This window comes from Gorilla gorilla, chromosome 15, assembly GCF_029281585.2.
Source record: "Gorilla gorilla gorilla isolate KB3781 chromosome 15, NHGRI_mGorGor1-v2.1_pri, whole genome shotgun sequence".
Classification (NCBI taxonomy): Eukaryota; Metazoa; Chordata; class Mammalia; order Primates; family Hominidae; genus Gorilla; species Gorilla gorilla.
The window spans coordinates 93,142,156-93,430,513 of record NC_073239.2 but is presented as its reverse complement, the minus strand read 5'-3'; the positions used below and the strand labels follow the sequence as shown (position 1 = coordinate 93,430,513).

The following is a 288,358-nucleotide window of genomic DNA, read 5'->3' as shown; positions in this document are numbered from 1 at the left end:
CTGAAGGCTCTAAGGGAGAACCCATTGTCTTGCCTTTTCCAGTTCCATGGTCCCTTCCTCGCTTCAACTTCTGCTGCTTCTGTTATTCTATCTTCTTCTCCAACTCTGACCCTCTTGCCTTTCTCTTATAAGGATCCTTGTGATCATACTGAATCCACTCAGATAATCCAGGATAATCTCTGTATCTCAAGACCTTTGATTTAATCACAACTCTGAAATCCCCTCTGCAATGTAGAGTGAGATATTTACAGCTTCTGGGGATTAAGACATGAACATTTTTAGGGGGGCGTCATTCAGCCTATCACAGAAAGGATCTAACAAATACAAATGTTCTTTAACTTACAATGAGGCATCAGAAATTGACAATATTGGCCAGGTGCAGTGGCTCAGTAATCCCAGCACTTTGGGAGGCCAAGGCTGGGGGATCACAGGGTCAGGAGTTTGAGACCAGCCTGGCCAAAATTGTGAAACCCTGTCTCTACTAAAAATAAAAAAATTAGCCTGGCGTGGTGGCACACACCTGTAATCCCAGCTACTCAGGAGGCTGAGGCAGGAGAATTGCTTGAGCCTGGGAGGCAGAGATTGCAGTGAGCAGAGATGGCTCCACCACACTATAGCCTGGGTGACAGAGTGAGACTCCATCTAAAAAAAAAAAAAAAAGGAAAATACTGTAAGTTGAAAATGCATTTAATACACCTAACTTACCAAACAGGTGAGGGTAAACGCTTAGGGACACACACACACACACATACACACACACACACACACACACACACAGAGTCAAGCTGATTTGCCCAAGTTTATTAGCACAGAGACAACTTGGGGATTGTGTACGAGGGCCACCACATTTTCAGATACCCTGGACGAGGATGAAGCCCCTGTGAACACAGACACTGGGACTGACCCACTGGCCACTGCCAAGAACACAAAGCCCCGCCCCCGCATGCTGAGGCACCTGGGTCCATAGGTGCTCCTGTGGGCCGTGGGACCTGGGTGTCCTCACTTGGCTTCCTTTGACCAAGGGGAGAGACAAGCTTGTGACCACTGCAGAGACTCTGTGTGGACGTGTGCACAGCAGTTGGTGTGAATAAATGGTCAACGGTTCTCATTTCAACCAAAGTTCACTAACCTCCCGCTCTTTGCCAGGGAGTAGAGATGAATACATTCATTAATTGTTCAAGAAGTCCTTATTGGCTGGGCACAGTGGCTCACGCCTGTAATCCCAGCACTTTTGGAGGCCGAGGTGGGAGGATTGCTTGAGCCCAGGGGTTCAAGACCAGCCTGCACAACATATGGAGACTCTGTCTCTACAAAAAATACAAAAATTAGCCAGACATGGTGGCACTCACCTCCCCTGCATTCACCTCCCCTACGCTCACCTCCCCTGCACTTACCTCCCCTGCACTCACTTTCCGTGCACTCACCTCCCCTGCACTCACCTCCCCTGCACTCACCTTCCCTGCAGTCACTTTCCCTGCACTCACTTTCCCTACACTCACTCTTTAGGTACTTACTGAAGAAGCCCTGACTCTGACAGAGGGCTGCTGCCTAGGAAGCAGGCTTGGTCTGCACAACGGTTAGGCTAGAAGTGCCAGGGAGCTCATGCCCCTGGGAGCAACCCTCAACTAATGTCCAGTGGGAACTTAAGATAATGCCTCAGCTCCTCTGTCCTCAGGCAGGAGTAGGACAATACTAGGACTTGTTCTGCACACTCTCTCAGGGTCCCCAGCATGACTGCACCCCAGGTGCCCACAGGGTGAGTTGCTCCCTGACATTCCCTGCATCACCTTCCTTCCCTTCCCTGTTTTCACTGTCCCATGCCCCTCTAGGAGCTTCCTGTCCCAGAAACCACCTCATTCACATCTCACTCAGGCTCTGCTTCTGGGGAACCCAGCCTAAGACAATCACTGAGTGGGGAGAAAGGTGCCTGGTTCTTAGCCAAATGAGGATTTCTTTTTTAATATTTTTAAAAATTCATTTATTTATTTTTGGAGATAGGATCTTGCTCTGTTGCCCAGGCTGGAGTTCAGTGTCACCATCACGGCTCACTGCAGGCTTGAACTCCTGGACTCAAGGGATCCTCCTGCTTCAGCCTCCCAAGTAGCTAGGACTACAGGTGCAACCACCACGCCTGGCTAATTTTTGTATTTTTTGTAGAGACAGAGTCTCCCTGTGTTGTGCAGGCTGTTGAACTCCTGGGCTCAAGCGATCCTCCCACCTCGGCCTCCAAAGGCGCTGGGATTACAGGCGTGAGCCACTGTGCCCAGCCAATAAGGACTTCTTGAACAATTAATGAATGTATTCATCTCTACTCCCTGGCAAAGAGCGGGAGGTTAGTGAACTTTGGTTGAAATGAGAACCGTTGACCATTTATTCACACCAACTGCTGTGCACACGTCCACACAGAGTCTCTGCAGTGGTCACAAGCTTGTCTCTCCCCTTGGTCAAAGGAAGCCAAGTGAGGACACCCAGGTCCCACGGCCCACAGGAGCACCTATGGACCCAGGTGCCTCAGCATGTGGGGGCGGGGCTTTGTGTTCTTGGCAGTGGCCAGTGGGTCAGTCCCAGTGTCTGTGTTCACAGGGGCTTCATCCTCGTCCAGGGTATCTGAAAATGTGGTGGCCCTCGTACACAATCCCCAAGTTGTCTCTGTGCTAATAAACTCGGGCAAATCAGCTTGACTCTGTGTGTGTGTGTGTGTGTGTGTGTGTGTCCCTAAGTGTTTGTATGCTCGTATCTCGCACTTAGTGTCTGGTGTGTATATGTGTACCCGTGTTTTGTGCTTCAGTGTGTATTTGTGTGTGCGCAGTGGCTGCCTGTCATTATGCCACTAATGGAAATACGGCCACGGATCGCAACTCTCAATTAGCTCCCGGGGCGATCTCTGTGACAGCCAGTTACCGAACAGCAAGGCCTAACGGAATGAATTAATTTGTAGTACACGGCAGTTAGAGTCACTGCGTTAGCCACAGGGACTCAACAGTCAGAGACCCTGATTAGAGGGGCTCGGACCATTTGGCACCAGCAGGTACCTGGGAGGCCTCTCCCCTGAGTTCCTGACCTAGGAAGGGGATCAGAGGAACATCAGAGACCTTAGCTGAGCTCAGGACCATGCAGCCATCAACCACTCCAGCCGGAGGGCTCTGGCTGGCACTTGGCCAGGCCAAAGGCCCAGGGTGTCAGGAGCTTGGGAGGTTGGTGACGCCTTGTTCTCTCTCTCTCTCTCTCTCTCTCCTCTCTCTCTCTCTGTCTTCAAACTGAACCTTTGATTGGTTCATTTTGTTTGGAGTGGGGCCAGATCTCTTCAAGAATGGAGTCTTCAGGGGTCAGCTAGGGGGAGCCCTAGGGCGCCAGGGAAAGACAGAAGTCAACCATTTCTCCATGTATTTGTTAGGACTCTTTCTTTATTTTGAATTGAACTGCAATTCACATAACATACAACTAACCATTCCGTGTACCATTCAGTGACATTTGATGCATTCACAATGTGGGCAACCACCACCTCTCTAGTTCCAAAACTTTTCCCTCACCCCAGAAGAACACACTGTACCCTTTGAGTGATCATTCCCCATTCCTCCTCCTCCCCCAGTCCCTCTGACACAACCACTCATCTACTTTCTGACTCTATGGATTTGCCTGTCCTGAAGTTGGTGTGTCAGCGTGGCTAGGCTTCAGTCCCCAGTTATTCAGTCAAGCACTAACTGAAAATGTGGTGGCCCCAGTTATTCAGTCAAGCACTAACTGAAAATGTGGTGGCCCAGGCAGCAAATCTCCCAGTTGTCTCTATGCAAACAAACTTGGGCAAATCAGCTTGAGAGAGAGAGTGTGTGTGTGTGTGTGTGTGTGTGTCTGAGCATTTGTGTGCACATGTGCACATGCTTAGTGTTATCACGAAGGTATTTTGTAAACATGCTTAAAGCCCACAATCCATTGACTTTAGGGGAGACAATTCTTGAAAATCTAGGTGCACCTGATTCAATCGGTTGAAAGATCTTAAAAGCAGAGCCAAAGCTTCCCTAAAGAAGAGATTTCTGCCTGTGGACAGCAGCGTCAGCCCACGCCTGAGAGTTCCAGCCCACCCTTTCTGATGCCTGCTCTGTGGATTCGAATTTGCCCCGCCAGCCCCACAATCACATACCCCAAGCCCTTCAATCTATCTATTTAACATATCTAGCTATCTGCCCACCTATTCTCTATCTATCTAACTACCTATCTATCTATATATAGAGAGATAAGAGATGGAGATATCATCCCCTATCTTGCTTGGATCTCTACAAACTAACTGGCTCCTCTTTGTGCTCCTTCCCCCAAATGCAAGTGCTTCCCAAAGTCCGTCCTTTGTTTGTTTGCTTCGTTGTAATAATACCATCCAGACAGCTGGGTGCGGTGGCTTATGCCCGTAATCCCAGCACTATGGGAGGCCAAGCCGGGTGGATTACTTGAGGCCAGAGTTCGAGACCAGCCTGGCCAACATGGTGAAACCCTGTCTCTACTAAAAATTCAAAAATTAGCCAGGTGTGGTGGCAGATGCCTGTAGTCCCAGCTACTTGGGAGGCTGAGGTGGAAGAATTGCTTGAGCCCAGGAGGCAGAGGTTGCAGTGGCCCGAGATCGTGCCACTGCACTCCAGCCTGGGTGACAGGGCAAGACTCCATCTTAAAAAAAGAAAAAAAAATACCATCCAGGCACATAGCCCAGTAAATATTTAGCTGTCATTGTCATCATTGCTATCACCATTACAGAGTGAAAATGTTAAAGGAACACAGAATTCCATACTAATGAAAAGATTTATGCTTGACCAACGGACTTCTGGGTGGGAGAGGGGCGAGACTGAATTGTTTCTTGCCACTGCCTGACAGGAGTTTGCCCCTGTTCTTCTGCTTTCAGTGGTGATAACACCATTGTTTTCTTCTCTAGGCAATAGAAGCATCACCTCTTTGTCCAGAATCCAGAAGGCTGGTAATTAAGTGTTGCATGTGAGTAATAAAATACGAGGAGACATTGGCTACACGGACCCCACTCTCATGCCCACGAGCAGATGACAGCTGTGTAGGTACAGGCAGCACGGGCAGCTCTGCTTGGCTGCCCTGGGTGAAGGTGTGTCTGTCCTCAGGCAGACTCAGAGGAGCAAGGAGGGGATCTGCTGTGGCACCAAAAGAGAATGACAACATCCCTCGATCCCATTTTCTTCAGGTTTTGCTTTCTTATCTTCTTCCTTTATAATACCACCTAGCTTCTCCAAAGGGCAACATTTACCTGGTACCTCCATTTCCTCCTTCCGGTCTGGCTTCCCCTCTCCTGCTCTACAAAGTCAAATTCTAAGACACTAACTAGAACCCAACAGCCACATCCAAGGGCTGCACCCAGTTTCTCAGCAGCCTTCACACCTTTCGGCCATGCCTGGCTCCTCCTTGGTGATACTTCTCTTCTGGGGCCTCTATGGCACTGCGCCCTCCTGGCTCTCCTTCTTCCTTGATCACTCTTGCCTCCTTCGCTGGCTCCTCTTTCTGCTCCTGCGCCCCAGTGCAGGCACTTCCCCAAGTTCCTTCTTTGTTTGTTTCCATCCCTTTCTACTGCCTCCTTTTGACGAGTCCACTGGCTCCCATAGCCTCAAAGAGTTCCTCAAGGCAGATGAATCTTCCTGTATCCATCTCTATTTCCCCAATTCCAGCTATGCAAAAATGTGTGTTGAACTGTGAATGGGACACTCATTGCCCCTGTATTGGTTGGGGTTCTCTAGAGGGACAGAACTAATAGGATAGATGTATATATGAAGGAGAGTTAATTAAGGAGTATTGACTCACACGATCACAAGGTGAAGTCCCACAATAGGCCGTCTGCAAGCTGTGGAGCTAGGAAGCCAGTCTGAGTCCCAAAACCTCAAAAGTAGGGAAGCCAACAGTGCAGCCTTCAGTCTGTGGCCTAAGGCCCGAGAGTCCTTGGCAAATCACTGCCGTAAGTCCAAGAGTCCAAAAGCAGAAGAACTTGCAGTCTGATGTTCGAGGTCAGGAAGCATCTAACACGGTAGAAAAATGAGGGCCGGAAGACTCTGCGGGTCTGAGACAGGAGAATAGGGTCTGGAGGCAGGGAGTCTATGGCTGATTCACGCCGACTTCCCAGAACTAAATCAAAGGAAAAAACTCAACTTTCCAAACCTAAGTAACAAAAGAACCAGAAGCTATTCCCTTTGCAAACCCTCCCCACATCTTTCTGCATGGCAGGTGGAAAATCGAAAGTACTTCTGATTGGTTGCTTTCTGCAACCAATCAGACTGATTACGGGTCACTACTTCATTTGCATGGGGTGTACACCAAGTGTCCAGTGGGAAACCTCTAGGGGGCATTTGGACCCCAGAAGATTCTGTCTCCGGGCTCTGGAGCCACTGCTCGGCCCACTCCCACCCTGTGGAGTGTACTTTCGTTTTCAATAAATCTCTGCTCTTGTTGCTTCATTCTTTCCTTGCTTTGTTTGTGCATTTTGTCCAATTGTTTGTTCAAGAAGCCAAGAAACTGGACACCCTCCACCAGTAACAGGTCTGCTCTTCCCAACTTCTTCTGCCTGCTTTATTCTAGCCACACTGGCAGCTGATTAGATGGTGCCCACTCAGACTGAGGGTGGGTCTGCCTCTCCCAGTCCACTGACCCAAATGTTAATCTCCTTTGGCAACACCCTCACAGACACACCCAAGAACAATACTTTGCATCCTTCAATCCAGTCAAGTTGACACTCAATTATTAACCATCACAGCCTTCTTCCCTCCTTTTGCAAAAATCCCTCCAATTCCAGGTGTTGTTCTTGCTTTTCCAACCTAAACATGCAGCCGGGATCCTCCTCCCTGTGTTCAGCTCTATGTCGCTTTCTTACTCAACAGCTCTCAATGAATGGTTGCCCTTTGCCCCATCAGCAAAATTAACACACTTTACTATGATATTTAGTGTGCTTGGTAATCTGAACATAACTACCTTTTCAGTCTTATTTTTCCACTACTCATTTGCAACAACTTGGATATATTCTAAGCCCCCAAACCACTACTCGCATATCCCACCTTTATAATTTTGTTCATTCCACCTGAAATGCCCTTCTCCTAAACTTTAAAAAAAAACTTTTTTTTTTTTTTTTTTTTTTTTTTTGCGGCTGGGTGCGGAGGCTCACGCCTGTAATCCCAGCACTTTGGGAGGCCGAGGCGGGTGGATCACGAGGTCAAGAGATTGAGACCATCCTGGCCAACATGGTGAAACCCCGTCTCTACTAAAAATACAAAAAATTAGCCAGGCATGGTGGCGGGCGCCTGTAGTCCCAGCTACTCGGGAGGCTGAGGCAGGAGAATCGCTTGAACCAGGGAGGCGGAGGTTGCAGTGAGCCGAAATTGCGCCATTGCACTCCAGCCTGGGCGACAGAGTCTCGCTCTGTCGCCCAGGCTGGAGTGCCATGGCACGATCTCACTGAAACCTCCTCCGCCTCCCGATTAAAGCGATTCTTGTGCCTCACTCGAGTAGCTGGGATTACAGGTATGCACCACCAAGCTCGGCTAATTTTTGTATTTTTAGTAGAAACGGGGTTTCGCTATGTTGTCCAGGCTGGTCTCACTCCTGGCCTCAAGTGATCTGCCTGCCTCGGCCTCCCAAAGTGCTGGGATTACAGGCATGAGTCACTGTGCCCGGCCAAAAAAGTAATTTTTTTCTGATTATACAATATATTGAAATGAAAATAAATAGACATAGCAGAGGTATCAGGGGCCAGGGGAAGAAAATAAATAGATGAGGAAGTCTGTGGGCCTACTAATTCAGGGCAGGCTATTAGCCAGAAGATGCCCCCACCTTCTCGAATTCATACATATGGGGAAGCCCAACTTTGGCTTGTAAGGCATTTCTTCATGTTACCAGAACCAATTTTCTTTTAACCCCAAATACTTCACTGTTTTTCCAAAGGACAAGGACATTCTCTTATATCACCTTAGTATAGTTATCAAAATCAGAACATTTAATGTTAACTATTGGCTGGATGCAGTGGCTCATGCCTGTAATCCCAGCACTTTGGGAGGCCAAGATAAAAGAGGCCAAGATAGGTGGATCACTTGAGGTCAGGAGTTTGAGACCAGCCTGGACAAGATGGTGAAACCCCATCTCTATTAAAAATACAAAACTTAGCCGGGCGCAGTGGCGGTCACCTGTAAGCCCAGCTACTCGGGAACCTGAGGCAAGTGAATTGCTTGAACCCAGGAGGTGGAAGTTGCAGTGAGCCAAGATCATGCCATTGCACTCCAGCGTGGGTGACAGAGCAAGACTCTGTCTCAAAACAAAAACAAAAATAAACTATTATTTAATCTGTAATCTATATTCAAATTTCATCAGTGGTCCCTAAAGCAAGTTTCTTTTATAGCTAGTTTTCCTCTTCAGTCCAGGGTCCAATCCAGGATAACCTGGGGCATTCAGCTGTCATGCTTCTTTTGGTCTTCTTTGATCTGGGACAGCTCTCCAGCTTTCCCTTGCATTTCTTGACCTTCACATTACCGTTTAAGAGAGCAGACCAGTTATTTTGTAGAACATCCCTCAGTTTGGGCTTGTCTGATGTTTTTCCGTGATGAGATTCAGTTTGTGCATTTGGATAGGGACACTGTTCTTCTCAGTGCCTCACGTCAGGAGGCACAAGATGCCAATTTAACCCAATATTGGTGATATTAACCTTAATCATTTGGTAAAAGTAATATGTGCCAGATTTCTGCATTGTAAAGTTACTATGCTTCCCTCTGTGATGAATACATAATTTGTGTTAAGGTACTCTAAAACTGAAAATAGCCTGTTCCTCATCAAACTTTAACCCACTGGTTTTAGCATCCATTGATGATTTTCGAACTCCATCATTCCATCTGTCTATACTACTTGGCATTCAGCTGTAAGGAAGAACTATCCCTTTTCCCCTGTCTACTTATTTACTTATTTATTTATATCAGTATGGATTTGGGGATTCTTATTTTATTCAGTGAGTCATTATTCATTACTATTATTACTCACATTCCCCAGATTTGGCCAAAGGGACTCCTTCAAGTGGATCCCCGTGTCCCTCATGCTTTGAGCACAACTTCCTGTCTGGCACAACCAGAGGTTTTGGCCTCCTCTTTGACTTTTCTTTTCCCAGACCTGGAATCAGCTTTTTCTCCAAGGAGCCTTCTGGAACTTATTTGATTTCTGTTTTCTGGAGAGCAGTGGAGGTCCCCAAAAGGACAGCTGCCATGTCTATCCTCCTCATCATGTGGCCTAGTTGGCATGCACTTCAAGTTCTCTCAGGGCCTATATAGTTTTATAATTTACAGTAATAATAATCTTATTTGTTATCTACATCATCTCCATGTTTACCTTCTTGTATTTACTTCTTTTTCATTAAAGATTCAACAATACATAGGCACATGCACAGTTATATATATATGTGTATATATGTATATATATATATATATATTTTAAATTTTTTTTGAGACAGAGCCTCACTCTGTCACCCAGCAGGCTGGAATGCAGTGGCATGATCTCAGCTCACTGCAGCCTCCTCCTCCCGGGTTCAAGCGATTCCCCTGCCTCAGCCTCCTGAGTAGCTGGGATTACAGGTACAGGCCACCACGCCAGGCTAGTTTTTGTATTTTGGGTAGAGACAGAGTTTCACCATGTTGGCCAGGCTGGTCTTGAACTCCTGACCTCAGGTGATCTGCCTGCCTCGGCCTCCCAAAGTGCTGGGATTACAGGCATGAGCCACTAAACCCAGCCACAGTTATAGAAAGTAAAAACTACAGACCATAATACTGGAAGAATGGACACCACAGGCTTAGCCAAGGCTTTCCCCAGAGAGCCAGATGAAGAAGCAGTCCAGAAGGGGTCAGGGTCTTGCTGCAACCTCCAACTCCTATGCTCAAGCAATCCTCCAGCCTCAGCCTCCTGAGTAGCTGGGACTACAAGCATGCACTGCCACACCTGGCCTTTTTTTTTTAGTAGAGATGGGGGTCTTTCTATGTTGACCAGGGTAGTCTTGAACTCCTGGTCTCAAGCTATCCTCCCACCTCGGCCTTCCAAAGTGCTGGGATTATATGCGGGAGCTACCATACCCAGCCTACCCCTCTCTTGTTTTTGCAAATAAAGCTTTCTTGAAATACAACCACATCTTTGGTTTACTTATTATGGCTAGTTGCTTTCACCCTGCAAAAGGAGAGGTGAGTAGTTGTAACAGAGACCATGTGGCCCACAAAACCTAAAATATTTACTATCTGGAGTTATATGGTAAAAGTTTGCCAATTTCTGGTTTAGATGAACAGATGCTGAGAACGCAAATTTATAAGGGGAGCTAAACATTAATGAAATAAATGAGAAATGAGAAACCTGGTGCCTGTTAATTCTGGCTCCCACATACTATTTAGAATAGCCTTGCTCCTCACATGAGGGTGAGTTTATAGAGTCGACAGGTAAAGCAAAAATCACACACACACATGCATTCTAGAAAGTCTCCTGAAAAGTTAGCATGTTAGAGACTGATATACCATTTCTCACTGAGATTCCTGCACAGTCAGTTTTAGCAGCATCTACAAATCTGTGTTGAGGGTTTCGACAATGTACACATGCTACTATAGGCAGCATCACCGCTCCTGAAAACAGCAGGCTCTAATCTGCTGTGTAATCAACTGCAGTTTTGAAACCAAATCACATATGGGCTAGCAGTGTTTTCAGGGGATAAATTATTAAAAACCCTAGAATAGCATTTTCCAGAAGCTCTCTCATTTGGAAAATTGCAGAAGAAAATTTAAGTGGGAAATGTTTTGCCAACATGAAAGCTAGGGGGAAAAAGACACCCAACTTTTAAACCTATTCAACATAGAGATATATAGAGATTTTATATATCTATATTCTTGGGAACTACCTCAATTATTAGTGAGTGCCATAAGTACCACCCAACTATGAGTGGTTAAAGAACTGATTGGAAAGACTGCTCCAAATGTACTTGACATGCTCTCCTGTAATGAATACAGCGATGAGGCACCATTTCATACCCACTAGATTGGCAGAATATAAGTTGGACAACACCCAGTGATGACCAGGATATGGAGACTTGAGAACGCTTACACATTGCTGGTGGGAGGGAAGTTGATAAAACCACTTTGAAGAGCAATTTGAGAGGGACTAGTAAAGGTAAAATGTGCCCACCCCACCACCCAGTAATTTAGCTTCTGTTTAGCTAACCTAGAACAGCAATTCTGAACATGTGGCCCCCAACCCCAGGAGGATTTCTGAGATGCTTCCAAGGAGACCTGCAAGGTCAAAACTATTTTCAGAACAAAACTAGGAAACCAAGTGTGCTGGCTCACACCTGTAATCCCAGCACTTTGGGAAGCTGTGGCAGGAAGAGGATTGCTTGAGATCAGGAGTTCTAGACCAGCCTAGCCAACAGAGCGAGACCCCTGTCTCTCTCTATATAAGTAAATAAATAAAAGAACAAACACTAAGATGTTATTTGTCTTTTCTGTCGTGACAACATTTGCACTGATGACGTTCAAGTGATAGTGCCTTAGCATGAAACAAGGCAGTGGCCTTAACCTGCACCAATTGTCACTGTCATGCCCTTCAGTAAACAAACAAACAAAGGCAAAAACCAGTTTTACTGAAGGATGTTCTTGATGGAGCAGTAGAATTTTTAAAATGCAAAAATCTCAACCCTGGGTACCTATTTTGAATGTTCTGCATGAGGAAATGGGAACTGCACGTAAACCCCTTCTGCTGAATACTCAAGAGGAAAGCACACGGGGGAATGTGTGTGTTGAAAGATGAACTAGCCCAGCGGGCTGGCTCACGCCTGCAATCCTAGCAATTTGGGAGGCCGAGGCAGGTGGATCACGAGGTCAAAAGTTCGAGACCAGCCTGGCCAACATGGTGAAACCTGGTCTTTACTAAAAATACAAAACTTAGCTGGGCATGATGGCGCCCACCTGTAGTCCTAGCTACTCGGGAGGCTGAGGCAGGAGAATCGCTTGAGCCTGGGAAGCGGAGGTTGCAGTGAGCCAAGATCGTGCCACTGCACTCCAGCCTGGTGACAGAACGAGACTCTGTCTCAAAAAATAAAAAAAAGAAAGATGAACTGGCCACTTTTTTCACAGAACGTTATTTTTTCTTGAAAGAACAATGGACATACCGTGGTTATTCAAATTGGGGTATTTGGGAGATATTTTCTGAGAAAGGAAGAGAGCTTGTCAATTCAGTGACAAAATTTGAGCTTTCAAATTGTGGGAAACTTGGACCTGCTGCCCCGTGAGCTTGACAGCTTCTCAATAGCTAAAGTTGCTCAAAGGTCCTATCAGGTAAGGCTGGCATGGTGGCTCACATCTGCAATCCCAGCACTCTGGGAGGCCAAGGCAGACAGATCACTTGAGCTCAGGAGTTCGAGACGAGCCTGGGCAAAATGGTGAAACCCGTCTCTACTAAAAATACAAAAAATTAGCTGGGTGTGGTGGTGCACGCCTGTGGTCCCAGCTACTTGGGAGGCTGAGGCAGGAGAATCGCTTGAGCCAGGAGGTGGAGGTTGCAGTGAGCTGAGATCCCGCCACTGAACTCCAGCCTGGGTGACAGAGTGAAACTCTGTCTTAAAAAAAATTAAAATTTTTTTTAAAAGGTGATGTTAGTGAATGCATTTTTTGTGTGTGTGATATTGTGTAGTAAAGTGTGCCAGCATCTGACAGATTTGCAGGACTGGGTGAACTAATATTTTCCAAATGATCAATGTAGGATGTTACAAAAATCACAAGTAAAAGATCCTTTCAAGGTACAAGATAGATCAATGCCTTTTAACGTAATAGAGCACAAAATGAGCACTAATATGGTTTCACATGTTACACTGCAACCAGTCTTTAAGAAACTACCACTTGTTAAGTGAGTATTATCAAAGAATATCCACAATGATCTGAAAAGACTCTTAAGTTGCTTCTCTCCTTTCCAACTATGTAGCTTTGTGAGGCCAAATTTTCTTCATAGGCTTCAGCCAAAACAACATAGCACAGTAAACAGAGAGCTTTGTGAAAATGAAGAACAACACTGCTACCACTTATTTTACTAAATTTTTTTATTTTAAAGAAGTTACTTTTCATAACAATATGTTATTTATATTGACATGAAATAGATGTTGTTGTTTCAAATAAATGAATAAAATTTTTAAAATTCTCAGTTGTAATTTCTAAACTGTTTGGTATTTGTTGATAGATATAACTCCCTTCAACGAAAGTTCTTTGTGGCCTTCAATAATTGTTAAGAATGTAAGGGAAGACCAGGTGTGGTGGCTCACACATATAATCCCAGCACTTTGGGAGCCCAAGGCAGGCAGATCACCTGAGGTCAGGAGTTCAAGACCAACCTGGGCAACATGGTGAAACCCCATCTCTACTAAAAATACAAAAAATTAGCTAGATGTGGTGGAGGGCACTTGTAATCCCAGCTACTCCGGAGGTTGAGGCAGGAGAATGGATTGAACCCGGGAGGCAGAGGTTGCAGTGAGCTGAGATAGCATTCCAGCCTGGGCAACAAGAGTGAACTCAGTCTCAAAAAAAAAAAAAAGAATGTAAAGGAATCCTGACATCAAAAGGTTTGATGAGTGCTGCCATAGAAATCAAACTCTCCCACAAATTCACAGGGAGATATGCAGGAAACTCACCAGGACATTGTTTGAAATAATGGAAAAATGAGATAGAGTAGAACTGTCCTGCAGTAGAAGAAAGGATTGATAAGCTGTAATTTAGTCATATAATGTCATAATAATTCACAACTGAAATAAATAAATCTATATGCATAAATATAAATAAATTTTTAAAAATCACAAGATTTAAAAAATTGCAAGAGACTATAATTTCATGCTATTTATATTAATATTAATTAATAAATTCATTTAATTACATGACTAAAATTATTTATGGATATATGCACATATAATAAATATATTAAAACATGCCTGGAAATGATTGTTAACACCTTCAAGATAGTGATTTCTTTTTTTTGAGACAGAGTCTCACTCTGTCATGCAGGCTGGAGTGCAGTGGTGTGATCTCGGCTCACTGTAACCTCTGCCTCCTGGGTTCAAGCGATTCTCCTGCCTCAGTCTCCCGAGTAGCTGAGATTACAGGCACCCACTACCACAACCAGCAAATTTTTGTATTTTTAATGGACACGAGGTTTCACCATGTTGGCCAGGCTAGTCACAACTCCTGACCTCAAGTGATCTGCCCGCCTCAGCCTCCCAAATTGCTGGGATTATAGGCATGAGCCACCGCGCCTGGCAGATAGTGATTTCTTTCAGGACAAGTAGGCAAGAAAAATGTAAGAGAATATGGCTTAGACTATATAAGTAGATTTACAACATTTCTTTTCTTCTTTTCTTTTTTTTTGAGACAGGGTCTAGCTCTGTTGCCCAGGCTGGAGTGCAGTGGTGCCATCATGGCTCACTGCAGTTGAACCTTCTCAGGCTCAAGCGATCCTCCCAGCTCAGTCTCTGAGTACCTGGGACTACAGGCACGTGGCACCACGCCCAGCTAATTTTTAATTTTTCATAGGGACGAGGTTTCAGCATGTTGCCCAGACTGGTCTCGAACTTCTGGGCTCAAGCAATCCTCTTGTCTCGGCCTCCCAAAGTGCTGGAATTACAGGCATGAGCCACTGCACCCGGCCCCAAAACATTTCTTAAAAACTAAACACCTAAAGTAAGTGAACGTAGGTACATAGGAATTTGTTTATATTGTTTTCTATAACCTTCCATATATTTCAATTATTTTGTAATTGAAAACAAAAAAATCTTCAGTGCTTCATTATAAATTGCTTATTTTGAAACAGAGGATATACTGTTTTTGTTCAGTAAGTATCAGTTTCTCCCCACTCCCAATAAAGAAATTTGAATGTGTGCTTGAAGAATACCAGTGTAACCTGTTAATTCTTACTCTGCCTGGGACGCCCCGACATTTTCCTCTGGCCTTGTGATTAGGAAGTAGAATGTAGGGGAAGAATTTCAGTTTCTCTGTATTGTTTTAGTTTTTTTAGTACAATAAGTTTTATTCAGGAAAAAAATTAAGTGTCCATTGTGAAAATAGCAAAAAGTTATGTTCTTTTGCTTTCACATTTAGATAATGTTGGGACCACACTCTTCATCCCGCCATGTAAGCTGTTTTTTTCATATAACCTTTATTTATTTTTCAATGTCATTAGTTAATCTTTGATACTGCTATTTTCATGGCTGCCTAAATCCCATTTTACAAGGTGCCATAAGTGCTAACAAATCTTTCTTTTATTTTTAGTCACTTTGGCTGCTTCTAGTTTGGTCGTTTTGTTGTTATAAACAAAACTGTGATGAACGTCTTTGTACATCGTCTTCATCTTCACTTTTTACTATTTCCTGAAATCTTATTGTTACTCCCCTTGGGTAAAGAATTCAGCCTTCCTGAGCCCCAGGCAGGACCAAAGTGTTTCTTGGCAAGGGGTGATATATATTCCCCCAGGACACTTGGCAACGTCTGGAGACATTTTGGGTTGTCACACTGGAGGATGGAGGGGCAGGTGTCACTACTGGCATGCAGTGGATAGAGTCCAGGGATGCTGCTAAACATCCTACCATACACAGGACCTCCCAGAACAAAGAATTATCTGACCCAGAATGGCAACAGTACTGAGGCTGACAAATCCTGCAATAGAATCATCACTAAAGTTCCTTCCTGCCCTGGAAATTACTGGGGACTTCTGGAAGTACTCATTGTCTGAACGGGGATGGAGGATGTGTCCTCACCAAGGATTAAGAGCTCTTGAGGTACATGGGCCTGGGGCATTTCCCAAACCGCTCTGACTCCTGCAGTCACCTCGGGCCTTTGTTAAACAAAAACTCTCCCTGGAGTGTCTGGGTTGTGGTGGCTCACATGCCTGTAATCCTAGCACTTTGGGAGGCCCAGGAGGGTGGATTGCCTGAGCTCAGGAGTTCGAGACCAGTCTGGGCAACATGGTGAAACCCTGTCTCTATTAAAAATATAAAAATTAGCCAGGAGTGGTGGCGCCTGCCTGTAATCCTAGCTACTGGGGAGGCTGAGGCATGAGAATCGCTTGAACCTGGGAGGTGGAGGTTGCGGTGAGCCAAGATCGAGCCACTGCACTCCAGCCTGGGCAACAGAGTAAGACTCTGTCTCAAATAAATAAATAAATATATATAAAATAAAAAATAAAAATTCAGGATGGTATCCCAGGATTCTGTGCCTTTACCAAGTGCCCCAGGTGAATCTAAGGCAGGCCCTGGTTAGCGCTATGGCTCCTACTTGCCTGATCTTCAAAATCTCTTGGGAGCGGGGGTATTTCTAAGCAAGGTTTGGAGTGACGTAAAAGAATCTGCATTGTTTTATTGTGGTTTGTTGGTTTGTTTTAAGCTCCAAAGGTGATTCTGATGAATCCAGCTTAGAAGCTTACATCAGCTTTGGAGGAGATCTGTGGGAGTTACCTGGGCGCCCCATTCACTCATTCATTCCTTCATTTATTTACAAGGTGATAGGATTAAAGAGATGACTTAGACATAGTGTCTGCTGTCAAGGACTCAAGATCTAATGGAGACATGGACCCATTAGCAGCTCGTTTACGATTCAACTGCCTGTGACAAAAGCAGGAACAAAATTTTTTGAGAGCACAGAGGAGGGAGGGGCCCACTGTTTCTGAGGGCTTCATGGAGGAGGCTGACCTTTGCAGTGGGTCTTAAAGGAACAAAAGGGAGATTTGAGGAGGAATCCTGTATTCTTGAGGGCAGAAACAGTGGAAAGAGGCCACAGGGCCACAAAAGCAGGGGAGAGAACTTGGCCCCTCTCGCACAGTTGGCGTTTTCAAGAGAATCTGAAACTGGACAATGCAAATGGTATGAAGTCTCACTTGTGCAAAAGTTTTGAAAGGAGGCAGACCCTACTTTATATCTATTCCTGGGGGAAAACTTGTCTTGAATTCTGTGAGTTTGAAATTAGAAGCAGTTTGCAAGAATGCAGCACTCACATAAAAACTGGCCTGCCCAGAACTGAACACCTACTGCATGCCAGGACCTGTGCTCTGGGATCCGAGGAGGCATAAGGCCCAGCCCCACCCTGGTGAGCTCACAGCCAGGTGGACATACATCCCCTGTCCTCCTCCCTTCCCACTCCTGCCTCTGATCTGAGTCAGGCTGGTAAAAGGGCAGCAAGAGGAAACCACCAGGAGTCTACCAAAGAGAGGCAGGAATGGGGTGGGCTGGACTGGGGCTAGATAGAGAGTGTGGTTTACCCAGGGACTTACAGTAGCATCTGAAAGAGGGGTGGAGCTCCCTAGGGCAGAGGAGCTACAGTAGCCTGCTGCTGGAAGGCACAATTGTTCATTTCCTGTCCAATGCTTGGCAATACCATTGCTCTTGTCCTCTGAGCACCACCTTTTTGTTGCTTAATTCAATCAATAGATAACTTTTTGAGCAGCTACTACACAGAGCCCTGTTCTATGCACAAGGGCCATATCAGTGAACAAAAGAGGTCCAAATCCCTGCCCTCAAGAACTTATATTTGTTAGGAGGAGTTAGACCATAAACAAAATAAATAGGTATAAAAGAATTAATTGGGCCAGGCGTGGTGACTCATGTCTGTAATCCCAGCACTTTGGGAGGCTGAGGTGGGCGGATCACCTGAGGTCAGGAGTTTGAGACCAGCCTGGCCAACATGATAAAACTCCATCTCTACTAAAAATACAACAATTAGCTGCATGTGGTGGTGGGCGCCTGTAATCCCAGCTACTTGGGAGGCTTAGGCAGGAGAATCGCTTGAACCCAGGAGACAGAGGTTGCAGTGAGCCGAGATCACACCACTGCACTCCAGCCTGGGTGACAGAGCAAGACTCCATCTCAAAAAAAAACAAAAAAAAGAAAAAAAAAAAAAAAGAATCAATTGGGAGGCCATTAGGCTGAGATAGCTCCAAAGTGCCTTGGGTTCCTAAGTAAGCAACTGAAACCCGACTCAAAGGGCCATAGCCCAAGAAAACACAAGTGAATAGACTGGGTACAGTGGTTCATGCCAGTAATCCCAGCACTCTGGGAGGTTGAGGCAGGAGGATCTTCTGAGGCCAGTTCAGGACCAGCCTGGACAACATAGTGAGACCCAGTCTCTACAAAAATAAAAAATAAAAAATTTAAACATTAATAAAAAGAAAACACAAGCTTAACCAATCAGAAACTGCCAACAAACCTCTAACTAGAGAGTTTACCAATCAGAAACCAACTAATCTCTGAGATTTTCCACTTTAGTCATTCAAATCTTTTCTGTCTTGCTTCTGCAAATACTTGATAAAAGTTTTCACCTGGCTGGGCGCGATGGCTCACGCCTGTAATCCCAGCACTTTGGGAGGCCGAGGCGGGCAGATTATGAGGTCAGGAGTTCAACACCAGCCTGACCAACAAGGTGAAACCCCTTCTCTACTAAAAATACAAAATTAGCTGGGTGTGGTGGCGGGCACCTGTAATCCCAGCTACTCAGGAGGCTGAGTCAGGAGAATTGCTTGAACCCGGGAGGCAGAGGTTGCAGTGAGCCGAGATCACGCCACTGTACTCCAGCCTGGGTGACAGAGTGAGTCTCTGTCTCAAAAAAAAAAAAAAAAACGCAAAAGTTTTCACCTTGCACCCCCTCAGTGGAGCCCTGAACCACCTGGGGTCTAACGCAGCCTGACTCATGAATCGCTGTTTGCTTCAATAAACTCTTTAAAATTGTAATGTGCCTGTTTATCTTTTAGTACAGGCAGTTTCTACAGTGTAGTAGAAGGAGGAAAAGAAAGCCCAGGTGGGACGGGATGCTGGCTGGGGTGTGTGTGTGTGTGTGTGTGTATACTTAGCTGCACAAATTAGGGAAAGCCTCACTCAGAAGATGACACTTGAGGATTTCTTTTAAATCCCATGCAACTGTCTCCAGTCATATTTACATGTGTATGTTTGCATGAAGAGTTTTTTTGTTTTTGTTTTTGTTTTTGAGACAGAGTCTCACTTTGTCACCCCAGGTGGAGTGCAGTGGCACGATCTCAGCTTACTACAACCTCTGCCTCCTGGGTTCAAGCGATTCTCCTGCCGAGGCCTCCCAAGCAGCTGGCACTATAGGCATGTGCCAGAATGCCCGGCTAATTTTTGTATTTTTGGTAGAGATGGGGTTTCACCACGTTGACCAGGCTGGTCTCAAACTCCTGACCTCAGGTGATCCATCCGCCTCGGCCTCCCAAAGTGCTGGGATTACAGGTGTGAGTCACCATGCCTGGCCTGAAAGAGTATTTTCTCAGCAAGATTAGAAACTCCTCTAGAGGCAGAAACCATCTTGCCTGCCTCTTCCATTGTCTAGCACAGAGTTGGGCTCCTCATGAATATTTAAAAACATTTTCTGGATGAATGAATGAAAAAGAAATGAATGAATAAATAAAAATGGAATGAATGAAGAAAAAAAAAGTCTTGCCATCTTGAAATTGGGTGTCTCATCCAGCTGTTCCAGAATCTTTGCATTCGCTGCCCTGGTCCAGCCAGAGACCCTCCCTCTTACAGTGGGAAAAAACAAATGCATCTTGGGAAGAGGAAAACCCAGGGTGGGATGGGGCAGGAAGGGTTGGGCAGGGAGGGGAGGGGTGAGGTGGAGGACGTAGAGAGGAGAAGGAAGAGCAAGAAGAACCAGAAGGGGAGAAAACAAAAGATCAATAAAGACCAGCCAGGAGGTGACAGCAGCCAGCCAGGGAGCACTCGTCCCTTGATTAGAATTCATGAACTCCCTTCTTACATTAAGTCTTTATATGACACCTGGCCTTTAATGCAAAGCTGGCTGCTAACATTAAAAATTAAAAGCTGAAGGTAGGCTACATCCATCTCTGATAACGCAGCTCCCCTCCTATCTGAGGCCTGCACAAAGCTATTACACATTGATAAATTATTTTGGGTAATAGCCGAGATATTACATTGTTTCTGAGTGAAGGTAAAATCTCTCCCTGACACGGGCATTTATCAGGAGTGCCTTTCATCCTATTTATTATGGGCCAGATGAGCGTGGGGCTGTGGCCGGCTGGGGTGCTGGGCTGGGACCGTTTCCCCCATCCCCTCCCTCTCCCTCTATCACTCCCTTGATGGAGTATTGATGGGGTTTGTGACAAGTTAATTATTAGCTAAAGATACGCAGATCACCGTAAAAGGATCGGGTACCTGGGGAAGAGAGAAGTTCGGTTATTGAACAGTCAGATCCCTTCCAGGCCTGTTGTGCAGAAGCCTTGGTTCCAGGCCTGGGCCTGGTCCCACCTGGTAACCCTGAGTCCAGCCAATCAGAATTGCTGAAAGCCAGGCCCCACTCCATGGTGTGTGCCTGTAATTCTGTAATCCCAGGTACTCAGGCGGCTGAGGTAAGAGGGTCGCTTGAACCCAGGAGTTTGAGACCAGTTGGGGCAACATAGTGAGACTCTATCTCTAAAAAAAAAAAAAAAAAAAAAAAAAGTATTTATAAAAAATGTCATTCGAGTTGATAAAAAAAGAATTGCTGAATATTTGTTCCATAAAAGGGTAGGGGTTAGGGGGCTTGGAGGGCTTAACCGCGCATACCAGCAACACACCCAGCAAAGGTGCATCCGGATCCTTAGTCTGCACTAGAAGCAGGGCCTCCTGCTGCAGAGCCCAACACTGGTAATGTCTGCTCCTTCTGCCCTTCCTTCTCCTTCTCCAGCTTGCACACCATCACCCCAAACTCCGTGACAGTGTCCTTTGTACTGATGGTGTAAGGGAAAGAGGCAGCCTTTGGAACCTGGATGTGCTCATTGGCTAGTCGCTGAAACTGTCTCTATTTCCTCTTCATGTGATGGGGTGTGATGATAATGTCAGCCTCTAGGGGTCGCTGTTATAAAGTGTTTCCTCAGGATTGGCTGGGCATCCCTATGGAGGCTCCTGGGTGGAGTGGGAGACTGGATTGACACGTGTGCACAGATGGAATGCCATGGAGTAGTAGCAGCTGTCAGGATTGGCTGCTTGGCGTGGGCTACTCAGGGGTCATCCATCCACAATCCCTTTTGGAAGAAGCATTCCTTCCAGAAATATTACAGACTGCCTTCTATCTTCTAGGCATGGTGCTAAGGGCTGAGTAGAGAATAATGAACATAACAGATCTGTTTCCTGTTCCCCACCTGGGCACAGTCTAATGGAATGGGCCTCCTGTCCCCAAAAGAGAATCAAGTGCTCTGTATGATTTTTGTCCCCGGGGGTAGGTTCACTCATGGTAGGTCCAGCCCCGGATCTGAGTCATTTCCAACTCCCATGGAGTACTTGGCACATAGTGGGTGTCAACTAATATTTTTGGAATGAATGGATGGATGTTGGAATTAGGCAGTGTTGAGCCGCAGGTGGACAGGTGTATGCTTGCTAAGCCTCATGGAGGCTGGAGGTATGATTAGGGCCTGCTTTCTAGGAAGGAAAGGCTGTTGGCTTAGCTTGGGGGAACTGTCCATCTCCAAGCCCCAGCCAGGTAAAGAGACAACCCAGCAAAAAGGAAAGAAGTGTCCATTGTCACTGCATGTAAGCTAGGCAATGAAGTTCCCCATTGTTGCTGGCAGAGCCAGAGCGACTGTTCTCTTTTCTGGCATTTTTGCTTAATGACCAGACATCTGCAGAACCTGCCAACCAGCAGGAGGTGGAGGGGAAGGTCACCCCAGAGCATACCCCAACCCTGGACCCAGCTTCCTACTCTATGTGGGAGGTGGCCCAGAGTGGAGGGCAGGCGGGTGCTGGAGGAATCCTGGGAAGGGTTGGGCTCAGGTGTCATGCAGTCATGCTACATAAATCTGGCTGGCCATGTCTCTAGTCTGCACCCCTCTAGGGGCCCTCCGGAACTTGGGTGGGGCCTACTGCCTCTCAGTTCTGGCTTCAGCCTTGGCTGCTGTCTTTCTAGTCTCCTGACTGCATCTCTGCCAACCAGGACCAGCCCTGCCCCACCCTGCCCCCAACCCTGCTTCCCAACGCCCAGCAAGGATGTCTGGACCTTGATGATGGATGGACTTGGGCATCTCTGAGAGTGCCGGCCCCTGATTGGCTATGTTGTGGATTCAGCTGTCGGGCTGACTCAGCTCCTTCTTGATGGAGTGTTTTCTTGTTAAAAGAAGCATGAGTCTAAAACAGTAATTCCCAGACTCTGTGTGGGCTGTTCCCTTCTCCAGCCATCGCTGTCCACTGCTGAGAGTGGGTCTTGTTCAGCAAATGTGATGAGGCAGAATAAAGACCAAGACAGGAGAATGGCGTGAACCCGGGAGGCGGAGCTTGCAGTGAGCCGAGATCACGCCACTGTACTCCAGCCTGGGCGACAGAGCGAGACTCCGTCTCAAAAAAAAAAAAAAAAAAAAGTTCAATATATACCCAGGAAGCAGAAGTTGCAGTGAGCCGAGATCGCACCATTGCACCCCTGCCTGGGCAACAGAGCAAGACTCCATCTCAATAAATAAATACATACGTACATACATACATTTTTTAAAAAAGTTTAATATATAAAACAAAATGAAAGGCCAACCAGGAAAGACCTTCTAGGATTAGCTCAATGACAGAGTGGTACACAATAATGATGACGATGATGATGACGACGATAGCAGCTAACACTTACTGAGTGTTCGCCATGTGCCAGGTACTATAATAAGCAATTTGTATTCAGTCTTGCATTTAGTCCTCATAAAAACCCAGGAAGTTGGTATTACAGAGGCTCAGAGAGATCCGCAGTGAGGGTAGAGATGGGATTTGACCCTGGGTCTAACTCTACACCAAATGCTCTTAACTATTCACTGGAAAGGATATTTGTTGTTATTGTTGTTGTTGCTGTTTTTGAGATGTCACCCAGGCTGGAGTGCAGTGGTGCGATCTCGGCTCACTGCAACCTCTGCCTCCCAGGTTCAAACGATTCTCCTGTCTCAGCCTCCTGAGTAGCTGGGGCTACAGGTGCACGCCACCATGCCTGGCTAATTTTTTGTATTTTAGTAGAGATGGGGTTTCACCGTGTTGCCCAGACTGATTTTGAATTCCTGAGCTCAGGCAATCCACCCACCTCGGCCTCCCAAAGTGCTAGGATTACAGGCGTGAGCAACCACGCCTGGCCTGTTGTTGTTGTTTTTGAGACGGAGTCTCGCTCTGTTGCCCTGGCTGGACTGCAGTGGTGCCATCTCTGCTCACTGCAACCTTCGCCTCCTGGGTTCAAGAAATTCTCGTGCCTCAGCCTCCCGAGTAGCTGGGATTACAGGCTGCTGCCACCACACCCGGCTGATTTTTGAGATTTTAGTAGAGGGGGGGTTTCACCATGTTGGCTAGGCTGGCCTTGAGCTCCTAACCTCAAGTGATCCACCTGTCTCCACCTCCCAAAGTGCTGGGACTATAGGCATGAACCACCACACCTGGCCACTGGAAAGGATCTTAGTGACCAGCCACTCTATCTCTTCATTTTCTGTAGGAGGAAACTGAGGTCCAAAGAGGGAAACCTGTCACCTAGAATCAGTGGCAAAGCTGCAACTGGGTTCTAAGTGTCCTAATTCCAAATCTAAAGCTTTTCTCTGTGAACTAGAAACACAGCTCTCCTTTCCTCCCTCCTGTCCCTCCAAGGCCGAGGGAGATCATAAAGGCAGGGAGAAAGGGAACCCAGGGCCAGAAGAGCCGGGATCTGGATGTGAGTGAAACGATGCCAAAAACATAGGCATAGGCTTGAGCCCCAGGGAGCTCAGGGGGGCTGGTTTTCAAGATAGGAGCAGGGGTCAGGAGCCAGCAGAGCAGCTGGAGGTGGGGCACATGCAGGTTCCTGAGGGTCATGGTGGGTCAGGATCCAGAAAAGCAACGAAGACCACAACTAGGGGGCCTTGGTGTTTAGCAAACTTTGAAAAGAAGCTGGAAGAACCAGGCATCGGCTGAGGCAGGAAAGACCCCAGGGCCTGAGACAGAGCCACCCAAGGAATGCAAGAGACCTAGGCAGGTGCTGGCAGCAAGCAAACAGAAATCGAGGGGGCATCGTGAGGCCCAGGGGTGAGATGAGTGTCCTTATGACCGACAGCAGAAAAAAATAGAGGCAGCCAAGCTGGAGGGATGGGGGCACTAACAAGACATGAGGACCTGGGGCCACTGCCTTGCACAACCTGCCCGAGTGTCTGCAGCAACCTGACAGAGAGCCAGCGGCCTGCCCTGGGGTGGTTTCTTGGTTCAGAGTTGATGGTGGGGGAAGGAAACAGAGGTAAAGAGTATCTTAGAAGTTTTTTCCAAGCATTTAATAAATATTTTTCCTTTGTGATAGTCACAAGTAACTTCTGTGAATATTTAAATCGTTTTAATAACTTTTTTTTTTTTTTTTTTTGAGATGAAGTCTTGCTCTGTTGCCCAGGCTGGAGTGCAGTGGCATAATCTCGGCTCACTGCAACCTCTGCCTTCTGGGTTCAAGTGATTCTCATGTCTCAGCCTCCGAGTAGCTGGGATTACAGGCATGTGCCACCATGCCTGCCTAATTTTTGCATTTTAGTAGAGACGGGGTTTCGTCATGTTGGTCAGGCTGGTTTCAAACTTGCCTCGGCCTTCCAAAGTGCTGGGATTATAGGCATAAACCACCGTGCCCGGCCTGTTTTAATCACTTTTTCATCAGCCTTTTTCTTAAGGGAAATTTGTGTTGAGACCCGCGTGGGAGCTGGAATGTTTGAGGTTGTATTTTTAATAAAATACATAATAACAAAAATATAAATAACAAAATAACAAAAATACATAATAAAAGGTAGAAATAATAAAAGGATGTAATATTTGTATACCTACACCTATGCTTAGTATTGCTCCCTTTCTGCACATTATAAATTTTTTTTTTTTGAGATGGAGTCTCGCTCTGTCGGCCGGGCTGGAGTATAGTGGCTCACTGCAAGCTCCGCGTCCTGGGTTCATGCCATTCTCCTGCCTCAGCCTCCCGAGTAGCTGGGACTACAGGCGCCCACCACTGTGCGCAGCTAATTTTTTTGTATTTTTTTCGTAGAGACGGGGTTTCACCCTGTTAACCAGGATGGTCTCGATCTCCTGACCTCGTGATCCGCCCGCCTTGGCCTCCCAAAGTGCTGGGATTACAGGTGTGAGCCACCGCGCCCGGCCTATAAATGTATTTATTTATTTTTATTTTTTATAGAGATGGGGTCTCTACATATGGGGTTTCTCTATGTTGCCCAGGCTGGTCTTGAACTCCTGGCTTCACGTGCTCTTCCTGCCTTGGCCTTTCAAAGTGCTAGGATTACAAGTGTGAGCCATCATGCCCGGCCATTTATATTATAAATTTAAAACTAATATTTAAAAAATGTTGGTAAGGAGCGCTATATGGTATAGAAAGAACATTGTTTACCTTGAATTTCCCTCTCATCGGGGCTCGCCAGCATCCTCAGAGGTCTTTCCACCTTTGGAAGGAACGCTGCACCCAGCTAGGAAGGGGTGTGTGTTCTCTACTTCACAGTGGTAGACAGCCCTGGAAAGACTTCCCACATCAGATCGGCAAAGGAATTGTAATCATTTGGGATGCATAAGCAGGCCATGTTGCATCTAAAGTCTTCAATAATTCTGCACATTCCTAATCTGTGCAATATTTCAAGTGGCTGGGTTTTAGACTTGGCTATTTAGAGTTAATGCTGCTACGGGGGTGGGGCGGGGTGGGGGAGAGGGGGAAGTAAGGACGAGGGGTGACGAATTTCTACAAACCCAGTGCCTCTGCACCCAGAACCTGGTAAGGGGGCAGTGGTCAGAGGGAAACAGAGAGAGAGAAAGATATCAAGTGTAGTAATCAGAATGAAAAATGGAGCCGCGGTTACTTTAAACAAGAGCTAATTCATCACAAGAACGAGTGGATAAGTAGCTGAGTTTCAGGCGTTCAGTAAGTTCCCCGTTCTGCTCCAAAAATTATTCCACCCCTGTCTGCACGCTCCCATAAATCATCCCTTCTTCACATCAGCTCCGATTACCAATTACTCCTGCCTGTAACATGCATTCCCTGCCCAACCCCATCTGATGGGGCCCTGCCTTTTAATTTTACAGATGCTTTTTTTCCCCACTTTACTTTCTTCTTTCTCCTTCAGTCTTTCCCCTCCCCCAACCTTCCATTCTCTGGCTGTCTTCTCTTTTTCTGTCTTTGTCATCTCTCCTTTGCACAATGCCCCTCCTCTCTTTGCTTCAGCCCCTGGCCAACCTGGCCATTCGCAGTGGTGCTACGGAGTGAGGAACTGCCTTGGGCAGTGGTGGCACCTGGAGCACCTAGGAAAGATGTGAGAAGGGTGTACAGCTCTCCCCTCTCAAACTTGAGAGACATTTGTCCCCAGCCTGCTTCTTGGTCTGTAGGCTTGGACACAGTTTGAGTCTTGGGTTCTCCTAACCTGTTAGAAAGGGCATCCCATTCTCCCCAGAGGAAAGATTTCCACTCCCCCTGGCTCCTGGCATGACAACAATGGTCATAATAAATACTTGTCATGAGAAGTATTGGCTGCTGACAATGTTTGAAGGACAAAGGTAGACAGTCTCTGCAGGGCTCTAAAAAGTCCTTTAGAAGAGGCCCTGCCTTCCAGCCCAGCTTCTGCTGCTGACATAGAATCACTCAAACTTCAGTCGTTATTGTATCCCTTGCACAATTGTTGCCACATTTTGGTACCGTATTTTCTTAAAACCAACTTTAAATTAGCTCAGCTCTCAAAAACTTAACTTTGTTCTATGCAAAAATTCATGAACTCATGTGCTTAAACGGATAGTTACATTTTCCCCCATACCTATGGAAATAAATGCTGAGTTACTATACCAGCGAACTTAACTTTATACCAACTGAAATTGTCTTGAGATCTTCTATCACACGTGTGTCATGCTTTGGCTAAAGCATCAGTCCCTCCTGCACACTCAGAGATGTGGCATGATGGGGACATGGGACCAAGATTCAGAAAGTGTCAGCAGCTCAGACTTGTGCAGACTTCACTGTGCCCTGGAAGCCCCAGGAGCCTGATAAGATGCCAATTCCAGCCCTACCTTCAGGAACTCCGATTTGGGAGTTCTAGGATATGGCCCACGCCCGGAAACCTGGAGTTGGACACATACCCCCAGGTGTCTCTGACCATGCTTTGAGAAATACTGGTCTATCCTGGGCTTCAAACCTAATTTACTTGGTGACCTTAGGAAAATCACTTATTTTTCCATTTTGTAATTGCTTAAACTGGGAGAACCTTAACTGTTCCTCCTACCTCATAGAGGTCAGAGAAGGTCAAAACTTGACAAGCTAAGTAGCGGATGGATTTTGACAGGTGCCCAGTTCTGTTGAGATGGGATGCACAGGTGTGGCTTGTTTCCTTCAGCATCTGCGGGACAGAGATCCAGCCCCACCCGTGGGTATTTGCATACTAGCCTTGCATCAGCACAGCCCATTGTTTTTTGTTTGTTTTAGACAGAGTCTTGCACTGTTGCCCAGGCTGGAATGCAGTGGCACGATCTCAGCTCACTGCAGCCTTTGCCTCCTGGGTTCAAGCAATTCTCATGCCTCAGCCTCCCGAGTAGCTGGGACTATAGGAGTGCGCCACCATGCCTGGCTAATTTTTTTGTATTTTTAGTAGAGATGGGTTTGCACCATGTTGTCCAGGCTGGTCTTGAACTCCTGACTTCAGGTGATCCACCTGCCTCGGCCTCCCAAAGTGCTGGGATTATAGGTATGAGCCATCATGCCCAGCCCAGCCCCTTGTTTTGATTGGATTTGAAAATTAGATTCCTGCAGGTTTGAGAACCCCAAAGTGGATTCTAAGCCAGTTTCATGATTGCCATTTGCTATGGTTTGAATGTTTTTGCCCTCTCCAAAATTCATGTTGAAACTTGATCCCCAGTGCAACTGTATTGGGAAGTGTGGCCTTTGGGAAGTGATTGAGTCATGAAGGCTCTGCCCTCATGGATGAGATTGGGTGACCTTATGAAAGGGCTTGACAGAGGGAGTTAGCCTTTTCTTGCCCTTCTGTCTTTCACGGTGTGAGGACAGTGTTCCTCCATTCTGGAGGATGCAGCATTCAAGGCACCATCTTAGAAGCAGAGACCAGACTCTCACTAGACTACCTGCTGGTGCCATGATGTTGGACTTCCCATTCTCCAGAACTGTGAGAAATAAATTTCTGTTCTTTATAAATGACCCAGTCTCGGGTACTTTGTTATGGCACCACTAACAAAACAGACTGAGACACCATTTAAATAGTGTGCGGGGTATAGATACATAAAAAGTCACCCAGAAGTCCAGGGTGGGAACTAGGGCCCTGCAAGCAAAATATTTAGGGTGCAAAACTTAAGGATGCACTTACTGTCAGAGGCTGGCCATGCACTTGCACAATCCTGAGAGTGAGGACCTCCTTAAATGTCATGGATGGGGTGTCTTGATCCTCTCAGTCCTGGCTCTGTAAAAGCCATAGCGTTGTTGGATCTAAATCCTCATAAGGCAAGGTGAAGGCAAGAGAAAGAACCAAGAGTCAACTGAACATCCAAAAGGAATGGCACTGTGCCCTGTGGGGCACAGAGATGCCATATCTGGCAGTCTCACAAGCACCTGCAATGGAAACAGCATCAATATCAGTTTATACCTGAGGACATCCAGGCTTATAGAGGTTAGGAAAGAAGAGGAAAGGAAAAAATAAGAAAGGAAGGGAAAAAAGAAAGGAAAGGAAAGGGGAAAGGGAAGTGAAGGGAAGGGGAAAGGGAAGGAAAGGAAAGGAAGGGAAAAGGGAAGGGGAGGGAAAAGGGAAGGGAAGGGGAGGGGAGGCAAAGGGAAGGGAAGGGAGGGGGAGGGGAAGGGAGGGAAGGCAAAGGGGAGGGGAGGGAAGGAAAGGGAAGGAAAGGGGGAAGGAGGGGAGGGGAGGAAAGTGGAGGGAATGGCAGGGAAGGAAAAGGGAATGGAAAGAAAGGGAAGGGAAGGGAAGAGAAGGGAAGGAAAAGGGAGGGGAGGGGAGAGAAGGGAAGGAAAAGGGAGGGGAGGGGAGAGAAGGGAAGGGAAGGGAAAGGAAGGGAGGGGAAGGGAGGGGAGGGGAGGGGAAGGGAGGGGAGGGGAGGGGAAGGGAGGGGAGGGGAGGGAAGGGAAGGGAAGGGAAGGGAGGTTCTTTTTTTTCCACCAAGTGGTAGCATTGATTCCACTTCATGAATGAGGTCAGTGGAACCCAGAGCCTTCATATGTTTCCTTATATTTAATAATTTATTATTTTTAAATCACTCCTTGACAAAAAAATACTTTAGATCACGTATTCACTTAGATGACTACATCCATCCTTCAAACATGACTGAGTAGGCATCCAGTCAGGCACAGCAAAGAGTCAGATTTCTTTCTGGAATCATAGAAGCCAGTGGGAGAAAAGATTAGCTGGTGGCACAAATGAGATGGAGTAAGTAAAGAAAGGAGCATCTGCTGCATGATCAAGGGGAGCAGGAATTATGCCAGAAAGCTTAAGCTGAAGGTGATTGTCAAAACTTCACAGGATTTAGCCCTGAGCTTCCCTGGTAAATACAGTAGCTGCCATCAACCAATAAAAAGCATCCCCGCCTGTGACCTGTCGGATGAGAGATGATCTCCCCAGCACTAAACTGAAAGCACACTTTGGTGCTGAGAATCTTTACATAAGGGGCACCGACAGCAGCAGTGCCAAGGAGAATAACATAGTAAAGAGAATAGCTGCCGTTTATTGCATAGGCACTTTCAAATGCTAATGTAATGCTCTCAAGTATACCACAAAGCAAGTCTTATTCTAACCTTCATTTTTTTTTAGAGTGGGAAACTGAGACTCAGAGACAGCAAGCAGCTTGGCCACAATCCCAGTCATTAAATGCCCGGTCTGATTGAAAGCAGATTTTCCCAAAGTGGCCAGTATCCCTTGGCTGCTCCATTTACAAGACCAATGCCGCCGGTCACAGGATGAAAATCACCGCTTACTACTGACAGGATATATTAAATAAGTGACACAGACATTCCAGTTAATTAACTATGTTGCCCCCTGCCCTTTCATTCCATAATCAGCCCTGTTATCTGGGGCCAAGTTTCCTAGTGTCTCCTATTTTATTAAAGTCCTTGCTTCCTGTATCTACAGAATCTCTATAGAGCTCTAGAGAGGCCTCCAACAAGGGAGGGGATATGGACTAGGAAGAGACATCATATCTGGGTGCCATGAGCATCCAGATTGAGTGAGACCTGGGTGAAACTGTCAGGAGCAGAAGTTCTCAAAGTGTGGTCCCATAGCGGCAGCAGCACCTGGTACCTCATTAGACATGCAGTCCTCTGACCCTGTAGAAGTGGGTAAAACTGTCCCAGACCTACTGAACTAGAAACTTGAGTAGGCCAGCAACTGCAGGTTTAACCAGCCCTCCACGTGACTCTGATACATGCCAAAGCTTGATGACCGCTGGCTTAAGTTAGTAGTTTTCAACTGTGGCTGCACATTGGCGTCACCTGGGAAGCTTTAAGAACTACCAATGCCCAGGTCTTACCCCCCAAAATTGACATTATTATTGTTATTTAGACAGGGTCTCGCTCTGTCGCCCAGGCTGGAGTGCAGTGGTAGGATCATGCCTCATTGTAGCCTCGACCTCTCAGGCTCCTGTTCTGTAATCCTCCCACCTTAGCCTCCTAAATAGCTGGAACTGAGAGGTGACAGCGTGCTGGCAGTCCTCAGAGCCCTCACTTGCTCTCGGCACCTCCTCTGCCTGGGCTCTCACTTTGGCAGCATTTGAGGAGCCCTTCAGCCCACCACTGCACTGTGGGAGCCCCTTTCTGGGCTGGCCAAGGCTGGAGCCCACTCCCTCAGCTTGCAGGGAGGTGTGGAGGGAGAGGCGCGAGCGGGAACCGGGGCTGCGTGCGGCGCTTGCGGGCCAGCTGGAGTTCCGGCTGGGCGTGGGCTTGGCGGGCCCCGCACTCGGAGCAGCCGGCCAGCCCTGCTGGCCCCGGGCAATGAGGGACTTAGCATCTGGGCTAGCGGCTGCGGAGGGTGTACTGGGTCCTCCAGCAGTACCGGCCCACCTGCGCTGCGCTCGATTTCTCGCCGGGCCTTAGCTGCCTTCCCGCGGGGCAGGCCTCGGGACTGAAGCCTGCCATGCCTGAGCCTTCCCCCGCCTCCGTGGGTTCCTGTGCAGCCCGAGCCTCCCCGACGAGCACCACCCCCTGCTCCATGGCGCCCAGTCCCATCGACCGCCCAGGGGGCTGAGGAGTGCGGGCGTACGGCACCGGGAATGGCAGGCAGCTCCACCTGCAGCCCCGGTGCGGGATCCACTGGGTGAAGCCAGTTGGGCTCCTGAGTCTGGGGGGGGGGGCCTTGGAGAACCTTTATGTCTAGCTCAGGGATTGTAAATACACCAATCGGTACTCTGTATCTAGCTCAAGGTTTGTAAACACACCAATCAGCACCCTGTGTCTAGCTCAAGGTTTGTGAGTGCACCAATCGACACTCTGTATTTAGCTGCTCTGGTGGGGCCTTGGAGAACCTTTGTGTAGATACTCTCTATCTAACTAATCTGATGCAGACGTGGAGAACCTTTATATCTAGCTCAGGGATTGTAAACGCACCAATCAGCACCCTGTCAAAGCAGACCACTTGGCTTTACCAATCAGTAGGATGTGGGTGGGGCCAGAAAAGAAAATAAAAGCAGGCTGCCCGAGCTAGCAGTGGCAACATGCTCTGGTACCCTTCCACACTGTGGAAGCTTTCTTCTTTTGCTCTTTGCAATAAATCTTGCTGCTGCTCACTCTTTGGGTCCACGCTGCTTTTATGAGCTTGTAACGCTCACCGCCAAGGTCTGCAGCTTCACTCCTGAGCCAGCGAGACCACGAACCCACCAGAGGAAGAAACTCGGAACACATGTGAACATCAGAAGGGACAGACTCCAGACGCACCACCTTAAGAGCTGTAACACTCACCCCGAGGGTCCACGTCTTCATTCTTGAAGTCAGTGAGACCGAGAACCCAGCAATTCCGGACACAGAACCACAGGCACGTGCCATCACTCCTGGCTAATTAAAAAAAAAAAAAAAAAAATCGTCTGTAGAGATGGCATCTCCCTATGTTGCCCAGGCTGGAAGAATCTACTTTAGTGGGTTTGGGATATGACTCAGGCATTGGGATGTTTTTTAAAATGCCTTGGCTGATTCTAGACTGCAGCCAAGGTTGAGAAGCCCTGGTTTAGAAGCTCAGAGAACTCTAGACCTTACCCCAGCTCAGTCCCCCTGAGTGATAGGTGCCCCAGAATGGGCTCCCATGGGCTCAAGAGTTCAAAGTTGTTACTTTGCCCCCTGAAATTCGTCTTGTTTTGTAAGGCTTAGAATTAAGGCACTGGACATTGGGAAGTGCTGTGCAACCAAGGAAGAAACATGGAATTGGAAAGACTTTTTTTTTTTTTTTTTTTTGAGACGGAGTTTCACTCTTTCGCCCAGGCTGGAGTGCAGTAGCATGATCTCGGCTCACTGCAACCTCTGCCTTCCAGTTTTAAGCAATTCTCCTGCCTCAGCTTCCCGAGTAGCTGAGATTACAGGTGTGAGCCCGGCTGGCTCTCCTCATTTCTTGAATGATTTGTTTAACAGCCTCCCATAGTATCACCTCACTGCTAGATATTTACTGAGTGCTCACACCCCTGACTCTGTTCCATGAGCTTTATATGTATCTACTAGTTTAATCCTTACAAAATCCTTATGAGGCATTTGCATTTTACAGATGAGGAAACTGAGGCCCACAGAGAGTAAATAATTTGCTCAGGGTTTCATAGCTGCCTGCAGCAGATTCAAATTCAAGCTGTCTGGCTTTGGAGCTTAATTTTTAACCACTCTACAAACCTCCTCCAACCAGTGTTCATGTCCACCAGAGGTACCTTCCTGCGGCACCCTCGGAATGGGGTTTGGCAGACACTGATTGTTCACCTGGTGTCTATTCTCCATTTCCTCCCAACTAACAGAACCCTGATTTTATTTAAGACTCCAATTTATCCCATTAAAAGTACCTTCATACCTCTCTGTACCTAGAGTGACCATGTGAACTAGTTTTTTAGTTTCGCTCTTGTTGCCCAAGCTCGAGTGCAGTGGCAAAATCTCGGCTCATTGCAACCTCCGCCTCCTGGGTTCAAGCGATTGTGCTGCCTCAGCCTCCCAAGTAGCTGCGATTACAGGCATGTGCCACCACACCCGGCTAATTTTTTGTATTTTTAGTAGAGACGGGGTTTCACCACGTTGGCCAGGCTGGTCTGAGCTCCTGATGTCAGGTGATCCACCCACCTCAGTCTCCCAAAGTGCTGGGGATTATGAGTGCCCGGCTGAACTAGTTTTAATTAAGGAGAAATAAGCTACAGGATGGTGCTTCCAGGGAGATTCCTTTTTTTTTTTTTTTTTTTTTTTGGAGACAGAGTATCACTCTGTCACCCAGGCTAGAGTGCAGTGGTGCAATCTCAGCTCACTGTAATCTCTGCCTCCCTGGTTAAGGCAATTCTTGTGCTTCAGCCTCTTGAGTAGCTGAGACTACAGGCACACACCACCATCCCCAGCTAATTTTTGTATTTTTAGTAGAGACGGGGTTTCACCATGTTGGCCAGGCTGGTTTTGAACTCCTGACCTCAAGTGATCTGCCTGCCTTGGCCTCCCAAAGTGCTGGGATTACAGGCATGAGCACCGCGCCTGGCCCAGGGAGACTACTATCCAGGAGGATTTCCAGCAAGTATAAATGGGAACAGGGTCAGCTAGCATGAGCCATTCTCTCTTTGCTGTTCCCTCATTCTTTCTGCCTGTAGCATGGTAGCGAAACCTGGAGGTGCAGCAGCCATTGTATAGACATGAGAATGAAGGTCGCCTGCTGAGAGAGTTAGACAGAGCCTGGGTTTCGATGACTTCCTCGAGTTGTTGCACCAGCCCTGGACGACTGTCCTCAGGACTCTTGGTACAAAAGGAAACTAAGCCTATAATTGGTTCAGTGACTGCATTTGGATTTCCATTAAATGCAGCCAAATGTCATACCTAATAAACACAGGGGATCACGCATTCTTCAAAGTTTGTGTTAATGGTCAGTCTCATAGCCCACCACTAGCAGCAGCTGTGTCCTTAAACTTGGGTATAAATGGGAATCACAGACAGGGCTTGGGGGCCCTGTACACAGTGACTAGGACCCACCTTCAGAGCTTTTGATTCAGTAGGACTGGGGCAGGACCTGGGAATTTGCTTTCATATTCTAACAAGCTCCCAGGAGATGCTGATGTAGCTGGTGCAGGGACCACACTTTGAGAAACACTGCCCTACAGCACGGGGCTCAAACAACTACTGACCCAAAGTGCATTTTCAGCCCTTTCCCTGATTCCCCCTACTCATTTCCCCAAGACACTGTTCTCCAGCCACACCAGGCTGGAGGATGCCCCAAATACCCAACGTGCTCACACCTCCAAGCCTTTGCCCAGGTCACTCCCTCACCTTGCAATGCTCATTCTTCCTGTTTTTCTGCAACCCAAACCCCATTTGTCCTTTAAAACTCAGGCTTCTTTTTCATGACATTTTCTCCAATGCCTCCGGAGAATGAAACTTTCTTCCTGCTGAGTCTCCCTGAGCTTTGCTTTTTATCTGTTCAAGCATCTCTTTCATTCTGCTTGGAATTATAGGCAGTTGTTTGCTTGGCTGTCTCTCACCGGGATGAGAGCTCCATGTGGGCAGAGACCAGGTAATAGTATTCAGCTCTGTAATCATCCCCTCTTCAACCTGGCCCAATGCTATAAACATACAAGTTGCTCATAAATTAATGAATTACATGAGAACATTTAGATAGAAAAAAGTTTCTCCCCAAAATAAGCATAGTTAACATTTACTAAGTACTTCCTGTGTGCCAGAACCTAGTCTATATGCCCTGTCTCACTGCCATGGGGTTTTAAAGGAGGTTCTATTATCCTCCTATAGATGAGGAAACTAAGGCACAGGGAGTTTAAGTAACATCATATGTCTAAGAAGTGGTGAAGGTTGCTGAGCATGGTGGTTCATGCCTGTAATCCCAGCACTTTGGGAGGCCAAGGTGGGTAGATCACGAGGTCAGGAGTTCAAGACCAGCCTGGCCAACATGGTGAAACCCCATCTCTACTAAAAATAGAAAAATTAGCCGGGCGTGGTGGCACATGCCTGTAATCCCAGCTACTCTGGAGGCTGAGGCAGGAGAATCGCTTGAACCTGGGAGGCGGAGGTTGCAGTGAGCCGAGATCACACCACTGCACTCCAGCCTGGGCAACAGACAAGACCCTGTCTTGGGTAAAAAAACAAAAAGTGGTGAAGGCAGGATTTGAACTGGAGCCCATGCATTTAGCCATGCATCAGCCTGCCCTTCAAGCACAGAATCCAGACCTGTCAGGTCAGGGACAAAGAAATATTAGCAAGAAAGGTGATCTATTCCTGAGTGACTAGGAGGCTAGTAAAATTAATCAGGGTCTTTAAGTGGCTGAGAAATGAACTACCTATTAAAACCTGTCTTTAATAAGAAAAATAAAGTTAGGAAATGGGTGCAATTAGTAAGTCATAATAAAAAACAGGTAAAGGGTCACTTAGAAAAATTAAATGCTAGAGAGATACATAAATCAAGGGGCCCTATGGCATGCAAACCGAAAGGTCTTGGCAGAATTAGCTAATGAACTTAAGAAACTCTTGACACCTACTTTCAAAAAGCGACGGTAAACAGGGAGATGGCTAGAGAGGGAAAAACGTGGGACTCAAAAAACAAGAAGAAAACCGATTCCAGCAATTTCCCTCCAGGGAAGCCATAAGTTCCGTTTGTAGGCAAGCCATAGAACAAATTTTATGATTAAAAATTTACGATAAATTTTACGAGTAGAAAATCCAGTAAGCAGCTGGAGGGCAACAGAGACCTGAGCCATAAACGGAACTGGCAGGTTTACGCAGAAGTCATGCCGGGAAACCATAATGCTTTTTTATTCTAACTAATTTGTAATATTAGTGGGAAGAGGGTCCACTGAAGATTTAGTGCTTTTTGATTTTAGAAAAGCCTTTGATTCAGTGTCTCATGAAATCTGACTGGCAAAATTAATTTAAATTGGCACAGACAGGGACCGTCTCAGGGATGGGGCTCGGCTGAAAGGCTATAAACACAGGCGTGATGAATGGGAGACGCAGACCAGAGGGGCAAGGGGGCAGGCCCGGGCCTGCTGCTGGGCGAGGTGAGATCAACAGAAGCGGAAACCCGATCACATCATTGGTCTCCACGAAGGTGAGGTTCATGGCTGGTCAATGAAATCTGCATGTGTCATTTAGCCAGGGTGACACGAGGAGAGGGTGGGAAACCCAAGAGATAATTATCGCCAGAAATTAGTGTGTGCTGTACGGCAGATGCCTGTGACCTGAAGAACCAGTCTACCGGACAAGAAAGCTAAGTCCAGGTTAGTGTACAGAAAAATACTGAAGAGATGGGGAGATACACAGGTGGCCAAAGCCGGAAGCAGGTGTAACAGAAAACCTGCTTTGAACAATTTATCTCACACTTAGGAATTAGACAGGTGGGGTTAGCTTCAGGCACAGAATGATCAAGGCCCTGGCTTAATCTCTTTGCCATTTTTTTGACCCTGTCCTCTCCGTCATGTTAGTACCATCCCAAGGCTGGCTTTCCCCAAGATTGCCACCTTGTAGTGAGTTGAATGGTGGCCACCAAAAGATAGGCCCATGCCCTGGAACCTGTGAACTTGATCTTATTTGAAAAAAAGTGTCTTTGCAGCTGTATTAAGGATTTTGAGATGAGATCATCCTAGATTGACTGGGTGGGCCCTACATCCAATGGTAAGTGTCACTGTAACAGACAGGAGACACAGGCGCAGAGGAGAAGGCTGCAGGAAGACAGAGGCAGAGGAGGAAGTGATGCCTCCACAACTGAGGATTGCCTGGAGCCAGCAGAAGGTGGAAGGGAAGGAAGGAGTCACCCCTTGGGCCTTCAGAGGGAGCACAGCCCTGCCAGGACTTTGATGTTGGACTTCTGGTCTCAGGGACTGTAAGAGAATACATTTCTGTTATTTTAAGCCACCCAGTCTGTGGCAATTTGTTACAGAAGTCTCAGGAAACAAATACATGCCTGCTAGTGTGTTTCCTGTGGGTGAGCCGGCTGGCTTTGTGTGGTTCTCTGGTTAAGAGTGAAGAAGTCAGGCCGGGCGTGGCGACTCACACCTGTAATCCCAGCACTTTGGGAGACCGAGGCAGGCAGATCACCTGAGGTCAGGAGTTCAAGACCAGCCTGACCAACATGGAGAAGCCCCATCTCTACTAAAAATACAAAATTAGCCAGGCATGGTGGCACATGCCTGTAACCCCAGCTACTCAGGAGGCTGAGACAGGAGAATTGCTTGAACCTGGGAGGTGGAGGTTGCGGTGAGCTGAGATCGCACCATTGCACTCCAGCCTGGGCAACAAGAGTGAAACTCCATCTCAAAAAAAAAAAAAAAAAAAAAAGAGTGAAGAAGTCACTTTTCCGTAAGCCCCAAGCAAGCCACTCTCACAGCTGTCTGGCTAACATGGGCCCAGCCTGGTCCTTGAACCAGTCATGGACAAGGGATTCAGACCATAACACATGGCTTCCACTCCTCTTTCCGGTGGAATGGACAGTGCTCACTGGCTACCTTCTAGATAGGGAGCCTCCTAGCCTGTATCTCCCTCGAGGATGAGCTAGAGCAGAGACCCACCCAACCTGTGCCACCATACACGACGCACGGGTACTGTAAGGGAGAAAGGAACCTTCCTGTTTAAGCCACTGTGATTTGGGGGTTGTGACTCTAGTCTACATAACTAATGTGAGGGGAAGATCATTGGAGCTATCTGGAGGGACTGGCAGAATTTGACAGGAAGATATGCAAGATATTCCAGGTGGGCAGAACTGTAGGAGCAGGAGGGGGACAGGATGTTCAGGGAAAGGCGGTGGCTGCCCCAGCAGAAACAAGTGTCAGAAAGGAAGAGCCAGGCCGGCAAAGGAGGGACCAAAGCACCCGAGGACAGAATCTGGATGTGAAGAGGAGGAAGGATGGGGGAGAAGAGAAATTTAGAAAGCTTTTGTCAAAATCCAAGCAAGGGCAGTGTGTGTGGTGGCTCACGCCTGTAATCCCAGCACTCTGGGAGACTGAGGCGGGTGGATCACTTGAGGTCAGGAGTTCAAGACCAGCCTGGCCAACATGGTGAAACCCCGTCTCTACTAAAAATACAAAAATTAGCTGGGTGTGGTGGCGGGCGCCTGTAATCCCAGCTACTCTGGAGTCTGAGGCAGGAGAATCGCTTAAATCCGGGAGGTGTAGGTTGCAATGAGCCGAGATTGTGCCACTGCTCTCCAGCCTGGGCAATAGAGGGAGACTCTGCTAAAACAACAACAACAGCAAAACAAACAACAACAACAACAAAACTAGCAAGAATGACGAGGACCTGACCCCAAAGAGGGGCAGCGAAAACAATGATACTGGTGGTAGTGAGCATAGTAGTATAGTAATAGGTACCATTGATTAAAGCCTCGTTATGTGCCAAGGACTGTGCTGACTGCTTTATCTTCATATCCTAGTAGAAAGGAGAGATCAGGGCTAAGGCGCAGTGAACCAACATAGGCACAACTTAGGTGAGCACCGAACACCGAGGCCCAGGGCTTGGCTGGAGCACCTCTGCTTTGCCTCAGTAGGTTTCTCACTGCACGCCCTGGCCTGCAGAGGAGGAGAGCTGCCCTAAACTCTAGTGATTTAGGCAGATCTAGTGTTCACTAGGCCGGTGACCCACTGGGGAGGAGATGGGTTCATTGTGGGGCAGGCCCAGACCCACAGGATCACAGTCCAGGCTGGTCACCCTCCTCTGTCCTGATAGGAGGTGGACAGCTCAGAGATGATGAGGAAGTGTACGCATCTCTGTCAAAGGGACTGGTGATCTGGTTGTGGCTCTGTTATACCAAACCTCCTTGGAAGCTCTAGACCCGGGGAGGTGGCACAAAAACTTCCTGGTCATCCTTCAAAGAACATTATTCCAGCTGGGCATGGTGGCTCATCTCTGTAATCCCAGTACTTTGGGAGGCAGAGGCAGGAGGATCACTTGAGCTCAGGAGTTCAAGACCAGCCTAGGCAAAGTAAGAAGACCCTGTTTTGGCCGGGCGCAGTGGCTCACACCTGTAATCCCAGCACTTTGGGAGGCCAAGGCAGATGGATCACCTGAGGTCAGGAGCTCGAGACCAGCCTGGCCAATATGGCAAAACCCCGTCTCTACTAAAAATACAAAAATTAGCTGGGCGTGGTGGCACACGCCTGTAATCCCAGCTACTTGGGAGGCTGCTGAGGCAGAAGAATTGCTTGAACTTGGGTGGCAGAGGTTGCAGTGAGCCGAGATTGTGCCACTGCATTACAGCCTGAGCGACAGAGTGAGACTCCGTCTCAAAAACAACAATAAAAACAACAACAAAAAACCCTGTTTTTACTAAAAATTAAAAAAAAAAAACAGGCATGGTGGCACGTGCCCATAGTCCCAGCTACTCAGGAGGCTGAGGCAGGAGGATTGCTTGAACCCAGGAGATCAAGATCAAGGCTGCAGTGGGCTATGATCATGCCACTGCACCCCAGCCTGGTGACAGAGCAAGACACTGTCTCAAAAAAAAAAAAAAAAGTCCATTATTTCACGGAGATGAGAATGTATGGTTCCAGTGAGAGGCATAATTGTGAGCAAAAAAGGGGCTTTATTGGCTTCTGTCACTGGGAGGTCCTGGGCAGGTATGGGTTCAGGCTGAGCTAAGATTCTGATGTCGGAAATCCATCCCTCCCACCCTCTCTCAGTCCTTCCTGGTTTTGGTCTTTCCCTACTTGGTGGCAAGGCTGACCCTGGTAACTCCAGGCCTTCGTGGATTTTGCAGCCAGTGATCCCGGTGAAAAAGACTGTGCCACTTTCCCAGCAGTTTCAGCAAAAGTCCTGGTGATGACCCTCATTGGCACAGGTTGGGTCAGTGTCCATCTCAGGGACTGGGAGTAGGATCAGCTCCACCAAAGGGCATGGTGAAAAAGTGGTATATTTTGGGTACTACCCAAAGACAGACACTGAGACAGGGTTTGAGGCCAAGCAGTTTCTTCGGGAGGTGATGCCAGAAAGCATCAGCAGAAGTAAGGAAGTGGAATGGGGAAGGGAGGGGAACAACAGAGGGTGAATTCATGAGCAGGTTATAATTTGGGCAGCTGCCACTCAACTCCACTGAGGCCCCAAGGCCCTGGGACTTTGTGAAGAAGCAGCCTTGGAGCATTCAGTCACCAACAGTCCAATTTCCCTTTGGTTGAAAACTCCTCCTGCAGGCATTGGCTCTCCCTGCTTCTCACCTGCCCCACGCCTGTGGGCTGAGCATGCTTCCCTGGCCAGAGAGAGCCTTCAGGCAGGACCCTGCAGTAAGAGGTCATCAGGGTGTGTGGAAACCAAGTGCTGGAAGAAAATAGGCAGGCCATGGTGGTCCCCAAGGGAAAATAGGAGGCTGTTGTCAAAAGAATGGGACAGGACCGTAAGGCAGGCACAAAGAGCAGACATCTGCTTAAGCCACGCTCCTGACAGCATGCAGGATGGGGAAGCTGAACTCTGAACCTCACCCCCAAATTGGTGCATGTTTCTGGACAGCACAGCCATAAATTGCAACAGTTTTCCAACAAGGTCTGGTCTGATTTCAGGAATATTAGGAGCCATTTCTTTAAGGAATAACTTGATAAGACTGAAGATAACATCATCCCAAAGGATTAATACTAATGAAGGATGATCATAGATCCCGAAAAGTACATCACTAATGGTAGAATTTCAGGCTCCACAAGAGTTGTTCACTGGGGAGAGATTCTTGGGAAGAGGAGCCCCATCTAGCACTGATACCACACAGGGAGTCATCCTCTATGGCCAATTAGATGTCAAATGAAGGTCCGCTGCTAATAATAACTATTACCGACCTCACCTGGGCCTTGTAATAATCCGTGAGGCAGGAAGAATAAGTATTATTCCCACTTTAGAGAAGAGAAAACAGAGGGTCAAAGAGGCTGCATGACAGACGAAGGCTAACCTGCTTTATCTAACTCCAATCAGATTCCCTGTTGCTGTCTCAGTGTGACCAAAGGCACTGGAAGGAAAGTAAGTCCTGGCTTGTGGAACTTAATCCCTCCAACTCATTCCTTTATTTTTGTTTTTAGTTTTTTATTTGTTTGTTTGTTTTGAGTCAGAGTCTCTCTCTGTCGCCCAGGCTGGAGTGCAGTGGTACAATCTGGGTTCACTGCAACCTCCACTTCCTGGGTTCAAGCGATTCTCCTGCCTCAGCCTCCCAAGTAGCTGGGACTATAGGTGTGTGCCACCATGCCTGGCTAATTTTTGTATTTTTGGTAGAGATGGGGTTTCACCATGTTGGTCAGGCTGGTCTCAAACTCCTGGCCTCAAGTGATCTGCCCCCCTCAGTCTCCCAAAGTGTTGGGATTACAGGTGTGAGCCACGGTACCTGGCCCAACTCATTCCTTTAATACTTTCCCCATGGTCCTAAACCTTCCCCCAAGTCCAGACCCCACACCTGGGCTGCTGTCAGAATGATAAGGGCAAGTGGTAAGGGTAAGTGGGAGGAGAACACAGGGCTTCTGGGAAGCACAGAAAAGACCCAAAAGAGCACTAAATAGTAATAATGACAACCCAGGCACTATGAAGGCAGAACGATGTCTCACAGAGGTGTGTGTGTGTGTGTGTGTGTGTGTGTGTGTGTGTGTGTGTGTGTGGTGTTTTTGTTTGTTTTTGTTTTTTTGAGACAGGGTCTCACTGTCACCCAGGCTGGAGCTGGAGTGCAGTGGCACAATCATGGCTCACTGCAGCCTTGATTGCCGGGGCTCAAGCCATCTTCCCACCTCAGCCTCCTGAGTAGCTGGGATTACAGGCATGCACTACCAGGCCCAGCTAATTTTTTTTTTTTTTTTTTTTTGGTAGAGACAAGCTCTTGCTATGTTGCCCAGGCTGGTGGCCAGCCTTCAGTGGCTGCTCATGAGCTGTCAGGAAATCAGTCAGCTGCCTAAGTTAGATCTCTCGCTCCTGGCTGCTCTGATTGTGCCCTTGGGTGGGTTGCTATGATGTTCAATGTCCTCAGTAAAGAGCCCCAGGTTCCTGAGTTTTGTTAATGGGAGAAAAGATCAAAGAGGTTCCCTCAAAAGTTTGCAGTCAGATGATCCAGAGATGGTGGTGATGCCATGGAGAGGAGAACCAAGTGGAGAAAGAAGCCAGAGGCAAGAAAAGCAAAGTTCCCATACATTACAATTTGTCAAGGCCTTGCTCTGCCTGGCACCTTTCTTCTCAGGTGCCCAGACTCAGCCTTGCCAGGTTTCATAGAGAAAACATCCCTGGGCCCCAGTATCCATGTGGTCCAGGCTGGTCTCCTATCAGTCAACTACTCCTGCCACTGCTCTGTCTCTCCTGGCCAGTCCTCTGCTGCCCGTCCTACTCAGACACCCCTCCCCAGCTTTCCCAGCCCCTGATCAGAATGCAGCATCACAATGGGCTGTTTTTAATCCTTGCTAGATCTCTTTTATTTTTTTTCTCCTTTGCTGGGCTTCCTGGGCTGTAATTTTTCCCTCTGTGTCATCCATCACAGACACAACGTTGCTTGTGCAAATTAAAATGCACCTCAGAATAATAAAAAAGGGGCTTTCGTTCCCCCCTCCTTTTCCTTCCCAGCAGCAACTCTTCAATACAAAACATTTGTCTCTGGGCAAGAGCAGGAGCATTAATTAACCCCATGTGTGCCACTGCCAGGCCCATATAGTCCCTGCAGCCACGTGCAGCCAGTGATCAGGGCTAGGGGGCAGCTGGAGAATGGCAGAGAATTGCATCCAGGGAATAAATTCTCCAGACTTTTCTTATCATGGGCCTGGAACTGTTTATCCATTGCCTCTTTAGTCCTCACTACAACCCTATGGGGCAGGGACTATTATTATCTTTATTTTTTAAATGCAGAAACTGCTGGTGGTTTAGTGACTTGCCCAGTTAGTCGATTTGCACACTGACTCCAAAATCCATACCCTACTTTTGCTACTCAAAGTGTGGTTACATGGACATAGCATCAGACCTACTGAATCAGAATCTGCATTTTAACAAAATACACAGGTGATTCATGCGTACATGTATACGTTCAAGTTTAAGATCTGCTCCCCATTCCCACCACCCTGATGTCCCCATCTTTACTGGTCAAGAAAGGTTCTTTCAGAAGCTACAGTGGGCTCAGCTCAAGCATCTCCTCCTCCATGAAGCCAGGCCCCAAAGAGACTTGACCAGGCCTTTTCTAGGTTGCTGCCTTCTCAAACTTCAAGTTTAGGGTACATGAGGCAAAATCATGGTAAGCGTAATAGTATTACACTTATTTACCTACGTACTTGCTTCATCTGTCCATGCTGAGCTCCTTGAACCCTGAGATGTGCCTTATTTTGTCCTGTCTCTGCAGTGCCAGGACAGTGCCTGTCACCTAACCAAAAGGCTGGCAGTGAGCCTTTATGTTCCTGTATGTTAATGCTCCTAAAAATACACACACACACACACACACACACACACACACACACATATACTCACACTTTTTTTCTAATTATAAAAGTCATGCAGTAGGACTTCTGCTTCTGGGAAGATGGAATAGACATACTTTTTTCTATTACTGCCAGTAAGTATAACTAGAAGGTCTGGAAAACAATCATAAGAAGAGGTGGAAAGAAGGAGGCAGATGGGCTAGAGATGTCAGGTCCCAAGGAACAACATGGAGGTGAGTTTTCTGGTTCTCATTTTGCCTTGTATACCCTAAACTTGAAGCTTGAGAAGACAGCAACCCAGAAATATTGAGTGAAGATTTTATAAACCCCAAACAAAAGCCTGCTGTCTCTAGCCAAAGGATTGGGAAAGGGCAAATCTAGCAAGACGGAAAACTTAGATTATAACTGCTCTACTCCAGCCAAATACCACATGAAAAAAAATCTGAGTTTATATCCTCACCACCACCATCAAAGGGCAAGTGGGGAGCCTAGAGTTCCATTTTTGCTGGGTTATAAGGAGGCAGCCTAACCCCACCACCAGGGTGGTATCCAAGAAGACCGTGTAGGGAGCCAGGACTTTCATCCTCACCAGTTGGTAATGAGTTGGCACTGAGGCCCCTAACTCTATGGTGTCACTGGAGGCCACATAGAGAGTAGTAAGGAGGCACTCCTACTCTTCCAAACAGAGATACCTGATACTTTCCAGAGAGGTATCAGGGGAGGCCCAATGAGAGGCAGAATTCCCACCCCCACTCAGAAGTAATGAGAAGTACTGTCTTGTACTCTCACCTGGCAGTAACAACAGAGTACTCCCTCTTCCCCTGCCAGAGGGGTGTCAGAAAAAAGTAGAAAAGATTTAAATGAGATCCAAAGTCTCCTAATATGATGCCTACAATATCCAGATTTTAATAAACAGTTATTATATCAAGATCCAAGAAGATTTAAAACTGAATAGAAAAAGACAATCAATAGTTGCCAATACCAAGATGACAGATGTTAGTACTAGCTGAAAAAGACTTTAAAGCAACCATCGTAAAAATGCTTCAACAAGCAACAGACACACTTGAAACAAATAAAAAAAATAGGAAGCATCAGCTAAGAAATAGAAAATATCAGTAAAGTAATAGAAGATATAAAGAAGAACAAAGTGGAAATGTTAGAACTGAAAAGTACAATAACAACAACAACAACAAAACCCTCAATGGATGGGCTCAATAGCAGAATAGAGAGGCCAGAGGAAATAATCAGTAAACTTGAAAATAGAACAATAGAAATAACACAGTCATCACCCAATTTGAACAACAGAGAATAAAAAAACCTCAAAAAGATAAAGAGTATCGGGGACCTTGGGTCTATAACAAAAGAGCTAACATTTGTATCATGAGAATTCTAGAAGGAGAAAAGAAGGACGGCAAGGCTGAAAAAGTACTTGAAAAAATCATGGCTGGAAATTTCACAAATTTGGCAAAAGTCATAAACTTGTAGATTCAAAAAATTGAGCAAAGCTTAAACAGAATGAACCTAAAGAAATCTCTATCAATATACAACATAGTCAAACTTCTGAAAACTAAAGATAGATAAAAAATTCTTGACAACAATAAGAGATAAATGACACCATATCTATAGGGGAAAACAATTTACATCACAGCAGATTTCTCATCAGAAACCAGTGTCACAACAGTTTTAAAGTGCTCAGAGAAAAGAACCATCAATCAAGAATCCGATACCCCCAACAACAAGAACAACCAAAAACCCTTCAGGAATGAAGGGGGGAAATGAAATCAAGACATTCTAAGATGGAAGGAAACTAAGATAATCTGTTGCCGTCAGACCTATCCTAAAAGAATGGCTAAAGGAAATTCTGTGAACAGAAAGAAGACAATAAAAACAGGAACTCTGAAACATCAGGAAGAAAGAACACAGTAAGCAAAATTACGAGTAATACAATAGACGTTCCTTCTCCTCTTGGATTTTTCTAAATTATGAAGCAAAAATTATAACCCTGTCTAAATGGAGGTCTAAACGTGTGCAGGAGAAATATTTAAGACTTGTTGGGTGCAATGGCTCATGCTTGTAATCTCCTCACTTTGGGAGGCTGAGGCGGGAAGATCACTTGAGCCCAGAAATTCAAGACCAGCCTGGGCAACATAGCGAGACCTTGTCTCTAATAATTAAAAAAGGAAATAAAATGGAAATATTGAAGACTATTACATAATAAAAAAAGGAGGGTAAAGGAACATAAAGAGAGGTAAGGTTTCTACTCTTCATTTGAACAGATAAAATCATGACAGCAGAAGACTGTGATAGGTTATGCATATATAATGTAATGCCTACAGCAGCCACTAACAAAACTACACAAAGTAATACACTAAAAAAATAGATAAATAAAAATGTCTAGCTAGGCATGGTGGCTCATGCCTATAATCCCTGCACTCTGGGAGGCTGAGGTGGGTGGATCACCTGAAGTCAGGCGTTCGAGACCAGCCTGACCAACCTAGTAAAACTCCATCTCTACTAAAAATACAAAATTAGCTGGGCTTGGTGGCGCATGCCTGTAATCCCAGCTACTCAGGAGGTTGAGGCAGCAGAATCACTTGAACCTAGGAGGCAGAGGTCACAGTGAGCTGAGCTCGTGCCATTGCACTCCAGCCTGGGCAACAAGAGCAAAACTCCATCTCAAAAAAAAAAAAAAAATTCTAAATGCTAAAAAGTATTCAGGTAACTCAGACAAAGTCAGGAAAGATAAATCAGAGAAACAAAGCACAGGGAGAACAAGCAGAAAACAAAAACTGAACCCCTATCATATCAATAATTACATTAAATGTAAGTGGCCTACAGCACCACTTAAAAGACAGAGATTAGATAAGTGGATAAGAAAACATGACCCAACTATATGCTAGCTACAAGAAACTCACCTTAAATATAGTGATATAAATAGGTTGAAAGTAAAAGGATGAAAAAGATATGCCTTACAAATACTAATCTGAAGAAAGTAGAAGTGTGTCTGTATCAATATCAGATAAAGTAGGTTTCAGAGCAAAGAAAATTACCAGAGACAGAGAGGTATATTACATAATGATAAAAGAGTCAATTCTCCAAGAAGATATGGCAATTCTAAAAGTGTATGCATCAAATAACAGAGTTGCAAACTATGTAAAGCAAAAACTGATAACACTGAAAAGAGAAATAGGGAAATTCATAATTATAGTTAAAAACTTTAATACCCAGGCTGGGCATGGTGGCTTACACTTATAATCCCAGCACTTTGGGAGGCCAAGGTAGGAAGATTGCTTGAGGCCAGGAGTTTGAGGCCAGCCTGGGCAACATAACAAGACCCAGTCTCTACAATAAAATAAACAAAACAAACAAACTCAAACCTTCAATATCCCTCTCTCAATTGAACAACTAAACAGAAAACCAGCAAGGGTATGGAAGAACCCCACCATAAATCAACAGACTCATATCAACCTTTATAGAACACATCACCTCACAAAGCAGAATACATATTATTTTCTTTTTTAAATTTTTTGTATTGTTTTTATTTTTATATTTTTAGAGATGGAGTCTCACTCTGTAGCCCAGGCTGGGGGTGCAGTGACGTGACCATAGCTTGCTGTAACCTCTAACTCTTGGGCTCAAGTGATCCTTCCACCTCAGCCTCCTGAGTAGCTAGGACCACAGGTGTGTACCACCACTCCCAGCTAATTTTAAAAACTGTTTTTGTAGAGATGGCATCTTACTACATTGCCCAATATGGTCTTGAACTCCTGGACTCAAGCAATCCTCCCACCTTGCACTGTGATTACAGACATGAGCCACCGCACCTGGCCACGTTATTTTCAAATGTCCAATGAACATATGTCAAGATAGATCGTATCCTGAGACACAAATTAAATCTCAACAAATTTAAAAGAGTTTCAGAGTATGTTATCTGACTAAAATATAATCAAACTGGAAATCAATAAAAGAAAGATAATGGCAAAATTTCCAACTACTTGGAAACAAAGAAATATAATTCCAAATAATACATGGATCAAAGAGGAAAGACTCCAGGCAGAAAATTGATCTGAATGAAAGTGAAACTACAGCATATTAAATTTTGTGGTATGTAGCTAAAGTCAGGCTGAGAAGGAAACATAGAACATTAAATGCTTAGATTAGAAAAGAGGAAAAGTTTTCAATAATAATCTAAGTTTTCACCTTAAGATCCTAGAAAAATAAGATAAAAATAATCCCAAAGCAAGCAGAAAGAAGGAAATAATACAGATAAGAACAGAAATCAGTGAAATTAAAAACAGAAAAAAAATTAAATCAGTGAAAAAAGGAGCTGCCTCTTTGAAAATAATGAATAATATCAACAAACTGGGTGGGCATGGTGGCTCATGGCTGTAATCCCCCCAGCACCTTAGGAGGTAGAGGCAGGAGGATCCCTTGAGGCCAGGAGTTTGAGATTAACCTGGGCAGCATAACGAGACCCTGTCTCTATTAAAAAAAACAAAAGCCTCTTTTGCCTCAAAGGAAGGAACAAGAAAACAAAAATAAGAAAGAAAAAAAAGAAAACAACTGACAATAAAAAATTATTGTACCAAGACTGACAGAAAAAAATCAGAAAAAAAATACAAATTACCAATATCAGGAGTGAAACAGGGTATGATACCATAACAGATGCTGCAGACCTCAAGAGAATGAGAATACTATGTACAACTCTACATACATAAATTTGACCCCTTAGATGAAATGAACCCATTCCTCAAAAAACACCAGCTACCACAATTAACCCAATATAAAATAATATGAATAGCCCTATAACTTTTGAGGAAATTGAATTTACAACTTAAAAACTCTCGAAATAGAAAACTCATGAAAGAAGGAAATAGAACCTTAATTTCCTCATCTGTAAAATAGGAATGATAGTTATAATATCATTTACCCTGCGGGGTTGCTCCTAAGATTAAATGAGCAAATGTCCAGGAGAGAACAATGTGTACACCACATAAAAATTACTCTCCTCCTCTCTGATCTGTCCCCATCCCCACTGGCAACATTTGATGCCATGTTCTGGAACTGGCATGGAGAATCCAGTGACAAAAATGCCAGAGTGGTGTGGCTGTCGTGGTCATCACCCAGCCAAGGTCTTCCCAGCCCCAGGGAAGGGAATAAAGTCAAGCACAACACCTTGAAGAAGCAAACATAGCTTTTCTGTGGGAGGAAAGAAAAAATACAAGAGGAAAAGAGAAATGGAAATCACCATTATTCTTAATCATTACATGGAGCATTAGAATAATATGATTATTCAGTGGCATTCCAATTAGGCTTAATGAAGAGTAATGGGAGTGAGAAAAGACCTGGAACATACAGTTTTATGTGGTATGCATCCCCCACCAGGCAGAGAAACACAAGGACCCCGGGGCTCAGAGACTGGAACAAGATGCACCCTGGGCTGGCTGGCATTCACTCATAACTCCTGGCATCCACCTGTGACTCCTGGCGTGTGTTTGATGGGATTGGTTATCTAGGAAGCCATGCAGACACCCCTTGGCAAGGTTGTGGTGGGGATTAGCAGAGAGTACATTTTGTGAACTGTGAGTGGTATGGACCCTTGCTGTGGAAGGGAGGCTGGCAGGTGGCCCAGGTGTGGCATTGTGTGAGGTGTGACTCCCTCCCCACATGGGGTATATATACCTACCTGCCTATATAAGGTATCTTGGAACACACAAATTAGGAATAAAGCAAGGGGTAAGAGGGGTCAGATTTAGTTGGTAAAGGCCTTGCAAGTTTTAGAAGTCCCAAATAACTGGTTCTGTAGAAGACAGAGAGGAAAAAATACCTAGTCTCCCACCCTCCCCCCGGGTCCCACCACACTTTGCTGTCTGAGGGAGGGCTGGTTTGCCTTCATGGTGGTGAACTTACTATGAACTTCGTGGTTCTTGAAAGCATTTCTCTAGTGACTATTGACTGGACAGTGTTCCTGGTTACTGGTGTGATGGCCTCCCTCCCTCCCAACTCCCTCCCTCCCTCCCCCTTCCTTCCTTCCTTCCTTCCTTCCTCCCTCGCTCCCTCCCTCCCTGCCTTATTTCTTCTGGGTGGGAGGAGAACTTGTCAGGTTGGGGTCAGCATGGGCAGTGAACTGAACCAGAATGAGGGAAGAGAAATAGAATATAATTTAGACTAAGCACTTGGAACCCTATGGAATGGGTGGGTGTGTCAGTTGAGACAGCCTAGGTTGTACTAGTTAAGAATCAGAGGCTTATTATAACAGGGTTTATTTCTCATTTATCCTAAATGTTATTCACTGGCAAGCTGGAGGCTCTACTAAGTGTTGTTGCCACTCTAAGACCCCGGTTGACTGAGCTTCCACCATCTGGATTCTTGCACGTTGTGAAAGCAGAGGGACAGAGCGGGACAGAGAGCTCTGGTAATTAAATGCTTCAGCCTCGAAGTGACACTTGCTACATCCACTCATAACTCAGTGACCAGAACGACCACATTGTCCCACCCAACCACAGGGTGTCCAGGGCATGCAGTCCTACCACATGCCCACCAGGTGAGAAGTTAGAAGTATTTTGAACAACACTAATGAGGTTAAGAGTTTCCACAGGAGGCCCCCAAGCCCATTTGTCATGGGCTTTCCCAAGCCTGTAGCCATCGGCTACTCAATTGTCAAACACTTGCTAGGGGCCTATAGTTAGTTTGTCACTGGGTTGGGTACTGGAGAACAAAGATCAACAAGCTATAGCCCCTGGCCCTAAAGAGCTTAAGGATTCATGTAGCAGGTAGACGAGTAAACAAACAATTGGGATCCATCATTGTAAGTGCCATGACTAAGCAAAAGCAGGTGCTGTGGGAACATAAGATCCCAACTGCGAAGTCTGGTCCAGCTTCTTGGAGGCGGTGATGCTTGAATGGATCCTGGGGATTGAGGAGGAGTGAGGCAGAAGAAGAAAGGGACGGGCATTCCAAGCAGAGAGAATGACATGTGCAAAGGCATGGAGGCAAGATACTTTCAGAAAAGAATAAAACATGGCTGGCATGCAGGATGGGGAATGCAATTGCTAAGAGAGGATGCTGGAGAGGTAGGAAGAGGCCAGGTCACAAAAGGCCTTACCTGTCATTCTAAAAACTGTGTTTGCAGTGGGAAGCCATCAGGGGCTTGAGCCACATTTTGGAAGCCACCCATTGGCTGTTGCATGAAAAAAAATCGCTTAGATGGGGCAAGACTGGAGATGGGGAGAACAGTTAGTAGATTGTGGCAGACAGTAATTCAGGTGAGAGATATCTGTGGTCTGACCCGGGCAGGGCAATGGTGAGGAATGCCAGTAGACAGACGGGGTGGTATTAAGCTACCTATCAAGTAGACAGATTGATCCGTTGGACAGGATGAGCATGTTGTGAAAGACAGGCCTGAACTTGTGTCATGCTTTGTTTCTGTGCAAGTCAGCTCCATGTAGACTGCTTTAATTATTTTCTAGAACAAGGCAGGGCATAAAGCTATCATTCAAGCTGTCAGTACTTCCTATTTGCTGGCTCTGCATTAGACACAGAGGATTCAACACAAACAAAACCCAGCCCGTGCCTGGAGGAGCTCATAGTCTCAAGACATGTTCCTCACCTCAGTATGCTGAAGAAGGACAAGGTGGCTGGGGGGAGGGTGGGGAGGACCTCTAGGTTTCTCTTACACAAGTGCTACTCAACTTCACTTATTCCAGCCTCACAGTCATGAAGTTCACCAATTCCATGTCTCACCTGTATTGTTATTTATGTAAAATCTTTCTTTAAACGAACTCACTTTTTTTTTTTTTTATTGAGACGGAGTCTCACTCTGTCACCCAGGCTGGAGTGCATGGCACGATCTCTAAACGAACTCACTTTTTAACCTTATGTGCCTACTTTAATCTCTTCCTAAGCAAAATAACTGATATCATATATTTGAATATGTTAGGGAATTTTTTTTTTGAGATGGAATCTTGCTCTGTCACCCCGGCTGGAGTGCAGTGGCACGATCACTGCAACCTCTGCCTCATGAGTTCAAGTAATTCTTCTGCCTCAGCCTCCCAAGTAGCTGAGACTACAGGTGTGTGCCACCACGCCCAGCTAATTTTTGTATTTTTGGTAGAGACGGGGTTTCACCATATTGGCCAGGTTGGTCTCCTGACCTCGTGATCCACCCGCCTCGGCCTCCCAAAGTGCTGGGATTACGGGCATGAGCCACCGCGCCCAGCCCCTCCCTTCTTCATTTTTATACCCAAATCCTTTTAGCACAGGTAAAGCCCTGACCTCTTGTCTTGTTCAAGTTCTTTTATTACCAGCTCCCCAAGGGTACAGACATTCAACAACACACTCATTAAGGGTCCCTTGTGGACAAGGGCTGCTATATAAGCCCATGGAGGGCACCCAATGGCTATATCCTTACTGACTTGTTAAATACTGTTGGACAAACAGCGTTGGATCATGGGCAGTACGGAGGTTATGTGAACTGCGGACCTATCTGCCTGCTGCTCCCCACGCTGGGATGGGGAGCATCATTCAGGTTGCAGGTGCCTCACATGTCTGGGCGTGGGCACAGAGGAATTCACTTGGTGTGAAATGCTGGGAATCGGTGACGTACATGGCATGTTCTCAGGGGACCTCAGGGTTCTCAGAATTCTCCAAGGGATCCCCACTCTCTGGACACGTGTCTTTTTCTCACAGAAAACAGGCAGTGAAGCTCCACCATACTAGTCCCTGTTTTTCTACTAAAAGCCTCCCAGCTGGGAGGTAGCTTGGCTGACAAGCCTCTCGCATCGTCTAGAGACACTTTCTGGATTCACGATGCTAACAGAAAGCTATCAAGGTCATTAATGGCAAGCACCAGGCATTAATGCTGGAGAAAAGGGGATTTTATTATAGAGATGAACAATTTGACCTTAGAAAGGGCAGGAACCTGGGTAGCTAGTTAGCCAGAACCACAGCAGGTCCTTTAAGGAGCTGCCATCATGTGACCCTCTTCCTGAGTCTGTTTGGCAGAGTTTGCATCCTAGCCCCACCCCATGTGTGTGGGGAGCAGCATGATTGGCAGCCTCTTTGCCACCAAGTGGAAAGGGAAGAGAGAAGTGAGTGCTGTTATCATAAGGAAGGAAAGGGATGCTGCCCTCAGGAAAACCACAGATGTACACGCTGAGTTGCATAAAGAATAAGAGTGGGCCGAGCACCGTGGCTCAGGCCTATAATCCCAGCACTTTGGGAGGCTGAGGCAGGAGGGTCACTTGAGGTCAGGAATTTGAGACCTGCCCGGCCAACATGGCGAAACCCCGTCTCTACTAAAAATACAAAAATTAGCTGGGCCTGGTGGCTCATGCCTGTAAGCTCAGCTACTCGGGAGGCTGAGGCAGGAGGATCGTTTGAACCTGGGAGGTGGCGGTTGCAGTGAGACGACAGAGTGAGACTCACTCTCAAAAAAAAAAAAAAAAAAAAAAGAAATAACAGAGTGAAAAAATTAGAAGGTAACTTGAAGTCCATTTGGTCAACCCATTAAGTTAGGGATTAGGACCCAGAGAGGTTAAGTGACTGACTTGGCTCATTGCCTCTTCAGTGGCAAAGCAGAGCCCCAAATTCAGGCGGGTTCCCTGACTCTCAGAGCAGGGCTTCTTCTTCATGCTCTATCTGCATTCAAAGCCAGAAATTATGCAACAGCTAAGTCTCTGTGATCTTCTCAGCACCCCCTGCCGGTGTGTTTCAGTTTGCTTCCTCTTAGAGCAGCATTCATATTTGAGTACTCTATGAGAGAGGGTGGGACAAAACCTGCTAAATGTACATGGAAGCCAGCCCTGTCTGGTTGACCCGGGACACAGAAGGGACCCAGGGAGTCACACAGAGAGGGGACGTTGAGAAGGACAGCTGGCTCATGTTGACTCCCCTCCCTCTGGCCAACCCCAGGGTACCATCTACCCACAGTTTCAGGAGACACCCCAAGGAAGATGAATTGTGCTGTTCACTGAGAGCAGAAGGGGACTAAGAACCCAAGCCTTTTCCAAAAGCAAGGCACTGTCTGGGGCCCATGACTTGCAATGTGCTGGCTTCATTGCTCTGACAACATGAAGGATGTTTGGTTTTGTTCCCAGCGCTGTTATCATTTATCTTCCTCTTGTAAGAGCTGGCACCCTCCGCCTGTTCTCTCTTCCTTCTCACTCTCTCCCAACTCCCACATTCAATCCAATCTCCCTGTTTGCCTGATCCCCCTGCCACTGAGAGGAGCCCTCTTGTATGTACCCCAGAGGAAACTCTCCCCTATTAGTTCCCACAAGCCCAAGGGATACCCCTGTTGAACTCAACTCTTAAACATTTGCTGAGCAGTTCATCTGGGCAAAGTACTGTGCTTGAGGCTTTGGGTGGTAAAACAACAACAAAAAAAATCAATAAGACAAGTTATTGCCTTCAAGGAACCTGTCTTCCAGCAAAGAAACAACTGTAGTGTCCTAGGCAGAGGACATAAAACACGAAACACGGTCACGCCCAGAGAGAACCGCATGTCAGGAAAGGCTGGGAAAGGGAGCGTAGAGGGCCTTTGAAAGAGCAGGGCAGCTGGGTGGAGGATGGAGGAAGACAGAGGCCTGGATGAGGAGTGAGTGGGGAAGAAGACAACAGAAACAACAAATATCTTGGGAAAAAAAAACATGGCTGAGGACAGAAAGAGAGGAAGTCACAGCTGGAAGAGGAGCTACTGTATCTGAGCTGGTTTGAAGGTGAGAGGGGAGGAGCCAGTGGAATGGCAAGGCTGGAGGTACAAGAGAGAGGAAGTCACAGTGGAGCAAAGCCGGGGCCGGGATGGGTGAGGCAGGGTCAAGACAGAGGGAGGGCTGCCCCTGATGGACAGGGTTTGCCCAGAGCTCCCTACTGAGGCAGCCAAGACTGTGTCAATAGAGGTTTTGTAGCAATCATAGGCTGAGATAGAGTTGGCAGAGCAATAATTTTATTGGAGTTGGGAGTCGGGGGTAGGGGGTTAACCAGTGAATGGTAAAAGGGAAGAAGCAAAATTGACCTGGGAAAGACTGGGCCACAGCCTGACACTCTCCCTGTCCAATCTGCTTTTGCAGGCGTTACTTCCTGTGTTCGCTTCCCAGGGCTTTGTAACAAATTACCACACCCTGAGTGGTTTCGAATCATAGAATAGAAACCTATTCTCTCACAGTTCAGGAGGCCAGAAGTTCAGAATCAAAATGTTGACAAGCTTGGTTCCTTCTGGAGGTTTGGAAGCAGAATTGATTCCATGCTTCTTGCCTAGCTTCTTGAAATGGCTGGTGATCCTTGGCTTGGAGCTGTATCACTCCAGTCTCTGCCTCCATCTTCACATCTCCTTCTCTGTGTGTCTCTCCGTGTCTTCTCTTCTTACAAGGACACTAGTCCTGGGATTTAGAAATGTACCCTCGCCTGCAGCTGTGCCTTTGAAGGCAGCTCCATGTGGATGATTTAAATCTAGGATTACTTCATCTTGAGATCTTTAATCAATTATACCTGCAAAGACTCTATTTCCAAATAAAGTTACATTAGAAATTCTGGGTGGATGTGAATTTTGGGGGACATTATTCAACCCACTACACCCTCCCCCAATAAACGTCTTCCTAACTCCATCTCAGCATCTGCCTACCGGAGGGCCCAAACTGACCCCCTGGCAGACTGAGAACTGTAGGAATAAAAGCAGGTTTTTCCGCTGCTGGTATGGCCAAGAAATGGAAAGAGACAGGAGGTTTACTGATCTATTTATTCATTTGATCAGCATGTATTTATTCCATATGGAAGATTCCAGAGTTGTGGTCTTGGTGGTAAAGTCTTAGGTGGCACTGAGGGTGTGAGGGCTGATGCAATAAACTGGAGTGGACCATTGAGGGATTGGGGTAGCAGAAGAAGGGCTGAGGTGGGTCAGCAGCATGGACCCCTCCAGAGGACACTCGGGACTTACCTGGTGGCCTGCACTCTTCTTGGCAGGTCTTGAGGAACCATGACTGGCCACCTCTGGGCTCTGTCTATTTCCCTCCTTGACCTTCGAGGAGAAGTAGACATTGTGTTGAGAGCAATCACCATCACCATGATCAACAAACATACCAAAAGTATAAAACTTGGAAAGATGGGATAACAGATCAAAATAAAGGAAACTGGTAAACAAAGTCTCATCTTTGTATGTCCTCAGGAAATTGGGAACCTACCATGTACTGGAATAACTGCTGGGAACACGGCGAACTATGTGGCCACTATCCCTGGAAAGGCAAGACCTACACCTGAAACACAAGAGAATGCTGATGAGAAAACCCTTCCTTACCCCACTGGCATTTGGCTCCTTATATATTTTGATGCATGAAGTTATCCATATTGTAAATGGATGGAGCCCCTAAAATTTGTGTCTGCCACTGAGAATTGCTTGAAAATTATCTTCTTCCTATTGGTTGGGTTATTAATTCATTACTGGGGAGAGGTAGCAATTTCCATGTAAGTTGCGACTGGTGGCTTAATACGGTCTTCAGAGACGTAGTACCCTCGCCTGCACCTGTGCCTTTGAAGGCAGCTCCACGCCGATGCTTAGCACACTGAAGACGTCCCCACAGCTACTTCTGTGGAGACAGCTGCACAGAGCTTAGGAGAAGGTTCTGCTGGCTACCTGAAAATCAGGACCGCACTCACCTGTACTCTGGGTTGGCAGAAGACCTGATTGTGGATTGGTACTCAAGTGCAAAAAGCACTGTTCTGCCTAATTAATTCCTCTGCATTGATATTTTGTAGCATTCATGGAACTTTCTGGCATATCCCGGTTCTGTAGAATGACAACTCTCTTGAAGTCCGGGTGATTTCTGTTCTTTGAGTGTGAAGTGAATTTGCAATTGAGGCAAAATAAAATATATAGGTGGTAAGGTTTTCAATCTTCTTCTATGCCCTCCAACCCACATTCTCTGCTAAAGAGGAGATTTTACTTACAGGATTAGCTTCTAGTCCTTCATGACATTTTCCAGTCAAGTCCTAGAAAATTATAGGTGTGTTTGGCAGGGATGGGTGGGTGTGGGTGGGGAGGTTGTGAGCATGTTGTATTGGCCCACCCTAAGCGCCCCTCACCACCAAAGATGTAGCCTCTGGAAGAGATTACTACCTGACTTGCCAAGTTATTCAATTCTGTCTCAGGCTCTTGAATCCAACCTAAAGTTGATACACAGGAAGCAACCAGAGGACAGTTTGAGAGCTCAGAATCAGAGAACCTGCGAGTAGCTGAGAGTCTGTTTCCATTCCCAAAGGGTTGTGGGTAGGAGAAGGGTACAGCTTGCCTCATATGGCCCAGAAAGCAGGACCAGGATGGAGGATGGAGTAAGGTGGGAAGATATGAAAGGCAGAGAAGTGGACCCAATCCATTTTTTGATGATTAGACATATACAAAAAAATGGGAATGGTTTGATCAGGGTGTATTGTTGGCCAGATTTAGCAAAAAACAAAACAAAACAAAAAAACAGGACACCTAGTTAAATTTGAATTTCAGAAAAACAATAAATCATCCCATACTATATTTGGGACATATTTATACTAAAACATTATTCATTGTTTATCTGAAATTCAAATTTAACTGGGCATCTTGTATTTTATTTGGACACCCTCCCAGGACAATGAGTTTTTGTCACTGAAGGTGTCCAAGCCGAGTCTGGGACACAGGTGGAAGGCCGTCGCATGGGGATGAGCTGAGATCTCAAATAGCAGCTTGGGTTGAAGAGCCCCACTCCCAATCAGGCAATTGATTTCACCTTTTTCCCAGTTGCAGAGTGTTCAGGTAAGGGGCATCCTCCTGCTCAGAGGAAGGGCTGTTAATTCACTGTCCATTTGAGTGTGAAGTGAATTTGCAACTGAGGCAACTAGGTCTATCAGCAACTTGTTTAGAGCTCTGTCCTCAGTCACCTACAGCAGCAGCTGGCATCCTGCATCCAAGAGCAGCTAGCCTGGAGATGATGCAGGTGTGGACCCCCCCAGGGCTGGACTCCCTCCCCCTTCAGCCCTTATCAAGCCTCTCTTGGGTGGTGAGCTGTTGCCTGCCCCTAGGCCGCTGGCTCCCTTGGCCTGTCATCACCCACACACACTCCATTAGGGGAATGGAGTGACTTACAGGGGCTCCTCTCCCCCAGGGTCAGCATTTGCATAGGGTGATGGATGCTGAGATGTCATCAAAACACATTCGCACTTTGCATTTTAAACAAAGCAATTTCCAGAGGAAGCTGGGGGAGCTTTGTCTCCTTCCAGGAACGGTTCCTCTGAATCACATTGTCTTTCCTTTTGGCCAGCAGTTTCCACATCTGCCCTGAGGCCCTCCCCTCTGTTGGCCTCCTGTCCCTGCTTCCCCCCACCTAGTGACCTCAATGTGAAGCAGAGGGTAGCCTGAGACAGAATAAAGGAAGTCACAGGTCCCTGGTCAAGACCAGGCAAGGACCACCCAGGCTTTCCTCTGTACCTGACACTGGTGTCTCCTTCCCATTCCCCATCCTGCAGGACACCCGTGACTAGGATAGGAGAGCAATCTTAGCCAGGACAAGCCCCCTATAAGGCATGGTTTGTGAGACACAGAACATCTGCTCCAAACATTCCTGCCCTGCAAACGTCTCCATGTCCCACGGTGCAAGCCAGGCGTTGCCTCCTAAGATCCTTCTGTGTTCTGTCTGGGAATATGGGATTCCTTCGGCCTAAGCTCTGACTTCTCATACCATACAGTTAAGACATTTTCCTCTTAGTAAGTCTGAGCCTTCACCCCAGGGACCTCTAGGATGATGATAAAAATGTCACCATAATACAAGTGCCTAAGGTTCGGCTGAATTTTTTTCTCCAAAGACACGTGGAAAGGAATAAGGTAGGAGGATTTTTGTCCCCTGTAATGTAGTCTGAAGGCAGCAGCATCATCTCAGCTCAGTTACTTCTGCAGGGCATGTCTTTGGGTAAAGTCACTTAACCAGCAAACTGGCACAGTAGTGCCTCCTCTGGTGACTCCACTGTCACAGAGCACAGGAGCTGCTTGGCACAGAAGTCTCCAAATGCATGCTTGTGTCTCCTCTCTCCCTTCCTGCACTGATGGAGATGTTAGTAAGCTGACCTGGGTTGGGGACAAGCCGTGCCTGGCAGGGATGAGGGGCAGACATCTGTAGCTGGGGGAGGCTCATGTGAGGCCATGGGTATCTTACAGTAAAAGGAGGGTTGGTGGGGAGCAAACACTTGTTAAGTGCCTGCTATTCACCCAGTCTTTTAGACAACAATTGCATAGTCTGAAATATGACATGGTGGTTAGGAGAAGAGACATTAATTGAACTCATACAGATCTGGATTCAAATCTGACCTCTGTAACCTCAAGCAAGTAGAATAACTTTTCTGAGTGTTGGTCTCCCATAAAATGAAGGCAGTGGCATTTACAGTGGACACTCATTGTGAGGAATGAAGGGCCTAATATGTGTGAAGTGTCTGGGATATGGGAGCATCCACTAATGCTGCCCATTAGCATCCTCCCTTGGCGTGATCAGCTGCATTGCACAGATTGGGAGCAGAGGTGGCTGGCCCGTGGCCATGCAGCCAGTGAGTGGCAGGGCAGACTTCTGGGCCTCAGCTAATCTGAATCTGAAACCCATGTTTCATCCCATAGCCAGTCCATGGACAACAAAACGCTTGACCCACTGTCTCCAGGTAGGGGAGACAGATCTGACCCTGTCACTCCCCTGCTTGAAACTCCGCAGGATTTCCCACTGCTCTTGCCATGTTGAGCAGTGTCCTCAGTGATCTGGCTCTCGCAATTTCCAGCCTTCTCTTTTCTTCCTCATCCTCTGCCCCCGCTCAACCAATCAGGTGGTCTTCTTCCAGTTTATTGGGCAGGCATGGAGCAGAGCAGCCTCTCTCTCTCTCTCTTTCTCCCCTGGACAGCATTTCTCTTCTTTCTTCCTGAAACACTGTTCCCTCCCTCACCTGGTTAACTCCACTCCTTCAGAACTTGGCCTCAACCTGCTGCCCCAGGGCTGATGTCCTTGGACAACTGTTCTTCACCATCCCTACCACTAAAGGCCAGGTTGGTGCCTGCCTCCATTAAAGTCTCTCTTATATTGCTAAAAGTCTCCTGTAATAAAATACACTCGTGAACCACTAGTTCAATGTTTACCTTCCCTGCTGGACTATGAGCTCCCACCATACCCTGCAAATCTAGCCCTATGCCAGATGATGAATGAATGAGAAATAGATAATGAGTCAAATGTCAAGGAAACACTGGAAGCCATTCTTCTAGAAGGGCCCCTGTGTTCCACCTAGAGTTCCAGGAAACACAGTGTGGGGGCATCAACTCCTGTTATCAAGCTCTTCCCCCCAATGCCACCTGGGGCAAACATCCCATGCTCTGCATGGACAGTTTCTGTTCAGACTCAGCCTTCAGGTCCGAGGAGAGACTGCTCTGGTAGAATTAACTGGGAAAATTTAGGAGCATTGGAGGGGAGAGGGCACACCTTAGGTTGGAAAGGCCTTGCCTTGCTGGGTGCTTGCTGAAACAAGACTTAAAACAACTGCTTGGCCGGGCGTGGTGGCTCACGCCTGTAATCCCAGCACTTTGGGAGGCCGAGGCAGGCGGATCACGAGGTCTGGAGATCGAGACCATCCTGGCTAATACGGTGAAACGCTGTCTATACTAAAAATACAAAAAAATTAGCCAGGTGTGGTGGCGGGCGCCTGTAGTCCCGGCTACTCGGGAGGCTGAGGCAGGACAATGGCGTGAACCCCGGAGGCAGAGCTTGCAGTGAGCCGAGATCGCGCCACTGTACTCCAGCCTGGGTGACAGAGCGAGACTTGGTCTCAAAAAAATAAAAAATAAAAATAAATGAATAAATAAAACAACTGCTACAACCTTTGAGCCTGGAGGTGGGTCCCAGAGGGGCACATCCTGGTTCTGTAGAAGGACAATGCACACAGCAAAGCCTCGGGGCAGGCAAGGGCAGCTCTCTCAGGTTCACAGTTTCTGTTCTTGGAGTGTGAAGTGAATTTGCAACTGAGGTAAGATAAACGACATAGGTGGTGAGGTTTCCGGTCTTCCTCCACCGCCCCCGCCCCATATCCTCTGCTGAAGAAGAGATTTTGCTCACTGGATCAGCCTCTAGCCCTTTAACCTGTGCAGGAAAATGGGAAAATGTTTAAGTGGCTACGCAGTCTGGATCAGGGATGGATCAGTGAGGGAGGGATGAGAAGAGGGGAGTAAAGACTTGTGGCACTTTCAGTTGTTTTGGGGTTTGCTGGGTTGTTGTTTCTTTGCAAGTGACTGGCTGGGCATTAAACATGGCATTGGGGTTTCACCTGGGACATGTATTAAATAGGGATCTTAAGAATGAGGTTGATAGGTTGTCCTGCCCTCTTGGTGCAGTGGGCAGTCCATCAGTGTCATAATCTGAAGAAAGGGGTTGACAGCTGGGTGCGGTGACTCACGCCTGTAATCCCAGCACTTTGGGAGGCTGAGGCAGGTGGATTGCTTGAGGTCAGGAGTTCGAGACCAGCCTGGCCAACATGGTGAAACCCATCTCTACTAAAAATACAAAAATTAACTGGACATGGTGGCAGGCGCCTGTAATCCCAGCTACTTGGGAGGCTGAGGCAGGAGAATTGCTTGAACCTAGGAAGCGGGGGTTGCAGTGAGCCAAGATTGTGCCACTGCACTCCAGCCTGGACAACAGAGAAAGACTCCGTCTCAAAGAAAAAGAAAAAGAAAAAAAGGGGTGGGGTGGAAATACAGACCACATGACAGGTGGGCTGTTCTCAAGTGTTCCTGGGCCAGCCCAGGCACCTGGTTGGCCCCCTCCTTTTTACCCACCCCTGTATTAGTCTTGCTCCAAGCTTGTCCTGTCTGCGGGTGGGAGGAGGGGATGGAAAGCTCTGCCTGTCCTTCTCCACCACAAGGGAAGTGGAAGAGACTCTTCAGTACCCAAGTGAAAGCCCTGGTGCCTTGTGGCTTGGTCCTGGTTTGTGACAGCTGACAATGGGATCTTTGCATAGGTGGGTGGGACATTTGGGCTGATAAGGGAGAGATGTCTGTAGAAGTGAGATCAATGGCCTGGAAAAAGTAAGTAGGAGAAAAGGTCTCAAAAGTCTCTTAGTTCTCCTCCCCCACCATTCTGCAGAGAAGGCTTCACTTCTGACCATCAGATGCTGGACTTCAAATGGCCAACCCCAGGAGCCCCTGCCCATCCCAGGCAAGGGGAGGAAGTAATGAGAGAAAACCCAGAGGGAGACCAGAAGTGTAGGGACAGACAATCAGGGACTGGGGCCACTTGGGGAGAGGAAGAAGAGGATGTGGAGTCACCTTTGTTCTTAGCACACTTCAACAGGGGCCTCTTAGGTCTGCCAAGAAGGGTCTCCACCTCTTTGAGACCTGAAGCCACAGGTGCTGCCTGGCTTCACAAAACAAAAAGTTGACATAGACAGGAACCAGGCCGGGGCAGACTGCAGGACCAGAGCAATCTCTCCTTGGGCCTGAAGGCTGAGTCTGAACAGAAGCTGCTCATGCAGTGCGTAGGATGTTTGCCCCTGATAGAAGTGTCAGGGTAGAGTGAGACCAGGTGGGGTGCAGAAGGCACTGGGGGGAAGAACTTGGTAACAGGAGTTGATGCCCCCACACTGTGTTTCCTGGAACTCTGGGTGGAACACAGGGGCCCTTCTAGAAGAATGGCTTCCAGTTTTTCCTTGATAATGCCCAGAGTACATCTAAATCAGGGTTTCTCAACTTCAGCACCACTGACATCTGGGGTGAGATAATTCTTTCAGTGGGGGGCTGTCCCATGCCCTGTAGGATGTCTGGCAGCATCCCTGGCCTCCACCCCTGTAGCTATGCTTAGTGTGACAACAAAAGATGTCTCCAGACATTGCCAAGTGTCCCCTGGGGGGAAAATTGCCCCCATTTGTGGGCTCCGGGCCTAAATCTAGTCAAGCAGTTGTGTACTTGCCAGTCCAGCGAGCTTTTCAGCACCCCACACTGTTTTTGAAAAATCAAGGGCGAAGTTATAGTTCTGATTCTTCCAGCAAGGGTCTTTTCCCCAGATGCTCCCTTTTGGGTTATTTTGCTCAGCTGACAAATAATGACATAAAAGGTGATTGCTAAGCTCCTTCTACTCCACAATTCTATGTTCACCGGATTAATTTACTTTATTGCCTGTGAGGACAGGTAGAGAACAATGGAGGGGTTGGCTGGGTGTGAGAAGGAATTCTCAGCTGGGAAAGACCACCAGTGCTACATCTGCTATTGGGGGAAGCACATTTCCTGTTTCCTGTTTAGCTGGTCCTATGGTCTAAGGCCTTTTTGGCGATACGTCTCCCCTGGACCTGTGATAGCATCTCACCCTTAACACGACTGATTCTCCCACCCAGTCCCCAAGCTTGCCCTCCCTCAGTCTTTCCCATCTCAGTGGATAACAACCTTACTCCTTCCAGTTTCTGCGGCCGAAATCTTTGGAATTACCCACATCTCCTTTCTTTCTCTCACATTCCACATTCAATTTATCAGCAAATCTGGTGGCTTCACAGTAGATCTAGAACCTAAGCATTTCTTTTATTTTTATTTTTATTTATTTTTTTGAGACAGTCTTGCTGCGTCATCCAGGGTGGAGTGCAGTGATGCGATCTCGGCTCACTGCAACCTCCGCTTCCCAGCTCAAGCTATCCTCCAGCTTCAGACTCTCGAGCTGCTGGGACCGCAGGTGCAAGCCATCATGCCAGCTCATTTTTGTGTTTTTTGTAGAGACAGGGTTTCACCATGTTGCCTAGGTCTCCAACTCCTGAGCTCAAAGTGACCCACTCACCTTGACATCCCAAGGTGCTAGGATTACAGGCATGAGCCACTGTGGCCAGCCCCCAGTGCTTCTTAACACCTGCTCTGAAACATCCCTGCTCCAAGCCACAGTCACCTCACCAGTGGTCTTCTAGCTGGTCTTCCTGCTTCCACCCTGTCCTCTTGGAGCGTATTATTAACACAGCAGCCAAAAGATGAGAGGGACAACCAAAGCCCCCATGACAAGTTTGGGGCAAAACTAAGATGGGGTGGGTACAAAGGTGGGGCCAGCCAGGTGCCTCTGGTGGCCCAGGAAGACTTCAGGATGACACACCTGTCCCATGTCCTTCCACCCTGGCCCCATTCTCAGACCCCTATTTAAATACATGACCCAGATAAAACCCCAATGCCAAGTTTGATGCCCAGCAAACCACAAAACAACTGAAAGTCCTATTAAAATGTGTGATCACATCACCCCTGTATTCAAACGCTTCCACTGGTTCCTCATGTAATCTCTTAGCGTGAGAGCCACACTTACTATGGCCTTGTGTCCCTTGTTCCCCAGGGCCTCACCCATTCCATTTTGCCCACACTCCTTTCCTTGATGCTTGCTGAATATGCCAAGCATAGTCTTACCCCAGGGCCTTTGCCCTGGCTGCTCTCTCTGCATGAAGAGCTTTCCCTCCATACACCCACGGAATCCTCACTTTCTTTAACTTTTATTGTTGAATGTAACATCCTCATTGAGACTGCTCTGACCACTCCCTTAAAAATTGTAGCCTCCTACCCATTTCTGATCACCCATACCTTGCTTCCCCCCAACTCACTTACACTATATACATTCTAACAAACTATATAATTTGGTTATTTGCTGTGCTTATTTTCTCTCTCTTCCTCCCAATAGACTGTCTGCTCCATGAAGAATGAAGATGGATTTTGTTTGTTCTTGTTTCTCTTTTTTTTGAGGTGGAGTCTCGCTCTGTCGCCCAGGCTGGAGTGCAGTGGTTCAATCTCGGCTCACTGCAACCTCCGCCTTCTGGGTTCAAGCGATTCTCCTGCCTGAGCCTCCTGAGTAGCTGGGCCTACAGGTGCGTGCCACCATGCCTGGCTAATTTTTGTATTTTTAGTAGAGACGGGTTTTCACCATATTGGCCAGGTTGGTCTTAAACTCTTGACCTCGTGATCCGCCCGCCTAGGCCTCCCAAAGTGCTGGGATTACAGGTGTGAGCCACTGTGCTCGGCCTTGTTTGTTCTCTTTATGGAGATAGTCTCCATGCCCAGAATAGGGCCTGGAACGGGTAGATCCTCAGTAAATATTTGTTGAATGAATGAATATTAGTTGAATTTTTCCCCTTTCTTTGAAGCTTCACTTTTTTGCTAACGAAAAAAAAAAAAAAAAAAAGAGAGACTAGAGAATGAATGGAGATGGAGGTACGGATGAGGGTTAGGTCTTTGAAAATATGAGCTATTAGTTGGTCTGATCACAATTACATGTATAAATGGAAAAGGTAGCACAGAATATCCTAATATACAGGTAATCAAATAAAGATTTTCATTTTGACTGCATTACGTGATATTATGGTTGACTTTCTTTCCTAATTACTTTTTTCTTAAGATAGCAACATAAATACCAGCCATGTGTGCATTCTTTTAAGGTGAATTACCTAAAAAGAATCTACAAATTGAGTACTTTCATTCCCACAAGTACATAATACATATCATGCATGAAGGTGTTAAATGCAAAGATAACCATGTGGTTCTTATCTTCCAAGAGCTGCAGGAGACTCACAAACCTCTCACTGAAAGTTGACCAGACCCTGAGCTGTTCACGTATGTGGGTTCTGTGGGCATTATGGTTGGCTGTCTTCTAGACTTCTAGACTTCCAACCTACTCCTTTCCCACAGTGTGGCAGCTAGGCCATTGAGTGGAACTGATTCTACCCCAAGCTGGTCATGGGGATTCATTAAGGGATAGATACAAAACCCAGTGGAGTTCAGAAAGAAGTTCAGACATTTTCCATGGTTGCAGAAAGAGATTTTCTCTCTCCCCCAGGGTGTGAAACAAAAAACTGGCAGCCTTCTTGCTATCAGGAAAGAGGCCAGCATAAGGATGAAACAAACACACAGAAGAACTGGGGGAATCGGAAAAGTTGAACTATAACCCTATTTACTTTGCGAACCTCTGGATCAAACCCTGCCTGATACCTACCCCACTTCTGGACTCACATATAAATCCAGTAAGCCGGTATAAGCTAAGGTAACTTTTACTTGAAACAAAAGGCATCTTGAATTGTCTTCTTTGATCTCTTTCAGGCCCTCCCCTCTGCTTCTCACTGGTCCTGAGTGTGTCCTGGAATAACATGTGGGCTGTGCTATCGGTGTTGTGTGTGTCACAGATGCATTTCAAAATCCTAAGGCAATGAATTGGTTTTCATTCACATATATCTGATATCTCATTTCTCTGGCATTAATGAAAGTAATCGATTGCCTTACCATTAATATTAAAAGCATAAAAGCAACAGGGAGCTTCTCAGACCTGCAGCATACTTCTCCAGTTGCATTCCTGAGCTTTGCTGATGAACATGCTTTTAAAATGACACCATGGGACTTCCCAGGGAACACTAAGGCTGGGTTACCTCTCCCAAAGGCCTCTCCTAACCTCAGCCTGAAACCCAAGGGCAGTGCTGTCCGGGGGACAGTCAGCCCAGAAAGACAATGTGTGAAGAAACTCAATAGTTCCTTTCCTTATTTATTAGATTCCAGATACATGGGACCAGGATGGAAGCATCCTAGGGCATTTGATTTACATGGGGGTTTCTGGGAGAACATATACAGAGGCAGAAAGACGTACAAGTAGGTGATGCTGCAATGGGGAACTGCCATTTTAAAAAATATATACATCTTAAGAAGCCATTCCAGCCATATTATCATTATTAGAAAATAAAACAATTTTTCCACATAGTGCTTTTCTTTGGTGCTGTTCCGTGAGCATGGACTCTGGACCCTTCAGTCTTCTTGTCACAAGCTGGTCACACTCCTCTGCCACTTCCATCTGCACAGAGGGAGGGCAGAGTCTATGGGGAAAGGAGGCCCCCCCCACAACACAGGTGGGTGCAGGTTCCAGCTCCTCTAAGGCGCTGCCATGGCCTCCTGACTCTGCTGGAGTCTTGAGAGCCTCTTACTTGGTTCTTAAAGTGTGGCCCGAGGAAGTTCCCTATATGCAAAGATTGGTTTTCACACATGACGAGTTCACAAAGTGACAAAGCCAGTCTGGAAACTTTAGAACGTATGAGGACAAGGGGACCAAACAAAACCCAGCCATACCACCTTCTCCATGGTTGGATTTTTATGTTTTATTTCTTGGTTCATTTCAAATGACCTGTATGATGAGAGTACAACTGAGACAGGCTGTTTCCTCTTTACAGATTTTCCAGAAATGGCAGGTTTAGGATAAACTTGAGATCTGTTCCATTGGGGGAAGGGTTCCCTAAACTCTCCTCACTTCACCACCTTCCACTAAGTCAGTCCTCTCCCTTCCCCGGAGAGGGTCCTCATCTGGCCAGGATTCCAGCTAAGAAGTTGGCCCCTGAACTTCTTTTCTGAGTGTCCAGTGGACCCCTTCAGTACCAGGAACTTTCCCATTGGATGGAGTTCCATTGTTACTGACACATTTCCTGTTGTGATCTGAGTTTTAAGTATAAAAGCAGCTTCCACCTCATGGACACCAACCATCAGGACTTCCACCCCACTCTGCTAGAGGGGCTCTGAAGTGAGGTCACTCGCAGCAACACTAGATCCAGTGAGGTGCAGCTGCCTGGTGTGCAGAACACCCACTTGCTCCAAGCCAGATGTTACATGGTGAGCCAGAAATGCTTTCCCTAGAAAAGACGGACAGCAGATGCCAGCTGGGCATGATGCCCTGCTGCCTGGGTCCTCCAGCTTGAGCAGGAAGTGACAGAGCAGGGTGCTACCTCAGCCTCGCTGCAAGGACACAGCACAGTGAGAGACTGAGGGAGTCCCAAAGCGCACACCCCAAGGTCTCTACTGTGAAGGTTTCCCCGGAGCAGAACCTCAGGGCAGAGCCTCTAAACACTGTGCTAGACTTGGTTTGTAGCTGGTGTTCCTTGATGCCAAGAAGGGGCCTTTGCCCCAAATGTGTGCCTACACCCAAATGAGGGAAGATGGGCTGCATGGAGGGCTAGGGCCGCAGCATCCTGGGTAACGGCTCCAGTGCCTACTCAAGTGACTCAGACCCGATTCCCCACAGGCAGGGGGAGCCGGAGGGACACATCACTGGTCTGGGAGGGCTCTTGGAATCCTTAACATTTTCTGTGTGGGACACCATCAGAGAGCTGCTCTGCAGTTTGTGGATTTCAGCCAGCCCTCCCTCCTGTCTGGGATGACCTCAGCATGTCCCAGCCCAGAAGCCCAGGCCGGGAGGTTCCTGGGGTAGAGCTAGGGAGGTGGGACCAGGGCTTCTATGGAAAAGCTGCAGAAAGTTACCTGGCCTCCTGGTGTCCTAGTGCTGGGTGAGATCTGCCTGCCTCTCTCACTGAGGGGGGTAGGACTAGAAGGGCGTGGATTGGGGATCCCCGGGGGGTTGCTCTGATCCCTGCTTGTGAAGGCAGCTGATTGGAAGGGGCATTTTCCATCATGGCTTGACACTCTTTCATCCTTGGGAGATCCTCTAAGCTGCTCTTGGCCAACCTGTGAGCACAAATGGGTGTTCAGGGCTGCCCCTTGAGTTAGTGAAAACTTTCACGGCCATCCACAGAAATAGAGTGACCCACTGTCCCCATGTGCCTGGGGTAGAGGAGTTTCCTGGGACAAAGAAACGTCCTGGACAAACCAAGACAGTTGGTTACCTGGCACAGCCAGGGGGACTGCAGAGAGCTGGCGTGCTCGTGGTGCCCAGGGGAGCTACACCAAACCTCTGGTCGCCCAAGTGTGGTAGGAAGGCACCCCTCCTGTGGCACTGGTACACTAGCCCTGCGGCATGATGCTGAGTGCAGGGAAGGGAAGCCAGGAAGGATGAGGCAGGCCACCCCGCTGAGCTCCCTCCCTTTGGGGCTCCCCTGCCTACTTATCTCAGCTGCTCGGCCTTTCTGTGCTTGGCAAAGATGAGTCTGGGCCTCTGTCCATCCTGTCCTGATCCTCCCCCCGGGGTGCTCTTGGATGGAGCCAGGCTCCTGAGCTTCTCACAGGCTCACCTGGCCTGGACCTGCCCTTCAGGGAGAGGGGGAAGGCAGGAAGAGGGAGAGGGTTCTGGGGAGGATGGTGTGGTCCCCGCTCTTCTCTGTGCCAGCGCGTTCCTGTCTACAGCCCCTGGAGTCGCTGTGGCTGGCTGAACCCACTGGGTGAGTGAGCTCTGAGGTAGGGTCAGGAAGTAGCGGGGGACTCCCCGGGGGAGAAGAGGAGGAGGACAGGTGGACACTAGTGCGGTGGGTGACAGGCAGGGGGGTAGGCCCCGAGGGGTGGGGTGCCCAGGAAGCACTTGAGCTCTAGCCGCTGCTCTCCTGTGGGTCCCCCCTGGCTGAAAGCTGAGTGGAAACTGTGGAAGGTATGGGGCCTCTTGACGGGCCCCAGAGGATCTCAGCAGGCAGGGCCTTTGGAAGAAAGATACTGTTGTCCCTTGCGTACCTGCCCTCTGAGGAAGGAAAACCTCCAGGTGGTATCCAGCCTGAGCAGTGCCCACCCAGGCCACAGATGGGGGAGGGGGCAAGGGAGTTAGGAAATGCACATGCTGCCTCTTGGTGGCTCGGTGGAGGGGAGAGGGCACTTGCTCCAGTGGTCTCCACTCCTGAAGGGAGTCAGCCCTGGCCCAAGCCTCCGCACCGTCCATGGAGAAGGAAAGACATACCAAAGAAAAAGCCAGTTACAGTCGAGCCCCACACCCCTGCCCCCCCATCCCCGTCCCCCGCCCCACTGCACCCAGGAGTCTGCACACAGCCAGGAGGTGAGAAACCCCCGCCTCTGGGACAGCTCAGAGCCATGATACAGGGGTTGGAGGTGGAGGCTGGTGGCTGTGGAGGTCTCCACCTCGGTCTGTCCATTTGTCCATCTGTAGGTAGGCATTGGTCCGTGTGCGGGGCCATCACACCTTGGCCTCCAGCATCTCCAGGAAGAGTTTGTGCATGGGCACTTTGCCCTGCAGTTTGACGCTATAGAAGTGCTGCACGGCCTTGGCGGCCGTCTGCCGCAGCAGGGGCAGTGTCAGCAGCAGCTTGCCCGTCCTCCGGGGCTCCTCATGGCGCTGGCTCAGCTCGTAGTCCTGCAGTGCCTCGTGCAGCAGGTCCTGCAGCTTCTGGACAGCCTCCAGATCCTCGATGTACATGGAATCTGCAGGCACAAGGACAAGCATTAGCAGGCTTGGCCGGGGAGTGCTGCCTGGCGTGGGGGCCATCTTGGGGTCCAGGAGGCAGCATGCAGGCAGGCAGGGGTATCTTCAGAACCCTCGCTTCACAGAGAGCCAGTCTGAGGCCCAGAGAGGTCACAGAAGCTAATGACAGAGCTGGGACTCAAACCCAGGGAGAGACTGGCATCTACAGGGGACATTTCTCAAGAGGTCACCAGGGGGTGGCAGCAGAGACCCTGGAGCCAGACTGTTGGAATCCTGTGTCCCTTGCTTGCAGGCTGTGTGATTTTGGGCAAGTTATTAACTTCTCTGAGCCTCATTTTCCTCACTTGTAAAATGGGATAATAGCCATGCCTACCTCAAGGGCTTAAAGGAGTTAAACAGGTCAAGGGTTTATAACAGAACTTGTCACAAGTCAGTGCCCTGGTACCGGTATCACCCCTACCACCGCCCCAGCCCTATCACTACTATCATCATAACAACCACTGCAGCTGCCGCTGCCAGGCACCAGCTCCCCAAGTCTTCAGTGCAATCAGTAACCTGACAAAATTCTGGTTATAGGACACAGAATACAGGCACAGATGTAGGGGCTGAGCTCTGTGCCAGGGTGGCAGCATGAGGCACGGTGATGGAGGGAGCTATTGGGAGTTCTCTAAAATCTTGGGAAAGGTTTTGAACTTAGGCCATGACCTAGGGGTTCAAACAAAATTTACCTACATCCCAGCATGGCAGGGAGGCACCTGCTGACGGCCACGTTACAGCTGGGTCTGAGCCGGCTGTAAAACACAGGAGTGAGGACTCACAGGGTGGTGGTGAGGGTGACTGAAGCAGCACATTACCCAGAGCTTGGTCAGCACCTGGTCAATGTCAGGTAGTGTTATTCCTGTGGGGACTTAGGCTGGGGGTGAGTGTCCTTGCGGGGCTGGGTCTTCACTGGCCCCACACCCAAGCCTCCTCCACATTTTTCTGCTCCCTGCTACCAAGGCAGTGAGCACTCCTTTGTCATCAGGTGGGAGATGAAGCAAGGCCCCAATCCTACACTCTCGGCCACTTACAGAGTGTGTACCTAACATGGCTGGGCATTGCCATGTGGGCTCCTGACTCCTGCCAGCTCCCTCTCCCCGCCCTCTCCATCCTCCCCCGACTCTCCCCAAAGAGGACAAAATTGGCAGCTGCCTTTGACCAAAAATGAAATAAAATAACATTGCAAGATTAATTTCTTTGCAATCCATCAGCCGGTCTGTATCGATGGCATTGATAAACTGTTAATTACAAAATCAATGGCTATGAATTTTTCCTGCTGTCAGGGAGCTTTGGGGATGGCTGGGATGTAGGGTAAACGGCAGCCAGCAGGCTCCCAGGGGGCCGTGGTGTGGGGTCACAGTCTGCCTCTGATGTGCTTGGGCACTTCTGCCCAGCGTCAGCCCCCTGAGCCACTGGACCCACACCTGAGTCATCCTGTGCACTCAGCCTCAGCAGTGGCACCCATGGCGGCCCTGGGGGCTGCTGCTAGGACACCTCAATGGTCTCCTGGCACCCATCCCTCCTCCAGCCAACACATTTTCTCTATCATGCCTGGGTGATCTTTCTCCCTCAACGCTGGGGCAGGTCACTCCCGCACAACCCTTCCTGCCTCCCTGTACTGACCCCACCACAATCCAATCCCTTCACAGCCCTTGAGCTTCTGGTCTGACCCCAGCCTGCTTTTCTAACCTCTCCCTGAAACTGGCCTGTTCTTTCCCCATTTCCTGCCCGGAGCTGATGGCCCCACTACAGAAGTTTACACTCCCTCTTCCTATCCTACCGAACCGTCTCTTGCTTTAAGACCCCACTCAGATTCTACCTCCCCAGCTGAAAACAATTTACTCTTCCCTCCTTGAGCCCTTTACATGATCCTCTCTCATGCCAGGAATCACTGGCTCTTTCTGCCACATCCAGGCTCATGTCTTATCTCCCTTGGAAGCAGGAGCTACATCCAACTGGCTCCTCTTCCCCAGGCCACCCACCGCAGAGCCCAACAGAAACACAATGAGCTAGGAGGGATCTGTGCCAAGCACGGTGGCCACAGCCTTATGTGCGTCACTGCACATTCTTCACAGTGAGCTGCTGTTCTCCCTATTTCACAGATAAGGAAACTGAGACTCACAAAGGTCAGGTTGCCAGACACTCAGCCAGCAGGTGGCAGAGGCAGGATTTGAACCCAGGTCTCACTGACCCTGAAGTACACGCTTTAAACCCGGCCTGCTCAAAGCATGGTACACAGACTGGTTCCTGCCTGCCCTCTGGAGGTTACTGGTCTGTGATAAGAAACTGAGAGTAAGCATTTAGAAACTTTATAGCACTTTGGAAGGATGATTTATATTTATGTCTGTTATATATAAAAATTTAAAAATTTGGCTCATGTTTTGTACATCTGGTTTTTAATTTCATTTTTTTAATAATTTATTTTTGTTGTATTTTACAAAATGATCTGTCCGTAATGGATTGAACATTTTGAAACATTTAAAAATGGGTCCTTCATCACAGGTACTTTGGCAAGCACTCCTTTAAATCATTACTTTATTTTATTTATTTATTTATTTCTGAGAAAGGGTCTCACTCTGTTGCCTAGGCTGGAAAACCATTACTTAAAAAAAAAAAAAAAGACTAGCCAGCCTGCTTTCTGAGTATCTACTTGATAGCAAGAGGGCCTCATGCTCAACCCCTCCGTGCTGGGAAGGAAGCATTCCCCTCATCAAGGCCTGCAGCTCTCTGGAATAAGCAACGTGTGTTCCCTCTTGGGGGTCAGCCAAGGCCCTGAACGTCACATACTCCTCCTCCACCTCCAGCTTCTTATCCTGTGCACCAGCTGCAGGATGGCTCTCTACATGTTGCTGGGGCAAGAAGTCCAGAGACCTGAAACCTCATACCATGTGACAAAGTGCACTCAGGCAAAGTCTGATGCCAACAGAAGTTCTGTTGATGCCAACAGAAGTTCAATATGGATTCATATTGACAAACCTCCACGGGTCCTCAGGTGGGGGTGTGTGTGTATATCTATATACACATGGATGTGGCTGCATATGTGGGTATGTGCATGCACATGTGTGTTCATATGTGTGTGTATGTGTGGGTGTGTATGTATGTGCATGTGTTTGTATGTATACATGTGCATGTGTGTATGTGTGCAGGTCCATGTGAGATCAAGGGAAGAGCAGCTGAAAGCTGGTGTGGTATGGTCCGGTACTGAGGACCAAGTAAGAGTGGAGGAGACACTACCTCTTGACTCTTCTCTCCCAACACAGGCAAGATTGAGCTCTGTGTCTGGTGTAAGTTAGGAGAGCCCAGAATAGAGGGCTTGAGCTCCAAGGCCTGGCCAACCTTCCTGCACCTGGCTTTGTGCACCTGGCTTCCTCTGCTTGAACTGCTTTTGCTCCTCCTCCACCCGACGGAACCTCGAAGCCCTCTGCAATGCCTGGTTCAAATGCTCCCCTCTGTGTAGGTAAGCACAGGGCCATGATGCTATTTTGTATGATACGTCATTGTAGAAACATGTCATTATGCATTTGTCAAAACCTATAGAACAATACAACACAGTCGGCCGGGTGCAGTGACTCACGCCCGCAATCCCAGCACTGTGAGAGGCTGAGGTGGGTGGATCACCTGAGGTCGGGAGTTTGAGACCAGCCTGACAAACATGGAGAAACCATGTCTCTACTAAAAATATAAAAATTAGCCAGGCATGGTGGTGCATACTACTTGGGAGGCTGAGGCAGGAGAATCGCTTGAACCCAGGAGACAGAGGTTGCAGTGAGCCAAGAACATGCCATTGCACTCCAGCCTGGGCAACAAAAGCAAAAGCAAAAAAAAAAAAGAAGAAGAACAATACAACACAAAGAGTGAACCTTGCTGGAAACTATGGACTTTACTTAATGATATGTCAATATTGGGTCACTATTTGTAACACATTACTGCATTAATGCAAGATATTAATAATAGAGGAAACTGCTAGGGAAGGAGGACATGGATGGAGTGGGTGTTTGGAACTTTATGTACTATCTGCTCAATTATTCTGAAAAATTGGCCGGGCGCGGTGGCTCATGCCTGTAGTTTCAGCACTTTGAGAAGCCAAGTCAGGTGGATCACCTAAGGTCAGGAGTTTGAGACCAGCCTGGCCAACATGGTGAAACCCTGTCTCTACTAAAAATACAAAAATTAGCCGTGCGTGGTGGCAGGCGCCTGTAATCCCAGCTACTAAGGAGGCTGAGGCAAGAGAATCGCTTGAACCCAGGAGGCGGAGGTTGCAGTGGGCTGAGATTGCACCACTGCACTCCAGCCTGGGCAACAAGAGCAAAATTCTGTCTCAAAAAAAAAAAAAAAAGTTATTCTGTAAATCTAAAACTATACTTTAAAAAAACAGCATTAGGATTCTCTAACAAAGAATGCACTACAATTTTGGAATTCAATGTGTAAATATTCTCTGTGGACATATGTAAAATTTTTAATATTATTTTGCATTCATTTATTATTAATAAAAGATTTGAACTAAAAAAGTGGCATCCTTTTCTGTGTTAGATCAGGTTCCCTGGGAGCAGAGCCTGAGGCAAGGGTTTAGGTACAGACATTTACGGGGGGCATGTGTTCAGGAGAAAGGAAGTGGGGAGGCAGGAAGCACAGGGAAGGAGAAAGCAAGGCAAAGATGGGACCTCGGCTTCAGCCTGATCCCATGCAGGGCTCTGATCCGAACTTTTGTACCCATGTGGGTCCACCATTGCCTGGTGGTGCCAAGGAAAGGGCCACATAACCCTCTGGGCAAGGCAGAGGAGGGTAGGCCCTGCAAAGGGGTACCTCTGAACTGTTAGCAGCTGGGGGATGGATGCACTAACCCAGTAAAAGGGATCCAAGTGGGTCATCAACAGCACCCCCTGCATGCGCCATGAAGCCATGTGCTAGGGCAACCAACTGTCCCAGTTTGCTAGGGACTGACGAGTTTCCTGGGATATGGGACTTTCAGTAAAAGCAGGACAGTATTGAGCAAACCAGTTGGTTACCCTGTGTGTACTGTCTGCATCTGGGAGCCAGTTCTCCCTTTTCCATATGCTAATAACACTTTGTATCCTCTATCATTAATAATAATGATAATAATTAATATTTATTGAACATTTCTTCTAGGCCAGGCACCAGGCTGAGTGCTTTATTGTCAGTCAATCTTTAATACTCACAAAAGCACTTGGGGCTGGGCGTGGTGGCTCACACCTGTAATCCCCTCACTTTGGGAGGCCAAGGCGGGTGGATCACTTGAGGCCAGGAGTTTGAGACCAGCCTGGGCAACATAGCGAAACCCCGTCTCTACTAAAAATACAAAAATTAGCTGAGTGTGGTGGTGCACGCATGTAGTCCCAACTACTCGGAAGGCTGAGACACGAGAATCGCTTGAACCCGGGAGGCAGAGGTTGCAGTGAGCCGAGATTGCATCGCTGCACGCCAGCCCGGGTCACAGAGCGAGACTCTGTCTCAAAAAAAAAAAAAAAAAAAAAAAAGTGCTTGGAAGAGGTGCTCAGGATATCCCCACTGAACACACAAGGACACTGAGTTACCCAAGGTCATACTGCTAGGATGTGTCAGAGATAGAATTTGAACTTGGGTCTATCTGACCCAGACCTGGGTGGTTAACTCTGCCACACACTGCTCTGCAGCAGAATTATGTGTGTGATTCCTGGCATGTGTTCTCTTTAGGGAGGGTACCCTGTATTTATCCTTTTCCTGCAGCCCCCTGGCACCCAGCACCATTCCCTGAATAGTGTGGAAGCTCTCTAAGTGTGGATGTTGGTTACATTCAAGTTCACATACTGGCATTACCCAACGCCTGCCTCTCTCCTCAGATAATCTAGCCAGAAGTTGGTGGATGCTAATGAAATGGAGTGAGTCCTCCTTTGTAACTCCAGCTTAAACCACTCAGTTGGGAAGGTTTTATCCTCCTGTGTTCAAGAAATTTGACTGAAAGACTCAAGGAGTGGGTATAGGTTCAGGTTGATTTTGGAATCAGAGGACCTTGGTTTGACTCTTAACTCTGACACTTTTTAACTGTGTGACCCTGGGTGATTTTCTTTACTTTTCCAGGTCTCAGTTTCCACATCTGTAAAATGGGGTTGCAACAATAAGAATTTTACTCTTGGGTTGTTTGTAAGAATTCAATAAACTCCTAGCTAATTTAATAAGTTGACGCTGAGCGTGGTGGCTCATACCTGTAGTGCCAACACTTTGGGAGGCTGAGGTGAGAGGATTGCTTGAGCCCAGGAGTTTGGGACCAACCTGGGCAACATAGTGAGACCCTATCTCCATAAAAAATAGAAATAAGAATTAGCCGGAATAATGGCACATGCCTGTAGTTCCAGCTACTCAGGAGGCTGAGGTGGGAGGATGGCTTGAGCCCAAAAGTTTGAGACTGCAGTGAGCTAGGATCAAGCCACAGCACTCCTACCTGGGCGACAGAACAAGACCCCATCTATAATAAACAAATAAATAAATAATTGAGTGCTTTTTATGTGCCAAGCATGTTGCAAGCAATATAATTATGTATAAAGAAATCCTGTCAATAGCCTTGTAGAGTAGGGACTGTTTGGCTGCCCTCCTTTTACTGATGAAGAAACTGAGGCACAGAGTGAAGCAACTTGCCCAGTTGGTAGACGTGGGATTTGCTCCTTAGCAATGTGGCCTCAGAACCCATGTCCTTAGCCAGTGTGCCAGTCTGGATGTCTGAGGCTTAGGAAATGCTCAGCCAGTGTCAGCCTTCATCACCAGCTTTTTATCTGCAGGCCACCCCTTGGACAATCTTCAGTAATAAAAAGTTTCAGTGTTTTCCTTTCATCTCTATCCATGGCAGCCAGCCCTGCCCACAGGCCCCAGGGATGGGCTCATTAGGCCCATGCAGAGCCCTAGAAGCTCCCCTTCCAGGCCCCGCCGCCGCCCTTACCGGAGTTGGCGAGGGCCAGGGCCTTGAGCGTCACAAACTCCTCCTTCTCCACCTTGAGCTTCTTGTACCTGCGTACCAGCTGCAGGATGGCCCGGTAGAGCTCCAGCAGCCCCGCGAGGCGGGAGTGCTCCTCATCCATGATGTAGTCCTCAGCGTACACCAGCTTGTCGTCGTAGGGCAGCGAGCGGTACACGATGCCCAGGATGAGGATTTCCATCCAGGCACTCTGCAGCAGGCTCATCTGGTCCCCCAGGGAGAGGTTTGAGAAGCCTGCAGGAAGAGGGGGCACAGAGGGCAGCAGCAGGTCAGGAGGGCGGACCAGGGGCCTCCCTGGGGCTCGCTGGGGGCAGAGGTTGCAGGGCGTGGCTGGTTGCGGGGTGTCCCTGGCACCCCTGGATCCTGCCCCCAGGCTTTCCCTGTGTAGCGTAAGACTCACTGTCCTCCCCTTGGGGAATGCCTCAGACTTGGAATTCACGGAAAAGACTTACAAAACGAGAGCTCAGTCAATGTTGACAGTTGTTGTTATCATTATGATTGTTAGCTCTATGGTATTTTCCAAACGTCTGTAGAGGCTTTTTGATTAATTCAATGCATTTGTAGTTAAAGGAGTGACTGAGTACATACTGGAACCAGGAGGCAGCAGTACGTGCTCTCGGCCACTCTGGGGAGTTTCCAGGGCCCACTCTCTGCTCAAACCAGGGGAGGCTTTGGTGTTTGAAAATGACACATGATCCTTGATGCAGTCTCAGCTGTGCAGAGACCCACGGGCCTGACCAAGAATGAGGACGCAGCTGTTCAAAGCCACAGCGGAAGGCCCCAGTGACCACAGCCTGGGGCTGCTAAGAGATCAAGAGCCCCCGGGGTCAGGGGCACTTTCTCACAGGACAGCCTGTTCTCCCAGGGTCAGAGCCCCTCTTCCCGGGCCATCACTCTCTGCTTAACGATGACCCAGCAGGCCTGTTCTGGGATCTTGGAATCATGGTAGTTCCCCCCTCCCTGCTATTGAGGAGGCTGATTCCACAGTGAAAATAAAGTTGGGCATGGAGACGGCTCCAGAACTGTGACACTGTCTTGCCCAGTGAGCTGTGGGGATTGCCTGGGTTGAACCCTGACTCCCGCTTACTAGCTGTAGGCTGAACTTGTGAAAACCATGCAACTTCTCCAAACCTTAGCTTCCTCATCTAGGAAATAGTATAACAGTAGGGTCTACTTCAGAGAGTTGCTGTGAGGTCTAAATGAGACGATGATTCCAGAACATACAAAGTATTTACTGAGCTATTATTACTAATGAAGAGATGAAAGTTCTCACTGCAAAACAATGATAATGTACTGGAATTGCATTATACATGCACTTAAATTAGGCAAAGTCAATTAACATCTTGATTTATAGGAGAGTAAGAGAGAGTAAGTAAATAAATAAGTCAGCTGATTTTCAAGCATCTTAACCACCAAACACAAGGCAGTAACTTCACTGGAGATTCAAATAGAAACTCAGTGATTGGTTCTAACACGGACATGCTGGATTTATTCAAAGAAGGAAGGGCATCCACAAAGTTGTTTGCACCATGCACTATGGGTAACTGACATGAAGGGATTTTTGTCAGGGGTAATTTTGCCTAGGAAGGACTTTCTACTTCATTTGCTGACTTAGACCCCATCCTTGCCTGGAAGCCACTTTCTGATGTGGGGTGCTGTGGGGGCGAAAAGAGAAGATGCATGTAAAGTGCTGGGCACCTCTCCCGGCGCCATCAGCACTCAACATGCTAGGGTGCTGGTGATGGCTGTGGCTGTTGTTACTATTAATATTGTTGTTGTTGTTGGCACACCATTGGCATCACTCACTTCTCCTCTCTGGACTTGCCTGGAGGCCTGGGTGGTCCTGAGCTTCTAGACCACCCAGCTCTTTGGCTTGTGTGGTCTCCCCCATCCATCTGCTGTCCTGTCTCCAAATGCCGCTTCTTCCCTGGCTTCCACACAGGGCATGGCAGTTGAACCTTAGGGGTCACTCCTGGAGCTGAAGGTCCCTGACTAGGCAGACCACCCTTACCCTGTGAGCATTCTCCAAGTGAATTATCACAGTTCCCAAGACTGATCTATACAACTTGGGCCTCAGATCACCACTGGCTAACGGAATCCATGGGTGATCAACAAAAGAGCAGGAGTGATTACACCGACTGACACGGGGGAGCTTTGATTGATGCACCTTCTCAGGGGAGAGGCTGTGACAGGGGATCAGGGTGTGTGTGTGTGTGTGTGTGTGTGTGTGTGTGTGTGTGTGTGTTTGTCCAGATTCCCTGCATGGGAGAGGGTGTGTGGCTGCCTGTGGTGGCCGGGGGAGCTGGGAGGTAATAAAAGATAGATAGAAATGGACATCCAATTTCCCTTATCAGGTCTTTGAGTAGGAGAGAGGCCTTGGGCAACATTAATTAACAGATACCAATCAGCCAGCACCGGAGAGTGTGTTGGGGGGAGTGTTGGACAGCTCTAGGGAGGGGTCTAAAAGCAGACAGACTGGAGGGGAGATGGAGGAGGAGGGCACGGGCGAAATTAGCAGACAACTGAATTGGAAGGTGGTGGAGAGAGAGGATGAGGTAAGGACTAGGCTTCTGGAAACGCAGGGGAAAAGTCCCCTGTGCAGTGAATCCTGCAGGTACAATCATTAGGATGTTACTAGAATGCTTTTCTGCCCTTTGAGACATTGAGCAAAAACTTACAGAGCACCTACTAAGTGCCAGGCCTGTGCTAGGCACCGGGGACAGAATGGTGTGCTCAGTCCAGAACTGCACCCTGCCTTCAACGGTTTACAGTGAAGGGGAAGACACACACCAAGGGGCACAAATCAGCACAAAGTTGCAATATAAGAAGAGCTACAGCAAATGCAGGGCTCTGAGAGCACGCACTGGGGAAGGTGGTCCAAACAAGAGTCTGGGGAGGCTTTGTGGAAGGGGAGCCTTGAGGGCTGAGCTGTCAAGCGGGGTGGTGAGGGCACCTTTGATGAGGCACATGCCCAGGTGCCCCTGGATGGCCCATCCCAGCTCTGAGTTCCCAGGGTGCACAGTCACTGAGCTGTTCCTTCCCCTACCCCCACGACTGGGCACAGCAAAGAAGCTGCCCAACAAAACTTTGCAGCTAAAAGGAGAGAGAGAATGGACAAATGCCACAGGCTTTGACTCCCAGGAGACAAGAAAATGTGCCCACAGTACTTGGTTAGACCCTCTAAGATCTTTGGACTCAGGTTCAGGGTTAGCTGCCTTTGCCTATCTTGTAGGAGTCAGGCCCTGCCCTTCGGTGGTGGGAGGGAGAGAGGACTTGGAAAGTTTTGTGCTGCCATGGGAGGATGTACCCGGGAGGCCTGTTCCCAAACCTCTGATAGGCTGCTTTGAGTTCTGGACTCAGCCCCTGATCACTCTCTTCCTCCCTGAACATTTTCAAAAAGCCCTGAAAATAGCTTTGATAATCCAAAGGTATACTCCAAAGCGCTGAATGGTGATACAGCCTTCTTCATTTTGTGCAAGGAAGGGAGGGGGAGATATTTGACATCTTTTAACATCTGAAATAGTTCAAATCTTTTCTAGTATTTGCAAAAAGAAACACCAGAAGGAAAATTGAGAAAGAAAAAGTGGTGACTTCTAGGAGGTCGGAATGGAAGGGGACAGGGATAGACGTGAGACTTCTGTTACATACATTTGTGTCTACATTTGGCTTCTGAACCCAGTCAGTGCTTAAGATGCTTAAAAATAAAAGTAAGTCATAAATATAATTAAATTAAAAATAAAATAAAAGGCATGCTCCCTTCAACCTAGCAATTCTACTGCTAGAAATTTCTCCCAGTGGCCAGGCACGGTGGCTCACGCCTGTAATCCCAGAACTTTGGGGGCTGAGGTGGGAGGATCACATGAGCCCAGGAGTGTAATGCCAGCCTGGGCAACATGGCAAAACCCCATCTCTACAAATAATTTAAAAATTAGCCAGACATGGTGGTGCATGCCTGTGATCTCTGCTACTTGGGAGGCTACAGCAGGAGGATCGCTTGAACCCAGGTGGTCAAAGCTCCAGTGAGCCAAGATCACGCCACTGCATTCCAGCCTGGGTGACAAAGCGAGATCCTGGCTCAAAAAGAAAAAAAAGAAATTTATCCTAGAAAGAAAAGTATGAATAAAGACATAGAGATAAATGTAAAAGGGTATTAGATCACTGCTTGAAATGATTCAAAATAGAAAAAAAAAAGGTAACTAATGTAATACATGTGATTATTATATAGATGTAATTTTTAGTTAAATGAATGTGCCAAATAAGTTAGAACTCTGTGTGGACGTGGAAAGACACCCAAGGGGGCAAAAAGGGTGTAATTGTATGAGCACAGAGATCAGATTCCTAACTCTGCTGTTCACTAGCTGTGACCCTGGCAAGTCTGCCTCTCAGTGCCTCGGTTTCCTCTTCTGTAAAATGGGAAATCATAACAGCACTCGCCTCATGGGGTTGTTCAGATTAAATGAGCTGACATGTGGAACACTTAGAACCCTGCTTTGCCAGCTAAGTGCTACTATTTTGTATAATTAAATGGAAAAAGCAGGTGTAAAGCAGTGTTATGGTATAAACGCCATGGACTGGGGGACATACACAACCCCCACCCACACACACACCTCACACAGTGGTTGTATCTGCCCAGGAAATTCCCAGAAGGAAGGTTAGGATGGGGAATTTGGAACTCTTAATTTCGACCCATCTGTCCCATCTGATGTCTTTACTAAAACCACAGATTCTTTTATTTAAAACCCAGAAGGAGCCCAGGCACTCCTCTCTGCCCTTCAGTAAAGTGCCTTCCACCCCTGCCTCTCTCAGCTGGGCTGGGTCTCATTCTCAAGTTATTAGTAACTCTGGGACCAAGAGGCCCCTGAAGAGGCTACCGGGAGGGTCTGGGGGTGCCCTGTGCCCCTGGGAGTGCAGGGGTGTCCCTGTGCCGGGCTCACAGCAGGCGGCACTGCCCCCTCAAGGCTCTCGGGCCTGCCCAGAGCTCCTGGCTCCTCATGCTCCCACTTGGAGCTCTGCTGCCCCAGGAAAATTGTTTTATCTGCACCAACTCATCTAATAACATTCAGGCTCTCCCCAAGCTCCCCATCCCCCCATCCGTGATTTGGCACCACAAGCTCCTAGAATTGAAGGAAAAAAAAAAAAAAAAGCACGTAATTTGTGGCAAGTGGAGTTCATAATCTGTTAATTTATGATCGTTTCTGTCGACCTGGAGGGCCATTAGCAGAGGTAATAAAGGGAGATGTAATTATAGGATCTGGGGCCACTTCAGACACAGCTGCTGTCACTCGGCAGCTCATATTTCATTGAGTCAGACGGGGGCTACCTGGGAGCAGCGCCGCTGAGGGACTTTTGTGAGGAGGCCTCTGGGGATGCCCTGCACATGGGAGCCTGGGCAGGGCAGGGTGGTGGAAACTCCCTGGGCAGGCTTTCCTGGCTGGCACAGGCATGAGGCTGCCGAGGGAGGCAGGATGGCAGGCTCGGGTCATTTGGAGGAGGCTGCAATTCATCAAGTGATTCCCCACTGCCTATTAAAGTCTGCTAGCTCTTGATCTCATGGAATAAGAAGTGGACACTCTGAAGACTCGGGCTTGCCCTATGGGGAACCCAATACTTGGAACATTCAACTCAAGGTAAAAAACCTGCATTTGGGGTAGGACAATGTCAGACTGACTTGAACAATGGCTGGGATTCTGAGTGAACCAAGTTCCCCCTGGATGTCAGCCTTGTTCCAAATGGGATCCTTGAGGCAAAATAAATTCCTTGTCTCAGCCACAACTCCTATCAGGGGACCTCATGTGTAGTGACTTCTCAATATGTGCATGCAAAGCTAAGTGTGCAATGCCCTCTCGTGAGATGCGGTACCTTGCGTTTAAGGACAGTGGCCTAAATTCTTCAGAGCTCTACTCCTGAGCAGCCTGCAGTGGCCAGTCCCCCTCTTTCTGTCTGTGCAGGAACTAGATGGACTGGAGCCAACACAGGCCCCAGGGTGGGCCCAGCTTTTATCCTCCCTACTCAACCAGCTCTCTCTCTCTCTCTTTCTTTCTCTCTCTCTCTCTCTCTCTTTCAGGGAGAGGGAGCCCATCTTCAGATGCATTTTCCATCTAATCTGAGATGGGATTAAGTTGATTAGTTTAAAAATATCAGGCACCTGGCCAGGCACGGTGGCTCACGCCTATAATCCCAGCACTTTGGGAGGCTGAGGCGGGTGGATCCCTTGAGGTCAGGAGTTTGAGACCAGCCTGGCCAACATGGTGAAACCCCATCTTTACTAAAAATAGAAAAAAAAAATTAGCCAGGGGTGGTGGCACGTGCCTGTAGTCCCAGCTACTTGGGAGGCTGAGGCAAGAGAATCACTTGAACCTAGGAGGAGATTGCAGTGAGCCGAGATTGCACCACTGCACTCCAGCCTAGGCAAGAGAGCGGAGACTCTATCTCAAAAAAAAAAAAAAATCAGGCATTTGATTGTGTCATTGCCCTTAGTATGAGTTTACATGCAGTGGCAGGAGACTCCACTAATTAATTTTACCTTAAACACTGGAAGGTCAGGAGGCAAAGAATTCAGCATGCAGATTTATGCAAAATAGGCAAATTAGCATTTAAGATGGACAACTGAGCCCCTGTTTTTATTTTATTTTATTTTTTTACCAAAAAGAATCTGGCTTTGGACAAGGATAAATTAAGCCATGAAAGGAGGCTTTTATTACTATTAGCAACTACAACAGCCCTGGTAAGCGTCTCTGCCATTCACCCAGTGTACACACTAAGCGCGCTGCATCCTCACGGCAATCCTGTGAAGGGGCTTTATCGTGATTCCCATTTTACAGACAAGGACACTGAAGCTCCGAAAAATTCAGCATCTTGCACAAGGCCAGTAAGGACAGAGCTGAGATGAAAGCCCAGGCTGCCTGATTCCAAAGTCTATGCCTTTAGCACTCACTCTGCTCTAGCCCTGCCCTCTTGGTTGGGCACAGATGGGAGATGGAGCTGGGAGGTGGAAAGGCACAGAGAAAAATGAATGCAGGGGAGACAGGGTCTCCTGGTCTTATCTACTTCCTCCATGGTGTTGCAGGGGTGGGGTTGTGGAAGAAGGAAGCATTGACCCAGGGGACCGCCAGGCGCCACTTGTGAGCCATTGCTAGGATGCAGGATCTGTTCAACGCGGAACAGGAGTGTGGGGCGGGGGCAGGGGTACCCATACCCAATTTGGCCCTGGGTTAGTGGAGCAATCCAGGCTGAAGTGTCTTAAGCAGTGGCCTGACCCCACATCTGTGCTGAACCAGCACTGGGCAGATTCGAAAACTACTGAGTGTGTAATCCCCGAGAGGTTGAGCTCCTTAGTAAGGGCGTACCAGCCCAGATCCCTGGTCAGAATGCCCAGGGGCCACCAGGCAGTCCCTGCCAGCAGAGCCTCTGGGCCATCTGATGTCTCTGTGCGTCCCTGTCCACAGGAAGGCTCCTTCCTCCAACTTGGGCATGTAAGGTCTCACATGGAAGGACATTTTTTATTCCCTCAATCAACTGTGGGCCTTGGGCCAGACATGGTGGCTCTTGCCTATAATCCCAGCACTTTGGGAGGCCGAGGTGCGCAGATCACTTGAGGTCAGGAGTTGGAGACCAGCTTGGCCAACATGGCAAAACCCCGTCTCTACTAAAAATACAAAAAAATTAGCTGGGTATGGTGGCGGGCACCTGTAATTCCAGCTACTCGGGAGGCTGAGGCCCGAGAATCACTTGAACCTGGGAGGCGAAGGTTGCAGTGAGCCAAGATCGCGCCATTGCACTCCAGCCTGGGTAACAGAGCAAGACTCTGTCTCAAAAAACAAACAAACAAACAACTGTGGGTCTTGGTATCTAAAGTCTAGGTCACCTTTGCTGTATCGTCTGCTGTAATCACCTTTCAGAGCCATGACAAACCAAAAACGGATCTACAGACAGGAAGCTGACTTGTCCCATGTTCATGGTGGGTCATTACCAGAAGGATAAAAGGATGTTTCTACCACACTCTGAGTCAACTTATTAGAGTCTTAAAGGAGTTGAGGAATAAATTGCACAGAGAAAGGCCCCCAATGTGTATGTAATGTAGAATACATGGGTGTTGGTGTCTACAAAAATAAAAAAGCTCCCGCCATCTGCCCAGACCTAGAGAGGCTGAAAGCAGGGTTTGGGTCCACACACAGCGAAGAGAAGTCCACACAGCCTGAAACATGTAACACACACTTTCCCCACCAGAAAGGCCCTTAAAATCTCAGAAGCCAATCCAGAGACAGGCCTCCCTTAGAGATCAGGCGAATGGCAATAGTGGGCATGCAACTGATGCCAGCACATGCCAGACACTGTGCCGAACACTTCACACACAGGATCTCATTTCATGCTCACATCAAAGCTCACAAAGTGGGGGACTCTTGTATTCCCATTTGACAGAGAGGTCAGGTGGCCTACCTAGGGTTACTCAGCTAGTAAGCTGCAGACCCAGAATTGGAATCCCGATCTGATTCCCAAGCCCATGCTCTTCACTGCTCCATTCTGCTGCCTCCAATAGGAAGAGAGGGTCAGTCTTTCTTCTGTTGTTTTCCGGCATCCTTCCAATAAGGTCTACAAGAAAACCCTACTCTTTGCCCTTTAAGGGCTCAAGGAACTTGTTCTTTGAATATTACACTGATTGTAGATCCAAACATGGCCCCGCCTCGAATGATAACTAATTCTGAAGAGCCTGCAGCAGTGTATAAGCCTCACTGGGTCTTCTAACTACCTGTTCCTCTCCAATGCTACAAGGAGAGAAGAGGAGCTCAGAGAAACAGGCCTGCCAGGATTTCACAGGCCTTCTGGGGTCCAGGATTCGGGCATCAGAAGCACAGCCATTGGGTAGGCTGCGGAGATACCAGCTGAGAGTCCCTGGCCACACTCTCCCCTGGTCCCACATGCTCACCTGGGATGTGCTTGGCCCAGCCAATGATGACCACAAGCTCTCGGTCTGCCAGGTCACAGAGAGTGGTCAGGGCCTTGATGTCCCCCTCAGGCATACCGGGGGGAGGCATGGCATAGAGCTTGTCCGGCTCGGCCACCAGTAGGTATGAGACAATCTTGGTCACTGCAACAACCAAAGAGGGAAAGGTAAACGCTGGGAAAAGAGGAAAGGGGCCGGGGTGGAGGCTCAGATGGGTCAGGAAGCAAAGTCGGGTTCCTAAGAGCTCCAGGAAGGTCAAAGCGGCTATAATCTCCCCTCCTGTTCTGGCTCCATGAAGTTGCTGGTAGTGGTGATCTGGGCTGTTGAGGAATACCCCTCCAAGGGAAGTTGCCTGATGAATTCTCCAGGAGGAACCTGCAGAGCAACTTTGGGTGGGTGGCAAGGGGAGCATGTTCTGGACATTGGAGCCCGTGGCTTGTCAGGACCATGCTTCATTTGGAGCCACATTCTAAATGTGCCAGGCACTGATGTCACCTCCCCAAGATCCACATTGTCTCATGACGTAGTGGTGGGAAGATTACGTTTCCCTAAGGGATGCCTGATGTTCCAGGTACAGATGCTGGCAAAAGGGGCAGGGACTGCCCTGACACTCACATGGCTTTTTAGCAGGTGGAGAAATTTGTAAGCTCAGGTATGGGCTGCTCTCTGAGTCCAGCCGTCGCTTGTATTTCTGACGGCCTCCACGCACTCGATCAAGGCGCACACCTATTGGGGAGGAAAGGGAAAAGATCTCAGCAGTTGTTCAACATCACCAGGGTAGAAGCACTGACTCTGGAATTTCAGCACTGGCTGGGTCCTTCAGGGCCTTGCTCGGATGACCTTCGACAGCTGCCCCACGGCCAGCCTCAGGCCAGGTGGCTGGACAATCCTAAAATAATTGTCTAACGGTAATGGCGCATCCCGTTGCCCCAGGCCTGGTCCTGTCTCTCTGGATTCAGCATCCTTCTGAAATTCATCCCAAGCAACCCTCAGCCCTTGGTTCTCCTTATGTCAACAAAGGCACTCTACCAAGTGTTGGCGGAAGAAGTCATACTATGTTAGATCTGCTTTGAATCCAGGGAGGGTTAAGTTAACTTGCCAACAAAAGAAAGGAATCCCGGTCATTCACAGGCACTTCAAGGGTTTTCAGACTTTTCACACAAGAAGCATCTGAGGAGGCGCTCATTACAAATGTCAATTTCTAGACCCCACTCTCTGAGGTTCTAGCATAAAGCTCTAGAGTCTGTCTTTACACAAGTCCCCAGGGGATGGGAATGCAACAGTTGGACTGGCCACCTCTGGACTGGAAAATCAGTGCCTGGAAATATCTTGAAAGTAGGTTCAAAAGCAGCTGTGGCTACTCCACGTAGACAGCCACTTCCAGGAGTGAGAGTTTACCCTGGAGAGATCTGTCATTGTCACTGAATCCAACTTGCCTTCCGGAAGCCTGCCTCACCCACAGCTCCTGCTGCCTGGACAGACACATTGGTACCATTTCATGCCCCCCACCAGCAGATCGAAGGCACAGGGCCTCAGGTGGACACACAGCTCAGACTGGCTACCCACTGATGTGGCCGGGCCTGCAAGGATGAATCCCAACAAATTGGTTACAAAGTATGAACCAACACAAAAAGCACCAGTGAGCAGGTGCCCCAAGCATGCTGCTGGGGCCCTGTGGGGCCTGGAAGCCACTTCTGCCTTCTTGCTGTGGCTCTTCCAGGCCAGCCTCAGACAACGTTCCTTCTTGGAGTCCTTACCTTGAGCTCACTGAACAGCTCCCTTTTCCTGATCATGAAATGGGCCTTGACTGAAACACACAAGAAGTCAGACACGGAGACCAGAGTCCTCAGAGAAGAAAGCTGGTTGCCACCTCAGCCTCTGCTGCAACAGGCCAGGTTCAACTTCTGTTCTTTTCCCCAAAGGCAGTGAGTATCACCCTCACGGAGCCCCAGTCAGTTGACCTTCAGGGCCCTGTCTTTCCCTTTTCTAATAAACTCTGGTACTTTCTAGATGGGGAGCAGAAGAAACAGAATCTTCCTTCCTGTCCCAGCCTTGTCCATCCTTCAGCCCCAGAGTGTTGGCTGCCAGTCCCCCGGATTCAGGCCTTTCTCCAGAACAGGCAAGGGGAAGTCAGAACAATGGTTACTTAATGGAATGATGATTTAGAGCCCATTCATGCCTGGGGCTATTTTCTGGCTGTTTCTTTGTTAGGATGTTCAGCTACTAAATTTCAGTCCCTGAGAAGGAGGAAGTTTCCTAGAGCAACTGAAAGTAAAATTACTTTGTTTACTGAATGAGTGGAGAAAACTCCTTTAAGTGCGCATTGCCCTAAAGGAACTTTGGGATGCTAAGGACACTACCCCCACCCCTCTGCTGCCCCAGGTGTTTTCAGTTCAGGACTGCAGCCCTGGAGGGCAAGGATGCTGTGAGTGCACTGAGTGAGCCCACAACTCCTCATTTTTGTCAGCAATGTCCTTTTCAACCCCACAACCTGGTGTATTTGTACCTGGTGCTAAACGTTTTTTAGTTGGGGAGACGGGGAGTCTACTCAGCAGCCCACCCAGGCTTCCTGTTTAAAGGTAATTCCCCTGGTCAGGTGCGGTGGCTCACCCCTGTAATCCCAGCACTTTGGGAGGCCGTAGCGGATGGATCCCTTGAGGTCAGGAGTTCAAGATCAGCCTAGCCACCATGGCGAAACCCCATCTCTACCAAAAATACAAAAATTAGCCAGGTGTGGTGGCACGTGCCTGTAATTCCAGCTACTCGGGTGGCTGAGGCACAAGGATCGCTTGAACCCGGGAGGTGCAGGTTGCAGTGATCCGAGATTGCACCACTGCACTCCAGCCTGTAACAGAGTGAGACTCCATCTCAAAAGAAAATTTAAAAAAAATTTAAAAAATGTAATTCCCCTATTGGGAATACGGAAATTGTTGAAAGTCTGTGCCCCACCCCTCAATGGATATCTGAGAAGTACATGTTCTCCTTCTCCTTCTCTCTGCTCTCTGGAGGTCAAGGCGTGGACCCGTGACACAGGCTCAGCCAAGTGCACCATCAAACGGAGGCACAAGGACAGAGCGAAGGTGAGGACTGATCAGACCAGCAGCGCCTCCCCAGCAGAGTGTAGGCAGCCCCTGGCCAGTATGTCCTGGCTACTGGGTTTCCTGCTCCTGGGCTCTCCAGGGATTCTCCTGGTTCTTGTCTGGTTTCTAAATGTACTCTTTGAGCCTCCTGATAGGCTTCCAATAAACTCCCCTTCTGCCTAGAAGGTCAGGTTTTGTAACTGACATTTGTTGTTGACTTCTCCAGGAGCAGAATCTGAGACAAGGCTGTGCACGTGAGCAGTTTCCAAGGAGGGAAGAAAGCCAATAACAAATGTGTTCCTGAGGACAGTACTGCTGTGGGCAACTGAGGCTCCCAGCTACCAGCTGCTTTGGCGCTTCTTGCCTGCCTCTCAGGTCCAGGCTGAGCAGACTCTGGTGGCCAAAAAAAGCCTAGGCGTCAGATCAGCACACACACACACACACGCACACACGCATGCACACGTACACACACACACAAAAACAGACAGTGCTGAGTAGGTGTGGGCAGGAGCAGTCTCCGCTGTCTTCCTCTTCAAGTGTGGTCTGCAGGCCAGCATCATCACCATCATTTGAGGCTTGTTAGATGCCTCAAAATCTCAGGCCTGGCCACAGAGGAATCAGACAAGGTGATTTGCACGGACAACAGAGTTTGAGGAGCACTGCACTAAGGCATCCTAGCAAACGCAGCTGTACCATCAACTTCTGCCTGTACCTTGGACCCTAAAGGGACAGCTAGATGCCATCCAGCTCCAGACCTGAACCTATGTGCTGCTAGCACTTTGGCTCACATTTGCTCCCTCACCCCCTGCAAGCCCCTTCAGTGACAGCATAAGGAGCAGACACAAACACAGGAAGGATGATTCTTCCTGTAAAAGTCTTTTAGGAAAAGTTCCCTGTCTAGAAAAGCTTTCTGACTCTATCCTGTGACATGTCTACATAGAAGCCTCCTCTGTTCACTATACCCAGGCCAAACCAAACCCTCCACCAAGCTCTGCTTCCCCTTGGAATGGTGACAGGACCGAAAGTGAAAACGGTCCACCTCATCCATAAGAGACAGTAAGGGCCCCCACTTACTGAGCACCTACTATATGCCAGGATCTTAAACATATACTCTCCTTGAGTCCAGGACAAGCCCCTTCCCCACTTTACTGACCTTCTCTCCTAGAGGCCACTGGAATGAACTCTCGCTTCCCATCCAGCCTGCTTCCCAGCAAGCAGCTGTCAATCAGAGTGAGGCATGCTCAACACAAAATAAAAAGAGGTGTCTGTCCCTCGGCAAGGCAAGGAGATGGGCAGCCGCCACCTCTGCCGATGTCTCCATCTGGGATGTTCTGCGTCCTGATATAGGGCCTGACCTTTCATGGACGTTCAGGAAAGACTTGATGAATACAGGGGTGGATGTACCTCTGTCCTCCTCATCCCCATGCTGGGCTGGGGGCTTCTTCATGGGCTCCCAGAGTACACAGGGCTTCCGCTACTGACTAGGCGCCCGTTAAGGCCAGGGGCGGCTCACAGTCCTGCCCCAAAGCCTGTCATGGTACCCAAAATACAGCATGTGCTTAGAAAATGGGATTATTATGGTTATTATCATCATCCTTATTATTACTGTTCCCCAGCATTGCATCAAAGTTTTTGGTAAATCACATTAATAATGATAATGATAGCAGCATAATTTGTAAAGGCCTCTCTGTATGTATTACCCTACTTAACCCACAAAAATATAAGGCAGGTGCTATTATCCTCATTTTACAAATAAGAAAAACTGAGGCTCAGAGAGATTCAGTAATTTCCCCAATAAAGGACCCGAGCTCTTTGCCATCATTCCATGGTATGACCTCCCAGGGCACAGCAAATGTTAAATTCTCCTCTAAATTTTCTCCTCCTGATCTTTACAGCATAGTGGTCAATGGCTCCAATCAATACGTGTATCAATTATCAGGTTATGCTGTTAAAAAAAAAAAAAGTAGCCTGTTGGGTTTAATTATGCACAAACTGACACCTGATGTGAAATGTGTCTGTTCCCCTTGCTTCCTGTCTGCTTTTCTGAGCCTGCCCTAAGCACAGCCCATAATCACTGCAGCCCATGGGCTCAATAATGAAGGTCCCACGCCCATCTCTGTCCCTTATGGGTTATTTCAGGTTATTTGGCCTTGGACAAGTGGGCTTCAGCTGCATCTTCAGGTCTGGGGAAGGAGGCGATGGTAAAACCAACTCTGCTCAAGGTAGATGGCTTTTGTGACAATTGTATGACTTAATGATGAGAAAATGCTTGGTAAGCTGGAAAGCAGTTCCAGTAGGCTGGGCGAGGCCATCTGTTCTACCACCCTCCTGCCAACCCATAGCACTTCAACATTCATCTGATACCTCACAGGCCACCTCATGCTGGTTTCCCTTTATACCCATCAGCTCTTCGATTCAATGGGTTCTTAGAGGACAGGACCCAGGCTTGCTCTATTTCTCCCCTGCTCTGGCACTGCCTCACACTCAGGGCTTGCTAAAGGCCATTTAGAGTGGGAGGGTCCTGTGACAGACCTGTGCACCCCTAGCCTGGGGTTGGGGAAGATGGACCCCCACCAAAGTGAAGCGGCCTTCTCCTTTTTTTACTGTTTTTGAGACAGACTCTCACTCTGTGGCCCAGGCTGGACTGCAGTGGTGTGATCTCGGCTCACTGCAACCTCCGCCTCCCAGGTTCAAGCCATTCTCATGCCTCAGCCTCTCGAGTAGCTGGGACCACAGGTGCGTGCCACCATGGCAATGGGATGTCAGGTTAAGTCCATGGCGGGACCTCTGGAACGGTTTTGCTTTTCTGAGAAAAGGGACAGCCATGTTCAGTGCAGCTCTTTTGCCTTTCTCTTGCCCCAGCCTGGAAGGTGAAGCCTACAGATGTGGCAACGACCTTGCAGCCATGACATGGCTGTCTGAGGACACCAAAGAACACCAGGGAAGAAAGAAAGAGCTGGAGCGCCCCTGCTGCCATGGCTGAGAACTTTGTGCAATACAGCAGCTGCGCATCTCCAGGCTTCTTGTAAGGTGCAAAAACCAACTTCATTTATCCATGCTTACGCTGCTAGCTATCAGGTTCTCCGTAACTTGCAGCAGAAAGCAATTTTCACTGACTGATACAATGGGCAATTACTTTTAAAATTAGGATGCTTAAGACTTACAAACACTAACTGGAAATAAACAAGAAGACTTGAACTTGAAGTGAGAGTTGCCTTATTGTTTGTGTCCTTATATTAGTAAAATATCTAAAAGTAGACTCAGGAAACACATTAAAATACTAATTAACTTACAATTACCGTCTAGGATTATTAGATTTTATCATCTTATTGATACTTTTCTGAATGCAAAAAAGCATTAATAATGCTCAAATGTAAAGTGTCACATATTTCCAAATACTGCAATAAATACAGATCCTTTGTTTTAACCACCATTAACACCGTTTAATCCCTTAATGTGTACAGGTCAAAATTTTAATATTTCTGAGTGCTCCATGAATAGAAAAAAATTGATAATCCCTGGAATACATGACCCTGTGCAGATGGAGATCTTGAGTTGAGATCACGCCATTTCACTCCAGCCTGGGCAACAGAGTGAGACTCCATCTAAAAAAAAAATTAATAAAAAAAAAACCCACTTCACTCTTAAAGATTTTCTGCATCTTGACCATATCAATGTCAATTGACTGTATCAATGTCAATATGCTGGTTGTGATATTGTACTGTAGTTTTTTAAGATGTTACCATTAGGGGAAACTGGGTAAGCGATGCATGGCATCTCTCTGTATTATTTCTTACAACTGCATGTGAATCTGCAATTATCTCAAAATAAGAAGTTTAATTAAAAACTTAAAAAGCAATGCTGCTGGAAAAGTAAAATGGTGTAACCATGTAGAACATAGTTTGATGGTTCCTCAAAAAGCTAAACAGAATTACCATATGATTCAGCAATCCCACTCTTAGGTATACACCCCCAAAAAAACTGAAAAGAGGAATCTGAACATACATCTGTGTAGTGTGGGGAAAAGAAGCAAATTTTTAAAAAATAAAAAGAAGGAATTTGAACAGACGCCTGTAGGACAATGTTCACTGCAGCATAATCACAATGGCCAAAAGGTGGAAACAACCCAAGTGTCCGTGGATAGATGAGTGGAGAAGCAAATGTGGTATATACATGAAATGTTACTTAGTCATAGAAAGGAATAAAGTTCTGATATATGCTATAACATGAATGCACTTTAAAAACACTACGCTAAGGAAAATAAACCAAAAGGACACCAAAGAACAAATATTATGTGATTCCACTTTTTCTTTCTTTCTTTTTTTTTTTCTTCGAGGCAAGGTCTTGCTCTGTTGCCCAGGCTGCAGTGCAGTGAGTCCATCACAGCTCGCTGCAACCTCAAACTACTGGGCTCCAGTGATCCTCCTGCCTCAGCCTCTCCAGGAGCTGGGACTACAAGTGTACACCACCACACCCCATTTTTTTTTAAGAGACAGGGTCTCACTCTATAGGCCAGGCTGGCTCTCTGCATCCTTGACCTCCCAGCCTCAAGAGATCTTCCCACCTCAGCCTCCCACGTAGCTGGGACCATAGGCACATGCCATGACACCCAGATAATTTTTTTAAAAAATTTTTTGCAAAGATGGGGGTCTCACTATGTTGCCCAGGCTGGTCTCGAACTCCTGACCTCAAGCGATCCTTCTGCCTCAGCCTCCCAAAGTGCTGGGATTACAGGTATGAACCACCATGCCTGGCCCCCTCCTTTCTTTTTTTTTTGGTAGATGGGGGATCTCACTATGTTGCCCAGGCTGGACTTGAACTCCTGGTCTGATGGTGATTACATAATGGTTTGTTTTGTTTTGTTTTGTTTTGTTTGAGACAGGGTCGCAGTTTGTCACCCAGGCTAGAGTGCAGTGGCACGATCCTGGACTCAAGTGATCCTCCTGCCTCGGCCTCCTGAATAGCTGGGATTATGGGTACATGCCACCACACCTGGCTAATTTTTGTATATTTTGTAGAGATAGGGTTTCACCATGTTGGCCAGGCTAGTCTCAAACTCCTGAGCTTAAGCAATCCACCCTCTTTGGCCTCCCGAAATACTGGGATTACAGGCATCAGCCACAGTACATGGCCAGTGATTGCATAATATTGTGAATGTGTTTGATGTCACTGAATTGTACACTTAATTTCTAAAATGCCAAGTTGTACTTTACATATATTTTGCCACAATTTACAAATATAGGAATACAAAACGCTATCAAACTTTATACTTTAAATGGGTGAACTATATTTCAATAAAGCTGTTAAAATTTTTTAAAAATATGTATCCTTTCTCAGGTTAGTGGACTTAAACAACATAAAATACTGAAACGTAACAGAGTGCTTGGTACACAGTAGGCACTCAGTAGTAACTTCTTGCCTTTCATCTGCCTGTTGAAGGTCATAGCATCTGGCTTGAACTGCCTTCCTCATGGAAGAGAGAAACACATCCCAAAAGTTGCAACTACTGTGAGTCAGATGTATTAAACAAAATCCCTGAAGAAATTAAGGTTCAGAGAGGTTAAATATTGTGCCCAGGGCACACAGCTCCAACACTGGGACTCTCTGGAATATGCCAGCGGGTCTGATGGCTGCCTTTGTCCAACTTGAGAACAGAGGTTCCACACTTGGCTGCAGTCATAACTGCTCCCACCTCCACCGGCCTCGTCACCAGGCTGGTGCCCCTCGTGCCTGTGGTGGCCAAGCCCACTTCCCAGCTCAGGGCACAAAAAATAGCAAAGAAGCTTCGGGGCCACTCTGGGACAGAAACTCCTTGAGAGGAGGGGAGCGGGGCTCCCCCTCTGCTGGCCTCTCCAATCCGCTGCAGGTACGTCACAGCGTCCACAGCCGGCACCTTACACATCCGGGACTGGATACCTACTTGCTGACTTGATAAGATCAGGCTTCTGACATTTTTCTTAATGGAAGTAAAATAATTCCTTCTTCCCTCCACCTCCCTCCTTTCTTCTCATCTTCCCTCCCTAAGCTGGACAAGATCCCAGTCTTTCGGAAATAAAAATAGCCGAGTGTGCAGGGTCAGCCGCAGCGGGGCCACTTTAAGCTTCTTTCTTTTATACCCGGGCACTAAAAATAGCCGGCTAAAGCTCTGCAAAGCGTGGCCCTGCACCTGGCCCTAAGCCTGTCCCAGGCGCTTCCCACATCATATTTCTCTTCCAACAGGAAAGGTTCAGACAGGGCAGGCGGGGGAAAGGCCTCTGCCCTCCCACGAGCTACTATCCAGGTCTGAGGTCAAGATCCCCACTGGCATTGCAAGGTTTTCACGACCAACACCCTTCTCTTCCCCTTATCCAGAACTTTCCCCCATCACCAAATTCAACATCCCTGGTTTATTAACGAAATAAGCAGCTTCGTGGTTTGCAAATCTATTTCATACCCGTATCTCATTTAAGCTGCCCAACAATGTTGAGGAGGAAGAATATACATGATTATGATTAGTTCCATGCAAGATCTGAAGCTCAGAAAGGTCAGGCGACTTGCTCAGGATCACACAGCCAAGAAACGTCACAGGGAAATTTTGAACCTTGATTTTCAGATCTCCAAGTCCTATCTTCTTTGCCCTAAACTTGTGACGCCAGTCCCATATAACCTCAGAATGCCCTAGGAAGCCTTTGCACAGCACAGACTTTGAGGACTTACTCATTTAGAGCCTCTGAGTCAGTAGGTCTAGGGAGATGTCGAGGAATGAGTATTTTTCCAAGCTCCTCTACTAATTCTAATTATGTGCCAGGTCTGGGGAGCACTGTGCTAAACCTGTTTTTTCAATACTTTTATGTGGCCAGTGTTCTTCCCAGGAAACTTGGGGGTGAACTCCCTGCCTGTAGGTTCTACCAAACTATAGTTGACCCATCTCCAGGAGGAGGAGAAAACCACCCAGAAGGTGATGTGGGTATCATGAGCCCCTGAGGTTCTGGAAGTTGTGTGGGCATGCTGATGGGCATTCCAGCCCAGTGCGATGCCCTGAACTCTCAGCCACAACCCTTGTATACACTGGACTTCCTTCAGCCACCGGTCCTGTGCAGGTTTCTGGGTGACAGGCAAGCTTGCCTTGCTGCCTCAGACACAATGGCTCATTTGGGCTGCCTCTTACCCCAGTGACACACCGTAAAGGCAGAGTGCCTCACACCTGACTTCCTAAAAGCTAAGAGAGAGAGCCTTGTAGCTAAACAGACATACATGACACCTAATATTCCGGGGCTTTTGCCAGCTGCTCTGTGGGCTCCGGGCACTGCGGTGGATAAGTGGTAGTGAGTGATGAGCTCTCAGAATTCTGCCTATTAAAGGAGTGTCTGCTATCATGCTGGGCTCCTCTAGACACTTCTTACCATGCCACCATGTCCCCAACGGCATTTTGACAAAACTGTGTTACGCCTGCATTCCCAACTGCCAAGAAGTCTCCAAAACTGTACACCTGACACAGAGAAGTTATTTCAGCCCAGCTTCCCTTTCCTTTCCCTTCTTTTTTCCCCTTTGAGAAAGGGCTACAGGCTTCACTACTGGCCAAGGCATCAACCGTGAGGTTCGAATAGGCTTCTTAGAAGGAATTCCACGTAGCCAAGGAGACTAGATTCCACCCAGCTCTGTCATTAACTAGCTGTGTGGCCTTGGTCAAATCGCTGAAACTCAGTTGACCAGATCAGGCATGGCAAAGACTTATCACCTGTGCCCCTGCCTTCCATTTCTTAGTCTGTGGCAGACATTGCTAATCAATCATGGCACTCTTACCTGCTGATCCCAGACACTGCCTAAGAAGCCTTTCTATCATGCACTCCAGCTGAGTGCAACTAAAGGCAACTTGCCATCCTGGAGCCTGAATTAAGAACAACTGTGTTAGAGGCAGCCAGTGCAAACAAGTCTGCAAATAAACAAATAAATAAATAAGATAATGTCAGACTGAAAGAAGTTCAATGAAGAAGCATACAAGGGGATATGATAGCAAGTAATAGAGTGGATAGGGAGGCCTTTCTGAGAAGATAACATTTAACTTGAGGTCGGAAGGATAAGAAGGAGCCAGCTTTGGGGAGAGGATTCCAGGCAGAGGGAAGGCCCTGAAAGTCCTAAGATGGGAAACAGTTTGTCATGCTTGAGGGTCAAAAATAAGCCAGGGAGGCTGGAGCAGAGTGGGTAGGAGTGAACAGACAGGAAAGGAATGGTATGAGATGATACTGAAGAGGTAGGGAGTGGGTAGACCATGCAAGGTCTTGAAGACCAAAGCAAAGTGTTTGGATTGTATTTTAAGTGCTATGGAGAGCCACTGAGTGATGTAAAGCAAAATGACAGAATCTTACCAGTGCTTTAACAAGATCACTGCTAGGGGGATTAAACAGGACTAAGAGTGGAATCAGAAGTCCAGTTAGGAAACTGTCACAGTGGTCCAGGAAAAAACAATGCTTCCTTGGACCAGGGTCATGACCATGGAGATGAAGAAAAGTAGGAGAATCTGAAATACATTGTGGACATTGACCTGGGAGGAGTCAAGGATGACCTCCAGGTTTCTTTTGAGCAATAGGTGACTAGCATCACCATTCCTGAGACGGGAAAGACTGGAAGCAATAGAAGGAGGAATGGTTCAAACCTAGAGTTCCTCTCTAGACATGTTTAATCTGTGATGTCTCATAAAGGACCCAAGTGGCAATGCCAATAGGGTGGTTAGATATTGAGGTCTAAAATATCTAGGGAAGAATTTGGGAGGCTGAAGCAGGAGGGTTGCTTTATGCCAGGGGTTCGAGACCAGCCTGGGCAATATAAACAAGACCTTTGTCTCTACAAAAAAAATGTTTTAAATTAGCCCCACATGTTGGCACATGCCTGTAGACCAGCTACTTAGGAGGCTGAGGTGGGGAGGATCTCTTGAGCCCAATAGTTTGAGGTTACAGTGAGCTATGATCATGTCACTGCATTCCAGCCTGGGCCACAGAGCAATACCTTGTCTCTTTAAAAACAGCAACAATAACAAAATCCCCACAAAAAAACAATACTTGTATTTGAAAATATGTCATTCCCTTTTTCCATACCAAGAACGTTTTAGCTGGGTACACGGCGTCCCAGATAATGGCTACAATTCCAAGACTCCCTGGCAGCAAAGTGTGGCCCTGGGCTGTGAGTGGGAAGAACAGATGTGTGCTACTTAGGGTCCAGCCCTTCACATGGAGCTTTTCCTCCTTCTAGATGTCTGTGAGATGGGAAGAACTGGGGTCCACAAGGGCAAGCCACATGCTAAGCTTGGCAGAGCTGCCAGCCAGTCTGGGATTGCCTGTGACCTTCTGACTGTTATGTAAGAAATGAGCGGGAATGAAACTGCTATCCTGCTTAGGCTTCTGGGTGGTTTTGGGGTTTGGTTTGGTTTGTGGAGGGAAAAAGGGAGTCTCCTTCTTTTAGAAGCCTAGCCTGGCCTGGAGCGGTGGCTCATGCCTATAATCCCAACACTTTGGGAGGCCAAGGCAGGTGGATCACCTGAGGTCAGGAGTTCAAGACTAGCCTGGGCCAACATGGTGAAACTCCATCTCTACAAAAATTACAAAAAATTAACCAGGCGTGGTGATGCACGCCTGCAATAGCAGCTACTCAGGAGGCCGAGGCAGGAGAATCTCTTGAACCTGGGAGGCAGGGGTTGCAGTGAGCCAAGATTGTGCCATTGCACTCCAGCCTGGGTGACAGAGCAAGACTCTGTCTCAAAAAAAAAAAAAAAAACAAAAAAACAAAACAAAAACAAAAAACACAGCCTAGTCTTTACCTAATGTACTATATTATAAGTGTATTTCTGGATCTATTCAATGTTTACTTTTTAAAGAAGTTTTTTTAAAGAAAGGGGTGAATGGGACAAGAAAATGAACATAGCAAGTGCTGTCAATTCCTTTTGGAGGTTTTGTTGAGAAAGACAGTGGGATCAGGTAGCAATATCTAGATGGAGATGAAGGGACAAAATACAGTTGTGGATTTCTTTAAATTTAATTTTGTTTTTGGCTGGGCGTGGTGACCCACCCCTGTCATCCCAGCATTTTGAGGGGCTAAGGTGGGTTGATTGCTTGAGCCCAGGAGTTTGAGACCAGCCTGTCTCTTTTTTTTTAATGTGAAAAAAAATTTTTTTTAACATTTTTTAAAAGTTAAAAAATGAATTTAATTTTGTCTTCATAATGGGAGAACAGAAGTATACTTGTGTGCTAATGAAATGATCCAGTAGTGAGAGAGAATTCGATGATGCTGGAAGCAGAGAAGATACTATAGGAATGAAGTCCTTGGTAAGGGGTTGGCCATGGTAGCTCACTCCTGCAATCCCAGCAGTTGGGGAGGCTGAGGCGGGCAGATCATTTGAGGTCAGGAGTTCATGAACAGCCTGACCAACATGGTGAAACCCTGTCTCTACTAAAAATACAAAAACTTAGCTGGGCATGGTGGCGCATGCTTATAATCTCAGCTACTTGGGAAGTTGAGGCAGGAGAATCGCTTGAACCTGGGAGGCAGAGGTTGCAGTGAGCGAAGATCCCACCTCTGCACTCCAGCCTGGGCAACAGAGCGAGACTCCATCTCAGAAAAAAAAATAAATAAAGGAATGAAGTCCTTGGTAAAGAAGAGAGCGATTCAGAGCACAGAAGGGCAGGAGGGGGACCAGCGTTTGTCAGGATTGGGAATACCTCTATTCTACCAAGAAGAAGACAGAAAACAGGTGCACAAACTGGTAGGTTTGTGGATTCAGTGGTAGGAGGGTAAGATGTTTCCCATTTGACTTTCTATTTTTTCATGAAAATGTGAAGCAAGATTACAAGAGTAGGGAGTGAGGCTACAGGAGATTCAAAATTGCCTCTGGATCACAGAAGAAAATCCATTTTGTAACATGAAGAATATCTATCTCCAATCAACAATCAGACTTCACAGTATAACTCTAGGAGCTTTCCCTGAAGATTGGGAGCAAGATGAAGATAGGCACTATTATGATTCCCATTTTATGGAGGAGGAAAGGGAGGCTTACAGGGGTTTAAGTAACTGGCCCAAGGAGTTGATAAGTGGTGAAGATAAGGTTTAACCAGGCCTACGTGACCACCGGACCCGTTATCCAAAAGCCTGCAGGGAACAGTAAGAACGATTTAGCACAGACAAGATCATCTCCTGCGTCTTCATTCAATCAACACTTCTCCAACCAGAGGTCATTGTGGCTGAGTGGCCCAAAGGCTTCAGGGTGCCTGGGAAGATCCTGTGAGCTGTCAGGTACGTGTGTGTGTGCGTGTGTGGGGGGGGTGGTGGTGTTGGTGGGGGGCAGTGTGTGTAGAATGTAAAGTGGCTCAAAAGGGATGCAACACACATTGGCATTCTCAGGCTGTAGCTCAATACCATTCTATAAAGTGGTAAAGAGTTGGTTTGTTTCAAAACACTAATATATTTTGGAAAAGAAAAAGAATTTTTAAAGGCAAGTCATCTCTCTTGCTCTTTCTTCATTCACAGGGCCAGAAAAAAAGTGATATTTCTGGCATGGGCTAGAGGCAGAATACTCTATAAATACAAGGCCATTAAATCCCATGCAGTGGGAACCTGATCAGGGCCTCCTTTTAATTTCCTGACATGAGCTGGCCACTAACACAATTACCCAGAATCCCCGGAGGAGCCCTCCACCTTCCCAACAAGCACAAAGCAAGTGAGAGCATATTGCATGGATGTCGGCCCAGCTTTCACTGAAATCAAATATCTTTTAGAAAACACTTGGGGGAAGGCAGGCAGGGGCTGAGTGGGGGAGAAATGGAGCGGGCTTGGGAGGCTGGTCGCATGAGGGAGGTGAGGTGAGGAGGAGGTGAAGTTGGCGGGGACAGGCTGTCTAGAGAGAATTGCTGAAATCCCAGAGCTGTACTGAGGCCTCGGGGAGCCCCCTAGGAAATGCAGCTAGTGGTTTTCCAGAGTCAGTCCACACCCTAGCCAGGCTGCAAAGGCTGACTACCAGGGGAGCTGCCCATCCTGATTCTAGAACCCACAGTGGGGACCAGCCCAAGACAAGGCCGCCTTTTAAGATTCCCACCAACAAATCCAGGAAGAAAATCAGGGTGGCCAGACACCAGTCTGCCTCCCCAAACACAAGGGGCAGACTGATGAAAAGCTGAGTGTAAACGAGGTTGTCTTTGAATCAAACACTAGAATTTTTTTTTTTTTTTTTTTTTTGAGACAGAGGCTTGCACTGTCGCCCAGGCTGGAATGCAGTGACACCATCTCAGCTCACTGCAACCTCTGCCTCCTGGGTTCAAGCAATGCTCCTGCCTCAGTTTCCAGAGTAGCTGGGATTACATACGCGTGCCACCACGCCCAGCTAATTTTTGTATTTTTAGTAGAGAAGGCATTTTACCATGTTGGCCAGGCTGGTCTCGAACTCCTGACCTCAGGTGATCTGCCCACCTTGGCCTCCCCAAGTGCTGGGATTACAGGCGTGAGCCACCGCACCCAGCCTGAATCCAACACTGGAGTATTTTAACACATCAAGGGAGCTGACATTGCAAAGCAATCCCACAGTGGATTCTGCCAAGAGGAGCTGTCCCATCTGTCCCAGGTCCCCACTTTGACCTGGTGACGGAAAGCAGGTATCAACATCCCCGTTTTATAGTGAAGAAATGGAAGCCTGTGGGTGTGAGTAATAATATTAAACAGCAGCTGGGGGCGGTGGCTCACGCCTGTAATCCCAGCACTTTGGGAGGCTGAGGCGGGCAGATCACAAGGTCAAGAGACTGAGACCATCCTGGCCAACATGGTGAAACCCCATCTCTACTAAAAATACAAAAATTAGCTGGGCATGGTGGTGCACGCTTGTAGTCTCAGCTACCCAGGAGACTGAAGCAGGAGAATTGCTTGAACCTGGGAGGTGGAGGGTGTGGTGAGCCTAGATCGCGCCACTGCACTCCAGTCTGGTGACAGAGTGAGGCTTTTTTTTGTCTTTCTCAAAAGAAAAAAAAAAAAATTACACGGGCAAAAATACCTAATAACCAGGGGCAGAACACAGGCCATCAACTCCTAACCCAGATTTTGTGTTCAGTGTTTAAAAGAGAAAAATTACCTTTTCTCTGAAAATACAGATTTTTATGTACTAGATTTGCTTAAAGCAAGATAGGCCTTTGGACATCTCCTGTTTTCCATGGTCTGCTCTGGATGTTCCAGGGAGAAAGTCACAGGGACATGGCCATAGGATCTGTCCCCAGCCATGTGAGGAATCTGAAAAGCTTAGATCCCTGAGCTGGCCACAGTCTTAAGAGAGAGGGAGAGCCAGAGGAAGCCCCAAGTCTGATTTCTTCTGTGGCTGTTGCTGGGCCCCCAAACTGGGAAACGATCTCTGATTATTTTACCTAAGAAAGGAAAAATCATAAAACACAAGGAGAATGTGGCTGGATGAGGGCGGGAGGGTGGTGTTCAGACGTGCAGGCGAGGGGAGCAGAGAGGGCGGAGGCACCCACATCTCTCAGTCTGCAGCCCTCCCCAAGCCCCTGGACCCCCCAAAGCCCCCCAAGCAACAGAGGCCCACTATGGGACCCTAAAGCAGAGAGCAGCCCTGGGGAAGGTGAAGTTTGCCTTTTAGAGTCCCGTCAGAGTCTGAGGTGGGCGATGAGCCCACGCTGGTCTCGGGGGGCTTGGGCCTTGCCTGCAGAGCCAGGAGGGACACCCAAACAAAAGCCAAGCCAGGCAGCTGCCAAGAGCCCCCACCTGGCAGGGGCCCAGGCTGTTGAAGGAGGATGCTCCTTCTAAGGGGGTCGGTCCCCACGGAGCTTCAGATCCCAGGATCTCTCCAAGGCCCTGCAGGGGACAGAAACTAAACGTGGCTCCCTGCTTTGTCCATACTCAGGAGCCTTTGTGTCATCTCCCCGCTCTTGGATCTGGACCTGCCAGGACTGGTGGGGAGTGGGGGAGGGAGCGTTCTAGTGGCTGTCCCTTCCTCCTTCAGGCAGAGCTCCTTAAAGGGCCTTTTTGGGCTGAGCATGTCTGCCTGGGAGGCCCCAGCTGCCACCCTGGGTAAAGACCATCAACCAAAGGGCTATATTTGCAGCGGGGCAGGGGTGTCAACACTGAGGCTTCCCCTGAACATCCTCCCCACTTGAGGCAGCAGGGGTCTCATGCCCCTGTCCTCCCAGCACCCCCAGTACCATCATCCTGGGACACACAGTGTCCACCTCGTTTCTCTGACAAGTGCCAGTATGGATGTCTGAGTGGCCACCGGTCAATTGTGGGCCTCACCACCTCCCTCCCTGCTATCAGTGCACCCCTTCACCATCTCCTGCTTTCTGGGAAGCCACTAGAAAGTGCCCTTCTCTCTTCCCAGCACTGCATAGCCCCTAAAGAGACTCTGTTCAGTGTTACAAGATGGTCCAGGAATTGAGTGGGAGGTTCCCTCTTGACCTCCCCCATCCCTGTGCTGTGCCATGGGGAGCAGACACTGAACAGGGCAAGGAAAGTTCCAGCCTCTGGGCCCAGCTCCCCTCAGATGAATGTGTGACTGAGGGTAGGAGTCATCTCACCCCAGCCCCTGTAGGGCTCCATTTTGTCGCCTGTAAAATTCAGGGCTATATTGAAAACAATGAGGCTTCTGGCTGCTCTAAGTGCCGCGGATACTGTCAAGTAGGCAGGGAGGCTGCACGCTGCAACCAAGTGGCCCCTGGCCCCCTGCTTGACCTGCTGTTCTCACATCCAGCTCTGTATGTGAGAACAACAGGTCAAGCAGCTCTGTCTCTTGGGCTTAAGAGGAATGAATGAGTCTCCAAAGCTAAGAAACCCTCAGATTCCCAGTACCACACGGAGAGAAAGTCAAGAGACCAGCACTCAGGCATGCTTCTATGGGCCTTTTGCCTCAATTTTCCCATCTGTGAATACCAGGAGGCTCTGAAGGAGCAGAAAGAGCCCAACATAGGAGTCAGGGGACCCAGTTCAGCCACTAGTTTGGGTCATCCTATCCAGGAGCAAGACCAAAATCATATAGAGTCAAAAATGAACCAACAGACAGCCTTTCCGCGGGCTCGATGTAGCCCATTTTTAATCTGGAAAGGAGACTGTTTTTTCGGTTGAGCCCCTAACGAAGCAGCTGGCCTGTCTAAGAGCTGAGTGGTCCACTCCATCACAAAGGGGTTAAATGAAGCCTGAATGAGGAGCATTTTAAAAGCCAGTGTGCCATGTCGACACAAAGGCCGCCGACGGCCTGCTTCAAGAGCTTCTGTTTTATGGATACAGGTGCTGGGCTGAGCTGAGGTGAAGTGGGGGACCTGGAAATGGTAAACGGAAGTGGAAGGTCCAATTTCTATAGCACATGATGGTCCAAGTTGTATTGACAAAGCATCTTAGGTCTGGGCCCTTATCTTCAGAGGGCCCTGGGAGAGGGGGTAGCAGGAGTGCCCTGGGGCTCCCAAGGCTGGGCTGGGCTTCCAGAAGCCCACTCCTAGCCTTCCCCCTCCAGGAAGGGTCTGGATTCCAAACCTGTCCCTTCGTTCTCTCTGTAGCCCCTTCTGATCACCCCCACACACCTCTTTTCCTGTTTCCTCCCACTTCTAGAAGGATTCCAGGCCCGGAGCTTAAAACTTGATCTCTAAGAATTTTCACTGGCTCCCCTTGGAAGCTGGAGAAGCAGGGAAACACATACACTCATGACCCATCCCCAAAATGGTACTGAACAAGGTTCCTCAAACTGAAAACATCGGCCGGGCATAGTGGCTCACGCCTGTAATCCCAGCACTTTAGGAGGCTGAGGTTGGAGGACTGCCTGAGCCCAGGAGTTGGAGACCAACCTGAGCAACATGGCAAGACCTTGCCTCTATCAATAATATTTTAATATAAAGAAAAGGAGCAAATCAGTAGAGAAAGTGAGGAAGAGGAGATCTGGAGCAGTTGTCCCAATGAGAGCTACGTGTCATTTCAAATTTTCTAGTAGCCACGTTAACGAACAGATAAAAAGAGGCCGGGTGCCGTGGCTTACGCCTGTAATCCCAGCACTTTGGGAGGCTGAGACGGGCAGATCACGAGGTCAGGAAATCGAGACCATCCTGGCTAACACCGTGAAACCCCGTCTCTACTAAAAATACAAAAAAATTAGCCGGGCGAGGTGGTGGGTGCCTGTAGTCCCAGCTACTCGGGAGGCTGAGGCATGAGAATGGCGTGAACCCAGGAGGCAGAGCTTGCAGGGAGCCGAGATTGCGCCACTGCACTCCAGCCTGGGCGACAGAGCAAGACTCCGTCTCCAAAAAAACAAACAAACAAACAAACAGAAAAAGAAGCATGTGATGCTAACTTCACAATATGTTTTATTTAACATGTCCAGAAGATTAGCCTTTCTGCATGCAATCACATTTTTAAAAGGATCACCACCAGACTTTACACTGCCTTTTATGGTCCTATTAAGTCCTCTAAAGCAGGCATGTGTTGTACACTCAGCACACCTCTGTTTGGACCAGCGCTCGGGAGCCACGTGTGGCTGGTGGTTGCCATATTAGACAGCACAGCTCTAGAGACAGAGGACGCAGGGAGAGAAAGGAGAGGGAAGGGAGAGGATGGGAAGAGAGGGAACAAGGAAGGGAACAGCGTTCCCAAGGCAAGAGCCATGTCCTGTCCACCCGCCAGAAAACAAATGCCATTCTTCACAGGTGAAGGGAACATTATTTATCATTCCTGGACTTAATGTGTCTGTCCTTTTCACCCCCGAGCCCTTGAGGGTGCTAGGGGATATAACAGCCTCTTAAGCCTACCCCTCCTAGGGTAGAGGTGGGGTTTGCCCCTAAAGGAGGGCCTTCCCAGAGTGCCAGGCCCACTGGGGCCCAAGTGGGGTCAGGGGTTCGGAAGGATCCTTAATGAAGAAATTCCAATTCCCACCTCCCTAAAGGAGGAGAGCCATGCGGGCGCCGTGGCGGGCTGGCAGGGTGTGGGAGGAGATGGGCGCTCAGACTGGGTCTCACCCTGGGACACAGGTCCACAGCTTGTGGGTGTCTCACGGGGGACAAAAACTCCCCAGCAAGCAGAGCCTCACAGTGAACCCCGACTCAGTGGGGTCTCTTACCTTCCTTCAGCATCCCCACTTTGAGGCATTTCATGAAGCGGCAGGCCTGGCAGGACTTGCGCCTCCGTTTGGTGATCTCGCACTCGTTGGCGGCCGGGCAGCTGTACTCAATGTTCCCTGCAACCAGACACAGAGAGGGTTGCCGGGTGCTGGCCGCCCAGGGCCCCCACCTGCCAGCGCAGGGCTGGATGGATGGGGATTTTAATTTGCCAGAGCTGCCACTCCCCCCCAGTGTTCTCAAAGCAGGTGCTCTGAGGTGCTTGTCAGAACATTTCGAACTCTTCCATATGGAGACTCCAGGTGGCAGGTCTGGGTGGACCAGGCAGCTACTTGGGGAAACACTCTCCAGAGGATGGCCACCCACAGTGTTGAAGCCACTCCTGGGCAGGGACATCAAAACTCACTGAGCTGGCCTTTTACTCCAGGAGGAGAACGTCCCCTATGCTGACCAGAACATTAGTGCAGACCACCACTACCACCACCACCACCACCACAGGCTCCTCCAGCCTCCAGCCTGGGACTCCGACGTGTGGGAAAAGCCTCTTGGAAACTCTGCGTCCACCAGGATCAAGGCCCGGGTTCTGCATCCCACTGGAGGGGCCCAGGCCACCTGGCTTTGCTAACCTTGAGGATATACTTTCCTCTGACCAAGTTGAAATTTCTTCATCTTCAAAACAGTGAGATAATCTACTAAATGAAGAATTAACCAAGATCACATATGGACAACTGCTTTAAACACTATTCAATGCGAGGGGGTCATTTTATGAGCAGAGTTCATTCAGCAGAGGGAATCTGTGATAAATTTTTCAGGCCACTCCTTTCATGGGTTATAAGAATGGCTACCAGGCCGGGTACAGTGGCTCATGCCTGTTATCCCAGCACTTTGGGAAGCCGAGGTTGGTGGATCACCTGAGGTCAGGAGTTCGAGACCAGCCTGACCAATATGGTGAAACGCCGTCTCTACTAAAAATACAAAAAAATTAGCCAGGTGTGGTGGCGTGTGCCTGTAATCCCAGCTACTCGGGAGGCTGAGATAGGAGAATTGCTTGAACCCGGGAGGTGGAGGTTGCAGTGAGCCGAGATCACACCACTTCACTCCAGCGTGGGTGACAGACCGAGACTCTGTCTCAAACAAAACAAAACAAAAGAATGGCTACCATAAACCCAACCCATGCTCTTTTAAGCTGTAGGCCCCACGAAGCCAAGACCTTGGGCTGCTCACCAGTGTCCAGCAGCACTTAGCACAGCCCCCGCAATATAGAGACAGGCAGGTAGAATGCAGTGAATGACTGATCTACAGAGTCCCTCCCCTCCCAATAGCAATTCCATGAAAGAGAAAATAAGTACTAATACTATTCCCATTTTACAGATGAGTTTTCCAAGTGTTTCTATGCAGTGTGAACACAGAGGTCTTATTTAGGTTGAACTGACCTTCCAGCGCTCTTCCTGGGAGGGTTGACAGTCCAGTCAGGAGAGGCTGTGACTGCCTTTCTAATACAGGCATCTGCCCTGGGCATGCCGACCTGCTGACTCTTATTAACGAATATGCATTGAGCACCTACAATGTGCCTGGTAATGGAGGGAAAGGCGATGGGGGGAGAGCAGGTGGGGGAGGTAAAGAAATGCAATTGGAGTGGCCGGGCGCAGTGACTCATGCCTGTAATCCAGCACTCTGGGAGGCAGAGGTAGGTGGATCACCTGAGGTACGGAGTTTGAGACCAGCCTGGCCAATACGGTGAAACCCTGTCTCTACTAAAAATACAAAAAAACAATTAGTTGGGCGTAGGGGTGGGCACCTATAATCACAGCTACTCAGAAGGCTGAGGCAGGAGAATCACTTGAACCCATGAGGCGGAGGTTGCAGTGAGCCGAGATTGCGCCATTGCACTCCAGCCTAGGTGACAAGAGCAAAACTCTGTCTCAAAAAAAAAAAAAAAAAATGTAACTGGAACGTACAAATGAAGAACAGCACATCACAGTGCTGTTTTGTTATTGTGTCTCTTCGACTCCTGTCCCAAAGTCCCTGAGGTCAACCTGAGCCAGGGTTTTCCAGAACAGAATCTCTCAACTAGAACACATCTCTCGTTCCAGCCCCACCTCCTGAGGGAGCAGGGAGGAGCTGGAGGCTTGCCTATCTGAATCCTCCACACCAAACCCTACCCACTTCAGAGGAATAGCAGCTAAGATTTATTGTGCACCTACTGTGTGCATAGTCTGCACAGCTCCCTCAGTCCTCACAACAGCCTCTGAAGGCACATCAGTGTCCCATTTCATAGACCAAGAAACTGAGGCTCTGGGAGCTGAAGCAGGTTACCCAAGGCCACACAGATCTCCTGTCCCACCCTGTATCTCACAAGGAGGATGGGGAAATTGGAAGTGCTGCCCCCCTGAGGACAGGCGCCTGGTGCTGACCCAGCGGCTGAGGTCGCCTGGTGGGTAGTAGGGGAGAAGGGTGGCCTTGGGCTTCCCTGTGTCACCACCTCCCCACATGGGATATGGATGGAAACCTTTTCTATTGGATTTTCTGGAAACAAGCATGAACCACGTTCTACCATTAACAAAGTGCTTTGAGGTAGCAAAATTACTCAGTGTGCCTAACTGTATCGAGTACTCACAAAGGCTCAGAGAGTATTCTCATCCCTTTTTACTGGTGAGGAAAACTATTTCCGGAGCACCTCAGAGATCTACCCGTGAAGGCTAGCTATCCTCCCTCCCTCTCTCCCCATCTCCCTCTCTCCCCCTCTCCCTCTCTCTCCCTGTCTCAAGTCCAGCAGGCACCACCTTTCTCCCCATCCCATTTCTTGCAGGGAGGGAGCTGGAGGTCATGCTCTGTGCTGGAGGATGGAAGGCGATGGGAAGGGGAAGGGATGAAGATTCTGTGTACCCCTCCCTGCTTTTGTCTAGCCCTATTTCTTAGAGCATTCTGGCTTGGGTGGTTTCTTGGGGAATAATTTCAATATTCATGTAAGCCCGGTAAAATTCAAAAGACAAACAGAAAGGAGGAAAACACATATGAAAGCTAATTCATTCAAGCCTTTATCTTGGCTTAGAAGGCGCTGGAGGATTTGGCCCGTTCCCACCCAGGCCCACCCTCTCTCTGCAGCCTCAGCGTGCTGATTCCCTCCATTCGCTCTGCATAACTATCACTTTCTGGAACTCCATGGTCTCCTAGGCCGCCAGGCCTTTGCTTTGCAGCTTAGAACAGACTCTCTATGCTCCCTCCACCCTCTGTTTCTCCAGGTCCCACATGGGGACGCGCTCCTTCTCCCTGCTGATAACCCATTAATGTCCCCTGTGTTGTATCCGTCTGCCTCCTCCACCTACTCCAGCTCCTCTCTAGTCCCACTGCCTGGGCCACCCAGCCGCTCAATGCGCACACACGGGGAGCTCACACTAGTGAATGCTTGTCAGGGAGCAGCCACAGCTCTGCTTTACAGATCCCGAGGATTTCATGTTCCCAGCAACCCCGGAGGTAAACAGATTTTTCTCATCTGTAAGATAGAGGGGCTGGGTGTGGTGGTTCATGCCTGTAATCCCAGCACTTTGGGAGGCCCAGGCAGTCAGATCATCTGAGGTCAGGAGTTCAAGACCAGCCTGGCCAACATGGTGAAACCCTGTCTCTACTAAAAATATAAAACTTAGCCAGGTGTGGTGGTGCACACCTGTAGTCCCAGCTACTCGGGAGGCTGAGGCAGAAGGATTGCTTGAACCCAGGAGCCAGAGGTAGCAGTGAGCCGAGATCGCGCCACTGCACTCCAGCCTGAGTGACAGAGCGAGACTCTTGTCTCAAAAAAAAAAAAAAAAAAAAAAAGGAGAAGGTGAACAGAATCCAGGGTATGGGACAGTAAGGACTGGGACCCAGCCTGTCAGCTCCAGCCTGCTCTGAGCCACTGTGCCGGGAGCTCACAGGGCTCTCCATGGGCTTCACACCTCCAGCTGCCTGGGACACCCTTTGCACACTCTTCACTTTTCCCATGCTTTGCTCTCAGCTGCTTAGCCAACCTGTCACTTTTTGAGGAAGGATAGGCCACAGGCTGCTGCTCAGAGCAAGGAGTCAGGAAGTGTGTGTGCAGAGCTGGAACTGGTGCTCTCCCAGGACAAGAGGACCAAGTGCTAACAGCAAGTCCCCAGCCAGGCTCTTCACCCTTTAGGGGTTGGCCTGCATGCGTGTGTGTGTGTGTGTGTGTATGTGTGTGTGTGTGTGTGTGTCAGAGAGAGAGACCTAATTATTTATTTATTTTGGTTCCTTTCAATTTATTTTATGGCCCCAGCGGCTATCTGCCAGCAAAGCCAGGCTGGCGGCCTTGCTTTGTAATTTTTTTAAGTGCCTCCTCGATAAAGTGATGAGATTAATTCATCAGAATTCCTGTGGTCTCTTGAGGCGGGCCTAGGAGCGTGTAGGAGCAGGGATAGGACATTGGCAGCACACACACGTGCAGCTGAGGTGTGGCAGTTTTGGGGATGAGTTCTCTCAGGACAGGGACATAGCCAATGGTTAGCATAAATTCCAGGTTCTAACCTGGGAGTGTATTCAGTATAGACAGGTGCAGACTCCACTTTGGGCACATCACCTAACTTCTCTGAGCCTCAGTTTCCTAATCTGTGAAATGGGTACAGCCCCCATCTCATGAAGTTCTTATCTAAAAGTTCCCCAGATTCAGGCCAGGCGCAGTGGCTCACACTTCTAATCCCATCACTTTGGGTGGCCGAGGCAGTAGGATCACTTGAGGTCAGGAGTTTGAGACCAGTGTGGCCAACATGGTGAAACCCCATCTCCACCAACAATATAAAAAAATTAGCCAGGCATGGTGGTGGGCATCTGTAATCTTAGCTATTCGGAAGGCTGAGGCAGGAGAATCGCTTAAACCCAGAAGGCAGAGGTTGCAGAGATCATGCCACTGCACTCCAGCCTGGGTGACAGAGCAAGATTCCGTCTCAAAAATAAATACATAAAAAATAAAAGTTCCCTAGATTCAGTGACAGAAAGCATACGAAGGTCTTAGTGAAGTGCAGGCACTGGCAAACAGGCCACCACGGCTGCTCTGCTTATTTTTATATTCAGGCAGATCTTACAGTAGAAGTGTCCAATCTTTTGGCTTCCCTGGGCCACATTGAAGAAGAATTGTCTTGGGCCATGCATAAAATATACTAACGATAACTGATGAGAAAAAAAAAAACTCATCCTGCTACAAGAAAGTTTATGAATTTGTGTTGGGCCGCATTCAAAGCCATCCTGGGCCACAGGTTGGACAAGATTGTCTTACAGGGTAGATACAACCAAAGGATTCCAGGGTAAGTCTTTTCTAGGTGTTGGATCCGAGGCTAGCCACCAACTGTGATATTTGAGAACACTAAGGTCTGCCTCCGGTCCCTAGACCTCAGAGTGGATGCTGCCGGTGCCTGTGGGAAGGAGGCAGGCACTGGTAGAACCTGACCTGGACTTCTCCATGACCTTAAGGCAGAGGGGTAACCACCACCATCAGCTCTCTTTGATCCTGTGCTTCCCGGAGAGAAGGAAATCCCAGGGGCATCCCCATCAGCTGTTCATGAACAGCTGCAGGGAGCAGGGCAGCCCTGCCACAGGCTCAGGAAGGGGGTTGCTAAGCTCGGACAAATAGCTCTCGGGGACCTGTGGGCTCAGAGGCTGCTGGCTAATGACAGAGCTCAAATGGTACCACTCTATTCAGCTGCTGTGAAAGGGCTGGGGTGATGGTCACTCAGTTCCACTCCCTTATTTACACACCTCTGGAGACAGGGACCATCCCTTTCATCTCTGTGTTGCCCAGGGCCCTCTGCTCTCCTGATCCTCCCCCTCACCCATGAGCTGGATGATCTCATTCATGCCACTGGCTTCCACTATCATGAAATTGGCAATGATCTGCAGCCAGTGCTCATGCCCTTATAGCTATCTGCCTGCTGATATGTCTACCTGGAGGTCCCCTGGGCCCTCACCTTTCTCAAACTGAACCCGTCCTCATCCAACCTGTTCCTCTTACTGTATCCCTTGTCTCATCAAAGGGACGACTAGCCACTTGTAACCTGTCAGAAATGAAGGGGCCTCCTGGATTTTTCGATATCTACCCCTAAGATCCTTTTCATCCTACTTCCTGATACCTGCTCCCTCCCTCCCTTCTGCAAGAGTCCTAGTTCCACACTCATCACCCCTTGCGACCATCGTCCTGCACTAGCCTGTCTCCATTTCCCTTTCCAATCTATCCTCCACACTGCCCCCTGGAGGTCAGTTAATAACTTTCCCAGACAAGTTTATGGGTTCTCTGACTCATCATGGCACACGGAGCACACCTGTCTACGCCTCAGCCCAAAAGTCCAATAACTGGCAGGACGGGAGTGGGAACTGTCTCAGAGAATGAGGAAAGTAGAAACCTAGGTAGCTAAAGCAAGGGATCCAGATAAGAAATAAGCTAGCCACACTGCAGAACCTCAGAAAGTGTCAGGCATTGAAGACTCAAGATACAGCAGCAGCAGGAGCTAGAAGACAAAGCAGCAATGGTGTCCAAATTCTGAGGGACAATTCTTTTCTTTTCTTTCTTTGTGTGTGTGTGTGTGTGTGTGTGTGTGTGTGTGTGTGTGTGAGCGAGTTTCGCTCTTGTTGCCCAGGCTGGAGTGCAGTGGTGTGATCTCAGCTCACTGCAACCTCCGCCTCACGGGTTCAAGCGATTCTCCTGCCTCAGCCTCCTGAGTAGCTGGGATTACAGGTGTGCACCACCAAGCCCAGCTAATTTTTGTATTTTTAGTAGAGACAGGATTTCTCCAGGTTGGTCAGACTGGTCTCGAACTCCCGACTTCAGGTGATCCACCCGCCTCAGCTTCCCAAAGTGCTGGGATTACAGGCATGAACCACTGCACCCAGCTGAGAATAATTATTTTCAACTAGAACTCTGTACCAAGCCAAGACATGAATCTAATGTGAAGGTTGGAGGATGGAATAGAGGCATTTCCACATATACAAGGTATTGCCGATTTTACCTCTCCTATACCTTTTAAGGACGCCCATGAACTACATGCTTTCCCCAAAGAAGGAAAGAACTAAAAAGAGGAAGAGGTAGGATCCAGAAAACAGGGAATACAACCCACGAGAAAAGTCCAGGACATGTCAAGAAGGAAATGGCAACAGGCAAAATAGAAAATTTTGTGATATTACCATATGGGACAGCGGGATGATCGTGTGTGTGTGTTGGGATGGGTTGTGTAATTGGAGCTAACTCATCTTCCATAACAGCAAGTCAAGAAAGAAGGTAAAAATTGCCATCAGCAAATATAGCTATAAGATCACAATATTACTAAACAATAGAAGAGACTTTTTTTTAAAATGGTTAACTCTGAATTAGAGTGCCAGTGACTGTGATCCTTCATTATAAAACATTTTTTTTTTTTTTGAGACAAAGTCTCGCTCTGTCGCCCAGGCTGGAGGACAGTGGCATAATCTTGGCTCACTGCAGCCTCCGCCTCCCAGGTTCAAGCGATTCTCCTGCCTCAGCCTCCCAAGTAGCTGGGATTACAAGCACCCGCCACCACACCTGGCTAATTTTTGTATTTTTAGTAGAGACAGGGTTTCACCATGTTGGCCAGGCTGGTCTCAAACTCCTCACCATGTTGGCCAGGCTGGTCTTGAACTCCTGGTGATCCGCCTACCTTGGCCTCCCAAATTGCTGGGATTATAGGCATGAGCCACTGTGCCTGGCCTAAAAGTTATGTTTCCTTTATACTCTTTAAACTATTTGTATACCTTATTTTGAAAAGAATTAGAAATAAATTTAAAGTATAAATTTAAGAAATTCTCCAACTCTTGCCACCCAGAGCAGAGAACAAAATCTAAACTCCAGGGCAAAGCCTACCAGGCCCTTTATGATCTGACCATTTTCAAATTGTCCACCCTAATCCCCTCTCACTGAGGCCTCCAGTTTGTAGGCTCCAGCAGATCTGAACTGTCAGTAAGTATAATAGTTCATGGATCTCATGGAGCCCCCAGCCCTCCCATGCCTCCCTCTACCTGAAACTCCTCATTTGGTCCTCCTGGCCAGCTCCTCCACATCCTTGGAGCCACAGCTCTCACACGGCCTCCTTGGTGACACTTTCTTCCCTTCTGCCCCAGATAGGCTCACATGTTTCTCGCCACCACCCCATCCCCACACTCAAAGCAGCTACCTTAGTGTTTCATAATCACAGGTGTACGTGTGGGCCTCCCTTCTGAACTGCGTGCTTTTTGGGAATGGAGATTATTATGTTTTTCATTTCTGTATCTCAAGTACAGTATCTCAATCCTGGAAATCGATTAATATCTGTTGAATAGATAATGAATGCAAATGAATCGAAAGCAAGAGCCCCCACCCAGAGAATCCTAGAATTCCACAACAGTGACCTTTCAGCTACCAAATGCAATTGTCTCCTCTTGGTCTTTCTCCTCCTGGTCCTTCCTGAAGCAGCAGACACCCATTGCCACCCTCTTAAAACAGGCTATTTTGTTAGATTTCATCTCCCTTCTCTCTGCAGGGACTCTTGCAACATCTCTGACTATTTCGATATGTATTTAATCAACTCTGGAGTACTTGCTTTCTTTTGTTTTTTTAGTCGCCTGGTTTGTAATGAACTAAGATGCTTTCAGTGGTAAGATGTACCATTATTTTACCCATCAGTCAAGAAAGAAAAAAGAATCCACCGATTAGGCTCACACCTGTAATCCAGGCACTTTGGGAGGCCACGGCCAGTGGATCACTTGAGCCCAGGTATTCAAGACAAGCCTGGACAACATGGTGAAACACCATCTCTACCAAAAATACAAAAAGTTAGCTGAGTGTGGTGGCATGCCCCTGTGGTACCAGCTACTTTGGAGGCTCAAGGTGGGAGGATCACTTGAGCCCAGGGAGGTTGAAGGGAGGCTGAGGTGGCAGTGAGCAGAGATTGTGCCACTGCACTTCAGCCTGGGTGACAGAGCGAGACCCAGTCTCAAAAAAAAAAAAAAAAAAAAGAGCTTTTTTTCAGATTTGATTTGATCCCGTAGCCTTCTTACACATACGTAAGAGAAAATACAAGAAAAACAGATTGGTTAAAATATTGCTAAAACATCTCAAACTCTTCTGAATCATTTTTGATCAGTCATTGTTTCCATGTTTTTTTCACAGACTCATCCTCTCTACTATCAAGGGCTTTGTTAAGAAAGTGTTCACTGTTGTCTCAGGCCACTGGCCCCTACTCTGCAACTTTTGAGGTGCATTTGAGTGCAGTGACAACCAGGGAACGACTGTCACCTGGTCAATGGTAACTGTGACAGGCAGCCCAATTCAGAGATGATACTTGGAGAAAATGTGCATCTTAGAACTGATGAAATATGGCACTCCTTAGTCTCCTTTCAAGGCCCCTCCTATGCTCCTTCTGTTCGGCAGGGTCCCTCAACCCTTCTCCTTCTAAAGAGCTTTCTCTAGAACACCAGTTCTCAAATTTGAGCTTGAATGAAGCTCACCTGAAGGGCTAAATCAGATTGCTGGGCCTTGCCCCCCAGTCTCAGATTCAGTAGGTCTGGGGTGGGGCCCAAATTTTGCATTTCTAACAAGCTCCCAGGTGTAGCCTTTGCTGCTGGCCTGAGGGCCACACTTTGAGAACCACAGTCTTAGAGGCTCTCCTTAGACTTAAAACCCCACTCAAGATTTTGCTTCTGGGCTGTAATTCCAAACTCTCCAGGGTCTCTGTGAACTGATCAAACTTAATATGTCCAAAACTTTATCCATTATCTCATGCTCCTTCCCACCCTGACTCTCCCAGCTGACGAAATTGTTCCTTCTGGGTATTTATGTTTTCCCCCTAATGGCCTTGCCATCTCCCTAGTAGCCTAAATTAGAAATCTAAGAGTCCTCCTTCCCTTAGCGTCCACAATCCAGTCACTATCCTTTTAATAATGAATCCACCTTTTTTTTTTTTTGGAGACAGAGTCTCACTCTGTTGCCCAGGCTGGAATGCAATGGCCTGATCTCGGCTCACTACAACCTCTGCCTCCCAGGTTCCAGCGATTCTCCAGCCTCAGCCTCCCAAGTAGCTGGGATTATAGCCACCACGCCTGGCTAATTTTTGTATTTTTAGTATAGACGGGGTTTCATCATGTTGGTCAGGCTGGTCTCAAACTCCTGACCTCAAGTAATCTACCCGCCTCTGCCTCCCAAAGTGCTGGGATTACAAGCGTGAGCTACCGTGCCCAGCCTGAATCCACTTTTGAAAGTTCCTCAGGCCTAACTTCTCCTTCTAGCCCTTTTGCCCTGATCTTGGTTTGGACGGCCCTAACTGCACTGTTAAAATTGCTTCCTGTGGCCGGATGTAGTGGCTCACACCTGTAATCCCAGCACTCCAGGAGGCCAAGGCAGGTGGATCATGAGGTCAGGAATTTAAGACCAGCCTGGCCAACAGAGTGAAACCCCCTTTCTACTTAAAATACAAAAATTAGCCAGGTGTGGTGGCATGCACCTGTAGTCCCAGCTACTCGGGAGGCTGAGGCAGGAGAATCATTTGAACCCAAGCGGAGGTTGCAGTGACCCAAGACCATGACATTGCACTCCAGCCTGGGTGACAGAGTGAGACTCCATCTTGGGGAAAAAAAAAAAAAATTTCTTCCTGCTGGGCGCAGTGGCTCATGCCTGTAATCCCCGCACTTTGGCACTTTGGGAGGCCAAGGCAGGAGGGTCACGAGGTCAGGAGTTCAAGATCAGCCTGGCCAACACAGTGAAACCCTGTCTTTACTAAAAATACAAAAAAAAAAAAAAAAATTAGCTGGGCGTGGTGGCGCACACCTGTAATCCCAGCTGCTGGGGAGGCTGAGGCAGAAGAATCGCTTGAACCCAGGAGAATCTGCAGTGAGCCGAGATTGCACCACTGCACTCCAGCCTGGGCAGCATAGCAAGACTCTGTCTCAAAAATAAATAAATAAAACAAAAATAAAATAAAATTGCTTCCTCACTGGGCTCCCAGCCCCTAGCTCTCCTGCTTCCACATCATCGTTCCTATTGTTGCCTGAATTATCTTGCTGAAAGGAGATCTGATTAATTCCCTGCTCAGAAGCCTTCAATGACTTCCCATTGCCAAGCACAACTAACAAAACAAATACTATTTATTTCATGTGCCAGGCACTTAGTTACACCCTCACATGCATGTCTCATTTCATTTTTGCAATAACACTGTAGGGGCAGGAACTATTCACATTTTACTGATACGGACATTAAGGCTCAGGAAAGCTAAGTCACTTGCCCAAGGTGATACAACTAAGAAATTGTGAAGCTGAGATTCTAAGCCTGGTTAAATAGCCCTCAAATCTTAAATATGACTCCTTACTTAATTGTTCCTTACCATGACCTGTGAAGCCTGGTGCACTCCAGTGCCATGCTGTTTTCCCAGCCCATCATCCACCACTGAGCCCCCTCCTCTCTTGCTGCCAAGCATGTTTACCTTCCACTTCTGAGAAAGTGTCCCTTCTTCCAGGAAGCCCTCCCTGCCCTCCAGAAGGTATGAACCTTCTCTGGACTCTATGTGTCACCTAAGTCACAGGCTGACCACATTCTGACTGGCATCCTGGCTGTGTCTCCAAAAAGAGGAATTGTGATTTGTTCTGTCATTTGCCAGTGCCCTGCAGATAGCTAACATTTTGTGGGTTTAATGGACTCTTCTTGTAGAGATGAGGAAACTGAGGCCAGAGGAACTCAGTCCTTGCTTGCCCAAGGTCAGCCAGTTGGCTAGTGACTGGGCCGGGACCAGCACCTAGCTCCTGACTCCTGCCCTCTCCTGCTCTTGTCTCCGCACCCCTGTCTTGTGCCTCCCGGGATCCAGGATCCAGATCCGCCAGCTGCATTCTCCAGGACAAAAGACCTGGAGGCGACCCAAGGTGGAATAACCCATCAATCATCCCCCTTCCCCTCTCCTAGGGGAGTTTTCTTCCAAGCCTGCATCTGGGCCCCAGGTGAATAGAGGAAGCACTGTGCCAGGCCTCTTTCTTACTTGTTCCTTCTTGTTTTAAGTTAGAGACCCAGGAATTGCTCAAAGGACTCCCAGTGGCCTGTGCGAAGTTGGCCATCTACCCTGGGAACTCAAGGAGGAGTGCAGACTGGCTTTACCTAACCGTACAGCCCCTCATGGCCATGTATCACATGTTAGTCAACGGCTGCTACTCTACCTAGAAAAAAATCCAAGTGCACCCCTCACCATGGCCCCTAGACTTTGCTCATCCTCTCCAGCCCCTTCCACTTTGCCTTTGCTCACTGACACTAGCCATGTTGGCCCTCCTGCTGTCCTGAAACACACTGGCTTTTTCCTCTGCCTGGAACGCTGGTCCCAGGATTCCTTGATGAGCTTCAGCTTCCTTTAAAAGTCACCTTATTAGCACAACCTTCCCTAATCCTCCTTCTAAATGAGACCCCCCCTTTCTCAGTCACTCTCTGGTCTCATCATTGTTTTTTCTCCTTCATAACACCTGTCTCAGTCTGTCACCATGCTTCATTATTTATCATATTTATTGTCAGCTTCCCCCTACAATGCAAGCCCACTAGGGTGGGGGCCATAGGAATGCTTGAGCCCAGGAATTCAAGACCAGTGTAGGCAACATAGAGAGACTCCGCTTTACAATTTTTTTAAAAAAATAAATTAGCTGGGCATGGTGGTGCATGCCTGTAATTCCAGCTCCTCAGAAGGCTGAGGCAGAAGCCCAGGAGTTTGAGGCTGCAGTAAGCCATGATCATGTCTCTGCACTGAGCCTGGGCAACAGAGCAAGACCCTGTCCCAAGAACCAAAAAAAAAAAAAAGAAAGAAAAAAAGAGAGAAAATTGCTTATGATTTGAGTCTTTACAAGTTCTCACATCAGAGGTGCTATTAAGTCAATCACTTTGTACTGAACAACAATCTAAAATTTGGGAAGACACATGGTCCTAAGAAGACCTCAATCAATGCTACTTGCCTGAGTGAATCACTACAAAGGGAGTAAATAAAAATAAACTTTTTTTCTTTTTTTTTTTTTTGAGACTGAGTCTTGCTCCGTCACCCAAGCTGGAGTGCAGTGTGTGATCTTGGCTCACTGCAACTTCCGCCTCCCGGGTTCAAACAATTCTTGTACCTCAGCCTCCCAAGTAGCTGGGATTACAGGCATGTGCCACCATGCCAAGCTAAGTTTTGTGTTTTTAGTAGAGATGGGGTTTCGCCATGTTGGCCAGCTGGTCTTCAACTCCTGGCCTCAAGTGATCCACCCGCCTCGGCCTCCCAAAGTGCTGGAATTACAGGCATGAGCCACCATGCCTGGCCTGGGAGTAAAGAAATTTAACACAAATTTAGTTATTCCCAGGAAAATAATCTTACAAGTGTTGGGTGTCAAAAGCAGTATGTACCTGATACATTGTGGATATCCTGATCATAAGTCAACACAAATAAAAAAAGAACTCCCCTTATGGTGTAGGACGTATACTTATGGCTTAAAATAAAAAAAATTTAGGGATAGCAGCGCATACATTCTCATAAAATTTCAATTAACTGATGGAAATGAAGGCAGCACACTGAAACGCTGTTAAATGACTCAAAAAACTCTAGAGAAGGAAAACAAAGACATTTGTATCAAAGATTCATTTGATAAGCCTTCCTTCACAAAATATGTGTAGAAAAACAACTTTTCAAAAATAATATATTGTTTTCCATAAGGTAATTTAAAATATACAAGCATAACTAAATAATATATTGTTATAAGCAGACATCTGACTATTTTACCTAGATCCCTTAAAGTTTACACATATGCAAACTGGCCCAACTTCTTCAGTTTGTCCTGCCTGGGAAATGGGAGATCACTTTGTTTGGGGATTGCATTGCATTCGGACACACTGAGAACCTTCTACATGCCAGGTACTGTGAGAGGACATGGGGTTAAGTGAAAATCAAAGTAAATGTGGGCTGGGCGCAGTGGCTCACGTCTGTGATCCCAGCACTTTGGGAAGACGAGGCTGGCAGATCATTTGAGACCAGGAGTTCGAGAGCAGTCTGGCCAACATGGTGAAACCCCGTCTCTACTAAAAAAAAAATACAAAATTAGCCAGGCATGGTGGCACGTGCCTGTAATCCCAGCTATTTGGGAGGTTGAGGCAGAAGAATCACTTGGACCTGGGAGGCGGAGGTTGCAGTGAGCCGAGATTGCGTCACTGCACTCCAGCCTGGGCAACAAGAGGGAGACTCGGTCTCAAAAAAAAAAAAAAAAAAAAAGGTAAGTAAATGTAACCCTGTGCCTTAGGAGCTTGTAATCTTCTTGGGGTATCAGACAAAAAAAATGGCAATAACCATACAGTGGGATAAGGGTGGCGTGATGGGCGAACCTTTGCAGGGCATCCAGGAGGAATGAGAGGAGAGAATCAGAGAAGGCTTCCTGGAGGAAATGCCCACTAACTGGAGACCTAAGGGACACAAGCTGGGAGTAGATGTTGGGAGTAGGTGCAACAGAGAGAAGAGTATATGCAAAGTCTAGAAATTGAAAGCATGGAATAAAATCTGGTAACTAGAAAACAGAGCAATCAGGGTGACCACAGCATGCAAAAGAGAGTGGCATGAAACGTGGGGCAATCCCAGAGGGCGTCCTTGGCCATGTTCTGGAGCTTTGATTCTCCCCACAAGAAAGAAGGGAGACATGGTCAGATGTGTGTTCAGGCTGGGAACGGCTGAGCCTGGCAGCAGGGAGAACAGGTAGGAAGCGGTGGGAGTCAGTGGTGGCCTGCGCTGAAGCAGGGGAAGGAAGACAAGCTGCTGGGTCAAGTGATCTGAAGGAGGGCGAATGAACAAGACTTGGCCACTGGGATGTTAGTTCGGGGTGGTAGGGGGGTGGGCGCTGGGACAGGAAGCAGAGTTAAAGGTAAGACCCAGGTGTCTGGCTTGAACATGGAGGGCTGATGCAGGCACTGTATTGGGAACACAAGGAGAAATGGTGACGGAAGGAAAACCGCTTCTGTTTAAGACTTCGTGCAACTGGGGTGCTTCTGGGGCATCCAAGTGGAAATGTTCATTAGGTGTGAAAGGAATGGAGCTTGGGGAAGAGGATGACAGCAAGACCTATGGAATTAGCATTCATCCTGATTTCAGAGACAACTGAAGCCATGGATATGAGAAGGAAGATGCTGGGCGCAGAAGCTGGGTCAAGAACTGAGAGGAGGAAGAGAGGAAGAACCAGGAAGCTGAAGGTAGAGGAGATATATATTTTACAAGATTGGAGATACTAGAGATAGTTGAATGTTAATAGAAGGAAGGAAGAAAGGAAGGAGACTTTAGAAAATGAGCAGGGGAAGACAAAGGAGAGGAGGTAATAGGCGAGAGGGTCTCAGGAGGAGGGAAGGAGGTAGGATTCAAAGCCAGAGAAGAGCTGAGCCTGGGGTAGGAGACATCTCTTCCAGCAGTTAGTGAGTTGCAAGAAATAGCTGCGGAATCAGTGAACGGAAGCAGCTGCGAACATGGAAGAGAGTGCATCGGTTTGGCGGCAGGAAGCTGAGGGAGTTCTAGTTTCTCAATAAAACAGGAGGCAGAGTCATTGCTGAGAGAGACACAGGGTGACAGGGTCAAGGTTATTACAAAGGTTTTCATTACGGTGGAGTCAGTGTCACTCAGCCCTAAGTCCCAGAAGCAGCTGACTTTTCCAGCCACAGAAAGTGGCTCCATCTCTCAGAGGCACTCCTATTGCCTAAATTCAGGAACCTGATGTATAAGCTCAGGGATGCCATGCAAAGAGAGCACACATACAAGGAGAAATTGATCTGTCTGCCTGACCTGCAAATTCACTCCTTGCAGAAGACCTGCAGGGGAACTAGATCCTAACCAGAAAGATATTAATCAGATAAACGGAATGTTTAATCACATCAGGCTGTCCCTAGGCTAAGACTCCCTTTTCCTAGGAATGGTGGCTTTGCCTAAGTATGTCTGTTTTTTCTATGCTTCCAGGGCTGGCCAATCCTTGTTAATTGGCATTTTTTTTTTTCTTTAGATATGCAAGTAAATGCAATCAGGTTGAGGTCTATCTCTTCTTACTTGGAGCCATTCTGTTCCTTCAGGAAGGTGCCTTCATCTGTCTATGAGCTCATCTATTCTCGGTGAGTGTCATCATAACCCCCAGCGACAAAAAAACAAACAAACAAACAAAAAACGAACAACAGAAAAAAAAACTCCCTTTCATAGCATAGAATTGGGCAGGGTTGGAATAAACACTAACATGCACTACTAGGAGTTGATTATAGGTCTCTGAGAGCCAGGGGACTGAATCTGCCTGGTTCAATGTAGTGCAGAGGAGTGTTTCAGGTTTTGTGGATCAGGCCATCACTATTGCAACTATTCAGCTCTGCTGTTGTAACGCTCAAGCAGCCATAGACAATATACAAACAAATAGGTGTGGCTGTGTTCCAACAAAACTTGATTTATACAACCAAGGGTGGCCGGCTTACAGGCTGTAGTTTGCCCATCTTCCCCCTCTTCCCTCCCCCGCCATTGTACTACCAGCCAAGCACATAGTGAGGGCTCAATAAAGATTGGTGGGTTGGGCACAGTGGCCCATGCCTGTAATCCCAACACTTTGGGAGGCTGAGGTGGGTGGATCACTTGAGATCAAGAGTTGGAGACCAGCCTGACCAACATGGTGAAACCCTGTCTCTACTGAAAATACAAAAATTAGCCGGGTGTGGTGGTGCACGCCTGTAATCCCAGCTATCTTGGGAGGCTGTGGCAGGAGAATTGCTTAAGCCTGGGAGGCGGAGGTTGCAGTGAGCCAGGATCGCTCCACTGAACTCCAGCCTGGGTGACAGAGCGAGACTCTGTCTCAAAAAAAAAAAAAAGATTGGTGGAGAAGGAATGACTCGGTCTTAGTCTTTCTCCCTAAATCTATCATGACATCTTTGTTTCTGCAAAATTTCTTCCCATATTAGTACAACCATTGGATTGAGCAGAAGGAAGTGATCTAAGGAAGAGGCAGGGTGTGAGGTAACACGATTAACATGATTTTCAGAGCTTTTCTTTTCTTTCTTTCTTTCTTTTTTTTTTTTGAGACAGAGTTTTGCTCTTGTTGCCCAGGCTGGAGTGCAATGGCAAGATCTCACTGCAACCTCTGCCTCCCGGGTTCAAGCAATTCTCCTGTCTCAGCCTCTCGAGTAGCTGGGATTACAGGCATGCGCCACCACACCCAGCTAATTTTTGTATTTTTTAGTAGAGACGGGGTTTCATCCTGTTGGCCAGGCTGGTCCTGATCTTAGGTAATCCACCTGCCTTGGCCTCCCAAAGTGCTGCGATTACAGGTGTGAGCCACCGCACCTGGCTGCTTTTTTTTTTTTTTTTTAAAGAAACTCCAGCTCTGTTGCCCAGGCTGGAGTATAGTGGCAGGATCATAGCTCACTGCAGCCTCCAAACTCCTGGGCTCAAGCAATCCTCCCACTTCAGCCTCCCAAGAAGCTGGGATTACAGGCACGAGCCACCATACCTAGCTAATTTTTTAAAAATTTATTGTAGAGATGAGGGTCTCGCTTTGTTACACAAGCTGGGCTGGGCTGGAACTCCTGGCTTCAAGGGATCCTCCTGCCTCAGCCTCCCAAAGTGCTACCATTACAGGCAGGAGCCACCACACCTGGCCCAATTTTCAGAGCTTTCCAAGCATTTACAGGCACTCGTGAATGGCTCATTCCATGACTTAAGCCCTCTGTCCACATAATAGGACTTAAAAAAAAAATGACCTGAATATTAGGTGCTTAGGAGACTATGTCCTGGTTTGGAGCACAGTGCTACGCCTGTAGACTCATGGGCACTAAGCAGTAGATTGCAGCTACCTGGGACAGGCGCAGTGGCTCCTCCCTCTAATCCTAAGCACTCTGAGAGGCTGAGGCAAGAGAATTGCTTGAGGCCAGGAGTTTGGGAGCAGCCTGGGCAACATAGCAAGGCCTCATCTCTACAAAAACAAAACAAAAAGAAACCCACAACAGATTCCAGCTTCTTAGGGACAGAACCACGTCCCTTTCTCTCCTGCTCCCCCTCTGCACCTTACTCAGAGAGGGACTCAAAGAATGCTCACTGAGTTCTGAGTTTGTCTCTGTGGTTGTCCAATTCTAGGTCATTTTTCTCCTCTCTGTACTTTTCCTAGTTTTCCAGATTTTCTACAGTTGCTACGTTTAGAAACAACAAAATCTGGCTGAGTATGGTGGCTCATGCCTATAATCCCAGCACTTTGGGAGGTCAAGGTGGGAGGATCACTTGAGGTCAGGAATTCGAGACCAGCCTGGCCAACATGACGAAACCCCGTCTCTACTAAAAATACAAAAATTAGTCGGGCGTGGTGGCACAGGCTTGTAATCCCAGCTTCTTGGGAAGCTGAGCTGGGAGGTGGAGGTTGCAGTGAGATCACTGCACTCCAGCCTGGGCAACAGAGCGAGACTCTGTCTCAAAAAAAAAACAACAACAAAACCTAAATCTTTGTTAGAACAAAACCAAAGAGTTAATAAAATAACCACAGCAATCTGTCAGCCTTGAGTTTACTTTTCCCTGTCCTGAATATAAACCTCTTTCTGGTTACGAACTTGAAACTCTCCTTGTGGAAAGAGAAGAGGCTGCAGCAGTTCAGTTCCAACTGCACAAATGCTGCTGTTTGTCTTTTGACTTCTACGAAGAGATCATTATCCTATTCGCGGTAGCAAGTAATTAAGACTATTTACGAATCTTTCATGTGGACTCCTGACTTGCTGAGAACATTCGTAGACACCTGGGCCTCTGTCAAGCATGCAATAGGATTTCTGAGTTTACACACATTAACCTCTGCTTTCAAAAAATGTGATTCAAAACTCTCCAGCCCATCTAAGAACAACATGGTGAGAAGAAGAAAATGTGACCGTCTTCTAACAAGCAATTCTTCAAAAACTGACCTCAAAGAGTCTAAAATAATGGCAACCTCTCCAAGACCACCTTCCAATTTAGAAAGAAAAATGTTGTTATCTTGGTAACTTCAGTTGACTTAAACATTTTATGTTTGTCAAATATCTGATGATTTGTGTAAAAACCATCAGACTGGAGGTTCCCATTCTCGGCTGAGGCAAGAGACAGCATCACCATGCAGTGCTTTTCAAATACAGAGATCCCAGGGCCTTCCCCCAGACTCAGACTCAGGGTGTATAAAGTGGGCAGAGACCAGGGTGCATTCATTTTTATGTCCTGGAGGCCAGCACAGTGCCTGATAAAGACGATGCTCAAAAAATATTTGCTTGACAAAGATGGTAAAGGGGTCCTTCTGGGATAGTTAAGAAAACTGAGGTCTGGGGTTTCAGGAAAACGTGCTCTACTGTTTTGCACTGCTAGAATTTTTTATCATGTTTATTTTTTTAAAAGGGCTCATTTAAGAAATAAATCACTTTATGACCGGGCGCGGTGGCTCATGCCTGTAATCCCAGCACTTTGGGAGGCAGAGGCGGGTGGATCACTTGAGGTCAGGAGTTTGAGACCAGCCTAGCCAACATGGTGAAACCACATCTCTACTAAAAATACAAAAAATTAGCCGGGTATTGTGGCCAGCACCCGTAATCCCAGCTACTTGGGAGGCTGAGGCAGGAGAATCACCTGAACCCAGGAGGTGGAGGTTGCGGTGAGCCAAGATCATGCCACTGCACTCCAGCCTGGGTGACGGAGTGAGACTCTGTCTCAAAAAAAAAAAAAAAAAAAAAGAAAAAAAAGAAAAGAAAAAAGAAATTTATAACTAAAATAGCTAAAATAATCTGAGTCCTGTTAGATCAAAACAATTATTGTTTTATTTAAATATATGTAGATTACAAAAGCTTATTCTATAAGATAAATGTGTCTGTTGTTTTCATAATAATATGTCTTAAATCACATTGTTAAAGTTAAAATAATAATTACAAACATTTGTTTGGCACTTACTAGGTGCTAGGCAATATTCTAAGTGCTTTATATATATTAACTCACGTAAGCTTCTTAACAGCTCTATAAGGTAGGAACAATATCTCACTTTTTATTTTTATTTTTTAAATTTTTATTATTTTTTTTTTGAGACAGGATCTTGCTCTGTTGCCCAGGCTGGAATGCAGTGGTGCCATCTCGGCTCACTGCACCCTCTGCCTCCTAGGTTTAAGTGATTCTTCTGCCTCAGCCTCCCAAGCAGCTGGGATTACAGGCACCTGCCACCATGCCTGGCTAATTCTTGTATTTTTAGTAGAGACAGGGTTTCACCATGTTGGCCAGGCTGGTCTGGAACTCCTGACCCCAAGTGATCCACCCTCCTCAGCTTCCTGAAATGCTGGGATTACAGGTGTGAGCCACCACGCCCAGCTGATATCTCACTTTTTAGATGAAGTAACTGAAGCACAGAGAGAAACAGGGAGCATGCCCAAGGTGCAGCTATAAGGGGACGATGGAACTCTCTGACCAGGAGCCCTGGTGGTCAGCCAATGCACCACACCATCTCAACTCATATGTGGAAGTGGAAATATATCCAATCTTAATGTCTTCAATTGGTTTCATAAATAGATTGCCATCTGAAGAAACTTAAACACATAAATATTTGTTGAATAAACAGAATCATCCCGGGGAAGCTTAGCCTGCCTCTTCTAAAAGGGAAATGAATGGGGTAGGTACATTCTGGGGACAGTGAGGCAGGGCCCTGGAAAGGGATCTGATGCAGGGGTAGGATGGGTGGTTCCTGGGTGTTCTCCTGTCTGGTCTGCAGTTTCTGTGCCAGTTGGATGGCACCAGCTCATCGCAGTGACCTGCATGAGTAGGGATTTTGTCTATCCTATCACCAGCACCTACAGCCTGGCTTGGTGCTTTGTAGGTGCTCAACAGATACTTGACTAACTGAATGAAAGTGCTCTACCCAGGGCCTGATGCAATTAACAGTCACAGCTATCGGCGAGGCACGGTGGCTCAGGCCTGTAATCCCAGCACTTTGGGAGGCCAAAGTGGGCCCAAGTGGATCATTTGAGCCCAGGTGTTCGAGACCAGCCTGGGCAACATGGTGAGACTCCATCTCTATTAAAAATAAAATTAACTGGGTGTGGTGATGTGCACCAGTGGTCCCAGTGGTCTCTCTGTGCCATGAATTTGATAACAGCCCTGTGGGGGCAGGCCCACCATTCTCCCCAATTTATTCTCCCCAATTCACCTCGTGGTGACTTTACAGAGCGACCCACCAGGGTTCTTGCACTCCTTTGTCAGAGTGATTGACTCTAGTACCCACAGAAAGAGGCTGCCACCCCCATGGCCATTGGAATGTGACTCAGGTGATATGTAAATGTATTGATAAAAAGCTTATGGGTGTGGAACTGTCGTTCTAGCTACTTGAGAAGCTGAGATGGTAGGATGGCTTGAGCCCAGGAGTTCATGGCTGCAGTGTGCAATAATTGTGCCTATGAATAGCCACTGCACTCCAGCCTGGGCAACATAGCAAGACCCTTATCTCTCTCTCTTTTTGAGATGGAGTCTCACTCTGTCACCCAGGCCTGAGTGCAGCGGCCCAATCTTGGCTCACTGACACCTCCACCTCCCGGGTTCAAGCGATTCTCCTGTCTCAGCCTCCCTAGTAGCTGAGATTACAGGCATTTGACACTACACCCGGCTGATTTTTTGTTTGTTTGTTTGGTATTTTTAGTAGAGATGGGGTTTCACCATGTTGGCCAGGCTAGTCTTGAACTCCTGACCTCAAGGCCCACCTTGGCCTCCCAAAGTGCTGGGATTACAGACTTGAGTCAGTGTGCCTGGCCCAAGACTCTCATCGAAAGAAAGAGAGAGAGAGAGAAAGAGAGAGAGAAAGAAAAAGAAAGAGAGAGAGAAAGGAAGGAAGGAAGGAAGGAAGGAAAGAAAATACAGGTCTTAAAAGATAGGTCAAACTGGGATCCAGACAGGATGGGTTGAGAGAGAGAGAGAGAGAGAGGAAGGGAGGAAGCAAGGAAGGAAGAAAGGAAGGAAGGAATGAAGGAAGGTCGGTCTTAAAAATAGGTTAAACTGGGATCCAGACAGGATGAGCTCCTGTCCTGATTCCAACAGGTCTGAGTCTTCTACAATGAGAAAATACTCACATATTATTATTATTATTTTGAGACAGGGTCTTGCTCTGTCTTCCAGGCTGGAAGGCAGTGGTGCCATCACAGGTCACTGCAGCCTCAGCGTCCCAAGTAGCTGGGACTAGAGGTGTGTGCCACCATGCATTAATTAAAAAAAATAATAATAATGATGGGGTCTTACTGCGTTGTCCAGGCTGGTCTCAACTCCTGGCCTTGAGCTATCCTCTGGCCTTGGCCTCCCAAAGTGCTGGGATTACAGGCATGAGTCACCACATCTGGCGTTTTACTTGTATAAGTAAGACAAAAACAAGGTGAGGGACGCTTTCTATGTCCCATAAGTCTGGAATTGCAGGGCAAATTATGTTATATTTTTCCCCCGCACAAAATAAACTTTTTGAGCGACACACATTTGACAGTGTACTCCATACCAGTGAGAAGCACCCAGGGTTTGGCATTCCTGTGGATTTTCTTTTGGTTTTCTGGGGCTCTGCATGGGGGAGCTGAGGGGGTGGGGAACGCATGTCATCTCAACAACAGTCTTGCAGCTGTCCAGTGCCAGAATGAGAAGCCCTGAGCAAGGGAAAAGGCGCCCCACAGAAGTACCGCTCCAACAGCGCCCAGAATTGGCAGTCTCTGGGAATTCCTAGGGCTTCTGCCGGACCCGCAGGCACGGCTGCCACCCCCAACCCTGCGCCCAGGCTCCTTGAGGCCCACCACGCACCTTGGATGGTCCTCTTGAAGAAGGCCTTGCAAGCCTCGCAGGAGGCCACGCCGTAGTGGTAGCCAGAGGCAATGTCCCCGCACACGAGGCACAGGCGCTTGGGGATGGCGTTGAGCATGTACTCGCACTTGATGGCCGAGTCCTCCATGATGCCGCTGGCACAGTCCTCGTAGCTCTTGCGGCATGGGGTGCCTCCCAGCCCGGCGCCTGCAAACATGGGTGGCGAGTCCAGACCGTTGGCGTGGGTGCCCAGGGCCAGGCCAAAGCCGCCGCTGGCGTCGGACGAGCCACTGGGGCTGTGGTGGCTGAGGGCATCGATGCCCGAGGACGGGCTGGACGGCTCGGTCTTGATGAAGGAGCCGCAGCTGGAGCCCAGGTGCCTGTCGTCCGAGGACATCCTGTTCAGCAGCCTGTGGACACAAATCGGGAAGTCACAGCCCCAGCAAGGTGCGGTGGGTGTGGTGGGCGGGTCCAGCCCCGCAGGTAGGGTGGCTGGGAAGGGCTCTATGCTAAGGCTTTGGTGCTATAAAACAATGGTGGAGAAGGTCAGCTGGTCTCCCCTCCGCACAGCCGGGAGCAAGTTTCTGGCATTACCTCCAAAACCTTCGGAGGCCTCAAAGAAACTTTATTTTGATCAATAAACTTCAGCGGACCAGGTGTGGTGGCTCACACCTGTAAATCCCAACACTTTGAGAGCCTGAGCGGGGAGGATCATCGCTTGAAGCCAGGAGTTTGAGACCAGCCTGGGCAACATAGGGAGACCCCATCTGTTAAAAAAAAAAAAAAAAAAAAAAATTAGCCTGGCATGATGGTGTATGCCTGTAGTCCCAGCTACTCAGGAGCTGAGGAGGGAGGATTGCTTGAGCCCAGGAGTTTAAGGCTGCAGTGAGCTATGATCGCACCCCTATGTTCCAGCATGGGTGGTAGAGTACCACCTTATCTCAAAAACAAACAAACAAAAAATCTTCAGATTAGGCACCCTAGTGCTTTGCAAATTTCTAGTTTGAGGGTGACACAAGATGGAAACTAGTCAGCCAAAATGTTTGGCCAACCTTCCTGCATAACAATAATACACAATGGCTACAAGTTTTGTTTTTTTTTTTGAGATGGAGTCTCGCTCCGTCGCCTAGGCTGGAGTGCAATGGCCCAATCTCGGCTCACTGCAACCTCCACCTCCTGGGTTCAAGCGATTCTCCTGCCTCAGCCTCCGAAGTAGCTGGGATTACAGGCACCCGCCGTCATGCACAGCTGATTTTTATATTTTTAATAGAGACACAGGATTTCACCATATTGACCAGTCTGGTCTCGATCTCCTGACCTTAGGTGATCCACCCGCCTCGGCCTCCCAAACTGTTGGGATTACAGGTGTGAGCCACTGCACCCAGCCAATGGCTACAATGTAACAGTCTTGGCAGTACAGCTTTGGCCCAGAGACTTTAAGTACAGTGACCTGGCTTGGAGCTTCCCTGGGACCCCTACCTTCACTAAGATCGGAACCAGAGGCAACAGGTTATTTGGCTGATTCAAGAAGGAATCCTGTGGCAAAGGTACCAGCCAGATTGGCTGCCCTTTGGGTTTTGCCACTGGTCCAGGCTTGGTACCAGAAGGCATGTCTGGAAGGTGGCTCCCAAACCCTCCCTCTCTCATTTCCCTTCCTAGACCCCGAGTAGCCAGCTTCTACCCAGCCTGCCTGTCCCCCAAGAGACATGTCTCCATTGGAAAGCTTGAGGGAGCATTCTAACCCCAACCCTGATCATCCCCCAGCTATTTCTACCCACTGAGCCTCCCCACCCACCCACAAAGTCCAGGTGAATTACCAGTATGGCAAGATCACTGTGTGGGATAACAGAATGTTTCCTGTAAACCAAGCCCCTCCACCCCGGCCATGCTGGTGGAGGAGAAGGTGGGCAAGGGTGTTCCCCTCCCATATCCCAGCTCCCAGGATGAAGGGAGAGGACTTGTCCTTCTCTCAACAGGGACAAGAAAGACAGCTGAGCTCACACCTGGGAGATTAAGGTGTGTGTTCAGGGAAACCCAGCTGTGGGTCACATTCCAGCCAGGATTGGGTCTGATGGTGGCCTGGGTGGTGTTGATCTGTCCCTGTCCTTGACAGGCTGCCTCACTCCCTGAGCCTCCCCCTATGGAGGTAGAGAGGAGGCTCATGCTTATGCCTGGAGCAGGTGAAAGGAAAAAGGGAAAGATCTTGCAGAGGAGCAAAGGATAGGGAGGTCATAGGACAGCCTGCCAATGGAAAGACGACTCTTGGGTGGCAGGGAGGGTCTCTCCCTCTTATCACACCCACAGAGCCCACTAGCATCTTGCAACTCATGGCCAAATAGCAATGCCACAAAATGTGTCTGTGCAACCTTATGATGGGGAGAGGCCTCCACTGTCCCTGGTCTCATTAATGATTAATACAAATTAAGCCCTCCTGGCTGGGCGTGGTGGCTCATGCCTGTAATCCCAGAACTTTGGGAGGCTGAGGTGGGTGGATCACTTGAGGTCAGGAGTTCAAGACCAGCCTGGCCAACATGGTGAAAGCCCGTCTCTACAAAAAATACAAAAATTATCTGGGCATGGTGGTGCCGGCCTGTAGTCTCAGCCACTCGGGAGGCTGAAGCACGAGAATCACTTGAACTTAAGAGGCAGAAGTTGCAGTGAGCCGAGATCGGGCTGCTGCACTCCAGCCTGGGCGACAGAGCAAGACTCTGTCTCAAAAATTGATTAATTAATTAATTAGCCCCTCCTGAGGGGCTGCCATTGACTATGGCTGGAGTCAAGGAACTCACTTTCCCATAGACCAGAAGCTGGGAGCTACAGACACAAAGATAAACGATAACATAAAGCTCCTACTCTCCAGAAGTTCACCAACTCGCAAAATGCAGTGTGTGAAGACAGAGACTCCTGGGTCTCTTCTGTTTCCTGTGGAATGTCCCTGAGTCCTCGGAGACACCCTCCTATAAGCCCCAGTCCCCTGGTTGAGAATCTCCTCCAGGCCCTTCTACATCTCTGTGATCATCTCCCTGGGCACTGCCACACACCTTCTTCCCAACCACCAGTGGAGTCCCCAGGAAAGACCATCAGCCTGGCAGGCCATCAGCTGCAGGGGCATGTGATGAGCCGGCAGGGGCGCACCTTGCTCCTCAGGCACCCTTCCACGAGGCAGGCAGAATAGAGCTGACCACACCCTAACTTTTAATCCCCTCCTGCTTTCCTGATGGCCGCTTTAGGTTTTGCTTCTCACAGGAACACCCTAGGGCGCTGTGAAAAACCCTGCTGAGCAACACAGCTCCCAGATCCCAGGGGCCTTCAGCCCAAACCTTCCCCAGGCTGCAGAGGGCTCCAGAGATCTCAGGAGATACACTTGACATAAACAGTAATTACAGCAGCGATGATGTAGTGACCAAGTACTCTGTGTCACCTGTTTCAGATCTGTGCCTTGATGGATAAGAGCCATTTGCCCCAAGGAAAGTAAATGGAAAGCTCCCAGCTACAATTTTCCCAACTGCCTCCCTGCACCCGTCTCATGGCTGGACAACCCTGAAGGACACCAGAGCAGGCGGCGGTTTGCTTCCCAACCCTTGGTTTCCTCTTCTGCTCCCCTCCTTGATTCAGAAGGGTGCAAAGCATCCTGCATCCTGCAGTGTCTGGGCCCCACCTCCAGGCCCTGGATGAAGACCCTCAGGGCTGAGAGGGAAGCAAAGCAGATGCTGGCCTCTATCAGGGTTGGTGAGGGAAGCCCGCTATTAACTCTATCAGGGTTGGTGCGGGAAGCCCGCGATTAACTATCAGGGTTGGTACAGGAAGCCCGCTATTAATTTAGAGCCTGAGTCCCAACTCAGGAGGATCTAGTAATTTTAGTCCTCCAGCTTCCTCATTTCCATGTTTTTTTGTTTGTTTGTTTTTTGTTTTTGAGATGGAGTCTCACTGTGTCACCCAGCCTAGAATGCAATGGCGTGATCTCGGCTCACTGCAACCTCTGCTTCCTGGGTTCAAGTGATTCTCCTGCCTCAGCCTCCTGAGAAGCTGGAATTACAGGCTCCCGCCACCACGACTGACTAATTTTTGTATTTTTAGTAGAGACAGGGTTTCACCATGTTGGCCAGGCTGGTCTCGGACTCCTGACTTCAGGTGATCCGCCTGCCTTGGCCTCCCAAAGTGCTGGGATTACAGGCGTGAGCCACCACACCCCGCCTCATTTCCATAACTATTATTTTGGCCTCCTCAGCATGCCTTTTCCAGGAACTGTCAATGTGTATTTTTTGCACCTACTATGTGCCAAGTGCTGGCCAGATAATGGGAACACGACAGGCACAGCTCACGATCTCAAGATGCTCATACTTTCGTAGGAACAACAGACACTAAGCCAACACAAGTGCACAGAGCGCCAGAAATGGCCCTGCGGGTGCCATGCTGATGGAGGCACTGCTGCGGTGCCTCTGGTCTTGCTTCATTCATTCTCTCATTCTTCATATTTTCACATTATATGAAGACCCCCAGAAGGCCACAGCTTCTTTTCTGGGTTGAAATTCTTTCCAGGCTCTTCTGCATGTTTTCCTCACTCTCAGGAGCCACCCAACTTCCCCTCTCAGAGGCTGGGCGATACTAGCGGCTGCCCATCAGGCCCCAGCTGCATGTGAGACACCTTCTTCCGTGCCATCTTATTTAATCCTCACAGCCTGTCCGCTCTGCCCTCCTATCCCCACCTTACAGAAGGAAAAGGCTGGAGCTCGGAGCCTGTCCCATTCACTTGAGTCCTGGGAGAAGCTGCAGTCCGAACCTGACTGCAGGTCCACGTTCCTTGCTTCACAGCACTCTGCCTCTCTGCTACCAGGCCTGGGCAAGAGCTGCTCCAGGCAGGGACCTCATCTTTCCAACCCCCCAAAATGCAGACAATGTCTGACTGCCACCCAGAGTTCCAAACCCTGGAATCCTGTCACTGCTCTTTCTTTTTCTTTTTCTTTTTTTCTTTTCTTTTTTTTTTTTTTTTGAGACAGAGTCTGGCTCTGTCGCCCAGGCTGGAGTGCAGGTGTGCAATCTTGGCTCACTGCAACCTCTGCCTCTTGGTTTGAAGCGATTTTCTTGCCTCAGCCTCCTGAGAGGCTGGGATTACAGGCGCGTGACTCCACGCCTGGCTAATTTTTGTATTCTGTTTTTTTTTTGGTAGAGACAGGGGTTCGCTATGCTAGCCAGACTTGTTTTGAATTCCTGACCTCAAGTGATCCCCCGCCTTTACCTCCCAAAGTGCTGGGATTACAGGATGGGCCACCACCCCCAGCTTCGCTGTTATTTCTTAACCTATAAAGTGTCAGAATAGAGAACTCTCTGGAAGCAGAGGGGGAGAGAGGCACAGTGCTCTCTGGGCTGCCTGTTTCCTGATGCACCAGGCAGGGGGAAGAAAGTTGCTGGAGAGGCCAGACCCTCTGGGAGACCTGCCCACTCCCTCCATCTGTCCTTATCCCCCAGGACCTCATGTGTTCATTCATTCGAATGAAAAATTTAAAGGCAGGCCAGGTGCAGTGGCTCACGCCAGGCGTGGTGGCACATGCCTGTAATCCCAGCTACTGGGGAGGCTGAGGTAGGCGAATTGCTTGAACACAGGAAGCAGAGGCTGCAGTGAGCCGAGATTGTGCCACTGCACTCCAGCCTGGGTGACAGAGACCCCGTCTCAAAAAATATATATATATATAAAGGCAGGACAGAGGGAAAGAAGTCCAAGAAGACAGAGAAGATGTAACCAGAGGTGTGGGAAAAGGAAAAAATAGAGCACGTCATGGAAATGGGATGAGCAGAGCCATCTAGAAGGGCGGTGGGCAGCAGATTCCATCCTATAAGGTCAGGTGGAGTGAGAAGGGGCAAGTATCCCTGCACTTAGCAGTCAGGAAGTGGCTGGGGACATTCACCACAGCCGGGTTACTGCATGGTGGGGACAGAAGCCTCATTGCAATGGCTGAAAGTAGTGAATGCAGACAATTCTTTCAGGAAAATTGGCCGTGAAGGGTAGAGGACTGGGTGGAGCAGGGGTGCCTTCATGAACACCTTCAGGCAGCACCAGCTACCTTGTAAACAAAGCACGCCCTCCTGGACTTGGAGGCTGTGACGTGGGGAAGGAATGTTTTGTTACTGTTGTCAGTACTAATTGTCAGCTTCTTTGATGAGAAGGGGGCATGTTGAGAATGTAAGGAATTTAAGACATTTAAAAATTAGGTATCCATACCTCCCAGTTGGCCCTGAGCAATCTCGGTCCTACTGCTGGCCCAGTGTCATTACCATCACCGCCCCCACTTCTCTCCCTGAAGTAGATCATGAATCGTATGGCTACCCGATGTTAAATATTAGTGGTAGAGGGCAAAATCAACACTTAAAGGCTGAAGACACAAAATACATGTCAGCTTTTTGAAAACTGTACTTCAATCTTCATCGGAGGCAGCTGAGGGGCTTGGTGAACAGGTGGCTTCCTAGACCTGATCCCACTGACGTCATATTTTGAAGAAGTGTCTCTGCAGGCAGGGCCCAAGAAATCTAGAGGGAGGTTTGGTTTGGTTTTGGTGGTGCAGCTGTGATTCTTAAGGGTGTTGATTCTTAAGCGTGTGATTCTTAAGGGTGGGGTCCTACTGGAAGAAGTGATGCCATCATGAGAGGATCTTGTAAGAGTTTGCAAGGAATCCGGCCGGGTGTGGTAGCTCATGCCTGTAATCTCAGCACTTTGGGAGGCTAGGGTGGGCAGATGACTTGAGGCCAGGAGTTCAAGACCAGCCTGGTCAACATGGCAAAAACCCATCTCTACTACAAATACAAAAATTAGCTGGGTATGGTGGCATGTGCCTGTAGTCCTAGCTACTGGGAGGCTGAAGCAGGAGAATCACTTGAACCCGGGAGGCGGAGGTTGCAGTGAGCTGAGACTGTGCCACTGCACTCCAGCCTGGGTGACAGGGCGAGACACCATCTCAGAAAAAAAAAAAGAGAGAGAGAAATAGCTTATTCAGTAAGAGTGAGAGGGAAGGTTGGCTGTACAGATGAGAAGTTTGTAGGTGGCAGAGGGGGGCATTGAGTGAGACCCTCTTTACCCCCTAAACCCACCGACACCACCTCCACTCAGCCTGCAGTGACTCTGTGAAGTAGGAGGGACAGGGAGTGAAGGCAAGGGCCGGAGGGCAGGAGGACTAGGAGAAGGAGGAAAGTTTGCAATAGTAACTGTGGGACAAAGCGGGAGCAGAAATCTGGGACACAAAAGTTCTCCAGGCCCCTTAACTCATGATGCTGGTGCAACAATGCAAGGGGGCCCCATCTCCAGCAGCTGAGACCTAGGTTTCCATCCTCGGCACTACTGACATCTGGGGCTGAGTGCTTCCATGTGATGGGGCTGTCCCAGCACTGCTGGATGCTCAGGAGCACCCCCGGCCTCTACCCACTCAATGCCCATAGCACCCTGCCCCCAAATATGTGAGCCAAAACCTACAGACATTGCCAAATGTCTCCCTGGGAGCAAAACTGCTGAGAACCACTGACTTAGAAGTATGAGGGAAGAGGGTGGACAAGGGAGTGATGTCAGAAAGGACGGGATTGGGAGAAAATGGAGAGGCGGCGATGGTGGTCTCCGGGAGGCTGAGGCTGAGGTCCAGCAGGGGGAAGAAGCAAGAAAGCTGGAAGGCTGGGAGATGGCGTCTAGGCCTGAGACTGGCACTTCAGATTTCAGAGGTGGCCATGGGGTGGTGGCCAAGCCGGTGTCCAGGAGGAGTAGCTGCTGCAGGATGAGGCAGGAGGCAGCTGACCCTTGTGTTCTGGGGAGGAGCGGGGAGTGTCAAGTCCATCATCTGTGGTTGGCTGGGACCCAGTTCCCCACTGGATCGATAACTATTGACTCTTCATGGGGAGGGAACAGACGCCCATCCAAGCAGCCTTTGAAAGGGCAGTAGTCAGTGGTCGAAGCCCCTTGGGGCATCATTTTCCCTTTGATTCATCTCCTAACTGGAGCTTAGCAAGCGCTGCCCTGGCCTCAATTTCACCCCCATCTGATTAAACGTGGCCTCCCTCGTGCCCCAACCCAGCTCTGCCCCGGGCCTTCTCAGTAGCCAGCGTGGGACCCTGTTCCCTTCGCAGCCTGATCCCCAGGGGACACCGAGCTTGCTGGGGGGCTCTTCCTGCCTTGGCTGGACATTGCTCTGCTGGACTACAAAGCAGGTTGAAGATTTTCCTAATTGCAGAGACCAGGGGAATCTCAAAAGTTCTGAATGAAACTCAAATTGCTGAACTATTTTGCCTTAGACTTCTAGAGGAAGACAGATTTCAGGGTATCAACAAGAGATCATCATCGGTGTTTTGTTTTGTTTTTGTTTTGTTTGAGATGGAGTCTTGTTCTGTCATCCAGGCTGGAGTGCAGTAGCTCCATCTCGGCTCACTGCAACCTCCACCTCTCAGCTTTAAGTGATTCTCCTGCCTCAGCCTCCTGAGTAGCTGGAACTACAGGCGTGTGCCCCCATGCCTGGCTAATTTTTGTATTTTTAGTAAAGACGGGTTTCACCATGTCGGATAGGCTGGTATCGAACTCCTGACCTTGGGTAATTTGCCCGCCTCGGCCTTCCGAAGTGTGGGATTACAGGCATGAGCCATCGTGCCCGGCCTCTCACTGTTTTTTACGCTGGAATCTCAAGGATCTTTCCCACACTAGGTGGCCTGCTGCTGGTCAGAGGGCAGCAGGCAGAGGAATGGACTGGCCTGATAAGTGTCTAGCTTGCTTTCCTCTATGGGGTAGAATCTACCCACCACACCCAAGAATCTGGGTCAGGCTGAAGGACGGCCCCCAGAGCCTCATCCCTGCTGGGGCCATGCATTTAAGAACTGGAACAAGCAGCTGGGCCACTTAATGGCTACAAGCCTGCATGCTGGTACCAGACGTGCCAGTTCTATCCCTAATTGCTGCTGACTTTGAGTAATTAGGTCATCCTCTCTGGACCTCAGGGTCCTCATCTGTAAAATGGGCTCAATCACAGCACCTCCTTCACAGAGTTGAGCAAGAGCCAATGAAGGCACAATGCTTAGAACAGCGCAGGTGACAAGCAGGCACTCAGTGGATGTTGCCTGAGGCTGTGATTCTTCTGAGAAAGTCCAGCAGTGGGCAGGCCTGTGGTTAACCCAGCAAACCCCTTCCCTCATCCAAGCCCCCCAGACCTAGAATTGAGGATGATTCTTCAAGGAACTTGCCATAGACCAGGAGGGAAAGAAGCTGGCTGGGCAAATTAAGAGGATAAACAAGCCTGACATGGGAATCCACTCCACAGAAGAAGAATGGTTTCTGAACACTTGAGAGATTCTTATGTACATTTCAATAATTAATTTGCTAACCAGGGGCCGTCAAGAGCTATCCATTAAAGCAGATCCTCAGACCCTCCAGCAAGGCTTTATGAGTCACGAATCAGCCCCTCAGGCACCTAGAACTACTATACTGTAACTAAATTTCCTTTAAAATAGTATTAAAGAATGCAGAATGCCCCTAACAGGAGGGTAGGATGGGGAGGACCATGTGGCTAGATGCGAATTACTGTCAAGGTTCCAGTTTTCCTGTTGAACATGGATTCATGGGCACTTATTACATGGGAGGGAGGGTAGGGAAGGAAGAAAGGAAGGAAGGGAGGAAGACAGGAAGGCAGGAAGGCAGGCAGGAAGGAAGGAAGGGGCAAGTAGGCCAATGGTTAAGTGTCACGAACCAGCGATAATGAAGAATCCAATTCTGTGCACTGAGATCCATTAATTACACACACACACACACACACACACACACATAAAACTTAAATGTTTTCATCAGATTTTTCATCAATTCAAATTGACTTTCCCTCTGAGTAGTCTGAACTGCCTATTTTATTTTATTTTATTTTATTTTTATTTTTATTATTTTTTTGAGACAGAGTTTTGCTCTTGTTGCCCAGGCTGGAGTGCAATGGCACTATCTCGGCTCACCACAACCACCACCTCCCGGGTTCAAGTGATTCTCTTGCCTCAGCCTCCTGAGTAGCTGGGATTACAGGCATGAGCCACCACACCCAGTTAATTTTGTATTTTTAGTAGAGACGGGGTTTCTCCATGTTGGTCAGGCTGGTCTGGAACTCCCAACCTCAGGTGATCCACCCGTCTTGGTCTCCCAAAGTGCTGGGATTACAGGCATGAGCCACTGCGCCCGGCCTGAACTGCCTATTTTATTAATAGATGGTGTTTTTTTTTAATCGCTCCTGTGTGATTGAATCTTGGGTATGTGCATCTTTCAGCTTTCAACAATAGGTAACATTTTTCTGGACACACACTTCAGCACAGCTGGAGTCACTGAATCGTAAGTTCTCAGAGATTTTTCTGACCACCCTGGTGACTTTCAGATAATAGAACAGCCCTAAGAAACTAATGACTTGCTCAAACTTACTAACTAGAATGCCAGGCTGCTTTGGGGGAGGCTGGGGCTGATGGGGGCATTAGAGACACAGCGAGTGGTGACCTGTTCTGGAGGATGAGTTGACTTAGAAAGCAGCCCCCCGATACCCTCTATGTCCATGTTGCTAACACGGCCCCGTCTGTGTGGTGATGCCATTTTATTTGGCCTCCTTGGGAATATTTTCCTAATGATTTCTTTCTCTTTCTCCCCTTGAGGGCCCTCTGGGACCCAGGGCTGCAGGATGACCCAAGAGCATGGTGGCTTCAGCGAGAGCTTGCCTCCCTCTGCACGCTCTGGAGCTCAGGCAAAAATCTGTAATTAAGCATCTTGTCGTTAGAAAGATTAGTCAAAACCAGGCTGATCCCCGACAACTGATTGAAATCTCATTCCGCACAAATTACGGCATGGAAAATAATGATGGGTAATTAGTGCCTTTCAATCAGGGCTTTTTATCCATGATTTTCCAGGCTGCAGGCATCACAATGAGAAGAGAGAGGCTCTACCAAGGCAGGAAGAGACAATTGGAGGCAGAGTGGCTGCCCTGGGACAGCTGGGAGATCCCAGTTCACTGGCTAACCCCAGCACACGTGAGCTCAGGCTCACGGAGAGTGGCCGCTGCTGGCTTTTTGAAACTTCAGCCCTCCCTTGGGTCCTCTCAGTCAAGCGTCCTTATGCAGGGCCCAGTGGTACCTGGTAGCTCTCACTTTAGTCCACCTAGCCTTGGCCAGCTCTGGGCTCTGACCACCACAAAGGGGTGTGTTTGAGGGAAGGACATCGAAAATTCAGAATATGCCCCCAAACACACCTCTAGTATCTTTCTTTTCAGTAGCTATTGGAGTTCTGACATCTGTAAATTTAGCTTAACTTTTCTTAAATCTGTTTTTATTTTCACTCTATATCAAGCAGTGATGTGGCATAAATATCCTACCTCATGGCTGGGCGCAGTGGCTCACACCTGTAATCCCAGTGCTTTGGGAGGCCAAGGTGGGCGGATCACCTGAGGTCGGGAGTTCGAGACCAGCATGACCAACATGGAGAAACCCCATCTCTACGAAAAATACAAAATTAGCCAGGCATGGTGGTGCATGCCTGTAATCCCGGCTACTCGGGAGGCTGAGGCAGGAGAATCACTCGAACCCGGGAGGCAGAGGTTGTGGTGAGCCAAGCTTGCGCCATTGCACTCCAGCCTGGGCAACAAGATCAAAACTCCATCTCAAATATATATATAACCCAATTACTGTCATTGAACACACTCAGTAGCCTCCAGATGGCTTTAATCCTCATAGTAGCCATGGCGCTGGGCCAGAGAGCTTTGTGGTTAGAGCTGGACTGTTTGGGTTTGAATCCTAGCTCTGCCCCTTATGAATGGGGTTATTTAACCTCTAGATGCTTCAGTTTTGTCATCTGTAAAATGGGGATGTGAATTATAGTATTCATCGTAGTATTCATCTCACAGGATGGTCTTGGGAATTAGTGAGTTAATGCAGAAAAGAGCTTAGAACAATGCCTGGCATACAGGAAGTACTTAATAAATATTAAGAGTTGTTTTTAGCATCCCTATTTGGTAATGAGGAGACAGCTTCCATTTAGATTCTTTAAAATGTTTAATCCTAAAGCAAGTAAGACTGTCTTGCTCCCTCTCTCCTTCTGTCATTCATCCATCCATGCATCTTCCCACCCACCCATTTCATTATGTATTTGCATGCCTGTTACTTTCACTGACACAGTCCCTTTTCGGGCAAAGGGGTCCCATATTCAGGCACTGCTAGAACTGACTGCCAAGCACTAGCTTCTCTCCTGTGAAGGACATCTGACCCCAACATACATTGCCTGTCTTTCTCTCTGTGCACATGCATGTACACATACACACACACACACACACACACACACAGAGCTCCTGCAGAAATTGCCATATTCTTAGAGACATCCTATATCTGCCTTCCTGGCTCAGCTTATTGACCCAGGGTATGCTCCTGATCCAAGCTGGGCCAGTGAGTCTCTCCCATTAGATTTTTGGTGTCAGGGCTGCCTCTCCAGGGACAGAGGCAGTAAGATGGACAGCTCAAGAGCTGAGCAAGGTCATTCTTCCCTCCCATGTGCAGTGAGAGAGAAGAATATCGAAGCTGGCAGCAGAGAGAAGGAACGGTTGAGGCAGAGAGTCCTAGAAGCCCCAGTTACTGTTGGCAATTCCTCCCATGCCCCTGCAGCATCTCTGCTCAGGTGAACGAGCATGGCCTGATTCCCTGACGCTGTAGTTTACTCAAGGGGGCTTCTCACACTTAAACAAAAGAGTAGCTCACACACTGTCTCTTTCATTCATTCACTCATTCAACTACTATTGTCTTTAAACAAATTTTTTTTTTTTTTTTTTTGTAGAGACATGGTCTCCCTGTGTTGCCCAGACTGGTCTTGAACTCCTGGGCTTAGAAAATCCTCCCTCCTCAGCCTCCCAAATTGCTGGGATTACAGGTGTGAGCCAGTGTGCCTGGCCTCAACTATTGTTCTTTGAATATCTACTGCATGCTTGACACTCTTGCAGCTCTGGGAATACGTTGGTGAGCAAGGTGAATGGGTCCCTGCCCTCAAGGAGAGACAATACCATAGTTCATTGACTCAGAGCTGTACCATTTTTGCACATTTTACCATCTTGGCAATCAGAATTCACCTGAAATCAATGGCATGTCTTAGTTTAATTTAATTAGTGGTTCCAGAAATCATGGTGTCCCTTGAAATAGATGATGTCATAAATTCAATGACATGTGATAAATAAGTGTAGCTGAGACTGCTATGAGTTCACCAAAAGTTAATTAATTTTCTTGCTAGACACCAGGAGGACTACATTTCCCAGTCACCCTGGCAGTTGGCTATGGCCATGTGACTGGGTCTTGGCCAATGGGATGTGGGCAAAGTAATATAAGCCACTCCCTTATCTGGCCCATAAAAATCTCCCACAGACTCCTGCCCTCCTTCCCCACTCCACTCCCTCCCCTCCTGTCTCCTATTCCTCTCTCTTCCCCCATCTTCAGGCCAGGGGGCTCCAAGACCCTGGGGGATAGCAGAGCCACAAATTAGCAGGAGCCTGGGCCCCTGAACACCTTGTGAAAGGCCACCTGCCAAACGCCCTCACCAAAATGTCCTCTGGGCAAGACCTGCTTCTGCCGTGTTAAGCAACTGAAACACTGGGCTTGTATGAAATAATGACAAGTGTCATCCCCCCTAACATGATAAGTAAACAGCCGAATAGTATCAATGCAGTTAGTGGTGAGTGCTATGAGAAACAGCAGGGAGGGCTGGGTGTGGTGGCTTACACCTGTAATCCCAGCACTTTGGGAGGCTGAGGCTCCCAAAATTAGCTGGGCGTGGTGGTGGGCACCTGTAATCCCAGCTACTCAGGAGGCTGAGGTAGGAGAATCACTTGAACCCAGGTGGTAGAGGTTGCAGTGAGCTGAGGCGGAGGTTGCAGAGATCACACCACTGCACTCCAGCCTGGGCCACAGAGTGAGACTCTGTCTCAAAAAACAAACAAAAAACCAGCACGGAGGACACAGCATGGTGGGTCAGGGGAGTGTCCAGATAGAGCTGCCAGAGAGGGCTTCTCTGAGGAAGTGACATTTAATCAGATGCCTGAAGAAAAGAGGGAGGGGCCGCACAGGGAAAGCTCTATGTTGGAGGGACAGCAGGGAAATCCGTTGCTGGAAGGGAGGAGAAGGGGGAGGAAGGAGGTGAGGAGGGAGGGGCAGGCAGAACCCCCACACAGCCAGGGGCGCTCAGGCAGGCCAGGACCTCAAAGGGCATCCAACCCACCCCATCCGATGCTTGAGTCCCTTTCCCTGAATCCCAGCCATGTGGCTACCTGCCTTATAAAGACCCCAGTGATAGGGAGATCACTAGTTCAGGAGGCAAATATTTACATCTTGCTCAGAATGCTAAAAAAAAATAATAAAAATAAAAGGTTTTTTTGTGAAAAGTAAAAGTATTTCTTCCCTCTGAGCTTCCAGTTACAGTTTATACAACCCCATCCCTCATGACCTACAGAACAAGTCTAAGCCCTTCCATGAGATAGCCCTCCAGACTGTGGAAGGCAGCTCCTGCTCCCTGTGGATCCTCCCCTCTCCTCACCAGGGTCAACATCCCCTGCACTTCTGAGAATAATCCATCTGCTCTGTCTTCTCTTCTTAAAGAAGAGCATCAGGCCAGGCGCAGTGGCTCACACCTATAATGGGATTTACAGGTGTGAGCCTCAGGGAGGCTGAGGCGTGCAGATCGCTTGAGGTCAGGAGTTTGAGACCAGCCTGGCCAAGATGGTGAAACCCCATCTCTACTAAAAATATAAAAATTAGCCGGGCGTGGTGGTGCATGCCTGTAATCCCAGCTACTTCAGAGGCAGAGGCAGGAGAATCGCTTGAACCTGGGAGGTGGAGGTTGCAGTGAGCCAAGATTGTGCCACTGCACTCCAGTCTGGGCAACAGAGTGACACTCTATCTCAAACAAACAAACAAAAAAGAGCATTAGAACTGAGCACAGCTCTCCAGGTGAGCTCTGCTCAGTGCAGAGCAGAGCAATACTGACACCTCCCTCATCCTAGACACTATACTTCTGCTTATACAACCCAGGATGGAATTGGTGTTTAAGGTGCTTGGCTTATGTTGCTGACCTCCACTCTGATCACACATGTGACTGAGCCTCACTGCTGCCCCCCATGCATTCCCAAAGGACAGTGTGCAGGCCCACACAACGAAGGGGACAACACTTCTATCTACTCCCTGGTCATGGCCATGGCCCTTTCTACATAGCCTTGTGCACACCAGGACAGGATCAGGGTCCAAGAAAGGGGGTCAGCCAGCGCCCCAGGAGCAGAACCCACATAGGAAGCTTAGGGCTCATCCTGACTAAATTTTTCAGTCTTTGTGCAAATGGGCAGCCTGGGCAGATGACAAAGAGGCAACTTAACTCAGGTGGACAGATGGGGACTGGCCACTGTAGCCAGCTGAGAACCCTGTTCTGATCTCTGTAACAACAACAGTGCTCACATATGGAGGGCTTGCTCTATGCTCGGGACAATGGTTAGTAAATCACTGATTCCTTGCAACAACTAGTTGAAGTACTATCATTTCCCCCATTTTGCAGAAGAGCAAACTGAGGCCCAGAGGCGTTAAATATCTCGGCAGGGACCACACAGCCAGAAAGTGCTGTCATGAGTTACATCATGAAGGGGTGTAAGTCACAACATTCCTCTGCTGAAGACAGCCAGGGGCTCCAGTGAAGCAGGAGTCCTTTCCACAGCTCAGAAGGCCTCAGGATCTGCCCCCCAACCTCTGTCACGCTATCTCCTGCCCACTCTCCCCCCAGGTCACTCCATCCCAGCCACACTGGCCTCCTGGCTGGTTCTTGACTACACCAGTCACGCTCCCACCTCAGGGTCTTTGCTCCCCGTATATGATGGCAGAGGCTGTCTGTTTTCTTTCCTGTCCTACTCCAGTGTCTAGAATAGACGCACAGTAGGTGCAGAATAAATATTTGTTGAATGAGTAAGGAGGGTTAGGTGGGATCTGAGGACCCCAGTCAAACAACCATTACAGTTTCCAGAGGCCTGCACTCCCTCAGGATGTGACAGTCACAGGTCTGAGTCACAGGACAGGATCAAGGTCAGAGAAAAGGAGTCTGCCAGCGCCCCAGGAGCAGAACCCACAGAGCCCCTGGGGTCCAGTGGAGCCCACGAAAGTTCTTAAAGGATCCACCTTGCCATCAGTTTCTATCGAATTCTGATCATCCTGGTTTAAAGAGTTTATGAAAGGATGGCGCGGTGGCTCACGCCTGTAATCTCAGCAATTTGGGAAGCCAAAGCGAGCAGATCACTTGAGGTCAGAAGTTCGAGACCAGCCTGGCCAACATGGTGAAACCGTGTCTCTACTAAAAATACAAAAATTAGCCAGGCGTGGTGGCACACATCTGTAATCCCAGCTACTTAGGAGGCTGAGGCATGAGAATCGCTTGAGCGCGGGAGGCAGAGGATGCAGTGAGCCGAGATTGCGCCACTATACTCCAGCCTGGGTGACAGAGTGAGACTCTCTCAAAAAAAAAAAAAAAAAAAAAAAGTTTATGAAAGATATATGCATTTTTCTTATTTTCTGGTTTTGGTTGCTTTTTTGTAAGTACCCCAAGCCACTTAATGTGTTGGGCTGGCAACTTAGAGAGGCTTGTCTGAGAGCCACTCATTGAGACATCTGCTTTCAAAATGCTAAAAACTAAATTTTAACACAAAATCAATGTAATTCGTAAAGAAACTGTGGGAAGTGGGGCTGGAAAGGGGTTGCTTGACTTCAGAGCCAGAACCCCACTGTGTAAACAAAAATGTTTCACGGCCCCCTGCCCTTGAGAGAGGGAACTGACAGGGCCTGGGCATGAGGGCTCTGGGCCCAGCTCGCCTGGGTCAGAATCCTGGCCTGTCACTGACTCGCTGTGCAACTGTTGCCTGACCTCTCTAGGACTTGGTTTCCTCATCTGCAAAATGGGTAATATAGACATACGTACCTCACAGAATTATTCTGAGGAGTAAATGACCCAATAATGTGAAGCACTGGGCACCTGTACATTGTAAGTGCTCAAAAATATGTGCTGTTATCTCAGCAATCTTGGGTACAGGTCCTGGCAGCCACAGCAAGGGTGGTCCCTGCCCACATAGTTCTCAGTCGTCTCCTCTGTAAACTCAGTATAAGAAGGAAATGTCGGCCGGGTGTGGTGACTCATGCCTGTAATCCCAGCACTTTGGGAGGCCGAGGCAGGCAGATCATGAGGTCAGGAGATCGAGACCATCCTGGCCAACATGGTGAAACCTTGTCTCTACTAAAATACAAAAAAAATTAGCTGGGTGTGGTGGCACGTGCCTGTAGTCCCAGCTACTTGGGAGGCTGAGGCAGGAGAATTGCTTGAACCCGGGAGGCGGAGGTTGCAGTGAGCCGAGATTGCGCCACTGTACTCCAGTCTGGCAACAGAGTGAGACTCCATCTCAAAAAAAAAAGAAGGAAATGTGGCAAGGGCTGTGCGTGTGCGTGCCCACATTCTGTAAGGGAGAAGCAGAGGTAGGGGTCACTCCCAGGCTCCTTGGCCTTCTAATCCAGGCCTTTGAGGGAGGGCACTGTAGCCACCAGGACTGCTCTTGGCAAGACTGTCACTTATCACACTAGCTTCTCCAGACGGGGCATTTTGACTATTGATCTGATAAATAAACAGCCTGCTGGCTCGATCAAAATGTTATTTTGCATTTCAATTACTGCTCACTGATGCAACCTTCATCCTGCAAGATGCTGCTGGCAATGGCAGAGCCCTGCCACTGGCTGAAGAGGTACAGCCACCCCCTACCAGCTCCCAACCACACCCTCCCTCCCTGGGTAGTGAGGGGTCCTTGTGGAAGACAGCAGTTCTCAAGGAGGGGAGGGAGGAGAGTGACAGGGGGACTGGAGGGGCAGCTGTGGCAGGCGGGAATTCCAGCTGCAGGTGAGCCAGACTGGGACACACCTAACCTAGCCTGTGCCCTCCAGGGACCTCAGTGCCCCTGCTGCTTTGTGGAGTGGCCTTGGGCATGTCATTACACTTCACTGCATCTTAGCTGCTGCATCAGTAAACTGGATCCAAGAAAAACTGCCCTACTCCACTTGGTTGTTGTAAGGATACATGGAGTAAACAGATGTGCAAGCTCTTTGGAAGAAAAAGACACAAATGCTGCTATATTATATAACCGAATAATAATACTACATTTCCTTTCTTTTCAAGCACTTGCTATGTGCAAAGCGCTTTACATATATAAGCTTATTTACTCCTCAAAATAACTCTGGATTTTTCATCCTAATTTATACATGGGAAAATCAATCAAGGCACCAGACATTGTCAGGTGGGCCCCACACCGTCCATGGCACAGGGAAAGGCAAAGATTTGCCCTCTAAGCCATCCTGATGCCAATGTATGGGATTTTAACCACTCTGGGGTTATACATCTCTGGAGGGGTGACTCCAGACAGGGCTACTTCTTCCCTATCCTGGCCAGCCTAGCCTTTAAAGGTGAGCAGAAGAGAAAAGGGCTCTGTCCTCCTCCGGCTGGATCCAGGCTGGGAGGAGGGGCAAGGCTGCTGACAGCTGGCAGGCCAAACAGACTATTTCCTGGACTGCCTGAGTACTGGGACCAGTGTTCCAAGGCCAGCACTGGGCCCCAAGGAACCAGAGGGTGACGGGTGAGTGCTTAGGGTGCTCAGTGAGACACTGCAGGGGTCTGAATACCTGGGCACACCTCACTGCAGGGGACAGGCAGAAGAGGTATCATTTAGAGCCAGAGGAATCAGCAGGGCCATGTCGTCCATGTGCACAGGTGGGGTGCGTGAGGGTGGTCTGCAAGCTCTGAATTTAGAAACTTCGAGGTGGATGAAATGGGAAACCCTGATACAAAGGGCATGGTGGCCACCGGTTCCAGGGGACCCCTTTTTGAAAAGGACCGTCCACCCCTCCAGCCTCTGTGTGCTTTGGTTGAATTGAAGGTAATTTTTGGCCATTTGGCCCAAGTGCCAAAATTGCTTTGTCCTTTGTCCTCATAGTGCACTGACCTAAATGGGTTGCTCTTTGTCTCTCTCTCTGTCTCTGTCTCTCTCTCTCATACACAAACACACACACACACTCACACCCTGTAGGAGAAGACCTATTAGCTCATGCACTTAGAACTGTGGCCTCCCAACTCTCCCATTAATGTCGGAACTGCAACTTTGTAGTTTACATTTCAAGTTTTAAAATATAATAAATAGCACGAGTGTCTTCTGAGTTCTTATTATGTTTGGTAGAAAGAGCCCAGTGACTAACTGATATGATGTCTGCTCTGAAGCTGTGTGTCCTAGAGACAGCCACTTGCCCTGTCTGGCTTCAGTCATTCTTTGTCCCTTTCTGGAAAACAGAGAGCCCTCACCATCTGCTGGGGGGGCCTGAAGATACACGAAACAGGAGGTAAGACAGTTGGCCTTCTGGCAGGAAGCTGGACCATTGGTCCTGAGATTTACCTGGGAAGCTGCCCGCTAGTCATGAGCCTTTTGCTCATTTGCTCATGCTGGTTTCACAGGTAACTCAAGGGTTAAATATGAAATCACCTAGAGAAAAAAAATCTACATTACAAAATGAGACACTCGCTGTAATGCAATGGCCTGAGACCAATATGGTGTGTAAAGACTGAGAATCCATAACTCTAGCCTCTTGCCCCATGAGTCAGACACCTAGCCGAACCCCAGTCCTCCTGACCCATGAGACAGACCCTCTCCATCCCAGGATCCAGGGCTCTGGGCTTTCCTGCCCACATCCACCCCAGAGCTGCCTGCCCCCTCTGCCGGGCAGCTCAGGCCAGCCTAAACTGGAAAGAGCACAGGGTCTCACGGCCCATGTGCAAGTCTTGACTTTGCCCTTCCTTCCTCCATGACCTTCAGCAGGTTCTTGACCTTCTATGAGCCTACAGTAACCCATTTTACTACCATAACTCATGGAATTATTGTGAGGATCAATATAGAATACGATCTTCAAAGTGCTTCCTGCAAAGTTGTCACAACCTCCCTGCCATCCTCACTCTGGCATTTCACAGCCCCAGCTCCTGTGAGAGGAAGTGAATGTCTTCAGGGTAATCAGTCTCACCAGGGGCTTACCCAGCAATGAAACTGAGAAGGAACCCCAAGTTCATGAGAATTTCCATGTCTTATCCCAGCTAACCCTCATGAGGCTCGGGGGTGAATATTCTCACCCCCAGGATAAGAATGAAGCATGGAAGATTTCCTTGTTCAATGTCACTTAGTGGGTAGGGGGCAAAGCCAGGACTGAACCCAGCACCGTGTCCCCCACCCTTGATTCCTGAGTTCTAAGCTCGATCTCAACATTTTGAGATCTCAGCCGTGTGCGGTGGCTCACTCCTGTAATCCCAGCAGTTTGGGAGACCGAGGCAGGAAGATCACCTGAGGTCAGGAGTTCGAGATCAGCCTGGCCAACATGGCGAAACCCCATCTCTACTAAAAATGTAAAAATTAGCCAGGCACAGTGGCACATGCCCATAGTCCCAGCTACTCGGAGGGCTGGCACAGGAGAATCATTTGAACCTGAGAGGCGAAGGTTGTAGTGAGCCGAGATCGTGCCATCGCACTCCAGGCAGAGTGACAGAGCGAAACCTCGTCTCAAAAAAAAAAAAATTTTTACAGACTCTCAACATCACGATTCCAAATAAAAATAGATAGTTGAAAAATGGAAAAGCAAAGTACCTGGCCAGCACTTCTAAAAACTCTCAAGGTTAGGCTGGATGCGGTGGCTCACACCTGTAATCCCAGCAGTTAGTTTGGAGGCCGAGGTGGGCGGATCACTTGAGGCCAGGAGTTTGAGACCAGCCTGGCCAACATGGCAAAACACTGTTTCTACTAAAAATAGAAAAATTAGCCAGGCATGGTGGCAGGCACCCGTAATCCTAGCTACTAGGGAGGCTGAGGCACGAGAATCGCTTGAACCCAGGAGGTGGGAGGTTATAGTGAGCCGAGATCGCTCCACTGCACTCCAGCCTGGGCAACAGAGCAAGACTCCATCTCAAAACAAGCAAACAAACAATCAAACAAAAACTGTCAAGGTTATGAAAATTATGGAAAGTCTGAGAAACTGTCACAAACAAGGGGAGACTAAACAGACATGACAATTAAATGCAGTGTGGGATTCTGCATGGGATCCTGGAAGAGAAAAAGGACATCAATGGAAAAATAAATGAAATCTCAATGAAGTATGGAGGTTAGTTCATAGTAATGTACCAAGGTAAGTTTCTTAGTTGTGACAAATCTATCATGGTAACATATGAAGCTAACAAAAGTGAAAACCAGATAAGGATTATGCAGGAGTCCTCTGCACTATCTTGGCAATTTTTCTGTAAAGCCAAAAAACAATTTCATTAAAAAGTTTTTTCAAAAGTGGAAAAAGGTCAGGCGCAGTGGCTCACGCCTGTAATCTCAGCACTTTGGGAGGCTGAGGTGGGTGGATCACCTGAGGTCAGGGGTTCAAGACCAGCCTGACAAACATGGTGAAACCCTGTCTTACTAAAAATACAAAAATTAGCCAGGCATGGTGGCGGGCATCTGTAATCCCAGCTACTCAGGAGGCTGAGGCAGGAGATTCACTTGAACCTGGGAGGCAGAGGTTGCAGTGAGCCGAGATTGTGTCTCTGCACTCCAGCCTGGGTGACAGAGCCAGACTCCATCCCCCACCAAAAAAAAAAAAAAAGTATGTAAAAGCCCCACCTGGCTCTGCCTCTTGGAGGAGAGAGGAGGCGCTCACTTGGCCCACCGCCCACCTGTCCTCACGAGGCACCTGCTTCTCCAGTGGCTCCTCCCTTATGGCCAGGGACTACCTGTGTGATGCCTCGGGCCTCTGGGAAGGCTTGTTCTTTCTGCCTCTGCACCTTTGCACCACAGATCCACTGCCTGCCATGCCTTCAGCTCTTGTCACCAGAAGTCACACTATAGTTTTACCTGCCAAGAGCCAAAAAGATGAGCAAACACTTCCAACCAGTTATTTCACTGCTACAGAATTACCCCAACATAGTCAAAAGTCACATGCTTGAAATATGCTTGAAATGCGTGTTCGCTGCAAACACACACATATGCGCGCACACAGGCACACACAGACGCTGCAGAAAACAACATCGATGTTAATTAATAACACCACATCCACTGGGTTGAATTGTGGAATAATGGGAACTAGAAGACACCAGAGAAACACACTAGGAACAAAAGCCAGTCTCTTCCATGGCCTGCAAAGCCTGTGACCTGACCTCAGCCACCTTTCCAACTTCACATCCCACCTTCCCACATTCCACCCACACTGGTCTCCTGCTCTTCCCCAAGTGTGCCAAGGGCATCACCATCCCAGGGCCTTTGCACTGACTGCTCCCCCTACCTGGAATGCCCAGATACCAACATAGCTCACCTCATCATTAGTCAGGTCTCTGCTGAGATGTCACGTTTTCAGGGAAGACACCCCGACCTCTATAGATACTCCACATCTTTTTCTTTCTTTCTTTCTTTCTTTCTTTTTGAGATGGAGTCTCACGCTATTGGCCAGCTTGGATTGTTGTGGCATGATCTCAGCTCACTGCAACCTCCGCCTCCTGGGTTCAAGCGATTCTCCTGTCTCAGCCTCCTGAGCAGCTGGGATTACAGGTGCCCGCCACCACGCCCAGCTAATTTCATATACTCTACACCTTATCCTGCTTTACTTTCTTCACAGCCATTCTTAATATCTGACATTCTATTATTTGTTTTATTGCTTCTCTGTTTATCATCTGTCCACCTAAGGTAAGCTCCCTGAAGGCAGGGTCTTGGACTAATTGTTTTATCTCAGAATCAAGGCACATAGTGGGTGCTCGGTAAATATATGAGTCAATGAACAAAACCCAGAGATGGGCCAGGAATAGTGGCTCACACCTGAAATCCCAGCACTTTGGGAGGCCGAGGTGGGTGGATCACCTAAGGTCAGGAGTTCGAGACCAGCCTGGCCAACATGGTGAAACACCATCTCTACTAAAAATACAAAATTAGCCAGGTGTGGTGGTGGGCATCTGTAATCCTAGCTACTCAGGAGGCTGGGGCAGGAGAATTGCTTGAACCCGGAAGGTAGAGGTTGCAGTGAACCACGATCATGCCATTGCACTCCAGCCTGGGCGACAAGAGTGAAACTCCATCTCAAAAAAAGAGAAAAAAACAAAAAAGCAGAGACGGGGGGAAAGAATGCTATAAGTAAAAAAATAGAGGCGGGGCGCAGGTTCATGCCTGTAATCCCAGCACTTTGGGAGACAAAGGCAGTCTGCACTGGAGTTTGAGACCAGTCTGGCCAACATGGCAAAAACCCATCTCTAAAAAAATACAAAATTAGCTGGGTGTGGTGGTGGGCGCCTATAGCCCAGCTACTTGGAGGGCTGAGGCAGGAGGATCCCTTGATCCCAGGAGCCAGGAGGTTGCAGTGAGCTATGATCACACCACTGCACTCTAGCCTGTGTGACAGAGCCAAGACCATGTCTCAAAAAAAAAAAAAAAAAAAAGGGAAAATGGTACATCACTCTAATTATGTAATGTAAAAAGGGTATGTATGGAAGATCATGTTCCAAAATGGACATAGGAGTGACATTTGGGAAATTAGCTGATTATTTTACCTTCAAATTATTTAATACTGTAATATGGTATGAAACTGTAAAGAGGATAAGGTTTGACATTGTTCAAAGCCTACTTCTCCCTCGCTTGCTGTTGACCATTGGCAAGCCACTTATCCTCTCTGAGCTTTGGGTGTTTTGTCTATAAAAGTGATACCATATCCTTTTACTTAGAGTGTTGCTGTGGGGATTAAAAAGAAAATGAAAAGAAAGTGCTTATCAGGCGCCGTGGCTCATGCCTGTAATCCCGGCACTTTGGGAGGCTGAAACAGGAGCACCATTTGAGCCCAAGAGTTTGAGACCAGCCTGGGTAATACAGTGAGACTCCCATCTCTATTTATTTACTAATTTTTTATTGATTTTTGAGATGGAGTCTCACTCTTTCGCCCAGTCTGGAGTGCAGTAGCATGATCTCAGCTCACTGTAAACTCCACCTTCCGGGTTCAAGTGATTCTTCTGTCTCAGCCTCCTGAGTAGCTGGGATTACAGGTGCAAACCACCACACCCGGCTAATTTTTGTATTTTTAGTAGAGACAGGGTTTTACCACGTTGGCCAGGCTGGTCTCAAACTCCTGACCTCGTGATCTGCCCGTCTCGGCCTCCCAAAGTTCTGGGATTACAGGAGTGAGCCACTGTGCCCGGCCATCCTATCTCTATTTGATATAAAAAGTTTTAAAACAATGTAAGTGCTTACCACTGTACTCAGCACATAGAGGTGGCTTCTATAAAGTTCACTCTCCACACCCCTAAAGTTTGTACAAGGTATTTTGTCTTAGACTGAATCCAAATGTCACCCCTCTACAACTGTTCGAATTAGGCACTCCCCTCTGAAACTCCACTGAGCTTGGAACACACTAAGTTAAAAATGCTGGAGTTAGCGTCTTGCCAGTCCCCAACCCCACCCCACTAGCTCCTAGAAGCAGGGCTCTTGACTTGCTCACATCTGGGTCCCCACAGCACCCTGAGAAGTGCTGGCCCAGAGGTAGCTGTGATATTGAATGGATGGGTGACTCACAAACCAAGGCTGGGGGCACTCAGATGTAGAGTTTTCATAGAATTTAAAGGTGAGGGGATTCAGAGGCTCATTTACTTCAATCCCCTTCTTACAGATGAGGCCCTGAGAGGGCCGGGGACTTGCCTCAGGTCACTAGGGCCGGGGACTTGCCTCAGGTCACTAGGCCTGGGAGAACCAGGCTCCCAGCCCACACAGCCACCACAAGCCACTGCACCTCCAGGCCACGGGCAGTCCACCTGGTGCCTCTCTGGGAAAAGGCACCGGAGGAGGAGAGGGTTACAGAGTATCTCCTTCCAATCAGCGATTGTGCTAATCAATCAACTCAATTAAATCTAGAATAGTTTTTTTTTTTTAAGGAACAAACAAAAACAGCAGCAGAAAGTAATGACTAATAATCAAGTAAAATTTGATTATTTCTGTGCTGACTGGTTGGGGGAGTGGGGATCTGAGACAGGTCACTAGAGCAAGCGAAGAAAGTAAAGAGGCAGAGACTGCAAGCTCAGCAACACAGGGGACTGAGCTGGGGAGGAACCACAGGGGCACAACTCAGGGCCCTCTGAAATGAAAACCGCCATCAGACGCAGAAGGTACTGCGCCCAGGCACTGCTCTAAGTACAGAACACAGATTAACTCACTTCCTCTTCACAGCAACCCTAAGGGGTCAGAACTATTATGATTTTGTTTTATAGATGAAGAAACTCGGGAGCAAAATAATTTGGTTAAGGTCACAGCTGGGGTGGAGCCAGCATTTATTTGAAACCCTGTGGTCTAACACCAGGGTTTTTGTGCTTCAGGGCATGCAGTATGCAGGGGCGGGGGGACGGTGCAGGGGCGGGGGGACGGTGCAGGGGCGGGGAATGGTGCAGGGGCGGGGGACGGTGCAGGGGCAGGGGACGGTGCAGGGGTGGGGATGGTGCAGGGATGAGGATGGTATGGGGTGGGGGACGGTGCGGGGGCCGCCTCTGCTGCATGTGGCTGGGGGTGAAACACCTGCTGCACATGAGAAGTTGTTACTATTCGCTTACTTATTTCATTTACTACACATCTACCGAGTCAAACACAACAGGGACCCTGCCCCTAAGCTCAGTAGCTCATGGCAGATACAAATAAGTGATCAATGACCATAAAGTCACTGGACAATGAAGGATCTCAAAGCAATACGATAGGGTCACACACACATATTCATGGGACCTGTGAGTGCAGAGGAGTGTCTAACCCTCCTTAGTGTAACGGAGTCAGGGAAGGCTTCCTGGAGGAGAAGTTTAGGCTATGTCTTGAAGGACAAGTAGGTGTTTGCCAGGCCAAGAAGGGAAGAGGGTGGGGAATGGCGTTCTGGGCACTGGGACCAGTATGTGCAAGTCACAGAGATAGGGAACAGCAGTATACAGCCAAGGAACTGGAGTTGGCGTGGGAAGTCCGGGACACAGGTGTGTGGCCGGGGCTGGGGCACAGGAAGAAGGCAGGTGGGGGTCTGTCAGGAGACCAGCATGGACAGGTGGGCAGAGGCCAGCTAGAAGATTCAACACCAGGGGTTTCGACATCACCCTTTGAGGGGCAGGCTCATCACACCAAAAGCACTGCGGTGCAGCTTTGCCTCACCTGACCGCCTGCGCCCAGCTCTTTGCAAACTGCCTGCACAGTCCTCTCCTGCAATGCTGGGTCTGGGTAGGGTGGTCACCACTCACTTTCCTCATCAAGGAAACCCAAGGCTTCAAGAGGTAAAATGACCAGTTACTCAGCTGGCTTAAAACTCGAGCCTTCTTTTCTTTATTTTTATGAAGGCACAAGCCACCATCCCTAGTTAATTTAATTTAATTTAATCTTTTGTGGAGATAGGGTCTCCTTATGTTGCCCAGACTGGTGTTGAACTCCTGGGTTCAAGCGATCCTCCTGCCCCGGCCTCCTGAGTCATTTGGATTAGAGGCCTGAGCCACTGCAACTCGGGCCTTCTGCTTCACAATCCTGTCCTTATTTCCCCCACCCACCTTTCTTTGCAATACAAATGCATTAGCAAAGCCAGCTATTTAAAGGAACCCCGCAGCTAATCCTTACGTAAATGGAAAATCTTTCAGCAAAGCTAATAATCACTCCATAATCCAGCAGTTATATAATTCTGGATTTTGTAGTACAGCATCCAAAGCTGAGGTATTCTGGTCCCTACAAAACCTTCTTTGTTGGGGGAGGATGGGGTTGGCATAACGATCTGGTGAAAAGGTGTGGTTTGCAAGGAGGAGGAGGATGGAGGCTCCCAGGTCGACAGCCCAGTGGAGGAGCAGCTTCCAGCCAGGGTGGGGTGGGAGAGGGGTATAGGGTACTTGGTGGTGAGGGAGAGGTAGAGGGGTAAAGAAAGGGGCTCAGCCCACTGGTTCCCACAAGACTGAAACCACATCAGCCAGGTTGTTCCACATCTTCCAAATACCAAGAAACAAGAAAGGGAACTACCTCCACTCCTCAGAAGGGGAAACTGAGGTACTGAAGAACATGAAGCCACTCCATCTATTCCTGTACCCCAGGAGCATGCCCCAAACCCTGCGAACAGCTTGGGCTGCAATTGATGCCTCTGTTCTCAGTCTTCTTGATTTGATTTTTCGTCCTGTGAGGGCGGAGTCCGAGGTCTGTTCTTCTTTGTGTGCCCCGCAGCACAGAGCAGAATGCCAAGTAAACAGCAGGTTCTCAATAAATGTGAGTGGGAATACAAAGGGACTCACTTTACAGAAATTAGATTCACAACAAGGATAAAGAAGAATCAAGATCTTGATTTAAAACTGGTAAAGAGACGGGAATAAAATGGGAAATCATATTTATTGAGCATCTTTTGTATACCTGACACTATGCTAATTGTATTTAAAATGATACCAGCTTATTACACAGATTGTTTAAAAATATTAAATATTAAATAATAGTGTGATGATAACAGAATAATACTATTCTTATAGTTGAGGCAAATTGCACAGAGCAGATGAGCAATGTACGAAAGCTTTTCTAGCTAGTGATACTACTAATCACTAATATTTATTGAGAGATTACCATGTACCAGGTACCATGCCACGGTATTATTCCACCCTCCAAAGAACCCTCCGAGGTTGATACGGTGATTATCTGTTATGAAGCTGGATGCTGCCACACAATTTGCAGCACGTGCTGCCACCAGCATCCTCCTTCCTGCAACACACACAGTGTCTAGTAGGAAGTGGGCAGAACTCAAGATCCAGATAAAGCAGGCAAGGATTCACTCAACACACTCCACCCCTCACTCTCATAAAGGGGTACTGAACTTAAGGAGACCCTAGTAGAGATGCCCTTGCAAGTTCACCTCCTGTTTCTTTTTTTGGAAGATGGAGTCTTGCTTTGTTGTCCAGGCTGGAGTTCGGTGGCGCAGTCTCAGCTCACTGCATCCTCTTTCTCCCAGATTCAAGTGATTCTCCTGCCTCGGCCTCCCGAGTAGCTGGGATTACAGGTGCCCGCCACCACGCCCAGCTAATTTTTGTATTTTTAGTAGAGATGGGGTTTCACCATGTTGATCAGGCTGATCTTGAACTCCTGACCTCAGGTGATCTGCCTGCCTTGGCCTCCCATAGTGCTGGGATTGATTACAGGCATGAGCCACCATGCCCAGCCTTGCATCCTGTTTTTAGGATGCTTGGGTATAAGTGGACAAAACGATAGCATATGGATGGACCCAAGAAGACAAGAATGGGCCAGGCGTGGTGGCTCTTGCCTGTAATCCCAGCACTTTGGGAGGCTGAGGCAGGCAGATCACTTGAGATCAGGAGTTCGAGACCAGACTGGTCAACAAGGCAAAACCCCGTCTCTGCGAAAAATACAAAAATTAGCTGGGCTTGGTGGCACTTGCCTGTAATCTCAGCTACTCGGGAGGCTGAGGCACAAGAATCACTTGAACCCAGAAGGGGGAGGTTGCAGTAAGCTGAGATTGCACCACTGCCCTCCAGTCTGGGTGACAGAGAGAGACTCTGTCTCAAAAAATAAAAAAATAAAAAAATAAGAAGAAAAGAGTTGGAGAAGTGAAAACTCAAATATTTGCTGTGTTTATAGCTCTGAACAGCCCCCTCTCTTTCTGGGAAAGGCACATAAGAGAGCATATGATTTCACAGAAAGACCCCAGGATATAAAGCCAGACCACCAGATCATTCACAATTTGGATCCTGGCCCTGCCACTCACCAGTGGGCACTTAACCAACCTGTGCCTCCATTCTCCATCTGTAAAATGGGAACACCAGGTTTCCTCTGCAGGTTTCTTGGAGGGATTAAGAAAGCTGTGTATGAGTGCACACGGACAATATTTGAAAATATTGTAAGGTTCACAGAAAACTTGGTAACTGTGGCTACTTTTAGGGATTCTGTCTAGGGGACCAAGGATTAGGGGAGGAAAAATACCCTACCAGTCACTGCCTGCACTCTCATAGTGTTTGACATTTTTGTTACACATGTGAATGTATTACTTTTTTTTAAAGACTGAAAAAATGAAACAAAATGTATATATAACGGCTCAATAAATGGTAAGCAATACACCAAGTCTTTTTTTGTTTGTTTGTTTTGAGACCTGTCTTGCTCTGTCGCCCAGGCTGGAGTGCAGTGGCATGAACTCAGCTCACTGCAGCCTCCACCTCTTGGGTTCAAGTGATTCTCCTGCCTCAGCCTCCTGAGTAGCTGGGAATACAGGCATGTGCCACCATGCCTGGCTAGTTTTTGTATTTTTAGTAGAGACGGAGTTTCACCATGTTGGCCAGGGTGGTCTCAAACTCCTGACCTCAGGTGATCCACCCACCTCAGCCTCTCAAAGTGCTGGCATTACAGGACTGAGCCACCAGGCCCAGCCTGGTTCTCTTAAAAGTTTGCTTCATTCTCCCGAATGGGGTAAAACCATGAGACATGCACAGCCTTGGCAATCGCATGTACGGTTTATACTCCAGGACCTGCACAGAAAACCCTTCCCTTCTTCATTTCCTCAGCCTTCCCACCATCTCCCATCCCCATCCCCCAAAAACCCTCTCCCCAAAGGAGCCCCCTCAGCTTGTTTGGCTAATGTATTCGCAAACCAAATTAGGGGGGCCCTGGCTCCCAGGGAGGTCCCCAAGCCAGTTGCTAGATGCAGGGAATTAGATACCATCTCATGCTCAAATCCGATTAGGTCCCACCCCGCCCCCACCCCACATGCAAAAGCCCACTTTCTAATCAATTTTACAAAGGCCCTCTGCAGATATACACTAATGGTATTGAGCTGAGATCTTTAAACCAAGTCTGCAAGAAGTCTGCAGAGATAAAATGTACATACTATATTAAGGAGGAAGACCGTCGCCACGGCATCCTTCCCCTCAAAGAGAGAGGGACTGGGGGGTGCAGGCAGAGTGTTCGCTACAGTCAAATAACATCCTTTCTCCAGCCTCGACTGCTCTTTCTCCTTTCAAACTTAACCCACCCTCCAACTCCTTCCCATTTAGGCTGCTTGTCATTTTTTTTTTTTTTTCATACTCAAACAATCTTTATTTACTTATTACTAGGTGATTAATAATTGGATAATGAGTTTAATATATCATGGTCATCTATTCACATTAATAAATGATCCACATAATCATTTTAATGACTGCCAAGTATACCACTGTTTTCATGCATCCTAATTTTTCTTTTTTTTTTTTCTTTTTTTTAATTATACTTTAAGTTTTAGGGTACATGTGCACATTGTGCAGGTTAGTTACATATGTATACATGTGCCATGCTGGTGCGCTGCACCCACTAACTCATCATCTAGCATTAGGTATATCTCCCAATGCTATCCCTCCCCCCTCCCCCCACCCCACAACAGTCCCCAGAGTGTGATATTCCCCTTCCTGTGTCCATGTGATCTCATTGTTCAATTCCCACCTATGAGTGAGAATATGCGGTGTTTGGTTTTTTGTTCTTGCGATAGTTTACTGAGAATGATGATTTCCAGTTTCATCCATGTCCCTACAAAGGACATGAACTCATCATTTTTTATGGCTGCATAGTATTCCATGGTGTATATGTGCCACATTTTCTTAATCCAGTCTATCATTGTTGGACATTTGGGTTGGTTCCAAGTCTTTGCTATTGTGAATAATGCCACAATAAACATACGTGTGCATGTGTCTTTATAGCAGCATGATTTATAGTCCTTTGGGTATATACCCAGTAATGGGATGGCTGGGTCAAGTGGTATTTCTAGTTCTAGATCCCTGAGGAATCGCCATCAATATCGTGAAAACGGCCATACTGCCCAAGGTAATTTACAGATTCAATGCCATCCCCATCAAGCTACCAATGACTTTCTTCACAGAATTGGAAAAAACTACTTTAAAGTTTATATGGAACCAAAAAAGAGCCCGCATCGCCAAGTCAATCCTAAGCCAAAAGAACAAAGCTGGAGGCATCACACTACCTGACTTCAAACTATACTACAAGGCTACAGTAACCAAAACAGCATGGTACTGGTACCAAGACAGAGATATAGATCAATGGAACAGAACAGAGCCCTCAGAAATAACGCCGCATACCTACAACTATCTGATCTTTGACAAACCTGAGAAAAACAAGCAATGGGGAAAGGATTCCCTATTTAATAAATGGTGCTGGGAAAACTGGCTAGCCATATGTAGAAAGCTGAAACCGGATCCCTTCCTTACACCTTACACAAAAATCAATTCAAGATGGATTAAAGATTTAAATGTTAGACCTAAAACCATAAAAACCCTAGAAGAAAACCTAGGCATTACCATTCAGGACATAGGCATGGGCAAGGACTTCATGTCCAAAACACTAAAAGCAATGACAACAAAAGACAAAATTGACAAATGGGATCTAATTAAACTAAAGAGCTTCTGCACAGCAAAAGAAACTACCATCAGAGTGAACAGGCAACCCACAAAATGGGAGAAAATTTTCGCAACCTACTCATCTGACAAAGGGCTAATATCCAGAATCTACAATGAACTCAAACAAATTTACAAGAAAAAAACAAACAACCCCATCAAAAAGTGGGCGAAGGACATGAACAGACACTTCTCAAAAGAAGACATTTATGCAGCCAAAAAACACATGAAAAAATGCTCATCATCACTAGCCATCAGAGAAATGCAAATCAAAACCACTATGAGATACCATCTCACACCAGTTAGAATGGCGATCATTAAAAAGTCAGGAAACAACAGGTGCTGGAGAGGATGTGGAGAAATATGAACACTTTTACACTGTTGGCTGCTTGTCATTTTAACTTTCACCCGCTAGAGGCACAAAAAGAGATCCAAAAACTGATACATACTTTCTCTAATCCTTGGTCCTCTAGGCAGCCTCCCCAAAGGTAACCATTGTTAGCAAGTTTTCTGTGAATCTTGTAACCTTTTCACAGACATTCCATGTGCACTCATGCACAGCTTTCTTAATCTGTCCAAGAAACTGTCAGGGGAAGCCTGGGTGTTCCCATTTTACAGATGGAGAAGTGGAGGCTCAGGTTGGGTTAAGTGCCCCTTGGTGAGTGGATTAACACCTGCCTCTGCCACTCACTACCTGCATGGCCTTAAGCTCAGCCTCTCTGGGCCTCAGGCTGTGCAATTATAAAATGGGAGTGACAACAATAGGCCCTATCTCAAAGGTTAAAGAGATGATATGTGTAATATGTTCAGAACAATGCCTGGTTGAAATGAAGCGCTCAGTGGAAGTGAGCTCTTACTTCTCCACATGGCCACGTTACTCCTCATATATTTTGTAACATTCACACCTTTCATGTAGAATGCCTTTTCCTGTTCCTTCATGCAGGAGCTTTCCTCGGCCAGTTTCTCACTCTCTCCTCCTAGCTCCTCCAGCACCTTGCTCATTCAACCAAGATTTACTGAGTGCCTGCTGCATGCCAGCTCTATGCATTTGGGGGCTGCCCACTGCTCTATGTAGTGCTTATCTTTTTTTTTTTTTTTTTTGAGACAGGGTCTCACTCTGTCACCCAGGCTGGAGTGCAGTGGTGCGATCTTGGTTCACTGCAGCCTTGACCTCCCAGGCTCAAGCAATCGCCCCACCACCTTAGCCTCCGGAGGAGCTGGGACCACAGGCATGCACCCTCATGCACCTGCACCTGGTTAATTTTTAAAAATGTTTTGTAGAGACAGAGTCTTGCCATGTTGCTTAGGCTGGTCTCAAACTCCTGGGCTCAAGTGACCCTTTTGCCTCGGCCTCCCAAGATGTTGGGATTACAGGCGTGAGCCACTGAGCCCAGCCTGGGACATCATTTAACAGTTAAGTTCTTTAAGGACAGATGGGAACTCCTTTCCTTCTTTGTGTCTTCGTAGAAGGTGCTGAATAATTTCTGTAGAATGAACATAAGCATGAATCAATGAGTGGGGCCAGATAGCCTGAGGTGACCGTGAACCTGGTCGTGTGCACTTTTTTGGGGCCAAGACCTGAAGTCCTCTCAAACCTGCCTGTTGACTCAGGGGCCGGAGACTGTACTGCAGGTAGAAATAACTGCAGCCAGACACTGTGTCCTCAAAGACTGGCCAGTGCCTATGTGACCTGAGGTCTGTGTGCTGCCTGGTGTCTGTGCTAGGGCTGGGCTGCCAAGACCCTGCAGTCCCGTGTCAACAGTCACCCACCTGGTGGTTTGGCTATAAGAATTCACAGGCTGCCTGGCACAAGCAAATTAGGCTGAGAGGCTCTGTCTGGCTTTCAGGAAGCAAGCAAGCTAGCTGTCTCCCTCCACGTGGGTCTCACTGGCTTCGGCTGCTCAGCATCCAGTGCCAGCACCTCTGTGCCCCTGTCCAAGGTCACCAGGCAGTAATGTGGTATTTCTGCCCTCCTAGAGGCACCCAGACCACTCCCACAAGACAGCATGGTCTGCATCAATGCTCAGCCATGAGGGTTTTGGACTGAGTGTGAATCGGCCATGTGGCCCTGCTGGCCCGACTGGACCCAACTTACCCTCTGAGCAGCCTGTGTGACCTGCAGCTCCCAAATCACTGGATCACCTCTGGCCTAAACAGAACAGATGGGAAAGCTAGAGTAAGATCGCACTTAGATACCAGACTCTGGTCCCTAAACCAAAGTCAAGGTCAGAGGATTTAGCCTGGTGGCTCTGCTCGATGCAGGCTCTTCAGCCCTCAAACATGGAGAGGGGCAACCCCTGACTCTGGAACCATGGGCTCCAGGGTCACATTGCATTGTGGCTCTACATTTGTGTCCCGCTCAGCAAAATGACTAAAAAGTGACAGCTAGTTGTCAGCAAAGTCTCCTCCCAGCATAGGCTGATGACCAGCAGCATCAGTATCACCCAAAGAGTTTGTTAAATTCAGATCGCTGGTCTCTGCCCCCAACCGACTGACTCCGAATTTCTGAGGATGAGCTTCTGCCTGCATTTTAAGGACTCCTAGAAAGAGAAAATGTGCTGTGACTCCTGGGGCCGATGGCACATCAGCTTATCCTTTGAAGACTGCATTTTCTCTCACCTGATTCCCCCAACAGCCACTGGAGGCAGGGAGGGCCAAGATTCATTTATTCATTTGTTCATTCGTTGTGCCAACCACGCATTTATTGTGGAGCCTTTAGGTGCCAGACACTGGTGAATACAACACATTCCCTGCCCGCAGGAGGCGGATCAAGACAGAGCACTCACAAGTAAACAGACTAATCGATAACAGAGGACTCTCCCTACCCAATTAGTCTGTTTATTTGTCCACATGGCATTAATGGCTTCTTAGCACTACATCTTGTATTAGACAAGGATGGGCAAGGATGGGGCACTGGTTTTTGGTTTGTTTGTTTGTTTTTTGACGAAGTCTTGCTCTTGTTGCCCAGGCTGGAGTGCAATGGCATGATCTTGGCTCACTGCAACCTCTGCCTCTGGGTTCAAGAAATTCTGCTTCAGCCTCCCAAGTAGCTGGGATTACAGGTGCCTGCCATCATACCTGGCTAGTTTTTTGTATTTTTAGTAGAGATGGGGTTTCACTATGTTGTCTAGGCTGGTCTCTAATTCCTGACCTCATGATCCACCTGCCTCAGTCTCCCAAAGTGCTGGGATTACAGGTGTGAGCCACTGCACCCGGCCGGGGCACTGTTTTAACCAATGTGACATTTGAGTAGAATCTTTAATGAAGAGAGGAAGGGAGCTAATGGGTATCTGGAGAGTTAGGGGAAGAGCTCCCCAGGCAATGGGGATTAAATGAACTAGATATCAGAAAACCATTGAGAACCAAGCCCTAACTCCCAGCCCCAACCCCACCTACCACCCTCAGAGACCCTCAGAGACATCTCCAGTCAATGCTTCATTTTTCTCCAGCGTCCTCCCTTGCCTCTTCCTTACTCTGTAATTTCTCAGGGCCAGAGCAGGGGCGGTTTGTCCACTCAGCCCTGTAGGCACAGAGCCTCTGGCCTTTGAGTTTTTCCAAAGACCTTCAACATGCTTGAAATATGCAAAATACATTTTTAATCCCCAAATATGAAAAGGAAAAATGCAAGATCAAAATGTTTAAATGTGTAATTAAATGTCCACAAAGCGCAACCTAATGTCAACTTGCTTCATTAATGGTATATTCGTAAACATTTCATTATGTTGGAAAATAATTTATAGGTTAGATTTTCTTTCCCTTTTTCTGAGACAGGGTCTCACTCTGTCACCCAGGCTGGAGTGAAGTGGCACAATCATAGCTCACTGTAACCTGAAACTCCTGAGCCTCAAATTCCTTGGCTCAAGTGACTCTTGCCTCAGCCTCCCTAGTAGCTAAGACTGCAGGTGCATGCCACCACACCTTTTTTTTTTTTTGAGACACAGTCTCGCTCTGTTGCCAGGCTGGAGTGCAGTGGCGTGACCTCAGAGAGGCTTGGCAGGGAGAAGGGCTAAATCCTAAGGGTAGTTTGCCTACAGCAGGCCATGTGCCAATCCCGAGCTTTGTCCGTTTTCCTTCTGTCTTTTCCTTTGTCCATTTTCCTGAGGTCTCACCAACAAGCCCCCTGGAAGCATTCTACCTCTTCTGATCATGCTCATGGACTTAAATGCCCAAGATAAACCACCCACACTACTTCCCAAGGCAACTTACAAGGAAACACTCCCATTATCAGTTCATCCACCCTCTAGGTTCCAGGCCTTCTTCAGTTCTGGGAAGCAGATGGGCACAGTGGCTCACACCTGTAACCCCAGCAGTTTGGGAGGCAGAAGCAGGCGTATTGCTAGAGGGCAGGAGTTTGAGACCAGCCTGGCCAACACAGCAAGAACCTGTCTCTACAAAAAAAAAAAAATTAGCCGGGTGTAGTGGTAGTGGTGCAGTGGTGTGTGCCTGTAGTCCTAGCTACTTGGGAGGCTGAGGTGGGAGGATTGCTTCAGCTGGGGAGTTTCAAGTCTGCAGTGAGCTCTGATCACACCACTGCACTCCAGCCTCAGTGACAGAGAGAGGCCCTATCTAAAAAACAATCAAACAAACAAAGACAAAAACAAAATCTGCGAGCCCATCCTTCCCAAACAGCTTCTGAGGTGTCAGGCTTAAAGTTCGTGTCTATGTAAATACACACAGGAGGGCAAAAACTCAGGAAATTGCTTTAGAAAATGATGCAACCAGAATGTCAACATCCAGCTGGGTCTGTCCCCTTCTGAGGGGCTTCCTGGGTCTCTCTGTCCCTGTCCTTTCATACTGAGCCCTCCTCTATAAGGGGAATGACCATTAGAGATAGTTTACTGCCCACAACAAAATACTCATCTGATTACCGTGCCCTATTTATCATCTCTGAGTTAAGGACCTCAGTGGCCAAAAAAACAGCTAATCTTCTTGGTTCCAAATGATTTTGTTGCTTTTAAAAAAAAAGTCAAAACCATCATTAAGTGTATTTTCAAAAGGCTGGGCTGGAGCTGTTGCCAGAGATGATTCTAAGCACTGGGAAGGGGAGGGAGAAAAGGAGGCAGAAACAATAAAGGAAGAGGAGACGGTGGAGGAAGAGGTGAAGGTGGCTGCAACGCTGACTGCCATTTCCTAAGGGGCTCTGCTGAAAGTGTAAATTCTAGGACATTAGCTAAGAGATCACAGCCCATGGTCTGGCCATTCATTCATTCACAATATTTATTAGATACCTCAAAGTTCTGGACACCATTTTGGCAGGGAAAAGGAAGTCCTTGACCTCAGGAAACTTTTATTCTGGTGGGAGAGACAGATAATTAATTATATTATATAATATTATATAAATAATATATATAAAGAATTTAAAAGTACTTTGTGATACAGGAATACATTTATGTGTGGTATGTATCTACACACACATATGCAGACACACTGCTTGTGGGCACTCCTATGGGTAGGTCCCTGGTGAGTACTGGTTGCTGAAGACACACGCACGTGCGCACGCACACACACACACACATACACACGAGACTCTTCCTTTCTGGAACACCCTAATGCAAAAATAGGATGCAACAACCTTGTTTGCACAGCAGATAGAAAGCACACCAGATATTTGAGAGTATGTAGACTTGTCCAAGTCACACCAATGATTGGAGCACAAGAAGGTCCTGCTCCCGGCTGGCCATGGTGGCTCATGCCTGTAATCCCAGCACTTTGGGAGGCCGAGGCGGGTGGATCATCTGAAGTCAGGAGTTCGGGACCAGCCTGGCCAATGTGGTGAAACCGCATCTCTACTAAAACTACAAAAATTAGCCAGGCGTGGTGGAGGGTGCCTGTAATCCCAGGAGGCTGAGGCAGGAGAATCGTTTGAACCCAGGAGGCGGAGGTTGCAGTGAACTGAGATTGTGCCATTGCACTCCAGCCTGGGCAACAAGAGTGAAACTCTGTCTCAAAAAAAAAAAAGATGGTCCTGCTCAGCAGGGTCTTACCACCTGTCACCACGTCCACCTCTCTGGCACTCTCAGGGACCACCTCTGAGGGCACCGGGGCCTCGTGCAGCAAGGAAATGTAGAGCTGAGCAGGGTCTGCCTGTCACCAACAAGGCAGATGGCTCAGAACACCCTGAGCTATGCTCTGCCTTTCCCTCTTCGACATGACCACATCTTACCCTCATGCAAAGTCTGTCTTCCCTAACAGTATTACACTTCCTCCCATTCCCTCATCTCTTCATTTTCCCTTTTGCCATCAAAAGGCATCCTATCAGTTAAGGACTTTCAGATAAGCTGTTTGATTTCAAACCACATGCCTGGTGAGGCCTCTGTTTTGTTTTTGCCTATAGATTTCCCAGCCACACAGTGGGAATCAGGGTAGAGTGGTTAAGGGCATTGTTCTAGAGTCAGACAGGACTAGGTTCAAATCCTGATTTTCCACTTGTGAGAAAGTCACACAACTCTGTGCGTATTTCTTTATCTGTAAAATGAGACACTAGTTCCTAATGCAAAAAGTGGTTGAAAAGATTAAATGAGATCATGCATACAAAGCACTTAGCACTCAGCCAGTACCGAGTAAACACCCTCTAAGTGCAGCTGAATTACGAATTCTGGCTGGGTGTGGTGGCTTACACCTGTAATTCCAGCACTTTGGGAAGCCAAGGCAGGAAGATTGCTTGAGCCCAGGAGTTTGAGAGCTGCCTGGCCAATATGGGGAGACCCTGTCTCTACAAAAAACACAAAAGTTAGCCAGGTGTGATGGTGTATGCCTGTGGCCACATCACTGGACTCCAGCCCTCCAGCCTAGGTGACAGAGCAAGACCCTGTCTCCAGGAAAAAGAAAAAAAGAAAGAAAAAGAAAGAATTCCCAGAGCTGAGTGGGATGTCATGCCTGTAGTCCCAGCTACTTAGGAGGCTGAGGCAGGAGGGTAGCTTGAGGCCAGGAGTTCGAGGCCAGCCTGGGCAACATAGCAAGACCCGCATTTCAAAAAAAGAAAAGAAAAGAAAGAAAGAATTCCCAGAAAGTTCTCTCTTGAGTCCTTTCACTTTGGGATGCAGCTTGACCATGACAGTGCCTGGAAGCCTCAAAATGCACCACAACCCCAGTCATGGACAGGCCGCTTTCTTGCAGCTGGCACAGCAGTGTCTTTCTAATGTTACATCTCCAGGGCGGTGTTTCCCAATGGATAGTTCCCAGAGTCATGGGATTCAACAGGCATCATGGCCCTTCCCTCCTTCCCTCCTCCCCAGTCCCCACAAAGTACCATGGCCAAATAAATAAGGAAAACACTTGAGTGAACAAGTCAAATAGGTTTCTTGACTGCATTCTCAGAACCTTTACTACACTAAAATGCCCTGGAAGGCCGAAGACAGGGCCATGGTTTACAAGAATCTCCCAAACTCATGTGACTGCTATGATGGTTAATTTTGAGTGTCAACTTGACCGGGCCATGGAGTCTCCAGATATTTGGCCAAATATTATTCTGGGTATTTCCATGAGGGTGTTTTTGGATGAGATTAGCATTGAAATCAGCAAATTAAGTAAAGCAGGTTGCCCTGTGCAATCATCCAATCAGCTAGAGGCCTGAATAAAACAAAAAGACTGACCCTCTCCCAAGAGAAAGAAAATCCTTCCTGCCCAATGGCCTTCAAATTGGGACATCAGCCTTCTCCCGCCTTTGGACTCAGACTGAAATATTGGCTCTTCCTGGGTCTCAAGTCTGCCTGCCTTTGGACTAGAATTACACTGTCAGCTCTCCTGGGTCTCCAGCTTGCTGACTTACCCTGCAGATTTTGGGACTTGTCGGCTTCCATAATCATGTAAGCTAATTCCTTATAATAAATCTCTTTATATACATAAATAAAGGATATATACACACACAGTCATCCATTGCTTAATAATGAAATGCATTGTTAGGAGATGTCATCACTGTGTGAACATCATAGAGTGTACTTGCACAAGCCTAGATGGCATAGCCTACTACACCCCTAGGCTGTATGGTAAAGCCTATTGCTCCTAGGCTATAAACCTGTACAGCATGTTACTGTACTAAATACTGTAGGTAATTGTAATACAATGGTATGTGTATATCTATACAAAGAAAAGGTGTAAAAAATGCAGTGTTATAATCTTATGAGACCCCATCATATATGCAGCCCATCATTAACTGAAATGTCATTATGTGGCACATGACTATACATCGTATTGGTTCTGTTTCTTTGGTGAACTCCCCAGGAAGCTGTTTCCCCTGAGAGTATCTTGCAGTACTAAAGTTCCACGAATGCTCAAGGAATGCTGCAGCTGAAGGTCAGAATCGAAGAGGGCTGGAGGCCTCCACTCCCCACCCACTGCCCAGAAATTGGGGCCACCATCAGCTGGGTGACACTGAGGTGTTCCCTGAAGTAATCTATCCTCATGGTCCCCATTCATCATGGTCTCTTTAATCTGAAGTCTTCCAGGCTGTAAAGACCAGCCAGCGTGGGGGATTTGGAAGGCTCACTCTTTCATGAATGACAACTCCCAGTCTGTTTCGAGGCTTCCTCTTTTGTTCCCTTTTCCTATGACACAGGATGTTTAGTGCCTTTTCTCGTCTCAACCCTCCCATATGAATATTGGACAGTGTAGGGCTCAGTAGTGGCCTGGGCCGGAGCTGTGATCACACCCAGGGTAAAACGGTAAAAGGAGCCCTTCTTCTCACACATGTGTCTGGCAACTCCCTGCAAGAGGCCAGAGCTCAGAGCACAATCAGGGAGAGCGAGAGGACCATGCTCTCGGTGCTGCTTAAACCAGAGAAGAAATCTTATATCTCTGGACCTTAGAACCAGCTGCCCTCTGCACAGAGCAGAAGAGCAGAGCACCAACGGGAAGAGGAGAACTCCTGGGCTAAATGGAGCCCCACCCATAGGAGCCTGCCCGCTGGAGGATGGCGGATATAAACAGTTGTTCGTGTGTCTTCACTTTCTGTCCCCAGGTTCCCTACAGAGACTTAAGGCCCAGCTTGAGGACAGCTAGTTTCCAGTTTCTGGGTTCTAGGCCAGTGGTTCCCATCTTCCAACCACACAAGATAATTCCCACTCCCGTTCACTACCACCCAAACTGGGACCAATACAAAGTTGACGCTATTTGTCAAGTGAGAACATAAAATGTGGGAAAAGGCAACCTAGTACAAGCATCACATTATAAAAGAAAAACCATTTTCACATCCCAAATGAGGAAGACTCTAACCTGAGAATCAGGGACAGACTTCAATGGAAGCGGTTCCTTTTGGAAGGCTTCTGGCGCTTGTCATTTCCCTCATTTTGTTCAAATCTGCAACAGTCTTCAGATTGAAGTCCATCTGCCACTATTCAGAGTTCTCTGCCCTGTGCTCTTTCTCCCCAGATTATGTTCTCAGCTTGCTATTTTCTTATTCAAAACTTCTAAATCTCTACCTTTCCCAGAATGGCTTCTCTAGAAGTTTTCCCAGAAGGAAAATGTCAAAGGACGGCAGTACACGAAGTACCCAATTGAAGGGCTCCCACTGCCAGGCTAATTCTCAAGAGCAGATGAGGTACCAGGAGCAGGAGGGGGTGTGTATCCTTCCTCCCTTCTGCCCCCAGCTAGGCTCTTGCAAGCTCTGGCTCATTCGGCCCTCCCAGCCAAAGCAGCGTGGGTTCTGTTGGGTAATTTGCAGGTTTGGCTGGTAAGATGAGAAAGGTATAGGCATCTTGCTGGGCCATTATTTATTCCGCATGGATCAGGGACTGAGCCTGACCTGAGACGGCCGCAATTACCCCAGTTCCACTGGACACCTATATGACCTCCCACTGAGTTTGCTCCTTGAAACGGCAGCATCTGGTCAGGAGCAGCAGGGTGTGACTGTGAAGTCAGGAGACCAATTGTGACCAACCGGTATTTATATACCCTAGTGAGCGCTGTCCCCTTCCTCATGGCCACCCTGGGCATCTCTTCCCAGTTCCCAGTGATGCTGGTTTTCGTCAAAGCATTTTTGGAGCTCCTCTTGGGAGCTGCCTTTCAGGCCAGATTATCTGAGAAATAGAGTCACATCCTCACTTTTTTTGTAATCAAAAATCGCTTTGCTCAGCTCTGTCACCCAGCTAATTCCCTAGACTTGCCTCCAAATGACCTTGGCTGCATTAAACATTAAATCCACCCAGAATGGAAGGAGACTTGCCATCAGCGAGCATATTCAAAGGGGATGATGTGGGCTCTGAGGGCATAATGAGCAGGAATGAGCGGCGGGGACATTGCTAGGAAGCCTCCTGGAGTGCACATCCGTGTTGGCTGCTTGATTTTACCTAGCCTAGCATTGACCCAGGGAGATGGGATTCTCTTATCCTCATCAGGCAGATGAGAACATAGAGGTTCAGAGGCTAAGTGGCTTGTCTAAAGATCACAGAGCAATACCGGGGAACCCCTTGGACTCCGTCACAGGGAGCTTCCTGATGGATTGTCAAAAGCATAGGACTCCTTTAAATAAAGATATATACGCACTGGTTAAAACACACGGCTGGCCAGCAAGCCACCCCAGTCTCTCTCTTCACACAGCCACAGGAACCTTCCCTCCCAGACCATCCACATCTGCTGTTTGGACCCATCTGCAAAAGAGGCAGGCTGCAGCCAGGGGACAGGTGGTAATTTCAGTCCCCAATGTACTGAGTTCAGCAAGACACTTGGGTCTCAGGGTCTCCATCAGGAAAATGAGGATTAAAAAAACCCCTAACCCACCTATGCAACTGCATCCTTTCTGTCACCTCCTACAGTCCCCTCAACAGACAGAGAGGCTGAACCGAATCAAATGCAGGATGGTGGTGGTGAGTTGGGACTTAGGAGGCAGGCAGACCTAGGCTGGAGTCAGACTCCACCGTGTGCTAGCTCAGCAACCTGAGCGAGGCACACAGCCTCAGTTTCAACACTTGTAAAAGGAGAAGCAGAAGAGCTTCTACCTCACAGGATTGTCACAAGGATTCTATCAGCATGTGTATCTGGGAACTGGAACGGTTGACCCTGAATGCAATGCCCAATGCCAACCAGCCTCTTACCCCATACGTATGCCCCCTTGACTACCTAGAGAGAGGCAATCCTCTCCTCTGACCCCTTCCCCCACAGCCCTATCCTCCTTCCACCCACTGCACCCTGCCAAGAAAGGGCACTGCCTCCCTACTCTAGGGAAATACAAATGAAAGGTGACAAGGTGGTAAGCAGCAAAGCAGAGACCACCCCATTTCCTGGCTGCCTTTGAACTCTGATGGGGGAAGCAATAACAAAAAGCGGACTCAGTTTCCAACAGAGAGAGAGATTGAAATATGGGGGAACTATTTGTCTTCTGCAGGTGTGTCCAGCACAGTGGACTTTGGAGGTGGGTCTATGTTTAAATGCCAGCTTTGCCTTGTGTTAGATCTGTGACTTTGGGGGTGCTACTCAACCTCTCTGAGCTCCTATTTCCTCATCTGGAATATGAGGAAAATGCAAGTGCCTACTTTGCAGGACAGTTGTGAGATTCAAAAGTACTAACTGGGTAATGCACGATACACTGTGCCTGGCATATAGGAAATACTTCAATGCATGCCAGCTAGCAGGGCTATTGAACCAATTTTCCAACAAAGCACAAGCTGGAGTAGGAGGCCCCATGTTTAAAAGGCTAGACATAAAAAAGTAAGAGGATATCCAATGAGGCCCTGAATGTGCCCATCCTCTGTTCCCCACTGATATGAAACAAAGGGGTTTATTCAAAAGGGGAAAGTGTGCAACAGAGAGTGCAAGCCCCTGGCTGCTGTTGTATCTTCTATAACCTTCCAAACAGGTCAACTTTGCATGCACATACCTCCTGCCACAGGCGACTTTCTGCTCAGGAGGTAGCGCATTTCTGAGTATCAAACCTCGAGGTTATTCAGAAGCCCCCTTTTTGCCCCAAATTATTATTCTTTTACATGTTTTATTCTTTTTGAAAAATAGAGACAAGGTCTCGCTACCTTGCCCAGGCTGGTCTCGAACTCCTGGTCTCAAACAATCCTCCTGCCTTGGCCTCCCAAAGTGCTGGGATTAGAAGCACGAGCCACCATGCCTGGCCTGCCCCAAATTATTTTGTCCCAATTTTTGCCCAAATTTTGTCCAATAAATCTATTTTGGAATTACTTTAAAGCCAGCAAGCCCAGCCTCCGTAAAGAAAATATGACTCTGTGACTGAAGCTGGGATTCCCAGGGTAAGGTCAAACTCCACACATTACTGACACCCTGGATGGGGTACCTGGTGCTTTGGCTGTTTTGCGTGGGTAGCATCAGAGGGCAGAGAAGGAAAGTCAGAGCGGTCACTCCAGGAGGTTCTGCTGCCCAGACTGGCCCTGGGGGACTGGCCTGCTGGGTGCCGTTGACTGGGGTCTTGGCCGCTAGGGGGTCCTGGGTCACCTCTACAAGCCCCCTCCTGAGGCATCTGTAAGATGGGGGGCTCAGGCCCCACAGGCAGCCTCTGGAGGTGCAAGTCTATCTGTGACCTGAATCCAAAGGCCCTGCCAAAGGAATAACAATGAGAAATGTCACCAGACGCACTCTCTTTGATGTGTCCCGACCAGGGGAATTGGTGTCAGAAGACACATAGGAAAGCCAGATGGTATTTTCTAGGGTCATGGTCCACCATAGAGTGAAGCCCAGGGCCCCTTTCATGTCTTTTCCCGAGTCAGTCCGTGCCCGGGCGGCTGGCGTGGGAGGAGAGGCCGCAGAGACACAAGATTAATGGCTTCCTGGGCAGGTGAGCAACCACCCACTCGGGCAGTCACGATCCTCCAGTGACTCCCTCGGCCTGGCTCCATGAGGCGTGAAGTGGAGAGAGAATCTAGTGGTGAGGCCAACCCTTGCCAACCCAGGCCGAGCCTGGCTGCTGCATCTACCGCCAGCGCTGGCTCCGGGAGTTGAGCCTCCGGGCTAAGCCTCTGTCTGGGTTTGTCCTGCTGCAGGCAGAGGCACAGGCTTGGTAGCATGTGCACTGCAGGGGACCAGGGGAGCAGGTGGGCAGGGACCTGGAGCAGGGGCAGAACCTGGTTTCTAGACGACTGTGTGTCCAGAGAGCCGACTTCCAAGTTTTCATAAGGATCCTTTGTATTTCAATGTTTTTCTTAGGAAGGTTTATTAGTTTGCTGGCTTGTTTGCTCACACTTGGTTCCCTTAACTTACATATTAAAATTGTTTTCATTATAGAATATGTACATACAATCAAAAGAGTCAAAGTTAAAAGTAAAAATCTCTCCCAATACCGGGATTCTTAAGCCCATTCCCTACAGCTAACTCAAAGGACAGTTTTTTTTATATCTCTTTCCCCAAGTTTCAAAAGCATATACCCAGCATTTAGAGCTTAAAAAGCCATACATGTGATTTTACTCTATCTACTGTCCAGCTACTTGATTTTTATTTTTACTCAACTCTATGTTGCCTGTATTTTCATCTCAGTCCACATGAACCTGTGAAGGCTGTTTTTTTGTTTGTTTGTTTTTGTTTTTTTTTTTTTGATACGGAGTCTCACTCTGTCACCAGGTTGGAGTGCAGTGGCGTGATCTCGGTTCACTGCAACCTCCGCCTCCTGGGTTCAAGCGATTCTCCTGCCTCAGCCTCCCGAGTAGCTGGGACTACAGGCACGCACCACCATGCCCAGCTAGTTTTTGTATTTTTAGTAAAGATGGGCTTTCACCATGTTGGCCAGAATTGTATCGAACTCTTGGCCTTGTGGTCCACTTGCCTCAGCTTCCCCAAGTGCTGAGATTACAGGCGTCAGCCACCATGCCTGGCTGAAGGCCTCTTTTTAATGCCAAAGCATTTCTCAACCCCGCCCCCCACCCCAAGTACCAAGTATCATAATCTTGGTACTTTTAGTCTTTATTAGGTGGAAAAATATATAATAACTCCTAATTAAGTAATACTTTAAAATGAATTTATAATTTTCTTTTGAATGGTCATAGCCGTGTTTACAGAGAATGCTTGGGGCATCTCTGGCTTTGTGAGGCTGACAGTACCCTGCATAAAAGCATTTTGCAAGCATTATTTTATTAAATTCTTCTGCAACCCTATAAGAGAAGGATTCTTATTTCCACTTTTCAGATGAGGCCAGTGTGCACAGGGAAGTTAGGTGACTTGCCCCAGGGTACACACCAAGGGAGAGTTGAGTTGTCAGCTGAATTCATACCTGTCTGACATCAAAGGTCCTGCTTGCTCTGCTGCACCACACAGGGACTGTCTATTCCTTTATGTTCTTCTAGTGTGGGCCGTGAGTCCGGAGTGACTCTTTCCTCCACATGCCCCGCTGCAGCCCCCGGGGAGCCAGTGGTGTTCAGATCCATGGTAATATTGCCAGACCCTCAAGTGACCTCGGAGCAGGGATGGCCAGTTAGGTACTGACCTTGGACACAGGCTGGAGTAGCTGGGATGCTGCCTGACAGCAGGACGATGCATTCATATTTCTATACCAGCCATGGAATGAGGCCCCGGGAAGACCAGCATGAGCCAGATAGTGCACATGGCTTAATTCTCAGGTAGCTCTTACCTCTCTATCTCCTCCTCCCACTGGGCGAGGGGCTGACTGTCAGAAACGGAGAGCTCCTACTGAGGTCACCAAGGGCAAAGAACAGCCTACAGGGATGGCCCGGGGAGAGAAGTGGGCCCACATAGGGAGATGATGGCAGCAAAACCTGTGAAGGAGGCCACCTCGCCCAGACGGCCAGCTCATCTTCCCTCCTACCAGTTTCCCTCTATCAAAATTATTTTTATCTTTTAATTTTCTTACATGGGAATGGTTCGTATCAGTCCGTCCAGCCCTCCTCTGGCTCTGCGTGGCTCCTGCAGTCTCCTCGCCCTGCCCAGCCTGAGGTGGGTATGCAGTGACACTGGCACAGTGACATCAGTGATCTGCACTGCCTGGCCCGAGGCTCACCATTTAGGTACTCAGAATCCCAAGGTCAAAGAGGCCCTCAATGCAGCTGACAGCAAACAATTTGCATCCACAAGATGCAAGACAGCTCTGGGTAAAGGTCAAGAGGCCAAGCCCTGGCTTTCCTTCTGCACCTAAGCTGCAGAACTGTAGCCAAGGCCCTCATCAGCTCAAGCCCTCAGTTTTCTCTTCTGTAAAATGAGGGCGCTGGAGCCAATGAGGCTCCCTCCCAGCCCCCACAAGGCTGCATCCTCTTTGGGGAGGAGAGTACCAGCCACATGAGGTGCTCAAGGGATACCAGGTGAATCTTCAGCACAAAAGGCCCAGAAAGAGGGAAGGAGGCAAAACATACGAGTAGCCACAAGATGCACTTTGCACAGCGCCTGGCTCATAGTGGGCAGTCAGAAGATGTTAGCAAATGTTACTATTGTCGTGAGCATCAGCAAAGAGAAAAATAGAGGGAAACTGGCCTAGAACGACAGAGGCAGGGAAACAGGGCTAGAAAGAAAGAAGGATGGGGGAAAAGAAAAGAGCCCAGCATCAAAGAGAAGCTGGTTTTGTCTGGAGTGGCCAAGTCTACCTGACACAGGCACAATCTCTGATCTCATCCACATGGCCAGGAGCTGGAAGTACTAAAATTAGAATCCAAAGTGTTCTAGGCTGGGCACGGTGGCTCACACCTGTAATACCAGCATTTTGGGAGGCTGAGGAGGGTAGATCACCTGAGGTCAGACCAGCCTGGCCAGTAGGTGAAACTCTACTAAAAAAAAAAAAAAAAAAAAAAAAATTAGCCAGGCATGTTGGTGCATGCCTGTAATCCCAGCTACTTGGGAGGCTGAGGCAGGAGATTCGCTTGAACCTGGAGGCGAAGGTTGCAGTGTGCTGAGCTCGTGCCACTGCACTCCAGCCTGGGTGACAGAACGAGACTCTGTCTCAAAAAAAAGAATCCAAGGTGTTCTTACTGAGAAGACAGCAGCCGTGGAGTCCCTTGCCTCGGCCAGCCTGGGGACCCCAGGTCCTTCCGCCCTCATAACGGTGCCTCAGATTCAAGTCTTGCAGGCATCTGCTGGACATGGGCACCTGCTTGGAAACACTTGCAGTTGCTGGCACCTGGCCACACTCTCCACCTGGGCACCGACCAGGGGACCTCTCTCCTGACTGCCAGGGGCCTCTGTGTTCTGTGACTGCTCTGATCCCAGGTAATGTTTTTTTCTTTGCAGTAAAGGTATTTCATGCAAAGTCTTGAAGTCATAAAATGTAAAATTTTTAACATAAAATACACTTATAGACCAAAAAACAGATCCATTGCCTGACCATATGTAACTATTTTTATTACTATTGTTGCCACGCAAAAGTAGCTGGCACAGAGGAAAGACTTAGGAGGCTGCAGGGCATGGAGAGGAGTGTTGAGAGCAAGGTGGTGGGCAAGACTGCACGTAGGGGCGTCTACTGGAGCTATGGAGGGAGCACTTCTCCAGGCAATAGGTCTCTAGGGAGGGCCCATCAGGTTTCCAACTATGGCCTCACATCAAGCCTGCAGGGTCTCCTGCGAGAACTCTGCTGGCCAGGCATGGAGCTGGGTGGTCAAAGAATACACAAGGGAGATAACCCCACAAACCCAAGCCCAGGTGTGTTAGATCCTGGCTACAGCACCTTACAGACCAAAGCAGGCCTCCTTCTCTGCTATGCCCCAAATCCGCTATGCCCCAAAGGCTTTGCACAGGAAACTGGCCCCCAGTGCCTCCCTGCCCCACATGCCTGCACAGAGGCCCTCCCAGGGCTGGCCACAGGCCCTGGGTTCCAGCTCACACATGTGGACCACCCCCAAGTGGCTCTTCTCTGTGAAGGCCAGTGGCCACCCAGGGCTACTGACCCAGGCAGCAGCAAGGAGGTGGGCCTGCCCTTCCCTCTTCCTCATTCTTTCTTTGCAAATGGAAGCACTTCTCTCGGCACAGCATGAACAGATCCCAACACTGGCTCTTCCAGATGTCCTGACCCTGGACAGCCATACTGGGATGAGGCCCTGGTGGCAGCCCCCGAGCCACATGCCTGTCTCAGGGTCTGCGCTCCCCTTTCCTGAACCCAGGGTCAGCTGAGCAGTTCAGCCTGAGACCACATTAATGTGTTGGGGAAAACATCAGGAGGGTGGGCCTGGCAAGACAGAGATCTGTGATAGAAACAGTGGGTTTTCTGGGCCCCTGGAATTCTGAGCTATTTCAGGCAGACAGACTTGGACGTGCATCCTGGCTCTTCAAGTGGATCCACTGCGCCACCTTGGGCAGTCACTCAACTCCTCTGGACCTCTGTAAATGGGGGACAGCACTCCCTACTTAGGTATTACTGTAAAGATTAAAGGCATCAAATGCTAAAACAGCAGCTTCCTTCCCCTCCAAGTTGATAAATTCTAGCACTCCCCAAAATCTACTCACAGAGGCCCTTAGAGCCCAGGAACCCTGTGACACTGTTTCTCGGATATGCCCCTGCCTGCCAGGGCCGCTGGCTTACTCACACCCACACACCACCCTGCACCTTGACTCTGGGAACACAGGGCTGCAGTGTCTCTGCTTCCACTGGCATCTTGAAATAGCAGCAGCCAGGGCAGGGCCTGGAGGCCCCTCCCTGCCCCGGGGCCTGCTGAGAGCCATGGGGGACCCGCTAAGTACTGCAGTTACACAGAACAGAAAGCCTTCGAAGAGCTATCCGGCTCTAAATGCAGGCTGCAGGGATGTTGCCAGCAGAAAGAAACACAGAGTTCTTCAGAGAATCCAGACACAGGTTAGACAGGAAGTTGCTCCCAATGAATGAGTTGGAGCCTGGCAAGGTGGTTCCTCAGCCCCCTCTAGGCCCTCAACCCCTTGGATACTCACCCCCATGCCCCAGCTATGTGTGGCTTGTTGTGAATTAGAAAAACTAAGTTCAGACCCCACCCACCTCCTCAACCAGGCACTCTTGGACAGTGAACAACCTGTACAACTGAACAGGTAACCCACTAGTGGTGCACCCCAAAGCACAAATTTTCTCAAAATGTATCTAAACTTCTACCTCACGTTTACTGAAGGCTCCTCCATGAGTGACCCTGTGCTGCAGACGAATCAGAGCCAGATGGGCCCTTGAGGAGCTCAGGGTAAAGTGAAAGACTCCCATAGTAAGGTGGGAAGGAAGGGCTTCACTCTCAACGCTGCCTTCTCCTCGGCAAGGCCGCTCCAAAGGGCATTTGTCTACAGACCAGGGATTCAAAGAACAGAAGCAGACCCCAGCAACGAGCTGCAGCTTCTGGCCTGTACAGCATGCAGATGTACGCATTGCCAGGGGTCTGTGGGCTTGTAGTGCACTTACCATCGGAAAAGGGCTGGGCTGGGAACTGTGTGTATCTGAGTCACTGAACTGCCCCTCCTGATGGCAAAGGTCTGAACCTGAAGCAATTTCCAGGTAACAGAGAGATTAAGTGTGAATCCTCATTCCAGGGGCCTGGGTTGGCTGGGACCCAGGAAACCTGCCACGGAGGAGTCTAGAAAAGCCCAAACCCACTCTGGCTCTTTCCTGGCCTCTGCTGTCCTGGAGGCTGCAGACCAAATCTTCTTACCTTCCCGCTTTCCTGTAGCATCCCAAGAAACCACAACGCAGCCAGTGTAACCTCAACTGTGTGATCCAACTCGGGATTGGCCAGGAATATTTTCTCCACTTCCAAAGCCAGAGGAGCCCTTGCCTTCATGGGCATGACCGCACAGCCCAGCATTTCCAGAGAGGGCAGCTGCCTCCTCGCAAGGTCCTGGGGTCCCGCTGCAGCCACACACAGAGCCTCCCTTCATGCTGCAGCTTGGCTGTTCTTGGCATCTGCTTCATTCCTCTCCTGACCTCACCTGTGCCTGCCTCACCTGTTCAGCCATGTTGTGCTGCTGTGGCCTCATTTCCTCAAAGGGCCTGGGGCACAATCCTCTCATGGCCTGGAGGCTTCAGCATACCTCTCCATCAGCGCCTTTCCCCTTGGAAAATTCATGGTTTTTACTTCCCGCACTTAGCTCCTCAAGTTCAACCCTACGCACAGGGGTCCTGTAGGGAAAAGACATGAACCTTATGCTCTAGAAATAAAACTTACGTTCCTCTACCTGGCACGTCATCTGTTTCCGTAGAATTTGGATAGGGGCATCACTGGAGCAATGAGAAGAAATACTAAAAAGAACTAATATTTATTGAGCACCTACTGTGTACTAGTTTCTGCTATAAGTACCTTATATTTATCTTTTTTTGTTTGTTTGTTTTGGTTTTTTTGAGACTGAGTCTTGCTTTATTTTCCAGGCTGCAGTGCAGTGGCGCAATCTTGGCTCATTGCAATCTCCACCTCCTGGGTTCAAGTGATCCTCCTGCCTCAGCCTCCCAAGGAGGTGGGATTACAGGTGCCCACCACCACGCCTGGCTAATTTTTGTATTTTTAATAGAGATGGGGTTTCACCATGTTGGCCAGGCTGGTCTCAAACTGCTGACCTCAAATGATCTGCCCACCTCAGCCTCCCAAAGTGCTGGGATTACAGGCGTGAGCCACCGCACTCAGGCATGTTTATCAACTTTTAATCTTTATGGCAATCCAACGTGGAAGATCACAGCAGAAGAGGAACCTGAGATACAGAGAGATTGAGTCATTTATCTGGGCTCACAGAGCTGGGATGTGACGGAGCCAGTGCAGTGGTGTGGTAATAAATGTTTAACGGCCGGCTGGGGGACGGCGGATCTGTAGCATTTGCCAATTTCCGTGGTGTAAATACTCCCATCATGGCTGTTCTCAAACTACCAGTGTGTCATCATGGAATGCAGGCTTGGGAAGAGACAGGCAGCAGCTCAGCATCGCATGGTTTTTCCACCATACGTTAGGTGTAAATTGATGGCAAGAACGTAAAGTGAAATGTACTAAGATATGAGGAAGTGAGGAGTGGTATCTATTACCTTTGTTTTTAATACAATGTATTTAATTATAAGTTTATACCATTTAATTTTTAATAATGATTGTGTTTGACCATCAGCCCACAAAACTGCTGAATATTTAACAGTGAGCTGGTTTGAGCTGGTTCCAGCACACCATTGGGACCAGGATTTCAATTCAGTTAGTCTGGAGCTAGGGTTTTCCCTCTTAACCCCAACACTGCATTGCCTCCCAGAAGGATATAATGCTCCCCAAGCCAGAGCTGCCTCCATGGCTCAACCAGGGCAAAACTGTGGCAGAACCAGTGCTCTCCTGGTTACCTCTTCCCAGGCCCTTCTTTCTCCCTGTTTTCCCCCAAGGGCTCCCCTTTAACTACTTCCAATCCCCTCAGGTTAGCTCAACCAACATTTATTAAACACCCACTCTGTGTCACTGGGGACACAGAGACGACCTTGGACTCTAGGACCTCATGATCTAGGAGAAAAAATAAGCAAATATTCAAATCCAACAGATTGTAACCCAGTCAGGGGCGTGAGACAGAGAACAGCTGCAAGGAGAAAGATTAATTCCCCCAGGGAGAAGTCAGGGATGTCTCCACACAGAGGTGGATACCTGAGCAGGGTTTTAAAGGATAAATAGAAGTTCACTAAGCAGACCAGGGTTGGGGGAAGCAATACAAGAATGACTAGATCTGAGGTGTATACATAGGTAAAAGTTTTCCAGATGTAGGAGGGGACTCAACAATGAAGAGCAGGAGGGAAGAACTGAAGATACGCTCCATATCTTGGCTTGGTGGGGGGTCCCTGCCTAAAGAGACATGAGGAGAAGCAGGTTTAGAGTGTGATGCTGTCTTTGATTTTGCACGTGCTGCTGTGTGGTGCCTGCGGGAATCCAAGACGGGCACCAAGGTAGGGCACTGAGACTCAGACTTGGGAGCCGTTGGAGAATGGGCGATAAGAGAATGATGGGAAGGCAAGGAACAGGAGAAAATGCAAGCTGAGAAGAGGGAAGTCGGCTTCAACATATGTTTATGATAGACTCCAGGAGAGGCATGGAGGGGGTCAAACCACTGAGTGGCCTCCAGAGGCTGGGCATGGGGCCTTGGACGATGATGTCAGGAAGACCAAAAGTTCCTTCCTACAGCTTTCTCCTGTGCCGAGGACAAGGATGGAAGCTGACCTGGGGGATGAGAGGTCTGAGTCTGTGCAGCAATTCTTCTACCTTATCTTTTTCAGAACCAAGACATGGGTCTTGGTCTTTTCCCCCTCCACCCCCACCTTAAACTTTGCCCAAGTGTTAGATCCACACAAGGTGTTCTGAAGGCAGGAGTTAGAAAGCTGAAATTCTAGGCCGGGTGCAGTGGCTCACGCCTGTAATCCCAGCACTTTGGGAGGCTGAGGCAGATGGATCACGAGGTCAGGAGATCAGGACCATCCTGGCTAACAGGATGAACAGTGAAGCCCCTTCTCTACTAAAAATACAAAAAATTAGCCAGGCATGGTGGCAGGCGCCTATAGTCCCAGCTACTCGGGAGGCTGAGGCAGGAGAACGGCGTGAACCTGGGAGGCAGAGCTTGCAGTGAGCTGAGATTGCACCACTGCACTCCAGCCTGGGCCACAGAGTGAGACTCCATCTCAAAAAAAAAAAAAAAAAAAAAAGAATGAAAGAAAGCTGAAATTCTAGATGCAATGAGCAACACATAACATCGGGGTGAGGAGTGCAGGCACACATCCAGACTGCCTCTGTGCAAATCCCAGCTTTGTCAGCTGTGTGACCTTGGGCAAATGACTTAACGTCTCTGTACCTCAGTTTCTTTACCTGTGAAATGGGGGATGATAATAATGCCTACTTCCTAGGATTGTTGTGAGGAAGTGATGATTTCATACATGAAATATTCTTAGGACAAAGCCTGACACACAGTAAATGCTCAATAAATGTCAATTACTACAACTATTACTATTACAATCACCCATCTCTGGCCTTACACTTTATATTTAGCTCTCCTATTCCCCCTCAGACACTTTTCTTACATCAAATCCTAAAATGATTCCCCAGAGAATTAGGTGGCTTGGAGAAGAGCATCTGAACACCAGTATCTGGCTCTGAAAATGGTGCTGGCTGCACGACTTCTGCATATTCAGCAGCTGGAGGGCATTCCTCAAACTGAATCAGACCTGAGCACTTGCCAGCCCGTCTGGAGGTCAGGCAAGCCACGGAGGCAGTGAGTGTGTGGTGTGTAGGTGTGCATGCATGCATGGTGGGGCTTGGGAGGAATACCACACTACAAGGCAGCTGCAGTACTAAATTGCATGGAGCAGGGCTCGGAAAGGTGAAAACCAGAGCTGCTTTCTAAAGCCAGAGTCCTGAGCTCACCCCTGAGCTTCTGAAGGCTCACCCCCTGGGATTCTCCATACACCCCACCAAGGGAAGGCTCTGTTGCAGAACTGTCACCCATGGGGTGCAGTGCCAGTGAGTGCCTGTAGGGGGCTCTAGAGCTCTTCCATTCCCCGTACCCTGGGCTGTGAGGGCATCAGGCTTAAAACAATGGTTGTGTTTACCAGGGCTGTGCGACTGTGCTGTTCCGAGAGGTGAATGAGGGGAAGCTGGGGTCCGCTGGTACCCTGTTGGCGAGCCCCGGTTCATCCATGCTCTCAACTAGCTCTGCTTCAGGTTTGGAGTCCTAACCCTCCCTGATCCACCACCTAACACTGATTTGGGCTGCTTCCCCTCAGCCTCCTGGGAGACGCTCCCAAGGGTCAGCCTCCTGTCCTTGTGTGGGGAGGTAGGGAGAGCTGCTGCTTTGGCCTCCAGGGTGGGGCAAGGGTAACTTCCAGTTTCTGGGGTCTCAGGTTCTGGCAGTCCAGCACCCCAACCCGTTTGTCAGGGAAACATCAGGCACAGACAGGTTCCCAAAAAGACTTGACTTACCCTGTTCCTCCCTAAGGCAAAATTCAGTAGCCCTGGGTGCTGTTAGGAGACCTCATTCAGCAGATTTATTTACTTAATTGTAACTCTATCAATATATCTGGTCGATGGAACTTACCCACTGCCTTATCTAAGGGCACGGCCAGCCTAACACATTCATATTGGTAAAATGTTAAAGATGGTCATTTGAAGGCAGAGGCAGGCAGATCACCTGAAGTCAGGAGTTTGAGACCAACCTGGCCAACATGGTGAAACCCCGTCTCTACTAAAAATACAAAATAATTAGTAGCCAGGTGTGGTGGCACACACCTGTAGTCCCAGCTACTCAGGAGGCTGAGGCAGGAGAATCGCTTGAACCCGGGAGGCAGAGGTTACAGTGAGCCGAGATCGTGTCACTGCACTCCAGCCTGGGTGACAGAGTGAGACTCCGTCACGCAAAATAAATAAATAAATAAATAAATTAAAAAACCGAACCTAGAATTAATCTTTCAGGCTTGGTCAAAAGCAGAAAAAAAAAATAAGGGCAATGTGTTTCTTATCAGACTATTTTAAGAAAAACAGTCATGGGTAGATAGGGTTGCCAGATTTAACAAGCATTGCATGGGATTTACTTATACGAAAAAAGATACTCACATTTATGTAAAATTCACATTTAACTGGGTATCCTGTATTTTACTGGACAGCCCTACTGAAAATATAGGGATTCGTTCAGAGGAAAATTTCCTATTCATCCTCTCCATCCCAAATTGTAATTCCTTCTTTAATCCCCTTGTGTTATATATTGACACGCAAGCCATATTGATCACATTAAACAAAGTAGTCAGTTCAAGCACCCCAGTCTCACTGTAGGGAAGACTATAATTGTGAGATTATGTCAAAGGAATAAAAAGTAATGCCCCAAAGATAACATCAAAAAATTAATAACACTGGACATTTAATGCACACCTACTATATGCCTGGTGCTTGTCCTCTGACTAAATCTTCAAAACAACCCTGGGAGGAAGATACTATTAGTGGAAACTGAAAAGAGAATCTACACATCTAATTTCTGTAGTTCTGGGAAAAGCATGTAAATTTCTGGTCAATTACTTCCTGAGAAAGAAAGGGGAGGGAAACCAAGAAGGACTCCATCCCATCAACAAATGGGCTTATTCATAATGCAAAGGCCAGGTCGGTTGCTATTTGGTTATATGCCACTTACACAGGAAACTGTCTTAATTTCAGTGAATTATCACTGGCTTGGAGTACGAGATGGTGGGAGAGCAGTGGGTAGGAACCCCGTAACAGTCAGCAGTAAGCTGGCTTTAACAACTGAGGAAGATGTGTTATACTCAGGATAATCAACAGCTCATTTGCCGTGAATAAAGGCATCACTCAAGCCACCACCAAACACTTGGTGACAGTGACACACAGATTCCAAATGTTCTCTGTAAGAAAAAACACCCTTTCTCCTAATCCTTCTTAAACTCAACAAGACTGATTGGTTTTTATTATTCATGAATTAATTTTTTACTCAGGGTCCAACAAGGGAATTGAAGATATAAAATTTCTCACCGATTGAGGGGGAAAGCAGATCTCAGCCTGAGCAGCACAGCCAGAGTCTTGCTTGCATTCCTTGGGGGTGGAATGTTTTGTTTGTTAAATCAGTTAATAATCAATTAATAATCCAAAGCTTTGAGGTTTGGTTGTTTTTTTTTTTTTTCCTGAGGAAAAGAAACTGTGAGTAAGAACATGAGTAAGAATATTGAGATGGAAAAAAAATACAGACAGCTATGGGACCCTGGAATATTAGGTGAAGCAGAGCTGCTTCTTCGTTCCACGATACATATACAAAAAAGGAAATGAGAGAGGAAATAACAAAAGCATTGATGGATTCTAAAGTAACGCACAGATGAGCATGGTCTGTAGGTGAGCAGGCTTCAGGTCTGGGAGTCGCCATGAAGCATCACAAGAAGGGTCACGGAAATTCAGAGAGGTCAGTTCCCTGATGACCTCCCTCTAATCGCCTCCATAGTGCAGGTTGAGGTACTCAGGAGCAGGGACAACGGCCTCATATAAGCCAAATGGACAAGAAGGCGATCAAGGGTGGAGAGATGACTTTGCCTCTCTCTTCACCCAGTTCTTCTCTCAGATATTCATATGTGCCAAGTCATAACCCCCCTTGTCCTCTCTGTGCCTTTGGTCTGCAAACCTCTCATGAGAATGCAGCCAGAGGAACCAAGGAGCAAGGGGAAACTGGGAGGCAGAGCATGGCACGGGGCATAGAAGCCGGCGGTAGTGGGGTCAAACTTGGCACAGCATCACTTACAAGAAACACTTCTCCCATCTTCGTTCAAAGGCAAAGCACCCAGCTTTTCTCAGGGGGGCCAGGTGGTTAACACCGTATTCTCCTCTACCTGCCTGTTCGTATTCAGAGACCAGGCAGTTTTTGCTCCTGGGTGAATTCAGACATGCAAACCTGCAGCCTTTGCATGTTTATGTTTGCATGAAGATATTTATGTTTGGGAGCAAGAAACGGCCACCCTCATCCAGCTACTATGAGAAAAATGGTTATGAGAATTGCTTTGCGCTTTTTGGGAAGAAAAAGGTACAAGCTGTGATTACTGTAATCACAATTATTATAACCATCACATTAAAATTGCTACTATTTCTGTAAAAGCAGTGTTCTTTCTGCCAAAGCTTGTTAGCTTGACTGCTTAGGTAGACAATGTCAACAAACCCAAGAGACAAATAACAAAGAGTGAAGCTAAAAGTAAGAGGATAAATACTGCACTCTGCATGCTGAAGTCCTGTTTCACCATCAAAAGGAAATGTTTTCTGCTGATCGATTAGGAAGACAAAAACAAAAGCATACAACAGCTCATTTACTGTGCATCACCAAGATCCCAAACTAGGGTTCCAAGCACAGGCGGTGAGATGAGGGGAAGGATTTAAAAATTGGTTTTGCATAAAGTTTAGTGCTTCTTCATATCCTCACCCATACCTGCAGCCCCTATCACCACGCTCCTCAGATAACAAACAGACCACCTGAAATTTGTCTGTAAACAGCAGGTCTATACCCTTCTTGTTTTTTTCACCAAAACGTGAGCCAGCCAGCAACCATGAATAAAGGTATGGATGGCTGAATCAGAACAGGGGGGCCAATTATAGGCATTCTGCTTTGGGACTTTACCCAACTAATCATGCTCAGCACCTCTGAACAGCTCAGCCAGCCATACAGACACACACACACTCACACTCAGGCAGACCACACACCTACACTCCTTCCTCCAAAACAGTCAAGGAGGGACAAAAGGACAAGGGCAAACTACAGCAAGTTGGAATAAAAATAGAGGGGAAAAAATGAAGACAAAGGAAAATGCTAAATTGTAAGACACGAGAGAAATCTCATCTAAAAGATCATGCTTCTTCACCCCTTCCATCCTCTCCTATAGCATTTCCTTACACCTGTATTTCCTTGTTCTTTGCCCTTCAGAAACCAAGAACACATCAAAAGGCCAATGATTCTCAAAAACCCTTTATCAGGCATCATTTTTAAAGCATAAGCCAGATGAAAATGCCAAAAAAAAATACAATAAAAATTTCAAAATGAATTAACAAAAAGAATAAAACATAAAAACTAATTTATGAACTCAAGCCAATTCAAGCCATTAAAAATAAAAGAACCAAGTTAAAACCACATTCGGTATTTGGGGTTTTTAAACTCATCGTTTCCTTGATAGAAAAGATTGAATTCAATTTGACACTTCACATTCGTACAGTTTTAAATGCAGGATTTTGGTAAACACCAATGGTCAGGCACGAGGCTGACTGCCACTATAATTGGTAGGAGAGGTCTCTGATACGATTTTAAATAAAAATTGATCACATTTGAAATCAGAAGATAAAAACAAAGGCTTGTTGGAGTTTGTTTAACTGCCTTTTGACCTCTGAATGAAATGACATTGAGAAATAAAATAACATTTTCCAGAAAACCATTCCCTGAAAAGGTTCAGTCCCGGGGATGCTGAATGACAATATTGAATAGAATATTTTAAAGTCCTAAGGAACAAAGGAAAGACATTTTTTTTTAAAAAAGAAACTTTTAGACCAAAATGTGTATAGGTTTAAAAGCACAGCAAAATGAAATGAAAAAATTCTATCTCTGAGCCCCAGGAAAACTTTTGTTTTAGATTTATACAATTTTAACTCAAACTCAGTCAATTCTGAATTTAAAACATTCGGCCAATAGTTTTTTTCCACCTAGTCCAACCCCATAGTGAGCGTCCCATGGGCTGGTTAACCAGTATGATTTTCCTTGATTTAAGAAAACAGTTGACTCTTTAAGCCACAACCTGTCAATGGCTATTTCCAGGGAGAGAAGGGGAAGTCGGGAACCTGGAACAGAATGGCCCAAATGCTCCTCTGAGTGTGGCCATCTGTTATCCTGGAGAAGGGCAGGACTTCCTTCTCTCCCTCTCTGGGGTCTGCCCCAGACCTACCCAGGCCAGAAAATTGCAGAGAGGCTCTTAAGACTGAAATCCTCTGGGCGAACCAGAGAGACAGCCACCTAGCAGGTGCCCCTGCAGTCCCCTTTGCACCATGGACGAACCAATCCCAAGGCACGGCAGCCCCTGCTGGAATGTGGTCACAGCCAGACCTCAGCCCAGCCAAGGGGTATAGCAGTCAGCAGGAACATGTTTAAATAGCAGAGACCCCTGTCCACTGTCACCCCATCTTAAAGGGGACTACCCACCGGAACACACTCACACATGTGCACACACAGGTTTCCCACGGTGGAAATTCTCTTAGGGGTGGACACGGCTTTTGATGTTTTGAGGTTCAGAAACATCCTCTACAACAGGGGCTTTACTGGCAGCACAGAAGGGCTTGACACTCTGTTAAGCAGTGACTTATAAAGAAAGGTCCTGTTAGGACCCTTGATGATTTTAATCCTGATCAGTACAGAAGGGCACCCTAGAGAGGCAAATACAAGTACACTCATAGGAGGGAGGGAAAAGACCGTGCAGCTCCATGTTCCCCACTTGTCTGGTGTTTTGGTGTCCTTTTGTTGGATGGTTAACTGGGGAGGTCTCTGTTCTCAGAAACAAATTGAGCCTGTGCTCTCCTATGACCAGCCTCCCTACCCGAAGCAGTCCAGCTCTGTGGAACACCTGCTCAGAGTCCAGGAGCCAGCGAACAGTCACCTCCCCAAAGCTGGCTCTGAGAAGAAGCTGATGAGATGGGTGAATACAAGGTACTGCCCGCTGAGCCCAGGAGCACCAGATGGAAGTCACAATGAGTCCCTTTAGAGCCACAGAACTGACCAGCATGCACTCAAAGTCCTTCCGTCACATCCTTCCAGTATGGCCAGGAACGCGAGAGAAGAAATGGCCCAGCACAGCCTGCTGCCCAGGGTGACAGTGTCTCAAGAGGCAAAGGTCACTAGCCCAGTGCCCTGGGGAAGAAAAAATCCTCCCAACTACAGATCTCTCCTAGTCATTGCCCTGACAACCCCTCCACGGAAGGTGTCTGGTCCCAGGACAGCCCTGCCATTATTAGAGAAGGTCAGCAGCCTCACCAGTGGCAGGAGGCAGGCTGGCCCGGTGAGGGTTAATCTGCCGGGCCAGCCATTACAGGGGTCACCGTGATGTGCAGAGAAGTTGAGCCTCCCCGTCCCCCAGAGCTGGTCTGCTAATTACATTTGCAATTATAAACACCACAACCTCCCCGCACAGGGACGAAGCCATACCAGCTGACGGGGCTAAAAGGATATAATCACACCCCACCCATGCCAGGGGACAGGGGACACCAGGGCCACCCAAAGCCTATGGGCCCCTCCTCTGAGGGAAGACCATGTCTGTGACTGTCCCCAGAGGTCTAAGGCTGCTGGGGCTGAGGAAGGGGAAACTCACCAGAGACAGAGACCAATCAGGGGTCACCAGCGCATACATGCTAAAAAGGTCTTTGATTTATCTCTAGAAATCGGCAAAAGCCTTCAAGGGCAAACAGGCAGGATGTTCAGGAAGATTCCGGGCCATGGCTAGTTCCAGCCCATTCTTAATTTGTACTCTCCTGGCTTCCTGGGGTCCTTCCTTAGACCCTGCACCGGCAGCACCTCTAGGGGCTGTAGTGTCACTGGAGGACCCCAGAGGTTGAGCATTCAAGTCAAGCTGGGGCTCCCCACCCAGTAACATTCAGTCAGGAGCCACCAGACTCTACGACAGAAGCTCCCAGGGGAGCTGTGCGGCATCCTTGCTAATTCTGGGCAGAGCTGCTGCTCAGCAGGAAGAGCATTACGAGGGTCTCACTTCAGAAAGAAATGGACAGAGACTCAATGATGGCCGGTAGGTGTTGGGGAACAGCAGAATGGAGGCAATCAAGGTGTGGTGTGGGCTTTACTTTGAAGGAGGACATTATGATCTAAATATCTGCTATCTCTTCCCTTAAATTTGGAACCAAAAAGAATTTTAATCATTTTTAAGAAGTCACTTAAAGGACTTGGGGAGACAAGTTCTAGAGAAGGGCGCTGCAGAGTCAGGCCAAAAGCATCCTGTTTCTTGCTTGTCTACTGTCTTCGAATTCTGTCTCCTTCTGAATCCTACGCATTCATGGCCAACTCCACCGCCCTCCCCAATGTACATGCTCCCTCAATGTCTCTCTGTCACACGCATCCTTCCTCCGGCCCATCAGAGGTAGGCAGATCTTTGCTCAAAAGAAACAAGGCATTCAGCAGAGGGCTGAGGAAGGGGACAAACTTTCTCAATGAGTTTAGATTATCTTTAAAAACCACTTGGCAAAATGTCCAGTTATCAGGAATATGAATGGAGCACACGCAGGACAAAGTTATAAGGGCCCCTGAGCTACGGCCAGGGGTGCTCTGAGAAGGCAGGGTGTGACATGAAATCTCTGTCACCGCCACCTCCTTTGAAGTGCTTTCCCCGAAAGTCCCCTCTGCCCCTCCTCTCCCAGACTGAATGGAATATTTATTGATTACTCCAAATCAATAGAATAAAAAGGTTCCTGTTTTGTGGCCAGGTTGTTTCTCTGTGCTTTTTTTTTTTTTTTTTTTGGAACAGATCTTTTTCATATGTCCTCATTATCAGCAAAATAAAGGATTGTTTCTAAAATGAAAAGGGTTGGGGGAAGTAACAAACTCCAAGAGGAAATTTCCAGTGATGTCAGGATCTCACTGAGCTGGAAAGGGCCTTACCCGGGACCGGGGCCCTCCAGCGTTGACCTAATGTCTCCTCCCAGTTCATCGCCTTCAGGCCTGAACACCTCCCACCTCCTATCACCCATCCTCTTCCATGGCAGCGCACACCTCCAGAAGGCTGACAGGCACATAAAGGTTTATTTCCTAGAGCCCCTCCCTTGGAAAACCGAGACTAATGTCCTCACTCTGATTTATTTTTAAATGTACCATTAAAAATTAATTTCCCCCTTTGTTTTTCTCCGGGTCACTGACTCTGAATTACCATGTGGCATTTTTCCTACGTGTGAACCCACATATTTTACCTTCAGGACAATTTGTTCTTTGTTTCTTTAACAACAGCAAAGTGGTCATCGGACGGTGGGGAAGATAGCCCCCCTTGCTCTCTGGACTGTTTGCCGTGGGTCTCCAGCTGGTCCAGTCATGGACCCATTTGTACACAGGCACACCCAGGCGAGCATGCTGCCTCCCACTCTGGGTGATTATATATGTACATAAAATATTGATTAGAATGGGTAATGGAGTCACCTACAGGATTGGCTACAGGAAAATGAAAATGAAGGAGAGCAAGGTAGGAAGGTATGTATGTTTCTCTCTGTGTGTGTTCATTTCTCACCTGGGAAAGTGAGAATGATACTACAGCATTAACAAATGCTCTCTATGTGTTAGAAGCAAAAGGGAGGACCAGAGAGTTCCTCCTCCCTCCACCCTAGTCCCTGTGCCCTTGGGTTTTCTCAAGTCCGGGAATGTCAGCCAATCCACAGAGGTCAAAACTGTGAGCAGAGCATACACGAACCCACTTACTGTACGTTCCCTGGGAAACGCCGGCACTGTAATGAATGGCTTTGTCCTACTATCCTTCTACCAAACCAAAGAATCCAGTCCCCCGCTCTGTTACTTTACTACCCATGGCTCTAAAGCTGTGTCACAAAGCCGTGGGGTAGAGGTCAGAAAGATGTCTCCCCAGACACCAGCCTCAGACCTCCACAAGCTCGTCCTTGAAATGATGCCCCTCTGCGCCACAGCACACGCAGACCCTCCCCAGGCGGCACATATATGTATAAGAGGCCAGCTCATCAATGCCTGGGCTGCTGCCCAGTGGGTCCTGGGCTTGGAGAAATGACATCTCACAGGGGTGCTCAATTCCTCGGTGGAGACAGCAGGTATATTTTTGGCTTTTCCTGTGCCCCATGGAGGGACAAGCTAATTCTTTGCAAAAAAAAAAAAAAAAAAAAAAAAAAACGGAAAGGGTTGGGGATCTAAACCTCTGTCAGGCTTAGTTTATAAATGATTTCTATCTCAAACCTTTCCCAGACCCCCAGGACCTCAGCTCCCCGACTTCCTTCTGCTGCTTCCCTGACATTGCCTTTTTGCCCATATTTCTCCTCAAACTCCAGTCAGGGCTGCCGTCAACTCGATGAATTACCCAGCTGTTAAAGCCTCCATCTCACTCCTTGCTTTCCTGGTAAGCATAATCAAAGAATGTACTTCCTTCATACGAATTTTCATATTTATTGACTATGACTTGAGCCAGGGACAAATACATAAGTATTTCATGCTCAACTAAAGAAGTCACCTCTGGAGAGAGGGAGCCTTAATAATTTAAATATCCAATATTTGTCATACTTGATCATTTTATGTAAGGAAATGCTCCACAAGCACCAAATACTGTCCACAGCCTCACTAACCTCAGGTTCTCCCACCCCATCCCCACCCCAGCTAGAATCTAACCTTTAAAAGGAATGAAAGCCACTTTTCAAGCTGATGGAAATCGGAATCCATTATTATTAAGGATTCCTCTCCCAGACCAGCGCCTTCTGCCGACATTCTGGTGGCATCTAAAAGGCCCTCTGCCCCAGGGTGGAGTGGGGAAAATCCCCAAACTAGAAGCAGGAACAGTCTGGTCAACAACACAAGCCATGCTGTGGACAGCTGCCCTCTCTCTCAAGTGGGGTGCACCGTGGTGGAGGTGCTCCGTGCAGCCAGGAGAGGGGTTAGGTACTTCCTGGGACCCCGCATGATCCAGAGTATTTATTTTAGAGATGTAGTCGTGGTTCTTGGGGGGAGGGGGAGAGCGAGTGGTACACAAATGAAAGCACGGTGGAACTGGAGAAACGCTGACTTGGAGAGTTTAGTTTGCGTCAGAAAAAAAAGAGGAAGATGAGCACAAAGTTAAGCAGGAAAGCTGTCCGTAAGAACCTAGAGTTTTATGTATTATTATTATTAAGCCTTCCGAGGGACCACTTCGCACGCGCACACAACCTGCCTCCGGGACACCCGCCGGGGGCGCCGTGGGGTGCGCAGCGCCCAAGGGAAGACCCGGGCTGGTACCCGAGCAGGTGGAGCGGCGACCGTGGAGGGTGTCAGGAGGGAAACCGTAGGTGGATAGAGTGGGATCCCCGAGAGCCCGGACATGACACGCGGGTTGACCACCCGCTGCTTGGGCGATCAGTTCACTTTCCCACTCTGAGCTCTTGGCGCGCTGCCCCGGGGCTGGGGACCCGCGGTTTCTGAGAGTCGCTTCTCGCGGCGCCGGCTGCCGCCCGCGCCCACGCCGCTCGGATAACCCCAGGTTCTGGCACCACGAGCGCAAAGCCGCCTCGGAGCAGGGAAATCGTGCCCTTCTGTTCCGCTGGGCACAGCCTCCCCCAAAGCCGAGAACGAACTTTGCCTACGACGCAGCGCTGGGCCCGCATCCCCCGGGCGCCCTGGATCCGCCGCGCCACGTGCGCACCCTCGGGGCGCCCCACGGAGACCGCGAGGCGAGAGCGGCACTGGCCGCCTGCAGTTTCCAAACCGCCGCGGCACGTTCGATTTTCTCTCTCTTGCCGGGATCATTTTTGGTCCCCAGGATGGAAATAATAAAACAAAGCGCCCGCGGGAAAGGCTTTCTCTGACGGGACAGGACATCCTTGCAACCACATCCCTGCACCTGTTCTGGGCTTCTGCCTCCCTTCTTGCTCCATTCCACAAAAACTCAAATATTTTCTCACCCGGGAGCAAGATCAGAGAGGAGAGAGAAGGGGAGAAAGTGCATGAGAAAGCGCCACTCTTGCCTGAAAGTGTGGATTTGTAAAAGGGGGTGCGGGAAAAAGTTAGAGGCGGGTTTATGCCCTAGAAAGAAACCCAGAAGTGTGCGGCTTTTCCCCTCCTTCGTCCCCCAAGTGCCCCCCCCCCGAAGTCCCTTCCACTTTTTACACAAGAATGTGCAGAAAAGGAACTGCGATCCCCAGGACAGAGACTGCCAGACGGGCAGAAGGACAGACAGACCGAGAAGCAGGGCACCTACTGGTTGTGGTAGCCGAGGGGGTCCGGGATGCAGAGTTCGGACACGTCCATCAGTCCCGTTTTAGCATTCCCAGTTGGTAGAGAAAGGCGGCGGGGAAATCACGCGGAAGAGCGAGTGAAGGGCACGGGCAAGGTGCGAGCCCGGGCAGGGCACAGTGAGCGCGAGAACGCAGAGTGGGAGGAGGCGGCCGCGGCGGGGGAGAGGAAGGCAGAGAGCCGTGCGCGCACAGCCCAGCGCTCCACTCATCCGCACGCTCCGGAGAGAGCGGGCAGAGGGGATGCGAAGCCGTGGAGGAGGCTGGGGCATAAGAGACTTGGAGCCCACTAACCCTACTGTAGCTTTAAGGCTGGGAGACTGATGTATAGTTTGGCTCCTATTGGCTATCTCTCAGGGGCTGGACTTAAAGTGACAGAATCAAGCTGGGGTGGGGGGAGGGGGGTGAGACAGAGAGACTTCATGGAATGAGACGCTCAGCGCGCGAGGTCCCCACCTCCTGAGCAGTAGGAGTACTGGGTGTTAGAGCCCTAAGGCCTGCCTTCTCGCAGTTAAAGGGGGGTGGGGGGGAATGTCCAACCGCCAGGTGGGTCTGGGGTTGGGGGAGATTTATTGCTTACATACCCCCCCCCCCGGCCACCCCTATCCCATCTTTTAACTGGCAGGTCTAGCAAACTCACCTCTCAGCCTTTCTGGAATGGATTTGTTTTCCAAATTAAAAATGAGTCACATTTCTCCACCCACGCACCAAAGAGAAGAGGCAGCCTCAAACCCTGCGCTGTGTGCGCAAAAGTGCAAAGGGTCAGGCCAACAGGTGAGGCACAGCATGAAGGCGGAAGAGAAACAGATTCCCTTCCCAGCTCTCATCACCTGGGCCAGTCAGTTCTGCACCACTCTCATATGGCTAGATGCAGGGTGCGCATCTATAAAACGTTCTCTCAATGTATGAAGTGATGCTCTAGTCATTGGCAGCTCTCTGAAATGTACCCAGGACACAGACATGAGCAAATAAATTCCTGTCTGCTTAGGAAAATACAATCGTGGTGAAAATGATCAACTTACCCGCCACATCCACTCCAAGGCACAAGTACACACTTTGAAATACACACCTGAATCCCCAGCTACAAACGCACCTGCATCCCCGTCCGCTGCTCCCTCAGTGAACCCGAATATTATGGGATGCCACTGTACCAAAATGAGCTGTAAGTCATGCCCCAGCCCTGCTTCTGGGTTTTTCATCTTTTGAGATGCACCAGCCACAGGGATAATAATCAATTTGATGATTCAAATGAGTGTGGGGAGGGGGGTAGGTATAGAATTATTTAAAAGGGGGGAAAAGCCCTCAGGAGAGACCACCACCTTATTCTCCTATATTCTGCAGAAGACAATGAGCAGTAGGGGGGAAGACATAATTTTATCATCAAAATAATGTCTAAATGGAGTGTAACTGCAGGCAATGTTCAAGCACTTCAGGAATAAAGGCAGGGAGGGTTGTGAGAAACCCCAGGAGGGGCCAGCCGCCTGGGCAGGGGCTAGGAGAGTGGGCAGAAGGATCGCAGATGATTTTTGACTTGGATAAATGTGCTTGTGCAGGTTGGGAAACAGAGCTGAGATTTTTCATATGTGCTGAAGTGGAGGAACGAGTGGGATTCTCTGGGCGCAAGGCTCAGGAAGGCATCTCACAGAGAGATGGATGAAGATGTCTCCTCTGTCAGTAGCCCCCCAGCAGCCCCCGATTTTTAAAAATCACATAGGTACTTCATCAGAGACAGAAAGAGGGGTGCAGAGATGCTTCCCTTGAGCCTGGCTTCTATATGACCATCATCTCTCACCAAGACCTCAGTGACTGGTTTTTCGGCATCCTTTCTGCCCTGCTGAAATCCATTCTCCAGGCACACAGCAGCCAGGGAGCGATTTGTAAAATGCACATCCAATGTCCTGTTGTTGCAATTAGGAAAAAGGCCCCAGTCCTTGGCCTCCAAGGAAGACATCCTATGACAGGTTCCTGCAGGTCCCTCTGTTCCTCTCCACAGCCCCTGCTGCTTTCCCTCTGGGCCCCAGTCTTTACACCTGCCACCTAGAAGGCCCCACCTTCCATATAGTGCCAGAATCTTCTGTGGTTCCTTTGCTTTGGGTAGTTTATCACAGTTTGCAATTGTCTGTGTACTGGCATGAGTGATAATTCCCTCCTCCACCCTTCCCTCACTAGACTGTAAGCTCCATGGGAGTAGGGACCATGTCTCTTTTTGTTCACCAGAGAATCCCTAGGATCTGAAGTTGCCTGATACATAACAGTTGCTTGATGAAGATTTTGCTGAATGAATGGTTAACCTGTAGGAGTTTGGAGTGGGATGCCACAGCCTGCTGAGTGACAGACCGCTGCCCAGGAAGAAGGTGAGGCACTGATGGGTTGTCTGGGGCCCCTTGGCTCCTTACTCTGTGTGGGTGCACCGTTTTTAACTGGAAACAAGACACACTTGGTAGAAATAAGGTCCTCTTCATGGCCTGAAAAGAAAGACCACGTCACAACCCAGAGCAATGGATTCAAAGCCACTGGGAGCAAATGAGGAGAAATTGGGGTCTGCATTGGTTAAAACACTAGGCTAATGCTTGCCTACTATTATTATCTGCCTCTAAGGTCCAGGCACGAAGGTGACCCGGAGCCTTATCTCTGGGCACTAGCTGACTGTCCTCCAGGCGGGAATGAACTCCTAGAGACCTAGGCCTTCTCAGCCTTCCTCTGCCTGAGCCTCCTCTCACACAGCCCCGGGGCCAAGTTCTTTCTCATTTCCTTTCTGACTCTGCAAGAGGAGAGATGAGGGCCAGCCGCCGGGACACCCTAGTGGCATGATCCAACTTGGCAGGCCCAGGCTCCTCCTGTGATTCTCCAGACAAACTTGCCTGGGTCCCACACTGTGCATGGGGCCCACATTTTTCCCATTCTGCCCTCAGCCAACTCACGGAGGATGGATTCCTTCCCAAAGCCAGGGTTAGGCTCCATGCCTCTGGCTGGAGAGGCAGCAGTGTGGAACAGTAAAGGACTCTGGGATCGGGTCCTGACTCCTCCGTGTGACCTTGCCAAAGTCATCTCTTCTCCAGAAAACGGAGGCTGTACAGGGGTGGAGTGGGGTGGGCGGGGTTCTTGGCTTTCTTCAGTCCTAAAATGCAGTCAACCAATCATGATTTATTTTACTGCTCACCTAGAGGAGGGGCTGTTTGTAATCCATGCTCAGCAAGAGCTCTAAGCCACCCCTTCACTACCCTCCACCCCAGTACTAGTACCCCCAGGTGGGCAAGTCAGCCAAAAGGAAAGTGGACAAAAGCTATTAGATGCAGTAAATGTGGAGGATGTAAGATGACAGCAGGTCGCGTTGTTTTTGTGACAAATGCCTTTAAATTGATATTCATTACATTCACAGCACCTTATGGCTAGGAGGGACTCAGAGAACCATTTAGAACCATCATCAGATTTCACAAAGGAAACTTGTAAATTTCTCTGTGTGGTGAAGTGACCTACCCAAGGTCACACAGAGAATATCTGGCAAAGCATTCCATCTGTGGTTACTGAATTTCTACTTATTCAATTCCTAAATCTTAAAAGACAAGTTTTTCTTTTCTTTTCTTTTCTTTCTTTTTGAGACAGGGTCCAGCTCTGTCGCCCAGGCTAGAGTGCAGTGGCATGATCTCAGCTCATTGCAACCTCTGTTTCCTGGGCTCAAGCCATCCTCTCACCTCAGCCTCCCGAGTAGGTGGGACTACAGGCAGCCACCAGCACACCTGGCTAGTTTTTGTATTTTTAGTAGAGATGGAGTTTCACCATGTTGCCCAGGCTGGTCTAGAACTCCTTGCCTCTTGTGATCTGCCTGCGTTGGCCTCCCAAAGTGCTGGAATTATAGGCATGAGCCACCATGACCCGCCACTCTGCTTTTCCTACTCCCTCCCTCCCTGAGTTTGAGCTCTTCCCTAAGAAAAATGATGACAAACAAGAACTGTCCAATACAACATGCTCCACACACTCTTTACCTGGTGGACAGAGGGGACACAGGCTTCTGCGTCCTCACCCTTCCCCCAGTGGTTTCCTGGGAGGGAAAAAGGAAGCACTGGTTTGTGGATGCCGATGTCATAGGCTGCTGTCCTACAGTAAGCAATGCTCCAGGTGGCAGATAATTAGGAAAAATTTTCACACACAGCCTAGCCCACTGTGTCCCCCATGCCTCTATTTCCCTGGGTACAAAAAGCACTGAGTATGTCAGAGATCTAGACAAACACAGGTTCCCACTAACCACCCACCCTTTCCCACCCCAGCCTGCCTAAGTCCTCAGGGTATGCCATCCTACTCCAAGGCCCAGATCTCAGGGGTCACTAGAGCAGTCTCGTCATGATATATGCAGGCTAACCCAGCACAGCAACTCTTGCCAGAGGTCGGGTGAAAATCTCCACTCTTAATGGAATCCAGTCTTGGTAGTATCTTCCCTCTCTTGAGGCAGCCTCCCCAGACACCAGCCATTTTTGCACAAATGAGGCAGCAGCAAGCAGTGTCTCTTAGGTCCTCAAATCCCCTCCCTGCCATATGCTCCCCTAGGACCAACAATAGGAGGGTACTTCCTCCACCTTTCAAGCCAGGCAACTTAGCAGAAGCTGGTGGAGCCAGCTTGGTCCCCAGGAGAGTAGAGGACTTGACGGCTTCCTCACTAAAAGACAAGACCCAACGGCATTTTTGGAGAATCTGCCACATGCTCTCTAAATCCAGTGAGTGTAGGAATGCTAACTGTTTATGCCATCCCTGTCCCTCACCCATCCCCATTTTCCTGAAGCCAAGCTTCCAGGTGGGAATGATACCTTCAGAAACACCCACAGTATGTAGCCACTTCTTACCACCAGCCCAGGAGGGGGAGGATGCCTCCGTGGAATGGTCTGAGTTGCAAGCCAAGCTCATTTCTCTTCCACCCCAGGGTGAGGGCTGGGGCAGGTGTGTCCAGGAAGAGCTTCCATTGCCAGTCCACAATGACTAAGGTGGGCCTAGCCTAGACAGCGAGCCTAACCTGCGCATCTCTGAGGACAGTGCTCCATGGGCTCCTGGCCAGGGGAAATGTCCCTGACCACACGTCTCTGCGGACCTGCTGTCTTCTTACATGCTTGAATTTGGGGGTGTGGAGTTATATCCCTGAGTGATGGTCAGCAGACTGCTAGCCCATTGGCTGGCACTGGTCCCAAGGATCATAATTAACTGATAACGCTAATACAATGTGAGTTTGTGCTCTCGTAATAGTCTCCTGCTGACAGATAAATGCTGCGGAAACATGATGGCTTTTCCTGAAGCCGTAATGGGCCATTATTGGGGCAAGAAGGCTCATGTCCTATTAGCACTGCTGCCACGACACCAAGGATAAAATATGAAGGGGGCATCTTGAGTGGATAAATGCTTGGGTGCCCTCCCACCACTGGCGTCATCCATTTCGTTATCTGAAATCCCTACCAGGGGTCTTGGAATAACTTCCAGATATTTCAAAGCTCCATTATTTTTTCTTTTTTCTGAGCCTCAAGATCCATTCTCACCACCACAGCTGATTAATATATTAAAGTTCTCTCTTTACCATAGATTCTTTCTTCCTGTAGGCGCTATACAAGATGGTAGCTGCAGTGAGCAGGCAGGTTGGAGGATGAGGAAAGTGAGATTTGTCTCTCCATAGAAACAAAAATCTTTTTTTTTCCTACCAACTACCAGGAGAATAGGAGCACATTATGACTGTAATAGCTTTATCCCTTGCCAAATTTCTAAGGGAGAAAAAGAGGAGTAGGAGAAGCACAAAGAGAAAATGAAGGAATGAAGGAGGAGAAGGGAGATCAGGGGGAGAGAAAGAATACCATACCTCGATAGTACCTGGTAGCTAAGAGGCATTGAACAACTAGCTATTGACTGAATGAATGATCTGTCTCATTAAATATTTTCCATTACAGTGGATTGTGGAGTTTTTTCTTATAACAAAGAAACTTGACCTTATTTTTGTCCGTGTCACATATTACATTATCGTTTAGTTTCTTGTGACTTTGGCAACAATTTTTTTTTTTTTTTTTGAGACAGAGTTTCACTCTTGTCGCCCAGACTGGAGTACAATGGTGTGATCTCAGTTCACTGCAACCTCCGTCTCCCGAGTTCAAGTAATTCTCCTGCCTCAGCCTCCCAAGTAGCTGGGATTACAGGTGCCCACCACCACACCTGGCTAACTTTTGTGTTTTTATTTTTTTAGCAGGGATGGGGTTTTGCCGTGTTGCCCAGGCTGGTCTAGAACTCCTGACCTCAGGTAATCCATCCTTAGCCTCCCAAAGTGCTGGGATTACAGGCATGAGCCACCACGCCTGGCTTTGGCAACAATTTGAGCATACATAGTTGATTACAAATAGTAATGCAAGCAATTTGTTTCTAGGGTCTCATCACTGGTAGAAGAAAAAGTTCTCTTTGGCTGATGATAGTTTTAACTGCAAAAATCCCATGGTCAGCAATGGCCACAGAAAGAATAAACAGTTTCTTTGCAAACTCACAGATTATGCCTCCATTTGCATGTCTATTCTAAAAGATAACTATTTTAGAGAAACCACAAAATATGGGAAACTTTCAGAAAATTAATTCTAAAGCAGCACACACACTTGTATTGTTGTTAAGTGCAAAGAAAGAAACATGTTGACAGAGCCTGTCTCCCTAGTATGAATGACAGAAAATTCAACATTGGGGACATTCAAAGGTGTTTCTATTTCCTAATGGTTCAATTAAGGTAGAACTTCATTGTACCCAATTATTTTTTGGAATAAAATGCATTTTATTTTTGCTCTAGTGAAATGTTTTGTGGAGAGAAAAAAAGCCAGCAAATGCTTCCAGGTTTTAGGAAAAATCAAACATCGAGGCCGGGCGTGGTGGCTTGTGCCTATAATCCCAGCATTTTGGGAGGCCGAAGCAGGTGGATCACCTGAGCTCAAGAGTTTGAGACCAGCCTGGGCAACATGGCGAGACCTTGTCTTTACAGAAAATACAAAAATTGGCCACACACTATGGTGTGTGCCTGTAGTCCCAGCTACTCGGGAGGCTTAGCAGGAGAATTGCTTGAGCCTGGGAGGCAAAGGTTGCAGTGAGCCAAGATCATGCCACTGCACTCCAGCCTAGGTGACAGAGCTAGATCTTGTCTCAAAAAAAAAAAAAAAAAAAAACCTCAAAGAAAAGAAAAAATCAAAGATCAGTGTTTTCTAAAGTGTAGACCTATAGAAAACATGGTTAAGATGACAGCTTTTTTTTTTTTTCTTTTTTTTGAGATGTTGCCAGGCTGGAGTGCAGTGGCACCATCTCAGCTCACTGCAATCTCTGACTCCCCGGTTCAAGCGATTCTCCTGCCTCAGCCTCCTGAGTAGCTGGGATTACAGGACGCACCACCGCGCCCAGCTAATTTTTGTATTTTTTAGTAGAGACGGGACTTCACCATGTTGGTCAGGCTGGTCTCAAACTCCTGACCTCAGGTGATCCACCCACCTCGGCCTCCCAGAGTGCTGGGATTACAGGCGTAAGCCACCACGACCAGCCAAGATGACAGCTTTTAACTGTGTTTTTACACGAGAAAAGTGCTGGCTGACCATTACCTTCACAGATGTATACTGTAATTAAAACAGTCCCATTGGTGAACTCCCCACCACTCTGAATGATGTAATTATGAATGGGTCAGTACAATTCTACATGAAGGCTCGAGCTTCATAGCATGGCCATCCATAACATCTTTATTCTTCATAAATAATTGGGAACACCAAGCTTCAATAGAATTCCTGACTTGGGAGGGTTTGCCTTTCCAAGAAGGACAAGACAAAGCAGGAAGGGAAACTACAGAGGAATCAGAGAGTTTAGAAAAATGGGTAAAAGGCAGTCACCGCTGCAAGATTTAATATGGATAAACACCAGTAATACACTTGTCAGCAATGACCCTCAGCTGAGCCACAGACTGTAGGATCGCTGGTTGGAGAGCAGTGATGCAGAGAGACACCTGGGGTCAGAACAGATAGCACATTAAACATGGGCATCCAGCTTCATGGCATGATAAACACTGCTTTGGGGTAATTCTACCAAGCCCAGCAGAGCAGGGAGCAGTAATAATTCCTCTTTACTCTCCCTTCCTGAAGCCACAGAGGGCGTTTTACACTCACCTCTGAGGCACTTGCTTTGACAGCATACTGGGGCTGGGCTCAGTGGCTCATGCCTGTAATCCCAGCACTTTGGGAGGCTGAGGAGGGCAGATCACAAGGTCAGGAGATTGAGACGATCCTGGTTAACACGGTGAAACCCCGTCTCTACTAAAAATACAAAAAAAAAAAAAAAAAAAAAAAAGGAAAAATTAGCCGGGCATGGTGTCACGCACCTGCAGTCCCAGCTACTGAGGAGGCTGAAGCAGGAGAATCGCTTGAACCCAGGAGGAGGGGACTTCAGCGAGCTGAGATAGCACCACTGCACTCCAGCCTGGGTGACAGAGCGAGACTCCGTCTCAAGAAAAAAAAAAAAAAAAAAAAGCAAACTGGAAGGGTGTTGTGGAAAGGACTTGAAGAAAGGTGGAGGGGGACAAAGGCCTTCTGCAGGGTGTCTGAGCACCACAAGGAGGGGGAGAAACATGGGACAAGGAGGGATGGGTTTTCCCTGCCCATGGAAGGGCAAACACTTAAGTGCCGACCCTGTACCACACACAAGCTGTTGGCTCGGGTTCCCTGGACTGCCTTCTTATTTTGTCTCTCTTAGTCAGCTTCCCTCTCAGGTGAAATCTCACCTCTACTCCCAGTGCCTAAGATCTGGCTTGCTGAGAAGCCAGATGATGGCACCCAGAAGTTCAGGAGGGCAGCTCCCCAAATTTCTCCCTCTTTCTCCCACTCTGTGTACTGCTTCGTGGCGTGATTTTTTTTTTTTTTTTTTTTTTTTTGAGACAGGATCGCCCCCTGTCACCCAGGCTGGAGTGCAGTAGCATGATCATGGCTCACTGCAGCCTTGACTTCCCAGGCTCAAACGATCCTCCTGCCTCAGCCTCCTGGAGAGCTGAGACTACAGGTGTGTGCCACCACATCCAGCTAATTTTTTAAAATTTTTTGTAGAGACAGGGTCTCACTATGTTGCCCAGGGTAGTCTTGAACTCCTGTGCTCGAGTGATCCTACCACCTTGGCCTCCCAAAATACTGGGATTACAGGCATGAGCCACTACTGTGCCCAGTCAATTTTTTTTTTTTCTTTATAAGCCTTCCAGAAAATGCATGCAACCTGCTAAGCCTCTGAGGCTGGATGCAGTGGTGGCCAGCACAGCACACATCATCACGTCTCACTGCCTGGCATCTACCCTCCCCTTACTTCCCTTTTGCCACCACCTCCATTCCCTGGGCTTGCATCTCCCAAAGGAAGTACCAGTAACTTAATGCTCGCCCCAGGGCTCTGTTTTCTAGACAGCCAGGGCTAAGTCAAACAGCCAGTCCGCAAATCGCTTAGGGTCACTGACTTTCTTTCCATTTAATTATTGTATTATTTACGAACCCCCTCTTTGGTTAGGAAGGGGGCACACAGTGAGTACAGTGATTGATGGATGACTATCTGTAGTCAGCACCCAGTTACAGACTCACTGTTTTGCAGAGCCCCACACAGGCCCTGCCCTGCACCATCCACCCACCCACCTACTTCAACACTCTAGTTCCGGTTCAGCTGCCAGGATGTTCAGGTTAATGGTGTCACCTAAAGCCAAGCGGTAGGACCATCTGGCCCAGTATCCCTTCTCCACTGGCTTGCTCTCCTCCCACCACACTTGAGAGGCCAAGTACATATTGTGCTCTTTCTTTGCCCTGGTTTTCTCCACAAGGAGTCTGCTACTTCCCGGGGCGACCATCTCCCCTCCACGTGCACACACATCCAACAATAGCTCTAAGTTGCTTTTGTCTTCAAGCAATGGGAGGGTCAAGTGACGGTAGCTTAACGAGTAAGAGTCTATTATATCATACAGCAAATTTTCCAGAGGCAGGTAGTTTCATTTTTTTCTTCTGCCGTCCTTAACATACTGGCTTTCACCTTCAACTTGTTCTCCCATTGTTGAAGGCCGGTTTTGGTGGGCCTGAGCATCCTACTTCCTCACCCAGCTGTGTCCAAATCCAGGAAAGAGGTGAATGTATTTGTGTGTTCGTGTTGAGGGATATGTCGCTCCTTATTTCTTTAGTTTGTTTTTTTGTTTATTTCTGTGTTTTGATTTGAATTTAATGTGAAGGAAAATCTTTTACAGGAGCTTCTCTTCCCCACCCCAGCAACTTATCCTCACTTCCTATTGGCCAGAATCCAGTCACATGTTCACCCCCAAACCAATCACTGTCAAAGGAGAAATAGTCCAGCATGACTGGTTTAAAATACGATCACTCCCTGAAGGTAGGGGAGAGGCTTGCCTTTCCTGAGAACGCTGGCATTTAATAACAAGCAAATCCACTTCTGTTGTAAGCGGAGGCAGGAATGGCTCTTGAGTTGGCAACCAGTAGTCTGCTACACCTTGAGGTGTACCATGTGCAGGGTGGTGGAAGGAGATCGGATGTCAGCAAGCAATAAGAGAGGCATTTTCTGTACAGAATGGAAAAGCAAGACTTACACTGACTAAAAGTCAGAGTGTTTTTAATTATCATCTTGCTCCAGCTAGTCAAAATGCTGTCAATGATAAAATACTCCTCTCCAAGAAAATCTTTTGCTGGTCTAAGTTCTAAACAATTTTTGCAGTTGTTGTTGAGTCTTAATAATATATGTAAGCTTCAAATTAGCAAGTTTTTGTTACCTATTATTTAATACAAATTGCATTCCACCTGGAAGTTAAAAAGTCAGACACACACACACTACACAAATGTTTCCAGAGTAAATTCCTAATGGTTCAGAATGGTTCAAGCTCGATTAGGCACACTTTGTGTCTCAGCCCCTGAAGTACTACATACCCCTGCGTTCAAACAGTAGATTCAGTGGGGGGCTTGTTTGTTTGTTTTGGAGACAGGGTCTTGTTCTGTCACCCAGGCTAGTGTGCAGTGGCGTGAACACATCTCACTGGAGCCTTAATCTCCTGGGCTCAAGTGATCTTCCCACCTCAGCCTCCCGTGTAGCTGGGACCACAGGTGTGCACCACCACATCCAATTACTTTTTTAAAATTTTTTTGTAGAGACAAGGGTCTCACTTTGTTGCCAAGGCAGGCCTTGAACTCCTGGACTCAAGTAATCCACCTGCCTAGGCCTCCCACAGTGCTGGGATGACAGGCATGAGCCACCATGCCAGCCTTAGCACAGTGATTCTAAAAACAAAGAACTCAAGTTACTTCACTCTGGTTATTCTGTGACCACTTGGCATTTTTATTTGCATTTAAAATTGAGAACAATGAAACAAATCCCGAACTATGAGATGTAATTCTTGGTAGGATCACATATTAGTTCATACATAACAAATTTCAATGAGTTTAAATAATACCTTTAAAATAGAAATGTATTCTTCGTTCCGAACAGCTTATGGTTTGTTTTTAAATTAATCGACAGATCAGGAAAGTTCACGATTATTATTACTACATGATTGTTACCAAGAATAATTTTGTTGTATAGAGAAGGGCAGTTGCTCAAAATGATCCAGTCTGGGTGTCACATGCTTGAGGTCCCTCCCAGCCATGTCCTGCTACCCTTCCTTTTCCCCAGTTATTCTTTGTCTCTTCCTGCCCCCTAGTTGGGTTGGTGATTCTGAGAAACAGAAAAAGGCAACTGTCCACATGTCCTTAGGGCTTTTTTTTTTTTTTTTGAGACAGGATCTCGCTCCGTTGCCCAGGATGGAGTGCAGTGGTGTGATCTCACCTCCCTGCACCCTCTGCCTCCCAGGTTCAAGCAATTTTCCCATCTCAGCCTCCCAAGTAACTGGAATTACAGGCATGCACCACCACACCTCGCTAATTTTTGCATTTCTTTTAGTAGAGATGGGTTTTCACCATGTTGGCCAAGCTGGTCTTGAACTCCTGATCTCAGGTGATCCACCCACTTCGGCCTCCCAAAGTGCTGGGATTACAGGCGTGAGCCACTGCGCCTGGCCCCTTAGGACATTTTTAAGAGAATGCATGCCCAAACAGATCAGTAGTAACCATCACCAAACCCCTGAAAGTGTCCAGAAGCCCCCTCAGCATCCTCATCATGTGCCCATCTACTCTACCTTTCTCTAATCAAATCATGCTGTCTTTTATCAAATACCAGCAATAAAGACAGAAACTCTATTTCTTATTCAATCATATGGTTGGTTCCTCTCTTTTGGGCAATCACTGTAAAAACCATAGCATTTTCACTTTCGGCCCCTTCTTCACTGTACCTGTGGAGTAAGCCAACTAGAGCATCAATCTCAGACTCAATGACCAGTGGCAGCAGGAGGCAGAGAGGAAGCTGGCAGTTGCTGCACACCTACTCTGTGCTGGGAACCTGGCTGTGTTCTGCCACTTAGTCCCATTTCAGGGAAGTCAAGCCCACCTCTCATCTGAGCTGGGTGTCATCACTCTCCTTTTATTTACTGAGGAGAAAATTGAAGCTCTGGGGGTAAGATTCTCAAGGCCAGAAAACAGTCTGGGATTAGAACCCAAGTCTAGCTCACCCCAAACCTGTCCTCTCTGTCAATTCTACTACGTTACTTCAACAGAGTCCATCCCAGTACAGCATGCTGTCACTAAAGAAAGGGCGTCTGTGAGTAGGCCTGGAAACCTAAGCACAGTAGATAACTGGGGAAATATGTGCGTAGGTCCAACCAATTGATGGATAAGAGGACTTTAGGAACAACTCCTTTTGGGAGGCCAGTGTGGGCCAGCCCTCTCCTCACTGTCCATGTATTTAGAAAGACGTGTCCATTCCCAATAGAAAAGTTCTTTCCAATTGGAATGAGGTGTGTTCTCAGCGCTGAATGGAGAACATGAGAAAAGGAATATAACATCGGGGAAGAAACCAATTGATTTTATAGAATGATGCCAAAGGGTCCATTTTAACTTTCTATGACTTGGAGAAGATGAAGGGCAGCCGGAAGAAGAAGGAGGAGGTGACGAAAAGGAAGACCATCCACTGCCAAGCAAAATTTCCCCATGAGGACCAATTTGCTTGGTTGGAGCAGGTCCAAATGGGCAGCAGTTCTGAAGCCAGCTAGGTGCACTTGAAAGATTTCTGCAAACACACCCAAGAAATTAGGAGGTCCCCTTTGGAGGTAAAATAAATTCCTTAGCAAAATAAAGAGGGCTTGTTACACCATATTCCTTCCTCTTCCAGTTTGAAAGGCCATAATGAGACCAAATAGGTGGTTTTATTTTCGTTTCTTCCAACATCAACCAATGCACAATTCCTCTCATTCCTTGGATTCTCAACCCAGCCATTCAACCAAGGAGATGCACTTCTTGCTCTCACCATCAAAGGATAGGGTAGAGGATGGGTCTTTATGGAGACTTAGTTCCTCAACAACTCCACAAATAACAAGGCACTTGGCTTCTGTGGGAGAGTGACTCATCCACAAACAGAAATGTTTTTGCCTAATGGGTCTCAAAAGCATCATCTTAAAGCAATGGCTTTCAAACTTTAAAAAAGAGCCCTGAGTAGTCATTCTTCAGTTGAAACTGTACATAGAAACTTGCTATAGAAAGCAACAAAAAACCTAGCTGCTCTGGGGTAGGCAAGCGGGAAGAAGGGATCACCCCATTCCCACTCAGTCCTTCACCCCCACCCCCAAGAAGCCCAGGAAACATCTTTGTGGCACTCCTAGGTCTCCCCGGAGCATGGGTTGGAAATCAAAACAGCATCTCTAGAATCAGTTGTTCTCTAAAGGAATCAAATGAATAAAGAAGCGTCACGACTACAAATCAGACCCATGCCTAGAATAACATCCCCTCTGGAGGCTCTGGTGCTGTGTCAAAGGAGGCCATAGTTAAAAGTTAGCAACTGCCCAGACACCCTTGTTTCCTGTTCGGTGTCCTTTGCTACCAGGATGAGGCTGGCAGGTCTTGCAGCAACCTTGCAAGCCAGGACCAAACTCATCCTCATGGGTAGAGTGGCTTGGTGGAACTCAAACAGCATCATGATACACTGATGGATTTCAAATCAGGTATGAAGCCGGTTGCTAGGGATGTTGATGTTGGTAAATAAGGGCACTGGCTTTGGAGTATGGCAGACCCAAGCTCGAATCCCTGCTGTGCCCTTCATTAGCAATGTGACCCTGAGACAATCTGTGACCTCGCTGCCCATGTTTCCACAGTCTCTAAAATGGCTTGCTGCAGGGTAGTGTGTGTAAAGAAAGCACTTTGCACCGTGCCTATCACATAGCAGACATTCAACAGACACTAGTTACACCCACTCCTTTCCCAGGTGGAAGTCCTGACCTTAACTCTGGAGAAGGGGAGCCTGTCTCTCACAGTCATCTTCTTCCCTGTAACTATCCAGCACCCACACTGTGCTCAGATTTGGTAAGACTCAGCCCCAGACTCAGGGCAGAGCACAGCTGAGGCATTAACCCGTGGCTGACCTTGTTACTGTGACAGCTCATAAGGCTCCTATTCCCAAGCTGCCCTCTCTGCTCCATCTCATCCCCAGAGCCTGGAGGACCAAACATATCTTCCCAAATGTGACTGCAGCACGGCACCTGAGAGCCCAGTCATGCTGTGCCCACCTTCCCTGGAGTTCCCCAACCACATAACCCAATGCCTGATCCATCATGGCGAGCCATAGAGTCCCCAACAATGTCAGGGCTAAGGCCACATAGTTAGGACCATCCATGAGAGATGCCCACGGGTTGGTTTTGAGTCTTCACTGTGATTCAGACATGGAGTTTCACAGTTCAAAATAACACCCCACTGTTACTTGAGTCCTTCAACAGGTGTAAAAAGAACAGCTATTCCTTCAGCCTCTGAGACTTACTCCAACCTCGGAAATCTTCCCTTCTCCTACACATTTTTCAGTAACACCAGGTGTTGCCCAGATAACTCTCAGAAGTATGTATACTACTTCGATTTCTTAGTCTTGGAGGAAGAGTCATCAATATGTAACAATCCAAACACTAGCTTTTTCTGCTCCAAAGGAAACTTTGGAGGTAATGGAGAGACAATGGCTATTTAATCTCTCATAATTGAGCTCACTTCACCTCACTGCTGTGGCAGAGGGGAGCTGACTACCTTGGGGTCCCCTTTACACCCCAGCCTCCCATCATAAGGGACGTCTCAAGCCAGCCACCTTGAATGGCATCAACAGTCCAGGTGGATAAGCACGTAAGTTGTAGACCCCACCTGCCAGGCCACTGGGCAGCCGAGTCATCTCGATGTGCTGGGACCATCTCCAATGTAGGATGGTCTCAATATAATGAACACAAGGGCAGCTTCTCAAATGTATTCTTTCATGATTCTACCACCAGCAATGTGAGAAAGCTCCCTGTCCAACACCTGCAGGAGGCACCAGGTAGAAGTACCTCCAACCAGGGTGGAAGCCATGTGTTAGGTGCACGGGTATAAGATGTCTTGCCATTTCAAAGCCCTGCCTGAATATTGTCTCATGGATCTTGTTAGCTCACAGTCAGAGGCAGAATAATCCCTCCTCTCTGTCTGGCCGGGGGGAAATGAATAAGGTCAATCTATGTCATTGGAGCTAAGGATGGAACAACCCAGAAAGGTAGACAGGTGTGTGCAGACTTGGAGCAGTAGGGCAGAGCAACAGGCCTCTTTATCTATCATCTGTTAAGTCTTGTTACATTCAATGCTAGCTAATGGAGGGAGCCCTCTGATAAAGCAGTCTGCAAGGCAATGGACTTGGGGTTATATCTGCCCCAACAAATATAACAACACATGCTTAAAGAGAGAGGGAGCCTCTCTCCTACATTGCCACCTCTGCTCATGGGAAAGGGAGGAGAAGTCTGTTGGTCAGTGTCCAGGGTATTCTCAGGGTCATGTTCTACTGGCGGTAGGGCCACTAGGTGTTGAAGGTTTGCATACTTGCCCAGTGCTCTCTCTTGCCCACTTGATTTCATGGGTTCTAGCCTGCTACAGCAAAGTTGGCGTCTTCATATGCTGTCTCTCTGTCTCTGTCTCTCTCTGTCTCTCTCTCTCTCTCCCTCTCCCTCTCCTTCCAGTTCGCCTGTCTACAACTAACCAGATCCCTGCTCTGCTCCGGAGATCCAAGTATCTTGGAGTTCATGGAGAGGGAGGAAATCCAGTGATGCCACTAGGAACCCTAGAAAGGTGCATGGCTGTACCAGGATGTGCCCACACAGGATGGGATTATCAGCCTCCATACAACATGCTGGACTCAGAGCAGAGCAATGTGACAGTGCACTGGGGACACATGCAGCCAGCAGGGCACTCTCCACCTGCCATGCTCACTCAGAGAGGGAGGAAGAGAAGTCCCTGGCACAGGCATCCCACTGAGATGCATCAGATCACTTGGGCAATTGAAAACTAGACCCTGGCAACCTGACTTTAGCCTTATTTCTTTTCTTTTTCTATTATGCCCCTTTAGAGAAGTCAGAAAATAAGGAGAGGTGGAGTCCTGATGGTCCTGGATCCAGCCATACCTGAAGACAGGATCTGCCCAGACATAACAGATACGTGAGCCTTTGGGGCTTCTGCTGTGTGAGTTGCTTTTCTTTCACTCCCAAGAGTCCCAGCAAATATGAGTCATGTCGCCTTGCCTCCTGGGTGTTTTCCTTCACTTTGTTTCCTCTTCCTCCCTTCTCATGCTTACCTTCTGAGAAGACTGCCTCCTGCACGAACCCTTCCCACAAGCCCTCTGCTTTCCCTGGCCTGCCCATTCCAACAGCCCTGGGATTCTGCCTCCTCCCGGTGGGCCACTTCCTCAGGTGGTTCCAAGAGGAGGTTACTGTGTACCCATCGGGGTCTGTCTGGGCAAGAGCACTGGCTCTGGACCTGGGCTTCAACCCTGACTCCCCCATGTATCGGCTGTGGGCTTCTGGGGAGCTACTCTACTCAACTCTCTGGTCAATGGGGATACTGATAGGACTGATCTCATAGGGTGCTTCTGCGAATGAAATGAGACAAGGCAGATAAAAGTTCTCAGCATAGTGCCTGGCATAGAGTAATTGCTCAATAAATGTTATTTATTGTTTTTTCACCCCTATAAAAGGCAGTCACTTGTGTTTAAAGATATAATGCCAATAGTTCTAATTTGTGCATTTCCTCACCCTTGAATGGGTTTCTCTCTATGTCCCTTTCATACCTGATGACAGCAATACCAGCTTCAGCTAGAGTTTTTGAAGACATCAGTAGGGTCAGTTAAAATCAATTCATTCTGCACAGATTATAGTGCCAGATGATCATAGGAACTGATGTCCTCTGGATGTTAGAATTATTATTATCAAAACTTAACACCAGCTTCGGTTTTGCAGAAGGAAGAACATGTGGCAATGTTTCTCAGCAATGGTCTTCCCCTACCACCATGCTTGGTATTCTAGAAGGTTATTTCAGGGCAGTGGTTCTCAATGTGGGTTCCACAAAGCCAGCAGCGCCAGTATCACCTGGGAAAGTATTAGAAATGCATATTCTTGGGTCCCACCACAGACTTGCCGGGTGGGGACCAGCAATTTGTGTGTTCACAAGCGCTCAAGTCATCGAGAAGATTCTCAAGCATGGGAGCCACTAATTTAGAAGTTTTACAGATTCTACATGTTTTAAGCTCTTAAGTCTGTCTTCTTACTATCCATATCTTCGGCTTCAAACAATCTCAGAAAACAGGGCTTTTAAAAACAGCCATTACTAATTTTTAACAAGAAAACATTTTAGAAGGGAAATCTATTAGCCATAGATGGTGCAGATTGCAGTTCACAGTGTGTTTTAGTGAACACAAGGTGATCACCATGTCTTACTTTTTTCTTATTTTTTCTTTTATTTGTCAACTTTTTATTGAAGTGCAGTATACATACAGAAGTGTTCGCATATCCTAAGCATACAGTTAACTGAATTTTCATTAAATGAACATATCTATGTACCCAGCACGCCGATGAGAAAATCAAACCCTGCAGCACCCCAGCTCATGCTTCCTCCTAATCCCACCCCTGCCCCATCCATTGCCATTTTTTTCTTTTTCTTTTCTTTTCTCTTTCTTTCTTTCTTTCTTTTTTTTTTCTTTCTTTCTTTTTTTTTTTTTTTGAGACGGAGTCTTGCTCTGTATCCCAGGCTGGAGTGCAGTGGCGCAATCTTGGCTCACTGAAACCTCCACCTCCCAGGTTCAAGCGATTCTCCTGCCTCAGCCTCCCGAGTAGCTGGGATTACAGGCGCCCGCCACCACGCCTGGATAATTTTTGTATTTTTAGTAGAGATGGGGTTTTGCCATGTTGGCCAGGCTGGTCTCGAACTCCTGACCTCATGTGATCTGCCCGCCTCAGCCTTCCAAAGTGCTGGGATTACAGGCGAGAGCCACCGTGCCCAGCCTGCAATTTTTTTTTAAATTGCAGGAATATTTCAAACAGGCAATTTATTTTAAAGAAAGTTACTATCCTAGTCACCTCACTTACACCAAAATTATTTCAGTGTTGCTCATTCCCTTCTGCACATATATTTTATGTAGTTTTGTATTTTATCCTGTTAGAATGTCCCTGTTCCATGTTGTTACATAATTTTCATAAACACCATTTAAAACGATCCCAGCTTAATGTGTGGCTCATACCTGTAATCCCAGCTACTCGGGAGGCCAAGGTGAGAGGATCACCTGAGACCAGGCATTTGAGACCGACCTGGGCAAAGTAGCAAGATCCCCAGCTCTAAAAGATGTTTGTAAAATTTAGCCAAGCATGGTGGTGCATGCCATAGTACTAGTTACTTGGAAGACTGAGGCAGAAGAATCATTTGAGTCCGGGAGATCAAGGCCACAGTGAGCTGTGATCATGCCTCTGCTCTCCAGTCTAGGCAGGGAGCGAGACCCCCATCTCTATAAATAAATAAACACTTATATACGTACATAAAAGAAAGAAAATGACCCCACATTGTACCATCATATCAAAGTGTCAATTAACCATCATTCCCCCATATGTAGGCTGCTTCTATTCTGCAATGAACCTCCTCATGTCTCATGCATCCTTTTTCTTCTCTGGAATTATTTCCTTAGAATCAGCTGTCAGAGGAGAAATGACTAAGTCAAAGGCTCTGAATGTTTTATTAGGGCTCTTTATTATTTGCACTGTTTGTAAAAAATGTGAATCCCATCTTGGGTAATATTTTTGTGCATTTCTGAGCTCCTCCTTGCACCTTAAAATTTCTGGATATAGATTCTTCTCTCTCATGCCCCTGTGAACCCAGAAAAATACTTCTGGTGGCACTGGGCAGGAGTGGTGGATGCTAGTAGATTATCCCTCATTGGGGTGGAGTGGTGGATACTAGTAGATTATCCTCCATTAGCTGGGCTATAGCTTGGCAGGGGCACCAGCAGGAGCCCACACCCTACCCCAGGGGGTGCATGTGGAGGAGAGGGGGTTCAGGGAGAGAGTCAACCTTCCCTGAGGATCCTCAGAGGAGCTCCTAGTGGCCACCAAAGGCCCAACAAGGCCCCTTTCCCTCCTCAGGAGAGATGGAAATCATGGGGGACAGGCAGTGAGGGAGCTTAAAGTTGGACAAGAGAATAAGAGTGAGTTAAAACCCACAGGAGAATCCAGCCTCCCAGAACAATTGCAGGACCATGCGCTGATGGGGCTGGACAGGAGTGATTATTTATTCATGCATTGCTTGTTCTCCATTTCCTAAGGGACCTGCCCCCTCCCCTTGAAAGGCAGGCAGCACCAAGAGGATAGGATGAGTCTGGAGTTAGCACAGAGTGGGGAGGTCTAAAAAGAGGGCGCACACATGGGGCCATGTGAGGTCAGTGGGGTCACGTGAGGTTGGTGGGGCCACATGGCCATGGGCCAGAAGGGCAGGCTGGGGCTAGAAGGAATCAGACTGTGGGTTTCAATGACAATGTTCGTTCTGTCATCCTAGAGTCAGGATAACATAGAGCACAGGCTTTGGGGCTAGAGTCTCTGGGGTAGTTGTATAATCTGAGCAAGTCTCTGTCGCAGTCTCCTTATCTGTAAAATGGGAGAGAGAGAGTACCAGCCTCCTAGAGTGATTGTGAGACTAAATGGGTTCATAGGAGAAAACACTTAGACAAGCACATCCCATAAACCTGCTCCTCCCTGCACCACAATGTAGGAGTCAATGCTTTGCTGTAGACACAGCCAGGCAGAGAAAGGGTAAGGAGGGTCAGCCTGTGCCCTCTGCACCATCACTCATGAACCCAGAAAATGCCCAGAGAGAAACCCTAGCCCCTTCTCTGACTCTTCCACCCATTCATTCACCGATCCATTTGTGGGGATGATGAGAAAGGGCTGTGGAGCAGGTCATGTCAATGACAGCCACTCCTTCAACTTCTACCTCCAGCTCCCCATGCCTCCCTCTGGGCATTGCAAGGAACAAGCAAGATCCAACCTCCACTTGGCTGGAGCCCAGAGAGTCCCCTGCAGCCCCTCAAGGTTGGGGGAAGAGATTGCAGAAGAGGGTCATCTGATCCTCTGCACACCAGACACCTGGGGCCAGGGTGGGGTGAGAGAGAATACTATTCACCATGCCTCATTTTCTGATTGGAGCAGGAGGCTGAGGGCACAGCAGGAAAGTGTTGATGAGGAAGATGGGGAACTAACATCGAATGATTCCCTCCTATGTGTTGGACCCTGTGCTGGGTGCTCTGATGTATGCAGTCTCACATATACATATATTATCCCCACTTTACAGAGAAGAAAACTGAGGCTCAGAGAAGTTAGGCAACTTGGCCACCCTTGAGCATTTATTACTGCCCAGCATTGTACTGGCCAGTGAGGGGGACACAGACAGGACAGAGTATCTGATTTTTCTTTTTAAGTGGTGTCCACTAGAGCAGGAGAAATGACTGGCCTGGGAAAGTCTTGCAAATGATCCACATTGATACAAGCTAGAGTGCTCAGTGACATGGCTTGGATGGAGTACTGTGGGGATGTGGCAGACGAAACAAGTGACTTGGGCCCAAGAGGGAGTGGTGAGGCTTGGGCTGAGTCTTGAAAGTTGGGAACCACGTGGATGGGCAGTGGGGAGTGAGGGAAACATGAGTGGTGAAAGGGAGAAGGGCGTGGTAAAAGTCTGCCAGGGTCCTTAACACACACAAACCCCGTATTTCGGGTCCCCAGCTGCCCTATAGAGCAGCATCCCCAGCCCTGGTAGCTGTCCCTATCTTTGTCCTTAACTTCTCTGAGCCCTACTTGGGTCTCTACCGCCTCTGGCCACCTGGCTCCGGCTTCAGACTGCAAGGAAGGCTGCCTGGAAAAGACCCATCCAAGGAGGAAGGTATACCCAAAGGGTGACATCTTTCCAGGGGAGACCCTAGAGAATAAAACAAACATGGATTTCAAATTCTCTCCTCCTTGGCCCGTGCAGATAAAGCCCAGGACCAGCCAGGCATGGTGGCTTACGCCTGTAATCCCAGCAATCTGGGAGGCTGAGGTGGGTGGATCACCTGAGGTCAGGAGTTCGAGACCAGCCTGGCCAACATGGTGAACGTTCATCTCTACTAAAAATACAAAAAATTAGCTGGGCGTGGTGGTGGATGCCTGTAATTCCAGCTACTCAGGAGGCTGAGGCAGGAGAACCTCTGGAACCCAGGTGGTGGAGGTTGCAGTGAGCTGAGATCGAGCCATTGCACTCCAGCCTGGGCAACAAGAGCAAAACTCATTTCAAAAAAAAAAAAAAAAAAAAAGCCCAGGACCTACCTACACAAATGAGGCACACTCTTCCACCCCTGAGACCCCATGGGTTCTTGTGGGTCAGCCCCTCACCTTATTCTGGTCCCTCAGAAGCCTTTGGCCTAAGACACTGAGCACAGAACAAGGGACTGTGGTAAGAGTGTCTCCCATTTGGGTCACAATGTTGGATGAATCCCTCACCCCCGGGACCTCAGCCTTTACATCTGTAAAATGGGACTAATGCACTTGTCCTCCCCCTTCAGAGTGCAATGGTGAGATAGGTCCCTGGAAAAAGGCTGCTGCTATGTGAGCCTGGCTTCATCGCAGGAGCACTTGCCATGTCCCTGGCATCGTACTAAACAGTGGAGAGAGCAAATATGAACAGAAAACAGCCTCTGCTGTCAGCAGCCCCACAGCCCAGTGGTAGGGGCAAGCAAGTAACACTAATGACAGGCACATGGAGAGGTGAGGGTGGAAGTGTGGTGGTGGTGGTGGTGGGGGGGGGGGCGGGTAGAGGACCCTGGGGGCCAAGGAAGGGCTCACAGAGGAGTTGGCCAAGCAGATTTCCCGGGGGTGAGGAAGGGCATTCCAGATGGAGAGGTCAGGGTATGTGGATGCAAAGCAAGGGAGCAGGACCAGCCACACGAAGCTCAGCAGGGAGGCAGCAGGACCCAGCGGGGCTGATATAGGCTTGGAGTCAGGCTGCTAGGGTTCAAACCCCTGCAATGTGTGACCTTTTAGTTTTCTTTTCTTTTCTTTATTTTTATTTTGAGACAGGGTCTCGCTCTGTTGCCCAGGCTGGAGTTCCGTGGCTCCACCATAGCTGACTGCAGCCTCAACTTCCTGGGCTCGTGATCCTCTGGGTTCAGCCTCCTGAGTAGCTGGACCACAGGTACACACCACCACATCTGGCTAATTTTTAATTTTTTTGTAAGTAACATAGTGAGACATAGCGTCTCACTATGTTGCCCAGGCTGGTCTCAAACCCCTGGGCTCAAGCGATCCTCCTGCCTTGGCCTCCTGAAGTGCTGGGATTACAGGCATGAGCCACCACACCCAGCCCTTACAATCTGTGATCTTGGACAAGTCACTAATCGCTCTGTGCCTCAGTTTCCTCATAGGCTCTCCTGTACTTATAGTTTCTTCTCTTGTCCAGATAAAATGAGTTATATGCACAAAGCACTTAGAACAGTGCCTGGCACATGCTTAGCGGTTCATAAATGATGATGATGATGAAGTGATGGGGCTGGAAGGCCTAAGTAAACCCACACAGAGGCAGGCAGGGCGGGAACTGTAATCCCCGAGTCTTAGGGGATGGTAATGGCTGGCGAACCCAAGACATACAGGGTGAACCTTAAGTCAGGCGGATTTGCAGAGATGAGGGCCTTTCAGCTGCCCATCGGTTTCAACAGCACATCAGAGAAAAAAGTGGTGGGGTTGGGGACTGTAAAAACAGCTGTCTCCTAGCTAAACTCCCTCCTTTGAGGTTAGAACCAGGAGGGCAAGCCCTGAAACCTCACCAAGATAAGGGGGTGCTGCCCTCTCCCCAGCTCTATCCAGGGGCTGTTTCAACTCCCGGGCTCTCCGGGACAATGGCACGCTCGTGAGAGAGGCCGCAGAGCGAGGAAGCTTTTCTCACAGGAGCAATGGAGAGAGAGAAAGCCAAGGTCTAGGGTGCCTCAGAGCGCAAAGGTCCGTGGCCACGGGACGTGCCTGTGCCTGCCCGGCGATCCTGCGCGCGGCCCGCAGGAGCTCGGCGATTCGGGGCCGTGTGCCACCAGAGGGCGCGCTGGATCTCAGAGTGAGCGGAGCGCTCAGCGAGGGGCGCGCGGTGGGAACTAGGAAGGGCGGACGGTGCTCGCCTGTGTGCGCGTGGGGGCGGAGGGAAAGAGGGGCGAGAGCCCGCGTTCCCAGAAAGCCCGGAGTTCGAGGGTTAGGGCTTTCCAATCAGCTAGCTCAGAGCAACCGGGGCCGAGGACATAGAAAAGTTACACTAGTAATATCAAACTTACACAATACTCACCATGTGCCAGGCACTGTTATCCAATCCTCACTACCACCAGAAAGCCAGATGTTATTATTGTCTCCACTTTATAGTCAGAGAAATTTGAGCTTCCCTGCGCCAGAGGTCCCACATCTGGCTGGGGCTAAACCTGGGATTTGAAGGCCCAGGGTCTGGCTCCAGGGCCTGTGCCCCCAACCGGTGCCCTGTAATAATACTTCTCTAGCAATCTAGTCTCCCAGGTCCGCTTGAGGTTTGATCACTTTCTCACTAGCAGCTCCCTGGTTAAGGTAGCTCAACCCTTTCCTGCAGAAGAGTTGAGTAGCTACGTTCCCACTTGCTAGGCTGGCATCACTACTGCAGCTGCCCCAAACCTCAAAGACTGCTCAGTGGCCGCCAACAGGTTCTGATTTAATTAACATGTACTGAACACTTACTGCATGCTGGGAACTGAGTTAAGGCATTTACATAGGTTCTTATGCAATGCTCCCAGTGATGTGTAAATTACGTGTACTTGTTCCGATTCTCATTTTACACACGAAAAAAGTCAGGAGGGTAAGTGGTTTTCCTGAGTCACACAGTTCACTCCAGCCTGTGGCGCTCCAACCACCATATTCACTTATCCATTCATTCAACAAATCTACTCTGTGCCAGGCACTGACTCAACAGCGAACAGGACACTTAAAAACCTGTTCACTTGCTTTCTTGGAGTTTGCTTTTTTTTTTTTTTTTTTTTTTTTTTTTTTTTTTTTTTAGAGACTGGGTCTCGCTCTGTCTCCCAGGCTGGAGTGCAGTAGTGCCATCATAGTTCCCTGCAGCCTTGAACTCCTGGGCCCCAGTGATCCTCCCGCCTCAGCCACCCAAGTAGCTGTGACTACAGGCATGAACCACTGCACCCAGTGAAGTTTATACTCTTCATCAGCTATAGAGATACCCCCACTGACATTCACCCAGTCCTTGTTTCTTGTTGGTTTATGAGAAGAGGTGAGAAGAGGTCATATGCTCTGAACAGAAAGGAAAACAAGCTTTTTGCATATGGTGGCATGCATGAGATAATATTCCTGACCTTCACCCAGAAGGTGGTATGCTGATGGCTGTTACGGGTTGAATTGCATCCCTCGAAAAGATATGCTGAAGTCCTCACCCCCAGTACCTGAGAATGTGACCTTATTTAGAAATATGGTCATTGCAGATGTCAAGTTAAGATGAGGCCATACTGGAGCAGGGCAAGCCCTAACCCAATGCAACCAGTGGCCCTATCAGAAGAGGAGAAGACATGGGGATGACACAGACATGTTACAACAGAGGAGACTGAAGTGCTGCAGCTCCAAGCCAGGAACACCAGTGACTGCCAGCAACCACCATAAGTGAGGAAGACGTAGGAAGAATCCTCCCCAGGGTTTTATAGGGGGCGTGGCACTGCCCATACCTTGATCTTGGACTTCTAACCTTCAGAACAGTGAGACAATACATTTGTTTATTTTTAAGCCACTCAGTGTGTGGTACTTTGGTATAGCTGTCCTAGGAAACCACTCTAATGATATTAACTTTAATTCTTTTCCATTCATGGGGATGGTGTGCTCCTTCATCCAGGTTCTTTTTCTCACTCCAGCCCCACAGTGGCCAGGGTTGCGGGAATACTGAGGTCATGCACAGGTGCAAAGCTCACCGGCCGCAATGACATCTACCCCCAACCTGTGGTCTCAGCATCACCATCCTCTACCTGACTGAACAGACCCATGGTCACCAGTCAAGATGACAAAGGTGTATTCAGCTGGCAGAGGCAAGGCAGACAGCAGGCAGGTGTGCCCAGGGCCCCTGCACCTCACCTGCCAGCCTCACTCAGCACTGCCAAAGCCTCATGTCACTGATGTACTGCCTGTTGATTCCTGCTGAGGGACAGGGCAGAGGGAGAAGCTGCGTCCTGCTAGTCCATCAAGCTGTGTCCAGGTGGTCCATGGTGGCATCAGGTAGAGACCATCAGCCTTGTGGGGAGTCATGCCTGACCCGGTCTCTCTCCCTCAACAATCACCCCCTAAAGTGCCTCGATACAGCTGTCATTGTACCTGGCTCATCAGAGGGCTTCAGGCTCTGGGAGACAGAATACTGATTTGCTTGGCTTAGGATATTCTGGTTTGAAAATAAACAAAGTGCCAAATCTGAAAACTGGGGAGTGACTCAGTCCCTCATTGTGAAGTTACAGACACTAGTGGCTTCTGCCATCCTGGTAGGTTGGGGCCCTGGCAACAGTCACTTTGAGTCTCCTGGGCAGCCATGCAAGTGTTTCTCAAACCCCTTCAGCTTGCTGACATTTTTCTGGATGTACAGACATTCGCAGGCATATGTCCTGTCTCTCTAGGAAGGTAGCAAACTTCTCGAGGGCAAGGGCTGTTTTGAATTGTTCTGTGTCCAGCACAGTGTTTTCTATGATCAAAGGAAGGTAGGCACGCGGTCAGCCCTACCCACACCCCTGGCTGGCTTGAGGGCGGACATGCTTTAGCGAGAAGTAGAGGTTCCTTCTGGATTGTCCAGCCCAGCTTACGTGGGAGGGAGAGGAGCAGAGATTCAGGGCAGTTGCTCCATGTAGGTGTAGAGGAGCCCTTCATGGGAACTTCCCCCAGGATGGGAATTTCAGAAGTTGGGGCAGGTTGGTGGGTGGCAGCAAGGGAGTAGAGGAAGAAAAGAACGCTCCAGTATCACTCACTAAAAGAATGCTTGTCTCCCACAGGAACGGGTACCCAAGAAAAGGAGTGTGAGGTGGCAGAGAGAATAGTAAGCCTGATGAATCTTACTGAATGTAAGCCTGGTTTTCATTAGACCCATCCCAGGCACATGGACCCTACTTCCCCAGCAGTGCAGCAGTATTTTCCTAGCTGCAAAGGCTCTTTCCTTTTCCTGAGTCTTTCCTTCCCTTTTTCCCTTCTCTATTCATTCATCACTAAACAAATCTTTAATGAGCATGTACTCAGAGTCAGGCATTGTTCCAGGTGCTGGGGACCCAGCAGGGAAAACCCAGACAAAATGACCTGCCTCTACGGAATTTACGTTCTAGTGGACGAGGATGCTCTCTGCTTTCCTTTTTCTCATCCTTCTCTTACCACCCACTAGGCTATTGGTAGTTCAGATAAACCCCAACTAGAGAGTCCAAATCTCATTCATTCATTCATTCTAGAGCTGTCCATTAAGTGCCTAGGATGTGCCAGGCACCATTCTAGACCCTGGAGATCTTGAGCATCTCGCAGGAGGCCACACCTTCTTGGGTTAAGGACAGTCTAAAAGAATTACCCCTCCCTTCCCAGACCAGTGCATCCCTCTGGACACAGAGATGTTGCAGGAAACTCTTGATTATTTGTGGATATTGCGTACAGAATGTAGATTGAGTTAGGTGTGAGCCACTGAGATCTTGCCTTTCCCTTTGTTGCCTCCTTTCGTGATCCCCGCTTTGCACCCTTTGGAGCCCAGGAGACCACAGAGGGAGCCCTGGCACGCACTGGGCCCCGTTCCTGGTGGGAGCTGTCTCCCGCCATAGCAGCTCAGCCACTCCGGACTCCAGCTGCCCCAACAGCCCTTGCTGCTTTAATTAACTCTGCCCGGATGCGCTGACTCACTCATTGGCTCTGTGACCCGCCTGGTCACAGAGGACACCTCCTCAGACACAATTACATTTGAGGATGAAGCATTTCCTCTGGGCACAGAACAAGCTAGTGAAAGCTTTTCTGGGGGAGTGGGAAGGGGGGCCTGCTTGGAGATGACTCACGAGCCGGCCTTGAGGTTAGTGGCATCCCACAGGGTAGGTGTGTCTCATTCAAATGCTATATGCCCTACAGGCCTTATTACTCCGTGGAAGTTTCTATTCTTGGGGGGAGAAAGAGAATGCACCCACCTTCCTAGGCAAAAGGGGACTTAACACATGCATCAACACGGGGTATATCAGTAACTATGCGCAGTGTCCCCAAAGCCCCGAGTGGCACCCCAAAACCCCGTAATCACCCATATTTATTTAACACAGTCTATGCACTTGCCAAGACACGAAGGAAATAAATAAAATATGATCCCTCAGCCTAGATTTGAGAAGAAGAATCAAAGACTCTAAGCTCTATAGCATCCCTGTGAGACAGGTATTCTCAGTCCCATTTTATGGACTAGGAAATTGAGGCTTGGAGAGACTGAGTGACCTGCTTTCTCAGGAACTGCACTGGCTTTAAGAATTCAGTTGGCTAAGGATGATTCTGAGGTCTTGCACAGGTGAGCAGGAGGACAGCCCAGAAAAATTGAAGTCTGGTCCTCTTTCCTGACTTACATTTTAAAGACACAGGGAAAGAATACTAAGAAACCAGCCTGTGTGGGTATGACGGAAACAATATTCACGTTGGAAAACCTCCTGTTGTCCTCTAAGTACAGCCTCTTGCAAGTCTATGGAAACTAACAGTCTCAAGCCCCAGACACCCACCACAGGCCTGGGTCTGGCGCTGAGCCTAGGGGAAAGGTTATCAGTGTTTCCTTTGTGGACATCTGACATCTCTCTTTAAATTGAAGTGAAGGAATTTGCATTTTAATGATGATTTTACCAGGTTTGTGCCACCTTGAAGTGGCTAATAATTATTAGGTTGGTGCAAAAGTTATTGAGGTTTAGTAATGGCAAAACTCACAATTACGTTTGCACCAACTTAATGAAGGATACTGAACAAAAGAAATTCACTGGGAAGTGTGGTAGGTATTTAGTTTAAAACATACTCAGATGTCATTCTTATGACATCTGTAGGGACACAGCCATCCATCCACCATCCACCTATCCATCCAAATATTTCCTGACCATTTGTCACATATAGAAAGAACAGTGAATTAGACATACATGGTCTGTGCCCTCAGGTAGGAGAAAGGGAGTGGCTGCTGCCCATTGGTGATCTGACTGGTTGGTGGCTCAGTGGGGTGAGGAGTCTCCTGAACTGTTTGCTCAGAGTCCTTGACCTCAAGGTGAGTGTAATAGAGATGCTCTGGACCTTGGGGTCAGGCAGAACTGGATTGGAGTCCAGGCTCCATCACTTACTAGCTGTACAACTTTGGACAAATTACTTAACCCCTCTGAGCTTTGGGTTCTTTATATGCAAAATGAAGTGATACCTACCTGGAAGAGTTGTTGGGCAGATTAAGTGAGCTATTTCAGTGTCTATGACATGCACTGTTGCAGGCACTGCTTTAGCGTCCATAATAGTAGCTTAGAGTATTGGGCCCCCCATTCTGTGCTAAGTGTTACCCATTTAATTCTCATTTAGTTTTCTCTGTGTGTGTGTGTGTGTGAGAGCAAATACTGTCGCCATTTTATTGGTGCGGAAACTAAGGCTCAGGGAAGATGTAACCAGCCCAGGATTGCATAGGTACTAAGAGACCTGGCTGGGATTTGAACCACATCTCTCTGCCTCCAGAGTCCATGCACAACAGTAATCTTTTCCCACTACCCACATACATAGGCATAGGCTGATAGCTGACAGCCTAGTCTAGGGTCTGGACTCCTCCTTCAGCCCACAGACAGTAACCCTGAGTTGGATGAGGAAAGATGACATCTGAAGGCATCAGTCTCCCTACAGGGTGATATAGGGAGACTGCTTGTTTCCAAGAGGCCAGGGTAAGGGACAAAGCTGTCGGAGAAGCCTCACTTCCTGCTACAGCCCCCAAAGTGGCATCTGGGTCCCAGCCTTGGCCTGGCTCTGCGGGCAGTGTTTGCATAAGCACGTGCCTGTGAGCGTGTGTGTTGGGGGTGATGTTATTCACAGCTGCTGGCCGACAGTAAATAAGACAGTGGGGCTTGATTCATGAGCTCTGACAGGAAATCTATAGCATGTGGTGTCTATAATCCGCACACTACGGCGTGGCAAAATGAAAGAACAACAGTCCAATTACAGAATCCTGGTGGATCCTGGGCACACCTCTCAGACCTTGCAGGGCTCTGGCTTGGCTTGGCTGGGGATGGCCTGTCTGGAGCAGCTGGGGCAGATGCTCCCGTGGTCTGGGCATGTGGGGGAGCAGCCTCTAGGAGCAGCTCCCAGTTGAGGTGCCTGGGCACAGCCGGGCTGCCTGAGGGATGGGAAGGAGGGGCATGGAGGCTGGCACTCCCAGCCAGAAATCCAGGCTCAGGTCAGCTCACCCGGCACCAAGCCCCCATGGTGTCTTGAGGCCTAGCCCCAGGGGAGTCCCTCCAGCAGACAAAAGCAACCTGCAGACCCCTATGCTCTCTGCCTCCTGCTTTCAAACCCAGGACACTAAGGGTGTTGCCCTGGGTGAGCCAGGGATGGGTGCCCCGGGTGGAAGTCATTTCAGGGTCTGGCCTTTGGGGATTTAGAGAAGGCTGGGCTGTAGGCGTCTCAGCCGATCAGAGGGGTTAACATTCCCACTTAGGACACATAGCAGTTCCCCACCAAGTATTACAGAAGTTGGAGGAGCAGCTTTCCTTCACCTTAAGGGCAGGATCTGCATGGATTCCATCTTTTTAGCCCTGACCATATACTACTGGGTTGAATAGTATATCCTCAAAATCCATGTCCACTCTGTGAATGCGGGCTTATTTAGAAATAGGATCTTTGCCTGTGTAATCAAGATGAGGTCATGTGAGATTAAAGCGGGCCCTAATGATATGTCTACAGGCCAAGAAACACCAAGCGTTTCTGGCAACCACCAGATACCAGGAGAGAGGCATGGACAGATCCTTCCTCAAATGGCCCTGCCAGCACCTTGATTTTGGACTTCCGGCCTCCAGAACTGCGAAAGAATCCATTTCTGTTGTTTGAAGCTACGTGGTGTGTGGCAATTTGTGACAGCAGCCCTGGGAAAGCAAGACACACAGCCTGGCACACAGTACCTACCTAAAAAACAAACGTGAGAGAGTGCCCGGAAGGTCTGAATTCAAGTCTTGGCTTTATTAATTGGGTCTCTCTGATCTTATTCAAGCTACTCTGCAACTCCTCCTCTACAGAGCAGCCAGGGCAAGTGTTGAAAAGCACAATACTTTTCCTCTGGGTGGATACCCAGTAGTGGGACTGCTGGATCAAATGGTGTTTCTACTTTTAGTTCTTTCACGAATCTCCACACTGTTTTCCATAGTGGCTGTACTAGTGTACATTCCCACCAGCAGTGTGGAAGTGTTCCTGATCACAGCATCCATGCCAACATCTACTGTTTTTTGATTTTTTGATTACGGCCATTCTTGCAGGAGTAAGGTATAGTATCGCATTGTGGTTTTGACTTGCATTTCCCTGATCTTTAGTGATGTTGAGCATTTTTTCATGTTTGTTGGCCATTTGTGTATCTTCTTTTGAGAATTGTCTATTCATGTCCTTAGCCCACTTTTTGATGGGATTGTTTGTTTTTTTCTTACTGGTTTGTTTGAGTTCGTTGTAGATTCTGGATATTAGTCCAGATGAATAGATTGTGAAGATTTTCTCCCACTCTGTGGGTTGTCTGTTTACTCTGCTGACTGTTCCTTTTGCTGTGCAAAAGCTCTTTAGTTTAGTTAGGTCCCAGCTATTTATCTTTGTTTCTATTGCATTTGCTTTTGGGTTTTTCGTCATGAAATCTTTGCCTAAGCGAATGTCTAGAAGGGTTTTTCCAATGTATCCTCTAGAATTTTTATAATTTCAAGTCTTAGAAGTCATTATTTGAAAAAGATACTTGCACATTCATGTTTATAGTAGCACAATAGCAAAATCATGGAACCAACCCAAATGCCCATCAATCAACAAGTAGATAAAGAAACTGTGGTATATATATGATGGAATACTACTCAGCCATAAAAAGGAATGAATTAACATCATTTGCAATGACCTGGATGAGATTGGACACTATTATTCTTTTTTTTTTTTTTTTTTTGAGATGGAGTCTCACTCTGTCACCCAGGCTGGAGTGCAGTGGCACCGTCTCAGCTCACTGCAACTTCCGCCTCCTGGGTTCACACCATTCTCCTGCCTCAGCCTCCCAAGTAGGTGGGACTACAGGTGCCCACCACCATGCCTGGCTAATTTTTTGAATTTTTAGTAGAGACAGGGTTTTGCCATGTTGGCCAGGCTGGTCTTGAACTCCTGACCTCAGGTGATCCACCTGTCTCAGCCTCCCGAAGCGCTGGGATTGCAGGCATGAGCCACCACGCCCAGCCTGGAGACTATTATTTCAAGCGAAGTAACTCAGGAATGGAAAACCAAACATCATATGTTCTCACTGATATGTGGGATCTAAGCTATGAGGATGCAAAGGCATAAGAATGATACAATGGAGTTTGGGGGCTTGTGGGGAAGAGTGGGAGGGGGGCAAGGGGTAAAAGACAACAAATATGGTGCAGTGTGCACTGCTTGAGTGATGGGTGCACCAGGATCTCACAGATCACCACTAAAGAATTTATTCATGTAACCAAATACCACCTGTACCCCCGTAACTTGTGGAAAAATAAAATAATTAAAAATAAATAAATAAATAAAAGCACAACGCTAATAACAATAGTGAATATTTTGAGCACATAACACATGCCAGGCATTATTCTAAGTCTTTTACAGAATTAAATTTATTTCATCCTCACAATCACCCTCTGAGGTTAGTACTGTTACTGATCTCATTTTACAGATGAGAAAACTGAGCCCAGAGAAGTAATGAAATATTTCTGAAACTAATAATTATTGCCGCAGGCACCATTCAAATCCAGGCAGTCTAATCCTCATATTCAGTCTATCTCCCACTACATTTGACATCACTCCCTACCTAAAATCATCCAGTGACTTCACATTACACTTAAATTAAAATGTCTTACCATTACCTACAAGGGTTTGCCTGATTTGTCTCTGATCTAGCCTACCTCTCTAAATTTCTGTAGTTCATGGCTGAAAATTCTTTACTCCTCCTCCTACAAATTAATGATTTTATTTCTGTCCCCTTGAATTCGGGCTGGCCCTAGTAACCAGCTTAATCAACAGAATGAAGTGGAAACGATGATGCATAATTTCCAAGGCTAGGTCAGAAGAAGCCATGCAGCTTGGAACATTTGCTCTTGGAACCTAATCACCACGCTATGAGGAAGCCCAAGCAGCCCCGTGGAGGGGCCCACGTGGAGAGGAACTGAGGCCCTTGGCTGACAGTCCTCTCGACTGAGCTCCCAGTCAACAACCAGCACCACCTGCTACACATGTGAGTGGGCATCACCTCCAGCTCCAGCTGAGCCACCCCAGCTTGATACTGCAAGGTGTGGTGACAAGTCACTCTCCCCAAGCCCTGCCCACATTTCAGATTTGTTAGCAAAAGAAAGGATTGTTGATATTTTAAGACACTAAGTTTGAGGGAGGTGGTTACACTTGTTGGATTCGAATCCAAACAGTGTGACTTCAGAGTCCATGTTCTCAAACACTGATTGGCATCATGCCATCATTCCCCTACTTAAAACCATCCCATGACTTTATGCCATACCTAGAATAAACCACCAACTCCTTGCCAGGATGTACGAGGCCCTGCTTAATCTGTCTCTCCAACATCTTCTTGGACCACCCTCTCTCTCACTTGGCTCAGTTCATCTCTGTTCCTCTAACATTCTGAAGACCCAGACTTTTGTATCCACTGTTCCTTCTGCCTGGGCTGCTCTTGGCAATGACTGAATCTTCCTCACTTCTCAGGCCTGAGGTCAGAAGTTCAAAGAGGCCCTCCCTGAATGCCCTGTCTAGGGGATCTTCTGGATCCCTTCATCTCCCCTGTCCACTCCATCACCTTGTTCATTTCCTTCACTGCAGTTTAGTCTAATTTGTAATGATCTCATTCTTTGCTTACTCGATCCCTGCCCATTTTTCTACTGGAACATAAAAGGCTTGAAAGCAGGAACGTGGCTGTCAAGTTCACTGCTGTGATCCCAGGACCTGTCACAATGCCTGGCATGGAGTAGATGCTCAACAAGAATTTTCTAAACAAACAAAAAAGTCAGTTATTATTTGTCAAGTTCCTATTAGGAATCATGCCAGGAGATGTGCTAAGTGGTCAACATCCAACAACCCTGTGGCATGGACCTTACTATTCCCACTTTACAGATGGGGAAATCAAAGCTCATGAGGACCAAATTCAAACCAGAAGTCTTTGGCTCCATAGCCTATAACCTTAAGCAGACAGCCACGCCTGTTCCTCTCTTTGCCTGTCTGAGCTTCAGGCTCCTCACCTGAACGAGTGGAGATGACCATGGCACCTGCAAGTGGGAGCACCAGCATCAGCATCATGACAGGTGTCAGGTGGAAGAATGCCCTTACTGTAATCAGCAATATTTCCCTGGTCTTGGAGTGGTCTGAGGGCTCAGTGGGCTTTGCCTACAGGCTTGCTTAGGGCTCTCACCAAGTTCCCTGTTGCCCCTCACTTTTGCCCATGCTGTTCCTTCTTCCCTGCCAGAATGCCACCTCTTCTGAAAGGTGTGTCTGATTTAGAGAGCCAGAGGGAGAAGGCTGCTCACCCCTGGGAAAGCCTCCTGCCACTCAGGACCATTGTGCTGACTCCTTCCTGGGAACTCTCACAATGCCACCCAGTGGGGCCCTTTGTTATTCTCTAATAGGGCCTGTGTGTTAGCCCCGCTGCCCCAAATACGCTCTGATGTCTTTGAGGTGAGACTTCACCTTATCCTTCTCTGTATACCTGCATCACTGCTGCCACCATCTGCCCTCCCATTCTGAAATTCCTAGCCTAGCATTCTGAAATTCCTCCCTGGGGTCCCCATCAGCCCAACTCCAGGCCATGGCCTCACTGGGCAATCTCAGGGACATGCGGACTCTTGCCAGAGTACCACCTCCAACTCCTCACCATTCTCCAACAGGTTTTACGCTGCCAGCCTGGAGAAGGACAAGCGTGAATTTGCCAAAGCTTTATGTGAGAATTCTTATCCAGAGGCATCCTCAGGTATTCTCATGCCTCCAGTGCCCAGCCTTACTCACTTCCCTCCAGGTAGTTTAAAGAATACCAACTGGACACCAAAGCTACGGTCAAATTCTGGCTCCCAGAGACAGTGGGTGGGCTTATTAATTTGCTAACTTCTCTGAGCAGGGATTGAGCTATCCAACTAGCAAGACTGCCTTGATCAATTTAATGATCATCAAGAACAGCACATACTTTTGTTTCCCCACTCTATTCCCTGGAGACCTCATGGCCCATCTTCCCTAGGAAACTTGGCCTGAGACCCTGGAGGCCAGGAGCATTAAAGGCTTTCAGGCCAAGTCTCAAGAGAAATGTCAGCCCGCAGGGCCTGGGGACAAGAGTTCTGAGGGAGGCAGGAGAGCCAGGTGAAACCTGCAGGCTTCCAGGAGGCCACAGGGAGGGGAGTACATGAACTGTTTGCTGAAGCCCCCGCCAGTGAGGTGTGAATGTTGAGGTATCTCTGAAAGTGGTCACAATGTGGTGGCTGGGGAGGGGACGAGGACAGCAGGACATAAGGCCCCCAGGCCGAGAACCAGCTGAGGGAGAGCTGGGGGCTGTCTGGACAACGTGGCTGGGCACTCAGCGAAGACTGTGCAGGCTTCCCTTCTGAGAAACGCCAGGACCCAGGAGAGGGGAGAAGGGAGCCCAGAGGGAGGAGACTCAGTCCATGAAGACAGGAAGGAGCAAGAGAAAATCCCATTTGCAGGAGGCTGGAGCACACAGATTAGAGGGGGCTTGGGGAAACCCTGTCTCGACCCACCTTCTGGGCAGCTACATGGGTGCAGGGGCAGGCTGAGTCTCGGTACTTCACATGCCCCTTCTCCAACCCTGGGAGGAGGGATGATTACATCTATTCTGCTCATGAGGAAACTGAGGCTCAGAGAGAACCAATGATCGAGCTCACTCAGTTCATAACAGAGAGAGCAGACATTGCAGTTCAGCTCCACTGCAGAAGCATATTCCTCTTCCATCACCTCCAAGCCAGAGCCCCTCACCCATGACAGAGTTTGCCAACCTGCTGCATTGTGCCTTGTCTACAAAGTCCAGATTTGTCCTCCCTCATGGTTTGTCAACACAGCTAAGCAGGAAATTCACCCCAGAAAGGCACAGACTTTGTATTTAGCGTTTGATGATACTGAATTGCTCCTCATTCCCTCAATAAAGCCATTCACCTGATGGACAAGGAAGGAAGAAAGGTGGGGATGGGGAGAACGCACATTCCTGCACACACCTCATTTCAGTTCCTGGCCACAGCAATCCTACCAGGAGGTAGAACCATCTCCATGTGGCAGTGAAGTCAACCGAGCCCAGAGAGGTTAAGTCACTTGTCTAAAGTCACATAAGCTGGCTGACATGAAGCCACGGAACCAAACCATAGGATTCAAGCCTAGGTCTTCCTGGCTCTTTCAACAATGCCATTAAAAACACTGAGTAAAAAGAAAAGATGTGAAGAAAAGAAAGAAATGTGTGTCAGGAGCATGGGCCGGGGGCACAGGGGTGCTCACATCTGTCCGTCTCCTGACCCAGCCACTTTCTGCGCCTCGTTCCAGTCATCACTCTGAGGGGTGTTATCTGAGGCCATATCCGCGGCCCCTGGGCATAGAGTTGGAGCGATTCCCTCCAGGTTGTCTAGGAAGGACACTTTGCTTGGGTGAATGGCCACTGTCTGGGCCCTGCTGTCCTTTTCCGGCCTCCTGGGCTCCCCACCCTGCCCCCCAATTGTTATCTGTCAGTACACAGTAATTAGAGATGTGGCATGCTTGATAAAGATTGCTGCCTGCCCCGAGATGGAACTGCCCTCTCGGACGTGTCTAATTAAAGTCCTGATTGATAAGATGAAGAAATCCCACCCGGATAGATGTGTCCCGGCATCTCCCTCCTCTGTGCACTCAGCCCCTTCATTATGGGTGACGAGGGAGAGAGATATAAAGCACCCCAGGAAATGCTTCTACAAACCAATCAATATGTCCTTTTGTGCATAGCCTTTTGAACCATTCCTGGGGCCATAGAGGCAGCCAGGCAGCTGGGAGAGCCCCCTGCCCCGGGCTTGTGAGTGTGGGGGGCTGCTCTTCTACCCCAGCCTGGGTCAGCTCCAGGAGGCCAGACCAAGGCGAGTCTGGCCTGTTCTTTCACCCAGGCTGCTTTCTCTGTCCAGAGAATTGTGGGATTCTGGGGCTCCTTGCAGAGCACACACATGCCCACACAGCTGTACAGGGGCCTGTCTGGACATGGTACAGTACACGTTCATAAGCAGCCTAAAGCTGGGTGGGTATGAATACACACATCTGAGGTGGAGCCCAGAAGCTCATGGAGCCCCAAGAGGTGCAGGTGGAAGGGGTAGAGACAATGGTAATGACGATGGCTACCATTCATGGGCACTGACCATGTGCCCGGCCCTTTGTTAAGTACATTCATTATCTTATTTCATCCTCACAACAAATCCTACAAAGTAAGTGATGGTAGTATCCCCGTTATGGAGATGGAGAAACTGAGGCATGGGGAGGTTAGGTCACAGAACCGTAAGCATGGAGGACCTGACGATTTCAAGTGGAGTCCATGCTGATTTCCGTGATGCCACACAGCGGAGGCTCAGAGCAGCTGCACCCACTAGGGTGTGCCATTCTTGGATATGATATACACATTATTTAAAAGATTTTTTAGGGCCCTAGAAAGATACATAATAAATTCATGATACTCATCACTGGGAAAGAGGAGAAAATAACTGGAAGATGGGGCACAAAAAATCAAATGTTCATTTTGTTATCAAAACATGAGACACAGGTAACAACATATTATCCATGGTCCCTTTGAGGTGCATGCTATTTTTCTTTTTTGGGGGGTTAAGGGGATGGAATCTAGGTTTGTTGCCCAGGCTAGAGTGCAATGGCACAGTCTTGGCTCACTGCAACCTCCACCTCCCTGGTTCAGGAGATTCTCCTGCCTCAGTCTCCCAAGTAGCTGGGATTACAGGCCCCCACACCCAGCTAATTTTTTGTGTGTTTTTAGTAGAGACCAGGTTTCACCATGTTGGCCAGACTGGTCTCAAACTCCTGACCTCAAGTGATCCACCCAGCTTGGCCTCCCAAAGTGGTGGGATTACAGGCATGAGCCACCACACCTGGCTTGCTATTTTGTATTCTTTAAAAAAAGAAAACCTATTTCCAAAAGGAACACAAAATAAGCTATACCCCTCTCTTCGAAAGGAGGGGAGAATAAGTGTCTTATAAATATGCCACAATTTCATACCCAGCTTTGCCAGGGACAGGCAGCTTGGAGTTGAGATGTACCATCTGGCTAAGGAGAAGATGCAGGCAGCCGTGAGGAACCATCTTTGATGAATAACAGACGTCAATGGTTTTGGTGCCCCAGTAGCTCACCTGGCTCTCCTGGCTGGCAGGGCTGGCACAGAGGTGCTAGCTGGGGCAGAGAGGCTGGGCAGCAGGCTCCCATCAGGCACTCTCCCCTCCAGCAGCCAGGGTGCCTGGGTGCTCGCTCCATGCCCACCCAGGCTGGAGCCAGGGCCAGGGCTTGATGGAATGACATACTGCTGTACCAGCTAATAAATAGAAGTAATTTGATTAGCTTTCTCTAACTGGTGATAAGATCCTCACAAACCCTTTTTAATGCGTTTCTGGAGCAGGATGAAATTGTTTCATTCGGAGAGTAGGGCCCCCTGGGAGTCGCCTTGAAGCTCCTTTAGTGAGAGGTAAAAATATGCCAATCATTAATGAGGGGAGAATTGCAGAGACTTTAATGCAATCAGAAAGAGGGGCCCCGAGGCAGCTCGGGAATAAAACCTGCCCTTAAATCAGAGAGAGGCGGCTACAGGAAGGAGGGAGGACGCGATGTAAGCTTGCATGGAAAGCAGAAGCTGCAGGCCCCATCGGGCAAGACGGCTGCAGCCCCGGAGCTTGTGTCCACACAAAACCCTACACCGTGTCAGGGACTCCTACCTGAGGCCGTGGCAGTAGGAGTAGGATTGGGCAAAGGAGGCAGTGTTCATAAAGGGTGTGCTCTCAGCACAGTCCCCCTCAGAACAAGGACCAGGATCTCAGGAGTTCCTAGAAAAGTTGGTGATCGACCAAAGCCTCCTTCCTAGGACAACTGTGGGAACCACAGTTTTGAGAAGCCCTTTGCTGGAGCAAAGAGAAAGATTATTTCCAAGGTGAAAGCTTGCTGATGAAGCTTCAGGTGAACAGTCAAGCACCCGCCCTTCCCCATCCAGCCCCCGCCCACACACACACCTACCCATTGCTCATTTTCTAGAAGGTTCTATGGATTCCACCTACAGCACCATACAAGGTGAGAGGAAGTCACGATGTATGAGTGGACCCGTCTTTTTCTGAAATTCCCTTGATCTGGAAGCAGGAGTTGAACAAACAGGAGCACCTACCACCACGAATGCTTCCTACCTTCCTACCTAACACCTCTATTGCATCCTGCACCACCCACGGCAGCTCCAAGGGGAAAGTCCTCTACCTCTGCCAAGTTAGATGTCAGATCTGCCTTCCCACATCATGGGACAGGATGCCTCAGCCCCAGCAGAGTCTCAGCCACTGCAAGTGACTTCTGTCTCTCACTGGCACATTTAATCAGCAGCATCCCAAGTTGTCCATGCCTAGATTCACTCTCTCTGCATCTCCTTCTATGCTTCTCCTCATCCATGCCACGCCAGCCACTGGCCTGGCTGTGCCTTGAACACCCCTAGTCCGTTCCTACCTCAGGGCCTTTGCACTTGCTACATGTACCCTCTGCTTGAATCTCTTCTCTGGAATTGTACAGGGCTGGCTCTCTCCCTCACCTCCTGCAGGGATAGTGAAGGGCAGTGGAGATCACCCTGGCTTCCTTCCTTTACTAGTTCTCTACGGCACTTACCTGTTTAACACACTAAATGTGTTCACCATCTTGGCTATTTTGTCTGCCTCCTCCATCCCCCATCCCCATAAATGTAAGATACACTGAAACAGAGACTTTTGTCTGTCTTGTTCACTACTGTATCCCGCACCTAGCACACGCTAGCTAATACATTTGCTGGAATGCGTGAGTGAGTGAAGAGTGGGTATCGCCCCCCAGGCCGATGCCCCCAGGGAACTGCAGCTCCTGCAGTTGAGCTTTCAGTGGCTTCCTCTCACTCCTGCTCTTGCCCTGGGGATCCTGGGGAGAAGCGCAGGCTGCTGGTTTCTGTCACCCCAGCAGGAAAGACAATAGAAGGAAGGGAGCGGGAGGTCCCAGCCATGAAGAGGGTGTCAGGGACCGGGGGTCTGAAAGCCCAGGAATCAGGATCTGGTTAGTTTCAAGGACTGCAGTGGGGCAGGTGCAGAGGCAAGGTCATGGGCCTTTCTGCTCCTTCATCCAAGACCAGCCATCTGCTGCCTGCTCTCTATTAAACTATGTAAAACCATGCTCAGGAAGTCAGCCTGGGGCTGTGGACACACAGGGCCAGGAGAACCACTCAGCCAAGACTTGGTCTTGAGCCCTTGGGCCAGTCTTTTTCCATCGCTGAGCCTTCGTTCCTTTGGCTGAAACATGAAAGGGGTGCAGGAGAGGACTTCTAACGACCCTCAGCACTGACATTCCATGATTCCTGGAAGATGTGGACAGCCTGGACCTACCTGGCAATGGCTCCCTGTCAACTAAAAGGCAGCGAGATTCTGCAGATTGGGTGAAAAGGGATCTTTCTGACCTGCTTTCCACATGGTAAGAGGAAGCCACAGGATGACACGGCGTGTTTACAGCACAGACTGTGGGACCAGAGTGTTTGGGTTTATATCCTAGCTCTGCCCGTTATTTGCTGTGCAATCTTGGATAAATGACTTCACATCCCTGTGCCTCATTTTCCCCTTTGTTAAAACAGGTTGAATAATAGAAGCTATTCTGGGGTTGTTGTGACAATTACATAAGATTATATTAACTATGCCAGCAAAGTGCTTAGCACCGGGCGCATCATGAGCATTCAATGAATGCTGGTTGGTGTGATTAACTTATGACACCTGAAACCAGAGCTTGCAGAATCAGGACAGGGGACAGCCCAGCAGGTAAAAGTCCAACTTAGGAATCAACTTCAAAAACACAAAGCCATGGTGAGGGGCGGGAAGAGAATGGCATAGCCAGAGAATTTGCCAGTTTAGAACCCACCAACCAGCAACCATTGAGCGCCCACTGTGTACCAGACACAAGGGAGGATCTAAAAAGAAACATGGAGCACCCGCTGGTTTGTTTCCTCTTCACCTAACTGTACACTCTGTGAAAGCAGGGACCATGTCTGTCTTCGCTACCACTGCAACCACAGCATCCAGTGCCTTTATAGTAGCTCCTTTATAAATGTTGGTTAAATAAATAACATGTGTACATTAAATTGTACTGGCCCCTACAGCTTCTTCTGTGACCCCTGATACACCACTGTCCATACAGCGGCTTCCAGTTTGCCTTCCCCACCAGACTGAGCCAGCCAGGCACAGTGCCTGGTATATACTGGGTACATACTGGCTCAGAGATTGGGTGGATGAACAGAGGGTTGGTCAGAGGGCAGCAGAGGTGCCAAGGTAGTGGTGCAGACAATGAGTAATGTTGGCGGAAAAGAGCCTGGGAGATTGGCTAATGGAGATTCAAGGATATCAGTGAAGGAGAGCATTCCAAATGGACTCAGTGCAAAGCGAGTTGCCAAACAGGATGGGCCAGGACCCAGTGGTGGTGAACTAAGGGGAACCAATCGGTGCCCTTCATCAGAGAGGGGCTGGCCAATCACCAGGTACTACCAAGGTGAGGCCGGCCCAGAAGGCTGGTTCAGGAATACACCCACATGCCTGATACAGTCTCAGAGAATGAAGAGTCACCTCGGGCCTCGGAGTCACCTCCATACCCACAGGGCCCCCATCACCACGTGGCTCCCTGTCCCTGCTGCAGACCAGCTGAAACCCTAAGGAGATGGTCAGATCTCTGGTATCCCCAGTTTCTACCAGCCCTAGCCGATGGCACCCGAGTGTTTCTGGTTCCCCCAACCCAGCAGCCCCACTTTGGGAAAGGAGACGGCCCAAAGAAAATGGCTTGTACAGCACAGGAGGGTCAGAGGTTGGGCCACAGCTACAAACTCTCTGAAGTTGGGGAGACATCTTTAATGTCTTCGGGGCCAGCCACCCCTCCCCACATCAGATCCTTTAGGGAGGCCAGCCGGCAGGGGCTGCCTTGCTGCAAATGACTCCCTTTGTCATTCTGTTTTGTTATGATTAAAAATGCATGTCGCAGGCGAGGCCCTGGAGTGGAACCCGGTTGAAAATTGAATCATTAATATTCCCCCTCCAGCTGATGCCCTGTGCTTCCCAGGCGGCTGTGAGCGCGAGGCTGCAACAGTTTTGGAGTCAGAACAAGATGAGGAAGACGGAGGGGTACACTGAGCCCTCCGCCCAGGACTTATACCCCATCCCTTCACCTGGGAACAGGTGTCAAAGTCTCGGCCCTTAGAGTTCTCTCTCCAGAGTATATTCTCAAGCTCTGCGCATGGAGCTGAAAAGGAAACCGCGATCTTGGAGGCTGGACATGATGATCAGGTTCCCCACTGGCCTCCTCCATCCCCCTCGCCACCCACCCAGGCCCCTCTGGCTTCCTGCTCTTCATTCTGCTGGTTTCTGCCTGGACTGTTCGTCCTTTAGAGATTTATTATTCTTATTTTTATAATTCTTATTAATAGCTAACATTTAGCTAGCACTTTCTAGCTGCCAGGCACTATTTCAGCCCTATACGTTTAGGAGCTTCTATAGTTTTCCTAACAACTCCAAGGTAGGGCTTCTATTCCTGCCCCATTTTACAGATAGGGAAACTAAGGCACAGAGCAATTCAGCAGCTTATCTGAGGTCACACAGCTAGCAAGTGGCTGCAGAGTTTGTGCTCCTAACCTCTAGACTTGCACAGTCAAACATGGTAGCCGAGGGCCGCAGGTGACACTGAGCACATGAAATGCAGCCAGTCTACACTGGGAAGTACTGGAACTGTAAAATAAATACCAGACTTCAAACACTTAGCACAAGAAAAAGAAGGTAAAGTATTTCGGTGATAATTTTTTTAATATTACCTACATGTCGAAATGATAATATTTTGATATATTGGGTTAAATAAAATATATTATTAAAACTGATTTCAACTGTTTCTTTTGACTTAAAAAAATGTAGCCTGGTACAGTGGCTCATGCCTGTAATCCCAACACTTTGGGAAGCAAAGACAGGAGGATTGCTTGAACTCAGGAGTTTGAGACCAGCCTGGGAAACACAGCGAAACTTTGTCTCCACTAACAGCAACAACTATATATATATATATATTTATATATTATATAATATATTATATTTATATTATATAATATATATTTATATATTATATAATATATTATATTTATATTATATAATATATATTTATATATTATATAATATATTATATTTATATTATATAATATATATTTATATATTATATAATATATTATATTTATATTATATAATATATATTTATATATTATATAATATATTATATTTATATTATATAATATATATTTATATATTATATAATATATTATATTTATATTATATAATATATATTTATATATTATATTATATATTATATATTATATATATTATAGATTATATTATATATATTTATATATTATATATTTATATATTATAGATTATATTATATATATTTATATATTATATATTTATATATTATATATATTTATATAGTATATATTTATATATTTATATATTTATATTTATATAGTATATATTTATATATTATATATATTTATATAGTATATATTTATATATTTTATATATTTATATATTATATATATTTATATATTATATATTTATATATTATATATGTATATATTATATATTTATATATTATATATTTATATATTATATATATTTTTATATTATATATTTTTTTATATTATATATTTACATATTATATATATTTTTATATTATATATTTACATATTATATATTTACATATTATATATAATATATTATATATTTACATATTATATATAATATATATTATATATTTTTATATTATATATAATATATATTATATATTTTTATATTATATATAATATATATTATATATATTTATATTATATATAATATATATTATATATTTATATTATATATAATATATATTATATATATTTATATTATATATAATATATATTATAATATTATATATTATTATATATAATATTATAATATTATATATATAAATATAATATATATATTTATATATATCATATATAAATATATATAATATATAATATTATATATTATATATTATATATTATATATACATATATAATATGTAAATATATAATATATAAATATATATAATATATACATATATAATATATAAATATATATAATATATAAATATATATAATATATACATATATAATATATAAATATATATAATATATACATATATAATATATACATATATAATATATAAATATATATAATATATAAATATATATAATATATACATATATATAATATATAAATATATATAATATATACATATATAATATATAAATGTATATAATATATACATATATAATATATAAATGTATATAATATATACATATATAATATATAAATGTATATAATATATACATATATAATATATAAATGTATATAATATATACATATAATATATAAATGTATATAATATATACATATATATTATATTGTATATTACATATTATATACAAATACATATATAAATATATATTTATATATTTTATATATATAGAATATATATATATATGGTGGTGCACCCTGTAGGCCCAGCTACTCAGGAGGAGGAGGCAGAAGGATGGCTTGAGCCCAGGAGATAGAGGCTGCAGTGAGCTGTGATTGTGCCACCGCACTCCAGCCTTTTTGAGACCCTGTCTCAAAAATTTTAAAAGTGTGGCTACTAGAAAGTTTAAAATTACACACGTGGCTTGCATTGCATTTCCACTGGACAGAACTGCTCCAGCCCACGCCGATTCTAACTTGGTTCCCTGCAGGTCCCTCGGGTGGATGGAGGCTTACATGTCACCTCTGCAGGGAGGGCTTCTCCATCCCAAGAGAGAGGCAACTCCAATCATCCTCTCCTTTATTGGTGTAGCATCAGATTCCCGCACCAAGCACATAATAAATGCTTCATAAATATTTGTTGAAAGGCTATTGTAAAATGATCTGTAAATTGGGGTTGGGGAGGGGACAGAAAGCTGGCTCCTTGGTTTTCTTAAGGTAGGATGAGAGCTAACACCAAAGCCACAAAGTTCTCAGGAAATGACCATTGAGATGACTGGGCGCTGGGCACCTGGACTTCTAAACTCAGTTCTTTGGGCCAGAGCAAGATTGGGGCTGGGGGACACCTGATGAGCAAAGCCAGGGACGTGGCCACCCTCCTGGCATAGGTGCAGGGACCAGAATGCTGCCACAGGGCCTCCCAACCCAAACCAAGCAGAAAGAGGCAGGGCTGAGCTGGAACAGGGCTGGGCCTTGGCCTCCTGGTCACTGCTGCCAGGGTGATGTCGAGATCTCCAAATTAGCTAGCCCCCTGGACAAGAGGACAGGCAGCTGCATATCCCCAGCTCTCTGTTGTCCTTCAAGCAGAGAACCTTAGATAGTCCATATTCGGCCTTCTCCATTCCATTTCCCAGATGGGAGAAAAATGGGTAAAGGAAGGAAGTGAAGCTCTGATAGCCTCTCCCCCAACCACACACACCTCCTCCCTCTCACATCTTTAAGAGCAGGAGTGAACACATCAGGAGCCCTCACTACACGAGCCAGCGCTGTGCTGTGCATGCCACCCGTGTTAGTTCATGTGAGGCAGCTACTTTTATCATCCCCATTTTACAGATGAGGAAACTGAGGCACAAAGGTGAATTCACAGATGGGGCCAGGATTTGACTCTAGGTCTTCTGATTCTGGAGCCACAACCATTACCACTGGCCAGTCTTCACCAGGCACTCAGGCCAGGGAAATGCCCAGAACTCAGAGAAAAGCTGCCAGGAGTCATGCCAGGGCTGGTCAGAAGTCATTTCTAATGTCCACAGCAAGTGTCACATGGCCGGGATTTGGGACGGCAGCTTCAGGGGAGAGGGAGGAGTATGGGGAGGCGATCCCTTCCTCTTTGGCCATCTGGTAGGTTCCTATCTTGGCCATCTCCCCCAAGTTCCAGTGTGAGCAAGGACAGGCTGTCCCCAGAAACCGAGGGCTTACCTAACTAACCCCATCTCTCCAGGGCAGGGCAATGCCATCTGCAGGCTCTCTAGCGGGGGTTGCTACTGCTATTGATTTGGGGGTACAAGAGATGAAGACCGAGTCTCCAGCCTGCCACTCAGCTTTTCAGTGGCCAGCCCCACCCTGCATTCCCAGATTCTCCCAGGACTCCTCAGCATACCCCTGCCCCCATCCCCCGGACCTGCCTCCCTTTGTCCTCAAGCCCAGGATTCACCCTGAGCCTTTGCTCACAAGGTTTCCTCCACCAGGGACAGTGCCCTTTCTTCCTCCATACCTGTGTTTTGTTTCTGATGGGGGCTCAGCTGGAGTCCTAAAGCTTCCCGAAGCCCCCTGGCGACCCAGCCACCGCGATCCTCCCTTCCTCAATTCTTAGTCTACTTGCACACCAGCTGCCAGGGAGGGGTCCCGACCTCTTACTCCAGGAAGTGGTCAGGGCAAGTACACCAGGACAGAGTGTGGGGGCAACAAGGGCCAGCAGCCATGATGGCCTCTTTTTAGGGGTATTCATAGCCACCTTCGTGGTTAGTTCCTGCTTTGGGTTGGGGGGTCTTTGAGTTGTCATCTATATGGCTCTGCCAACAACAGTTCAGGGATGCTTCTTGGACACTCTAACTGGAGCCCCTCTACCACTGTGTCAGGCGGGATGAAAACGTAGGTCCAGGAGTTCGTGGGATTTGGTCCTGGGAAGACAGCAGCCTGGCTCCCGGGACCCCACCCCACATCACTGACCCTAAGATTTATTCGGGTGCCAGCCCCTTGGGCCCCAGAGGGTAAACGCTGCCCTGCTTCCTAGATCCCAGAGCCTCCCTCAGAACCAGGGCCCATCCTGGCCTGCGGTGGGGAATGGGTACACAGAGAGAGGGAGGGCTCCCTGCTGGCCGGCAAGGAGGGCCTCGAACAGGTGTGTCCGTCATTCCCTCTTCTGCCTCCCACCCCTTGGCCCCAGACCCTCACCCACCCCACCCTCAGCCACACTCATCCCTTCCCTCTTCCCCTCCCTCCCTCCCCCACCCACACCTCCCCAAGGACAAGCAAAGTTATTACAATAATGAATTAGCCAGCCCGCTTACTGCCGCCACTGGCGAAGACAATTATCCCCCCCGCACATCCCTAGCCGCTGCTCGGCTCCCTCATAAAGACAGGCTTTTGGGGCCGCTTTGTGCTTTGATTGGAAATGAAGAGATTGCTAATTAGGGAACACCTGCTGGGACCCGGGCTGGCAGGAACAACGGCAGGACGGACTGAGCGGCCATTGCAGGCAGGGCAGCGTGTGCATGTGAGTGTGCGCCCGGGTCTGTGTGTGCCCACAAGGGTGGTGGGGGGAGGTGAGAGGAGAAAAGACAGCCCGCGCTACATGGGCACCTCGGTGATTTAATCCAGCTCCCTGCCACCCCACCGCGGAGCCGTAAACAAAACCCAGACATTTTATGGAGCTTTTCACCTTTTAAAGGATGCTCATTTGTTTATGGGCGGCTATAATTCTGCTTGTGTTTGCATAGGTCAGTGCCTGGCGTGTGCTGTGCATCTTTCTGCTGTGCACAGCTATTTCCAGCTGGGCCAGCCGGCGTTGGGATGCACGGAACCTCCCAGCTCCCTGCAGAGGGACGGGAATGGGGAACTGGCACACAGAGAGAACCTGCTGGCCCTGGGACTGCCTGGTAGCAGTGTTGGGGACATAAGGTCAAAGGGAGTTAAACCTGAGATTGACTCGATTATTTATTTATTCTAGGGCTGGGAACCTCCCACTTCTCCTTGTTCTCTCCTGGGCCCTGGGAAGACAAGTTCTCGAGTGACCCCTTTCCCAGAATGTGATCCAATTTGACACTGGAGTTACTGGTGTGTGGTGGCCAAACGGGTACCCAATTGCTTTTTCCTAAATACCGTAAAATACTGGCTGCCAAGCCCCTTCTCTTCTCTTACCCTCCCACCCCCATAACCATGCTGACACTCAGCTCCCTTCACAACCTGGTTTTTCAGCCCCTGCTCTCTTTTGAACTGGACTCCACAAAACCGTATTGAGCAACTACTCTGTGCACCAGAGATCAAACACACACAGCTCTTGGGGGCGTTCTTTTGAATATTTGCAACATAGTTCCTGCCTCAAGAGATCTCAGTCCTGGAGGGAAGACAGACACAGCAGCACATAACTGGGACTCAGGGGCTACTGCAGACGGGGCACAGAGTCCATGTGTGGACCAGAGCAGGGGAGATGATGTCTGCAAGAGGAGGCATGAGGAGGCTTCTCTGAGAAGGGGAGAATTTAGCAGAGTCATGAAGGGTCTGTGTGAGCCAGGACACAGGGATGCAGCTCAGCCTGGCCCTTGTTCAGGAAAACAGGGTGTTGCCGCATAGCTGGTGCATGGGACTCAAGGGCAGTGGAAGGACAAGAGGACAGTGGAGGTGGGTGTGAGCCCTGGGAGGTGTGTGGGGCGGGGGTGGGGCAAGAAGGGCCCTGGCCTTAGATGAACGGTGGCACCTACACACAGGCACATATGCATATTTTTAAAGGCTGCCTGCGGCACTTGTGTGTGGATTGGGGGCATTGATAAAGTCCCCCAGAAGCTGATGGTCCTGGTCCCCGACTCAGGGGGACTAAGGGACTTCCCAGCCAGTACATCTCATTCCTAGGCCAACTGTAGCTACTTCCTCTCTTTCCTGTATCTTCCTACATTTGAAGTTTCTAAAACACACAGTAGAGCTTTTGCTAAAATGCACACAGTGTCCCAGCAACTCTGCAGTTCACCCCAGGAGGTGAGGACCCTCCTCGCTGAGGTCCTATATTGGCATGAGCACTGGACTGAGGGTGCTCTGACCACCGGCCTCAGTTTCTTATCCTATAAAATGGGGAAGTACTCCTTACTTGTTTGAGGTCTCCTCTGTAGCTCTGGTAGAAATGATCTCATAGTTCCACAAAGCATTGCATGGGGCTGAAGTGCAGTATAAGGTCAAAAGCACAGGTATGGCCGGGCACGGTGGCTCACATCTGTAACCCCAGCACTTTGGGAGGCCGAGGTGGGTGAATCACCTGGGGTCAGGAGTTCGAGACCAGCCTGGCCAACATGGTGAAACCTCGTCTCTACTTAAAAAAAAAAATTACAAAAATTAGCCAGGTGTGGTGGCGCGTGCCTATAATCCCAGCTACTCGGGAGGCTGAGACAGGAGAATTGCTTGAACCTGGGAGACGGAGGTTGCAGTGAGCCAAGATCACGCCACTGTACAACTCCAGCCTGGGCTACAGAGTGAGACTCTGTCTCAGCAACAACAACAACAAAAAGCACAGGCATTAGGGTAAGAAATGGTTCAACTTCTAGTGCCGCCATTCAACAGCCGTAAGCCATAGGCTGCTCATTTAACTCCCCAGGGCCCATCTTTCTCCTCTGGGGGAATTACAGTATGCACTTCCTTGGGTTGCTGAGCCTGAGAAGGGAAGACAGGAGAGAGTGCAGTGCCTGGCTCATCATCATCACCACCATCATCATCATCATCATCATCATCACAAGCTGAATACCTTTCCGGGAAGTCAGGCTAGAAAACCTACCACCTCACATAGTGTCAAATATCCTTTTAGTAGAATTTAACAAGCATCTCTATTTTCTGAGGCACTTGTCCAATTTTCCCCTTGGACTCACATGAGCATAGACACTTTTCAGGAGTTTCCAGACCTGTCAGAGAGAAATGGGGAAGCTGGCCAAGCCCCAGGAGGTAGAGACCAGTGGCTCAGCCCACCCCCACGTGGGTCCCCAGCCCTGGGTGACACGCAGGCAGCTGCATATGCAAGAGACACCAGGACACCAGGCCTCTTGGTTGAGAATCCCTTGGCAACCATTGGCACAGGCTGAGCAATGTGAGCTGCTGGTAGTGAAGGACAGTGGGCCATTTGCCCAGCAGCCAGGAAGGCCCCCAAGAGAGACACAAACACAAGCGCCTGAGGGGTGGAAGGCACAGCTGCGAGGTCACCCGGCCCAGGCCTAGGCTCTCCCAGCCCTGGAAGCTGCCAAAAACTGGGCATGGGGTCCCGAGGCTGTGCTGGTGCTGGGCCCAGGCGTGTCTGCTCTAGCAGATGGTGGCCTGTGCACCCTGGAGCCCTCCCTATGCCCAGGGATGTAAACATATCAAGTCTGGAAAAAGCAGCTGGCAAGAAGGGTGCTTTTTTCCCCTGCTCTGTGCAGGGCACAGCCAGAGAAGAAAGCCAAGTGGCCTTCAAAGGTGCAACTGGGTCCTGAAATTGGGAGAGGAGGAGGGAGTCGTGCAGCCCCAACGTCTTCCAAAGCAAACCCCTTTCCTACCCTCTACCCACTTCTACAGCCAAACTCTTGAGTCAGCAAAGTTCTAGATTAGACTGACCTTGTTACCACCAACGCTCTTCTCACTCAATGCTTTTGTGTCCACAAACGCCAGCAACACTCACTGTCCATGAACTTTAGCTACAAGAGGAGCTGGTGCTTCCGTATGGCTCATCTACTTTAGTCCTTAGAGTAGCCCCACAAGATTGGATTTTATTGTTCCCTTTGCACAGACAAGAAAACTGAAGTGCAAAGAGGCAGATTAACTCGCCAGGGATCCCAAAGCTAAGAAGCAGCAGAGCCAGAATATGAACCCAGATTTGTCCAAGTCCAAAGTCTGGACTTTTGCCATTCCCTATGCTGTCCTCAGGCCATCAGCTGTCCATGTGTAGGTTCCTTCACTTCAGCACTGGGACATCATTGCATCTTGAGTTTCTTTCTTTCTTTACCTTTTTTTTTTCCTTAGTTTCAGCAGTGCCCAGCACAGAGCAGGTGTTAAAAACACACTTGGGCATGGCATTCTGAGCGGGTATTCAAGAAACCACTGGGCAGCCACAGGCACTCAGGCTGGCACAGACAGAACGCATGGGTCCCTGAGCACAGATATGATTGCAGTCAGTGGTGGATGCCGGGCATGTGGAGTGAGGGTGCTTTACTCTTAGCCTTTATATCACTAGGGAGGCTTCAGGGAGGAGGTGTCTCAAACATAGAGAAAACATGATGTGGCATAGGGCTGGGGGCCTCCAGCCTGTGGGTGTGCAGCACAGGCAGGCGATGAGAAGAGGAGGCTGAGTGCAGTAGAGGAATTCACTCAGGGAGACACTCAAGCCCTTGGGACCTGGGATGAGCTGGGCTGTCTAGAGTTACTGCGGGCCAGCACGCACGCCCTCATGGCCCTGACCTCCTCCTTCAGCCACTCCAGTGTTCCTAGAATTAGGTATCCAAGCCCTACTGGTTTAGTGGCAAGAAAACATGAGCTATAAGAGGCAACCAGGCTTGAGTTTGAAACTTGTCTTTGCCATTGCCTAGGTCTGCAGCCTTCTCAGGTAGGCTGAGGAGCTACCTGTTCAGAGGTACCTGTTTGTACCTCTGTTCCCTGAGTTAGAAACTGGAGATACCACCTACTTCAAAGGCTTGCCATGGAGATCAGATGCATTAATACGAGAAGAACTTGGCCCAGGACTCTAAACGTGGTCCTTCAGCAATATGTTTCCCTTCTCCGTGTGCTTGCCTTCCTTACACACCCCGTCTCCTTTCCCTTGAGGCAGCCAGACAGACGACAACCAATTAAAGCCAGCAGACAACCTCTCCCTTTCTCTCCCCACTCCTGCCCTAACTAATTTGATATTTCAAACTCCAAAAGAATAAGAATTTATCTTCCGTATTTTTCCCACGCAGAGCCAGGCACGTAGACATTTATAAAAAGTGTTGCTTGGGGCTGGGCGCAGTGGCTCACGCCTGTAATCCCAGCACTTTGGGAGGCCAAGGTGGGCGGATCACCTGAGGTCAGGAGACCTCCACTAACATGGTGAAACCCTGTTTCTACTAAAAATACAAAAATTAGCTAGGCGTGGTGGCACACACCTGTAATCCCAGCTACTTGGGAGGCTGAGGCAGGAGAATCCCTTGAACCCGGGAGGCGGAGGTTGCAGTGAGCCAAGATTGAGCCACTGCACTCCAGGCTGGGTGACAGAAAGACTCTGTCTCAAAAAAAAAAAAAAAAAAGGAAAAGAAAAGAAAGAAAGTGCCGCTTTGTAACAGGTGATGCCTGCATTCCCTATCCTGGCCTTTTGCTGAAGGCAAATCAAAGGCCAAAAGACTTCCCTGTAGGAAGGCAATTGTAGGGAGCTCCTAATTCCATCAAAAGGACCTGGAGGGAAGCTGTCATCCTTAGAAGAGAAAGAGGAGATTTCTTACTTTGTTTACAGCCCTCCACCAAGCGTACGTATGTGGCAGTGAGTGATTCCCCTTCCTCTGCCTTTGCTGAGCCCAAACTAGCAGAGAGAAAGAGAGATGTAACCCAAGCTCCAGACACTGATGGTCTTCAGAATCCCTGTCTTTGTAGCCTACAAGCTTCAACACCCAGGGTCCTGGTTCTCTTTGATGAGTTCTACCATGGGCTCAACCTGGAGAGAGATGGAAGCTCATGGTCACATTCTCGAGGGACCCCCACAGAGAGGGAGGGGATGAGGACAACACTAGGGCACCAGCTCCCATCGTCTCTCTGTCCTAGATGCTGTTGGTGCTCTGCTCAGATCCCTCTGGCCAGTGATGCTCCCATCCCCAGCTGCTAACAGTTGCAGCCTTCTCCTGAGCATCACCCATGACCCACAGGAGCCCTCATGGGGTCCAGAAGGGCCTAGGAGTTTACTCCCTCCCCACCGGGGCAGCTCTCAGCCAATGACTGATTGACTTGGGGTTGGAACTGACCAGTCTCTGTGCCTCAAGGTGGGACAACTCTGCAGCGTCATTTATGGTCCTGGATAGGCTGAGGCTAGACCTTGGCTGAGTCCACAGCTTTGCTTAGCTTCCTGCCGCCCTATTTTTCCTTCTTCAGTCCCTTACAGGATTCCCCAGAGAGCACTCCCTCAACACAGCTCTTGCCCAGAATGCCCATTTCAGGCTCTGCCCCTGGAGACTCTGACCTAAGTTAGTCTCCTCCCCTACCTCTCAGAAGTCTTCCCCAAACAGCCAGGGTGACAATGGAACCCAAGAACAAGGCAATGCCAAACACCACCAGGCAGAGTTACTTACATGCCTCCGTCAGATGAAGAAGCACCAGTTATGCAGCAGACTCGCCCACTCTGGGGGAAATTCCAGCCCCTGAACCTGCAATGGCCCCAGAAACCAGAGAGAACAGCATTGGCCTCCTCTGGGTCACTCCCACCTGGAGAACCAGCGCCTTGGTCAAGGCCACCACTTGGGAAGTTGACAGATCCCACGCAATTCACCCGAATATGCTGTCACCCTGCAGCTGAGAACCCAGGGGCCTCTATCAGGAGCAACTACAGTCACATCCAACACACCTCCCCACCCCAGCATGGGAACTTGAGTGGGCTCCTTATGAAAAGAAAGACCAGACCAGGTGCAGTGGCTCATACCTGTAATCTGAACACTTTGGGAGGCTGAGGTGGGAGAATTGCTTGAGCCCAGGAGTTCAAGACAAGCCTGGGCAAAAAAGTGATGACCTGTCTCTCCAAAAATTAAAAAAATTAGCCAGGCATAGTGGTACATGCCTGTAGTCCCAGCTACTCAAGAAGCCAAGGCAGGAGAATTGCTTGAGCCCAAGAGGTCAATGCTACAGTCAGCCATGTTCCTACCACTCCACTCCAGCCTGGGCAACAGAGTGAGACCCTCTCTCAAAGGAAAAAAAAAAAAAAAAGAGAAAGAGGGAGAGAGAGACCAAAAACTGGGGACTCTAAGAATGCCAGACAAGATAGAAAAAAAATGTCCCCAAAGAATGCGAATGCTCTAGAGACAAAAAATCTCTCTGTTGCGTCATCTGACTTTGGTGATCTGAGGTTTTCAATGTGACACTGTGGCATAGAGAAAAGGAGGAAGTGCTGAACATTGGAAATCACATCAGGGACTTCTAAACATCTGCTAGCATCCCCCAGACGCCCCCCACCCACTGCATTCAGAAGGGAGACTACAGGCTGTGGGAGCCCCTGGACAGAAAGTGAAGCCAGCGGAAAGGCAGAAACCTGATGAACCTGTGTCCATGGAAGGTCACGGGCAGATAGAGGATAAGCACTTTGTCCCAAACAGTGAGCGCATGCTGGACTCCATCCAAGGTAGGGAGATGTTATAACTCTCCTCAGCAATGTGATTAGCATCCCAAGAGCCAAGGTGGGTGGATTGCGTGGAGATAAAGGTCACAGGAGAGTGGGCGAGGAGGCCAGCTGCCCAAGGCGGTAGAATCAGCATCGGCAGGAGACCCCACTGCCCACGTCTCACTCCCTCGATGAGAAAGCCTGGCAGTGGAGTAAGCTTGGGACACCCCACATGGAGGGATGAACATGTTCGTGTCCCCCAAGGGGTTAAGATGATATTGGTGGTGGGAGAGGCGATGGACTACCAGGTTCAGGTCTCAAGAAAGATGACCTGTGGAAAGAGTATGGTGGGGAAAAACACAAGATGTGAAACACAATGGAATGAAAACATTGTCAATGGGATGGTGAAGCGAGGCTAGAAGGTCAGAAGTAGGGCAGGAGATGGGGCCAGGAAGGTGTGGACGTGATAAGGTATGGGAAAATGAGCATGTGCTTTCGGAAAGAGCTCCCGGCGACGCAGCCCCTTTGAAAGTCTAAACCTGCAGATTAGGTCTGCATTCTCCAACATGGTTCCCGGCTCCTCAGCAGAGATTTTTAGAAACTGACTTATGGAAAAGCAAGGCTGTTAGCAGTTCCAAAGGAAAGCTAAGACTGATTAACAGAGGGCTGACCTGGCAGAGGCGTCTGTGTTGTCATCTTTACAAGGACACAGGGACTTGGGGAATCAAAGCTAGAGTATCAGGACCTCTCTTTCACATGGGTCTGTGAAGGGGGACACTCAAACTTTTTAAAGAAAATACATAAAAAGATGAAAACTTTGAAAATGTTGAACTGAGTTCAATATACATGTAAATGATACAAAAGGGTATTCACGTGGTTGCCTGTTTGCACTCAGCCCCATTGCCTATTGTAGAAGGTGACATTCTATGGTACTATTTGCTGCCTGGGTGGCCTTAAGCAAGATCCTTAACCTCAGAGCCTCAGTTTCCTCTTTTGTATAATGGGAAGAATCTTAATACCATCTTTCAGTTGTTCCAAGGATAAGTGAGATAAACTGTAGAAAGTTTCCAGCACAGAACAGGCTCTCAAAAAATGCCTCTTTCCTTCTCCCACACACAGAAGAGTAATACAGGGGAGGCACACTTGAAAAAGTCAAGAACCAGGCAAGCACTAGACAACAAGGTAAGGAAACAATAAAGAAATGTCTTAGGGAAATGTCATGATTAGGTATCGGGTAAGGGTAGAGTTAACACAAGGAGAGATTATTGTCTAGGTGAAAACATACAATCTTTCACAATATAGAGCAAAAGAGAGATACTGAAGAATTCTTAAAGCTTTAAAGTCATAATATGGTTCAACCCCAATGTGAAAACTGCTGGTTAAAGAAAATACGAGATTTTAGGGGATAGAGAACAAAGCATGTCCCCAGGCTCAGTATGGAAATGACAAAGACCCAAGATTACCTGGACTGTGAAAGTCCAACTGTTAAGAACCATTCTTCTGGGAAATTTGGGTGGAAGACTATAGGGAAGGCCTGAGATCAAGGGTTCAATATATAAAGGAATCACTTCATAAATTTTATAAAATGGCAAAGACAAGAATGGAAAGGGGCACAGAGACCAAAAGAGTTAAGGACTTATGGGAGAATATTTAAGAAATAAGTTAGACACAGTAAAAAGAATTGTCGCACAGCAATTAATGATAAAATCAAGGCCATTTAGTAAAAAATAAGAAAAAATCTTTATAAGGAAGCACATAGGGACCCAGAAAATGGATAAGGGATATTTTGTACTCTGAGGTCTCTTTATTTAGCAAGTCTCCAAATGTAATATTTTTAAATTAATAGAGTATGATAGAGAGAGGGGAAAAAACCAGAAACAGGCAGTAGAATGGGCATGGAGAGAAGTAAGCATGGCATTCAGGAAACAATGTCATTCCTCCAAGGTGTTTTCAGGGGTTTGTTTGAGGCAGCTCAGTTTACATATTATTGCTAACATATTCTCCAGCTCATACCATGAAGGCACCAACCACCACCCCTGACCCATGAGGGAGGGCCTCAAGGGAGGAAACCAAAACCGCTAAGCACAATCAGCCAGGCTTGTGGCATTTCTGGAAACAGCCAAGTCGATACTGGGCTGTGGGGGTTGGCATCTACTTTTGTATCATTTCTCTCATTAGTATATCCAAAGCGTGTCAAGTGCCTGCCATGTCCAGGCACAGTGCTGGGAGATGGGCCCACCATGCCCTGCCTACAGAGTCCTTAATTCTGGAGGGGAAACAGACAGGCAAACAGCTGTCATACAACATGATCACTGCCCAAGGGGGCACAGGAGAAGGTCAGGACTGAACAGAACAGTCCTTGGAGGTCATCTGGTCTACCGATTTCTTTTACAGAAGAAGAAACAGAGGCAGAAAGAGATGAAGTGGCTCGTAGAAAGCCATCAGGCAGAGGCTTATAGAAGCTAATGTAAATGCTTGCTCAATATGCTGCTACAAAATCAGTTTTATTTCTGTAAGCACTTTGGTAGCCTCTGAGACAGTGTCCTACGGCATCAGTAGAGTGTCATATTTCAAAGTAATATTTCTGATATTTTTAGCAAATAGATTCCACAGGTTTAATAACAATGCATCCACTTGCCCTCTCTCTGGCCTCATTACCCACCTTAAATGATTAGGCAAATTCATCCCAAAAATAAGTGGGGAAAACGAGGAAGCCAAAGCATGCTTGGCAGTTAAGTACAGATGATATCCCAATGAGTATATATCCATTTTCTCCTGAAGTTGGTGTTTCATTCCCATGCATGTCTTATGGTTGATCCCTAGGCTATATATGGCATATATTGCAAGTTTTAAAATCTTATATAAATGGTATCATCCTGTCTCTAGGAATTTTCTTAACTCCCTTCCCTTAGCCATGCTGCTGACTGCCCTGGTCCACCAAGACTATCCATTAGGTTAACACTGGCTCTGTTTTGAAGCTTCCATCATAAAGGGCAGAGATCCGAGTGAAGATTGTGCCGAAGAAAGACACCACCACCAACCATATTTCTACTAATCAAGAGTAAAGTCTGAACTTGCGGGGACTCATATCCATCTTGTGGTCTTTTCCCCTGGGCTAAAAGTGGTGCTTGATACCCACTGGTTTCCAAAGGAGAAACAGCATATGGGATTCTAAAGGCAGAAAAACTCAAGAGTCATTATATGAGTGTGTTCTCAATTGAGTGCCTTAGAGTAAATAGTAATTACATGTTCCTTCAAGATTACTCTTAGCCCGAGATGGGGAAAGAAGAGTCATGGATGGCTGACCACAATACTCCTAATGTGCACACGTGTGCACAAACACCCAGGCTGGTCACAAGTCTGGATTTGGAATTTTCCCCAAGAACCTGATGTTAGTTCTCCAAGTCCCTTGAAATATACAAATGGCACCCCTTAGAGGCATGAGAAATTGCCCATGCTTATTCCTATTCTTCTTTCCTTGCAAAGTACTCCCCAAAGATGCACCATCAAATATGTGGCAAACAAGCAACCCCACTTTAGCTATGCTACGCAGGGAAGAGGAACTGGCCCTGTGCAGAGACAACACTCCAGTGGTTCTGAATGCTTAGGACAGCAAAGACAAGCCATGTTAAATGGCATCCCACCTTCACATCTGGACTGCAGCAGCCCATGGATGTTTTAGGTTATGGAGACCAGATTTCCATGAGAGGAAAAAGGCTTGGCCAGGTCACCCCAAAGCCCAGACAGGCAATGGAAGGATGCTCACTTGGTCATCGGATATGGGAGTGGAGTCCCCTTCAGCAGAGAATTGTAAAGGATGAGAGCATGTTTTAAACCACCTGTAGATGCTTGTGCACACATGTGCACATTATGGGTATTGTGGTCAGCCATCCGTGACTCAATATAGCATCTTCTGCTATACTGGCAAGCTGTCCGGGGCACTCTGGGAGGAATGTAGGAACTTTGAAAGTTTCCTCTTTCTTGGCCTTTCTGGCACCAGGCCCTGCAAAATGATGATAACAGCCAAAATGTCATCATCCTCACCCGCAGCAGTGGCTTTGAGGTTTTATTATCCAGCAGGTACTATTCAAGGGACTTACACAGGGCTCCTTTAATTCTCACAACAACTCAGTGAAGGAGGTGTTCTTATAACCCATATTTTACAGATGAGGAAACTGAGTGTGAAGTGGAGAGGCTGGGACGGTTGCCCAAGGTCACAACTATTACAGTGTGGATAAGGCTCTAGTAGCTTGGCACTGAAGCCTGCTTTTCACCAAAACTGTTTCATGGAGGTCACCATTAGGAAGAATAATTTAGTCTAAAACTGGCAAGCACTTCCAGTTTTAAAGGAATGTTTATCCTCTGATTTTTATTTTGCTTCACACCAGTGCTGGGAGACACTCAGAGGAGGTGTCAGCCCCACTTGGCAGGTGAAGGAATTAAGCTACAGTGAAGTTAAGAACTTGCAGAGGTCACCCCGTTTGGCAACTCCCCTCCCAAACCTCAACCGTGCTCCTCGCTTCCAACTCTGCTAGAGGACTTTTAGCAAACCTGGAGCCCAGGTGTTGGGCCTCTCCAGACACGTACAAGCCTAGGTGCGACTGCTGGGGTGGAAGACTGGGGAAGGAGGAGAATTAAAGCCACAGAGGTACAAAACTAGGGTCTCTACACATTAAAGCCAAAATTTAAAATGCAGAGTTTGGAAACTTGTTTTTGAACAAGGAACCCTGACAGTTTTCCACTAACCCCTAGAGGTGCTTATAGACAGGGGAAGGTGAGGACAGAAAACAAACCAAGGAGAATGATGCTAAAGCCACACAGCACACGAAAAGCCACATCTGGGCCCAAGGCCTTGGATGAGAGGAACACAGGCTGGATAACCTATCTTATTGGTGATATTAGGAGAATAATGGCCTGGGTTCATCATCTAAAAATGTAAACTTATAGAGCTGGAGAGCCTAAGAGATCTCTCCCAGTGGCTCATTTTATAATTAAGGGAACTGTGGTCCTGAAAGCATGAGCACCTGAATTACCAGCAATCCTGAGGTTGGAACTGGGCTGGACCGCCTGGCACCCGCCTCCTTCCACAGCACACTGGGCCATCCTTCCGACCACCAGAGCCCGTGGGCGGAAGCGGTCTCCAACATTGGGCCTCTCCAGTTGACTTTATTTTTTAACTTTTTATTTCAAAATAATGACAGATTCACAGGGAGTAGCAAAGAAAATCTACGAGGAGGCCCTAGGCACCCTTCATTGTGCCTTCCCCCAGCTGACCTGTGTGCATATAAAGTCCACAATTTTAATATAACCCCAGATGCACATGGGATGATAGGTTCCTTCCTGAGACCGACTTAGGAGCAAACAATCCATTTCTTTCTCATATCTTATCCTACCGTTGTTGCCGTAAACCCTAAAACACACACACACACACACACACACACACACACACACACACACACACAGAGCCTAATCAGCAATAATTTTACTCCTGAATATTGCTAGAAAGATCACTAAGCCAAGCTAATCAATTGTCTTAGCCAGCCACTTGTCCCCAAGAGATGCCTAGACTTTTCATTGCTGTCATTTAACCCTCAGCAGCCTGAGTTTTTATCCCCTGTCTTCCAAACAAGAGCAGAAAAACTGTTGTGGGAAGAATCCAGTACCCAAAATGATGTTCATAACTTGACACCTTTCAAAAGCCTTGTCTGTGCTAATGGAAGCAGACACTTTGGAAAACTTCAGAAGGAAGGTCTTCCTCTCATGTGTACCACCCGGGACCAGAGTGGTTAAAGCAAGAGGAGGAGCACAGGGGGCCCTACAGAGTTTGAACAGCCAGAGGAAGCAGATATGGCTCAGAAAGGGGAGAGGAGAGAGCATGACAAATGAGGGAAATATTCACAGGAGAGATACCAGTTTAGCAATTAAATTTGACATCGACTTAGACAAAGCTTCTTCACTGAACAGAATAAAATTCCTGGGAAGATTTGTGCACATATGATAAAAGACTCATCTCATTTTTTTTTCCTGGACAGAGGAACATGAAAGCAGGAGAGAGGGACAGAGAAGAGAGAAGGATAGGGGCAAGGACCATGATCAATGAGTCACGAGCTGACCTAGTAGTGAAAGCAGGTGGACATCCATAGCATCAAATCCCTCCTCCTGTGATGAAGTGATTAGAAGTGGCCCCATGAAGAAAGAACTTCTGCAATTCACTCTGCATGTGTTTACTGAACACATACTATGTGCCAGGCACTGCACTAGGCACTGGGGAATTTCAAAGGTGAATAATAAGGAGGGAAAAAGGGAGATAGTGACTACTACTAATTGTACTACTACTATGACTACTACCAACTGCTAGGAGCGGGAGCAGAGGGGAGGGAGTGAGGATATGGGACACTTTGTAAGTTTGGATGGCACTGGGATTCATATTCCAGTCCCCTGCTTCAATCAGGAAACAATGGCTTAACAGTGGGCAAAGAAAAGGAAGAGAGAGCATTGCCTGGCAGCGTCGTGAGTCCCTGCATGGGGACAAGGAGTATTGAGGGTCTCAGGACTGCAGACATCCCACGAGAGGACACCTCTTGCAGGAACTCCAGTGATGGAGTTTGGATTCATTTGTCAAGTGATCATGTCAAGAGGGAGGAGGCCAAAGCAGTCACCAGCTTCCCTATAAAAGCAGCCCTGTTGGTTGCACAGCCAGGACTGGTCTGGCCTGCTCTGTAGGCAGAGCCTAAACTGCCCTCTGAGAATGTGGGGTGGAGGGGGTGCAGCAGTGACTTGGAGACCCAAGAACAAAAGTGCTCACTGGAATGTGAGCCAGGGCCAAGAAACTTGAGAAAATTCTCTTTCTACGGAGGGAAAAGAGTCACAACTTCCTCTGACTGAGGAGTGATGCCCAAAGCCCAGGTCACATCCTCTGCTCTCCCACGGTGGTTTAAACAGTGCTGTAAGGTCCTGGGTTCTTCTCAGGTTAGAGGGCTTCCTCATGGAGAAGCCCACTGGAGGATGAAGCTGCATGTCTTGCTGACACAGAGCTCTGCATGGCCAACTTTCAGGAAAAATATCCCCTTAGTGGAAGGCGTGGGAGCCTGTCTTTAATGGTGTGACATGATGTGTGCAGAAGCGAGTGCTCCGTGCTGAACAAATAAAAGTGTCAACACCTATTGGGCCCAGGGCTAAGCACTTCACGTGCGTTTCATCTTCCCAACAACCCTATGAGGTTGATCCTATTGTTATCCCCATTTTGCAGATGGGAAAAGTGAGACCCTGAGGGGTTTGGTAGCTCAAGTCTCATAACTGAGAAAGGTGAGCGCCAGGATTTGAACCCTGGCTGTCTGACTTGGAAGGCGCATGCTTAACTGCAGCTCTCTACTGTCCGTAGAGCACGGGTTAGGGCAAGAGGGCAGGAATTATCAACGATGAGGCAGGCTAACAAAGAGAAATGAAGCATGGACTCTCCTCGGTGGAGCTCCTGGCCTAATGAGGGAGACACAGAAGCTAACAAGCATAGCACAGGGGGTGAATGCAGTCATGGAGGGAGACCAGGCGAGGACCTTGAAAGCCCCAGGAAAAGGGAGAAGGCGCCCCAGAAGAGCTGATCTAGACGTGTTATAGATGCCACCTTGACTTGAAAGGAGAAATACAAGACTCACAGGGCACTGAGCTTGAAGCACTAAAGAAAGAACAGTGCCCAAGTACAGGTGAAATAAAAAGCCAGGGGATGCTATAGAAAAAAAGTTGGCACCCTGATGCCTCTGCTGACCTCATGAAGCAGGGAAAAAAGGCCCAAGTGAAAGAAATAGAAACTGCTCACTTGGTTGGTGGTAGAAAAAAGGATGTGTGTTCACAGAGCATGCAGAATCCCCTTGTATCAGGGATTCCTGCCCTCCCTTTCCAAGCTGAAGAAGGAAATCTCTCTCCAGGGGAGCCAGGGCCTGTTTCGGCAGCCATATGGCTCTGACTTTCCCTGGAGTAGGAGGGGAGAGAGAGGCCAGAATGCTTGCCTGGACTTAGACTTCTGACCTCAGCTTGGCCTTGACATTGCTCGACCTTGGCCAAGTTGCTTCTCTGGCTGGAGACCAGAGAGTTCTTCACCTGCCTTTACCTGGGAACAGTGAGCCAGGCGGACTTTGAGGGCCTCACGTGAAGAAAGCCAGCAGGAGAACCAAGGGATTCAGACCCAAACACATCACAGTGGGAAAAGGGTCCTGTGGAGACGTTAATTGGTGTGCTAAAGGGGAAGACTGAGCCCTCGGCACTCCAGGGGCATGACCAAAGTGGGAGACAATCCATTTCTCTGGCCCCACCAGACGGCACAGGAGCTCTCTAGCTGCTAGCAAATTGAGCCATACTCCTGTCTCTATGTTCTCACCTCCGAACTGGAGCAGGAGAAGCAATCTGGGGAGTTGAAGGCACACAGCCCCTCCAGGCCCTTAGTGAACTGAGAGGTGCATCAGCTGTAGGGGGATTGGAAGGGACACTCTTTTCTGAGCAAATCAGCTGACTTCAGCTTCAGAGCTTGCAACACAGTTGCCATTTTTGCTTTGTGGAATGATTTCCCTCTCTCCAGCTCCACACTGCCTTCCACTTTGCAAGCACAGAAGTTGTACAGAAGCCTGAAAATGCTGATGGCTTAACTGGTTTAATTTTTTTTTCCCAGCAGCCCTGAGGGGTTTTAACTCTTTCCTCCTGCAGAAACCCTGCTTTTGGAGTTGAATGTTTAAACTCTCACTGGGAGACTCATAAATATTCGGAGTCACTCTCTCCCTCTCTGTTTGATTAGGAAATGAGCCTTTAACTCAATGTAATCCCCAAGCCATTAACAAAAAAGCCCTCCACCGCTCCACTATTAGAATTTCACTCTTAACCCGCTGAGGATTGAATTAGATTAACATAACTACCCACAATCTGAGTTTATTTTCTGTGCCAGATAGAAATGTGTTTTCAAGAAAGGCGAAAAGGGGGAGGGAAAGCAGGAGGGAGAGAAAGAGTGGGACGATAATGAAATGTAAAAATAGAGATAAGAAAAAGATGGACAGATATACTATAGAAGTGAAGTGATAGGGGAAAAGCTGCTCATGGTCTTTGGTTTTAAAATCCTGCCAGCTGCCATTTTAATTGATGGGGTATTTGGAGAGGCCTCAACTATGTAAAATCGTTTGAATTAGGGGAGCACTTTCCAGGTATTTGCGATTCCCTCTTCCTGCACCTGAGCCTGCTGCATTCCAAAGCACCTGCTCATTGCCCCCACTGTCCCCAATTTGGGAGGAGGTCAGGACTGGATTCCTATGTGTTCGAGGGTGGCGGGGGGAACCCATAAAACAACAGTGCATGCACACAGGAAACTGCTCATTTACATTCAGAGAAATAAACAATGACAAGGATGGAATGGTTAGATTTTGCAGACATGAAGTCACAGACAGCCCCGTGACCAATTGCATTTAAGAAATCAGTTTGAAAAAAAAAAAAAGAGTTTGATGGGAGCTCAAACCACATAAAATTAATAGTTATTGAAGCAGAAACTAAGTAATCAGAGGCTGTCTCATGCAAATACACTGAAGTTTCCCTGAACTGCATCTCTATAACTAAGCCCGATGGGCCAAACCACACCCTGAACTTGAGGATGAAAGCCAGGCCCTCTATCACACTGTCAGACAAGCCCCTATCTCACCTGAAAGGATCTACAGGTAGCCCAGGGAACAGGCAGTTTTTAGCTAAATGTCCCAACAAAATATTCTTCTCTCTGACCATTAAGGCTCTGAGAACACAGGACTTGTTCAGGAATGTGGGACTCTCTCCCACTGCATTTAATCCTGACACACTGGGCCTGCACAGTGGGCCAGGCAGGCTCCAGTGTGCAGGTTGGGGAGGGGAGGTAGAATTTGCTCTTGTACTAAAAGGCATTTTTAAAAGCCACACTTTTTCTCAAAAGCCATTGAGATCTGAAAGTCCTAGAAGTTCAGCTTTGCCAACAGCAATCTTCTCTGATTTCTGAATGCAATGTCTCAATCACTTCATTCACTTGAGCTTTAATTAACAATAATCCACCAAATCCCACTTCAGCATTATGGTGAAAAAACCTTAGCAGGACATATTTACCAAAATAGAGGCCCTCATAATAGGAAGAATAATAATGCTATATGTATAAGACACTTTAACTCCTAGTTGGCGTTTGTCCCCCTCTGGAGTTCTTAGACTTCACCGTCTATACTAGATCTTAAATAGTGACATTTACCCCCTTGTACGCCATACTCCTTGTTCTGAATTTCTCCGCTACTGAATGCGGTCTTACTGGCTGAACATGGACGTTTGCCTTCTAATTTCTCATTGCTTCCTGATCCCCACTCTCCCGTCCAAAACAATGAATGAATGGATTAAAGATATTAATAACCCTAAACAAAATACAGCTGAAAACATGGAACCAGAAAAAGGAAAGTTAAAGTTTCAGAAAAGTCAAAATAAAAATGATATCAAATTGCTTCTCTAAACATATGTGTGTATATCCATATTTATTTAACTTTCATTGAGTTAGATTTGCTGGTAAAACTATTTTGTTTGTAATCAATCAAAAATAATACAGGCATATCTGCTTTGTTTAATGCTTTTAAATTGTTGGAAAGATTGTTTCTTTGTAGGATATTGTTCTCCCAAACAAATCAAGGAGTCCTCAGTCATATAGCATATGGTATCCGTTGGATAAATAGAAACTCATGGTTAAAAAAAAAAAAAAGAGGTACATTTAAAAAGTTGTACTTAAGTATAAATTAGGCATCATTACTTTTTTTTTTTTTTTTCAAAATGTAGGGCTACTTTTCCTTTGTAAATTCTATAAAGCAAATCTTCCCAAGTACAGGATTTCGGGTGAATAGTATTCAATATCCAGAAACTAAAGTCCCAAACGTTGCATGGGAAGCTCGTGGCAGGTAAGCCCCGTGGGCACAGGATTGTGGCTGGGGAGGCCCCATCTAGAGCCGCCCGAGGTGCACTCAGAGCCGGCACACTATTCGAATTGTCTGAAACAAGCACAGCTTTGACAAGCCTCGCGATATTAAGTTTCTTCCTTTGCGAAGGATGCAGAGCAAAGTAGTCAACAGCCCTCCCTCCACACCTGGCTTTGGCCTGGGACTCTTCCTCCCAGTCCCCAGCCAAGTTCCCTTTCAGGATTAAGAAAATACACCAAATGAGGGAGCCAATGACAGCCTGTAAGGCAGGACAAATCCTCAGCTCTCATCTTGACTTCTCAGAGCAAACTTGCTCCGCGGAGGGGAGAGGGAAAGTCATTTACTTTAAGGTGCTATAGAAAACTGGTCATCGGGACTGTGGGGAGTCTCCCTGAACCTGGAAGCTCCCAGGTTGAACCCAAAACTTCCAGGAGCCCCCATCATTACCTGTCCTGTGGGCACTGGGTCTTCTTGGGTAACCTTCCCCAGCTTGCCCTACACCGGAGCTGCCAGCAAATAAAAGTTTTCACGCTGGGCGACATCGCTACCCTGCTGAGCTGCATGTAAACTTTCCCTTGCCCTTCTGATGTACTTACTTTTTTCTCAGTGAAAACAAACAAAAATCAAAGGGAACTCACTGCTTCCAAATGAGTTTGTGTCACCGTCCCACCCAGCCATCCAGAGACCCTCTGACCTTCCTGTGACAGTCTAAGAAAGGCAACGTTTTCCTCTCGGCCACACAGGGATGCTTTAGAGTGCGGAAAACCAGGATGAAAGAACAGGCATGGGGAGATATTTTTATCCATTGAGAGAGAGAGAGAGAGAGAGAGAGAGAGAGAGAGAGAGAGAGAAAGGGGACAGAAAAGGACCCGCAGAGTCTGGGGAGGAGAAAGGGAGAAGTCGGGTTACTCACATGCTTGGGGCTGGCGTGGAGGAGGAGGACTGGGCTGGGGTGGAATGTGCGGCCCCTCAGGTGCTTTCAGTTGCTGATAACTCGTTGCTCCGCTCCTCCGGTACCAGCTGACAGTCCCCTGTCTGTGTCTCTTTGTGACTAAGGACACAGTACTCCCAACCTATAAATAGATCCCGACTCCGTGATTGATATAACAGGCAGCTGACAAAAAAAAAAAAAAAAAAAAAAAAAAAGTCTCACAACCATAACCAGGTCTTAAACAAAACAGCAAAAAGCTCTAGACTTTCAACTCCGCTGAGCCCCATGCAGACTCCACAGCCACTGATGGACGCAGGAAAGTGTGGAAGAAAAATACACCATGAAGGGGAGGAGGAACTGGGGGAGGGCAAGTGAAAAGGGGGGATGTGTAAGACAATGACTTCTCCAGTGGTGTGCGGCCGTCACTTGGGGTCACAGGGGAGCTGGTGACTGATGGTCGGCAGAAAGCAAGGGGAGGAGCCAGGGCAGGAGGTCCTGACCTGGAGAAGGAGAGCCGCCCCCCTCCGGATCCTGAGCCCGTGGCCCTGTCAGGGCCTGAGTCAAAGTCCTGACTTGGGAGCATTCGTCAGCTCAAGTGCTTTCCACGAAAGTTTCCATTCCTCCTGCCAAATTAGGAGGCAGGGAGGGAACTCAGCTTTCCCAGCTCAGGGGCCAGGCAGGCTTCTTGGGGGCCATGCAGAAGGCTCCTGGAGGGTGGAGAGGAAGTACAGGTGCCTGGTGAGGCCAGGTCTTTGAAGAGGCCAAGAGATGGTGTTCCCAACAGAAGAACGGCCTGAAGTTGAAAGGCCCTGGGGGTGTTAATGTCTCTGCTTTCTCCGGAAAGATTTCTTAGGACATCAAGTCATCTGAAAACATTTCCTTTTTGGAGAACAAGCCCCGCTCTTTGGGGTACCGGAGGGTCTCTAAGAAGCACTGCCTGTCCCAGTTTCTACAAAGTTGGGGCCGCCTCTCTGGGATAGGCCAGTCCAGCTCTGAAAGCTGAGCCAAGGGGCTGTTTCTGGAAGTTGGAAGAATCATGGTGAAACGGCACAAGTATGGGCTATTCAACAATTAACCAGGTGAGCATGCATTACCCCAGGGGGCTTCCCATCTGCCATCTGGAGACCCACTTGCTTTGACTACACAGGGTCACCTGTCTTGATTTTCTGGATTTCTTGTGCATGCTAAATGAGGCAGAATTTCAGGTGAGTTTCCCCTTCAAGAGGGGTCATAAGACGAACCCCTTGCTGGTGTGGATAAGAGACAGGTACTTCATAATCCCTAAAACTTCCTGATCCCCAATTTTTAAAAGAAATGAAGTTGAACCTCCTCTTCATGTTAGATCTAATGCTTTACTCTCCAGGTTATCAGAAACTATGAGGATGGGGTGGTATCTAAGCTGTTGAAGTCAAAAACCTATTAAACGTGTAGGGCCTCCAATCTTTCCACCAGTAGCCTGCCATTGCAATATGAGCTCCAAGAAGGTAAAGACTATGTGTTTGTCTCATTCATCATCACATCCCCATAATACCTGATCTGTAGCAAGACCCTCCTGAGTATGGATTGATTGACTGACTAATTGAACGAAAGAGTGATACTTAAGATACTGTCATTTGAGCCACTCCTTTGGACTAAGTAAGATACTCTCTAGAAATGTCTGTATCATAAGAGTGTCCCTAGGAAGGCCCAGAACTGGGAGTGAGACTTCAGGCAGATATAGTCAAACTGCTGTATTTTCACTCGCAGTTTTATCTGAGAACCACTGCCCTTCTGAGTACCAGGCCAGTGATGCCAGTGGTCAGCCACCAGGCACTCCTGTCTACTCAGGCCTGCCCACACACAGGGTTCTCTGCAAGTTTAGTTGCTGGAAAAGCAGATAACCCTGCAGAGGCAGGGCTCTAGAGAGACTCCCATTCTGATGACTGGGGCTATAGCCACTTACACGCACATTCACCACCAGGCTCCTTCCCAGGGAAAAACCTTTCTCTTCTGATGCAAACTGAGGACTTCCCTCCATGATTTTCTTTCTCCTCCAGCTCCTACCGAGCCCTCACTGATCTCTGGCAGACATCCTGCAGCCCCTCCTAGGGCTTCCACGGCCCCCTAGCACAGCACCCTGTCTGTAGGAAGGGGTCAGTGTTTGGGTTGAACCCAGCCACCCCTCTCCCTAGGAAGCCCCTGTGGCACCTTTGTTTTGGCTTTTTATCTCAAGGTCGACCTCTGTATCATCTCACAGTCTCATTCTCAACTCTGCCAACTGAACCAAGCCTTGGTGTCTGCCCCCTTGAAGCTGGCCTGGGGGCAGCAGGGGTCTGCTGGGACCAGCTGATAACCAGCGGCATTTCTCTCTGCTCACAGGGGCTCTCTCGAATGGCAGGTCATCATCTTAGGAGACCCCAGGCTTTTGCTTGCAGGAGACTCATCATGGCCTCACTTTCTCATCATAAAACCTCTCCAGCTTCAAGGGCCAGGCCCGCTAGTCCACTCGGAGCAGATGCACATCCGGACACACACCTCTGAGCCTGTCAGATGGGGCTGTTAAGCACAGGCTCTGGACCGGAACTCCCTGGGTTGGAATCTTGCCTCTTCTGCTTATTATTGGGAAACTCTAGAAAAATTCCTTAGTATGTCTGTGCTTCAGTTTCCTCATCTGCAATGTGGGAATTCTAAGTGTCTATCTCCTAGGATTGTCATGAGGACAAAATGACTCAACACAAAAGGATGCTTAGAACAATGCCTGGCCCATCCAGTGTCCTGCCTACCTGAGCCACATCACTCGATCTTGCCTTGGTTCTTCCCATAAAACGGGAAGCGGCACTGGCAGGGCAAATACCCCACGGCAAGGCGTGCTCTGGCCGCAGAGCTGGCCAGAGGTCAGAGGTCAGGAAGAGAAGACCGCATGGGGACTTTTGGAGTTTTAGTGTGCCAGCCCAAAAGCAGGTGTAGAGAAGAACAGGAAGACCCAGAGGATTCCAAATCTGTCCCGGTTGCTGCACCTATCACAAAGGGCCAGGTTCATAATACACTCACTCCTCCCTACCCTGCTCCATTCCTTTTCCCCAGAGATGCCCTGGTGTCCCGGCACAGTTGAATATTCCACCTTTAGGCTGCCACTCAGCAGTTGGCCAGAACATGGCATTTAAAAAAAATGATCCAAATATCACTGCAACTTCAATTATTCCAGAGATGCTCTGCCCACCTGGTGTATTCTGGTGTCCCAGAACAGTTACATGTTCCACCCTGAGGCTACTACCACTCAGCAGTTGACCAGAACACGACATTTTTGAAAAAATCCAAATATCTCAGCAACCCCAATTATTCCATGAGATTATGAGTTCTGCCTCCTCCTTCAAAGGTGATTCCAACTTTTCTAGAATTTCTTGAGTTTTCCTTCCTAATCCCTCCTTTTCAAAAATTTTTAGTGTGCAATATATACTTTTTCCTTTTTTCTTTTACAGATGGGATCTCGCTATGTTGCCCAGGCTAGTCTCAAGCTCCTGGGCTCCAGTGATCTTCCTGCCTCAGCCTCCCAAGTAGCTGGGACTACAGGCACATGCCACCATGCCAGCTGTCTTTTTCTTAATACTGTAAATTCATATGACATAAAATTCACTATTAATTTTTTTTATTGCACTGATAGGCTCTGAATTGTTCTGGAAATTTTATGGAATTAGATAGCTGGAATGCTCACGTAACATAGTAAATATACTAAAGTCCACTGGAAAAAAATTTAATTGACACATAATAACTGTACATACATACAACATGTAATAATCAAATCAGAGTATTTAGCATTTCTATAATCTTGAACATTCATTGTTTCTTTGTGGTGAGAATGTTCAAGATCCTTTCTTCTAGCTATTTTGAAGTATACCATCCAATATTGTTAGCTGTAACCATCTTTCTGTGCAATAGCACACCAGAACTTATTTCGCTTATTTAACTGAGACACTGTACCACTAACCAGTTGCTCCCCATCCACCCTTCCCACTCCTTTCCCCAGCCTCTGGTAACCGCTATTTTACTCTCTACTTCTAAGAGGTCAGCTTTTTTAGATTCTGCATATGAGCAAATTCACCATTTTAAAGTATGCAGTTGAGTGGCGTTAAGCACACTCACAATGCTGCACACTGTGCAAACTATCACCACTGTTTAGTTCCAGAACATTTCATCACTCCCAAAGAGATCCCCGTACACATTAAGCAGGCACCTTCCATTCCCCCATTAGTCTGCTAGGGCTGCCATAGCAAAAGACCTCAGACTTGGTGGCTTAAACAAAAGGCATTTATTTCTCCTTAACATATGCATTTTGGAAACCCTAGCTTCCAGCAACCACACATCTGCTTTCTGCCTCTATGGATTTGCCTATTCTGTATATTTCATATAAACAACATCACACAATAAGCGGTCCCTTCCTAAACTCTTAACCCCGTGTGTCTATTCTGTAGAAACAAGGAGGCTGACCTTGCAGTACTTTTTGTTTTGCGTGGTCTGCCAGCCCCTTGGCCTACATCCAGACCAGTTCTTAACCCCTAGGTCTGGGGGTGAGCCTCCCAGCCTAAGAAGTCAATGACCATTTGTGAACACCTGTTACGTACTAGCTGCTTCGCCCGGGTTTTCTTGTCACATCCTCGGCACACCCCCACAGGAAGAATTATTACTTCTCGTATTAGTCTGCAAGGGCTGCAGAATAAAGTTGCCAAAACTGGGGGGCCTAAAACAACAGAAATGTATTGGCTCGTAGTTCTGGAGGCTGGAAGTCTGGGATTAAGGTGTCAGCAGGGTTGGTTCCTTCTGAGGGCTGTGAGGGAGAATCTGTTCCAGGTCTCGCTCTTAGCTTCTGGTGGTTGGCTGGCAGTCTTTGGGGTTCCTTGGCTTGTAGATGCACCATCATCCCAGTTTCTGCCTTCAGCTTCACAGTACCTTAGCCCTGTGTGTGTTTCTGCCTCTGTGTCCAAATTTCCCCTTTTTATAAGGACACCAGTCACTGGAGGAGGGCCCACCCTAGTGACTTCATCTTAACTTGATCATCTGTAAAGACCTTATTTCCAAAGGTCACCTTCACAGGAACTGGGAGCCAGGACTTAAACATCATTGTGGGAGACACAGCTCAACCTAGAAAATCCCCTTGTACAGAGGAAGCAACTGAAAGTTCAGGAGGTCTTGCCCCTGGAATGAGACAGAGCTGTGTGTCACCACACAGAAAAGACACAGGCAGAGGCAGGTGGGCCCTTGACGGCTCCTCTCCGGCCGCAGGGATGTGTGCACCTCCACTGGCTCAGTGCCACCGGGCTCCATTTGGCTCACTCCAGCGTCATTAGTCCCGGCACATCAAGGTGACTTTACATTGTTTACAAGGGCCACTGAAAGTGCAGTCATCCCCCTCCCACACTGTCTTATCAATTCATTTACTTTTCCGAATTCCCTAACATAGACCGCCAGCCAGGAGGGGTGGGCAAGGACCTGCAGTCCAGGAAGGGCCTGCCTCCACTTTATCTGGAAAGAAAAATCTATCTGCTTGGGGAGAGACCTAAATACAACACACCGGTGCGGCTAGGCCATTAATCATCTCTCGCCGGGACACAGGAGACCGGGAAGCAGCATTGTGGGCACGCTGGCTTTAAACTCAAGGGCGAGGAAGCTCTGGGGACACTGCTGGGCACACCATTTCCAGAGGGCATTCTACAGGTGTGTCAGGTGGAGGTTACACAGTTTGATGCTGGTGACATCTTGCATGGGAAGAGGAGGCAGAAAGGGCAGATTGATGTCCCCAGAGGATTCCCCAAAAGCAGGTGCTCACGCTGAAGTAAATACCCACTACCTGGTGGAAGCAGAATGCTTTTTGACCAGGAACCCATTTGCTGGGGAACTCTCCATGCCCAGCAGTTTGGCACATGCCTACAATCCCCTAGGGGATGCTGTATTCTTCTTAGAGGAAGGGGAGCTGCCAGAACAGGGACTCATGGAATAACAGGAGACCTAAGTCGACAAATCAAAGGCCCCCAGGCCCAGACTCCCTCTCCCCATTTCCACCACTTCCTTACTCCAGGAGACCCGCCCTGCTGCCCAGCCAGACTGCATGGCATCCCATAAACACGCTGTCCTAGCTAGGTGTGTTCCTGGCTCCACTGCCTCCCTTCTGTCTTATTTAATTTCTATTCATTCTTCAGGGCCCAGCTTAAGTGTGACATCTCACCTGTCCACTCCCTGTCCACAGCAGCCGTCACCTCAAATCTCCTCCCACCACTACCAACACGTCGCATCTGAGTGTATGTCACATCTCACATCACCTTGAGTAGTGTGCTGTCTTCTCACCTGTGTTTGTCTCAAGCTACAAAAAGGCAGTAATAATGGAACAACTGCTGTCTTCTCACCTGTGTTTGTCTCAAGCTACAAAAAGGCAGTAATAATGGAACAACTGCTGTCATTCATAATGGAACAACTGCTGTCATTCATTGAGCACTGTTGTGTGCTAAGTTCTGTGGAAAGCACCTGATCTACATAGCCTCATTTAAACCTTACAACTACCCTGATGGTCAGTAATTATTTTCTCCAGTTGATCAGCTGGGAAACTGGTAAGCCAAGTGGGCGAGTGACTTGCCCACTTCGGACAGTGGGTAGATGGTAGAGTTAGGACCAACCTCTGCCTGGCATGAAAGCCCGTGCTCATAGCCTTTCTGCTATGGCCCCCCACCCAAGTGGGGGTACACAGTGACACTTCCTCATGGTGTTAGTGAACTAAAGCAATAGGATTTCCACCAAGAACGTAGCTGGAAGGGAATGCACAAAGAGAGACGGGTTTGCACTGGCTGGATGCACCCTGTGGGACGTTTCCAGGGCTCAGCACATATCTGTCATGGTTTGAGTCTTTTCCTCTGGCTGAGTAAGAGAAAGATCTTAGAACCTAATGACTGCTGGGAGATTTCCCAGTTATCGGATAGACCCCACGCGGAATAGTTAGATCTCCCTAGTCTTTCCTTCTGGATGGGATTTAAAGCAGGCAAAGAGAGGTGAGGGGCAGGAGAAGGACAAGGGAGGAAAGTTTAGGAAGTCTCAGAGCTGGGTGTGGCCAAAGCTCGTGCTGGCCATGGATTCCAGCAGCTCTTCCCAGGCCTTATGTCTTGTTCCTTATAAACTGGGGATAGGGAGACTGATGTCAAATCTGCTCTGTAAAATGGGAGGTTGAAAATACCTGTACAATCCTCATCAGCAATAAACACGCTATTATTCTGCAGTTTTTCAGAGCTATCACTAGTATACTTTGGTCAAAAGCAGCCAGAATCCCACTGTGGCCAACTTAAGCAGAAATAGAATTTATTGAAATGATATAAGTCATTCATATTTTAAAAAGTCCCCTAAAGACTGTCTGGGTGCGGTGGCTCAAGCCTGTAATCCCAGCACTTTGGGAAGCTGAGGTGGGTACTTAAGGTCAAGAGTTCAAGACTAGCCTGGCCAACACGGTGAAACCCTGTCTCTACTAAAAATATGAAATTAGCCAGGTGTGGTGGTGGGCGCCTGTAATCCTAGCTACCTGGGAGACTGAGGCAGGAGAATCACTTGAACCTGGGAAGCGGTGGTTGCAGTGAGCTGAGATTGCGCCACTGCACTCCAGCCTGGGTGACAGAGCAAGGCTTCATCTCAAAAATGAACAAACAAACAACAACAACAATAACAAAAGGAAAGACTGAGGAAACGAGGGTGGCTCCGGGGGTCTGAGAACAGAATGTGGTGGGTGGCTTCTTGAGGACACAGTCACTGGAATGAATGAGCTCCAAGCAACTGCCAACCCTGCTTCCTTCTGCTGAAAGGCCAAAAGCCCCAGGAAAGACAATGACCAGCTCAGCCTGGGTCATGTGATCACCTTGGGTGGTGAGGAGTTCGGAGAGGTTGACAGCTCACCAGGACTATGCACAATCGGAGAAAAGTAATTCCCCAAAAAGAGACTAGGGTCCTGTCACCTCTCCAAGGGGAAATGGATACTGGTACTCAAACTTTAAAAGTAGAAATTGTGCTGGGCCCAGTGGTTCACACCTGTAATCCCAGCACTTTGGGAGGCCGAGGCAGGCGGATCACAAGGTCAGGAGATCGAGACCATCCTGGCTAACATGGTGAAACCCTGTCTCTACTAGAAATACAAAAATTAGCCGGGCGCGGTGGCGGGCGCCTGTAGTCCCAGCTACTCGGGAGGCTGAGACAGGAGAATGGAGTGAACCCAGGAGGTAGAGCTTGCAGTGAGCCGAGATCCCGCCACTGCACTCCAGGATGGACGACAGAGCAAGACTCCGTTTCTATAAATAAATAAATAAATAAATAAATAAATAAATAAATAAATAAAAGTAGAAATTGTTCAGGACTCTCAGGAATATGAATTTACCAAATTGAAAAAAATCTCTGGGGATTTTGAGCCTTTTAAGGGATAGAGAGATTGATGGCAGCCCTCTACCATACCTCAGATAAGTTTCTGTTCTTCCTCCTGCCCCAGGATACCAGCTCCATCCAGCCCTGCTGCTAGCCCCTCTCCAGGACTCCATCCTATCAGTTCTCCCCTCCCTCTCTCCCATCATTGATTCTCTCCAATGACTCCTTCCACAAAACTTATTGAAATGCTTTAAAGTCTGCTCTATTCAAAATCAAAACAAAACAAAACTGCACTGTGTTGGACCCTGCCTTCCCCTCAGTATTTCCCTTCATTGTGCAATGTCACCCCCCGGACCACGGGTCTTTTAGATTCTTATTTAAGTCTCCCTTCTACATGTGGCCGCATTCATAACCAGGTAACTGCACTGAATGCAGTGTGCTCAAAACCAGATTTATCATCTTCTTCTATAAACACACTCTTCTGCCTGTGTTCCCTCTTAACTAACAGTATCATCATCCATCTCATTCCCCAAACTGGAAGCCTCCAAGTCATCCTTAACTCCTCTGTCTCCCTCCACATCTAATTAGCCACCAAGTCTAATCACCAGGATATGGTCAAATTTGAACTCATTCCTTCCCTCCTAGCAGGTGTGAGGTGATATTGTGGTTCTGATTTGCATGTCCCTGATTATTAGTGTTGTTTAGCCTCTTTTCACATATTGTTGGCTATCTGTATATCTTCTTTAGAGAAGTGTCTACTCAAGTCCTTTGCCCATTTTAAAATCAAGTTATTGGCGGGCAAGGTGGCTCATGCCTGTAATTCCAGCACTTTGTGAGGCGGAGGTGGGGAATCACCTAAGGTCAGGAGTTTGAGACCAGCCTGGCCAGCATGGTGAAACCCCGTTCCTAATAATAATACCAAAAAATTAGCTGAGCGTGGTGGCTCATGCTTGTAATCCCACCTACTTGGAAGGCTGAGGCAGGAGAATCTCTTGAACCCAGGAGGCAGAGTTTGCAGTGATCCATTGCACTCCAGCATGAGAGACAAGAACGAAACTCTGTCTCAAAAATCAATCAATCAATCAATCAAACAAGTTATTTGTTCTTGTTTCAGCTGTTGAGTTGTAGGAGTTTCTTGGGTATTCTGGATAGTAATCCCTTATCGGATATATGGTCTGCAAATAGTTTCTCCCACTCTACAGGTTGCCTTTTCACTCTGTTGATTGTTTACTTTGCTGCATGGATTTTTAGTTTGATATGATCCTACATGTCTAATTTTGCTTTTGTTGCCTGTGCTTTTGGTGTCAAATCCAAGAAATCATTGCCAATTATTTCTCCTATGTTTTCTTTTGGAGATTTACAGTTCCAGATCTTGCATTTAAATCTTTAATCCATGTTGAGTTGATTTTTGCGTATAGTGTGAGATAAGCATTCAATTTCATTCTTTTTCATATGCAAATCCGGTTTTCTCAACACCAGTTGTTGAAAGGACTGTCTTGTCCACATGTATTTTTGGACCCTTGTTAAGGATGAGTTGACCATACATACATGCATTTATTTCTGGGCTATCTATTCTATGCTATACCATGGTTTATATGTCTGTTTTTATGCCAGTACCACACCATACTGTTTTAATTTCTATAGATTTGTAGTATATTTTGAAATCAGGAAGTGTGATGCCTCCAGTTTTGTTCTTCTTGCTCAAGGTTGCTTTAGTTATTTGAGGTCTTTTGTGGTACCATATGAATTTTAGATTGTTTCTTCTATTTCTGTAAAAAATGCCATTGAGATTTTTGATAGGGATTGCATCAATACTGTAGATAGCTATGGATATATGGATATTTTAACAATATTAAGTCTTCCAATCCATGACTACAGGATGGCTTTCCATGTATTCGTGTCTTCCTTAATTTGTTTCATCAATGATTTGTACTTTTATTTTGAGACTGAGTCTCTCTCTTTCACCGAGGCTGGAGTGCAGTGGCATGATCTCAGTTCACTGCAACCTCTGCCTCCCTGTCTCAGTGATTCTCCTGCCTCAGCCTCCTGAGTAGCTGGGATTACAGGCTTGCACCACCACACCTGGCTAATTTTTGTATTTTTAGTAGAGATGGGGTTTCACCATGTTGGTCAGGCTGGTCTTGAAGTCCTGGCCTCAAATGATCTGCCCACCTCGGCCTCCCGAAGTGCTGGAATTACAGGCGTGAACCACTGCATCAGGCCAATGATTTGTAGTTTTTTGTTGTTTTTTTTTTTTTTCAGATGGAGTCTCGCTCTGTCGCCCAGGCTGGAGTGCAGTGGCGCAATCTCCGCTCACTGCAAGCTCTGCCTCCTGGGTTCACGCTGTTCTCCTGCCTCAGCCTCCCAAGTAGCTGGGACTACAGGTGCCCGCCACCATGCCTGGCTAATTTTTTGTATTTTTAGTAGACACGGGGTTTCACCATGTTAGCCAGGATGGTCTCGATCTCCTGACCTTGTGATCTGCCCGCCTCGGCCTCCCAAAGATGATTTGTACTTTTTAGTGCACAGGTCTTTCACCTCCTTGGCTAAGTTTATCCCTAAGTATTTTATTCTTTTTGAAGCTATTGTAAATGTGATTGCTTTCTTAATTTCCTTTTCAGATAGTTTGTTGTTAGGATATAGAATCGCAACTAATTAAGCCAGGTGTGGCAGCTCCAGTCTATAATTCCAGCATTTTGGGAGGCTAAGGAAGGCAGATAGCCTGAGTTCCAGAGTTTGAGACCAGCTTGGGCAACATAGCCAAGCCCCGTCTCTATAAAAACTACAAAAAATTAGCCAGGTGTAGTGGCATACGCCTGTGGTCCCAAGCTACTTGGGAGGCTGAAGTAGGAGAATTGCTTGAGCCTGGGAGGCAGAGATTGCTGTCAGCCAAGATTGTACCACTGCACTCCAGTCTGGATGACAGAGTAAGACCCTGTCAAAAAAAAAAAAAGAAGAAGAAGAAGAAGAAAGAGAGGAAGGAAGGAAGGAAGGAGAGAGAGAGAGAGAGAGAGAAAGAAAGAAAGAAAGAAAGAAAGAAAGAAAGAAAGAAAGAAGAAAAAGAAAGAAAGAAAGGAAGGCAACTGATTTTTGTATGTTAATCTTGTATCTTGAAACTTTATTAATTCTAACAGATTTGGGAGGATTTTTCTGTATATATTATGTCATCTGCAGAGATAATTTTGCTTCTTCCTTTCTGATTTCTATGCCTTTTGTCTCTTTTACTTGCCTAACTGCTCTGGCTAGGACTTCCAGTACTATGTTGAGCCAAGTGGTGAGAGTGGGCATCCTTGTCTTGTTAATTTTCTTGTTTAAAAATATCCAATGGTTCTTCATTTTCCATGGGATAAAATCCAAGTCCTTTGCTTTTCATAATTCAGATCTAACTCATATTCCTGGTCACATCTCTCGCCGCTACCGGCACATGGTACTGTCTCCCTTGCACCACTGTGTTCTCTTTCATCCCTCTGCCTGAAATACAACATCGGCCTTCAAAACCCAGCTCCAGTGTCACCTCCTCTAGGAGCCTTTCCCTACTTCAGCCACTCCTCCCTCTGAACTCCTACAGGATTGTGGGACACACTCTCCTAGAACACATATCACACAGTACTGTAAAGATTTGTTCACACGTCAGTCTCCATCCCTGGGATGTAGCTCCTGGAGAATGAGGACTTGCTTTTTTCTTGTTTTTACCATCCTCTACCAACCAGTGCCTATCCCAGTTCCTGGCATTCACTAGGTGATCTATAAATGTTTGTTGAATGAATGAATGACAACGAATTAGGAAACATAGAGTAAATGGGTGAAGAGTAGGGTAAGAGATCAATATAGGATGAGTGAGAAATGGTCTGCAGGGTGTCAGATGAGAAGGTTGTGCACTGCACAACTCCAGGAAGCACCATTCATATGTCAGTGCGTATGAATTTCCTAGAATTGGGCAGATCACAATGTGGGCAGGTACGTGCAGCAGCCCCATAGAAAGAACTGACTTAGGAAGGGATAGACCCTCTTCCAGGAGAAAAAGAACCAGCCACCAGTTAATATTTGAGTTGGAAGAGGCTTTTGGAGAAGAGAATGTAGATGGAAATGATAAAAGAGGCATTTGAGCAAGTGCAGCAGACATCATGGGTTGCGTTGTAGTCTTCCGGTTTTCCTGGCTGGCTGGGCCAATTACTGTAGACATTAAAAACACCAGGTGTTTCCCCAGCTTCCCTTATAGTTAGAGGTTTCCATGTGTCCCAGTCAAACAATGAGACTTAAGGGGGAGTTTGCTGGGGTGGAAGGGGAAGGCATTTGGGCAATATTTTCCTCCATGATAGAAAGAGAGACAGGGCAGGGGAAAGAGCCTCAGAAGCCATAGTGCAACCATAAAAAAGAAACTTGCAGAGGAAAAGCCAACATGCCGAGGACAGCAGAGCACAAGGATGGAAAATGTGTGGGACCATGGCTCTCTGGTGACCCGCTGGGCCAAGAAACCAACCTTGGAATCACCTACTTCTTGTTATAGAAGACGATGCATGTTTCTATTTCTTAAATCACTATTTCCTTTTCATAGTCTCTCTGTTACTTGCATCCCAAAGCATTCTAACTGATAAACTGGGTGTGGTGCTACATATGGCCCAGAGCCAGACAATTAATATAAACTGCATGTAAACCAGTAGAAAAGCCCTGAGACCCCACAGGTTATGAATCTTAAAATGCAGCCGGGAGAGGTGGCTCACATCTGTAATCTCAGCACTTTGGGAGGTGAGGTGGGCAGATCACCTGAGTCCAGGAATTTGAGAGCAGCCTGGCCAACATGGTGAAACTCCATCTCTATTAAAAATACAAAAATTAGCAGGCCATGGTGGCGCATGCCTATAATCCCAGCTGCTTGGGAGGCTGAGGCAGGAGAATCAGTTGAACCCAGGAGGCAGAGGTTGCAGTGAGCCGAGATTGTGCCACTGCACTCCAGTCTGGGTGACAGACACTCCATCTCAAAAAAAAAAAAAAAAGAAAGAATCCTTAAAATGCAAACATTGGTAGAATAATGTCAATGGTGTGAATTCCATTTCACACTTTCAGTTATTCCATTTCTCTCTGTAATAAGTTGGCACCATTTTCCCTTTTATTTATTTTTTGAGATGGAGTCTTGCTCTGTCCCCCAGGCTCTAGTGCAGTGACAGAATCTCGGCTCTCTGCAACCTCCACCTCCCAGGTTCAAGCGATTCTTGTGCCTCAGCCTCCTGAGTACCTGGGATTACAGGCACGTGCCACCAAATCCAGCTAATTTTTATATTTTTAGTAGATATGAGGTTTTACCATGTTGGCCAGGCTGGTCTTGAATTCCTGAACTCAAGGAATCCACCCACCTTGGCCTCCCAAAGTGCTGGGATTACAGCCATGAGCCATCGCCCCTGGCCACCGTCTTCCTTTAACCCCAAGCCCCACTTCCAAAAAATTATTGTCAGTCTTTGGGCTAGAAGAAAACCTGCCCATTTTGCAGCACTTTACACAATGATTCCCCATTGTTTCAGTCACAGTAGCCCCTGGGCATATGGGACAAGGTGAGGAAACACCCAGGGGACAAGTGGCAGCAATGAAGATGTCCTTTGTCTGTGAATCAGTTGGGCTGCAGGAGAGAGTTTCTTGGGGAGCTTCTTTTGCACCTGAGCACGTGTTATGTGCCAGGCACTGTTCTAAGCACTTTACACATGTTCACTCATCTGATCCTCACAGCAGCCCCTGAAGTGGAGATACCATTATCATCTCATCTTAGTGATTAAGAAACTGAGGCAGTGGGAGGTCCTGTAGCATTTCCACCTTGAAAGAGACAGAGCTGGGATAGAAACCAAGTCAGTCCAGCTCCAGACCTACGTTTTCCCCCACAATCTGTTCAGTGATGGTGGCAACTCCCTTCCGGTTTTATGGTTATTAATCCGTGCCCCTCCAGGGAGAACCCTAGAGCTTTGGAAGGAGCAGACAGCCCTCTGTCTCGGTTTGCTTGCATGTAAGGACTCTACTGCCCTTCTGTTGGTTAACTCAAGGATGCAAATTTTCTAACTGGGCTTCCCTTCCAGCACTGACACACGGGAATGGGGGTAAGGGGTCACCAGCTACCGCCTCGAGGACTACATGAGGCTGACTTAATACATAACTTGGAACTCCATAATCTTACCTCATAGATTGCTTGGTATTTGCCTTCAGTAGATTCAGAGGTAATTAAATTACCGTACGAGCAGCTTTCAAGTCTGAGGAAAAGACTTGAACTAAAAGTAAAGCCTTACTAATTCAGACAAATGGGGGAGGCATGAAGGAAAACAAGAAGGAACTGTAGCTTTCCTTTCAAAAGAAACACATTTTTTACATTTCTAGCACTTACAGTAAATCACACTAAACATTAATTGCAGCCAAATGGCGTTCTTGCTGAGTTTGGGTGAATGAATAAATAAAACTAATTTTAATTAGCATATTCCTTGTATACAAATATCTTCTATTAATATACTTTTGAAAGCTTGTTGTTTGAAGGTTAAACATTCATTCATACATCCAACAGGCAGCGTGGAGTATCATCACAGAGAATCTACGATGTGCTACTGCGTGCTCTCTGCTAGAAACTGAAGGTAAGGAGATCAACAAGATTCAGACAGTATATCCTGGAAGAAGCTACAGACTAAGGAAAGATATATGCACAAATAAATAGTGATACAATATGCTAGGAGTATATTTATTAGGAATATATAGACAACGTACTGAGTGACTACAATTACGGAACAACTGACTCAGAGGAGGTAAATGAAGGATTCACTGGGAAGGTAATCTTTGAGCTGGGTTTTGAAGGATGAATAACAGATTGCCAGGAAGAGAAAAAGAGGAAATCAAGGGTGGCCGCAAGACAAGGGCCAGAGTCATTCAGGGGTCTAGTGATAATGCTCCAAGGTGGCTAATCATCATTCGTAGGAGCTACGGCTGAAGTGTCACAAATTGTGACTTGTTGAATAGAAGCTTTTAATTTGATAATATAATGCAGAAAACATTTTAAATACAGAAACACTTTTAATACAGAAAAGCGCAAAAGGTAATGCTCATGTACTTGCCACCAGAATGAACAAATGTTATTCTTATGTCATTAGCTATGATTTTTTTTTCCCCCAGAAATAAGACTTTGTGGCCAAGCGCAGTGGCTCATGCCTGTAATCCCAGCACTTTGGGAGGCTGAGGTGGGAGGATTGCCTGAGGCCAGCAGGTTGAGGCTGTGTGAGCCGAGATCGTGCCATTGCACTCCAGCCTAGGTGACAGAACAAGACCTTATCTTAAAAACTGAAACAAAAGCTTTGCATCATTAAGACACTGACGCTGCACCTCTGGTGTTCTGTCACCTTCTCTAGAGCTTCCTCCCTAACTGCCCTCTCCAGAGCAGACCCCTCTCCTTTCCTCTCTGGTGGGGCCTCTGTTTTTTCCTTATGGCATCTCCCACTGTGTGAGGTCACCTTGTGGTTTGCTGATGTGTCCTGTACCGTAAGGTCATCTCCATAGAAGAGATGCCTGGAAGGTCTTAGTCACTGTGGGGCTCCTCCATGCCTGCTGCATGTTTGGTGCTGATTTAATATGTGTAGAAGAAAGGAAGGAGGCCAGGCGCAGTGGCTCATGCCTGTAATCCCAGCACTTTGGGAGGCCGAAGCAGGTGGATCACCTGAGGTCAGGAGTTCGAGACCAGCCTGGCCAATGTGGTGAAACCCTGTCTCTACTAAAAATATAAAAATTAGCCAGGTGTGGTGGTGGGCACCCGTAATCCCAGCTACTCGGGAGGCTGAAGCCAGAGAATCACTTGAACCCAGGAGGCGGAGTTTACAGTGAGCCAAGATGGCGCCATCACACTCCAGCCTGGGCAACAAGAGCAAAACTCTGTCTCAAAAAAATAAAGGAAAGAAGGAAAGGAGGGAGGGAAAAGGGAAAAGGGAAGAAGGGAGAGCTTGTAGGTTAGTGTGAACTCTTCTAGGAGGCAGAAATAGAATCTTCAAATGAAGAGACTGTAGCAAACAGGGGAGAATAATTCCATTGAATTCCACAAATATGTATTGAGCCTTACCAAGGTGCAGGGCTCTGTGGGAGGCACAGGACAGGCTCATGACCTCCAGGAGTAACTGAGGCTCCTAAGAGCTCAGCCACCAGCTGGCCCTGGGATGGGGGTGATTTGGAGAGTGTTTGGCAGATTTGGGAAGTCTGGGTCAGACTCCTAGGGCCAGAGACCAGGGTGTCAAAGCCTTTGTCAGTCACTATGGATCCAGAGGTGGGTAGGCTGGTGGCAGGTCTGGCCTGGGCCTGAAACTTCACATTGTAACCAAGGAGACCAAGCAAGGTGAAAATGTTACAGGCAAATAGAAGAAATTGACATTCAGGGAAGGTGACAAGTTACACATTAAACCAGGGAGCGGGAGAGGGCAGAACCTCCCCCACAGCATAGCTCACAAGCCCTGCCTTTGTGCTCAGCATGGAGAATGAAGTCTCTCCCTTTCAGATATTAGCGGTTCCCTTCCTTGTATTTCTGGGAGGAGGCTTTGGGCTGGGAGTGTGATGACTTGGTATTAATAGAAGGTGATTCAGGAAGAAGAGTGAGCCCTGGCCTGTTCTCCTGATAAATCCCCTTCCTTGACCACCTCACAGATACCATTCATTGAATAAGTGTTTATTGAGCATCTGCTGTGAGCCAAGCATTGAGCTAAGGACCAGGGATACAGAGATGAATAAACCACTCTCACTGTTCTTAAGAAGGCAAATACATAAAAGGCAAAATATATACAGCACAGTAAATGCTAAGGCACAGGTAGGACAAAGTGCCTTGGGTGATGGGGTGTTTGACTGGAGTTGTTGGAAGAGAATGTATGAGGAGGTGGGGTATTTGAGATGGGCTTTGAGAGTGTAGAGGAGATTGCCAAGCATAGAGATGGGTAAGAGCATTTTCCAAGTAGATATTTTAAAAGCATAAAAGGCCCTGGGGATGGACAGAGAAGGAGTGGGAGGGGGAGGAAGTGGCAGGAACTAGTCCCTGGGCCTCAGGTGCTCCACCTTGCCTGGATCTTGCCTGGCAGGTTCCTTCTCATTCAGAGCTCAGCCTCATGGTTCCCTCAGAGCAGCCTTACCTAACAACCCACCTATTTGTGTGTCTATAATTTACCTCAACACAGCTCAGCCTGTAAGCGTGATGTTCTGTGAGTGCCATGCAGGTTAAGCTGTAACCCAGGGGCTGCCGGGACTCCCATCAGGAATGCATAGTGCAGGGCCAGGGTTGGTAATTAGTGGGGAGGCCCGTGGTCGGGGCGCCTCCTATTTGTGTCCAGATCCATGAACAACGCGTGGTTAAGCAGCATGGTGAAAGTCAGAGACTGATTTTGATGGGTAGCGGTCTGTGAACTATCAGTGAGGGGAGTTCTCATGTGAGATTTTCTTTCTTTAAAGGTTTTTGAGACAGGGTCTCACTCTGTCACCCAGGCTGGAGTGCAGTGGCACCATCACGGCTCACTGCAGCCTCAACTTCCCGGGCTCAGGTGATCCTCCTACCTCAGCCTCCCAGGTAGTTGGGACTACAGGCTCGAGCCACCATGCCTGGCTAATTTTTTGTATATTTATGTAGAGACTGGGTTTCACCATGTTGGCCAGGGTGGTCCGACTGCCTAACCATGTCCCCCCAAACACCGGTGTCTCTTCTCTTTTCTGCGTGTTTTCTCTGCCGCTACTGGAGCTTGCTCTGCCCAAAGCAGGTACCACCAGGAGGGTGAATGCCCCCGGGGGAATCCTCAGCTAATGGGCATGTGGGTCATTAGTGCAATGCCCCAGGCTCCCGGTCCTTTGGTGAAAAGAATCCGAAGTTTGCTCTACCCTCAGGCCCAGCTGCCCACAGCAGTGACATGCTCCTTAGCACACATTTTGCTGTCTTTTCTCTCTCCCCTGTTTTACTTTTCCTACCTCCTCACTGTCCTTCCTGAAATCATTTCCCACATAGAACATCTGTACCGAAGGGTTTGTCTTAGAGTCTGCTTATGGAGAAACCAAACTAAGACAATACCTGGGCTAGCTAAAATGTTGTGGAGATATTCTCTCTCCCTTGCACGCTCAGAGTGTAAGAATCCAGTGGGATCTGTGGGCTTTACTCACTGGGTGAGGCTCAGAGCCAGAACCCAACATGGTTCAACAACCAGCCAGCAGTGGATTCTGGAAAATTCTGGTTGCCGGTGGGCTATACGGTACCAAGAATCTCACCTCTGGAATCTTGGTGTTTGCCTGAATGGACCCTCCAAGCAAAGAGCACTTGGAGTACCTAAAAGGGCAGAAAGGCGGGACTTCTCTGAGCCTCCAAAACACGTTGTGTGACTGTTTTTGTGCTTGCCTACCAGTAGAAAGTTAGTTCATAAATTTCTCTACGAGGACGTAGTTTGGTCTGTGACTTGCTCCTTTTATAACATGATTATAAGAGGTTGTAGGGAAGTAGCTAATCCTCATTCTCTTCAAACTCCTCGAACACCTCAGCTGTGAGATTTCAGGCCTGGGACCCTGGTGGATAATAACACCCTCAACTAAGGCAGAGATGGGGGTTCCCTCCCTGCAGTGAGCTCAAGCACCAGCCTGACCTTCAGGGCTGAGTTATACCTACAGACCTTTGTCTCCCCTCAAGCTGCCTTGTATTGTAGTTCCCAGGAAACAGCCTGGACCAAATGCAAGGGCAGGAGAGAAGGAACCTGCTTCTTCTGTTTCTGAAGGTGCCCCCTTCTCTTGGCACGTTTTTCCCCCTTTGGCTGAGTCTTTGTTAGAGAAGCCAACTCTCTAAATGTGAAGTACAGGAAAAATATAAAGTCATAAGATGGACAGGTCAGAAACCTTAGCCTCTTCTTGGAAATGTGTGGTCTAAAGCTGCCTTTGGCTCACACTGTGTGGCTACTGTTGAACTGTTTATGTGCCTGGTTGAGACAACCCCTACATGTGCACTGGATCCCCCGGTACCCTTTGCCCAACCAAAGTCATTGCTCAAGTAATTCTCCCCTTCTCTCTGCATCACTGATTTCTCCCTTCTCATACCATCTCAAACATCATAGCAAACATGCTGTTATTTCCCCAGTTTTGTTTGTCTGTTTGCTTGTTTGTTTGGGGTTTTTTTTTGCAAGGGGTGGTGGGAGGGGACAGGGTCTCACTCTGTTGCCCAGGCTAGAGTGCAGTGGTGTGATCATGGCTCGCTGCAGCCTTGAACACTCGGGGTCAAGCAATCCTCCCACCCACATAACTTGCTCACTGACCTCTTTAGTAACTGGAACTACAGGTGTGCACTACTACACTTGGCTAATTTTAAATTTTTTTGTAGAGATGGCATCTCACTATGCTGCCCAACTAGTCTCAAACTCCTGGCCTCAAGCCATCCTTCTACCTTGACATCCCAAAACGTTGAGATTGCAGGCATGAGCCACCATGCCTGGCCTATTTCTCCAGTTTTTTTTTTTTTTTTGAGACGGAGTCTTGCTCTGTCGCCCAGTCTGGAGTACAGTGGCACGATCTCAGCTCACTGCAAGCTCCGCCTCTCAGGTTCATGCCATTCTCCTACCTCAGCCTCCCCAATAGCTGGGACTAAAGGCATCCACCACCACGCCCGGCTAATTTTTTTTTTATTTTTAGTAGAGATGGGGTTTCACCGTGTTAGCCAGGATGGTCTCGATCTCCTGACCTCGTGACCCACCCGCCTCGGCCTCCCAAAGTGCTGGGATTACAGGTGTGAGCCACCGCGCCTGGCTATTTCTCCAGTTTTATAAAGTTCTGACCTCTCTTTCCAATGCAGTTTCTACCCCCTCTTCTTTGTCTACTTTATTGCAAAACTTCTTGGAAGAGTTGACCATACTCACTGTCTCCAATTTCTCTTCTGACAACCTCCTGTACATAACAGGCTTTCCTTCCTACCACGACACCAAACAGCTGTTATCAGAATCACCCATGGCCTCCACATCACTAATTCCAGTGGTCAGTTCCCCATCCTAACCTAATTGGGCCTCTCTGCAACACACTTGCCATAGCTGATCACTCCCTCCTGGGTATCACACTCTTCTCATTCTCCTGCTCCAGCTCTGGAGGCTGCTTCCTAATCTCCTTTGCTGGTTTCTCCTTATCTCCCGAACCTCTAAGAGCTGCAAAAGCCTGGAGATCAGTCCTGAGCCTTACCTCTTCTCTACCTACATGTATTCTCCTGGCCATCTCCTCAGGGATTGTAGCTTTAAATCCTCGCTATTGGCTGAGGCTCCTAAAGTTGCATTCCCAGCCCAGTTCTCTTCCTCAAATTTCATATTTTTATATCCAGTCATCTGATTCCACTCGAATGTCTAATAAACATTTCAAATTATGTCCAAGTTTTAGCTTCTGCTATCCCCATTCCTGCTTCCTGGAAACCTGCTGTTCTCATGTTAGTCAACGGTTTTTCAGTCTTCCAATTGCTCAGGCCAAAACCCTTGGAGTATCTTTGACTCTCCTCATTCTCACCCCATATGCAATCCTAGCACTTCTTCTTTTACACCCCGGTACAAGCTCTTCCCTACCTAGATTACTGCCTTCTAACGGGGCCCCTTGCTTCTGCCATTGTCCTCCCTCTTTCTAGTCACCATACAGCGACCAGAATGAACCTGCTAAATTGGAAGTTGGTCACATCACTGCTATGCTTCAAACCCTCCCAGGGCTTCGCATCTCATGTAGACTAAAAGCTAAAGTCCTTTCAGGGAGCTCCAAGGTCCTCCATATATTGTCCCCATTTCCTCTCTGACTTTTTTTTTTTTTTTAGGACAGTAAGATAGAGTCTCACTCTGTCACCCAGGCTGGAGTGCAGTGGCACAATCACTGCTCACTGCAACCTCTGCCTCCTGGGTCCAAGCGATTCCTGTGCCTCAGCCTCCAAAGGAGCTGTGATTACAGGTGTGCACCACCACATATGGCTAATTTTTCTTTTTTTTTGTAATTTTAGTAGAGACGGGATTTCATCATGTTTGTCAGGCTGCTCTCAAACTCCTGACCTCAAGCTGTCCTGACCTCAAGCCTCAGCCTCCCAAACTGCTGGGGTTACAGGTGTGAGCCATCGTGCCTGGCCCTCTCTGACCTATCTTCTACCATGCTCTCATCATTTACCTGCTGCAGCCACACTGGCCTCCTTGTTCTTCCTTCAACTCACTGGCTGTGCCCTTGCCTCGTGGCTTTTGCATTTACTGTTCCCTGTGCCTAGAATGTTCTTCCCCAGATACCCACATAACTTGTTCACTCACATCCATCAGGCCTTCATGCATACGAGACCTTCCCAGTGAGACTTTTCCTGCATATCCTATGCAAAATTATAACTCATTCCCCTAAACATTTCTATTTCTCTTTCTTATTTTCCCTAACACTTTTCATTTTGTAACACACTATATATTTTACTTAGTTATTTTGCTAATTGTCTATCTCTCCCACTGAAATATAAACACCACATTTTTGCTTTTTATTTATTACTATATCCCCAGCCCCTAAACAATGTCTGAAGCATAGTAGAAATTCAATAAATGTTGTTCAGAAAATGTATGAATTCTAATCCTGGCTCAGAACCTAAACAACAGTTCTAGAGATTCTAAAAAAGAATATTGGGCCAGGTGTGCTGGCTCACGCCTGTAATAACAGCACTTTGGGAGGCCGAGGCAGGAGGATCGCTTGAGCCCAGGAGTTTGAGACCAGCCTGGGCAGCAAGGCAAGACCCTGTCTCTACAAAAAAAAAAAAGTCAAAAATTAGCTGGGTGTAAGGTGACCTGTTCCTGTAGTCCCAGATACCTGGGAGGCTGAGGCAGGCGAATCACTTGAGCCCAAGAAGCTGAGGCTGCAGTGAGCCATGATCACACCACTGCATTCCAGCCTGGGCAACAGAGTGAGACCCTGTCTCCAAAAAAAAAAAAAAAGGAATATTGGTTATAGTCTGCTTCTCACTATAATAGAGTAGCTTGTATTCGACCAATGTTTCCACCAAGAATAAACAGAAAAGATGGATGAAACCCAAAACTGCTGGAAGGTATCGAAGAGCTTTCAAAACAGCTGAACATTGAAGAGGGAGCTTGAAAATATCTCAAGCTCCCTCTTAGAAACTTTAGAAGACTACACCCTAAGAGGAAGGAACATCAAGGGTAGGCCAAGCCTTAATAAGTCTAAACCCACTTTGAATCATCTTAATCCTTGATCGCACTGAGGTGGTCTGCCCTGCTCTACCTGCCTTCCAGAGGAAAGAGTGAACCCTTTCTGGAGGGAGATAACATTTGATCACTCCCTCTATGACTGTTCTTATGCAAATCTGGTGTTCAATAAATTCTCCTGGCATACAAAAGAGGACAAAGCCAATAGAAACAGAGCTACTGATGACAGAGATATTTGCATTATTAGGCATGAACTTTTAAATAAATATAATGAAAATCTTCCAGAAAATAATTGACAAGATGGAGAAGTTCATCTCAGAATTGGAATTTATTATTTCTACCATTGAATAATACAATAACGAATTAAGAATTCAATACCTGGATTTAACAGCATAATAGACAAAAATGAAGAAAGGATTATTTTACTGGTAGATAGATCAGGTGGAAAAAAAATCAGACTAAAACACAAAGAAAAAACATGCAAAATATAAAAAGAGAGCAAAGGTGCACGAGAAATGGTGAAACGTTCTCAAACATGTGTCTCTGGAGTCCTAGAAGTAGAGAAGAGCCATGATTCATGGAAGCAATAAAAAAAACAAAGACCTGGAATTTTCAAAATTGACAAATGACATCAAACCAAATATTCAAGAAGCACTGCAAACCCCAAGAAGGATAAATACAGAAGAAATCACATCCAAGCACATCCTAGTAAAACTTCTGAAAATTAAAGAAAAAGGAATTTTAAAAGCAGTCATAGTAAAAATAAAAAAAATACATCTCCCTAAAAGGAGCAACAAGAAGTCTGACAGCTGACTTCTGAACATAAATGATGGAAACCAGAAGGCAAGAAATGGCATCTTTAAAGTGCTTAAAGAAAAGAAAGCCAACCTGGAATACTCAGTGAAAATATACTTCAAAAGTAAAAGTAAAGTAATTACATTTTCAGAGAAACAAAAATAAATATTCCATTGTGGCTGGACCCACATTAAAAGGAACACTAAAGATAGCTCTTCTCAGGCAAGACAAAAATGATCCCATATGTGAACATAAAAATACAGGAAATAATTATGAGAAATGAAAAGGGCATATATACGGATAAGTCTAAAAGAATATTGAATATAATATTCAATTATATTGAATATATATTGATATATTCAATTATATTGAATATATATTGATATATTCAATTATATTGAATATATATTGATATATTCAATATATTGAAAGGGAAGAAAAGGAAATAATGGGTATTAGAGTAGAAATTATTTAAATAGAAAATAAATGTATATAAGAGGAAAACAACAAGCTGAAAATCGGTTCTCAGAAAAGACTAATAAACAGGAATGAAAAGAGAAACACGGTTGCAGAGCCTACAAACTTAAAAAAAAGATAAGAGACTATCATAACTTTGTGTGGGTATAGTTAAAAATATTAATGAAATGAACAAATTTCTTTAAAAATCTTAAAATGGACATATGAAAAAACAGAAAATATGAATAGTTATCTTTATATATTAAAATATTTAAATCTGTAATTTACATCTCAGATGGCTTCATTGGCGAATGCTTCCAAACATTTAGGGAAAAAAATGGCACCTATTGTACCCAAACTTCCAGAGAATAGAAAAAGAGAGAACACTTCCCAGCTTGTTATTTGTGGGGAATATAATCTGGTCAGCATAATCAGATATAAAATATGATAAGGAAATTATAGAAAAGGAAAAATATAGGTCCATATCCCTCACAAATATAAATGCTAGCCAATCAAACCTAGAGTTGTATAAAAATGAAATATAGGCCAATCAAACCCAGAGTTATATAAAAAGGAAAATACGTCACAACTACTTAGGGTTATTATAGGAAATCAAGGTGTTTTTAATCATTCAAAAATCAGTATAATTCACTATATTTGCAGAAAAAACAGAAACATATGGTCATTTTAACAGATGCAGAAAAAAATTTTGATAAAATTTATTACCCATGATTTTAAAACAACTCTTAGCAAACTAAGAATAAATTAGAACTTCATTATTTTAAAAAGGCCATTTATGAAAAACCCACAATAAACCTCACTTTCGCAATAACTGTAAATTATTAAAAGCCTTCTTTTCCCCTACCCATGAAATTGAGAATGAGACAAAAATGTCCAGAGATATCACTTCTGTTGAACATTGTGCTGGGATGCTAGCCAGAGCAGTTAGGCAAAGAAAAGAAATTAAAAGTTTAAGAATTAGAAATGAGGAAATAAAATAGTCACTATTTGCAGGCAGCATAATTATCTATGTGGAAAATTTGTAAAAAATAAATAAATGATTAGAATTAATAAGTGAACTTAGTAAAAGCCCTGGAAATAGTTAAAACACAAAAACGAATTATACCCTTACATACCAGAACCAATTAGAAAATATAATTTAAAAAAAGATACAATTTACAATAGCATTTTAGAAATCTCATACCTGAAAAAATATATATATAATAAAAGATGTGCAAAAATCCTTACATAAAAATTATGAAAAGTTACTGAGAGAAAATAAAACCCAAATAAGTGAAGGGATATACAATGTTCATGAATTATAAGACTCAATATTGTAAAGAGGTAAATTGTACATGAATTGATCTATATATTCAATGTAATCCTACTCAGATCCCCAGCAGTTTTTTAGAGAAATTAACAAGTTGATTCTAAAATTTATATGGAAATGCAAAGACTCAATAAAAAACAGGTAATCTTGAAGTAGAAAAATAAAACTTGAGGACTTATAGCAGATGGTAAGAATGTATAAAGCTCTCATTCAAACAGTATGGTGTTGGTGCAAAGACAGAGAACTAGATTAATGGAACAGAATAGAGAAACAGACCCACACATGTAGGGTTATTTGATTTATCATAATTGTGTCCCTGCAGTGAAGTGGGAAACAGTTGCCTTTTCAATATATGGAACTGGGTCAATTGGATATTCATTCACAGAAATCATTTCCAGGTTGAAAAACTAAATGTGGAAGGTAAAAAGTGAAGCTCTTTCAAGAAAACATAGAGGAATATTTCAATTATCTTTGGGTAAGCAAAGATGTCTTAAATGGGTCATAGGAAGCACTCACGTAAAGAAAAATATTGATAAATTGGCATTAAAAATAAGAGCTTCTGTTCATCAAAAGACACCCATAAGAGAGTAAAAAAGCAACCACAGATTGGAAGAATATATTTGCAAAACTCATCTCTGACAAAGAGACTTATATCCAGAGTAGATGAAGAATTCACACAAATCTGTAAGGAAAAAATATAACCAACCAAATTTTAAAATGAGAAAAAGACTTAAACAGGCATTTCACAAAAAAAAAAATTCAGATGGCCAATAAGCACATAAAAAAGATGCTCAATGTGAGTTGTCATCAGGGAAATACAAATTGACCACAATGAGATACTATTCCACATCTACCAGAATGCTAAAATTAAAATTCATCAAGCTATGTACGTGTGCTTTGTACATTTTCTGTATGCAGATTTCCAAAAAATTAACTTCAAAAATAGCTACATATTACTTTTGATTTTTTGTTATTTTTGTCAACTGTATTAAGGCATAATTTACATACAGTAAAATGCATCCATTCTAAGAGTACAGCTTGATGGATCTAGACCAGGGTTCAGCAAACTGTGGCCCTTGAGACAAATCCAGCTATACCCATTTGTTTAAATATTGTTTACAAAATTAAGTAGTTGCAACAGAGATCATATGGTCCTCTAAAATATTAACACCCAGCTTATTACACAATCAAGATGTGGAATGTTTCTTTCACCCCCAAAAAACTCCTTCCTGCCCCTTTGCCCAGATCTACTCCTGGCCCCAGCAACCACTTTGTGATATTCTAGATTAGTTTTGCCTTTCCTGGAATTTTATAGAAATGTAATCATAGAGTATATACTTTTCTGGCCCAACTTAATTCATTTGGTGTAATGTTTTTGAGATTCATTCATGCTGTTGTGTGTCTGTAGTTCAGCCCTTTTTATTGTTGAGTGTTATTCCAAGATATTGTCATATCATAATAACAATTACCTATTCACTGGTTGGTGGACATTTGGGATTGTTTCTAGTTTTCAGCTATTACAAGTAAAGTTGTTATAAACACTTATGTACAAATCTTTGCATGGACATATGTGCTTATTTATCTTGAGTAAATAAAAGTGGAATTGCTGGGTTGTATAGTAAACATATGTTTAACTTTATAAGAAACTAGCAAACAATTTTCCAAAGTGGTTGACCATTTTGCATTCCCACCAGCGATGTATGCAAGTTTTAATTGTTCTAAATCCTCATCAGTACTTGGTATTAGCAATCTTTTCAATTTTAGCTGTTCTAATGGGTATGTGGTAGGATCTTGTGGTTTTAACCTGCATTTGCCTAATTAATGATATGCTTCATTGTGTGCCTATCAGCCATTTGTATATCTTTTTTGTCTGTTCAAATCTTTTGTCCATTTTAAAATCAGGTTGTTTTTCTTATTGAGCTGTAAGACTTCTTTATGTATTCTTGGTATAAGTCAGGATGTGTGTGTGTGTGAGAGTGTGTGTGTGAGTGTGTGAGAGTGTGTGCGTGTGTGTGTGTGAGTGTGTGTGTGCGCGTGTGAGTGCGTGTCTGTGTGTGGAGAGAGTACATTTCTTGCAAGACATGGCTTGAGTTTTCATTTTCTTAATAGCATCTGTATTTGTTTCCTATTGATGCTGTGACAAATCGCCACAAATTTACTGACTAAAAGCAACACGAATTTATTATTTTATAGTTCTGGAGGTCAGAAGTCAATTTCATGGAGCTAAAATTAGGTGTTGGCAGGACAGTGTTCCTTCTGGAGGCTCAAGGGGAAAATTCATTTCCTTGCCTTTTCTAGCTTCTAGAGGCTTTCTGCATTTTTTTGACTGGTGGCTCCGCATCACTCCAACCTCTGCTTCTGTCATTACATCTACTCTGACCCTCCTCCCTCCCTCCTTAGAAGGACCCTTGTAACTACACGGGGCCCACTTGGGTAATTCAGGAAAATCTCCCTATCTCAAGATCCTTAATTTGATCACATCTGAAAAGTCTGTTACCATGTAAGGTAATATATACACAGTCCCCAGGATTAGGACATGGACATCTCTGGGAGGCCATTATTCAGCCTGCTACACTGTCTTTCAATGAACAAAAGTTTAAGGTTTTTTTTTTTTTTATTAGTCAGGGTTCTCCAGAGAAACAGAATCATCAGGAGATATACAGAGATATGAAAAGATATTTATTATAATGAATTGGCTCACATGATGATGGAGGCTGACAAGTCACAAGATCTGCAGAGTAAGTTGGCAAGCTGGAGAGCCAGGAGAGCTGACAGTATAGTTCTGGACAACTCTAAAGGCCTGAGAATCAGGAAAGCTGATGGTATAGTTCCAGTGCAAAGCTGGCAGGCTCAAGACTCAGGAAGAGCCAGTGTTTTAGTTCAAGTCCAAGGGCAGGAAAAAGTTGATGGCCCAGCTCAAATGCCATCAGGCAGGAGGAATCCTCTCGTACTCAAAGGAATGTCAGCCTTTTTGTTCTAGTCAGGCCTTCAACTGATTAGACGAGGCCCACCCACATTAGGGGGAGCACTCAGCTTTATCCAGCCTACCAAGTTAAATGTTAATTCCATCCAAAAACACCCTCACAGAAACACCCAGAATGATGTTTCACCAAATGTATGGGCACCTGTGACCCAGTCAAGTTGACACATAATATTACTCATCCCAAGGCCTACGATCCATTTTGAGTTGAATTCTGTGTGTTGTGATAAGTAAGAAGAATTAAGGTTTTTTGTTTTTTTGGGTTTTTGGGGTTTCTCCCAAATGGATATCCAACTTTTTCAGCATCATTTGTTGAAAAGACTATCCTTTCCTCGTGGAAAACCTCAGTAGCTTGGTTGAAAATCAATTGACCATACATGTCTATGGATCTACATTTAAACTCTCCATTCTGTTCCATTCATTAATATGCCTATCCTTATGCCAGTACTTTATTGCCGTAGCTTTATAGTATCTCTTGAAGTCTGGTAGTATAAATCTTCCAACTTTGCATTTTTTCAAAATTGTTTTGGCTATTATGAGGTCTTTGCATTTCAATATAAATTTTAGAATACATTTGTCAATTTCAGTTTTTTAAAAGCCTACCGATGTTTTCATTGGGATTGCATTAAATCTATGGATCGATTGGGGGAAAATTGGTATCTTTGATTTTAGTGCTTTTCCAATTTTTTTGTTGTGATAAAATGCATGCAAAGTTTACCATCTTAATCATTTTTAAATTACACATCAGTGGTATTAAGTACATTCACAATATTGTACAAACATCACCACCATCCATCTTCATAATTCTTTTCATTTTGCAAAACTGAAACTCTGTACTCACTAAACAAAAATGCCCCATTTTCCTCTCCCTACATTCCCTGGATCATCATTCTCTTTTCTGCTCAATGAGTTTGACTACTCTAAGTACTTCATGTAAATGGAATCATACAATATTTGTCTTTTTGTGACTTGCTTATTTCACCAAAAATAACATCCTTGAGGTTTATCCATATCGTAATGTATGTTAGAATTTCATTTTTAAAGGCTGAATAATATTCCATTGTGCGTGTGTATATGTATATATATATATACACTATATTTTGCATATCCATTCATCTATCAATGTACAATGGACAATGGGTGAGTTGCTTCCCCATTTTGGCTATTGTGAAGAATGAACATGGGTGTACAAAGATCTCTTTGAGACCCTGCTTTCAATTATTTTGGGTACATACCCAGAAGTAGAATTGCTGGATCATATGGTAATTATATTTTTAATTTTTTGAGGAATTGCCATACTGTTTTCCAGAGTGACTGTATCA

General features: G+C 47.5%; 1 protein-coding gene and 1 pseudogene across 1 annotated transcript; both read right to left on the bottom strand.

Annotated features, from left to right (window-relative positions):
* Window positions 1-17,658: 17,658 nt before the first annotated feature.
* LOC134757187 (histone demethylase UTY-like) lies at window positions 17,659-18,593 on the bottom strand (annotated as a pseudogene).
* Window positions 18,594-66,002: 47,409 nt separating this feature from the next.
* On the bottom strand, window positions 66,003-193,435 carry ESRRB (estrogen related receptor beta). Its single transcript, XM_063698048.1, has 7 exons — window positions 193,121-193,435; window positions 128,439-128,848; window positions 105,681-105,797; window positions 86,166-86,276; window positions 85,533-85,694; window positions 76,574-76,843; window positions 66,003-69,605 (listed from the first exon to the last, which is right to left on the bottom strand). The coding sequence occupies exons 1-7, from the start codon at window positions 193,168-193,170 to the stop codon at window positions 69,361-69,363; spliced, it is 1,365 nt and encodes a 454-aa protein (XP_063554118.1). The 5' UTR covers window positions 193,171-193,435; the 3' UTR covers window positions 66,003-69,360.
* Window positions 193,436-288,358: the final 94,923 nt, after the last annotated feature.

Excerpts from the sequence above, each read along its gene's own strand:
- ESRRB (XM_063698048.1), bottom strand. The coding sequence starts at position 193,170 with ATGGACGTGTCCGAACTCTGCATCCCGGACCCCCTCGGCTACCACAAC. Across the intron at positions 105,798-128,438 it reads CTTCAAGAGGACCATCCAAG|GGAACATTGAGTACAGCTGC; the intron begins GTGCGTGGTGGG and ends GTCTGGTTGCAG. Across the intron at positions 85,695-86,165 it reads TCCACCTGCTAAAAAGCCAT|TGACCAAGATTGTCTCATAC; the intron begins GTGAGTGTCAGG and ends TGGTTGTTGCAG.